The sequence below is a fragment of the Neoarius graeffei genome, chromosome 7 (genome assembly GCF_027579695.1).
Source record: "Neoarius graeffei isolate fNeoGra1 chromosome 7, fNeoGra1.pri, whole genome shotgun sequence".
NCBI lineage: Eukaryota > Metazoa > Chordata > Actinopteri > Siluriformes > Ariidae > Neoarius > Neoarius graeffei.
This window is the reverse complement of record NC_083575.1, coordinates 61,468,608-61,756,965: the sequence shown is the minus strand read 5'-3', so window position 1 is coordinate 61,756,965 and position 288,358 is coordinate 61,468,608. Positions and strand designations below refer to the sequence as shown.

The 288,358-nt window shown below is 41.6% G+C and overlaps 6 protein-coding genes and 1 non-coding gene across 14 annotated transcripts in view; 3 read left to right on the top strand and 4 right to left on the bottom strand.

The window, feature by feature from the left end:
• Positions 1-45,033, bottom strand: part of klc1b (kinesin light chain 1b) — an 86,557-nt gene extending 41,524 nt beyond the window's left edge. For 2 of the 4 annotated variants that reach the window (XM_060926211.1, XM_060926213.1), the window contains exons 1-4: positions 44,794-45,033; positions 8,573-8,840; positions 8,063-8,293; positions 1-20 (exon numbers count right to left, since the gene is read on the bottom strand). The exon at positions 1-20 is cut by the window's left edge and continues 59 nt beyond it. In XM_060926211.1, the coding sequence (XP_060782194.1) occupies positions 1-20; positions 8,063-8,293; positions 8,573-8,821 (500 nt within the window). In that variant the 5' untranslated portion in view covers positions 8,822-8,840; positions 44,794-45,033. Of the gene's footprint in view, positions 21-8,062; positions 8,294-8,572; positions 8,841-21,160; positions 21,307-44,793 lie in introns of all 4 variants that reach the window. The other 2 variants (XM_060926212.1, XM_060926214.1) reach the window with 2 other exon arrangements.
• A 15,933-nt stretch (positions 45,034-60,966) lies between these two features.
• Positions 60,967-72,307, top strand: dmac2l (distal membrane arm assembly component 2 like). 3 transcript variants are annotated; one of them, XM_060926209.1, is made up of 5 exons: positions 60,967-61,026; positions 67,271-67,391; positions 70,531-70,739; positions 71,720-71,891; positions 72,027-72,307. In XM_060926209.1, the coding sequence occupies exons 2-5, from the start codon at positions 67,282-67,284 to the stop codon at positions 72,139-72,141; spliced, it is 606 nt and encodes a 201-aa protein (XP_060782192.1). In that variant the 5' UTR covers positions 60,967-61,026; positions 67,271-67,281; the 3' UTR covers positions 72,142-72,307. The 3 variants fall into 3 exon arrangements, with proteins under 3 accessions (XP_060782192.1, XP_060782193.1, XP_060782191.1); XM_060926210.1 differs by having other exon boundaries at positions 60,972-61,087; positions 67,277-67,391; XM_060926208.1 differs by having other exon boundaries at positions 60,972-61,087.
• A 4,278-nt stretch (positions 72,308-76,585) lies between these two features.
• cdkl1 (cyclin dependent kinase like 1 (CDC2 related kinase)) lies at positions 76,586-96,053 on the bottom strand. The gene is made up of 10 exons (XM_060924804.1): positions 96,008-96,053; positions 93,745-93,976; positions 90,243-90,364; positions 86,108-86,180; positions 83,458-83,548; positions 83,110-83,310; positions 80,691-80,773; positions 78,153-78,209; positions 77,766-77,924; positions 76,586-77,260 (listed from the first exon to the last, which is right to left on the bottom strand). Exons 2-10 carry the CDS (start codon positions 93,910-93,912, stop codon positions 77,156-77,158), a joined length of 1,059 nt encoding a protein of 352 aa, XP_060780787.1. The 5' UTR covers positions 93,913-93,976; positions 96,008-96,053; the 3' UTR covers positions 76,586-77,155.
• An 8,312-nt stretch (positions 96,054-104,365) lies between these two features.
• map4k5 (mitogen-activated protein kinase kinase kinase kinase 5) lies at positions 104,366-205,449 on the bottom strand. Of its 2 annotated transcripts, none has more exons than XM_060926206.1 (33): positions 205,188-205,449; positions 203,182-203,417; positions 170,549-170,606; positions 154,284-154,374; positions 153,992-154,056; positions 153,310-153,365; positions 150,063-150,110; positions 149,796-149,838; positions 149,550-149,622; positions 148,959-149,090; positions 141,524-141,586; positions 141,301-141,382; positions 140,891-141,007; positions 140,281-140,359; positions 135,277-135,335; positions 133,745-133,812; positions 132,451-132,495; positions 132,184-132,226; positions 131,817-132,021; positions 128,725-128,810; positions 125,370-125,411; positions 124,722-124,806; positions 124,548-124,627; positions 124,322-124,382; positions 121,924-122,038; positions 119,113-119,171; positions 118,815-118,918; positions 118,530-118,707; positions 116,412-116,480; positions 116,229-116,321; positions 116,078-116,148; positions 108,516-108,571; positions 104,366-105,381 (listed from the first exon to the last, which is right to left on the bottom strand). In XM_060926206.1, exons 2-33 carry the CDS (start codon positions 203,287-203,289, stop codon positions 105,294-105,296), a joined length of 2,622 nt encoding a protein of 873 aa, XP_060782189.1. In that variant the 5' UTR covers positions 203,290-203,417; positions 205,188-205,449; the 3' UTR covers positions 104,366-105,293. The 2 variants fall into 2 exon arrangements, with proteins under 2 accessions (XP_060782189.1, XP_060782190.1); XM_060926207.1 differs by having other exon boundaries at positions 205,315-205,449.
• A 5,930-nt stretch (positions 205,450-211,379) lies between these two features.
• Positions 211,380-246,955, top strand: atl1 (atlastin GTPase 1). The gene is made up of 14 exons (XM_060924803.1): positions 211,380-211,505; positions 217,108-217,358; positions 217,759-217,893; positions 219,969-220,073; positions 220,156-220,206; positions 220,642-220,698; positions 222,375-222,467; positions 227,925-228,063; positions 231,864-231,991; positions 232,195-232,251; positions 235,069-235,140; positions 237,511-237,942; positions 244,923-244,937; positions 245,045-246,955. Exons 1-14 carry the CDS (start codon positions 211,406-211,408, stop codon positions 245,153-245,155), a joined length of 1,746 nt encoding a protein of 581 aa, XP_060780786.1. The 5' UTR covers positions 211,380-211,405; the 3' UTR covers positions 245,156-246,955.
• Positions 246,956-254,549: 7,594 nt separating this feature from the next.
• Positions 254,550-276,491, bottom strand: sav1 (salvador family WW domain containing protein 1). 2 transcript variants are annotated; one of them, XM_060926204.1, is made up of 5 exons: positions 276,018-276,491; positions 272,486-272,980; positions 261,415-261,685; positions 260,856-261,011; positions 254,550-259,263 (listed from the first exon to the last, which is right to left on the bottom strand). In XM_060926204.1, the coding sequence occupies exons 1-5, from the start codon at positions 276,112-276,114 to the stop codon at positions 259,050-259,052; spliced, it is 1,233 nt and encodes a 410-aa protein (XP_060782187.1). In that variant the 5' UTR covers positions 276,115-276,491; the 3' UTR covers positions 254,550-259,049. The 2 variants fall into 2 exon arrangements, with proteins under 2 accessions (XP_060782187.1, XP_060782188.1); XM_060926205.1 differs by having other exon boundaries at positions 272,495-272,980.
• On the top strand, positions 273,161-273,232 carry trnaw-cca (transfer RNA tryptophan (anticodon CCA)). The gene has a single exon. It is a non-coding gene; the product is annotated as a tRNA-Trp (tRNA).
• Positions 276,492-288,358: the final 11,867 nt, after the last annotated feature.

Here is a 288,358-nt window from a genome sequence, read left to right as displayed (position 1 = left end):
GGCTCGCCATCTTTTTCCTCCTAGAACATCAAATGATGAGAGTGTAAGCCCAGAAAGAAAAGGAAAAAAAAAAAAATCTAATTAGCACTGATTTATACTTCTGGGGGTGGCACAGTGGTGTAGTGGTTAGCGCTGTCGCCTCACAGCAAGATGGTCCGGGTTCGAGGGCCTTTCTGTGCGGAGTTTGCATGTTCTCCCCGTGTCCGCGTGGGTTTCCTCCGGGTGCTCCGGTTTCCCCAACAGTCCAAAGACATGCAGGTTAGGTTAACTGGTGACTCTAAATTGACCGTAGGTGTGAATGTGAATGGTTGTCCGTGTCTATGTATCAGCCCTGTGATGACCTGGCGACTTGTCCAGGGTGTACCCCGCCTTTCGCCCGTAGTCAGCTGGGATAGGCTCCAGCTTGCCTGCGACCCTGTAGAACAGGATAAAGCGGCTAGAGATAATGAGATGAGATTTATACTTCTGCTAATTATTTGTGCACACTAGCTTGTCTGCAAGCATGGCTCAACCATAAACCCTTTTTCTGCCTCTTCACAAAAGTATAACTCGGCTCACCAAAAACCCGGAAACGGCTTGAGCAATCGGCAGAACTTGTGATGCAACTAGGGTTAAAAGTTCCATCGTCAGTGTTTCCCACACATTGACGAGACTATGGCGGCCAGCCATAGTCTAATTTGGGCCGCCATAGTCTCAGTCCGCGCCCGCCCGCACGGCGACACTGACGCACCCAGCCTGACATTGCGTGCGTTGCCTATCTGAGACAGCGTGAGGAGACAACTCTGATAAGCTCCATCCTGTCTGCATCTACATGTTAAGGTAAGTTTATACAACTTTATGTAGCCTTTGACACGATTGAGAAGGTGACATTTAGGCTACACCATTTTGCTTTATAGGCGTATGGAGAGCGCATTGATGGATGACGTTAAGTGTATTGTTTCAATAAAATTACTTTGTCCATTTCATACTGGCAAACCTACCTTTTCTGTAAGGCAACAGTAGGCTATTTTGAGGCAATATTAGTTCGCCCTGCGTAGTTATCCAATTTGTCAAAATAACTTTATCATCCTACCAGGATCAGGTCGTTTCCAAATTCACCGGCGAAGTGCTTCCTGCTTGACATTGTATGTGCGCAGTCTATCCAAGTGATGGAGACGTGAAGTGACAGCAGTGATAAACTAATCTAGGTCTGCATGTACATGTTAAAAGGGAAAAGTAGTCTATTCTAACAGAGAGCGAACTGCGATGCCACTTTTGAGAATTAGTGCTAGTAGCCTTAAAGCGATTTGTTACTGGTGAGACGGAAGACGTTAAATTATTTTTAGCCTTTTCTAATAGGCTACCTTCTAAAGGTGAAGCTATTAGGCCACGTAATTAAGGGAATGTAATGTTAGTTACCTACTTAATTAAATTAACTTCTTGACTCGAATTTGATCGTTTTCAAATTTACTGAAGAGTGTTTCTCCACTAACGTAGGCCTTAATGCAACGCGTTGACTGTCAGGTGACGATGTCAGCCTTATTGTAGACGCTACAGCTGTAACAGAAAATCTCTGATCCTTATTAAACTGATGCTGAATTTGTTTTGTTAATTCAGATCATGAGCATTTTGAATTATTTCAAAAAGAGGGATCAAAATTCACCTCAGGATGAAGAGGTAGTGACTGAGGTAGGCCTAACATCAACTGCTTGCTGTCTTTGTCAGGATGTCAAATTGGTATAACATTCCTAGCAAGTGAGGCCAAGTTTACATTAGACCGTATCTGTCTCGTTTTCTTTGCGGATGCACTGTCCGTTTACATTAAAACGCCTGGAAACGGGAATCCGCCAGGGTCCACGTATTCAATCTAGATCGTGTCTGGTCCGGTGCTGTGTAAACATTGAGAATGCGAAGATACGCGGATACGCTGTGCTGAGCTCTAGCTGGCGTCCTCATTGGACAACGTCACTGTGACATCCACCTTCCTGATTCGCTGGCGTCGGTCATGTGACGCGACTGCTGAAAAACGGCGCGGACTTCCGCCTTGTATCACCTTTCATTAAAGAGTATAAAAGTATGAAAATACTGCAAATACTGATGCAAATACTGCCCATTGTGTAGTTATGATTGTCTTTAGGCTTGCCATCCTTCCACTTGCAAGTGGTAAGTGATATGCGCTGGGATCACACACACAGCGGCTCAGTCCCGAATCACTGCTCGTGCGCTATACTTGCGTGCTCTGTGAGCTGCGCAGGGCCGGAGTGCGCACCCTCCAGAGGGCACTCGCTGTTCAGGGCGGAGTGATTTGGAGCACAGGATGCCTGCGGAGCCGAGCGTATCCGTGTATTGGTGTTGCTATGTGCACGCGAATCGTGTATTAGTGTTGCTGTGTGCATGCTAATCGTTTTAAAAACGTTAATCTGATGATCCACTGATACGGTCTAATGTAAACCCCACCTGAGTGTGATGAATGGGGGCAGATATACCCATTACTCAATCACTTAGCAGCGACTGCCCTTGTTGTGCCGGTGTCGAGCGTGAATTGTGAAGACTTTTCCACAATGAACAGGGTAAGGACATCTGCAGGCAAACCAGTGATGTGAATTTCAATTTACATTTACCCATTGTTTTTATGCTCAAATCCCACCCAAGTTCAATCTCACTTTCACTTAATTAAATATTTCAGAGTGAGCTCTACAATCACATGACTCATTGTAGTAACAAGTTGTTTGCCATTTTAGGTCAAAACAGACCTTCAGAACAGACTGCAAGGAGAGCACCTGGCCGCCTGCTTGAGGATTTCCATTAACGGGCCACAACCAGAAGATATAAATTATGAAAGGGCACTCGAACTCTTTCTCAAAGCCAAGAAAAATCAAAATCCACAAGTGCAGGGTGTGGTCTTTGTAAACAGGGCAGGCATTTCTCAGGGTCACTTTTGACATACAGCAGAGCTAGAAGTCCTTGTTTTGTAGGACTTTTTATAGGAGTTCAGGGTGTGAAGTATTGTAGGATTTTTGGCTTGGTTTGGTTGCTATCTGTAATATGTTCTTCTTGTAGGACTGCCCTCTGTAGCAACATGCTAAAATAAAATACAAGGTGCATAACCAATACCAACGAATTTGTTCTTTGTTAGTCTTAGTTTAGTAGTATTAGTAGGCTAAACAACCCCCGCGCACCCCTGCAATTCAACCGGACACGTGCGCCACACGCTAAACAACCCCCCGCGCACCCCTGCAATTCAACTGGACACGCGCGCCACGCCCCCCATGGGCTGCTCCCATAGTCTCCAAAATTTCTGTGGGAAACACTGATCGTTCAATATTTGGAATCGTTTCAGTTAGCGAAGACAATCAAAACACATCATGACAACTGTGTCCAATTACAACCAAATGTGTTTTGACGGCTTGCCATAAAAATGACAACACAATGCTCTAACATGTCAGTTTGTGTTTCCGTTTTATTTCTGGCGAAGGTTTGGTTACTGACGAAAAGCTAAATTGAAATGCACCTAGCCGACACACAGGATTAACAGCTGGCCAAATGTTTCCTCCCTAAAGCATGCTCAAATGCTGAATAACAACATCACCTTGCCATATTCACAATTTTGATATGCAAAATTAAAAAAAAGCTACATTTTTTGGGAAGATTTCTTTGGCAGCTTCTCACAGGTTTTAAAAAGGAAAGATAAATGCTAAAAGGCTTTAAAAAAAAAAAAAGGATTGAGGAGAGCTGACCCACTATACAGCCCCAGAGGCTCTGCTTCTACCCAAGCCCAGTGCTGATGTAAGCAGCTCAGCTCTGTCAGCATGAGGAAGGTGAATAACAAAGTCAGAACACAGAAACCCACAAGTAAGCCTGACCTCATCACCAATTACTGATAAACAAATGTATTGCTATCTAACCAAATAGTCGTGGAATTTGAACCACTCCCTATAACAAACATGACCCGCCGGCTGGTTTGTTCACACACAATATGCAAACGAGCAAATATATCAGCATTATTGAAAGTTATGGCCAAAATTTATATCACAATACAACATGATGCACACTCATTTATTCATATTTTCTCTTTACCTTTAGTGCTTTTGATAGTTGGGTTTCAAGTTTAGTTTACTCTTCGGGCAGTCTCGTTGATATCCAAATGAATGTGCTAAACTCACCACAATCTTTTTTACATCCATGCTTTTGCACACTTCCCTGAACTTCCCTTACATAATTCACACAGTTATTCTTTGTAACTTATTTGCAACCCATCTCACAGCACAAGCAAATTAGCTCTCATCATTTCTGATCATAGTAAATTTACGCGTCAGGCTCAAAGAGTCATGCAGCATTAAAAGAGGACAGCCTGGATGTATAGAGTGTGTTCAGAAAACCACAAAAAGAAAGACGACTAGAAATGTAGTTAGCTAGCCGGGATGGTGAGGAGTCTGCATACAGACGGGAGGTTGAACGGCTGGTCTGGTGGTGCGGTCAGAACAATCTGGAGCTGAACATGCTCAAAACTGTGGAGATGACAGTGGACTTTAGGAGGAGCCCCCCCCACTCTGCTGCCCATCACCATCACCAACAACACTGTGACTGCCATTGAAAGCTTCAGGTTTCTGGGTTCCACAATCTCTCAGGACTTGAAGTGGGAGACAAACACAGTCACTATCATCAAAAAGGCTCAGCAGAAGTTGTACTTTCTGCGCCAGTTCAGGAAGCTCAACCTGCCTAAGGAGCTGCTGACACAATTCTACTCTGCCATCATTCAGTCTGTTCTTTGTTCTTCCATCACTGTTTGGTTTGGATCGGTCACCAAACAGGAGAAGAACAGACTGCAATGGACAATAAGGTCTGCAGAGAAAATTATTGGTGTCAGCCTGCCCTCCATCCAAGACTTATACTTGTCCAGAGTCAGGAAACGGGCAGGTAACATCTCTGCGGACCCATCACACCCTGGTCACAATCTGTTTAATCTTCTCCCCTCAGGGAGGCGATATAGATCACTGTATGCAAAAACAACCAGACACAAGAACAGTTTCTTCCCTCAGGCTGTCTCTGTGTTGAACAGCTAAAATCCAGATTCATATATCAGTAATATCACTTGAAAAATATCTGCACACTCATACTGTCATTCTGTGCTCACTGTTACTTATATTATATTTATACTTATTTAAATTTACGATTCATCTTTGCACTAAGCACCATACTGCATGCACAAAAGGGAAATCCTTTCTGTGATGAACAGCTAAAATCCAGATTCATATATCAGTAATATCACTTGTAAAATATCTGAACACTTATACCGTCATTCTGTGCACACTGTATATTTTATATTTAACTATTCCATACTTTATTTACCTGGATTACTTTGCACTATGCACCTATTTTTGTTGTTGTTGTTTGCTTGTTTGTTTGTTTTGTGTATACGCTTTTTATCCGTTTTGTACTATGAGAGCTAAGTGAACCGGAGTCAAATTCCTCGTGTGTCCACATACCTGGCAATAAAAGGTGTTTCTGATTCTGATATTACTGAGCTAAACATAACATACACTATGAAGTACTTGACAAAAATCAAACACATTACAGTTAGATGCACTGTGTTACAATAATAAACATTTGCAACAATATTAAATTACCTAAATTAGCTTCATTTACTTACGCTTACGATTTAAAATTCTTACATGATGTGATGCCCCTTAAATTTTTACAAAGGCCTTATTTAGTTAATGAATTTTGGGAACAAAACTGGGCCTTAAAAATGAGCACAAAAGTGCCGTGAACTGTGCACAGACAAAGGTGTTTCTTGAGTGTGGATTAACAAAATGAGTGTACGGGCGAGAGCACTTCAGTTCAGCGAGGACTGAGACACGCTCGCCTCATTTGTGCTCCTGTAACGGGGTCAGCATCCTGCTTTCAAGTCAGTTTAAGTAAAGTAAAAGAGCTAAGGCCTAAAATGTAACTTTTTTTTAAAAATATTTATAAATCCAGGGCGGCACGGTGGTGTAGTGGTTAGCACTGTCGCCTCGCAGCAAGAAGGTCCGGGTTCGAGCCCCGTGGCCGGCGAGGGCCTTTCTGTGCGGAGTTTACATGTTCTCCCCGTGTCTAATTAGCACTGATTTATACTTCTGGGGGTGGCACAGTGGTGTAGTGGTTAGCGCTGTCGCCTCACAGCAAGATGGTCCGGGTTCGAGGGCCTTTCTGTGCGGAGTTTGCATGTTCTCCCCGTGTCCGCGTGGGTTTCCTCCGGGTGCTCCGGTTTCCCCCACAGTCCAAAGACATGCAGGTTAGGTTAACTGGTGGCTCTAAATTGACCGTAGGTGTGAATGTGAGTGTGAATGGTTGTCTGTGTCTATGTGTCAGCCCTGTGATGACCTGGCGACTTGTCCAGGGTGTACCCTGCCTTTCGCCCGTAGTCAGCTGGGATAGGCTCCAGCTTACCTGCGACCCTGTAGAACAGGATAAAGCAGCTACAGATAATGAGATGAGATTTATAAATCCCAAATTTTGTTAACAATCTGGCATGACCAAAAAAAAAAAAAAAAAAAAGGGAAAAAATTTTTATCCCCCCCTTTGGACCCAACGTGTACAATTGTACACATGAAGTTCCATAGCGTTTTTCCTTGTGTCCGAAGGGGTTAATGCCATTTTGCTATTATTAGCGTTATAATGTCATTATCATTACTGCAATGTATGTAGACACTTTACATAAAGTCAGAAAATGTAAAGGGGGGGGAGCAACAGCCTTTTCAAACCCCTGACAAAAGATTGACAGGTTTTTTTTGTTTGTTTGTTTTACAAATCTAAAAACATCCAAACTGATTATTTTATTTGCTCTTTTTTCCTAATATTTACACACATCAGAGGTGGACAAAGTACCCGACTTCATTACTTAAGTCAAAGTACAGATCCCACTGGTCAAATGTTACTCCGATACAAGTGAAAGTTGTCCAGTCAAATTTTTACTTAAGTTAAAGTACTTGTTTATAAAAATACTTAAGTATTAAAAGTACATTTTCTGTCAACACATTGTTGTATTATTGTCGCAACGCTTAAAAAACATAATGCCTCTGAAGCGACCGACTGGATTATTTTGTGAATTCACAAAATGAACGCATGCTGTGCATCATGGTGGTTTAACGTTAAGCTAGCTAGTCAGTGAAACACCACCTGACATGCTAGCAAACGCTTTTCAAACTCAAAATCATATTGGGTAGCTAACGCTACTAGAAAAGAAAGATTTCTACATTCTGTTTATTTGGCAAGATTATGCTAAAACATATTTCTGAAAGCACTTCAGATAAGTTAACGTTATTCATGTTAGCGTAACTCCGTGTTTACATGCTAACTAACAGTGTCCAAGTTAACTAGCTACGTGTTAACATTAGCCATAGACAAGGCTACGGCAACTTGGCAGGCAAATCCATAGAAAATCATTTGACTAACCAGACTGCATAGCTATTGCAACGTTATCGCTAGCTCTAAAAGCACAGACAACTTCATTACAAGCTTTCTCTTGGAATAAAATGTTTATAGACCTCAATATGCTTCCGCAGGTCGGACGGCGAGTTTTTGTAGGCCGTGATGTGGTTCGTTTTCGGTAAACAAAGCAAACATTTAAAACGAAACGAATCTTTAATCCTTTCAGAAAACTGAAACATGGGTTCTAGGTAAAGCCATGGATGTGTGCGTTCCCCAGAAGAACCGCCTCCTTCCATTCCGCCATCAACTGATCGTGTTCAAATAATGATGCTGAGAAATCATTGAACTTGATTTTATACAGTCTATGGACTTGACGTAACCCTAGTGATTACTGATAGGCTGTCTCAAGTTTTAGAAGAAGCAAAAAAAAAAAAAAATCCACTCTCAAAGCTGCTTCATAGTAACGAGGACCTTGATAGAAATGTAGTGGAGTAAAAAGTACGATATTTGCCTTTCAAATGTAGTGAAGTCATAAGTTTCCAAAAAAAAAAAACTCAAGTAAAAGTACAGATACTCAAAAAGTGTACTTAAGTACAGTACTCAAGTAAATGTACTTCATTACTGTCCACCTCTGACAGACATACAGATGAAAGATCGAAGGGGTTTCTCTTACCGAGGGCGAAACGTCATCATCATATTTTTTAAGCTGATTCATGAACTCCAGGTGCTTCTTCTCCTCCTCGAGCTGAGCGACACTCTGTTCACTCTTCTGCAGTTTCTGCTGCGTGTTGGCCAACTCGTCCCGCAGCCACTGGTTCTCCTGGCACAGACGCCGCACCTGTGCTCGCAGCTTCTGCTTCTCTGACTCCACGGTATTAAGGTGATTAGACAGAGCCATCATGACCTTCACATGGACACACAGGCACAGCAAGGTAAATGAAGGACAGGGTGACAGAAAGGAGGATAGAAGATGGCCGATTTGCTTGAGTGAATCAGATCTTTTTCCGTGAATTTTTCCAAATGCCAAAAAGTTCCTCATTCTATCATTAGTTTACTAAAGATAGCTTCTAAAAGATTCCTATTTGTAGTACATCTTGCTTCTAGTTCAGGAAGATGTACACATGCTTTTTTTTTTTTTTAAACTTAGACTCTTAATCCCCCAAATCCAGAAAGACAGGCCCACCTGTGCCTCCCCCAGGCCCAACTCAATCATCTCCACGGATTTGCGGAGCAAGTTGGACTTCTCATGCACAAGGTTGGCCTCCTCATCTTTTTTCAGGCACTTGATGGTCTCCAGCAGGCTGTGCAGGATAGAGTTGTGCTCGCTCTTCAGTGCCTCCAGGCCTTGGATCACCAGCTTAGTGTTTGAGATGATCTCCTCCTGTGTCAGCTTCTCCAGCTTCTCTTCACGAGGATACACCATTGTCGACATCTTCTATCAGAGGGGCAACCTGAAAGCACATGATGAGAATCAGTCAATTCAAACAAAAGGTAGCAATTTAAAAAAAAAAAAAAAAACACACACACAACAACAGCCATTTGAAAAGATGCAGTCAGCAGGATTCGTGTGTCGTGTGATAAAGAATAGCTGCCTGATGGGAAGAAAAAAGAGGAACTGTCGCACCTTTTGACCTCATTGGGAGCCCTGTGGAAAAGCTGGCATATAGCATAAATGGGCATTAGAAATCAGAACATAAGCTTCTATCTAATTAAGCAGACATGACATAAGGCCACGGGGAAAAGGGTGCCTTTTATAGTATTTCACTAAATAGGGCTACTGGTTAAGAAGCACTGTTAATCTGAAATTATGAATCCTCCATCTTAGCAGAAAGCTAAAATTCAAATAGTTATTTGATGCAAGTAAGTCACTCTGACAATCAGCAAGGGCTCAAAGTTATTCAAGATTACATCCTCTGATGCAACATCCAAAATATTCAGTCCTTCCCACGCCATGTGGCGCATAGGGCGGCGCCGATCTCCGTTTCCGTAGCCCACAGCCTCTCACCTATTACATAGCTAGGGTTACAGTGGGAGGCGAATCCTCTGGTAACCGCGAGAGTTTGACTCCCCACTTGCATCTGTATTGCAGCGTGCCTTGCCAGACAGCAGTAGGTACCATTTTTATGATGGTCTTTGGTATGACCCGACCGTGAGTAGAACTCGCAACCTCCCGATTGAGAGGCGGACACGCTAACCACTAGGCCAACTTGCGGTTATATCCAAAATATTGGCTTGCCTTAAATGACATGCTGTTACTAGTGGACTTTTCTTACTCCAAACTCAAAATATATCTTTATGAAGCAGATTAATTTATTGAAAAACTTACAAGCACAGTTGGGCAAATTTTAAGTTAAAATAAATTATAACTTTTGCATCAACTTTTTTTTTTTATTAAAGGTGTATGTTGTACAATCATACGGTCACAGAAAAAGAAGAATTCAAAGAAGTCACCCAATACTGACTGTCCATGACAACATTCATGTGCATGAATGTCAACTTCTGACGGCAGCTGTATGCATGTGAAACGCTGCAATTAAAAAAGTGGAACAATACAGACAATACTCAAAGCAGCTTCGAAAGACCTCATATCAATTAGGGAAGGAGCAGTTATAATCCGCTTTTCAAAAAATTACCTTTTTTTTTTTTTAAATATATGCATAAATATCACTCCTCAACCTAATTCAGAAATAGGTTTGACTCGAGTTTTGATTACTCCTACAAAAGGAATCAAAACTCTAAATATTTTATTTACGATATTTGGTGAACGTCATTGAGGTTTGAAAGTTCCTTTTGTTTCTGACTGCGTTTTGTACTGAATATAAGCTACAAATCATTAGCACAGGCAGAAATAAACGAAACGGCTGGGTGATTGAAATAACACTATAATTTTCCTACAGACACAATGCGAAATTCTAATGTGATCTTCTGATGCTGATTGCTTTTCATTTCCACCCCTGCTTGAGACCCGCAGCACCATGTGCAGCCTGGTTATGATGCAGATTAGAGATGACAGGGTCGTTAAAGGAAAATGAGAGCGGGTCTGTGAACACGCGGCACCAGCTGAACACCATCTGCCTCCAGACACCAATCACCCTTTGCACTCATCAACAGAGCATCTTCTTTTCTGTCCTCTGATTTACAACTGTACCACACCCTTATTGAAATCCAGTGCTCTCGTCCAAGGCGTTCACAAAAATGCACGAAGTGGAGACAGGAACAAAACAAAAGAAACAGTGAACTCAATAAAACAAGTCACTGCTCAGTGGGGGGAGAACACACACACACACACACACACACACACACACACACACACACACACACACACACACACACTCGTGCTCCCTTTGTCTGGCTTAAAAGCATCTTTTTTTGTCAAAAATGTCAAAATAAATCGAGCAACTGCCTGCACAGAGACAGATTTTCTGAAATGATGCTCTTTTAAAAGCAGCAATAGAGTTGCGAATGATCACACTTCTTGTGCTCGCAGCGACGAGCTGAGATTTCTGTCAGCAGGAGGCGAGCTATTATAACTGGCCCATTAAACGCCTCGAGCTGCCAGTAGTTGAACAGTTGTAAATAATATTTTCTTGCTCATAATGATCACATTCAAGCTATTTTCACACAACTCATTAGGAACTAAAATGCAGTACTTGTAAGATCATGACTGCATCATTTCTTTTATGACGTTTCATTTAGACTGAATGCCTTGAGGACGCGAATGCAGATTAAACTCCATGATGCTGCTTACAGAGACATCAGGAATATGGTTTAACAAAAAAGTTTTTTGAATGTCAAATTCAAAATAATCAAGTGATTAAGGCCGCCTACAGATGATCGGAGGCAAAACCACAAGAACGATAACTTTATTTAATCACACAGTGAAATTCATCTCTGCATTTAACCCATCTGAAGCAGCGAACACACACATACCCAGAGCAGTGGGCAGCTATGCTACAGTGCCCGGGGAGCAGTTGGGCGTTAGGTGCCTTGCTCAAGGGCACTTCAGCCCAAGGCCGCCCCATGCTAATCTAACCGCAGGTCTTTGAACTGTGGGGGAACCCGGACGAAACCCAAACAGACATGGGGAGAACATGTAAACTCCACACAGAAAGGTCCCCATCGGCCGCTGGGCTTGAACCCCAGGACCTTCTTGCTGTGAGGAGACAGTGCTAACCATTACACCACTTTACCTCCATGGAGAGAGCAGTGTCACTTTGCCTACAGGGACTGCGATTTGCTTCGGTTTACTCAGATTCAAATGTGACCAAGTTTACTCTGACCTTTTGTAAGTGCAACCAATAAAATGAACCTTCATACAGTATATGCCCAAAAGTACATGGACACCTGACCATCGCACTCGCATGTACTTTATGAACATCCTGTTCCAGATTTAGTCCCCTTCTGCAGTTATAACCACCTCCACTCTTCTGTGAAGGCTGTCCTAGATTTTGGACTGTGGCTGTATGGATTCATGCAGGCCACTCGAGTTCCTCGACACAAACCTTGGCAAACCACGGGGGGGTTGTGTGTTTTTTTTTTTTAAATAGACCATGCTTTGTGCACAGTGACATTGCCATGCTGGAACAGGTTTGGGCTCCAGAGTTCCAGTTAAAAGAAATTACAACACTACAGCATCCAAAGTCATCCTAAACAATTGTGTGCTTCAGTTTTATACTGAGCAACAGGTTGTGGAAGGCTGACATATGGGTGTGATGTCTGGTTGTCCGCAAACTTTTGGGCATACAGTACCAGTCAAAAGTTTGGAAACACCTTCAAATTCGATGTTTTTATTTTTTTTTTCCTACATTGTAAATTAATACTGAAGTCATCCAGACTACGCAGCAACACAAGGAATCATTTAGTAAACTTTAAAATGTTAATCAAACCAAAATATGTTTTAGATTTTAGATTCTTCAAAGTAGGCAACTTTTGCTTTGATTACAGCTTTGCACACTCTTGACATTCTCTCAATCAGCTTCATGAGGTAATCACTCGAAATAGTTTTCCAACAGTCTTGAAGGAGTTCCCAGAGGTGCTGAGCACTCGTTGGCTGCTTTGCCTTCACTCTGCGGTCCAACTCATCCCAAACCATCTCAATTGGGTTTAGATCAGGTGATTGTGGAGGCCACGTCATCTGACGAAGCACTCCATCACCCTCTTTCTTGGTCAAATAGCCCTTACATAGCCTAGAGGTGTGTTTTGGGTCATTGTCCTGTTGAAATGATGGGCCCACTAAGCGCAAACCAGATGGGATGGCATGTCGCTGCAGAATGCTGTGGTAGCCATGCTGGTTAAGTGTGCCTTCGATTTTGAATAAAGCGCCAACAGTGTCACCAGCAAAGCACCCCCATACCATCACACTTCCTCCTCCATACTTCACTGTGGGAACCACACATGCAGGAACCATCCGCTCACCTTTTCTGCGTCTTACAAAGACATGATGATTGGAAGCAAAAATCTCAAATTTGGACTCCTCAGACCAAAGGACAGATTTCCACTGGTCTAAATGTCCATTCCTTGTGTTCCTTGGCCCAAGCTATTCTCTTCCTCTTGTTGTTCTTCCTTAGAAGTGGCTTCTTTGCAGCAATTTGACCATAAAGTCCAGATTCACGCAGTCTTCTCTGAACCGTTGATGTTGAGATGTGTGTGCTACTTGAACTCTGTGAAGCATGTAGGTGGGCTCTTATCTGGGGTTTTGTTAACTTGCGGTTTCTGAGGCTGGTAACTCTGATGAACTTATCCTGTGCAACAGAGGTAACCCTAGGTCTTCCTTTCCTGGGGCGGTCCTGATGAGAGCCAGTTTCATCATAACGTTTGATGGTCTTTGTGACTGCACCTGGGGATACTTTCAAAGTTCTTGAAATTTTTCGGACTGGCTGACCTTCATTTCTTTAAGTAATGATGGACTGTCGTTTTTCTTTACTTAGTTGAGTAGTTCTTGGCATAATATGGATTAGAACAGTACTCAAATAGGGCCATTTACTGTATACCAACTCTACCTCTTCACAACACAACTGATGGTCTCAAACACATTAAGAGGTCAAGAAATTCACTCTTGACAAGGCACAGCTGTAAACTGAAAGCCATTCCAGGTGACTACCTCGTAAAGCTGACTGAGAAAATGCCAAGATGTGCAAAGCTGTTATCTAAGCAAAAGGTGCCTACTCTGAAGAATCTAAAATATAAAACATATTCTGGTTTGATTAACACTTTTTTGTTTACCAAAAAATTCCATATATATTCCGTCATAATGTCGATGACTTTAGTATTAATCTACAATTCAGAAAATTTTAAAATAATGAAAAACCACTGAATTAGAGGGCGTTTCCAAACTTTTGACTGGTACTGTATAGTGCATGTAATGCACTCGTATGTTCTCCCATCTTCTGCAAAAGGATAAACAAAAGCCAGATTTTTTTTTTCAGCTTTAGAAACATGCAGAAAGGTCCAGCTCTATGAACAACATTTTTGAACACGTTTTGACGATGCAGCACTGAATCAACCGGATGGCAAAAAAAAAAAAAAAAAAAAAAAAAAAAAAAAACTCTGTATGGTGCGCTTAGCTTCAAGGTTAGCAAAGCACACGGTGCTGATCATCTGTAGGTGCCCCAAGAGCTTCTCGCTTATGAATATGCATGAACCGGACACACTTATGCCGCTTTTCCACTACAAACGCGGCTGAGCCGTGCCGAGCTGAGTCGAGCTGAGCGGGGCTGTTGGAGTTGCATTTCGACTACAACCACGCTGAACCGTGCTGGCTGGAAGTGGGTGGACACATTGGGTGGAGTTAGCGAAAGTGGGTGGACGTCACGTGATGTCGTTATGCAGCGCAAACAGTGACATCAGTGACAGTGGCGGAACAAGTCAGAGCCGGGCCGGGGGCGGGGCAAATGACCGGGCCCTTTATTAAAGCTTATCATAACATCATTTTAGGCTACAAAATGTCCGCAACTGCGGTGTTTACCAATTTCAACACTACCGGGTGCAACTATGTTATTTAGTACATCAAGTCCTTCAAACGAACATGTAACTCAGAAACAAAAAACATTAGGATACTGTACATGGCTCATAATAAAACATCAATAGCCTATACTGCGCACATTATTTGAAGGGCATACGAATGAGCGCTCAGAGGTTGCAACGGTGACAGGAAGAGTCAGAAATAAAAGGAGGGCGGTGCAAACCTCACTGAATGCACTGTGTTTACCAATTTCAACACTACCGGGTGCAACTATGTTATTTTGTACATTAAGTCCTTCAAACGAACATGTAACTCAGAAACAAAAAAAACATTCGGCGACATACTGTACATGGCTCATAATAAAACATCAATAGCCTACTGCGCGCATTATTTGAAGGGCATACGACGAGCCTTGCGCTCCGCGAACTCGTCCACGATGCTCTGTATGTCACTGATTCAGTGAGCTTTTAAGCGGTAGTCTCACGACCCGAATAGTAAACAATAAACATGGAGGACATGGAGTCGTTAGTGTTGCTGGTCTTGGTGCTGTGGCTTGTTGTCACCGACAACGCGGACAGATACTGGCAAGAGCGTATAGATGAGGCGAGGCGCATAAGGCTTCAGAAATTCTCGTAATTCGTAATTATTCTCCTTCCGGGTTTGCGGTGTTTACAGATCCCAGCGCGCTCGTGGGGCGTGTGTGGGCATGTGAGGACACGCCTCCTCACCAATCAGTGCACAGGGGAGTGTCTGCTCACGCCCCCAGCCTCACTCGGCACGGCTTGGCTCGCTTCAGCCCCACTCCAAAACGGTGCGAGTTTTAGGGGCTAAGCAGGGCTGAAACGAGCTGAGTCGTGCTGGTTTTTGGTAGTCGAAACGCGAGCCGTGTCGGGCTGAAGTGAGCTGAAGCGAGCTGAAGTGAGCTGAAAAAGGGTAGTGGAAAAGGGCCATTAGAGAAAGGTAAAACTGGCTTATTATTTAAATAAACTCAAATTTAAAAAACGATTAAAAGAAGCAGCTTTGGGACCAAAAGGTTGCCGGTTCGATTCTTTGGACCAGCAGAAATGGCTGAAGTGCCCTTGAGCAAGACACCTAACCCCCAATTTCTCCCCAGGCTGCTCTGGGTATGTTGTACGTCACTCTGGATAAGAGCATCTGCGAAACGCCTGTAATGTAATGTAAAGTAAAGAATTGTTTCCTCTCAGTATCACCAATGTTTTCTCATCCGTGCTTCAACAAGCAAATTTTTTTTTTTTTTATATAGCCTAGCAAAAGATGCCCAGATATTAGTTATGCTTCAAGCAAACATGCTACTCTCTCAATTTGTTGAACTCCAGTGAATTACAAAAATAAATACATTATTTCATGAGATATTACACAGTTATGACTTAATCCAGTCTTTTGAAATTATTAGTCATTGCCTGTATGAGTCACTGTGACGTGGCATCACTGGAACAGACACCAAGCATCACACACCATTCATTCAGGCCAAATAAACATCTTGTGCAGAACAGTTGGAAGAGCAGCAGCAGCAGCAGGAGAACAAGAGACTAAATTTATGTTGTCTTTACACACGGTAGTGTATCAAGCTGCAGTGATGATTATGCCACTGATACGTACACTACCAGCCAAGTCAAGTCAAGTTTATTTGTATAGCGCTTTTAACAATAAACATTGTCGCAAAGCAGCTTTACAGAATTTGAACGACTTAAAACACGAGATAATTTTATCCCTCATCAATGAGCACGCCTGTGGCGACGGTGGCAAGGACAAACTCCCTCAGACGACATGAAGAAACCTCGAGAGGAACCAGACCCAAAAGGGAACCCATCCTCATTTGGGCAACAACAGACAGCATGACTATAACATTAACAGTTTTAACATGAAGTCAACCTTTGGATACACCTGACAGTCGGGATGGGAATCAAGAACCAGGTCCATATTGTCTGAGCCATCAGAATCTATATCTCTAAAGTTATGGATTCCTTTAATCAAAGCTGGCATGTTTTCCCTGACAGCGTACTGCAAAAATCTCATGTGTTGTGACATCAAATGACTTCAAAGCTGCTGCAACACGAAAGGGTCATGATGGAGAGGAAGAAGCGGTCCAAATTGTGACTTCATTTCACAAAGAAAGCGTCTGTTAAATGACCAATTTGAGGAAGGCTGGAAACACTAGCAATAATGCTAAAAGATCCTTCGACGCAACATGGGCTAAAATTACGGTAAAACTATTTTATGACACTCTCCGCAGGAGTGCTACTGCTTCCCAACCAGTCAGCACGTCAGTTCCCAAGGTTACTATCCGATGTTATAACAACATCAGTACCATGTAGACATACTTAGCAGAATTTTTCTCTTTGACTAAGAAAACCTCAATGAAAAGGAGATTTATCCTGGGTTCAAGCTTATTTCTTTTTCAAAAGGATCATTGGAATTTATTTTAACATTTTCAAATGTTACTAGGCAGATATTCTACTGTTAACAAAGTCCTTATAGGCAAGTCTCGCCACTCAGGAGTCATCCTGTTAACGTACCCGGGCAGATATTTCAGCCCAACAAGACCAATGACCGATCTTTCAATGGCCACCAGGACATAAAAACTGCATGTATAGAATCGCCAGTCAAATCCGATAAAACCCACTTAAAATGTTTAGTGACTTTGCCCCCAAAATAAGGCTTAAAAACCTCGCCCTCCCCACAGGTAACACTTCTTCTATGCATACACAAGGTTGCCACAGCGTCACTCTACTTCTATTACACATGCATCAGTGCAACAACACGAATGGCTTAATATCGTTCCCAGTTTGACAGATGATTGGATTTTTGTGGAGAGAGATGGGATGTGTCCATACAACCACCATCTTTGGCATTACACCCTTTCCCCATAGATTTGTATTCAGGATTATTAAAGTGGAAGGTCTTCTCCCTTAATAAAAGTTTCTGCTGTTAATAAAACAGCTGCGTTGGCACTACTTATTTTTCCCGCACAGAAAATTGATCAGGAATCAATAAAGAATTGGACTGACTCGCAGAATCAATAAGGGCATCAGTATCAATAAAATCTTATCAATTCTCATCCCTACCCAAGAGATTATCTCATCTCATCTCATTATCTCTAGCCGCTTTATCCTGTTCTACAGGGTCACAGGCAAGCTGGAGCCTATCCCAGCTGACTACGGGCGAAAGGCGGGGTACACCCTGGACAAGTCGCCAGGTCATCACAGGGCCGACACATAGACACAGACAACCATTCACACTCACATTCACACCTACGGTCAATTTAGAGTCACCAGTTAACCTAACCTGCATGTCTTTGGACTGTGGGGGAAACCGGAGCACCCGGAGGAAACTCACGCGGACACGGGGAGAACATGCAAACTCCACACAGAAAGGCCCTCGCTGGCCACGGGGCTCGAACCCGGACCTTCTTGCTGTGAGGCGACAGCACTAACCACTACACCACCGAGCCGACCCCCAAGAGATGATAAATAAATAAATTTTTCCTTTTGCTTAGAAACACACTTCAACCATAAGCTGCAATCAAAGTGTCTTCAAGACAGATGTTAAGTGTCATCAATGCCCATGTATACATATAACACTGAATCAAATGGTATTTGAATTCGTAGTTTTCACTGAAATTAAGCAAATGAGAAGTTTGGCATGTTTAGGAAAATAGGTTTCCTGGATGAAGGCATAATTAAACAAATAACCTATGTAACAGTTTATTCTGATACCATTTTAAACAGGATGCTATAAAGAATATGCGGTTTACCTCGGCCCGGGACGCAATACCTCGCCGTGGACGGTTTTCAGTCAGATTTTTCCTTCTTAGTAACATTACAGGAAAACTGCTGAACCAATCTTCATGAAACTTTCAGGATAGATGGGCATTGGTCTCAAATAGAACCTCCAACATTTTGAGGATCATCTGGTTAAGGTCAAGGTGATCAAAAAGGTTTTTAAAAAAAAAATAAAAAAAAATAAAAAAAAAAAAAGCTCTGAGCTCAGAAGCGCTGCCTCGGAAAGACTCCTCCCACAAACACGCTGATTGGATCACTACCTGCCTCATTTGCATACACTGTGCTGTCACTGGATGGTTTTCTTGGTTCGTTTACATACGCAAAGGAAGGGGTTTTGGCCACGCCCACTTTTAAACCCCACAGATATAAACTTCCCGGTCTGTTGATTATTATTATTACCACCACCACCTCACCCGCTACAGACTAAAGAAATTGCTTTCAAACATATTTATGCTTATTACAGAGGGAAAGTGCGTTCCACTGAGCTCTAGTTTCCCAAAAACGGCCCGGCACTAGAGCTCAGTTTATCAGTAAACATTTATTTATTAAAATATACAATTAGCTATACATTTATGGATCGATTCACTTTAAATAAACAGTCAACTGGTTTACTTGAACATTTTTCTTTCCCAATATATGGTAGAAAAGATGAGCGATTGTCAACAGAAAATAATGCAAATTTTTTTTCAGTGGCAATAATTTGGAATATACAACTGCAACAGGAAAGAACCTTTAGCATAAGTATTTATAGACAGTGGTTCAAGTGAGAAAGTACAACTTATTCCATCAGTTAAGGTCAAGATGTAATAGCAAGTATTCATATTCAAAGAGGAGTTTAAAATGACATATCGCACTAACTTCAGCTACTATTTGAACATTAATATTTTATTATAGGTGACATAAATACAGATGGTTTATACAACTCTGAGAACACAAGATGAATGTGATACAATCCAATATGATTATTGCAAAATCAAATAGACCTCTCTTACAGAAGTAATTACAGATATAGATCTACATTATTAGATGACTCCATCACTGTATTTACATTTTTATCATTGCATACAACATGTCATGGTCTGAAAATAATCAACAACTTAAGAAGAAGAACAAACCTTTGTCACATGCACACTTCAAGCACGGTGAAATTCATCCTCTGCATTTAACCCATCTGAAGCAGTGAACACACACACGCGCGCACACACACCCAGAGCAGTGGGTAGCCACACTAGAGCGCCCAGGGAGCAGTCAGGAGTTAGATACCTTGCTCAAGGGCACTTCAGCCCAAGGCCGCCCCACATTAACCTAACCGCATGTCTTTGGACTGTGGGGGGAAACCGGAGCACCCGGAGGAAACCCACGCAGACACGGGGAGAACATGCAAACTCCGCACAGAAAGGCCCTCGCCACTACACCACCGTGCCGCCACTTCTGTAACTATTCTACCATCAACACAGTTTGAAAATATCTAATCAACGACAGAACCTGAATCAGTTGTTGGCTGCTTGATATGATCCCTCAGACCAAATTTTGTCATTAGAGTCAGTGGTAGATGATCAGATGGAGCATCACTGAGATCCATGTTGAAATCAACAACGATTGTTATAAGTCTGCAGTCTAGCGACTTTAGTAGCACTGACAACTGAACAAAAATTATTCATTTTTGGATTACGCTTCATTTTTGTGGCTACTGCCTCAGAGTAAATGTAAATATATATATATATATATATATATATATATATATATATATATATATATATATATATGCTATATTTACTGTATGGACATGGTATCATAAAACAAAATTATTTATAAGCAGTAGCCACATGTACCCATAAGGTACCTATTTTTTTTTTCCGCAATATCTTCCTTCATATTTATCATAAGTGCTCCCGGGCGAGGTTTGTTTTCCCTGGCAACACTTGTTTATAGATGTTATACGGTACAACAGGCTGTATAAAGAACATGGATGAAAAATAAAACCCTATACTCTGTGCCAAATATTTAAAGTATTGCGGCTTTATTATGTATTATCACAACAGGTGCATTAGAGAGCAGGGCTGCAGAATAAACTCACTGACAGAGAAAGCTGATGTGGAGTCTTGGCACAGAATACGCTTAGGACTAGGAACAATCTCACATGAAAAGTTATTAAATAAAATGGTCTACAAACCTGAACGAAGTGAATGAAACAATTAGAAGAAAAAAGTAGAGAAAGCATAATGATTGTACTGAAGGCAAAGTCCTCTGTTCAGTTTTGTCGTGTACGATGAGGCGTTTCTTAATATACTGCTGTGTGTTCACCAAATATCAGCAAAGGACACTTAAGAATTCTTGGTCGACTGCTCGAGGTGTCTTACGTGGCATCAGAGTGTTTCTCCCAATCCTACACTCATACTGCAGTGGAAATAAATTCAAACATTTTTGCAAATGTGATGATTTGGGGCTACAACCAGATGCTGAAACACACAGCGGCAGCAAGGAAAGGATTAAAGGCTTCAAATCCACAAGAACCACCTTCTAACAGGAATCATCTTCAAGACCTGAAATGTGATTGTGCGGCTATAATCGGCGAGTCCTGAATTATTGATGTTATTTGTTAAAGCAGAATGGCCCCTACAAACACTTTTCTTTATCTGAGGGATGCAAGATCCATTTTCGTGAAAAACTTAAGCATTTTAAGGTGTAGCACGTAAACTCATTCTCCATTCGTGTGGAAGCTACATCTCTGAACAATAAGGTGTGCATCTTCAACATAACCTCAGATCCGTGCAGTTTATGGAAAAAAGACGTCAAAGCTCAATTTGTTAACATGAGAAGAAAAACGTCCACATGGTTCAAAGAAAAAAAAAAAAAAGATGAAAGTAACTTTTAAAACAGAATTCGATTTGAAAGCTAATTACGGTTTTGATGACAATGTGGGACCCAAGAGTCATTCAGACTGGGTGTTTACTAGTGATGGCTGCAGCCTGGCAGTAGAGGGTATTAAAAATAACGGGCAGCCTACCTCAGTGTCAGCACCAGATCTTCATAGCAAAACAGCGTCGCACACTGCTGAAACAATGCCTCGCACACGGCCAAACCCCGTCAGCACGGCAACACCGTCCACCACTGAATCGCAATAACAGGCTCGTCTAAAGCTAGATGTCGAGACTGGAGAAAAGAAAGCATCACCGAGTTACTGAGAACAGCCCCACCCTCGGTGCGAGGAGAGGGGGAGGGGAGAGAGAGAGAGAGAGAACACACAAGCACTGCAGAATTAAAAAGGTCCACACAAAGCAGGCAGATACACACATCCCAGCTTCAACCTCGACATGTCACCTCTATGCACAAACACAAGTGTAACAGACAAGTAGACACGCACACTGAGGATTCAACTGCTTGACCAGCAGACTTAACGTGATGTTTTTTTGCTTTGACAGAGGAAATTCATTGCTTAGAGCAATTTCAGAGGAAACTGCTCTAACCCCTCCAATCATTTCCCATCTTTACCACCCAGTAGGCCAAAACCATCTTCAGGGCTTGAAAGATAAAATCCTATACTCAGATTACCAATCTGACACAAATGTGGTGCTGCAGCAAAAATAAACAGCTCTTTATTATGGTCTGCCACATAGTCATCAGTCTGCCGTTGTCCCCTGTAACCCATCCAAGATGGATGGACGTCGAGGAGTCAGCAGTAACCCAGCTTATGGGCGATTAGGCAAGAGGAAATAAGTCAAATGCAGAGCAGATGTGCTCATTTATACCCGAGAGAGACAATCTGGCATGCGTGTCCTCGGTTTCTTCGGTGGACAGTGCATCATCCCCCTGCTCACGCTGGTGCTCAGTGACCCCTCTGACCTTTGCTCGAATACTAATCTCCCTGCAGGCAGTCTCTCGCTTTCCACAGACTCCACCCCACTCTCTCAGTCTCGTCTCTACTCCATTTACATTCCTGCCACCTCAGGAGTCCTCTAGCAAAGCATTCGGATATCTTGGCCTCCGATGGCCTCAGTTTTGGTGACGGTCCTTACAAAATGCAAGTCAAATCATAAAGTTCACAAGAAGAACTCGATACCAACAGCACTATTGGTAACAGAGGCCTCACCATCAAGTCCAGTTCTTCCTGTTACTAATTTGCATGCCTGAAACACCTTTAAAAATTCACTTCAAACAGGACAGAAGCTGAAGAAGAAATGGGGAAAAAACCTACAACATTTAACCATGGTCCTATTGGATCAATATCAAAACCTAATATCATTTGCTGGTTATTATTGCTACAACAACTCCATATAAACTCTACAAACAGTCAGCCACTCGCTCTGGAGATATGGTACTAACTACACTAATGGCCCTTTTCCACTACCCTTTTTCAGCTCACTTCAGCTCGCTTCAGCTCACTTCAGCCCGACACGGCTCGCGTTTCGACTACCAAAAACCAGCACGACTCAGCTCGTTTCAGCCCTGCTTAGCCCCTAAAACTCGCACCGTTTTGGAGTGGGGCTGAAGCGAGCCAAACCGTGCCGAGTGAGGCTGAGGGCGTGAGCAGACACTCCCCTGTGCACTGATTGGTGAGGAGGAGTGTCCTCACATGCCCACACACGCCCCGCGAGCGCGCTGGGATCTGTAAACACCGCAAACCCGGAAGAAGAAGAATTACGAATTACGAGAATTTCTGAAGCCTTATGCGCCTCGCCTCATCTATACGCTCTTGCCAGTATCTGTTGGCGTTGTCAAGCCACAGCACCAAGACCAGCAACACTAACGACTCCATGTCCTCCATGTTTATTGTTTACTATTCGGGTCGTGAGACTACTGCTTAAAAGATCACTGAATCAGTGACATACAGAGCATCGTGCACGAGTTCGCGGAGCGCAAGGCTCGTCGTATGCCCTTCAAATAATGCGCGCAGTAGGCTATTGATGTTTTATTATGAGCCATGTACAGTATGTCGCCTAATGTTTTTTTGTTTCTGAGTTACATGTTCGTTTGAAGGACTTAATGTACAAAATAACATAGTTGCACCCCGTAGTGTTGAAATTGGTAAACACAGTGCATTCAGTGAGGTTTGCACCGCCCTCCTTTTATTTCTGACTCTTCCTGTCACTGCTGCAACCTCTGAGCGCTCATTCGTATGCCCTTCAAATAATGTGCGCGGTATAGGCTATTGATGTTTTATTATGAGCCATGTACAGTATCCTAATGTTTTTTGTTTCTGAGTTACATGTTCGTTTGAAGGACTTGATGTACTAAATAACATAGTTGCACCCGGTAGTGTTGAAATTGGTAAACACCGCAGTTGCGGACATTTTGTAGCCTAAAATGATGTTATGATAAGCTTTAATAAAGGGTCCGGTCATTTGCCCCGCCCCCGGCCCGGCTCTGACTTGTTCCGCCACTGTCACTGATGTCACTGTTTGCGCTGCTTAACGACATCACATGACGTCCACCCACTTTCGCTAACTCCACCCAATGTGTCCACCCACTTCCAGCCAGCACGGTTCAGCGCGGTTGTAGTCGAAATGCAACTCCAACAGCCCCGCTCAGCCCGACTCAGCTCGACTCGGCACGGCACGGCTCAGCCGCGTTTGTAGTGGAAAAGCGGCATAAGTAACTTTAAAAACGCACATTGATAAAACTTGCTGAATTCGTGCTGAGTTTATCTCAAGAAGAAAAGAAATATATCACAATGGAAAAATAACTTCGTTCCGCCCGAATAAGTTCCAAATCTGTGCTCAAATCAGAATTTAAGGGAGTTGTACTCAGTAACGTACAATATGACTCAGGTAGTCAATGACATGGACAGGCTTTAATTTTCAAACAAATTTTGCATACACTGTACACACACAATCTTGCCTATAAATACCCGGGGGAAATGATGGGAAAATTGTCATTATTGAAGATGCCACACCTAAGCCAAAATCAACGTGAACAGGCCATCGGGATGTTGCGTGCCGGAAGTACACAGACAGAGGTCGCCCGGCACTTCGGTGTTCATCATTCGACCATTTCCCGTTTGAGTCAGTGTTACAGACAGACAGGGAGCGCCAGGGATCGTCCACGCCCTGGTCAGCCTCGAGTCACGACGCCAGTTCAGGATCAGCACATCAGGCGAGCTCACCTCCGTGACAGATTCCTGACACCCTCAGTCACTGCTGCTGAGACCCCTGGACGACACAGACCCAGAATCTCCAGCATGACGGTCCGAACATGGACCAACTGTCACTTTGAATTTTTTTATTGTGAATTAATTCTTGAGTTTGACAATAAAATGTCCTTTATCGATGTTTCAAGATGTGTGTGCATTACATACAATATCATAAATTTCAAATATATGCATGGATCTAAAGTGATATCGTGTTGAATTCCATTGTGCGTTTTTAAAGTTACTTAGTATAAATTGTCAGACAGATGAACAGACGGATGCAAGGACGAACCAAAAACAATGCCTTCACCTGCTAGTGGTGGATGCATAAAAAAACATGCTAAAAGATTTAAAAGATCAACGTTGAAATGTATACTACTCACAAACACTTTAAACTTTCACTAAAGACTTAAAAACACCCGACTCACATCTGTTCCTGACATCATACTCGTCCCTAAACCCAGGCATTCCCAAGACAGTAAATCCCCAACAATCTAGCTGGCCCAAAGTTTCTAGTTCATTCCACCAACGTGAGACACAGCTAAAACAGTCAAGCCAGACTTCTAGCTTTTGCTATCGTGTCATTGTGTTAATAAACATCACCAAGAAACACCTACTTTCACAGCAAGGTGAAACTTGACTGATGGCAGCCAACCAACTACAGACATTTTCCAGTATCTCATCAGCAAACATGCAAGATTATTATACATACGGGCCACATATGGAATTTCCATGGAATAAAAACATGCACTCCATTCCGGTCCAGTGGTTTTATTGATGGCATGCAATATCATCATACCGCTTATCCTCCGTGTATTACGCCACTCTCCCCAATGGAGAATGAGCGTACAATATTGTTATAATATTGCACAGAGTCAAGACAACACGACGTCACACATCGGAGCTCATGCGAAGATCCAATGACAAAACTTTTCTGCTGCGCATGCGCACAATCATTTCTTTGTCAGCCAGGAAAGAGAGAAGAGCCAGTGCTAGGTTTAAGCACTAAATAAATAAACCGAAAACTGAAACTAAAGACGCGTTGAACACCCGAAAGGCTACCAAAACGTCATTATACATTCTTCACGCATGTTTACAAGAGAAAAACATGCCAATGGACATCGAAAAACCGGAAAAAAAAAAAAAAAGAGATGTCAGAGACGTACAACTTCCACACTAGCGAGTGACTGACAGTTTACACAAAACGTGGCTGCGAGGTTTGCTTCCTTAAAACCAGAAGATTTAGAGAGAATTTTGAAAGAGAAAGATGCGCTGAACACCCGAAAGGCTACTAAAACTTCACTGGATATTCTTCACGCATTTAATCTTCTGCATTAAATATATGGAAAAGCTGGAAAAAACCCATGTCAGAGATGTAAAACTTCCGCGCTAGCGAGTGACCGCGACAGTTTGTACACAAACATGGCCGCGAGGGTTGCTTCATTAAAAGCAGAAGATATATTTTGAAAGAGAAAGACACGCTGAACACCCGAAAGGCTACCAAAACGTCACTGGATATCCTTCACGCATATTTACAAGAGAAAAACATACCAGCAGACATTAAAAAAAACTGGAAAAGATGGCAATAGTGGAAATATTGTCAAAGTTCTACTTGGAGGTGAGGAAAAGTGACGGAGACTTTCACAAGAGGACGTCACTCGTGAACTTCACTCAGCAAAGCCCTTTTGTTTTGAACAACTGCAATGGAACAATTAAAGCCGCAAGCGGCCTCGACGGGCCCTCGCGCCAGCGGCCAAGGGGGGCGGGGGCATGCGTCCCCGCGAAATACCTTCCACAGCTTCTTTGGCAAGAGACATTACTCCCACAATGGTGACAAAGCACAGAATTGGACACAGAGTACACGGTGCGCTGAGATGTTGTCATGGACAGAACATTTTATGCCATGGCTTCCCAACCAAATTAATGTATTTACCTCATCAGTCACCAAGCTATAGCTACATAGGATTGTCTTCTGTTAGACATCTATTAGTCTGTATGTAACGCTACAACACTTGCTCCCGACTGCCTACCCATTCCCCACAAGTCATGTGTGTTTAAGGCAACCAAAACAACATACTCCTGGTGCCTCATGATTGTAAAGAGCTCTCCTGCAACTGCTACAGTGCAATGAGCGCCCCCAGTGGTCCACAAGTCATGTGTGTTTAAGGCAACCAAAACAACATACTCCTGGTGCCTCATGATTGTAAACACCTCTCCTGCAACTGCTAGTGCAATGAGCGCCCCCCAGTGGTCCACAAGTCATGTGTGTTTAAGGCAACCAAAACAACATACTCCTGGTGCCTCATGATTGTAAACACCTCTCCTGCAACTGCTACAGCGCAATGAGCGCCCCCAGTGGTGAAAGTTCACCAAATTTGGTATACATGTCAAGGGACCTATGAAGAGTTGTTTTGTAAAGGTTGATCAAGTTTGACCAATCAGAAGCCGAGATATAAATTGTTGCCTGAAAACAGCGCCCCCAGTGGCAAAAGTTCACAAAATTTGGGACATATGTCAGGTGACCTGTTAAGAGTGTGCGTATCAAGTTTGATCAAGATTGAGAAAATAGAAGATGAGATATTGATTTTTGAAGAATAAATTTTTTGGTTTCTCCCATGTCAGTAGGTGGCGCTATGCTGTACATGAGCGATTATGAGTTGGAAAAATAAGTGTCTACAACAGCAACGTACTATCACAAGGTAGTGGTGTGAAGGAAAAGCATTATGGAATTATTTACCAAAAACCCGTTTTGGAGCAATTGCGTCGGCCAAAAACAGCGCCCCCCATGGACGAAAATTCCCAAAATGTGGTATACATGACATGGGAGGTAGAAAGAGGGTGGCCGTGAAGTTTGACCAAATTTGAGGTAAGATTGGATGTTTTGCCCAAAAATAGCGCCCCCAGTGGCGAAATATCACAGAAATTGGGTAACATGTCAGAAGCCGAATGAGTGATCTGCGTGTGAAGTATGAACAGTTTTGCGAAATCAGAAGATTTGTTATGAATTTTTAAGCATGTAAAATTTTGCATCGAAAATTGATTGACATATAACTTCTGAAGGGTTAATCCTACGTGAACCGTATTTAGTAACTTTTGTCAGCCATGTCTGTAGATGATGTGTATCAATTTTGGTGACATTCCTAAGAACGGTCTAGGAGGAGTTGCGCCGTCTTCGTGGCCATGCATTTCGCACAAAAGTGAAATTACCTCACTTCCTGTTGGGCGTGGCTAATGCATTGGCATTACATTTTTGTCCGGCTTAGTGAGATACATATGCGTACCAAATGGCATGCCACTACTACAAACTACATGGCAACCAGGCACCTTAATGCAAGAGGCAAAGTTCACAACGAGTAAGGGGGCGCTATAGAGGCCCTGAGGCCCGCCTGGATCTGGGCTTCTGGTTCTAAGTAGCGGTGGCAGTCTAAGAAAAAGGAGCCAAATTTCGTGCGTTGTCAACCATGGCAGGCGCCCCAATAAGGGAATTGTAAAGAGTGTGCTTGCCAAGTTTGACAAATCAGAAGCTGCAATATCATTTTTGCCATAACCAGCACCCCCAGGGGCGAAAGTCCACAAAATTTGGGGTACATGTCAGGTGAGCTATGAAGAGTATGCGTATGAAGTTTGATGACAATTGAGTAAAGAGAAGATGAGATATAGATTTTTGAAGAATAAATTTTCTGGTTTTTCCCATGTCAGTAGGTGGCGCTATGCTGTACATGAGTGATTATGAGTTGGAAAAATAAGTGTCTACAGCAGCAATGCACTATCACAAGGTAGTGGTGTGAAGGAAAAGCATTATGGAATAATTTACCAAAAACCCGTTTTGGAGCAATTGTGTCGGCCAAAAACAGCGCCCCCCATCGACGAAAATTTCCAAAATGTGGTATACATGACATGGGAGGTAGTAAGAGGGTGGCCGTGAAGTTTGACCAAATTTGAGGAAAGATTGGAGTTTTTGCCCAAAAATAGCGCCCCCAGTGGCGAAATATCACAGAAATTGGGTAACATGTCAGAAGCCCAATGAGTGATTTGCGTCTGAAGTATGAGCAGTTTTGAGCAATCAGAAGATTTGTTATGAATTTTTAAGCATGTAAAATTTTGCATCGAAAATTGATTGACGTATAACTTCGGAACGGTTTATCCTACGTGAAACGTATTTAGTAACTTTTGTCAGCCATGTCTGTAGATGATGTGTATCAATTTTGGTGACATTCCTATGAACGGTCTAGGAGGAGTTGCGCCGTCTTCGTGGCCATGCATTTCGCACAAAAGTGAAATTACCTCACTTCCTGTTGGGCGTGGCTAATGCATTGGCATTACATTTTTGTCCGGCTTAGTGAGATACACATGCGTACCAAATGGCATGCCACTACTACAAACTACATGGCACCCAGGCACCTTAATGCGGGAGGCCAAAATAACAATGACTTAGGGGGCGCTATAGAGGGCCAGAGCCCCGGCCAAGTTTGGGCTTCTGGTTCTGAGTAGCGGTGGCAATTCTCGGAACTGGTGCCAAATTTCGTGCGTTTTCGCCCATGGCAAGCGCCCCGAAAATGGCCCAACAGCGGAGAAAAATAAAGAAGAAGAAGACGGAAGAAGAAGAAGAAGACGGAAGAAGAATAATAATAGTGAACTCTTACAAGAACAATAGGGCCTTCGCCCATAGGGCTCGGGCCCTAATTAACTACAACCAAAAGTAACTTTGAACTTGAACCGTCAACCTGTATATAGCTTGTATGTGAGTTGAGTTGTTCAGGTTTTTTTGGACTTGTACCATTTTTATTGTTAGAACTCTGACTTTGTACATTGGATTGACAACATTGAATTACATTCAGTCAGAATCAGCATTCAATATTGCTAAGGTACCCTCCTGTTCTTAACTTTTTGTAAAAACCTATAATTGTTCCATCGAATGTGTATGTATAATAATATTGGCTGGGTTTTTTTTTTAATGGTATATCAGATACATTTCATTCAGCTACTAGTCTTCGACTAGTTCAATATCATGCTACCTGAATGGAATATATCTAGTATACCACTCAAAGCCAGCCAATATTATTTAAATCTCATTTACTCTCTGCTAACCACTTCAACCAAGCTCTGGAATAACTTTTTCTTAAAGATGGAATCAATCGAGCGTCATAGCGTTCTAAATTTTGTCTTTCTTTGACAAGCGAGTATACACAAAAGTGTGGAGAGTCAATCAGACTGCATGCTTCAATGCCTCATGCACACTACACGACTTTCAAAATCTCAGAACTGCTGAGCCGCTCGCACAACATGACCTCAAAATCACTTGTGATTAGCTGTTTGGTGTTGGTGTGTGCACACGGTGTGCTCACTCGCAGAAAAGGTAGACAGACTCCACGATTCTTTACCTGGAGAGATCCCTGACAAAGCACACCTGGTCCCTAAATCGCACTCTCACCAAAATAAGAGACCGGTCAATCATGTAACTACCACCATTTTGTTCAAAAACAAGAGAGAGGAAAAAAAAAAAAGTTGAGGAAATATTAGTTAGGAAGACTTGGACAGCGAGGACGGTCTGTTCTGCAAACAGAACTGGAGGCATCGTACAAAAATCAGACTATTTGTATACTGTTATATTTGTATACCATCATGCTGTGTTTTATTTTTAATGTTCCTAATAACCATTTGGGTAGGACATGCCAAGCAACTTCTTATGGAAGTAATATTATTGTTTATACATTTTGCCTTCACCCTCCCACACAAACAGATCTGGATTCGTGGATCTGCTGCATATGACAGCAGTTGAATTTGATTTCCTCCAGGACTCTCATTGCCCGTTTCATAACGCCGTTCTTGCTTCTAGTCACAGAGGGTTTACAGAATGCAATTCATCACCAAAAGAACATCAAACATGCTTGAAAATATCAGCACCTTGATGACTGCTCACAAACTGAGAAAATCACGATGCTGAAATTCACACGGCCGTTGGGAAATATGGGCTAAAAACATGTAGTGTGCACAAGGTTTAAGATCCTGAAGCTTGTAGCCAGAAAAGCATACAAAAATATCAGATGCACAAGCAAGAAGTTATTGCGTTAACATGCAAAAATTTGTATTGTCTGACTAATCAAGCGTTTGGTAAACAAGTTAAAGTTGGCTGCATCCAAAAAAAAAAGGTGTGAATGAAATAAGATGAAAATAATTAAACTAAAACCCTTTGTTAAGTTCTCTCCATATCTCATCTCATCTCATTATCTGTAGCCGCTTTATCCTGTTCTACAGGGTCGCAGGCAAGCTGGAGCCTATCCCAGCTGACTACGGGAGAAAGGCGGGGTACACCCTGGACAAGTCGCCAGGTCATCACAGATCACAGGGCTGACACAGAGACACAGACAACCATTCACACTCACATTCACACCTACGGTCAATTTAGAGTCACCAGTTAACCTAACCTGCATGTCTTTGGACTGTGGGGGAAACCGGAGCACCCGGAGGAAACCCACACGGACACGGGGAGAACATGCAAACTCCGCACAGAAAGGCCCTCGCCGGCCACGGGGCTCGAACCCGGACCTTCTTGCTGTGAGGCGACAGTGCTAACCACTACACCACCATGCCACCTCGCTCCATATTATAGTTATTTAAAAAAAAAAACACATCTGTTCAATCATCATTTGCACTGGGACAACAGAAACATGAAATGAGATCAGAAAAGCACCATGTTGCTTCTCACAGCACAAAGCAAGAAACCCAACTACACTAGACTTTTTTGATAAAGTTGGAGGACAAGCCACATAATGAGATACAAAGAGTAGCCAAGATACAGACAGCTGAATCCTCACGCAATGAAGGTGTGGTCTGAGGATGGACAGCTGGGACAAGTGACCGCGAGGTGTGACTGTACTGCTTCATACAAAGCTACACACACACACAAGCAAATGTCCCGAAGATCATTTCCACACATGGAAAACATATACGACAGACACAGGGCCTGGTCATCAGGAGACAGAGCACTCTTTATAAACAACACACTCGACATGAACGCCCGACACAAAGCACAGGCTCTTCCTGCTCTGCCAGACAAGATGGACGAGCTCTGCAAATGCTCTGCTCCGTCACCCTGCCAAGTGGCAGCAGGACACTGAGTCACCGTTGTTCACTTGTTCACAACAAGAATTGCTACAGCATGATACAGGGCTGTGGCAAATCAACAGCTTTTTACTTAGGCGTGTGGGCGCGCACGCATGCACACACACACACACACACACACACACATCCAGCCTGTGTGAAGGTGGAAGATCTTTGGAAAGATTTTCCACTGCTATTTAAACACAAGGTCCAACCCAAACATGAACCAACAGTATTTGTGGTTAGAGCCGCAACAAACAATTATGGTTAGCCGTGAATAATTACTTAGATTTTTTTTTTTTTTCACACAATCAACTAATCTAACAATTATTCTTAGTACTAATAACAAGAACCCATTCACAATTTCAAATAAAGAATATGACCATTTGAAATCATGATACAAGAACATTCAAATTGACTGTCTTTTTCTGCTTCAAATAAATAAATAAAATCAAACCACTTTCCATGATACATCGTGTAACATGAAGTAAAATATTTTTCACTTACCAAACAGGGGCTTTGGTTTTAACTGTTTGTGCATCTGCATTATCGAAATGCTGCTATGAAAGGTGAGGAATCACACTTAGTCTTTTTCTGAGTGGAAAAAAACTACAGTTCAGGTCTTGCTCTCTCTCTGCTGCTACCATCCAAAAGTTACGACTGCACGCGATACGCGATTTCTTCTGTGGTGCTCAGCTGAAAATTGGGGCCATTTTACTCCTATGTGAGCAGTGAACGAAAAAACATGGAGCAGAGACAGAGCACGTGGATATGATATGATATGATGGCTATTTAAGAACAACAATCTAACTTTCGTGCAGGTTTATTCTCCAGAAAGAAGTGAGCTCGATCCTTTCTACTGCTCATGCTTTCACATGATAGAATATTAAGATCAGAGGTCCAAGTGTTGGTTGAGCTCGCCTACTGATCCAAACACTAACCAAGCCAATGATTCACAAGCTTCTGTTACAGAGTTTTGAGGCATCAGAGGTGTGATGCATTCCTGCTTTAATACACGTCATGTTCTGTTTTTACACTCGCGAGCTGTGTTGTGTCTGAGCAACCTCACAGGCCTTCATGGAATAAAATACCTCAGTGGAGCATTTTGGAAAATGTATCAAATCTCAGTGTCAAATTGGTGCATCCCAGTTGCTGATTTAAAAATATGGTAAAATGTTTTTATTGTAGTTTCAAAATGGAAATTGTTCCTTGTAGTTGCTCATTTCAAGAATAATAATTCATTACTGTAGAGCACAGACAGACAGACAGACAGACAGACAGACAGACAGACAGACAGACAGACAGACAGACAGACAGACAGACAGACAGACAGACAGACAGACAGACAGACAGACAGACAGACAGACAGACAGACAGACAGACAGGACAGACAGACAGACAGACAGACAGAAAGAAAGAAAGAAAGAAAGAAAGAAGAAAGAAAGAAAGAAAGAAGAAAGAAAGAAAGAAAGAAAGAAAGAAAGAAAGAAAGAAAGAAAGAAAGAAAGAAAGAAAGAAAGAAAGAAAGAAAGAAAGAAAGAAAGAAAGAAAGAAAGAAAGAAGAAAGAAAGAAAGAAAGAAAGAAAGAAAGAAAGAAGAAGAAAGAAAGAAAGAAAGAAAGAAAGAAAGAAAGAAAGAAAGAAAGAAAGAAAAAAGAAAGAAAAAAGAAAGAAAGAAAGAAAGAAAGAAAGAAAGAAAGAAAGAAAGAAAGAAAGAAAGAAAGAATCGATAAGTGTAGGAAAAGGCTGGCTGTAGTTCAGCGTCTCTAGTTTCCTAAAATATGAACCAGTTCACCTTCTGTTACAGATCCTCTGTTGTGGTTTATAAATTCAGTTATTTAAATGAAGGCAGCTCATCAACATTAGTTCAGAAAGGGAAACATTTTCATTGATTTTTTTTTTTTAAACCGTCTCTAGTCTGATCAGTGAAGACATTTTTTTAAAATAAATAATTAAAAAGCGTTAACCATCAGTCGCTATAGTTGCAAACAAATTGTTAATGGTTAAGCATTAAAAGGTAATTCTTAACCATTCAGTTATGTTAGCTGCTTATCTGGAGTTTTGTAAGGAAGGAATTTCATAAAGCCGTACATTCACAGACACCTGTACTCTAAAGAATACCGCTTAAAAAGAGACATGTTTAGAGATATGCTAAAGAGCGGACCATGCTTAATACAAGGAGCTTATCCATGTAACGCTATTAGGCTTAACACAGTAAAAAACTAACCCTGATTTTAAACCCACTTCTACATGTCAGGTAGTAAGATAAGGCAGTACAAGGAGTCAGGGTTTTTTTTGATATTCAAAAAAATAATAGTGGACAAATTACATGACGTATTACAGTTTAATAAATCCCATTCTCTCTCTCTCTCTCTCTCTCTCTCACACACACACACTGAAAATCGTTTATTTACCACCATTATGCTGTAATGGTGTCATATAGGAACGGAGCTAAAATCTTAATCTATCCCCTGAAAACATAGTAATATTAACAATAATCTTTTGCCATGACTCCAGCGTAAATTGGAACCATTGGATTAAATGTGTTGTGACCAGTCATGATGTTACTGGTGGTGACGACATGTCTCCCACAGGTATGAAATGCACTCATTAACTGGTGGAAAGGACCAGTATTATCTTCCAGCACAAAAATGGTCTATCACATGTGATTTCTGCTTGCACTGGAATCTGCTCTGCTTGGTTACGATTTCACTTTTTGACTGACAAAGATGGAAGAGAAACATAACTTGCCTTTAAATTTTGTCTGTAATTTCTGATGATAAAAACAAAACAAAAAAAAACAGCCTATTAATTTCTATTACTGACACACAAAATGGAATGATCGAATGTCCACAGACTTAATAATCAGTTAAAGAGGCCAGGAAAAAGCACCATTGCAAAGATGAATGTGCTGACTGGACTCTAGCACTCCATGTTGTCAGGGTAATGTTAACAATAACACGCAAGGTGCATATAGTACGAGTCAAAAGTTTGTACACCCCTACTCATTCATAGGTTTTTCTATATTTGGACTATTTTCTATACTGTAGAACAGGGGTCACCAAACTACGGCCCGCGGGCCAGATCCGGCCCGCCACCCCCCTTTGACCAGCCCCCCAGCCCCTCTGCCCCCCATCACTTGAACCGGCCCTATGAGGCAATCCCCAAAAGTGGTCATGGTCTATTTTTTTTTAATTGCTTTTCGGCAAATAATAACATGTCTGCATCTTGTATTTTGTTGATTTTATCAATTAAATTGATATTTAGTTATAAAATGAACTATTCATATTTTCCGAATTTTCGTCATATGCTCGCGATCAAGCAGTGACAGGCAGCGCATGCGCAAAGAACTGTCAGTGTTCAGGACAGCAAAATGGCTAGCGGTAAGCGAAAAGCTGACAGAGAGTGCAGAGTTTTTAAAGAACAGTGGACCAACGATTATTTTTTCGTTCAGTGTAAGCAGGGTTCGAATTATAAATTTGACCCTATGGGGGTCTCTATTTAAAAAAAAAAAAAAAGCAATGCATACTCGCTCTCCTGGACCAGCGCACTTTTGCGCACTGCAGTGCACAGCTTTCACACACAGGCGCGCGCATGCACGCACCCACACACACACGGTGTTGCATATATTTAAACAAATTATATATATATTGTATATATATACACAATTATATATATTGTTAAACAAAGGAAGATCGTTGTGAGCTAGAGGACAAGTCTTCTTCGGACTTAACTTCACATTCGATTTCGCAGGCTGCAAATTTCAGTTTGCACGCATAGTGGTGTGGTGGTGAAATACAGCCGTACATGTTGCGGTTTAATAACACGTTCAATACAAAGTTATGGCTGCATGGTGATCGGAAATGAAATGAGTTTTATTTATATGGTGATATAGGCTATTCAAGCTTATTATGGTGATATATGACGTATTTGAGAGACTTCCACAGAAAATTAAGTTTGCTTTTTTCATGGGAGCCTGAGGGAATGGGAGCTCAGCTCAGCTCCCATTGGCTCCCACGTAATTCGAACTATGAGTGTAAGGACCGTGCAGTTTGTCTTGTATGTAAAGAAAGTGTGTCGGTTTTCAAAGAATATAATCTGCGTCGTCACTACGAAACCTGCCACAAAGAGTATGTTAGTTTGCGAGGGCAAACAAGAGAAGACAGGATTCGGAGGATGAAATGCAGACTGGCTGCACAACAGAATGTATTCCTTCGCCAAACCCAGATCAACCAGGCTGCTGTCCGAGCTAGCTATAAGGTAGCTCACCTACTAGCTGCCCATGGAAAGCCGTTTACTGATGGGGACTTTGTTAAAGTATGCATGCTTGCTGTGGCTGAGGAGGTGTGTCCCGACAAGAAGGATGCGCTCGACGCGGTGAATCTCTCCGCACCTACTATGACCAGGCGAATCAAAGATTTGGGGGACAACGTGTACGACCAGCTGAATGAGAGAGCGTCAGAATTCGAGTTTTTTGCTTTGGCCATGGATGAGAGCAATGACGTGCAGGACACAGCACAACTGCTGTGATCTATTGCTCATATTATTATAATTTCACTGTTTTTTAAAAATGTATTTATTTTATAGGCCTATTTATTTGACCTTTATTAAGTGCTGCATACAATTATTATTTATATTATTAATAATATCAACAGGCCTACCTACAATTTATAATTTTCCACTCACCTTTGCCAGTGTCAATCACCTCAAATAGGCAGATGTTTCTTACCTTGACAGCTTTGATGTTATTTTTATTAGAAAACAAATAAATGGAATATCTGTGGTATTTCAAATTAAAACAAAGTGTGAAGACTCAATTACTACTTTTGCAAACCACTAGTAAAGATAAACAAATATGTGCCAGGAATCAAGTGTTGATATAGTAGTGGGGGATATAGTAGTGGGGGATATAGTAGTGGGGGATATAGTAGTGGGGGATATAGTAGTGGGGGATATAGTAGTGGGGGATATAGTAGTGGGGGATATAGTAGTGGGGGATATAGTAGTATGGGTATAGTAGTGGGGGATATAGTAGTGGGGGATATAGTAGTGGGGGATATAGTAGTGGGGGATATAGTAGTGGGGGATATAGTAGTGGGGGATATAGTAGTGGGGGATATAGTAGTGGGGGATATAGTAGTATGGGTATAGTAGTGGGGATATAGTAGTGGGGGATATAGTAGTGGGGGATATAGTAGTGGGGGATATAGTAGTGGGGGATATAGTAGTGGGGGATATAGTAGTGGGGGATATAGTAGTGGGGGATATAGTAGTGGGGGATATAGTAGTATGGGTATAGTAGTATGGGTATAGTAGTGGGGATATAGTAGTGGGGATATAGTAGTGGGGGATATAGTAGTGGGGGATATAGTAGTATGGGATATAGTAGTATGGGTATAGTAGTATGGGTATAGTAGTATGGGTATAGTAGTATGGGTATAGTAGTGGGGATATAGTAGTATGGGTATAGTAGTGGGGATATAGTAGTGGGGATATAGTAGTGGGGATATAGTAGTGGGGATATAGTAGTGGGGGATATAGTAGTGGGGGATATAGTAGTATGGGTATAGTAGTATGGGTATAGTAGTATGGGTATAGTAGTATGGGTATAGTAGTATGGGTATAGTAGTGGGGGATATAGTAGTATGGGTATAGTAGTATGGGTATAGTAGTGGGGATATAGTAGTATGGGTATAGTAGTGGGGATATAGTAGTGGGGATATAGTAGTGGGGATATAGTAGTGGGGGATATAGTAGTGGGGGATATAGTAGTATGGGTATAGTAGTATGGGTATAGTAGTGGGGATATAGTAGTATGGGTATAGTAGTGGGGATATAGTAGTATGGGTATAGTAGTGGGGGATATAGTAGTGGGGGATATAGTAGTGGGGGATATAGTAGTGGGGGATATAGTAGTATGGGTATAGTAGTATGGGTATAGTAGTGGGGATATAGTAGTATGGGTATAGTAGTGGGGATATAGTAGTGGGGATATAGTAGTGGGGGATATAGTAGTATGGGTATAGTAGTATGGGTATAGTAGTATGGGTATAGTAGTGGGGATATAGTAGTATGGGTATAGTAGTGGGGATATAGTAGTATGGGTATAGTAGTGGGGATATAGTAGTATGGGTATAGTAGTGGGGATATAGTAGTGGGGGATATAGTAGTGGGGGATATAGTAGTGGGGGATATAGTAGTGGGGGATATAGTAGTATGGGTATAGTAGTGGGGATATAGTAGTATGGGTATAGTAGTGGGGATATAGTAGTGGGGATATAGTAGTGGGGGATATAGTAGTATGGGTATAGTAGTATGGGTATAGTAGTATGGGTATAGTAGTGGGGATATAGTAGTATGGGTATAGTAGTATGGGTATAGTAGTATGGGTATAGTAGTGGGGATATAGTAGTATGGGTATAGTAGTATGGGTATAGTAGTGGGGATATAGTAGTATGGGTATAGTAGTGGGGATATAGTAGTATGGGTATAGTAGTATGGGTATAGTAGTGGGGATATAGTAGTATGGGTATAGTAGTGGGGATATAGTAGTGGGGGATATAGTAGTGGGGGATATAGTAGTGGGGGATATAGTAGTGGGGGATATAGTAGTGGGGGATATAGTAGTATGGGTATAGTAGTGGGGATATAGTAGTGGGGATATAGTAGTGGGGGATATAGTAGTATGGGTATAGTAGTATGGGTATAGTAGTATGGGTATAGTAGTGGGGATATAGTAGTATGGGTATAGTAGTATGGGTATAGTAGTATGGGTATAGTAGTATGGGTATAGTAGTATGGGTATAGTAGTGGGGATATAGTAGTATGGGTATAGTAGTGGGGATATAGTAGTATGGGTATAGTAGTGGGGATATAGTAGTGGGGGATATAGTAGTGGGGGATATAGTAGTGGGGGATATAGTAGTGGGGGATATAGTAGTGGGGGATATAGTAGTATGGGTATAGTAGTGGGGATATAGTAGTATGGGTATAGTAGTGGGGATATAGTAGTGGGGATATAGTAGTGGGGGATATAGTAGTATGGGTATAGTAGTATGGGTATAGTAGTATGGGTATAGTAGTGGGGATATAGTAGTATGGGTATAGTAGTGGGGATATAGTAGTGGGGGATATAGTAGTGGGGGATATAGTAGTGGGGGATATAGTAGTGGGGGATATAGTAGTGGGGGATATAGTAGTGGGGGATATAGTAGTGGGGGATATAGTAGTGGGGGATATAGTAGTATGGGGATATAGTAGTGGGGATATAGTAGTGGGGATATAGTAGTGGGGATATAGTAGTATGGGTATAGTAGTATGGGTATAGTAGTGGGGATATAGTAGTGGGGATATAGTAGTGGGGGATATAGTAGTATGGGTATAGTAGTATGGGTATAGTAGTATGGGTATAGTAGTATGGGTATAGTAGTAGGGATATAGTAGTGGGGGATATAGTAGTGGGGGATATAGTAGTGGGGGATATAGTAGTGGGGATATAGTAGTGGGGGATATAGTAGTGGGGGATATAGTAGTGGGGGATATAGTAGTGGGGGATATAGTAGTGGGGGATATAGTAGTGGGGGATATAGTAGTATGGGTATAGTAGTATGGGTATAGTAGTATGGGTATAGTAGTATGGGTATAGTAGTGGGGATATAGTAGTATGGGTATAGTAGTGGGGATATAGTAGTGGGGATATAGTAGTGGGGATATAGTAGTGGGGATATAGTAGTGGGGGATATAGTAGTGGGGGATATAGTAGTATGGGTATAGTAGTATGGGTATAGTAGTATGGATATAGTAGTGGGGGATATAGTAGTGGGGGATATAGTAGTGGGGGATATAGTAGTGGGGGATATAGTAGTGGGGGATATAGTAGTGGGGGATAGTAGTGGGGATATAGTAGTATGGGTATAGTAGTATGGGTATAGTAGTATGGGTATAGTAGTGGGGATATAGTAGTGGGGATATAGTAGTGGGGATATAGTAGTATGGGGATATAGTAGTATGGGGATATAGTAGTGGGGGATATAGTAGTGGGGGATATAGTAGTGGGGGATATAGTAGTATGGGTATAGTAGTATGGGTATAGTAGTGGGGATATAGTAGTGGGGATATAGTAGTGGGGGATATAGTAGTGGGGGATATAGTAGTGGGGGATATAGTAGTGGGGGATATAGTAGTGGGGGATATAGTAGTATGGGTATAGTAGTGGGGATATAGTAGTGGGGATATAGTAGTGGGGATATAGTAGTGGGGGATATAGTAGTGGGGGATATAGTAGTGGGGGATATAGTAGTGGGGGATAGTAGTGGGGATATAGTAGTATGGGTATAGTAGTATGGGTATAGTAGTGGGGATATAGTAGTGGGGGATATAGTAGTGGGGATATAGTAGTGGGGATATAGTAGTGGGGATATAGTAGTGGGGATATAGTAGTGGGGATATAGTAGTGGGGGATATAGTAGTGGGGGATATAGTAGTGGGGGATATAGTAGTGGGGGATATAGTAGTATGGGTATAGTAGTATGGGTATAGTAGTGGGGATATAGTAGTGGGGATATAGTAGTGGGGATATAGTAGTGGGGGATATAGTAGTGGGGGATATAGTAGTGGGGGATATAGTAGTGGGGGATATAGTAGTGGGGGATATAGTAGTGGGGGATATAGTAGTATGGGTATAGTAGTATGGGTATAGTAGTATGGGTATAGTAGTATGGGTATAGTAGTGGGGATATAGTAGTGGGGATATAGTAGTGGGGATATAGTAGTGGGGATGGCCGTGCCAGGCTAGTAATCTCTACTACACAATGAGGCCTGCTGGTGGTCATATTTGTCTGGGTCATACAATTCTATGTGATATAGCTGACCCGACCCCGGCCCCCCATCACAGTCAGGAACGACAATGTGGCCCCCAGAGAAAAAAGTTTGGTGACCCCTGCTGTAGAACAATACTGAAGACATCACAACTGTGAAATAACAAATGGAACATATATGGAATTATGTGGTAAACAATATGTGGGCTTTTTTCACCTTTACTGGATAGGACAGTGTAGAGACAGGAAATGAGCGGGAGAGAGAGACAGGGAGGGATCAAGAAATGACCGCGGGTCGGAATCAAACCCGGGATCCCGGGTTTATGGTATGGCGCCTTATCCACCTGAGCCACGACACCCCCAACCCAAAAACGTTTTTTACTTTAGATTCTTCGAAGTAGCCAGCGTTTACCTTGATGACGCTTTGCACACTATTGGCATTATCTTAACCAGCTTCATGAAATAGTCACTTGGAATGCTTTTCAATTAACAGGTGTGTCTCATCAAAAGTTAATAATTAGTGCAATTTATTGCCTTCTTAATGTGTTTGAGATCAAACAGTAAATAACACAGTAAACAGCCCTATTCAACAACTGTAGCAATCCATATTATGTCAAGAACCGCTCAACTAAGTAAAGAGAAATGACATCCATCATTAAGACATTAAGTGCTTTTTAATTAATAAAAATAAAGAAAAATCATTCAATTAGAATAGGTGTTCAAACATTTGACTGGTATTGTAGCTCTCCATTTATGTGGTCAGCAACGTGTTCAATCATTCCAACACAACACATCCTTTGAGAAATAAGTGTACATTATGTTCATTATTATTTATTTATAACTCATAGAACATAACTTGTCCAGGGTGTACCCCGCCTCTCACCCAGTCAGCTGGGATAGGCTCCAGCTTGCCTGCAACCCTGTAGAACAGGATAAGCGGCTACAGATAATGGATGGATGGATCGTAGAACATTTTCATTCTTCATACTCATTTGCTAAAACAGGTCATCAAATTAAAGTCCTGCTGACAGTCTAGTCTATGACTGAATCCAAATACTCAGTATGCATCAATATTAGTGAATGACAGTTCTAACTTATATGGCGCCCCATGCTGCCCCAGGAAGGTGCCACCCTGAGTGGCTGCCCATGTCGCCCATATCTAAATCCGCCACTGGGTTAAGCGCCTACTACCCAACCATTATTGAACATTCTAGTATGTTTGCATACTCTAGATATAGTAGTTCACCCAGGTACTGTTTGACTACTATTTAATGCCTAGACACTCGATTTGGATATACAGTCTCGTATGTTATACATGTCTTGCAAAGGTTCGTATTCCGTAGCATCCCATTAAATAAGTCAGGTGGGAATATATGACACCCATTACTTTACTGTTTTGGAAGACTGGGTGAGAACAAAAAAAAAAAAATTCTATCTTGTATTGTTTTTACCTCATACATTAACAGGTGGGCAGCACGGTGGTGTAGTGGTTAGCGCTGTCGCCTCACAGCAAGAAGGTCCGGGTTCGAGCCCCGTGGCCGGCGAGGGCCTTTCTGTGCAGAGTTTGCATGTTCTCCCCGTGTCCGCGTGGGTTTCCTCCGGGTGCTCCGGTTTCCCCCACAGTCCAAAGACATGCAGGTTAGGTTAACTGGTGACTCTAAATTGACTGTAGGTGTGAATGTGAGTGTGAATGGTTGTCTGTGTCTATGTGTCAGCCCTGTGATGACCTGGCGACTTGTCCAGGGTGTACCCCGCCTTTCGCCCGTAGTCAGCTGGGATAGGCTCCAGCTTGCCTGTGACCCTGTAGAAGGATAAAGCGGCTAGAGATAATGAGATGAGACATTAACAGGTTTCATATCTGAAAAGGGCTATAAATTACAAAAAAAAGTTACAGGCCATGGGAGTTTTAATCAGGGCTTTGAACCAGAGTTTTTTTCCTATCGGTTCGTTCCGAACAGAAACAGAATTTTAACGTTTCCAGTTTTGGGTTCCACCATTAAATAGACGTTCCTGAACCGGTTAGAACAAAAAAATTTCGTTCCCGGAATGATTAATTACGTTCCCTGTCAGCTGTTTAACAAATGGCTATAAAATTATGTCTCTGTCTCATCCAGCTTAAGCCAAATGTAGGCTAATTCTATTACAACCTTCATTAAATAAGACAAGAAATAATTCAAAACAATTATTATTTCAAATGTTGGATTTGGATTCTCAGTATGTCTTCCCATCTACACAAACAGAAAAAGTGCCAAAAATGAAAAAGATAATTCGTTTAGTGTGTGTTACCAAAGGCTAGTCAGGCCCTATAGAGGGCTACCGCATGACGTCACCGCGCCGCGAGATTTTGTTAGGCGCCATATTGGAAGACCAAGTACACATCTATGCAAGTACATACATACATAAAACAAACTACACCTGAAATGTAGCCAGGGCCGGTTCTGCCCTAATCTGGACCCGGGTGCAACATTGCGCAACCCCCCCCCCCAAAAAAAAACACCAGTCTAAATCAGGACAACCATCACATAACTATAAACATTTTATATCAACTATCTTAACTAAATGGGCTATAATAAATAAGCCTGCAGGCAGCCACGGCGGGCTGCCTCAGAAAAGTAACCATTCAATGACGCAACTGAAAGCCTGCAGCCACGGCAGGCTGCCTTAAAAAGTAACCATTTGTCCTACCTTAAAACTCGTTTTGCATTTTCTGCCTCCTTTTTTGTATTTTCGACCCTCTGTTTATTTTCTTTCCTTTTCTGAAAACCCGATTTGTGTCCAGACATTTTGTTCTGCTACCAACGAACTAACTTGTCAGGTCTCGTCTCTCGAGCCCACGATGATTCCCGTGGGAAGGGCAACAACTGATACATTTTTACAAACAGCCAATAGGGAGGTTACAACGTTCAGGCTCTTCTTTGCTCAGACACTCAGTAATGCACTTACTCACTTATTATCACGTGGAGACATGATAGTAGTCCACCTTCCCGCTCTCTCCATTCAATCAGCGAACGTCACACAGGAAGTGAACCCCAGCGGGTCATAGAAACTTGCGCAGGAGAAGAATGACTATTTGTAGGCTACAGAAACTTTGAGGAACGAAATAAAAACCGGTATTAACCGGTTACCATTATTTTTAATAAGCGTTTCTGTTCCGAAACATAAAAAAATAATAAAGTTTCTGGTTTCGTTTCTGTTCCATGTGAAATAGAAAAAGTTCCCGGTTTTCGTTTTCGTTCCTTGAACCGGTTCAAAGCCCTGGTTTTAATGCTCTCAACACAGCTTCATTATTTGTTCCTTTAAATCCAGGGATCAAAAGAAGCCCAGCCAGGGCGCCCCGGCCTCCCCAGCCAGGGCGCCCCAGCCAGGGCCCCCCCGGCCTCCCCAGCACGCCCCAGCCAGGGCCCCCCCCGGCCTCCCCAGCACGCCCCAGCCAGGGCCCCCCCGGCCTCCCCAGCACGCCCCAGCCAGGGCCCCCCCGGCCTCCCCAGCACGCCCCAGCCAGGGCCCCCCCGGCCTCCCCAGCACGCCCCAGCCAGGGCCGTCTCGGCCTCCCCAGCACGCCCCAGCCAGGGTCGTCTCGGCCTCCCCAGCACGCCCCAGCCAGGGTCGTCTCGGCCTCCCCAGCACGCCCCAGCCAGGGTCGTCTCGGCCTCCCCAGCACGCCCCAGCCAGGGTGTCTCGGCCTCCCCAGCACGCCCCAGCCAGGGTGTCTCGGCCTCCCCAGCACGCCCCAGCCAGGGTGTCTCGGCCTCCCCAGCACGCCCCAGCCAGGGTGTCTCGGCCTCCCCAGCACGCCCCAGCCAGGGTGTCTCGGCCTCCCCAGCCAGGGTGTCTCGGCCTCCCCAGCCAGGGTGTCTCGGCCTCCCCAGCCAGGGTGTCTGTGATTTTCTGGAAATCACAACCTGCCATTATCAATGTTTTTATGCCTATAAATAATGACAATTTTAGATTAAAATATTCTCCATGGGTAGAAAGTTCAGAAATGTAAGAAAAACGTTGGTTCCAGTTAGTAGCCAAAAATATTACTGCACACAGTTAAACAACGTGTCTGTCTGTAAACTATACTGATATTTGTCCTCAGGGGCTTCGAAGACATTTTTACAGTTGAGAGAGACAGAGAGACCCTGACTACACGCTGAGCCCCTAATTTACAAAACCCAAATCATCTGATCATTTCTTTTCTGTTTAAGAGCTTTAATGGATTCCAAGCGGCTTCATTCCGTCACCATAAAGGTTTCGTTATTCTCACACATTTCTAAACATTAACACAGTTGACATTCCGACACACACACATTTTATAACTATGAAAGAACTAGCTAGTTAGCTACCATATAACATCATCTTTCTCGGCTAACGGCTAACTACAGTACTAGCTGCTATTTGCTTGACAGTTATGACAGGTCACTAGAAAGTGTCTGACAGGGTTTCAGTGGAAAATTCACTAATAAACAGGACAGAGAAGTGCGCACCAGATCACAAACACACAAATAGATGCTAAATAGCAGCTCAGGCGAAAAGACACCTCTCAGCAGCTAGCTAGCGTTAGCCAGAGTTTAGCAAGCTAACGCCGCTAGCATGACGACTTGTCTTGTCTTACCTCTCTCTGTGTGTCTGTCTCACTGGATATCCTCCTGACTGAGTCCTAAACCCCCTGCGCCTCTTTAACTATTTCCACACAAAGCTGTTAGGTTGGAGAGAAACCATGAAGCCGTGAGGTTCACCGGTTCCCAAGAGAAATGCAGACTTTAAACCTGCCCAGCTCCTGTTAGCTCGTCTGCCTGAGCTGCTTTACTCGCTTGTCAAGCCAACAAACGCAGCAGTGACACACAGAGAGACTCCAGCGAGTCCGACTGCAGCTCCGTCAGCGCATTAAAGCAAAAGTCATTCTTTAAATTAGACAGTCTTACGTAATATTTCTAATTTCCGTGGGAAAAAAAAGATCATTTTGTGCTACACAGTAACTTACAAACAGTTTAAATATAAATATTGTTTTCTGGGGAGTTTAAAACTCTTGGCATAAATAGGTTACTGTATGTGTGCTACTAATTTATACACCCTTTAAATCCACCACCTCTTATAATAATAATAATAATAATACAAAAAAAGTAATAAATACACAAGTGAGGTACAAGATGACGTCATTGATAAACTCTTTTAAAAGGGGCGTGGTCTGTGAGGGCTGTGGCTGATGGCATTCTGAACCATAAGTCATGTTTTTTTATTTTAGATGTTTTATAGAAAGGGCGGCATGGTGGTGTAGTGGTTAGCGCTGTCGCCTCACAGCAAGAAGGTCCTGGGTTCGAGCCCCATGGCCGGCGAGGGCCTTTCTGTGCGGAGTTTGCATGTTCTCCGTGTGTGTGTGTGTGTGTGTGGGTTTCCTCCGGGTGCTCTGGTTTCCCCCACAGTCTAAAGACATGCAGGTTAGGCTAATTGGCGGCTCTGAATTGACCGTAAGTGTGAATGGTTGTTTGTCTCTGTGTTAGCCCTGCGATAACCTGGTGACTTGTCTAGGGTGTACCCTGCCTCTCGCCCACAGTCAGCTGAGATAGGCTCCAGCTTGCCTGTGACCCTGTAGAACAGGATAAGCGGCTACAGATAATGGATGGATGGATGTTTTATAGAAACTGAGTTTTTTATATATATGTTATTTACCAGCTTAAGGTCGGTCTGTATCATGAAATACCGTGTCTATGTGTCAGCCCTGTGATGACCTGGCGACTTGTCCAGGGTGTACCCCGCCTTTCGCCCGTAGTCAGCTGGGATAGGCTCCAGCTTGCCTGTGACCCTGTGGAAGGATAAAGCGGCTAGGGATAATGAGATGAGATGAGATGAGGTCTTGAGAGGGCCGAGGTAAATAAAGCTGGTAAATAATATTTCATTTCATCATCTCTAGCCACTTTATCCTGTTCTACAGGGTCGCAGGCAAGCTGGAGCCTATCCCAGCTGACTACGGGCGAAAGGCAGGGTACACCCTGGACAAGTCGCCAGGTCATCACAGGGCTGACACATAGACACAGACAACCATTCACACTCACACCTACGGTCAATTTAGAGTCACCAGTTAACCTAACCTGCATGTCTTTGGACTGTGGGGGAAACCGGAGCACCCAGAGGAAACCCACACGGACAACATGCAAACTCCGCACAGAAAGGCCCTCGCCGGCCACGGGGCTCGAACCCGGACCTTCTTGCTGTGAGGCGACAGCGCTAACCACTACACCACCATGCCGCCCGGTAAATAATATATTTATTTTTTCTTTACCAAATTTGAACAGAAAACGAGAGCGCCCGAAAGGGAAAACCGAGCCGAGGTGAGCTGCCATTTTGAATCCTCATTCATGGCTGTAATGCAAATTGCTTCCTCCTCAGTATACAAGTGCACTTCCATGGCAGGAAAAAAATTACATTTTGCTGCCTATGTAGTCCCCTATTTATACAAAATTGAGTCATTCAGGATTCAGTCATGTTTTTGCTCGGCGTTGGCAGCAGTTAGAGGTTTTTAGCTTTCTCCTGAAATGTTTTCTTTTATTTCATCTTCCTCAGGGTAGTAAAACTCACTTTCGCTGTGAAGACTGTCGTTATCACTATCCATGATGTAAAATTAATGCTATTCTCCTGAGAAATGCGAAAATAAATGTTGACAAAAATTGCTACTATTTTTGTTGTTGTTATGAACAAGCAAGTCGGCAGAGGTCCGTAACTGGGGTCCATACTGTAGGATACGGACCCGCTCGCCAGCCAATCAGAGAGCAGGATTTGATGGAAACCAGACCATGAAAAAAACTAGAAAAGCCCTCGGAGAGCGCAGACCTCCGCCAAGAATCCTTTAAAAAAATCCGGGATCCAGAAGGTGATCCGGATCACCACCAAAATTTAATGGATTGTTACTTGTGCCCAGTCACACCTCTGGAAAAAAATTTCAGAGCAATCCATTCATAACTTTTTCCGTAATGTTGCTAACAGACAAACCAACAAACAAACAAACGCTACCAAAAACATAACCTCCTTAGCGGAGGTAATAATAATAACTAGAATGCATTTCCGGAGAAAATGTGAAAGTGTGCTTGCTCAGGCGCACCACCATGGCGACCCGGCAAGAGAGGCAACCGCACGCCCACACGACAAGTTTTGTGTCAAGACGCGAAAGTTTGGCCAAGATACAAGGCGGATTCTCATACAGAGATGACAGGCTGGCAAGGTTCTTTACAGGGACATCCCAGAGCATCGCTAACATGAAAATTTAGATGTAATTCTAAATCTGTAAAGAGATATGACCCAAAACACGTCTTTGCTCATTGTGGCGCCCCCTAGTGGCCAAATGACACCAAATTTGATGAGGGTACATGAACTGGTGCCGAAAGTCTCATCTCACCTCATCTCATTATCTCTAGCCGCTTTATCCTGTTCTACAGGGTCGCAGGCAAGGAGCCTATCCCAGCTGACTATGGGCGAAAGGCGGGGTACACCCTGGACAAGTCGCCAAGTCATCACAGGGCTGACACATAGACACAGACAACCATTCACACTCACATTCACACCTACAGTCAATTTAGAGTCACCAGTTAACCTAACCTGCATGTCTTTGGACTGTGGGGGAAACCGGAGCACCCGGAGGAAACCCACGCGGACACGGGCAGAACATGCAAACTCCGCACAGAAGGGCCCTCGCCGGCCACGGGGCTCGAACCCGGACCTTCTTGCTGCGAGGCGACAACGCTAACCACTACACCACCGTGCCGCCCGGTGCCGAAAGTCATCTAAACAAATTTGGTCTTGATACGTCAAAGCATTTCCGAGATATGAGCCAAAATACGTTTTTGCTAATTGTGACGCCCCTAGTGGCCAAATGACACCATATTTGATTAGGGTAGTTTGAATAGTGGCTAAAGTCATGCCACTAAATATGGTCTTGATACGTCAAAGCGTTTCCATGATATGAGCTCACTTCCTGTTTGGTGGTTTCACCATCAATTTTGATTGGCTGCCACGGGCGAACGCTTCGACGTATGAGAGCGAAACGAATATCATTCATTAGGCATGGACTGGAGATCATGTGTGCCAAGTTTCGTGATGATTGGACAAAACATGCAGCTAGGGTCACTCTACCTTCACTTTAGACAAAATTCAAAATGGCGGAAAATCTAATTAGGCGGAGAATGACGTCATAGGGTGCGTTGGAATCGTTTAGCTGGAAGGATTCCAACGGCACCAGATTTATGAAAATCGGACATACGGATCAAAAGTTACGTGCATGAACGCATGTAAGGCTGTGATCAGTTGGTGGCGCTAAAGCGTGAGACGTACCAACATGAAACTTGATGAAATAAATCAGGGTCCACTCCTCTATCAGTGTACCAAGTTTCATGACTTTACACGTTACGGTTTGGCCTACAGAATAAAAAAATTTTTGCATCGCACGCCCATTCATTTCAATGGGGAAAAATTAATCCTTTAAAAAAATCCGGGATCCAGAAGGTGATCCGGATCACTGCCAAAATTTAATGGATTGTTACTTGTGCCCAGTCACACCTCTGGAAAAAATTTCAGAGCAATCCGTTCATTACTTTTTCTGTAATGTTGCTAACAGGCAAACAAACAAACCAATGCTACCGAAAACATAACCTCCTTGGCGGAGGTAATAAATATACTATATTTCTTTCACTATATATATTTATATATGAACCTATAGAATGAACCTACTGAAATAGCCCTTTCAGTAGGTTCAAAGGCAACATTAGAGGTTTTTACCTCCGCCAAGGAGGTTATGTTTTCAGTAGCGTTGGTTTGTTTGTTTGTTTGTTGGTTTGTCTGTTAGCAACATTACGGAAAAAGTAATGAACGGATTGCTCTGAAATTTTTTCCAGAGGTGTGACTGGGCACAAGTAACAATACATTAAATTTTGGTGGTGATCCGGATCACCTTCTGGATCCCGGATTTTTTTAAAGGATTCTTGGCGGAGGTCTGCGCTCTCCGAGTGCTTTTCTAGTTAATGCAAACACTAACTGTAATAGAAAAACCATACATAATGTAGTATAATTGCATGGTGGTGTAGTGGTTAGCACTGTCGCCTCACAGCAAGAAGGTCCTGGGTTCAAGCCCAGCGGCCGGCGAGAGTCTTTCTGTTTGGAGTTTGCATGTTCTCCCTGTGGGTTTCCTCCGGGTGCTCTGGTTGCTCCACAGTCCAAAGACATGCAGGTTAGGCTAATTGGTGGCTCTGAATTGACTGTAGGTGTGAATGGTTGTCTGTGTCTATGTGTCCCCCGCCTCTCGCCCATAGTCCGCTGGGATAGGCTCCAGTTTGCCTGCGACCCTGTAGGACAGGATAAGCGGCTACAGATAATGGATGGATGTATTACATAATAAGATAACGTTAGTTTATTGGCAGCACAGTGGTGAGCACTGTTGCCTCACAGCGAGAAGGTTCCGGGTTCAAACAGACATACCTCAGTTTATAGGCTACATCCACACGACAACGGCAACGAGATGTTATTTAAAAAAATATCGCGTCCAAATGGGCAACGATCAGTAAAATATCAGGTCCATGTGGCAACGCAACGCTTGCTGAAAATGATGCAATACACATGCCACACCTCTAGGGGCGCTGTAAGACGGTCCCTTCGGAGACACCAGAACAATAGAAGAAGTAAGGACGCATGCGCATAAACTATTATGCGCGAGACTTCATATTAGCCACAAAGTCAGGAAAATCTGTTCTTAAAATTACGTTATAATGACCAAATACAATGAAAAGTATTTTTCCAGTCTCACCTGTGAAAGGTAATCCCATGTGATCTCGTTTGGACGGTAAACCTGTTGGTACAGTTAAACGCAGCACATGAATGAGGCATCTTTATTCTCCGCTTTGACCTATCCAATATGGCGGCGAGGATGACGTATGATTCTACGCGGAAGGCGGCGTCTTTAATGGTCCGGAATAAATTGAATGCTACACGTTGATGGATTAATTTGTTGTTCTACGCCCTTTTTGAGGAATGTATTGTAGGACTTAAACCAACATCTGAAGAGGTGAGATCGCTCCTTTTTTTCCCTATTTTTGCTGGCGGGATTGACTCTGCCCTAAGGGCTATTTTCTCTCTCTCTCTCTCTCTCTCTCTCTCTCTTTGCACCATTACATAATAAATATTCATAGTGAAAATATTTTGTAAGCGCGTTTCATGAACCAAGTTATAGGATCTGTTGACAACTCGCATCGAGTTCGTTACACTTCTACCCGGCATGAAGCACTGACAGTCATGTGGTTGTGACGTCATCGTAAACAAATCCGTTCTACTCATCCAGACGACTTCGCAATGGCAATGTTGCCAGATCTTTCCACTCTGGAACCCGTTCTCAAAAGATTGCGTTTTGGGGCACCCAAAACGCCGGTGCCGTGTGGATGCCAGGCCTAAACGATAAACAATTGTATCGGATTCACCTGAATCCGTTGCCGTGTGGACAGGGCCATAGACAGGGTCCTTTCTGTGAGGCATTTGCATGTTCTCCCTGTGTCTGCGTGGGTTTCCTCCCACAGTTCAAAGACATTTGGTTAGGTTAACTGATTACTCTAAATGGCTACTCATAGGTGGGGTTTACATTAGACCGTATCAGCGGATCATCAGATTAACGTTTTTAAAACGATTAGCGTGCACACAGCAACGCCAATACACGATTCGCGTGCACACAGCAACGCCAATACACGGATACGCTCGGCTCCGCAGGCATCCTGCGCTCCAAATCACTCCGCCCTGAACAGCGAGTGCCCTCTGGAGGGTGCGCACTCCGGCCCTGCGCAGCTCACAGAGCGCGCGAGTGGAGCGCACGAGCTGTGATTTGGGACTGAGCCGCTGTGTGTGTGATCTCAGTGCATGTCAGGCATGCGCGTCACTTACCACTTGCAAGTGGAAGGATGGCAAGCCTAAAGACAATCATAACTACACAATGGGCAGTATTTGCATCAGTATTTGCAGTATTTTCATACTTTTATACTCTTTAATGAAAGGTGATACAAGGCGGAAGTCCGCGCCATTTTTCAGCAGTCGCGTCACATGACCAACGCCAGCGAATCAGGAAGGTGGATGTCGCAGTGACGTTGTCCAATGACGACGCCAGCTAGAGCTCAGCACAGCGTATCCGCGTATCTGCGTATTCTCAATGTTTACACAGCACCGGACCAGACACGATCTGGATTGAATACGTGGACCCTGGCAAATTCCCGTTTCCCGGCGTTTCCAGGCGTTTTAATGTAAACGGACAGTGCATCCGCAAAGAAAACGAGACAGATACAGTCTCATGTAAACTTGGCCATAGGTGTGAATGGTTGGGTGGGAACTGCTCCATGTCCTCAACATCCAACCTTGGTAGCTCTTCTGAGCTAGCTAACAAATCTGCAGTAAACAGTCAAATATGGCTGACGTACGAGAAGAAGAAGCTTGTTTATTCTTTGGCTGCGCAGTGGTGCAGTATTTAACACTGTTGCTTCAGAACAAGTAGGTTCGAACCTGCTTTTTGACCAGGGCCTTTCTGTGTGGAGTTTGCATGTGTTTCCTCCCACAATCTAAAGACATGTGGATCAGGTCAACTGGCTACTCTAAATTGCCCAAAAGTGAGTGTGAACAGCTGCCTGTCCCATAATAGATTGGTGACCTGTCTAGCGTGTACCCCACCTCTCACCCAGTTGGAATTGGCTCCAGCTCGCCCGTGACCTGCAATGGATAAGCGACATAGAAAATGAATGAATGAATGAATGTTTGTTTGTTCAGTTGTGATCACAGTGTCACATAGTGCTAAACTGAAAATTTACATTGGTTTTGCAGCACACAGACATGTCATGGTCATTTCTGAGGACATGCACAAGTGACACTCCAAATGACAGCCATCTTGCATATGAGTACATGTAGTTATGCTGCTTGCAACTCAAGATTTTCACTTGAAATTCCCAACCACCAACCAGGAAGAAGCACCAAAGAAACCACCCCTTAACTTGAAATTCCTCCTTGTCAACTTGGGTAGTCTTCACAACTAGTTCCCTCTCAGTTTACAGAGTGATATCAAATCAGCATGACTGTACACAGCATCGGAAACAAACAAAGTAGCACTTGGTACCTTTAAATTAGTTATACGGTGTACACAAGTATTTCCTTTGGATCAATAAACATACAGCCATAATTGCTTGTTAAATCTATAACAGTGATGATATAGGTTGGTGTTTTGAGGAGGAAAATATACATTACTCATGACAGTTAGCTGGCTAGCTTGTTGCTAACAAAAGACAAATATAGGAGTGTCCATGTTGTTTTTCTATTTCATGTGTCGATTGCGCAGAGGTCAGAAATGGTGTCATTCCAACCTCCGAATTACCACTTACAAGGTAAGCAGTATTAAAGGCTAGTATAAGTGAGAGTTTACTGTGTGTGGGGTTGTACCCTGTGTCTGCCTGGGTTTCCTTCAGCCTGAAGGCTTCAGGTTCTCCAGTTTCCTCCCATCTCACAAAAAAAGGCCCGTTTACAAAATAGGGACGAGTCATGGAATACAGATTCACAGAAAATAAAAAACAGAATACAAAGCACGGATCTTTTAATCATGGATATGTGATATTTTCTGTGAAATATAAATAGTTAAAATTAAATAGTAAATTAATAAAGTAAACATGCAAATGCAGGTAAAACATTTTTATAATGAACTTCGGCAGTCCAAACATTTGTAATTGTTCTAGACTTCTTAATTTGTTTTTTACTGAATTTACAATTCTGGCAGGCGGCACGGTGGTGTAGTGGTTAGCGCTGTCGCCTCACAGCAAGAAGGTCTGGGTTCAAGCCCCGTGGCCGGCGAGGGCCTTTCTGTGCAGAGTTTGCATGTTCTCCCCGTGTCCGTGTGGGTTTCCTCCGGGTGTTCCGGTTTCCCCTACAATCCAAAGACATGCAGGTTAGGTTAACTGGTGACTCTAAATTGACCGTAGGTGTGAGTGTGAATGGTTGTCTGTGTCTATGTGTCAGCCCTGTGATGACCTGGTGACTTGTCCAGGGTGTACCCCGCCTTTCGCCCGTAGTCAGCTGGGATAGGCTCCAGCTTGCCTGCGACCCTATAGAACAAGATAAAGCAGCTAGAGATAATGAGATGAGACAATTCTGGCATCTTGGATGGAACCATTTTGTACAATTAAACATAAATCCATATTCTGGCATCCTACACGTGCAATAAAGTTTTATTTCATAAGTAAATTTCGTAGCTTCATCTCGCATGCATTCACAGAAAATAAAAAAATATAATACAAAACAGGGATCTTTTATTCATAGATATGTGATATTTTCTGTGAAATATTAATAGTTAAAATTAAATAGTAAATTAATAAAGTAAACATACAAATACAGTCTTCGGGTGAAATACATAACCTTCACCCCTTTTGGCAAAAATGGCATTTCAGAGTTGTGTTCTCTGTATGTTATTCAATGTTCCACATCTCTTAACGAAAGACTTGTCTGCCGATTAGTTAGTATTGGCTCAACTTTATCTGGCGCTTCTACCTCCATCATGTAGCTACCATCAGCAGATAACGTCACCATGGAGACAAGCTTTGTGACATCCATATCATTGTTCTGTAGACTTGTAGCAACGTCCGTAAAATTAACCATCCGTGACGCATCATCCGTATGAAATCCGTGACCAATCTGTAATATACTGAAACATCTGTAAATTCTAGCATCTGTGGTGCATTTGTATTAAAATCCATAACCACGCTGTATTTTGTATGCTTTTTATTATATTTCTGTAATCTGTGACCAATCTGTATTTTGTCAACCACTGAGGCTGCTGTTGTTGGATTTTTTGTTTAAAGCATATACGCAGAACCATGGCCTCACTTTCGTTTATAAATGCCTTGAGACCTCAAGAATGGCACAGGAATAGTTTTAAGTGTTAACAATAAATCTAATATCGTAATTTTTACGATTAAAGTGATTCATATAGGTAGCGGTCTGAGTGAATGACCTTGACGTCCGTAACGTCACAGCAGGAAGTCTATCGGTCTCATCACCATTTCCGCTATACTAAAACACAGAGCTGACTGCAACTCCAATCCTCCATTTTGAGCTAATTTATCGCCATGCCATGCAGATGTGTTTTTGGCGAGTGCAGCAACACAACAGAAGGTGGATTTACTCTGCATTCATGGCCCAAGAATGTTCAAACTGCAAAGATTTGGATGCGTTTTGCGAGAAGTTCACAGGCACATTGGGCGCCTACAAAGTAGTCTCTCCTCTGCACATTTTACTGAAGACTCGTACGAGACCTCTGATCTGTTGAGGAGCGTTGGCTATAAGCCCGTATTGAAAGAGGGTGCAGTACCAACAATTAAAGGAAAAGAAAACAAGAAAAGGAAAGTATTAATTTAATTACATTTTTTTAAAGTGACTTCAGTTGCACCAGTTCTCCCAGAGCGTGAGCCCAAGGGTTGTTAGTAAAACCTGGAACGAGACGGGACATATCGCTCCGGCAGTGACCTCCCCTTGGTTGTTGCTAAAACTGGTGACATCCCATTCCGTCCTGGGTTTTAGTAATTGCCTGAGCCAATCAGTAATGGCGAAGTACACAGTATGGAGAGAATGAGTGGAGCAGCCACCTGATTTTCTCTGCTGGATATTGCTGCCATCTCACCCTTACGTGGAAGAAGCAAATGAACGGAGAACTGAACAAACAACTGAAAGTCAGATTGTTTCAAAACAATCGGCCACAAGATCGGCTTTCAAGAAGCGAGAACACAGACGGGTAAGCTCCGACTCTCATTTGGATACAAAACAACAAAAACAACACACGTTATTTACCTGCATTTAGATTAATACATGTAACTTGTATTGTGTGTTTAACTCTTTACCCCTTAATGACGACATATGACGACCCCGTGTATATCCTATAATGACGACATATGATGCCTTGTCTAAAACCTTGTCAAAACCTTGTTGTAGCGGCCAAAGTAGAATTCATATAGATGTGAATTACAATTTATGTTAAAAGGTATATATAATTTAATTTGAGTGTGTAATTTCATATAAGTAGTTTATTTCATGATTAAGATGATGAATAATATGTGGCAAGGTTAAAAGAATTAGAATTAGAATCAGAATTCATATGTTAAGAATTAGAACTAAAAGTAGATAAAGAGAACCCAGTTAAACAAATGAGACAAAAATATTATACTTAGTCATTTATTTATTGTGGAAAATGATCCAATATTACATATCTGTGAGTGGCAAAAGTATGTGAACCTTTGCTTTCAGTATCTGGTGTGACCCCCTTGTGCAGCAATAACTGCAACTAAACATTTGCGGTAACTGTTGATCAGTCCTGCACACTGGCTTGGAGGAATTTTAGCCCATTCCTCCATACAGAACAGCTTCAACTCTGGGATGTTGGTAGGTTTCCTCACATGAACTGCTCGCTTCAGGTCCTTCCACAACATTTCAATTGGATTAAGGTCAGGACTTTGACTTGGCCATTCCAAAACATTAACTTTATTCTTCTTTAACCATTCTTTGGTAGAATGACTTGTGTGCTTAGGGTCGTTGTCTTGCTGCATGACCCACCTTCTCTTGAGATTCAGTTCATGGACAGATGTCCTGACATTTTCCTTTAGAATTTGCTGGTATAATTAAGAATTTATTGTTCCATCAATGATGGCAAGCCGTCCTGGCCCAGATGCAGCAAAACAGGCCCAAACCATGATACTACCACCACCATGTTTCACAGATGGGATAAGGTTCTTATGCTGGAATGCAGTGTTTTCCTTTCTCCAAACATCATGCTTCTCATTTAAACCAAAAATTCTATTTTAGTCTCATCCATCCACAAAACATTTTTCCAATAGCCTTCTGGCTTGTCCACGTGATCTTTAGCAAACTGCAGACAAGCAGCAATGTTCTTTTTGGACAGCAGTGGCTTTCTCCTTGCAACCCTGCCAGGGACGGACTGGGACCAAAAAACGGCCCTGGACTTTCCCCCCAAATAGGCCCACTATACTATAGTATACTATACTATAGTGCTATAGTAAAGTGCTAGAGTGGTATATTGTCTGTCATAACAAAACCCACACAGATGAACTATTTATGATTGTTTATTCAAGAACTCAAGAACGTCTAATATTCAAGAACGACTAAACATCACTTGCATCTCCTAAACAAAAATGAACATAGACATTGTCTTTTATACTGCTATTTTACAGTCACTTCTATGCTTGCATTTTAAAGAGAAATATGTTACAGACAAGACAGTGTGTGATTCTCCTCACAGTATGTAAGCCATTTACGGTTAGTACCATCTCTACAGCTGAACAATCTTTGTAGAGACAGGTTTTTGGGCTTTTGCTGGGGGTGGTAACTGAAAAACTGCTCCAGGCTGTAACTGTCTGAACTGGGGCGGCTGAAATATTGGGGCACTGATCCCTCATTCTGGCACTTTCCTGGACTCTCCCTGTCATCTTTTGAGCTGCCACTATCTTCAACCTGAATAAACAAACAATTGAAAAGATGAAGTTGGATGCTGGCGGCACGGTGGTGTAGTGGTTAGCGCTGTCGCCTCACAGCAAGAAGGTCCTGGGTTCGAGCCCCGGGGCCGGCGAGGGCCTTTCTGTGTGGAGTTTGCATGTTCTCCCCGTGTCCGCGTGGGTTTCCTCCGGGTGCTCCGGTTTCCCCCACAGTCCAAAGACATGCAGGTTAGGTTAACTGGCGACTCTAAATTGACCGTAGGTGTGAATGGTTGTCTGTGTCTATGTGTCAGCCCTGTGATGACCTGGCGACTTGTCCAGGGTGTACCCCGCCTTTCGCCCGTAGTCAGCTGGGATAGGCTCCTGCGACCCCGTAGAAGGATAAAGCGGCTAGAGATAATGAGATGAGAAGTTGGATGCTATTGTTGATTATATCTAAACTATGCAATGGCATCTAGGAAAACCCTTCACACTGTGCACTGACATATGCTTGAGTAACATTTGTTCAATAGTATTATTTGGAATGACAGCCTTTAAACCTGTACTTATACTTCAAAATTCTATTTTTAAAATCCAGCCAAAACTTTGGATAAACATAGGATTTGATACCTAGGCTACAGACAAGAAGAATAAAACAGATTTTGAGGTTTTTCCTAAATCCCAATGACATTTTTAGCCTTTTAGGTCTATTCTGTGTAAGAATTAGCCTGCTTGACACATTTTATAGTTTTAATATTATGCTGATTTTTTGGTAGGTAAGCCTGACAAACAGATCGAAAATTAGGCTATTAACAAATTGCACAATGCAATGCTGCTGTGATTAGTTATAATACCATTCAACCAATCATCCTTCAAACAACATTTGTAGCCTATTCCTCAGACATTCCACCACGCACCACGAAAGAGAAGACAAAGATAAATAGTGCCAAAATGGAAAACACTTCTCCCCCTCAAACCTTTGGTTAATGATAGGCTAGAGCTTTGGTTCTCTTGAACGTAAAGAGCCTAATCTGCATGAATTATGCAGAGGTAAACATATGAAATCGCGGCCATTTGTGCTTGCCTATCTATTTATAATTGGCTTGCTTGGTAGTTACGTGTTTGTTTTGACAGCAATAAACCACATACAGTATTTCTCATCATCACACCGCAAATCCAGTCAATAGAAGATTGGCCTACTATGAGAGGGGTCTATGAGTGGCCTTTACGTAACCTGTTTTATGCTATGGTTTTATTGTCACTTATCGGTACCTCCTCCTCCGGTGAAATTCCCTCAGCTGCCTGCCCCTCATCATGACTATCATCATCAGCATGTGGTTGGTCAGGTTGAATGTCCACCTGGTTCTCAGTCTCGCTCGGTGATAACGTGACATGAACGTTACTGCTGCTGCTTGCAGTTGCACTGCTGCCAAAAAACTCTGTGAGCTTTCTACATTTTGAAGCATCTTCTTCAAGTGACTTCACTTTCTTTTGTTTTAACTTTTCCCATCCACCTTTCTCCTTACGTTTTCTGCTTGCCATCTTTCTGTTGACAGACATTAACATTACTCTTCTTTGTTGGCTTTTAGGCCTATGGAATAATGATTGACGGATAAATTATCATCTTAGCGCCACCTGTTGTTAGTTGATAGACTGAAAATTTTGGTTATTGAACAGGGCCGATGGCCATAGACCGGACAGCCGTTCTGGACTTTTCCAGAACGCACAGATTGCCAGTCCGCCCCTGAACCCTGCCATGCACACCATGGTTGTTCAGTGTTCTCCTGATGGTAGGCTCATGAACAGTAACATTAGCCAATGTGAGAGAGGCCTTCAGTTGCTTAGAAGTTACCCTGGGGTCCTTTGTGACCTCGCCGACTATTACACGCCTTGCTCTTGGAGTGATCTTTGTTGGTGGACCACTCCTGGGGAGGATAACAATGGTCTTGAATTTCCCCCATTTGTACACAATTTGTCTGACTGTGGATTGGTGAAGTCCAAACTCTTTAGAGATGGTTTTGTAACCTTTTCTAGCCTGATGAGCATCAACAACGCTTTTTCTGAGGTCCTCAGAAATCTCCTTTGTTCGTGCCATGATACACTTCCACAAACATGTGTTGTGAAGATCAGACTTTGATAGATCCCTGTTCTTTAAATAAAACAGGGTGCCCACTCACACCTGATTGTCATCCCATTGATTGAAAACACCTGACTCTAATTTCACCTTCAAATTAACTGCTAATCCTAGAGGTTCACATACTTTTGCCACTCACAGATATGTAATATTGGATCATTTTCCTCAATACATAAATAACCAAGTATAATATTTTGTCTCATTTGTTTAACTGGGTTCTCTTGATCTACTTTTAGGACTTGTGTGAAAATCTGATGATATTTTAGGTCATATTTATGCAGAAATATAGAAAATTCTAAAGGGTTCACAAACTTTCAAGCACCACTGTATAAGAACGGTCTCACGCTTCTCAGGGGAGATCTCGAGAAGCCGTGGAAGCGAACAGTTTTTCTTACCTGACTCTCTGTATCTTAGAACCTTTGTAATTGTTAAACGAGGATTAAAGTTCAACTTTCAAGACGTTTCAAGTGGATTTATTGCAAGGCACATGGACACTGAGAGTGGAAACAGTTACTTTGGGACAGAGACTTTGTCAGTGTAAGCTATAGCACTTTTCTCAAGGTCTCACTACGAACGAGCCTCTACACTTGTCTTTAGACTTTTTTTTCTTGTAAATATGTTCTCAGGGTGAACAGTATATACATATACAAGGGTGGCTGTAGCAACTGCTTTAAGGGGTAAAGAGTTAAGTTGCCAGTATAAGATTATTTAATTTGCTTCAGCTTCAGAATGTGATTGTCTCAGTTCATCTGATTTATTTAATTAGCCTTTTATGTTTTATCAGTGAAAATGCATGCATGTACATGTATGTTGCATAAGTTATAACACCTATCCTGTTTTAATGAGAGTCAACCCACAATCAATGAAGTCAAATCAGTCTTAGTTGAGCAAGTCGGTAACGGGATTTCTTACTTTCACCATAAATGTTTATTTATATGACTTTGGTCTATAGCTGTAAAAGGCCTCGGCCTTAAAACTGGTTCCTGCTGTGACGTCACACGCTCAGGGCTGGCTGGCTCAGCGGGGCAGTTCGAATGCTAAATTTACGGTTGATTTTAAATCTCAAAAAATATATATATTTTTAAATTTCCATTTATGCAGCATACAAGAGTCAAGGATGGAGATACTATCCACTCAGAAATTTATTTAAAAATAAAGGTTCTGCGTATCTGCTTTAAAGTGCATATCATGGGTAAATTCAGGAGCAAGATCAATGTAATTCTCCTATTTTATATTAAACTTTGGTCAAATATCTGTCACATTTTGCATTTTGTGCAATTTTTTTACCTTGCGCAATACCAGAAAAATTCAGTTGAAATCAAGCCATTTGAGGCGAATTGGTCCACCTCTAAAAAACTTGGCATTTGGATTTCCTGGTAAACATTGATTTTCGTGACGTCACGTGCAGGACGCCTCCCTCTGAATCCTACATCAGCGCTGGTTTGTTTATGAGAAAACGACCTGGTGGCTTTCTGCAAATTTCTTCAACATTATCGCGGAATTATTAAAATGGTTAACAGATGTATCGTAGGAGGGTGTAGCAACACCAATCTTGATGGGATTAGTACTCATCGTTTTCCAAAAGACCGGACAATGAGAGAGAAATGGGAGCGCTTGGTCTACACAGGCTGTGCACTGAAACCGTGCAAAGCTCGCGCAGCCTGCTGGCGCTTACGCAGGTAACGTCACGAATCTGGCTCCAGACTCCCTTGGGATTTTTCCAGACGCGTTTTTTTTTTTTTCTGCTGTAGACAGATGGCCTTGTGCAAAATTACCCTTCTGGATGAGCGTGTAAAGGGACATTCTTTCATATTAAAAAAAACCACTAAATTGGTCCAGGATATGCCCTTTAAGTTGAATTTCAAAAGTGAGCAAACAGAGTTGTTTTAGTAAAGGGACTTGTGGAGAAAGAAAGAATCTAGTGAGTACGATGAAGTTATTTTTTCTTTTCTTTCTTTTTTGTACACAAAAAAAGCGTCCTGCAGTTTTAGTGTTTTTGGACCAACAGAGCGCGTTCATTCTCAGTGAAGTTTAAAAGGTGTGTGGTGTATCTATATCTGTTTCGACTCTTGGTTTGTGTAGTCGGAAGTAAAAGATAGTAGAACCTCTATTTGTTGGTAACGCTCTTTGGCTGAGCGTGAATTGACCAATGGGGTATCAGAACGTGATGACGTTACTTGGCGTGAGGTGAAAGGTCATGAATGAGGCGCATGGCGGCGGTAGAATGTAAATAACACTGGCAAAGGTGAACTATCGGACTTTATAGATAAACTTACTTTATTTTTTTAATTGAACTTTAATACCAGGTGAGTCATTGTGTATAATTTCTGCATGATGGTGAATTTAACAGGATGATCTCACACTAATATGTTGGTGTTTTGAGCTGAATGTGGTTTGTTTTCCTCGGAAATGATGTGCTGATTTGAATGTGGAGCTCATGAAATGTACAACTATAAACCAGTTCAAAAAAAGGTATAAGGAACAGATCTTTATGAGGTATAGGGAGGAGGAGTTACAATAACATGCTATTGATAATATAAGTGTATATATGTGGGTATGGGTACATTCGGATATATTGTATAAAAAGTGAGTATTTGTGTGTGTGCGCGCATATATGTGTGTGTATGTATATATGTGTGTGTATATATATATATATATATATATATATATATATATATATATATATATATATGTGTGTGTATATATAGAAGCATAATATGCATAATTATGATATGGGTGTCTGTGTACGTATGGATGTGTATATGTATGTACTGTATATATGTATTGTATGTGTGTATATATGCATAGCATAAGTATTTGTGTGTGTGTGTGTGTGTATGTATGTATGTGTGTGTGTATATATATATATATATATATATATGAGATTTGATTTGGGCGATATTATACTATGTTGGTATGTTTTTGTTTGTTTTTGTTTGTTTGTTTTTGCTTTCTTTTGTGTATATATAGTTTATTATGGTGGAAAGTGACGTTTGATTAGCGGTGGTATAGAGGGTTAGGATTTAATAAGTTATTTACTTCTTCCTAATCCTTTCTGAACATTACTATGTTATTGCCTTGTGGCTACGCTATTCTGTTTATGATGTTTTGATGATTGCATTTTTTTTATTTGTTTTTTTGTTTGTTTTTATATCTTCTTTAGTGTTCAGAATAAAGCAATCAATCAATAAGTTTGGCTCATGCGAAGGAAATACACTCGTTTTACTTAGTAGTACAGTAAATGAGTACAAAATAAAAGACTTTTTACCAGAATTGATTGCCTGATAATTGAATGGTGTGTGTGTGTTGAAAGGTAGGACACCTTCACGTGCAGCTTTCAGTACTTGTGTTGTTTTCCTTTGTTGAAGCTTCAACATCCAGAAAGCTGTCTCTATCAACACACTGCACTGTACAGAAGTCTTAGGCACATGCAAAGAAATGCTGTAGAGCAAAGTTGCCTTCATAAATAATGAAATTAAAATCTTAGGCATGTGTAAAGAAATGCTGTTGACCAAAAATAGGTTAAAAATAATGAAATGTTTTAACATTAAAAAAGTATAAACAGCAGTAAGACGTAATAAATAAAAGTCAATATTTGTTGTGAGACGACCATTTGCTTTTAAAATAAATAGTAGTCTCATGTACAATGTGTGCAGTTTTATAAGGAAATTATCTGGTAAGTTTCACTGAGCTTCTTGCAGAACCAGCCACAGTTCTTCTGGAGACTTTGACTGTCACACTTACTTCTTACTTTTGCAGCAAAACCCAGCAGCCTTCATTCTGTTTTTGTCTGAAAAGTGTCTATTCTGCTTTCTTTACTGACATACAGTACAAACATTTTTCTCTAACATTTTAATTTTGTGCTGGAAAACTAATGAGGTCCTCATTCGTGAGCTGTTGTTTGCTGACAACGCAGCACTGTTGTCTGACACTGTTGTCAGGCTACGTTTACATTACGTCGAATCAGCGGATCATCAGATTAACGTTCTTAAAACGATTCGCGTTTACACTAAAACCGTTAGCCGTGCACACAGCAACACCAATACGCGGATACGCTCGGCTCCGCAGGCATCCTGCGCTCCAAATCACTCCGCCCTGAACAGCGAGTGCCCTCTGGAGGGTGTGCACTCCGGCCCTGCGCAGCTCACAGAGCGCGCGAGTGAAGTGAACAAGCCACGATTCGGGACTGAGCCGCTGTGTGTGAGATCCCAGCGCATATCACTTATTACTTGCAAGTGGAAGGATGGCAAGCCTAAAGACAATCATAACTACACAATGGGCAGTATTTGCATCAGTATTTGCAGTATTTTCATACTTTTATACTCTTTAATGAAAGGTGATACAAGGCGGAAGTCTGCGCCGTTTTTCAGCAGTCGCGTCACATGACCAACGCCAGCGAATCAGGAAGGTGGATGTCACAGTGACGTTGTCCAATGAGACGCCAGCTAGAGCTCAGCACAGCGTATTCGCGTATTCTCAATGTTTACACAGCACCGGAGCTGATACGATCTAGATTGAATACGTGGACGCTGGCGGATTCCCGTTTCCCCGCTTTTTCAGGGGGGGTTAATGTAAACGGACAGTGCATCCGCGAAGAAAACGAGACAGATACGGTCTAGTGTAAACGTAGCCTGAGGCTACATCCACACGACAACGGCAACGAGATGTTATTTAAAAATATATCGCGTCCAAATGGGCAACAATCAGTAAAATATCGGGTCCATATGGCAACGCAACGCTTGCTGAAAACGATGCAATACACATGCCACACCTCTAGGGGCGCTGTAAGACGGTCCCTTCGGAGACACCAGAACAACCCATACGAAAAATAACAGTAAAGAACTTATAAGAGTTTACCACTGTCTTAGTAGTAAATCCTTATAAGGATTTATAAGTAAATATGCCATGTATGATTTACTCCTGAAAGTGGCCCATTTTGCATTTTCCTCATACAAATTTTTTATGAAAATCTAGTATGTATGAAGTGAACATTGTGCATGGTTTTTACAGATAATGTGTATGATGAATTACACCGTCTTTGTATGCTTCACGTAATGTTTGTAGTTTTAAATTATATTTTACAGTTTAAAATGTATATGCCTTTTATATGTAAATCCAACACAAACATGTGGATTTACATATAAAAGGCATATACATTTTAAACTGTAAAATATAATTTAAAACTACAAACATTACGTGAAGCATACAAAGACGGTGTAATTCATCATACACATTATCTGTAAAAACCATGCACAATGTTCACTTCATTCATACTAGATTTTCATAAAAAATTTGTATGAGGAAAATGCAAAATGGGCCACTTTCAGTAGTAAATCATACATGGCATATATATTTATTTATAAATCCTTATAAGGATTTATCCTTATATTTATAAGGATTAACTACTAAGACAGTGGTAAACTCTTATAAGTTCTTTACTGTTCTTTTTCGTATGGGAATAGAAGAAGTAAGGACGCATGCGCATAAACTATTATGCGCGAGACTTCATATTAGCCACAAAGTCAGGAAAATCTGTTCGGAAAATTACATTATAATGACCAAATACAATGAAAAGTATTTTTCCAATCTCACCTGTAAGGTAATCCCATGTGATCTCGTTTGGACGGTAAACCTGTTGGTACAGTTAAACACAGCTAATCTTTATTCTCCACTTTGACCTTTCCAATATGGCGGCGAGGATGACGTACGCGGAAGGCGGCGTCTTTAATGGTCCGGAATAAATTGAATACTACACGTTGATGGATTAATTTGTTGTTTCTCACCTGTGAAAGGTAATCCCATGTGATCTCGTTTGGACGGTAAACCTGTTGGTATAGTTAAACGCAGCTAATCTTTATTCTCCACTTTGACCTTTCCAATATGGCGGCGAGGATGACGTACGCGGAAGGCGGCGTCTTTAATGGTCCGGAATAAATTGAATGATATACACGTTGATGGATTAATTTGCTTTTTTGAGGAATGTATTCTAGGACTTTAACCATCATCTGAAGAGGTGAGATCGCTCTTTTTTCCCCCTAGTTTTGCTGGTGGGATTGACTCTGCCCTAAGGGCTATTCTCTCTCTCTCACTTTGCACCATTACACAATAAATATTCACAGTGAAAATATTTTGTAAGCGCGTTTCATGAACCAAGTTATAGGATTTGTTGACAACTCGCATCGCATTGCAATGAGATCATTGGCACTACTGGTGTTAAGAATCAGACCATTTTATAAATGAATATTTTGCTGTAGAGCTGCAGTGTTTGTACGATTGCATGTTTTTGCTTCACTATTACTGTCACTATTCTGCTTCTTGCATTACTACTGTGAACTAACACTGAACATAATAATAATATCCAAGCTCGTGTTTCACTCTCACTAGTGCTCTGTAAGGCTTTTTCCTGGTGATATTCGTTACACTTCTACCCGGCGTGAAGCACTCACAGTCATGTGGTTGTGACGTCATCGTAAACAAATCCGTTTTACTCATCCAGACGACTTCACAACGGCAACGTTGCCAGATCTTTCCACTCTGGAACCCGTTCTCAAAAAGATTGCGTTTTGGGCACCCAAAACGCCGGTGCCGTGTGGACGCCAGGCCTAAACGATAAGCAATTGTATCGGAGTCACCTGAATCCGTTGCCGTGTGGACAGGGCCTGAGGCTGGCCTCCAGCAATTGGTGGATCGTTTCTCATACGCTTGTAAAGTGTTCGGGCTAATGATTATCATCAAGAAGACTAACATTCTTGCGCAGGGTGATGACTCCCTTCCAGCCATTGTCACTGATGACAGCTATGTAGGGGAAGTCGAGAGCTTTACGTATCTGGGTTCAACGATCACTAGTTCCCTCTCCTTGGATGCCGAAGTCGGTGCAAGAATCGGTAAAGCCGCAGGTGTCATGGCAAGACTGAACAAGAGAGTTTGGTCCAACTGCCAGTTATCTTCGAACACCAAACTTTGCGTGTAGCAAGCCTGTATTCATTCCACTATACTGTATGGCAGCGAGTCTTGGGCACCATATGCCAGACAAGAAGAACGGCTTAAAAGCTTCCATCTCTGTTGCTTCAGGCACATCCAAAACCTCTCTTGGCAGGACAGACTGACCAATACGGAAGTCCTCGAACATGCTGGCATTCCAAGCATCCACACTCTGCTGATCCAAAGGCGTCTCAGGTGGCTAGAACACGTGCACCGTATGGACTTGGGGCACATTCCCAAGGATATCTTGTGCAGGGAATTGCGTGAAGGGACTTGTCCTGTTGGAAGACCTCACCTCCGCTTCAAGGATGTCTGCAAAAGGGACCTGAAATTGGCGGGTATCAACCCTAACACATGGGAGAACATCGCGGCCTCACGGGAGTCTTGGAGGGCTTGTGCGAGAAACGGCTTGCAGAGCATCTCGAAGCGAAAAGAGCTGATCGTAAAGCGAGAGTAACAGCCTCAAGAATTTGTTTGTGCCAGATGTGCGAGAGACTGCCACTCCAGAGTCGACCTATTCAGCCACTCTAGAAAGTGCAACAGCACCTAGTGCTGCGCCATCGTCCTCCAAGACGAACGGACACCTATCTTGCTGACATACAAACATTTTTCTCTAACATTTAATTTTGTTCTGGAAAACTAATGTCTGGAAATTTCAAGTGTTTTTGGACTGCTTTGATAATGTAGAAGTCAGAAAATAAAATCTATAACAAAGTTTGTACTAGGGCGGCACGGTGGTGTAGTGGTTAGCACTGTCACCTCACAATAAGAAGGTTCTGGGTTCGAGCCCCGTGGCCGGCGAGGGCCTTTCTGTGCGGAGTTTGCATGTTCTCCCCGTGTCCGCGTGGGTTTCCTCCGGGTGCTCCGGTTTCCCCCACAGTCCAAAGACATGCAGGTTAGGTTAACTGGTGGCTCTAAATTGACCGTAGGTGTGAATGTGAGTGTGAATGGTTGTCTGTGTCTGTGTCAGCCCTGTGATGACCTGGCGACTTGTCCAGGGTGTACCCCGCCTTTCGCCCGTAGTCAGCTGGGATAGGCTCCAGCTCGCCTGCGACCCTGTAGAACAGGATAAAGCGGCTACAGATAATGAGATGAGACGTTTGTACTAAAAAATAAGATACCTAAGACTTTTACACAGTACTGTATATTATTTAAAGTTCATGTCTAGGTGATGATGAAAATACACTGACAAGAATTCCTTGATTGGACTTTGCTCAAACGAGTTGGGTTATATTTGTTTGTTTGTACCTTTTTAATGGTCCAGATTTTACTCATTCAGTGCTGTGATATAAAAGGATTTTTGATGCTACACAGGCCTACATCCTTTTGACCACTAGAGGTCACTAATGAACACAGGAACTCTAGAGAAATAAACTGTTTTCAGTTCGCCTGAAAGCCTCAATGCTTTATAAAGCTTCGTCTCGCCATTACTAGCTGGTATAAAGTATGATTCATAGTGAGCTGTGAGCAGTTGAACTCATAAGTAACTGATGATTTTTCTCCCCCAGAAACAGGAGCTATGAGAGTCCTGAGTGGGACAGCACGGTGTATTTTATACACACGCTCCCGGTGCTCACCGCTAGGGGGCAGCAGAGGGTTCTGGGGCTGGCTCAACGCTGTCTTCAACAAGTAATAATGCTCTACACACACCTTTTTTTTTTTTTTTTTTTAAATGAACAAAAGAACATAACCGAGATATAGTATACAAGTAGCACAACCACAAAAGAGCCAGGGGTATATCACATGAGATGAAAAATATTATTAAACATACAGATATTAAGTGTTTTGATCACCTTTTGGTTAGTCAAATTCGAAAGTAGTTTCACATTCAGGAAAACTACAAAATAAGCTTTTTTTTAGTATAAATATGGAGGTGATTATAGGAAATTGTGCATGCCAATTGGTCGAGAAATTCAGATTATTTCTCGATAATCGCCTCGAGTGACTCGACAAACTGGCTGCCAATTGTTTCGTCACCGTAAGTGAAGAAGAATCACAAATGATGAAAGAAAATGCTGTTCCTAAAAGCACTAAAGATGCTACGAAGTTTGGTCTAAAACTATTCAAAGGCAATGTGGAATTGTGATTTATTTTGTCTATTTCAAAACAAAGTATATTGTATGAGTCGGCATAGATAAGTGACACAAGTCTGCGCCATGCTGCTTTTGAAGTTTGAAATAAATTATTTTTAACACAGTTTATTTTATTTCATTTTTAAAAATAATCACCTGTGTATTTATACTAAAACAATTATCCACCTCAGGCTCAGTGAAATATCAGTGAATAATAATCTCTGCTATTATTCACTGATATTCACTTCGCCTTTGGCGAATAATTGTTAAATAATTACTAAATTTACGTTTATGAAAACTTTTTTTTTTTGCTAAAATCATTATCAAAACAAGTTTGTCCCCCCCCCCCCGGTTATTGCACTCTTTGTGCAATCTACATTTCAATATACTCATTACAGTGCAGTATTTCTTGTGTGTAATATGGTTATACATATTTCTCTTGTGCAATCCAATTTTAGTGCAGTATACGAATGAATGAATGAACCAACCCTTTGTCACTGTTACCAGTGAAATTGACCATCATCCTGTCCTTACAGAGGGGGAACAGGACAGGATGACAGGGATAAAAGAAAAAGAAACACAGTAGTAACATGAGGAAAAGATGAGGGAAAAAAAGAAACCCCCCCCACACACACACACTATGCTCCTATCAGGAGTACAGTGTGGGAGGGGGCAGTCAGGGGTGGGGGGTAAGGGGGTAGGAGGGGAGGGGAGGAGGTAGAGGTAACCCAGCGTAAGCAAGCAGCCGTCCGCTCCTGCAGCCATGCAAACAGCGCTGGTCACGCACCCGCTTGTCACACTGGGGGTGAAAAACGGCGACCGCGGAAAATTGGGGAAGGAATGCGAAACGAGAGTGTCTGTCTCCCAGCAGTGACCTTCTGGGGGAAATGTTTCCCCAGCAACGGCCTTGATCGAGGCCGGTGCTGTTCAGGGAGCCGAATGTCGATAAGATAGAGATTGTTTGGTCTTTCGAACAGACGCAGTCTTTACACGTCCACACCACTTGTCCATATCTGTCCATTTCGTCCATATCTGTCCATTTCTGTTCAATTCAATTCCATTTGGTCTCCAAAAAACTTATTCCTTGCAAAGCCGAAAGCGTCTCCAGATGACAACCATGTTGTGGTTCAAGTTCTCCCACAGTTTGAGTGCCGACAGCTTTGCCCACCGCTTCAATCACATCGGGCAGCTTTGTGGGGCTTTGAACAGCTGTCACCATTGTCTGATTTCCTCAATATACCAGGGCAATGCCTAATCCAATCAGCAAAAGTCTGGTAATCATGGTTCCGAATAGGTAGATATCTCCAATGTCCTCCACAGATGTTCCGGCAGGACAGGTGGGTTCCCCCGAACCCAGAAACTGTGTCAATTTCGTTAGGAGACCAGTTTATCAAATCCATGCTTTTTTAGTTTAGAAATTCAATGCGGAGAGAGTCTCCTGAAAAAAAAAAGTATAGGCAGACGAGACGAAACAAAGAGCACAAGCAGGAAAAAAAGGAGAGGAGAGCAGAAAAATGCGACCGCCTTCCGTGAGAGCGCGGAGAAAATGTCTACATTAAAATATACATTAACACACTTGTTATAGTGCAGTATTTCTTTTGTGCAATACGTTAATACATATTCTGTATATTGTATACTCAACAGTGTATCTAGCAGAGCTAATATATATTCTGTAGACCACTCCATCATGTTCTTATTTTCTTTTTATTATATTTCATTATTTTTAACACATACACACACACACACACACACACACACACACACACACCCCAACTGTCCTCATGACCTACGGAGCATTGCAATAAGCATTTCACTGCATGTCATACTCTGTATGATCGTGTATGTGACATAATTAAAATTTTATTGAAGAAACCAAACGCCACATTTGCCAATAATAATGTTAACTTTTTTTAAAAATGTGATCAGTGACAAATCTGGCCTTGCCAGAATTTGCTGGTGTGAGAACAATGCCAAAATCAGTGTAAAACTATTTTCTGCATATTCATCACAGAAAGAGCAGTTCATATTTTTGTCTCTTTAATTTTCTTTTTTGTAAGTACGTTTTCAGTAAGTTTTCCTCCACAGGGAAAGTCTTTCATCCTTCTGCTGTATCTTATTGAGTTCAAGAGAGAAAAACGAAGCTGGTGAGGGGATGAAGGTTTATAGCTGCTACAATATAAGTGCCAACACAAACTAACTTGTCTTACATTGCATTCATGTGTACAATTCACGACATTAAATATAACTCTGAACAGTTAAAAAGACTAAGTTTTATTCATTAATTAATGAAAAAAATTGCAATAGTTGGCAAATCATACCAATTCTTCTGTGGTATAAGAAGAATAAAACACTTGGGAACATGCTGTTATAGGAAAATAATTCACTGTGGGGTGGTACCAGTGTAAACCCGTCATGAATTATTTTCGTAGAACAGCACAGCCCTGATGCTTTATTAAATGTGTAGACGCTTCTTATTTGCTAATTCAGTCGAAGCACTGTTAGGAGTGTGACTTAAATGGCTTGGAGGAAGGTTTTTTTTTTAAATAAAAATCTGTCTTGCCTCCAACAGAGTTAAATTAGATGGTTTGTTGTTGTGAGAGAGGATTCAGAGCTTGTGTCCTTTTATAGCCTTTTCCTGATGTACTTGCTGCACAGTTTTATAAAACTGGAATTGCCTTTTTTTTTTTTTTCTTCAGGGTTGATTATGAGCGGATTAAGGGAGTTGGTCCGGACCGTGCAGCCGCCGAGTGGCTCCTAAGGTGTGGCGCCAAAGTTCGTTTCTGTGGTTTTGACCGCTGGCAGCATGATTACAACGGGCTCCCAACCGGGCCGCTGGGTCGATATAAAATCCAGGCCATCGATGCTACAGAATCCTGCATCATGTACCGTGGATTCGATTACCTGGGTAAGTGACACCTTCACACAATAACTGATAAGATACTGAGCATGATCCTGATACAGTATCCCTGTTGTACTGGTGTCTTAATCTTCTTTCTTCTCTTCACCCCTTTTACCATCATCCAAAGTCAAATCCGTCAAATCCATCCATGCAAATTACAGACCTCTTCCCCACCAGCTTCCTGTGCAAGGAGCTTGGTTAATATTTATGCATACTGGAGCATCTAATTTTTGTAAACATTTTACACTGCAGTAATTTGTTTGAGTTGATGAGTTTAAGTTCCCTTAATGTGCAGAAATTCTTTGTGAATGGGTCTCATGGTACCTGTGCCTGGGAGACGTGAGACATGTTAGTGAGCACGGCTCCTTGACAGGTGAAGATTGGAAAAATACCAGGTGGTGTTTTCCCAGTTTTCACCTACCAAGTTGAAATGAGTCTGTGCCCACTGTAGCCTCAGATTCCTGTTCTTGGCTGAAAGGAATGAACCCCAGTGTGGCCTCCTGCTGTTGTAGTCCATCAGCCTCTCGGTTTGATATGTTGTGCAATCTGAGATGCTTTTCTGCTCACCATGGTTGTAAAGAGTGGTTTTTTTTTTTCTTAAGTTACCATAGCCTGCCTGTCAGCTCGAACCAGTCTCACCATTCTCGTCTAATCTCTCATCAACAAAGCTGTTCCATTCACAAGACTGAATCCACAGGACTGAAATACTTTGCTGTCTGAAATACTCAAACCAACCTGTTTAGCACCAATAACTAGACCATAGTCATATTTCACTAAAATCATGTTTTGTTTTGTTTTTCCCCATTCTGATGTTTGATGTGAAGGTTACCTGAAGTTCTTGAGTTGATTTTATGCATTAGGCTGCTGCCACATGATTGGCTGCTTGAAGAATTGCATGAATGAACAGGGGTAGAAGTGTTTCTGTTAAAGTAGTGAGTGAGTGTATAGTAAATAAATATCTCCTTCCTGTGTGTGTGTCTGTGTAGATGGTCTGGAGCATGTAGAGGAGATAAAGCTGCGAAAGTGTATATATATAGAGGACGCGTGTCTGGAGCGTCTGAGTAAGACAGTGAGTCTGCAGAACAGCATGAGGACGATGGAGATTGTTTCCTGTGGCAATGTGACCGACAGAGGCATCATCGCTCTTCATCACCTAACGTAGGTGAAGCAGCTCTGTGGTTTTCAGGCTCTGTTTATTCAAAACCTCAAGTCTCATTGTCTGGTACCGTGTGTGTGTGTGTGTGTGTGTGTGTGTGTGTGTGTGTGTGTGTGTGTGTTTTTTTCACTTCTCAGGAACTTGGAGTACTTGTTCCTCAGCGACCTGCCAGGTGTCAAAGAGAAACATAAAACAACAAACACACTGCAAACCGCACGACCCAAACTCACCATAGAACTTGACCTGGCTTAGCCAATCGGAGCTTTCTTTGCAGCCTCGACTTACAACTCAGAGACCTGAGGAGGGATGCGATGATACTTACAAAAATAATTAATGTTTAAATTTTCTGTCGTCTTGAGGAATTGCTCTGTGAAGTGTAGCATTAAAGAAGCAAAGTTATGTTGAATGTTCACTACTATTTACATCTGTATGAAAATGCATTTATTTCTTTTCAGTTTCATTTTAGTTATGACACTTTTAATAAGGTCACAAAGCAGTTTTACACAAACCTGGATCTAGATTTAGTTTTAGATCCCTCTCTGAGAGGACATGAGGAAGAAACCTTGAGAGGAACCAGACTCCAGAAAGTGTGATTTATGAGTCATTACTCTACCACAACTATATGTTATAAAGTCAAACGGTGCTGAGTGTGTTGAAAGGATCCGCAGTATGAGAATCACTTTTGAGTTGATTAGAGACGATAGTGAAGTTATCTGCTCACTAATGAGATTTGGGTATACACTCTTTTCAATGGGTGCCATCGTTAGGCTGATTAATACTAGTGTTTATCGTTGGAGAAGGAATTGGTGTGTGAAATTGGTATGTGAATTATGGCATCTTTGGGATTCAAACTCTCAATTTCCCAGTGACAGGGTGAAATATGTCCTGTTTTTCCTGTAAGGATTCACTTTCATTATTCCTGGAAGGAACTGTAAATGCCATGCATCCTGTAAAAATTATTTTTAAAAATATTACAGACTCACCTGGATAGTTGAAGATTGGAAAAAGGAAAGAAATGGTGTGAGATTATGGAAAGGTATAAAAGTGTTAGGCTTTAATGTTAGGCACTGAGATGGTGGGTTGTAGTGTTTCCTTCTCGTCGGACACTATGTACATGTGTATATGTATGTTGTTTCATCTCAATCATTGTCAAGTCTACACTATATGGCCCATCACACCTATACATGGGTCTTCACTCAGCATAATTATATAGGATGTCTTTGTGTGCTGGAGCATTACAGTTTCCCTTCACTAGAACTAACAGCCCCGAACATGATTGAGCGTAACAATGCCCTTTGTGCACAAAGCAGGGTACATAAAAACATGGCCTGATAAGTTTGGTGTAGAAGAAATCAAGTGACGTGCATGGAGTCCTGACCTCAACCCCACCAAACACCTTTGAGATGAACTGGAATGCTGACTGCACTCCAGGCCTCCTCACCCAACATCAGTGCCTGACCTCACTAATGTTCTTGTGGTTGAATGAGTACAAATCACCACAGACATGCCAATATCTAGTGTAAAGCCTTCCCAGAAGAGTGGAGGTTATTATAACAGTAAAGAGAACTAAATCTGGAATGGGATGTTCAAAAAACATTATGGGTGTGGTGGTCAGGTGTCTACAAACTTTTGGTCATGAAGTGTATATTTGATCAATATTTTACCAGGGTTATTTTAGTGACATAAAACCTTTTTGGAGGAGAAAACCTGCCCAACAGGTTAGCGTTGCTGGAATTCCATTACTGACAGTATCTGTTTTGTTTTTTTATTTAGATCTTTTTTTCACACAATCTTTGGGAAACTATTTGGTGAGAAGAAGGGATTTGAAACTACTTTAAAATGAACATTTGAGATACAATGTAAAATCTAAATAACAGCATGTAAAGATTTGCAGCCTTTTTAAACCTATATTTAATTGAATACAATATAAAAAGACATTTAATATTCAAACTGATCATTCTTTTTTATTTGTGTAGTAAATTTTTACTCATTCTGAAGTTGATTCCTGCAACACATTCCAAAACAGTTGGGACAGGGGCAACAAAAGACTGGGAAAGTTGTGAAATGCTCAAAAACCACCTGTCTGGAACATTCCACAGGTAAACAAGTTAATTGGTAACAGGTAAAACGGGCATCCTTGAAAAGCTCAGTCATTCACGGACAAGGATGGGATAAGGTTCACCAGTTTGTCAAAAATTGCATGGGATGGGATGTCCAACAGTTTAAAAACAATGTTTCTCAATGTACAATTGCAAGGAACTTGGGGATTTGAATATCTACCAATCCATATCATCAAAAGATTCAGAAATCTCTGCATGTGAGGAGCAAGGCCGAAAACCAACACTGAACACCTGTGATCTTCGATCCCTCAGGTGGCACTGCATTAAAAACAGACATGATTGAATAAAGTAGATCACTACATGGACTCTCAAGAACGCTTCAGAAAACCATTGTTGGTAAATATAGTTAATTGTTGCATTTGCCATGCAAAGTGAAAGCCATATATCAATCAACAACCTCCAGAAACGCTGCTGAATTCTCTGGGCCCAAACTCATCTGAGACGGACTGATGCAAAGTGGAAAAATGTGCTGTGGTCTGAAGAGTCCACATTTCGAATTGTCTTTGGAAATCATGGGCATTGTGTCTTCCAGACTAATGAGGAAAAGGACCATCCCGATTGTTACCAGCATAAAGTTCTAAAGCCAGTATCTGTGAAGGTAGCATTAATTAATGCTGAAAGATACATACAGAGGACGGCACGGTGGTGTAGTGGTTAGCGCTGTCGCCTCACAGCAAGAAGGTCCGGGTTCGAGCCCCGTGGCCGGCGAGGGCCTTTCTGTGTGGAGTTTGCATGTTCTCCCCATGTCCGCATGGGTTTCCCCCACAGTCCAAAGACATGCAGGTTAGGTTAACTGGTGACTCTAAATTGACCGTAGGTGTGAATGTGAGTGTGAATGGTTGTCTGTGTCTATGTGTCAGCCCTGTGATGACCTGGCGACTTGTCCAGGGTGTACCCCGCCTTTCGCCCGTAGTCAGCTGGGATAGGCTCCAGCTTGCCTGCGACCCTGTAGAACAGGATAAAGCTGCTAGAGATAATGAGATGAGATGAGAGGTACATAGAGTTTTTGGAGCAAAATGCTGCCATCTAGATGACATCTTTTTCAGGAACGTTCCTGTTTATTCCAGCAAGACAATGCCAAGCTACATTCTGCACATGTTACAACAGTATGGCTTCATAGTAAAAGAGTGCAGGTGCTAAACTGGCCTGCCTCTCACTGTAAACGTGTGGCGCATTATGAAGCACAAAATACGATAAGAGAGACCCCAGATAGTTGAGCAACTGAAGTCATATATCAAGGAAGCATGGGAAAGAATTTCACTTTCAAAACGTCAACAGTGTCCCCAGTTCCCAAACACTTACTAAATGCTGTTAAAAGAAAAAGTGATGTAGCACAGTGAGAAACATGCCCCGTCCCAATTTTTATTGGAATGTGTTGCAGGCATCAAATTCAGAATGAATGTATATTTATGAAAAACAGTAAAGTTTATCAGTTTGAACATTAAATAGCTTGTATTCAATTGGATATAGGTCAAAAAGGGTTTGCAAACCGTTGCATTCTGTTTTTATTTACATTTTACACAGCATTCCAACTTTTTCTGGAGTCAGGGTTGTACTGAATCACAGCAATATTTTTGGTGTGCTTCAGTCAGTTAGAGAGGGACTAAGTGTTTTGTACTGTTATTTTTCATATGAAAGATTTTGGCAGTTGTAAATCAGATTACCTTCAGTGAGCAACAGCTGTTATATACATTGCAAAAGTTTGCCTACCCTTGAATAAATAATTCTATATTCTCACAAAGTAATAACGTGATCAAACAGTTCATTATTAAATTGTATAAAATATTAATAGTGAAAAAGGCAATTATATCATTTGAAGTCTCCATCTCTTGTTATAATATTCTCTCGCATACTCTGAATATTTGACAATGCTTTTATTTTGTAACTGCATCCAACCCCTTTTGTATCTTGTGACCAGTTTTTGGATGCTCCGAGTTGTAATATTTCCCAGATGTGTATGTTATTACTCTGCCAGATGTTGTGCACAGCATTCTTCAGATCAGGCCTTGAGACTGAAAGGTTTTTTTTGTTTGTTTTTTTAATTCTTGATTTTGGCTTGGATTGTTGCACACAATATTTTGTTGTAAAATAGAGGTGCTTGTTCCATTACAGAAAAAGAAGGTTATAGTCAGTGAGCACAGATGAAGAGACAAACACACAATTTCATTGCTGAAAGCTCTTTATTAAATCTCATACAAAAAGAGCACGAATTTCTTGTTCCCATATTTACTCCCCTGTTGAGCTGGTTTTATTGGAAAAACAGCAGAAGTAAATGTCATGTGATATTTACAGGGAGAGAGAGTTTATTGCAGCTAACAAGCCGAGTCTGAGGGCTGGGGAATGATGGGTTTGTGTCTTTAGCGGTTTGGCATTGGGTGCAAGTCAATGGCCAGAAGATCATTAGCACCACTTGTCAAGGCAACAATAATATCGTTAAATGTTTTAAATGTTTAAGGCTCTAATAAAAGCCATCAAAACAAGTTATACTTTTTAAATCATGTGATTTATAAATGCAATTCACTCCAAAATCAACACTTAGAACTTAGACCTAGAGTAGAGTAATAATATTAGTCGAAGGAATGCTATTCTAGATTTCTCAGTCTGTCACAGGAAGTTAGATGGCCTGAGATTCACAACACAGAGAGACAGGAAAACATCAGTGTACAAAAAACAAACACAATAATAGAGGAATTGTTTGATTCCTGCACTTGGTTTTACACTAATTACCGACAGCTCGGTTATCCTCGCATCATCAGCTTTGTTGTGCATTTGAGTCAATTGATCTGTTCCCTCTGTCACGTCACGCAGCACTTTGGCAATCAGAAAGGCAGTGTTACACTCAGATCAGTGTGTGTACATGCAGAGCAGGGCTCTTTGTCAATCACACAGAGTACAGAAGAGCTCTGATGAGTCGGAGACAAACAGATACAGCAGTGCACTGACTGACAGTACAGCTGTAGATCAGTGATGGAGATTTTTCGACAGAAAACGAGGACACTTTGTGACTGGAGCACACAGCATTACCGTCTCAGCGGCTTCTGTTCCTGAGCAAGATGTAAGGGAAGAGAGTGTATGCGACACCAAAATAGAAAAATAACGTGCAAGAATGTGTTTTAGGGCAGATTGGGGGTGTATAAAGTGAAGAACTAGATGTTGGGGAAATGGTAGTTGAATTTACGCATGTTGTTGTTGTAGCACTTCCTGTTGTCCACTGCTGGGAAGATACTGCTGCCGGTCAGCTGGGGTAAATACTGCACACAGTCAGGAAGAGAAAGTTCTGGATCATGTACAATAATACTAGGTCTTCAACCATTTGTGTTATTATAAGATCCTAATGGCTTCTTGTGGGTTGCATGGATTAAAGTAAAACAGAAGTTCTTGAACATTTTGCACTGAAGGACTCCCTTATGATCAGAGCACGTGTTAGAGATAATGAGATGAGATGAGACTGCTGTTTATAGTATTTTTTTTTTAATATTGAAACATTTCATTTAATTATTTTTAAGCCATTTTTGGTCTAAAGCGTTTCTTTACATGTGCCTCAGACTTTTGCACTGTACTGGGAGTGGGTTTCCCAAAAGCATCGTAGCACAAAGATCATCGTTAAATGGTAGAGCGAGCATCACAATGAACACTCTCTCTCCTAGTTAAGACGCTCTTAGCATTAAGAGGCTTTTGGGAAACCCACCCCTGTATGTTGGTTCCACATAACATATAATCCACAAGAATACCCACCCCATGGGCATGGTAACTCACCCCTGGGGGCAGGTGTTTACGGGGTTGACGTGCTCGTCTCTTCGCTCTGTCGTGTTCTCGTGTCACGCTCTCGGTCTCCTCTCGCTGACTGTCGAAATATGGATGCTCCAGCAGCTGTTCACAGGTTAACCTCTCTGCAGGATCCATACGCAGACAACCCTGAGAGAGAGAGAGAGATTCTGAAGTCATTGCAACCGACCCATTAAAATAAACCTGTGATTTGCAACACAGTAGCAACTAGCATCAGAGCTGATGTAATAGAATATTAATCAACATCTTGAGACTAATCAGATTCAAGAATTCAACAGTACTGTGGTATAATCTGTCACAATTACTCTTCTTAAACACTTGTAGAAAAGTTTTCTGTGTTCAGTCTAAATAACTCACCTTCATTAGACTTAAAGCCTGGAAAGAGATGTTTGGATACTTTTGCTCCAGAGGTTCCTACACACACACACACACACAAGATATAGAAGATGACATACAGTAACAATGAGCAGACACTCTTCTTTTCTTTGCTCACACACATCACTGTGCAGTCCCAGTGGCCAACACTACGTAACTGCGTGTCGTTACAGAATGGAAATGTGTACGAGTTGGTTAGCGCGACCACAACGCTATAAATAGTTTCCCTCCAATCACTGGGAGAGTGTGTTCTTTTCCACGGCTCAACATATTTAACTCTTCATAATAAGCTGTGGCACCTGTGACAGGATACCGGTGTACTATTTATATCAGCTCAGTCAGGTGTACAGTTAGGTCCATAAATATTTGGACAGAGACAACATTTTTCTAATTTTGGTTCTGTACATTACCACAATGAATTTTGAACAAAACAATTCAGATGCAGTTGAAGTTCAGACTTTCAGCTTTAATTCAGTGGGTTGAACAAAATGATTGCATAAAAATGTGAGGAACTAAAGCATTTTTTAAACACAACCCCTTCATTTCAGGGGCTCAAAAGTAATTGGACAAATTAAATAATTGTAAATAAAATGTTCATTTCGGGCGGCACGGTGGTGTAGTGGTTAGCGCTGTCGCCTCACAGCAAGAAGGTCCTGGGTTCGAGCCCCGGGGCCGGCGAGGGCCTTTCTGTGCGGAGTTTGCATGTTCTCCCCGTGTCCGCGTGGGTTTCCTCCGGGTGCTCCGGTTTCCCCCACAGTCCAAAGACATGCAGGTTAGGTTAACTGGTGACTCTAAATTGACCGTAGGTGTGAATGTGAGTGTGAATGGTTGTCTGTGTCTATGTGTCAGCCCTGTGATGACCTGACGACTTGTCCAGGGTGTACCCCGCCTTTTGCCCATAGTCAGCTGGGATAGGCTCCAGCTTGCCTGCGACCCTGTAGAAGGATAAAGCGGCTAGAGATAATGAGATGAGATGTTCATTTCTAACACTTGGTTGAAAACCCTTTGTTGGCAATGACTGCCTGAAGTCTTGAACTCCTGGACATCACCAGACGCTGTGTTTCCTCCTTTTTAATGCTCTGCCAGGCCTTTACTGCAGCGCTTTTCAGTTGCTGTTTCTTTGTGGGCCTTTCTGTCTGAAGTTTAGTCTTTAACAAGTGAAATGCATGCTCAATTGGGTTGAGATCAGGTGACTGACTTGGCCATTCAAGAATATTCCACTTCTTTGCTTTAATAAACTCCTGGGTTGATTTGGCTTTATGTTTTGGGTCATTGTCCATCTGTATTATGAAACGCCGACCAATTAGTTTGGCTGCATTTGGCTGGATTTGAGCATACAGTATGTCTCTGAATACCTCAGAATTCATCCGGCTGCTTCTGTCCTGTGTCACATCATCAATAAACACTAGTGACCCAGTGCCACTGGCAGCCATGCATGCCCAAGCCATCACACTGCCTCCGCCGTGTTTTACAGATGATGTGGTATGCTTTGGATCATGAGCTGTACCACGCCTTTGCCATACTTTTTTCTTTCCATCATTCTGGTAGAGGTTGATCTTGGTTTCATCTGTCCAAAGAATGTTCTTCCAGAACTGTGCTGGCTTTTTTAGATTTTTTTTTAGCAAAGTCCAATCTAGCCTTTTTATTCTTGAGGCTTATGAGTGGCTTGCACCGTGCAGTGAACCCTCTGTATTTACTTTCATGCAGTCTTCTCTTTATGGTAGATTTGGATATTGATACGCCTACCTCCTGGAGAGTGTTGTTCACTTGGTTGGCTGTTGTGAAGGGGTTTCTCTTCACCATGGAAATTATTCTGCGATCATCCACCACTGTTGTCTTCTGTGAGTGTCCAGGTCTTTTTGCATTGAGGAGTTCACCAGTGCTTTCTTTCTTTCTCAGGATGTACCAAACTGTAGATTTTGCCACTCCTAATATTGTAGTAATTTCTCGGATGGTTTTTTTCTGTTTTCGCAGCTTAAGGATGGCTTGTTTCACCTGCATGGAGAGCTCCTTTGACCGCATGTTTTCTTCACAGCAAAATCTTCCAAATGCAAGCACCACACCTCAAATCAACTCCAGACCTTTTATCTGCTTAATTGAGAATGACATAACGAAGGAATTGCCCACACCTGCCCATGAAATAGCCTTTGAGACAATTGTCCAATTACTTTTGGTCCCTTTAAAAACAGGGTGGCACATGTTAAGGAGCTGAAACTCTTAAACCCTTCATCTAATTTTAATGCGGATACCCTCAAATGAAAGCTGAAAGTCTGGACTTTGTCCATGCCCATTATATAACTATAACTTGAATATGTTTCAGTAAACAGGTAAAAAAACAAAATTTGTGTCAGTGTCCAAATATATATGGACCTAACTGTATGTCACATAAACAGCCTGCTAGCAGAGCACTGAGCAGTATATACTGAAGACTGAACACTAGTCAGTGTGAGTATGTAGTGATCACAAAGCACTCGGCAGGTTCTTAGTGTGACCAGATTAAAGTCTCTCTTATACACTCACCATTTCTTGTGGTTCGGGAACACAGACTCCGCTGAAGAACTGGTTACTGCTGAACACCTGCTGGTGTCTGGGGATCAAATCACCTACAAACACAATGCAAACACCAACACACTGAACACTTAGTTCTGCCAAGAAAGCGGGAAGAGTATACGGAGTGATATATATATATATATATATATATATATATATATATATATATATATATACACACACATACACACACACACTACACAAAACTCAAAGACAGAAACATATATACCGTATATTTTATATATATATATATATATATATATATATATATATACGGTATATATGTTTCTGTCTTTGAGTTTTGTGTAGTGTGTGTGTATGTATGTGTGTATGTGTGTGTGTATATATATATATATGTATATATATACACACACACACACACACACACACACACACATATATGTATGTATACAGTGATACAGTGCTCAGCGTAAATGAGTGCACCCCCTTTGAAAAGTAACATTTTAAACAATATCTCAATGAACACAAACAATTTCCAAAATGTTGACAAGACAAAGTTTAATATAACATCTGTTTAACTTATAACGTGAAAGTAAGGTTAATAATATAAACTTAGATTACACATTTTTCAGTTTTACTCAAATTAGGGTGGTGCAAAAATGAGTACACCCCACAACAAATACTACTACATCTAGTACTTTGTATGGCCTTCATGATTTTTAATGACAGCACCAAGTCTTCTAGGCATGGAATGAACAAGTTGGCGACATTTTGCAACATCAATCTTTTTCCATTCTTCAACAATGACCTCGTTTAGTGACTGGATGCTGGATGGAGAGTGATGCTCAACTTGTCTCTTCAGAATTCCCCAAAGAAAATTTCTTTACACCACAAAGGTGAAGGCTACAAGAAGATCAGCAAAGCTTTACTTATCAGTCAGAATACTGTAGCAAAAGTGGTACAAAAATTTAAGAAAGATGGAACTGCAACCATCTCACAGAGACGTCCAGGTCGTCCACGGAAGTTAACACCTCGACAGGAGCGTCTTCTGATGAGAAGGGCTGAAGAAAATCGGCATGCAAGTTCACTGCAGTTATCTAAAGAAGTAGAAAGCCAAACTGGGGTGACTATTTCCCATGACACAATCCGGCGTACACTGCAGAGGAATGGCATGCATGGATGCCGTCCACGAAAGAAGCCTCTCCTAAAGCCCAGGCACAAAAAAGCCCGCCTAGAGTTTGCCAGGGCCCGTGCTGACAAAGATGAAGACTACTGGGACTCTATACTCTGGAGTGATGAGACCAAGATAAATGTTTTTGGAACTGATGGCTTCAAAACTGCATGGCGTCGCAAAGGTGAGGAATACAAAGAAAAATGCATGGTGCCTACAGTGAAACATGGTGGTGGCAGTGTCCTTATGTGGGGCTGCATGAGTGCTGCTGGTGTCGGGGAGCTGCATTTCACTGATGGCATCATGAATTCACAGATGTATTGCTCTATACTGAAAGAGAAGATGCTACCATCACTCCGTGCCCTTGGTCGTTGTGCACTTTTCCAACATGACTAAACACACATCTAAGGCCACTGTTGGATTTCTGAAGAAGAACAGGGTGAAAGTGATTCAGTGGCCAAGTATGTCTCCTGATCTGAACCCAATCGAACACCTATGTGGAATTCTGAAGAGACAAGTTGAGCATCAGTCTCCATCCAGCATCCAGTCACTAAAAGAGGTCATTGTTGAAGAATGGAAAAAGATTGATGTTGCAAAATGTCGCCAACTTGTTCATTCCATGCCTAGAAGACTTGGTGCCATCATTAAAAATCATGGAGGTCATACAAAGTACTAGATGTAGTAGTTTTTGTTGTGAGGTGTACTCATTTTTGCACCACCCTAATTTGAGTAAAACTGAAAAATGTGTAATCCAAGTTATATTATTAACCTTACTTTCACATTATAAGTTAAACAGATGTTATATTAAACTTTGTCTTGTCAACATTTTGGAAATTGTTGTTTAAAATGTTACTTTTCAAAGGGGGTGTACTCATTTACGCTGAGCACTATATTTTATATATATATATATATATATATATATATATATATATATATATATACACACACACACACACACACACACACACACACGAGAGAGAGATTCAATTAATTACTGGACAATTCAAGCATTTTATTCAAGAATAATCTCAAAAATACATTTTAATACAAATTCAGCTCAGTGAAATGTCATTCAGTGTCACAGAAATTTAACTCCATTCTTTTCATATCCCCAAGTCAATAATAAAATGTTGTTTGATTAAAACATTATTACATTTTTTAGATTAAGATTTTTCGATCTGGTTAAACACTGCTCATATACTGTATGACAAACTCTTACGGTTTTATCCACACACAGTGTATTGCTGGATCTCTTACCTAATGTTTTCCTTATGAGATAAAGCTGGTCTACATCTGATTTGCCCGGCCACAGAGGAGCGCCAGAGAGCAGCTCAGCAAACACACAGCCCACAGCCCATACATCCACCGGAGGGCCATACTGAGTGTCTCCCACCAGCAGCTCCGGAGCCCGGTACCACCGAGTGGCTACATAGTCTGTATAATAATCACACGGCCCCGCTACACACACACACAAAACATACACAGAGAAGACAACATTGCTCTGTTAGAGAACTTCATTGGGGTTACCTGGTGTCATTATTGTTATCTCTGTCTCTCTCTTTTTTTTTTTTTTTTTTTTTTTTGTGTGTGTGTGTGTGTACATACTGAGGATCCTGGCAAAGCCAAAGTCACAGAGCTTTATGACCTGGTGTTTGGTGATGAGTATATTCTCTGGCTTCACATCTCTGTGGATACACTAAACACCCACCCACAGGTGTTAAATTAAAAATTAACTATAGGTTGTGCTGTGTGCGCTCGCTCGCTCTCTCACTCACACACACACACACACACACACACACTAAAAAACTGAAAACTGAATTTGAGGAGAAAATTACTTAATACTAGTGAAATTATCTTGCTGCATGGACAGACATTTTTACTCGATAAGACATCTTAGAATAAGTTGGTTGCGATCTAGAACTAGGTTTAATAATCTCAGAATTGGTGTCTTGTATTCTTCTAATAGAAAATGCTGGATAATTTCAACTATTTTCAAGATATTTTCACTTGCTAAGATATATTTTGCAGTGCACTCACACACACACACACAGTATATGACCTGTGCAGGATGAGGATTTAGTGTGTACACTACTCAGGACCAAAATTTCCCCATAAGAATAGTAAAGTCTGACAATTTCCACATTGTGGGTACATCTGGATGGTCCCCACAAGGAAATAATTGTTGTAGGTTTTTTTTTTTTAAACACTGACAATTTTTAAAACGAGCCAAAAGTTTTCCTTTTTATTACTGAGGTTAAAGTTAGGTTTAGGTGCATGAATTAACTGCAATGCTAATTACGTCAGTGGAAAAAAGAAAAGGCAGTGGCTATTCTTACGACGAGTCATAAGAATAATATTTTCCCAATTTTTACGACATGAACGCAAGTTCCGGTAGCACGTGCGCAAACAGCTGAAGAAACGAGCAGCTCGGCGCAGGAAACAGATAGTAAGACACCAAAAAAGTAGATGTAAGGCCTAAGAAGTACAATTTGCATTTTTGTCGTATTGACCAGTCTGCCTGGGCTGCATGGTGTAAAGTCAACCTGTTGTTTATGTCTTATTAGGAAAAAAAATTTAAAATTATAAATGTCATATTATGAAAATAGATACCGACATTAGGCATCAAAATAAAAAGGATAAGGAAATTATTTCTTATATAGTTGCCATGTACCTTTAAAGCGTGGGCAGCTACTGAAGTTTTAGAGAAAATAAACCGGGCAAAGAAACCAAGTTGTCCATAAAGGCAAAGCTAAAAGTAACAACTCATTTCTATTTTATTTGCCTATTTTTATTGAAATGGGTAATTTTTGTCATATACATGTGATCGATAACGATAAAACTATTTTTACGCCCAATACCGTAAGCATAATTCTTACGACCCTGACACCAGGGTGAGGTGTAAGAATAAGTGATACTGATTTGTGCCTGCGCTCCTGGAACTTACATTCATGTCGTAAGAATAGGGAAAATATTATTCTTACGACTTGTCGTAAGAATAGCCACTGCCTAAAAACAAAACAAAACAGAGAGACAGTGTAACTGATTGGGCCAATCTCCAGTATGGTTTCTGAAGGAAGGAAGGACACACACACACACACACACACACACACACACTTAAGTATTTAATGTCATATCTAACATTAACTTAAACACCCAACATTAAATTAACTGAAGTGGCACCACTGAGCTCCTCTCCCCCTTCCACAACGAGTTTCTGGATTCAGAAAATGACAAACTATTATACGTTATTCTGGTTTGTTTTTCACATTTTGATTACTTATGAGATATTTTATATTGTGTGTCAAGATCGACACTATATGGCCAAAAGTATCTGAACACCTGACCATCACACCCATATGTGGTTCTTCCCCAAACTGTCCCCACAGAGTTAGAAACGCACGGCTGTATTGGATGTCTCTGTATGCTGTAGCATTACAATTTCCCTTCACTGGAACTAAATAAACCAAACCTGTTCCAGTGTGACGGAGCACAAAATGAACTCCATGAAGACATGGTTTGCCAAGTTGGTGCAGAGGAACTCGAGTGTCCTGTACAGAGCTCTGACCTCAACCCCACTGAACACCTTTGGGATGAACTGGAACACTGATTGCACCCCAAGCCTCTTCGCCTGACCTCACTAATGCTCTTCTGGCTGAATGAACACAAATCCACACAGCCACACTCCAAAATCTAGTGGAAATCCTTCCCAGAAGAGTGGAGCTTATTAGAACAGCAAATGGAGCTAAATCTGGAATGGGATTTTCAACAAGCACACATCAGTGTGATGGTCAGGTGTCCACAAACATTTAGCCAGAAAGTGTATTTTGATCTTCCTGGTGATGGAATATGGCAGACATCTAATCTAAGACCATTTACCGACTTTTCACTCTCTAATTCACTATCACTGTTCAGATTAACATCAGCAAGCTGAAACCCAACCTTGCACAACCTGTACTGCTCCGTCTGCAGTTTCTGCAGACACACACACATACATTTGTCTTACTATCCTTGTAAGGACCTTTCATTGACATCTTTACTAATGCAGCAAATTAATGCCATGATTGCACTTAAATCCCTAAAATTACACTTTAAAATTAGGGCTAATTTAAACTTTTACCCCAACCTTAACCTCAATAACCAAAAGGAAACATTTTGGTTGGCTTGCAAATAAAACCACGCTTTTTTTTTGTTACACACACGTAACTACTCATAAAGAAAAATAGATAGCATGGCAGACAGAAGTGTAAATACTCACATTTTGTTTGTGGCAGAAGTTAACAGCTTGTAGCGTTTGCCAGGTAATGCTTTTAACCAGAGGCTCTGGAACTCTGTTTAAAAAAATAAATAAATAAAAAATTCTCTCTTCTCTCTCTCCTTTTTCTCACTTTATCTTTGGTCCTCCTCCACTCTCCTGTGCGTTACGACATTGTAGTAAATAATCCCGTGTTGATTTCATTTGACAAGCAAAAAATATGCTAATAACCACTGCAAAGGAATTTTCAAGTCAACATCATAAACGTGTCCTCATGGAATATTGCTGCATATATAATGTGCCATAAAATAACTTATTACACATTTTACAGCCGGGTGCCTTGTTTATTCTGTTATTTTTATAAGCAGATGACTGAACTATCCATCAAAATATTTGTCAGACTTATGATACAACCAAAATTTGAACACTGGAAAAAGACCAAGCGATGTTTTCTCCAGTCTTTCGGTAATCCTGTGCCTGAAGACTCCTGTTCTTGGCTGACAGAAGCAGAACCAAATGTGGTCTTGTGCTATTGTAGCTTATCCACTTCAAGGTTCAATGTTTTGTGCATGCTGACATGCTTTTCTGCTCACCACGGCTGTAGAGAGTGTCTATTTGATTTGGCCTCGCCTTTTTGTCTCGCTCAAACCAGTCATGTCGTTCACATTTGATCTCTCTCAACAACGAGGCATTTACACCCGCAGAACTGCTGCTCACTGGATTTTCTTTTCTCACCATTTGGCCCTTTTCCACTACCCTTTTTCAGCTCACTTCAGCTCGCTTCAGCTCACTTCAGCCCGACACGGCTCGCGTTTCGACTACCAAAAAACAGCACAACTCGGCTCGCTTCAGCCCTGCTTAGCCCCTAAAACTCGCACGGTTTTGGAGTAGGGCTGAAGCGAGCCAAAGCGAGCCGAGTGAGGCTAGGGGCGTGAGCAGACACTCCCCTGTGCACTGATTGGTGAGGAGGAGTGTCCTCACATGCCCACACACACCCCGCAAGCGCGCTGGGATCTGTAAACACCGCAAACCCGGAAGAAGAAGAATTACGAGAATTTCTGAAGCCTTATGCGCCTCGCCTCATCTATACGCTCTTGCCAGTATCTGTTCGCGTTGTCGGTGACAACAAGCCACAGCACCAAGACCAGCAACACTAACGACTCCATGTTTATTGTTTACTCTCCGGGTTGTGAGACTACCGCTTAAAAGCTCACTGATGTCACTGTTGGCGCTGCTTAACGACATCACCTGACGTCCACCCACTTTCGCTAACTCCACCCAATGTGTCCACCCACTTCCAGCCAGCACGGTTCAGCGCGGTTGTAGTCGAAATGCAACTCCAACAGCCCCACTCAGCTCGACTCAGCCCGACTCAGCACGGCACGGCTCAGCCACATTTGTAGTGGAAAAGTGGCAATTGTGTGTCAACTCCAGAGACTGTTGTGTGGGGGAAAAAATCTCAGGAGATTAGCAGTTTCTGAAATAATCAAACCAGTCTGTCTGCCACCAACAACAGGTTTTCCTGTTAAAAGGGCTGTAAGTAATTATACAACAACTTTGTTCATTTATTTATTACAAATTAAACATTGACGTTATAGAGCTTTTTCATTCTATGTATACTATATAATAGTTTCAGTAAAAGTTACTACATTATGAACCATTATATTACAGTAGTATATAATTAACATTTATTGCACGAAATCGAGTCGTACATGAGCTGATACCCTACAAGGCGTGTAGCCCCGAGTTGGCTATAAGCCATGTACGACGAGATTGAGTGGAATAATTGTTTTATTATATCTACATTCACTGGATGTTGAGAAACAGAGCATTTTTTGCAAATTCGATAAATAAAAACTTTCTACAAAACCAAATCATTTCTGCTTAGAATGTAAACAAACCGGTGAAATGAGAGTAGCAATTTGTGAAAAATGTGATAATAAATCTTGAAAAATGTAAAAAAAAAAAAAATTCTTACCATCAAATATTTTCATTCCATATTTTGTTGCATTTTTGTATTTTTTAGGGTTTTGTTTTCAAAGAGTTTTTATTTTGTCCTCGGTTGGTTTTGTAACACGCTCCGCCATTTTGTTTTTCTCTACTCACGATATATGAGCTGATAGCTTAGTAGTAGAGTAGCCAATCAGAGTGTGCAATTGCTCATATCCAGTGAATGTGGATAGAATAATATATAATAGTTTATTATGTGGTAGAGTTTATTTTAATGAAAACATGTTGAGCAAGAATTTCAAGACTTTTCCAGTACGTTTACATGCACGTCCAAATCGAGCTGCTGTTGGTAATCGAGCAAAGGGTCCCAGCAGGGGTGCCAGAGAAATCCAATCCTACATGCACAAGTGAAATCGGGCCATTGTGCAAGGTGCATTGTGCACCCGAGCCACACGTGGCGCTACACGACCCATCGTGTTGGTACACTTCCGGTTGTCGTCATGAAGAAGAGCTATAGTGTTGCCAGATACTGCTGACGTTTTCCAGCCCAAAACATGTTCAAATCCGCTAAAATGCACTTAAAACCCCCAATCTGGCAACACTAGCAGTTCCGTGTTCAAGCTGTTCGGCTTGCTCTAACAGACTGTATGGCTACAAACTGTCCTGCGCAGACCACTGTTTTGTAAGACAACTTATTTTGCACAATAATATTTTTCTAAAGTCCATTTTTTGCTTACAAAAAAAAATTTTTTTTTGCTTACAATTTAACTTATGTCTTAATAAACACACAAAAAGTTCAATTGTTTTGTTTTTATTGACATTCTTCAGATGTTGGACACTATATATATATATATATATATATATATATATATATATATATATATATATACACACACACACACACACACACACACACAGACAAATACAATGACTTATGTACACAATTCACAGCTATGCAACAGCTGTACAGATGTATTTGGTGATACAGTAAGTGAGCTAAATTTTAACAGTGCAAACAATGCCACAAAAAGAAAAGATTCATGCCGTTGTCATGATTCGTTGTCATGCCGACCGAGGCTGTTGTGTTTCCCGCTTGTGGTCTCGTCACTCGTCACTTCCGGAAGTAGCTGGACAACTAGCTCGATAGGGTATACATGCACTAAGTAGCTCGGCAGAAATCGCATAAACTAGGTCGTGTAGCTCGATTCCGAGAAATCAAGTTCGGTTCAATTTCAGCCGAATTAAGGTGTATACATGGCATTTTGAACTTCGATTTCAGTCGAGCAACGGCAGAAATTCGATTCTCTCTATGTGCATGTAAACGTAGTGACTGTGATTATCATGTTCCCTCTAGTCTTGTGCACTAGGGCACTTTAGAGGGTGCACCAGGAAACTTGGATGTAGTTGTCCAGCAAAGCACTCTGGGTAATCATTGCTGTAAACATTCCACTACAGACGTGTCTGGCCACCCCAGCAACCCAGAAACAACATGGCTATTTGTGTGATGAAGAGAAAGAGACTCACAAACTGTTTTAAAAGCATCCTGTGTGTCTATGTGCGTGAATGAGCGAGAGTAACTGTACACTCAGAAACCAGTTTATGAGGTAGTACTCCGAGCTTGTATCTAAACTCATTGGCCTTTTATCAGTTAAATATACTATGGACATAGGTGCATGGTGGTCCATCTGTCACGCATCATCGAAACACTTCGAGGCAGATATCATTTGTTTATAGTGGCTCATTCTCAGCACAGCTCTGACACTGGTATTGCCATGTTGTTAAACACTATTCATACCCAAAGGCCACTTTATTAGACACCTATAACTTGTTGGTAAATCTGCCAAGTGTACAGTTAGAGACTACAACTTATCTTTTTCCACTCAGAGCTTGTGTTAACCCAACACTATCCCTTCATCTGTGTCAGTTTCTGACCCCAGGAGTGTTGCAGATTTTTGTCTGGTGGACTGTTTTCAAATCAGCAGTGACATGGATGTGTTTAAAAACTTCAGCACCTGATACACTTCTACCAACTGAATCAGTGTCACTGCTGTAATAAGGAACTGGTCCTCTACCCAAACAACAGCTCGTCACTGATGGTCTGTTTATACCTACAGTAATTACAGTGAGTGTGGATGTAAGGTGGATGGACATACAAACCCGAGTGAGTGTATGTGTGTGAGGAACTCACCCTCTGGGATATCTGTCGAGCTCGTTGAGCACCGTATGATCGCAGTATTCAAACACTAGGTGCAGTTTTCTCTTCCTTCTGAATACCTCAATCAGGTTGACCAGGTTACAGTGCTTCAGTTGCTGTACACACACACACAATTTTTACTGTGGGGATTTCTGTTAACTTTTGCAGGTTTGGTTTCTATGTGTAAGTGCACAGAGGGACAGAAACAAGCTGCTGCATATCTTATCTGCCAGACATCGTAAAATTCACCAAGCCGACGCACAGCATCTCCAGTGGCAACAGATCACCATCCAGAAGCTTATTTAAAGTAGGCTACACTTTATGGTCCAGCCATTAAAAAGTTAAACTGTGCATGCACACACAAAAGCGCACAGAGAGAGAGAGAGAGAGAAGGAGAAGGAGGGAGGGAGGGAGGGAGGGAGGGAGGGAGAGAGAGATTCTGAATGTACAGAGGCTCAGCTAGCTCAGAATTAAAATCCATACATCCTTATATCCAAAATGCAGCTCTGTTCACTCTTCCATATGAACAGTAAAGTGGATTATGGGTATTATGTGCTTGTTTGGGCGTGTGAATTTAATATGATATATTGCACTGCATTGTGGGATTTCAGATGAATTCTCCAGTGTTATTGACTAAAAATGGCAAAATCCACCAAATAGTAAATATGGCGGGTGTGTGTGTGTGTGTGTGGGGGGGGGGGGGGGGGGAGGGGGGGGTGTTCATCTATCTGTCCTAACAAGACACTGGGTCGAAAACAAACAAGAAAGCATTTTCAGTTTCACTGTATTTCACAGGATCATCTCGTCAGCATTGCCTTCTTATGAACACCAAATACAGCTTTGTGTAGGTTTGTATGTGCAACACAACACATCCCATCACCACAAGCTATCCTTTGATTTGGAAGAGCTCTCAGTTCATACTCCAGCAGTCACGCAGCGCAGACACACACACACTGAGAGGCTGTAAGACGCAAAGCATTACAGTGGAGATTAATGACTGTAGGTCAGTAACCCTGAGTCTTCCTTCACTAATGTTATATGGGCTACTCTCTTGGCACAAATGAAAAGCCTCTTGCTCTTTACCCCTCCCTTTTTCTTCCCTTCCTACACACTCACCAAAAAGATCAGCACATGAGAACATCTGTAAACCAAACCTGTTCTCTATCTCCATTCAGTTTCCACAACCTAATACCCACACAAAGTAAAGTTTCAAATCCTAAGAGATTAACTAATATTACTGTATACTTGGTATCCAATAATTTACAGACGTAGGATATTAGTATTAGGATGCTGAGGTGATATTTTTAATAACATGAATTCATGGACTAAATATTTATGGGTATGAAATAGATATTTTAATTAAGCAACAAACTACACTGCAAAAAATTGAAAACTGAATTTGAGGAGAAAATTACTTAATACGAGTGAAATTATCTTGCTGCATGGACGGATATTTTTACTCGATAAGACATCTTAGAATAAGTTGGTTGCGATCTAGAACTAGGTTTAATAATCTCAGAATTGGTGTCTTGTATTCTTCTAATAGGAAATGCTGGATAATTTCAACTATTTTCAAGATATTTTCACTTGCTAAGTTATCATTTTTTGCAGTGTAGCTATTTCAGTGCTATCTTTGATCTATGAAAGCACACACAAAGTTACTCCATTAGACTTTATCCTAAAGCCACAGGAACCTGGAAATAAAGATGACGAATAACTGCTACAAACACAACCACATATTTTCGACTGTAACAGCAGGCCAAAAATAGCTTTCAGCTAACCAGTCCCCTGGCAATTTCCAAACGTACATTAAGACCTTAGTATTATAGTGCTTTATCTGCCTTTCATTCTTCCCCCAGACAGAACCATACAATACTAAAGTCACGACACACTAGCGTTCTATAGACTGAATAACAATGCAAACAAATCACAGGCTCCAATTACAAAACGGCACATACCTGACTTTCCAGTATTCCCGATGTCACAACATATCAGAATATCTCAAGTCTTGCAACTTTCATAAAAATAATGGTGCCCAAAAAAAAAAAAAAAGGTTTTTGAGAACAATACCAAGGAAGAAAAGGTTTTCAGAAAGACTTTATAACTGATGGCTCTTTTAACTATTTTTATTGTACCACAAATGACAATCAATTCCCTTCCAGAAGGAAATAGAAATATTTATGGTGGAAAATTGTTTTTTATTTTAAAAACAAAAAAAGGATTCCTAGATATTTAAACGATGGCACAGTGATCGAAATTAAACCAAATTTAAATAACATACTTTCAATCATTATTAGGGTTTTAATTAATAAGCTAAATTGACTGGTCACTGATATGAAACGGGTTTAATCCAAACCGTAATAACTGACAAAGTGTACAAAAAGTATAATATCAGATCATATCAAACTACCAGTGTGATACAAACTTTGGGTTTGGGTTCTTTGATTATTAAAATTTCAGGAATAGTAATCCCTAACAGTCCCTGTAAATAAATATGATCTAACTGTGTCGAATATTTGAATAACAAATCTGTACTGATAAGGATGATGATGATGAAGGTTGGGATTGTTCCTTCACTGAAATAAAAAGGTACCAAACTGCACTTTTCCTTTTGCTAGTGGAACCATCAAAGGTACATAATTGAGTATACCTTTAAAAATAATTCAAGGTACCTTACGGACCACTACCTTTAAACCTTTACTCTAAAGCTCCACAACATGCAAAGATATAAACTAAAGATGCAAACTAAAGATGTACACTCGATGGCAACCACCCCAGCAACAAGGAAATGCTTTTTGTGTCAAAAAGTTTTCGGATCCCTCATGAATAGTTCTAATATTCAAACCTGATTAGAATAATTCTATTTTTTTCTGGTGCCACAATGAACCAAATAATTATTTTTACCTTCACGTAATGTGAACATTTATCCATCCATCCATTATCTGCAGCCGCTTATCCTGTGCAGGGTTGTGGGCAAGCTGGAGCCTATCCCAGCTGACAACGGGTGAGAGGCGGGGTACACCCTGGACAAGTCGCCAGGTCATCGCTGGGCTGACACATGGACACAGAACCATTCACACTCACACCTATGGTCAATTTAGAGTCACCAGTTAACCTAGCCTGCATGTCTTTGGACTGTGCGGGAAACCAGAGCAAACCCACGCAGACACGGGGAGAACATGCAAACTCCATACAGAAAGGCCCTCTTCGGTCGCTGGGCTCGAACCCAGAACCTTCTTGCTGTGAGGCGACAGCGCTAACCACTACACCACCGTGCCACCCTGTGAACATTTATGATCAGAAATAATTCACTTTATTGTGAGACAAACAGAAATGACTCTAAAGTATCATTCCAGTTCCTTGAGAAGCCAAAAGATGTTTTTCTGCCACAGGAAATAATTCTGGTTTGGAAACGGTCTACTGGAGTCTGCTTTTCCATCATGTGCACACAGAGGATGCATTTGAACACTGAAGTGTTTCACTGCGAGTGTTTTACCTTGAGCATCCGGATCTCCCTGAGTGCGATTCTTTTAATAACCGGGTCATCCTCTGACTCCACAAACTTTTTAATGGCGACGATTTGTCCCGTGTCTTTATTTTTGCATTTGAACACGACTCCGTATGAGCCTTCTCCGATCTTTGCAATCTTCTCATACTTCTCCATGCTGTGAAGCCAAGCGGAATCCCAGAGCACTGGAGTGCACCACCTCCCTCATGCACTGATCAACCTGGAAAAACATTAACCTTCACTCAATTAAAGCATGCATGGGTGCATTTATTTTGGAGTTAGACCCCAGTGATTTCAAAAGCAAGCAAGGAAGAAAGCACAACTTTATTCATCACACACTTGTGAAATTCCTCTCTGCATTTAACCCATCTGAACACACACACAATTCTAACACACTTCATCTTTAGCTACACTCAATGCCCACTTTATTAGGAACACATAGACATTCTTGCAACTCTCCAATTGCATGGAGGTACACTGCAAAAACCTGCATTTGAGGAGAAAATTACTTAACGCTAGTGAAATTATCTTGCTGCATGGATCGATAGTTTTACTTGATAAAAACATCTTGGAATAAGTTGGTTGCGATCTAGAACTAGGTTTAATAATCTCAGAATTGGTGTCTTGTATTCTTCTAAAAGGAAACGCTAGATCATTTCAACTATCTACAAGATATTTTCACTTGCTAAGAGGTCATATTTTACAGTGTAGCATAAAACAAAAAATCATGCAGACACAGATCAAGGGCTTCAGTTACTGTTCACATCATCCATCAGAATGCAGAAAAAACATTCATCTCGGGGACTTGGACATTGTTATTGGAGCCAGATGGGCTGGTTTGAGTATTTTCTGTTCATCTCCTGGGCTTTTTGCATACAACAGTCTCGAACATTTACACAGAATGGTGTGGAAAAACAAAAAGTGAGTGGCGATTCTGCAGACAGAAATGCCATGTTGATGAGTGAGGTTCGGGGAGAATGCCCAGACTGTCTCAAACTGAGAGGAAGGCAGCTCAAACCAGTCTGGCCATTCAAAGCATAACTCAAAAAATAACCACTCTTTACAAGTGTGGTGAGCTGAAAAGCATCTTGTATTCTTCTAATATGAAACGCTACATCGTTTCAATTATTTTCAATCATATTTTGCAGTGTAGCATAAAACAAATTCATGCTTCAGTTACTGTTCACATCATACATCAGAGCAGCCATGCTAACACCACCCGGGGAGCAGTTGGGAGTCCGGTGCCTCGCTCAAGCTCAAGGGCACCTCAGCCCAAGGCCGTCCCATATTAACCTAACCGCATGTCTTTGGGGGAAACCGGAGGAAACCCAAGCAGACACGGGGAGAACATACAAACTCCCAGCCAGCCGCTGGGCTCGAACCCAGAACCTTCTTGCTGTGAGGCGACCGTGCTGCCCCAAAACTAGTCTGCCCAACATGGGGCTCGAACCCATGACCCTGAGATTAAGACTCTCATGCCTGTGCATTATTATTCTTATGTAAGCATAGGGGAGGCACGGTGGTGTAGTGGTTAGCGCTGTCGCCTCACAGCAAGAAGGTCCTGGGTTCGAGCCCCGTGGCCGGCGAGGGCCTTTCTGTGCGGAGTTTGCATGTTCTCCCCGTGTCCGCGTGGGTTTCCTCCGGGTGCTCCAGTTTCCCCCACAGTCCAAAGACATGCAGGTTAGATTAACTGGTGACTCTAAATTGACCGTAGGTGTGAATGTGAGTGTGAATGGTTGTCTGTGTCTGTGTCAGCCCTGTGATGACCTGGCGACTTGTCCAGGGTGTACCCCGCCTTTCGCCCGTAGTCAGCTGGGATAGGCTCCAGCTTGTAGAACAGGATAAAGCGGCTACAGATAATGAGATGAGATGTAAGCATAGCCACGTAATTGGAAAACATCAGCCAAGCATTACAACATCTCTGCAAACACAATCATGATGATCAGCTTCTTCTTCATGTTTGGAAGTGAAAAATAAACCCCCCTTGGTTTGTGCAGTCCTCCACATTTACATTAAAACTCGGTCAGCTCGGGTTTATCGAGCAGATCACACAGCTGCTTTAATAAACATCACACCAAGTTCCTGACCGCTGGAGGATCCTGCAACGAGCTCATGAATGTGCAGGAATGAAATCTGCAAATCCGAGATTTAACACAAGATCCATTTCATGGAAAAACAGATCCAGTGGAGAAATAATAATAATAATAATAATAATAAAGAGCTGAATGTCAGGAGTGTGATGGCCGCCTACCTTGTCGGGTTTAGTTGCTCCACGCTGCAGGTGGTGTTGTTGTGGGGCATTGAACGCAGTGTGCGCGGTGGCCTGAAGGAGCGGAGTATTTCCAAGCGCCTCGGTCTCCATAGGAACAGCGCACAGGCTCCACCTTCTTCTCAAAGCGGGCTGAAGGTGCAGAGCGACACCACAGAACCCTCCTCAGCTCCAAATCACACATTAACCCTTTGATGCAAAACACATGCACACCCCTTCTAATGCACAGCATGGGTCAAAAATGACCCGCATATTCATCACATCTTCTCTAGCCGCTTTATCCTGTTCTACAGGGTTGCAGGCAAGCTGGAGCCTATCCCAGCTGACTACGGGCGAAAGGCGGGGTACACCCTGGACAAGTCGCCAGGTCATCACAGGGCTGACACATAGACACAGACAACCATTCACACTCACATTCACACCTACGGTCAATTTAGAGTCACCAGTTAACCTAACCTGCATGTCTTTGGACTGTGGGGGAAACCGGAGCACCCGGAGGAAACCCACGCGGACACGGGGAGAACATGCAAACTCCACACAGAAAGGCCCTCGCCGGCCCCGGGGCTCGAACCCAGGACCTTCTTGCTGTGAGGCGACAGCGCTAACCACTACACCACCGTGCCGCCCTTTGCTCTATCTTTTGAAATCAATTTATTTTATGATTGAATATTCCAAGTATTTTTTAAATATCTTGTTTTTAATTACCACAAATTATTAATTTAATTTTTTCTTTCCTACTTTATGAACAAAAATACTTTTTATATTACTACACATGGGTCATCCAAGTGTGATTTAAAATTAAATGTCTTAATACTATAATAATAATTTGTTACAAGTAATTACTTTAGCAGTGAATGGGCCAGTTATTTATTTATTAACTATGTAGTTAGCTAAGCCAACTACAATAAAATTAGCTGACTAAAGTAGAATATGTCAACAGCTCGGTAGCTAATAGTAATTACTTGTAACTTTCTGACAAGTAATCTACTCACTCTCAAGGGAACCTAAACATAATCAATTTTTTTTTCTAAGGTAATGTTAGAACAGTTGAAAAACATTACTTACACTACCGTTCAAAAGTTTGGGGTCACTTTGAAATGTCCTTATTTTTGAAAGAAAAGCACTGTTCTTTTCAATGAAGATCACTTTAAACTAATCAGAAATCCACTCTATACATTGCTAATGTGGTAAATGACTATTCTAGCTGCAAATGTCTGGTTTTTGGTGCAATATCTCCATAGGTGTATAGAGGCCCATTTCCAGCAACTCTCACTCCAGTGTTCTAATGGTACAATGTGTTTGCTCATTGCCTCAGAAGGCTAATGGATGATTAGAAAACCCTTGTACAATCATGTTAGCACAGCTGAAAACAGTTGAGCTCTTTAGAGAAGCTATAAAACTGACCTTCCTTTGAGCAGATTGAGTTTGTGGAGCATCACATTTGTGGGGTCGATTAAATGCTCAAAATGGCCAGAAAAATGTCTTGACTATATTTTCTATTCATTTTACAACTTATGGTGGGAAATAAAAGTGTGACTTTTCATGGAAAACACAAAATTGTCTGGGTGACCCCAAACTTTTGAACGGTAGTGTACATGTATTAGATGGGCAAAGGGCGCTGTGCTGAGCTGTGAAATGTCTGACAAGCACAATTCACAGTTCCCACCAAACGCTGTAGTAAATGCATGCGGGTCGTTTCTGACCCATGTGTGTAAACTTGATGTAGAATTACAAAAGCTGTGCTTGTTCATAACTTAAGAAAGGAAAAATAAAAATGATGATTTGTGCTAAACAAAAACAAGATATTTACTGCATATTTGGAAAAGTAAATGGCAAAATGAATTTATTTCAAAAGTATATCATAGAAACACTCAGCCATACATGAAATAATCTGGAAAATGAATGCAGGTCGTTTTTGACCCATGTTGTGCATTAGAAGGGTAGTGATACAAAAAGGGTTTTTATTCAAAAAGTAAGAAAGGAAAAAATAAAATAAGGATGTATGATGATCAAAAACAAGTGAATTGAGGAATACCTTGAATACTGAATGATGGAATTAATTTATTGCAAAGATATAGAAGATAAAAACTCAGCCGGGTCACTTTTGACCCATGTTTTGCATCAAAGGGTTAAAACAGATCATTAGTGAGCACCAAATCTGAACCAGCACTAAATCCGTCCAGCTCTGTGATCACCAACACACTGCATGGGGGAAAGGGGGGGGGGGGGGAGCCTTACTAACACACATTTATACTGATGCAGTATTTTAACACCCATGAGTCCGTTTTTCCGCTCTAAAACACTTGATGCATAATTATTGGCACCCCACAATGAACTGCAAACGCCTCTCTGAGAAGAACAACAGGGCTGGGTTTCCCAAAAGCATCGTAGCACAAAGATCGTTAAATGGTAGAGCGAGCATCACAATGAACACTCACTCCTAGTTAAGATGCTCTTAGTGTTAAGAGGCTTTTGGGAAACCCACCCCCAGGTTCGGACAGAGTCTCTGCAGGGTTGAAGACACTTCAAGAGGATCATATTGACCACCAGTACAGGGGCGTAGCTGGGGTGCCCTTTGTCGGACCATACTTTTTTTTTTCAATAGCCGCATAAGAATATTAGAAAAGCACCCAGTGTAATTTTTCTAACTTTTTTTTTTTTAAACAAGATTGTTACCTCAGCCTCATTAGGTTTTCTATAACCTTGTATGGACTTCCTGTGGTTTGGGTGCGAAAACCCAGTTCTGCACAAGCGCAACATGATCGCACAAGAAAGCATGGTCAAGCTGCCAGTGTAGCTGCAGTCTTTTTAGTTGTGAATTACGAGTATTTCTTCTTGTGTAAATAATTCGTCATGTCAAAACAAGCGTAACTTTCCTCCTTCTTTCAACATAAACAACTTATTCTATATTTTTTTCCATCAAAGTTGCATTTTGTGGCTTCGAAGCTAAGTTTTAGTATGCCGCTTCGAGAACACATCAAGAAAACGTGGAAGAAACTGCAATAATGGAAGAGCCGGTTTCTAAGCTACCTAAAACTAGCAATGGTAATTATTTTTTGTTACATATTTTTCATAGTTCTATTCTAGTACCAAGTCAAATTTTTTTTTTTAATGATAAAACAGGGTGGCACAGTAGTGTAGTGGTTAGCGCTGTCGCCTCACAGCAAGAAGGTCCGGGTTCGAGCCCTGTGGCCAGCAAGGGCCTTTCTGTGTGGAGTTTGCATGTTCTCCCCGTGTCCGTGTGGATTTCCTCCGGGTGCTCCGGTTTCCCCCACAGTCCAAAGACATGCAGGTTAGGTTAACTGGTGACTCTAAATTGACCGTAGGTGTGAGAGTGAACAGTTGTCTGTGTCTATGTGTCAGCCCTGTGATGACCTGGCGACTTGTCCAGGGTGTACCCCGCCTTTCGCCCGTAGTCAGCTGGGATAGGCTCCAGCTTGCCTGCGACCCTGTAGAACAGGATAAAGCGGCTAGAGATAATGAGATGAGATGATAAAACAAACTCAAAACAAGATGCATCATCGCCTTCAGCAGACCAAGAAACACTGGCCCAAGCGTCAGTTGCCAGTGAGTGAGCTTGGTTTGCTAATGCTATGGTTGCTGTTGTTTGGTTTGATAGAATTAGCCCAAAACATTAGTATGGTCAGTAAGCACAACCATTCTTTTTGGTCAGTGTAGGCTTTCTTGATTTGCCAGATGAAATAATCTTTTTGGCCGATGAGCAGTAGGACAAAAAGAATAGAGAGATCTGCATCGGTTGACTAGGGCAAGATGTCGAGCCGCTATCCACACACTGCTGGATGAAGCTGATTTGGCCTCATCGTCTGACATCTCAACACGAGATGAAAGAATGATGCAAAGACCGCGTTATTTTCTCAAATTTATTCAATGTACTTTTTCATTTACAAACCTGCGGGTATGTACTCAGGCTGCCAGTGTGTGACCCCCCCATTTGAAAAATCCTAGCTCAAATTCCCTGCAGCAGAATATTTCAAGCTCCTTGATTTTCACAGAGACTGAGAGGGATGTAATCTCCATTTCTATGTTCATTTAAATCGAATTTCGTCATTATTTTTGAACGCTCCATCCCTCCGTGGGTTAACTTATTGGAGATAACAGGTTAACAATTAAAATATCCTAGTAATGGTGCACAATGCATAGTGCTTTCAAATCCCACAAAACCCCTGGTCCACTACATGTAAAATGGACCCACAGCATCAGTGGCATGGCTGCATGTTTTACAGTAGGTATGATGACTCTTTTCCACAAAGTTCTGTTTGTTTTGCCAAATATGCCAATGATGTGCCAGGCCAAAAAAAAATTTGATTTTAGCATTTTAGGGGTTCTTTAATTCTACTATTCTAGTAGTATCCTGTAGCAGTTTAGAGCATTAGTTATGGCCCTGACTGTGATTAATATTTTCTGTAAACTAATGTATTTTCTTTTGTCTATCAGACTTGTGCAGGACAAGAAATATTTTCTTTCATGCACATTTTTTTTAAATCTGTGGCAAATCAAAAGCAACAATTCATTTTAAAAGGCTGAACAAGTTTTACATATTCATCAAAAAAAAAGGTATCAAATTTCACATTTTAATTGTTTTCTACTTTTTTTTTGCTTGAAAATTTTGGTATTATATTACATCTAATACTAGTGCATCTCAAAAAATTTGAATACCATGAAAAAGTTCCTTTTTTCATAATTTAATTCAAAGAGGTAAACTTTCATATATTCTATATTCATTACATGTAAAGTGAAATATTTAAAGCCTTTTTTGTTTTAATTTTGATGATTATGGCTTATAGCTCATGAAAATCAGAAATCCAGTATCTCAAATTATTAGAATATTCCCTAAGATCAATCAAAAAAAAGGATTTACAATACAGAAATGTCCAACTTCTGAAAAGTATATTCATTTATACACTCAATACTTGGTTGGGGCTCCTTTACCATGAATTACTGTATCAATGCGGTGTGGCATGGAGGTGATCAGTCTGTGGCACTGCTGAGGTGTTATTGAAGCCCAGGTTGCTTTGATGGTGGCCTTCAGTGTATCTGTATTTTTGGGTCGGGTGTTTCTCATCTTCCTCTTGACAATACCCCATAGATTCTCTATGGGGTTCAGGTCAGGCAAGTTGGCTGGCCAATCAAACACAGTAATATCATGGTCAGCAAACCATTTGGTAGTAGTTTTGGCACTGTGGGTAGGTGCTAAGTCCTGCTGGAAAAGGAAATCAGCATCTCCAAAAAGCTCGTCAGCAGATGGAAGCATGAAGTGCTCTAAAATCTCCTGGTAGATGGCTGTGTTGACTTTGGACTTGATAAAATACAGTGGACCAACACCAGCAGATGACATGGCACCCCAAATCATCACAGACTGTGGAAACTTCACACTGGGCTTCAAACACCTTGGATTCTGTGCCTCTCCACTCTTCCTCCAGACTCTAGAACCGTGATTTCCAAATTAAATGCAAAATGTACTTTCATCTGAAAAGAGGACTTTGGACCACTGAGCAACAGTCCATTTCTTTTTCTCCTTAGCCCAGATAAGACATTTCTGACATTGTCTCTGGCTCAGGAGTAGCTTGATATTAGGAATGTGAAAGTTGTATCCCCTTTCTTGAAGATGTCTGTTCATTATGGGTCTTGATACACTGACACCAGCCTCAGTCCACTCCTTGTGAAGCTCTCCCAAGTTCTTGAATCAACTTTTCTTGACAATCCTCTCAAGACTGCGGCCATCCCTGTTGCTTGTGCACCTTTTCCAGCCACCCTTTTCAGCAATGACCTTTTGTGGCTTACCCTCCTTGTGGAGGGCATCAGTGATCATCTTCTGGACAACAGTCAAGTCAGCAGTCTTCCCCATGATTGTGGTTGTGTGTACTGAACTAGACCGAGAGATACACTGTGTTCATACTGTTTTACTCAAACTCGAAATGAAATATTCTAATATTTTGAGATGTTTTTTTTTGTTTTTGTACTGTATGCCATACTGATTAAAATTAAAATAGAAAAATGCTTGAAACATTTTAGTTTGTGTAATGAGTCTATAATATATAACATTTTCACTTTCTTAAATAACTGATGGAAAATATTGAACTTTTTCACAATATTCTAATTTGAGATGCACTAGTATATGTATTTCCTGTAATCAAATTTCATACAATAAATTTGGCCTAGTTTATCGAAAGCTCTCAAAAAGTCAAGAATTGAACATATACAGTGGTGCTTGAAAGTTTGTGAACCCTTTAGAATTTTCTATATTTCTGCATAAATATGACCTAAAACATCATCAGATTTTCACACAAGTCCTAAAAGTAGATAAAGAGAACCCAGTCAAACAAATGAAATAAAAATATTATACTTGGTAATTTATTTATTGAGGGAAATGATCCAATATTACATATCTGTGAATGGCAAAAGTATGTGAACCTCTAGGATTAGCAGTTTTGAAGGTGAAATTAGAGTCGGGTGTTTTCAATCAATGGGATGACAATCAGGTGTGAGTGGGCACCCTGTTTTATTTAAAGAACAGGGATCTATCAAAGTCTGATCTTCACAACACGTTTGTGGAAGTGGATCATGGCACGAACAAAGGAGATTTCTGAGGACCTCAGAAAAAGCATTGTTGATGCTCATCAGGGTGGAAAAGGTTACAAAACCGTCTCTAAAGAGTTTGGACTCCACCAATCCACAGTCAGACAGATTGTGTACAAATGGAGGAAATTCAAGACCATTGTTACCCTCCCCAGGAGTGGTCGTCCAACAAAGATCACTCTAAGAGCAAGGTGTGTAATAGTCGGCGAGGTCACAAAGGACCCCAGGGTAACTTCTAAGCAACTGAAGGCCTCTCTCACATTGGCTAATGTTAATGTTCATGAGTCCACCATCAGGAGAACACTGAACAACAATGGTATGCATGGTAGGGTTGCAAGGAGAAAGCCACGGCTTTCCAAAAAGAACATTGCTGCTCGTCTGCAGTTTGCTAAAGATCACGTGGACAAGCCAGAAGGCTAGTGGAAAAATGCTTTGTGGACAGATGAAACCAAAATAGAACTTTTTGGTTTAAATGAGAAGCGTTATGTTTGGAGAAAGGAAAACACTGCATTCCAGCATAAGAACCTTATCCCATCTGTGAAACATGGTGGTGGTAGTATCAGGGTTTGGGCCTGTTTTGCTGCAGCTGGGCCAGGACAGTTTGCCATCATTGATGGAACAATGAATTCTGAATTATACCAGTGAATTCTAAAGGAAAATGTCAGGACATCTGTCCATGAACTGAATCTCAAGAGAAGGTGGGTCATGCAGCAAGACAACGACCCTAAGCACACAAGTCATTCTACCACAGAATGGTTAAAGAAGAATAAAAGTTAATGTTTTGGAATGGCCAAGTCAAAGTCCTGACCTTAATCCAATCCAAATGTTGTGGAAGGACCTGAAGCGAGCAGTTCATGTGAGGAAACCCACCAATATCCCAGAGTTGAAGCTGTTCTGTACGGAGGAATGGGCTAAAATTCCTCCAAGCCAGTGTGCAGGACTGATCAACAGTTACTGGAAACGTTTAGTTGCAGTTATTGCTGCACAAGGGGGAATCACACCAGATACTGAAAGCAAAGGTTCACATACTTTTGCCACTCACAGATATTTAACATTGGATCATTTTCCTCAATAAATAAATGACCAAGTATAATATTTTCATCTCATTTGTTTAACTGGGTTCTCTTTATCTACTTTTAGGACTTGTGTGAAAATCTGATGTTTTAGGTCATATTTATGCAGAAATATAGAAAATTCTAAAGGGTTCACAAACTTTCAAGCACCACTGTATCTGTACTCCCCAACTCATCACAGCAATTAAATTAGTAAAAGTAGTTGTGAAACTAGAAATACTGGAACTCGCATGAGCACACCCCCACTGACGTACTAACTAGACGTCATGTCTCATGTTTTAATTATACTGGAATTACATGGGCTTTGACCACAGAGAAAGATTAGCTGTTAATTAGCTGATGAGTTGGCTCAGGTGTTGTACAGAAAAAGAACAAAACATACTGGACAGGGGAACTACAGCGTTTCTCCACTGCTTTTACACAACGGGTTTCAAACTACAAGTGCAGAAAACCCAGTCAGCTGTGTAGTGCTGAAGCCCCGTCGGAGAGGAGTGTGAAACACACATACTCCGTGATCCCTGGTGAAGGACAAATCATGAGGAAGAGCACAAACAGATCACACATGCCTTCAGTTGTTTAAGTGGCAGACAAATCTGCTTCACAACTAGCACACACACCTGATCACAGACCAAAGTCCTTTGCACAGTGAAATTAACAAAATCAAACAGTGTCTTGTTAACAGTCTTTTTATTACAAAAAAAAGCATACATTAGAACTGAAGCCATGGAAATACTCCGCAAGTCATAAAAACCTAGCATCTCCCATATTTTGTCATTCTTAAATACAAAAAAACATTAATGTACAAAAGTGCTTATATGGTGCAAATATTGAATAAAAGTTACAATAAAAAGGATACCATTTTACAATTATAATTGTGTTCTAAAATGTAACCAAGCAGGAAAAATGTATTATTTTATTACAAAGCAGTAAAATAAAGACGGAGCTGTACGGAGTCCTGCTCTATTAAAGAATTGAGCTTTTGCTGGTGCGCTCTCAGAAACACTGCATTTAAACTACAACACATGACCACAGCTCAATAATTTACACTTTAAATAGCCACCAGCATTATATATCCTTGCTTCCTTGTTCGCTTTTTTGCTCCATCCATGCCTGGTAAATACTCCCAAAAGGTGATCTAAAATCTAAATCTGGTTTGAAGATATGTTAGTTGCATACTGATTAGTCACACAGGACAGCCTGTTTCTCAAAGGATTTAATGAAGCACGCCTGACAATCCCCTTAAAAAAAAAAGGCACTTTAGAGTACAATTTCTGCAGTCTTGCCGTTTGGTTATTATTTCTTCAGGCATTTCTGATGTTAAATACATTTGCTGGAATCACGCTGCTACTTTTGATAGGATTCTAAATTAGCCATTAACCGGTGATGGGCAGAAAGATGCACAGCGTGGACCAGCTTGAAGGTCCATTCAGGGAATTATTAAAAAGGCACAATCTAAAGCCTCTGCTCACTTTGTCTTCAAACCTTTGCTTAAACAAGCAGCCTAGTGAAAGACAGAAGAAAGTTCACTGCCAGACAGCTCTGAATCCACAATGCCAGAGCAGTGACCTGGTGAGGGAACAGTATCAGCAAGAATCAGTCTAGTAACTGTTCTCATGGCCTGCCAGGATGTAAAGGTTGCTGAAAGCCGTCAGGTTATCAGTGGGCCTGCTCTCCAAAACCACCACCCTAAAAACACAACACACATTACACCTCAGGGAGAGAAACAATGAGAGAGAGAAAGAAAAACACACAAAGTTGCAGATGATTGCATTTAATTAGGAAAAAGCACACATACAGACAGACTAGCAGAGAGAAAAGACATACAGTACAACACAAGACTGGTTGTGTCCTTAGTAGGAGGACAGATGAGAGGGGGAGGCAACAGGCACAGGGCATCAGATGAAATTACAGCACACAGACACACCAGCCTGGGACTGTCCGTGTCACAGTGAATAAAACATAGAGTATAGGCAGAGAGGTGTGTGTGCGCATGCAAGTGCATGTGTGTCTGAAGTATGTAAGGACAAGGGTTTGTGAAGAGAGCCAACCAAATCAAATTCACTGAGGAGGAGAACAGCTGACAGAACATTCCGTCCCTTTAATCGACCCTTCTGCTGTGTGCGACGTATTAAGGAACTGTTAAGGTACAAGCTGTGACAGCAGAGCTCATCTCTTCCCCAAGACAGAGGCCAGAGCCTGGGGGCCTGAGGCCAACGCACCTGTTTCACAATGGATGAGAGCAACCTCTGAGTCATGGTGGAGAATGTGTATGCGTAACAGACACCGTCTCCTCCCATACTGTACTCTTACAATGACGTCGTTCTTCCAGAAAGTGAGGCTGTTTGGGCTTGATAAAACGGACGACTATCTTCTCACTTTTCACGGATCAGTTCTAACACACATCTTTACACTCAATGCCCACTTTATTAGGAACACATGTACACCTACACGTTCTTGTAACTGAAATCATCCAGTCGCATGGAGGTACACTGCAAAAAACCTGCATTTGAGGAGAAAATTACTTAACGCTAGTGAAATCATCTTGCTGCATGGATCGGTAGCTTTACTTGATAAAAACATCTTGGAATAAGTTGGTTGCGATCTAGAACTAGGTTTAATAATCTCAGAATTGGTGTCTTGTATTCTTCTAAAAGGAAACGCTAGATCATTTCAACTATCTACAAGATATTTTCACTTGCTAAGAGGTCATATTTTACAGTGTAGCATAAAACAAAAATCATGCAGACAGATCAAGGGCTTCAGTTACTGTTCACATCATCCATCAGAATGCAGAAAAAACATTCATCTCGGGGACTTGGACATTGTTATTGGAGCCAGATGGGCTGGTTTGAGTATTTTCTGTTCATCTCCTGGGCTTTTTGCATACAACAGTCTCGAACATTTACACAGAATGGTGTGGAAAAACATAAAAAGTGAGTGGCGATTCTGCAGACAGAAATGCCATGTTGATGAGTGAGGTTCGGGGAGAATGCCCAGACTGTCTCAAACTGAGAGGAAGGCAGCTCAAACCAGTCTGGCCATTCAAAGCACAACTCAAAAAATAACCACTCTTTACAAGTGTGGTGAGCTGAAAAGCATCTCAGAATGCACAACCCATCAAACCTTGATGCAGCAGCAGAACACCACATTGGGTTCCACTCTTGCCAGGAATCTGAGACTACAGTGGGCACAGGCAAAGACTGGAAAAACATTACCTAGTCAGATGAATTTGGATTACTGCTGTGATGTGCAGATTTTAGGGTCATGATTTGGTCTCAACAACCAAACTCAAATCCATGGACCCAACCAGCCTAGTCTGGCTAACGCGACAAAGTTCTACGAGCTATTGGTCTGGCCAAGATATTAAGCCCAACCGTTTCCCAGAGCCCGTGGTTGACCCGCCTCCCTGAAATGCCTCAGTTTGCTACTGGTCGAAGCCAGAAAAGGCTGTGACGAAGCTTAAACCAATCACATCACTCTTTCCTCTGACGTATGCAACGCGACGGGGCTAACTGGTAGATTAAACTCTTACTGAAGCCGGTCGGGAGCAAGGCGAAAACGTCCTTCCTTTCAATAAATACCTCCAGGGCTGCTCTTTGCTCCGTTTTCAATGAGAACTTCCCGTTGAATGCTTTCAATACAACATGATTCTGTAAACAATCTATGGCTTCCGGTCGCAGTTCTACTACGTCAGTGCCTTGAACACGCCTCTACCCAGGGCCGTTGGAGATGCTCAAAGTTGATTGGTTCCCGATTTTTCGGGAGCTTGGAAGAGCTGTAGATAGCTTGCCTGGCCAGACTAAGCTCACAACAGGCCCTCGTGTTGCGTCACGCTTAGGATGGGCGGGCCCAGGCTACAACCAGCCTGGTGTCAACAGTTCAGGCTGCTGCTGGTGTAACGGTGTGAGAAATGTTTTCTTGGCACACATTAATCCCCTTAATACCGGTCAAGAAGAGTTTGAATACTACAGCCTAAAAGTAATGTTGCTGACTACGTACGTCCCTGGATGGCCACAATTTATCATCTTGTAATGGAAATTTCCAGCACGACAACGTGCCATGCTACAAACTACAAGTCAAATTAAACTGGTTCCATGACCATGCCAATGATTTCAGTATACTTTAATGACCTCCCTAGTCACCAGATCTGAATCCAATAGAGAACCTTTGGGATTTGATAGAATGGGAGAGTCACAGCATGAATGTGCAGCTGACAGAGCTGCAGCAATTATGTGATGAAATCATGTCAACATGGATCAGACCTCAAACAAATTATTCCAACACCTTGTCAGGGAAAAAACAAACAAACAAAAAGCCACAAATTACTGAGGCGGGTCCTGCCCAGTACTAGTATGGCGCTCCTCAAAAAAATAAATAAAATAAAATGAATGAAAAAAATTATTAAAAAAAAAAGGCTCTGGTGAGTGTAAAGGTTATATTAATACATTTTCTTAACACTTTTTGGAAAACTCTATCTTGATCATGAAAGCCTTCTACGTCTGGACCACAATGAAAACATTTTATGTTTCCATTTACACTGAACATGCTAATGCCCCTGCCCCCTACACACACACACACACACACACACACACACACACCCCAGTGTGGCTCCCTCATCATAGAAACTGAAGCAGTAAGGGAAATCATTGGCTCTCTGAGGATAGGAGGAGATGAGCTGGAAGGCGATAATATGTTTACAGGTAGAGGAAACTGAGAGAAATGTGAGACACACCACTGGGAACATGAAAAGAATGGGTGGGGAAGTGAAAGACAGACATATGAGAGGAAGAAACAGTGATAAAACTAGCACAGACTCCCACCTTTCTGATCCGAGTAGTCGGAACACTCTGCTCGGGTCACAAATTTCCTGCGTTACCTGTAGGCATGTACAAGATGCATGAATGAACACATGGATCATTAACCAAATATATTAATTGTACAGCGGTCTGCAAAAACCTGACCAAGGTCTCTGTGCCTGAATTGTGGCAAAAATAAAGAAAAATATGGTTTTGGACAAAACTAGGGGGTTTTGTCTAGAACATACTGTACTACTTTGACACCTCATCTTCACCAAAACAACACAGAAATATTTTACAGGTAGTCGTCGACTTACGACTGCGTTTAGTTACGGCTGACCGGTCGTAAATCGATCTGGTCGTAAGTCGGCCTATGTTAAATGAACGCAAGTATATAGTGATGTGTAATGATATTGTAATCATCTTAAAGTCTTATTTTATCAACATTTTCTTATTTCATTACCTTGGCTCATTATTTGGTTTAAGTCAAACACTGCATACTACACCGCGTACAGTACAATTCGTTTAATATGTGCAAAACAAAAAATACGAAATACAGGTGTGAAAAATAGAAAACATTTTAGTTTGAAACATACCAAAAAATACAATACAAATGTAAAACATAGCAAAATACAAAACTTAGTGACCGCTGGCATCACTGGTGCTTGGCTGTGGGTCGTCTACGTCATCATCGGCTGTTGCAGCACTCGGGCTGGCAGGAGCATTTGCTCGTTTCATAAACCAGGAGCTGGGGCGGAAACTGTATGACGGAGTGCACGAGAGAGCGCAAGAGAGACTGCACATGTGCCTGGAGCTGGGGCGGAAACTGTTGTACGCGGCGAGAGGCGCTGCCGGGAGCTGGGGCAGAAACTGTTGTACGCTCAGCTGGGAAACACTTGCCAGTCATAACCAGACGGTCGTAAAGTCGATCAGTCGTAAGTCGATGACTACCTGTATTTGCTTTTTCATTTTTATCTTCTCATCTCACGTCATTATCTCCAGCCGCTTTATCCTTCTACAGGGTCGCAGGCAAGCTGGAGCCTATCCCAGCCGACTACGGGCGAAAGGCAGGGTACACCCTGGACAAGTCGCCAGGTCATCACAGGGCTGACACATAGACACAGACAACCATTCACACCTATGGTCAATTTAGAGTCACCAGTTAACCTAACCTGCATGTCTTTGGACTGTGGGGGAAACCGGAGCACCCGGAGGAAACCCACGCGGACATGGAGAACATGCAAACTCCACACAGAAAGGCCCTCGCCGGCCCCGGGGCTCGAACCCAGGACCTTCTTGCTGTGAGGCGACAGCGCTAACCACTACACCACTGTGCCGCCCTCATTTTTATCTTGTCTAGGCTATTGTCCTGCAGAAATCATGTAGGGTAAGAAGACAGTTTACAAATGTGGAGGTTAAAAACAGTTAACCTGCCGAAGGAGGTCTTGAACCTTGTTAAATCAGCTGTGTGCTTTAATCACACAGTGAAGGTCAGGTTCAAGCTGTTGGAGAGTTATGTGCTGTAACAAAATGGACATAAGCCTATTCAATTCAGTTTGTAATCAGATACTGGCTGTCTAAATATCTGATGCTTCTGTAATGCAGTCAGTGCTGCAGCATCTTTAAAATGCAACCTTCTCCCTTTTGGGGATAACCAGACTATAAAATGCTAGAACCTTACTTCTAGTTGAGGTAATTTGAGAAAGAGAAACAAGCCTGTAATTTTTAAGCGCAAAATTATGTGGACACTTGACCATCATATGGATATGCAGTTCTTACCCAAATTGCTACCACAATGTCGGAAGTACACAACCGTACATGATGATGTTTTTGTATTCTGTAGGATTACAATTCCCCTTCACTGGAGCTAAGGGGTTGAAACATGGTTCAGCATGACAATGCCACTGTGCACAAATACACGGTTTGCCAAGGTTGGTGTGGAAGAACACGAATGTCCTGCCCCGACCTCAACCCCGTTGAAGACCTTTGGGATGACCTGGAACACTGACTGCACCAAAGGCCTCCTTGCCCGACCTCACTAAAGCACTTATGGCTGAACGAGAGAAAATCATCACAGCTACACTCCAAAATCTAGTAGAAAGCCCTCACAGAAGAGTAGAGATTAATAGAACTGCAAAGAGAGGACTAAATCTGGAACGGGACGTGTACAAGTTTGACTGAAAGAAACCGTTTCCTCTATTATGTATTTTGTTGAATTTCATATTTATTTTAACAAATTGTTCAGTGTCAGGAAAGCAGACACCGCTCAAAGTCCAACAGTGAAAACAGCAAAGTGCAGCACTCCATAAGATCAGAGTAATCCCCCCACCCCCCCCTTTTCATGCAAGCACCAGCAATTACACCAGGTGACAGTGCCAGTGTAACACCTGTCAGGCTTATGCCATAGCCTTCTCTCTCCCTCTTACATGCACATGCAGTCAAGTGCACAGACTGGAACATTGAGGGTGCTGATGGCCTTTCAGTCGGGTCATACAAGACAAAAACAGCTGAATAATTTAATCGTTCTCTTTGAGCAGCTGCTACTTTCTGATTAGACATCAATTTTACATTACCTTTCACAATGTCTTCTCGAAAACACAGACTTTCATATTAACTCACTCACTGACTGAATCACACACGCACATAGGGTATTAGTTTTCATAAAGCGTGGGTCACCTTCTGGTGGTCTCCGATCTTTTATTGTTTGAAGGATGCTGATCAGGTAAACATGACAGTGAGCAGGGCGACATACTGAAACCGCTACCCAGCTAACCAGGCACTAGTGAGACAGTTCAGGTGCCAAGAAGGAAATTCAATGATTCCTAAAGGCTTTTTGTTATTTCATGTCAAACCTACACACAGAGTTTATCTACCAGTTTATTAGGTTACAATTAATGTTTGAGTACAGCAACAGACGTCGATAGATCAGTGGAAAGAGACCACCACAGGACCGCCACTGACCAAATTAATTAAAGGAGATACGCAGAGCCATGGCCTCACTTTCGTTTATAAGGGCCTTGAGACCTCAAGAATGGCACAGGAATAGTTTTGAGTGCTAACAATAAATCTAATATACAACCCCGATTCCAAAAAAAGTTGGGACAAAGTACAAATTGTAAATAAAAACAGAATGCAATGATGTGGAAGTTTCAAAATTCCATATTTTATTCAGAATAGAACATAGATGACATATCAAATGTTTAAACTGAGAAAATGTATCATTTAAAGAGAAAAATTAGGTGATTTTAAATTTCATGACAACAACACATCTCAAAAAAGTTGGGACAAGGCCATGTTTACCACTGAGAGACATCCCCTTTTCTCTTTACAACAGTCTGTAAACGTCTGGGGACTGAGGAGACAAGTTGCTCAAGTTTAGGGATAGGAATGGTAACCCATTCTTGTCTAATGTAGGATTCTAGTTGCTCAACTGTCTTAGGTCTTTTTTGTCGTATCTTCTGTTTTATGATGCGCCAAATGTTTTCTATGGGTGAAAGATCTGGACTGCAGACTGGCCAGTTCAGTACCCGGACCCTTCTTCTACGCAGCCATGATGCTGTAATTGATGCAGTATGTGGTTTGGCATTGTCATGTTGGAAAATGCAAGGTCTTCCCTGAAAGAGACGTCTGGATGGGAGCATATGTTGCTCTAGAACCTGGATATACCTTTCAGCATTGATGGTGTCTTTCCAGATGTGTAAGCTGCCCATGCCACACGCACTAATGCAACCCCATACCATCAGAGATGTAGGCTTCTGAACTGAGCGCTGATAACAACTTGGGTCGTCCTTCTCCTCTTTAGTCCGAATGACACGGCGTCCCTGATTTCCATAAAGGACTTCAAATTTTGATTCGTCTGACCACAGAACAGTTTTCCACTTTGCCACAGTCCATTTTAAATGAGCCTTGGCCCAGAGAAGACGTCTGCGCTTCTGGATCATGTTTAGATACGGCTTCTTCTTTGAACTATAGAGTTTTAGCTGGCAACGGCGGATGGCACGGTGAATTGTGTTCACAGATAATGTTCTCTGGAAATATTCCTGAGCCCATTTTGTGATTTCCAATACAGAAGCATGCCTGTATGTGATGCAGTGCCGTCTAAGGGCCCGAAGATCACGGGCACCCAGTATGGTTTTCCGGCCTTGACCCTTACGCACAGAGATTCTTCCAGATTCTCTGAATCTTTTGATGATATTATGCACTGTAGATGATGATATGTTCAAACTCTTTGCAATTTTACACTGTCGAGCTCCTTTCTGATATTGCTCCACTATTTGTCGGCGCAGAATTAGGGGGATTGGTGATCCTCTTTCCATCTTTACTTTTGAGAGCCGCTGCCACTCCAAGATGCTCTTTTTATACCCAGTCATGTTAATGACCTATTGCCAATTGACCTAATGAGTTGCAATTTGGTCCTCCAGCTGTTCCTTTTTTGTACCTTTAACTTTTCCAGCCTCTTATGCCGCTTTTCCACTACAAACGCGGCTGAGTCGGGCTGAGCCGTGCCGTGCTGAGTTGAGCTGAGCGGGGCTGTTGGAGTTGCATTTCGACTACAACCGCGCTGAACCGTGCTGGCTGGAAGTGGGTGGACACATTGGGTGGAGTTAGCGAAAGTGGGTGGACGTCAGGTGATGTCGTTAAGCAGCGCAAACAGTGACATCAGTGAGCTTTTAAGCGGTAGTCTCACGACCCGAATAGTAAACAATAAACATGGAGGACATGGAGTCGTTAGTGTTGCTGGTCTTGGTGCTGTGGCTTGTTGTCACCGACAACGCGGACAGATACTGGCAAGAGCGTATAGATGAGGCGAGGCGCATAAGGCTTCAGAAATTCTCGTAATTCGTAATTATTCTCCTTCCGGGTTTGCGGTGTTTACAGATCCCAGCGCGCTCGCGGGGCGTGTGTGGGCATGTGAGGACACTCCTCCTCACCAATCAGTACACAGGGGAGTGTCTGCTCACGCCCCCAGCCTCACTCGGCACGGCTTGGCTCGCTTCAGCCCCACTCCAAAACGGTGCGAGTTTTAGGGGCTAAGCAGGGCTGAAACGAGCTGAGTCGTGCTGGTTTTTGGTAGTCGAAACGCGAGCCATGTCGGGCTAAAGTGAGCTGAAGCGAGCTGAAGTGAGCTGAAAAAGGGTAGTGGAAAAGGGCCATTATTGCCCCTGTCCCAACTTTTTTGAGATGTGTTGCTGTCATAATTTCAAAATGTCTCACTTTCGACATTTGATATGTTGTCTATGTTCTATTGTGAATACAATATCAGTTTTTGAGATTTGTAAATTATTGCATTCCGTTTTTATTTACAATTTGTACTTTGTCCCAGCTTTTTTGGAATCGGTGCTGTAGTCATTTTTACGATTAAAGTGATTTATATAGGGTAGCGGTCTGAGTGAATGACCTTGACGTCCGTAACGTCACAACAGGAAGTCTATCGGTCTCATCGCCATTTCCGCTATACTAAAATACAGAGCTGACTGCAACTCCGATCCTCCATTTTGAGCTAATTTATCGCCATGCCACGTAGATGTGTTTTTGGCAGGTGCAGGAATATGACAGAAGGTGGATTTACGTTGCATTCATGGCCCAAGAATGTTCAAACTGCAAAGTTTTTGACGCATTTTGCAAGAAGCTTATGGGCACATTGGGCGCCTACAAAGTGGTCTCTCCTCTGCTCTGCACATTTTACTGAAGACTCGTACGAGACCTCTGATCTATTGAGGAGTGTTGGCTATAAGCCCGTATTGAAAGAGGGTGCAGTACCAATAATTAAAGGAAAAGAAAACAAGAAAAGGAAATTATTTATTTTATTTAAAAAGGAAAGTGAGTTCAGTTGCACCAGTCCTCCCAGAGTGAGCTGAGGGTTGTTGCTGAAACCCAGGATGGAACATATCACTCAGGCAGTGACCTCCCCGTGGTTGTTGCTAAAACCGGTGACGTCCCGTTCCATCCCAGGTTTCAGTAATTGCCTGAGCCCAGCAGTAATGGCAGAGTACTCCGTATGGATAAAATAGAGAATGAGTGGAGCAGCCGTCTGATTTCTAAACTGGATATTGCTGCCATCTCGCCCTTACATGGAAGAAGTGAATGAACGGAGAACTGAACAAACAAATGAAAGTCAGATTGCTTCAAGTCAATCGGCCACAAGATCGGCCTTCAAGAAGCGAGAACACAGACGGGTAAGCTCTGACTCTCATTTGGATATAAAACAACAAAAACGGCACATTGTTTACCTGCATTTAGATTAATACATGTAACTTGTACTGTGTGTTTAAGTTACCGGTATAAGATTATTTAATTTGCTTCAGAATGTGATTGTCTCAGTTCATCTGATTATTTAATTAGCCTTTTATGTTTTAATCAGTGAAAATGCATGCATGTACATGTATGTTGCATAAGTTATAACACCTATCCTGTTTTAATGAGAGTCAACCGACAATCAGTGAAGTCAAATCAGTCTTAGTTGAGCAAGTCGGTAACGGAATTGCAATGACAAAGTTGAATCTTATCCAATCTAATCTATTTCTTACTTTCACCATAAATTTTTATTTATATGACTTTGATCTATAGCTGTAAAAGGCCTCGGCCTTAAAACTGGTTCCCGCTGTGACATCACGCACTCAGGGCTGGCTGGCTCAGCTCGAATGCCAACTTTGCGGTTGATTTTAACTCTCAAAAATATTTTTTATTCCCATTGATGCAGCATACAAGAGTCAAGGATGGAGATACTATCCACTCAGAAATTTACTTAAAAATAAAGGTTCTGCGTATCTCCTTTAAGCACTGATCTGGAGATTGTAATCTGTGTTGAGCTGGCATCAGTAGGAATGCCATTCTGTACATTTTCTGGCTACTTCATTCGAAATCTAGACATGCTTGGTGCATCAACCAGTGTACAACAGTAACTACAGCTCATCTCTTAGAAAATCTGTTCAGCAGTGGTCATGTGGTTTCATTTCATAGATGCACGGGGCAGCAGATGGCTGACAAATTGTGCAAGGCAAGAAACGAGCTCCAAGTAGATATACTTGATAAAATGCACAATGAACACTGACAGGGTCTGTTCACTTTATAAACTGGCAACTCTGTTTGTATTAAAATGTCAGCTGAACTCATAACTTCACTGGAGAAATAATGGATGATGAGGAAAATATCTCCTCACTTCCTTTTTATCTTACCACTGTAAACCGAAGAATGCAAGTTTAAAGGATTTTGGAAAAATTAAAGAGACCTAACTGCACACACTATACATACCATAAATATTTACCTAAACGGAGTCACATCACTGTACAATCTACTGCTCCCCCATTGCAACCTGACAGTGTAATTATAAGAAGGTTAAAATAATTGGCAGATGGGGTGAATTAGATGACTTGGAGCAGTGGAATAATGATCTAGGACAGCATTTGACCAACAGATTGAAGCAAAACTCATAGCAATGTGTTAAGTTTGTGCTCTCCTTGAATACAATATTAGCAGGATGAATGATCGTTTTCATTTTGCTCAATTGTTAAAATAATATTTCTGGGCTCCTAAAGTCAAGTGTGTTAATGGTTGCTTATTTAAAAAAAAGAAAAAAGATGCCATACCTCGTTAGACTTGAAGCTCTTCCCCTGCATGCCGTGTTTCCAGAAAGCCAAAACACTGTCCTGAAGACAGACTACCAGAAAGACAAACAACGATTACAACCGCAATTATGACCATGTTAATAAACAATCCAAACGCCTAGATAACACTTACCCACTGAGCCGATACAGAAGTCAAAGCTGAGTTCAGAAGACAGTTTCTTATTAGATTTGAGCTTTCCTTGCAGGTTCACTATCTTCAGATTTTCTGTAGGTGGGGACACAAACACAATGAAATATATCTCAACATATAAGCATCTTTTTATTTCAACTTCTTATCTAAAGATGTTATACTTACTGTCAAGGCACACAAGCACTGTGTCTCTCTCCAACTGAGTAACGTGAATTGCATCAACCTGATTCCCCGCTAGAAAGTCAGAGAAAGAGTTTCATATTGTGAATGCATGTGAATGTGTAATTACAGAGATTTAGTACAAACAAGCCAAAAAAACGGAGAGATCTGGCTGTCAGAATGAATGTCAATGCTCGAATGTCAGGTATTTTTAGTTCAACCCTTTTCTATTAAAACACATTTCAGAACAGTTTTTCAGATAAAAGGTCCTATGTTGATGGAAGAAAACCTTCTGAACAAATAGATTTAATTAAATGGTATATTTTCTTTGTTTAAATGATGTATTTTTTTAAATATATAAAAATAATTACAGAATGTGTCCTAAACTGATGTATTTAAGTAATGTACTTGCAAACAAAAAATTTCTACGAAATAGAGAAGCTTTTTTTGCAGTTGGATATCAAAAGGACCTTCTATGCTTTATACAGTCCACCATTTAACTTCTCCCTCACCATATATGCTCACTACATAGTGAAGGAGGTGCATACATAGAGGACATTACACGGTTGCACCAAGATATGAAGTTTATTTTCGAGTGGTGAATGTGTACATCACGAGTGAGTGAAACAAACAAGTGGAAATATTTTCAACCTAAGATAAACTTCATATCACCATGTAATGTTCTTTATATTATATAGACACATCCACAAAAAAAGTTAATCAAAAGAATTTTTCATTTTGAACCGGTTCGCCATTTTGACAACACATGCCCAATCAGCAGGAAAACACTGGGAGTGACGTCACCGGAGTGAAATATTGGGAATTATTCTATCCACATTCACTGGATATGAGCAATCATACACTCTGATTGGCTACTCTACTACTAGGCTATCAGCTCATATACCATGAATCAAGAAAAACAAAAATGACTGAGCATGTTGCTGAACCAACCGAGGACGAAAAAAAAAAAACTACTTGAAAACAAAACCCAAAAACAACCCCAACAAAGAAAGAAGTATTTTCATTTTTCAAGAATTATTATTATATAGGGCGGCACGGTGGTGTAGTGGTTAGCGCTGTCGCCTCACAGCAAGAAGGTCCTGGGTTCGAGCCCCGGGGCCGGCGAGGGCCTTTCTGTGTGGAGTTTGCATGTTCTCCCCGTGTCCGCGTGGGTTTCCTCCGGGTGCTCCGGTTTCCCCCACAGTCCAAAAACATACAGGTTAGGTTGACTGGTGACTCTAAATTGACCGTAGGTGTGAATGTGAGTGTGAATGGTTGTCTGTGTCTATGTGTCAGCCCTGTGATGACCTGGCGACTTGTCCAGGGTGTACCCCGCCTTTCGCCCGTAGTCAGCTGGGATAGGCTCCAGCTTGCCTGCGACCCTGTAGAAGGATAAAGCGGCTAGAGATAATGAATGAATGAATATTATTATATAGTATTTTTCACAAATTACGACTGTCATTTTGCCGGTTTGCTTACATTCTAAGCGGAAATGATTTTGTCGGACGTTTTGTACAAAGTTTTTATTTATTGAATTTGCAAAAAATAAAAATGCTCTGTTTCTCAAACTCCAGTGAATGTGGCTAGAATAAAACAAGAATTCCACTCAATCTTGTCGTACATGGCTTATCGTGCCGAGTTGCTATACGCCTCGTTGGCTATCAGCTCATGTACGCCAAGATTTCGTGGAATAACTTAAATATGCCACTCAGATCCACGATGAATTTTTTATGAAAAAATCCAAGTTTTTCACCACAAGAAGATAAATTTCATATCTTCAAGCCAACGTGTGATTAAAAAAAAAAAAATGTATTTAGACACATTCACAAACAAAAAGTACCCAAATTTACCAAAAATCAATTTCCTTGCAAGTGACCTACAGCAATTTGTGTAACAATTTTGAATCTCCATGTCCAGGATGCAGATTGTAAGAAAAATATGAGTGGCATATTCCCCAGTAAAACACTTGTGTCCATATAATAGGTTACATGTTACAAAGAGTATATATAACTACTCTAAAATCATGCCATTATTAATATTTGAATGCCTACTAAATTTATACATTTTTAAAAACTGCAAACATTTTAAAAGAATGTGTGGGTTTGTGTGGGAGCAACCGGGTACCTGAGCCAATCTCAGTAAACCAGGAAGAACAGGAGTTGAGGTTGATTGTTTCAAAACGAACAACCTGGCTGGGCTCGGTGCCCTGACTGACCGCTACACACACAAGGGGGTACTCCTGCTCTGGCACAACCAACATCTCAAACACACGCAGAGGATTCGGCAACGGGAAATCAAAGTGCTGCAGTAGAGAGGACAATAGACACATCAGAATTTAGTTAAACTGCAGATGTAGTCTCTCCATGTTCATAAGCATGGCTTCAAAAGAAATATCGGTTTGTTACTAACCTTTATAAGCATGAATCTCTGCATAGGTTCGTACCACTGTAACAGAACGATACCGTACTGCAGTGCTCCACACAGGTACTTAAAACCAGTGTACGGATTACGCACTGAGAGAGAGAGAGAGAGAGAGAGAAAGGTTCAAAGTGTAAATTTTGCTGCATCTGTGCTAGTTACAATAATCATGTACAAGCAGCTAAGAGAGAATAAATCATATCAACACTGATACAAGCTACTTTTCTGGCTACACTAACTAGTAGAAGTAACCACTACAAGAAAACATCGATTTGTCCATGTTGCTCACCGATGCAGCACTTGTGACAGCCCTTTGTATCAGGGATTTTGGTGGTCAGCGCAAATCTCCTGTTAATAAACAAACACAGCAACAAATAAGCATAATTATTTATGACAATCTACTAGGCATGTAATGATTTACTGTGCGACGATAAATCATGATACAAATTTATGATCTGAATAGATAAAATAAATTAACCGCAAATATTAGGTTGCATAATCTTAATTTTTTTTCTAGCTGTAATTGTGTGGTTTAGACAGCAGGGGGTACAATAAGATATAATAGAGGGAATACACGCGTCTTCACCCGACATGAAAGTAACACAGCGCTAATGCCACAAAAACAGGTCCAACATGGGAAAGAGCTGTTGTGCCACTGACTATACAAATAGATTTAACAAGAAATCAGAGCTCTCTTTTTACAGACTGCTGAAAGCTAAACAAAAGAGAAGAAAAATGGAGATAGTAGAAATGTTCCAAAAATTTATTCAGAAAAGGTCTATTTGTTATTAACTTTTCATTTTTAATAAAAGGAATATTTTATTTAATAGACTATTCTATTTTATTTCAGCCTTTATAAATGTAGGTAAATTGTTGGTTATTAAGAAAATGAAACAACCTTTTTTTTTTAAATTCAACAAAAGGAATATTTAAGTTGAAAAATAAAAAAAGTTGCTTTTCTCAGTAATAAGACGTTAATTTAATTTAAAAAAAAAAAAAAAAATATATATATATATATATATATATATATATATATATATATATATATATAGTGGGAAAAATCAGGGTGGCATGGTGGTGTAGTGGTTAGCGCTGTCGCCTCACAGCAAGAAGGTCCTGGGTTCGAGCCCCGTGGCCGGTGAGAGCCTTTCTGTGTGGAGTTTGCATGTTCTCCCCGTGTCCGCGTGGGTTTCCTCCGGGTGCTCCGGTTTCCCCCACAGTCCAAAGACATGCAGGTTAGGTTAACTGGTGACTCTAAATTGACCGTAGGTGTGAATGTGAGTGTGAATGGTTGTCTGTGTCTATGTGTCAGCCCTGTGATGACCTGGCGACTTGTCCAGGGTGTACCCCGCCTTTCGCCCGTAGTCAGCTGGGATAGGCTCCAGCTTGCCTGCGACCCTGTAGAACAGGATAAAGTGGCTAGAGATAATGAGAGATGAGATGGGAAAAATCGGATCATAAACCCAATACAGTGAATCGAATCAGATTGCGATTTGGGCAAATCTTCACATGCCTACAACCTCCACTGCAATAACACGGACATCATTATAGCTCTGTCAAGTTCTTTTAAAACATACATTGAAATTTTGATAATGCATTTAACAACTAATGAGCCTATAAGGCAATACTGCAATCAAATGATCAAACATTCGTAAGCTAACCATCACAAACCATTGAAAATAAAAACCAAATTACATTAGCCAAAGAAATGTCACATGGAAGCAATACTGTATGGTGCACATGAATAATCCAGCTTTTTTTAAACCCACAGTTATGTTTTGTTATATACCTACAGTTGACATTTCTTATATTACTCAAGATCAGCGCAAGACATACTACCGTTATCCTGTATTTCAAAATTCACCCTATTAGGCTGAATCCCAAGTGGCTTATCCACTACTTATGATTACAAAGAGTGCAACATAATGGCTGTCTAAAACCTGTCCCCTGCACTATAGCACAAATAAATACCTTTTGATTAATTAATTATTTTCATGTAATATTTGTACTTTCCTATTTTTTCCCCATTTATATATGGGACTGTAACCATTGCAGTGTGGTCCAAAACATTGTTCTAGACCTAGACCAAAGACAGATACTCAAGTACACAACGCTTAATGGCGCCACCACTGCCAGCAACACAAGTTTCCAGTTATTCACCCGTGGAAGAGCTCACACACATGAATGTACCTGAGCTACATCGCATTAGGAGAACACCGAGTATCATGTCAGGAAATAGGTAGGTGTTTGTGTGTGTTGTGTTTGTGGAACTAGGTGGTACTATACAAAGCTGAAGTCATAGGTTAGGAAGGTAACATTGGATTCAATTAAGGTAGGTGTAAGTTGAGCTTACAGTAGCTATGGGTTCAACCCAAGGCCATGTGAACACCTCTCCACCGAACAGTGCGGCTCGGCAACAAATGTGAACCCAGGTCTATCTGTATCCTGACTGAGTGGTTGGCTCGCTTTCCTCTCATAACTCTAAATGTGAAAGTGGTATTAAATCAAATGTAAATAATTCTGAAACGTAACCAGGTATTATCTGATCTGATGTTAAAATGAGCATGGCTCTGTGACATTCTTCCTCGTAAACTACTGAGCATGAAACACACACACACACACACACACACACACACACACACACACACACACACACACACACACACACACCTTTAATCTTGATTACAGAGCAATTTGAATGAAAACAAACCAAATGATTTCAATAAAAAGAGAAGTATTTCCATCAAATACTGTTCTGCACAATGTGCGAGTGCACCAAGTAGGGTGGATCAGCTCCATTATGTTACACCAAACATAAATAGAAAACCATTTAGGATTTTCACCCTAACTAGATTATACACGGATCACAGGGAAGAAAGTAATGTGCATTAACCAGTAATTTAAAAAAAAGAAAAAAAGAAAATTAAATACATAAACAATAGGAGACACTGTTTTTGTTTTAAACAAAGATGTTGCTTCTTACATTTTCTAGAAAATACCTTCTGATAAGAGTAAGAAACTACACTAGACAGCAGTCTACTACTAAAGATTTGTGTGTTGATAGAAAAGCAACTTCTGCCAGAGACTTTCTTTTGCGTACCTGGGCAGTATCCTCTCAGGGAACCTGTGAGTTTGGAACTGTGCAGCAAGTCCAGGTTTTTTGAGCTGCTCAAACAGGCCAATCAGATTGTGAGAATACAGCTGGAAGGTCTTCCCTGAGACAGGATGGTATGGACACGCGTTAAAACACAGATTATAACATGCTATACAACAAGGACGTGTGACAGAAGGACAACACAACCAAACAATTCAGCTGTGTCTCTGGACTTCTCTGGTGTCAGCAACAATGATAGCAAGCTAAGATAAGCACAGTGATGCACATCTACAACATGGCTTTAAAGGAAACAATTAAAAAGACAGGAAAAAAGTGATATCAGCTAGGCATGAATATGTGCACAGTGAGGAAAATGATGGTACACTTGGTCTGTGCGAATGTGTGAGTGCGCCTTTACCTTCTGATTATGGTGATTTAGACGTTAAAGCAGTCAGCAGGGAGTGAGATCAGCCATGATCAGAGAGGAGAGGAGAGGAGAGAGAGGGCGCAAGACAGGAAAGAGAAAGAAAGTAATCATGTAGCTACTATCCACCGACAAGGAGTACGACAAAAGCAAAAAGCGTGTATATTATACAGTGACATGATGAACTGTAGAGGACAGACTGACAAGAGGAGTACGACATGCTCTGTCAGTTTTAAATTCTTAAATTAAAATGACAGCCAGTGGGTTGGGGTAATTTTAAATTATCAATTTAAAATGATCAATTTTAAATTGATAACTCTTTGCCCTTAACACAAATATCATCCTTCAGCCAAAACAAGTTTGTGTCCAAAATATGCTTCTTCAGAATTAACACTAAAGCTACAAGGCTAATGTAATACCCAGTGCACACTGCAGGCCAAAATCCCACACTTGCCTCAAACTGTATATCAAATAGACCTGCTTTGTGTCTGTATTTTGACAGCATCGTCGAACAATACTGAAGACATCAAAACTATGAAATAACATGTGGAACATGTATGGAATTAGGTGGTAAACAAAAAGTTTCATATTTTAGATTCTTCAAAATAGCCAGCATTTACCTTGACGATGTTTCGCACACTACTGACATTATCTTAACCAGCTTCATGAGGTAGTCAATGGGAATGTTTTTCAACTAACAAGTGTGCCTTGTTAGAAGTTAATTAGTGGAATTCCATGCCTTCTTAAATGTGTTTGAGATCAAACAAAAAAAAAACACAAAAAAAAAAAACCCACCCACAATAGCCCTATTCAACAACTGTCGTAATCCATATTATGTCAAGAATTGCGCAACTACGTAAAGAGAAATGACATCCATCATTACTTTAAAAGACATGAAATGTCTTCCTTAATTTAAAAAACAAACAAAAAACAAACAAACAAAAAAAACAACCACAATAGCCCTATTCAACAACTGTCGTAATCCATATTATGTCAAGAATTGCGCAACTACGTAAAGAGAAATGACATCCATCATTACTTTAAAAGACATGAAATGTCTTCCTTAATTTAAAAAACAAAAACAAACAAACAAACAAACAAACAAACAAACAAACAAACAAACAACCCTATTGAATTAGGAGGTGTGCCCACACTTTTGACTGGTACTTACACTATTTTAGAAGGTGTTTTTTATACACATTGTGTTATGGAGCCAAGCTGTCTTATGTACCCCTTTGGACACAAGGAAAAATGCTATGGAACGTCATGTGTACAATTGCACACATCATGTCCGAAGGGGTTAAACATCCGTAGTGCTAAACTGGCAGCTCACTATGTTAGTGTCACAGGTAGCCACAGTATACGCTCACATCAATAAACCATGAATAAAAAGCATTTCCGTCTAAAGCTAGGATTAGCAGCCGTTTTCTCATTAATGAATATGAATAAAATAACAGCTCAGGCTTTGACACAAGGGTTCCAGGTCTGTTGTCTTAATGGAAACTTCACCACTGCATGACTCATTTATATATATTAAAAAAAAACCAAACAAACAAACAAGTGGCAGAGGCTTGAGACCATGATGGAACTTTATATCCTCCCTGAATCAGATCCCATCAGATTTATTCAGCTGTGTTGGAATATTTTATGACCTTGTAACCTTTGATGCAAGTGCTAAAACTTGTGTTAATGGCAACAAACATGTCTTGGCTCATTGATTACATTTGGCATTAAGGGAAAATTGTCCAACCCTAATTTTGACTGAACTGTAGTTTTGCTGCATTAGTAATATGAATGAATGTTTTCCACCAAGTCAAAATGCAAACTGAACTCTGGGACTTTGTTACAAAACTCGCACTTGGCTACACAAGCAAGCAAACATTCAATTACAACGTTCATGAACACCAAATACAAGACAGACATAGCTGGTAAGTTAGTTAGTATCCAAATATTTATTTCCAGTGTATTTGAGACACGTACCTGATAATGACATGAGGTTATTATTTATGACGTAGAGCCAGGTACATCTCCGTGGAAACAACTGAAACAGAATTGGCATGCATACACACTGCTGAAATAGTGTTTTATACTCAGTTACACAGTAATCCCTCGCACACAAAACATGGATCAGGCTACGGACATACTGAATACACCATGTCCATGATGGAAGATGACCGAGGGAAAAAGGTCAGAGGTCAGCAAGTACCTGCTCCATGGTGGCCTCATGTAACTCATTCAGGTTCAGTGTATAGATGCCATCCTCTGTCCCAAAGATCAAGTACTGATCTGTAACACAGGTACACATTACAGGTATAAGAATCCAATGTTTCTCACAAGCACACACACCGATGCACACAAACAGGATGACTGAGGAAGCTACCTTTGGTATCTGGGTGAATCCATGAAGTGGCACAGTTGATTTTGAGAGGACAGCCATCAAACACTTTCGAAAAACATGCTCCCATCTAAACGCAGACAAACACATTAAGCATTAGCCTGGTTTCAAAACAACATGGCTGTATCCAACAGCAGAGGCTGCCCCTCTGACCTTTAATTTCAATGAGAGTACTGCATTTGATATAGGTCAGGCTCTGTGAGACACTGCACTCACGTAAGTATAAAAAAAAAAAAAATCCAAATTGAAATTTATAATGACAGCTCATGGAGAGTGCTGGCTTGGCACAGTCAGTGTGCACAGGAATTTACAAATTTTACCTTCAAGGGCATAGTAGGAATACAACACTAATAACAGCTAGAATGCTAAAAAAAAAAAAAAAGAGAAGCCATCTGTAATAGATTAAAACAATCAATATCAAAACTGATTTGCATCGAGTTTGTCTCCAGAAATTTTGCGTTTGCCTTGAAATAAATATTAATTTTCAACTATGACATCCAGTTTCCCACTCGTGTGTTTTCTGAAGGACACCAAAATATCCTTGTAATATGTGTGCACTTTATATGTGCACTGCAAGAGGATTTCCCTCACCTGATCATGAGGAAAGCAAAGAAAAAGGAAGTGAACACTCACCAGAACTTTCGGGGTGGGCGGCAGGCCATTAATCGCTGGCTTCTGTAAGTAGACAATATAACAGACTTCTGTAGTGTTAACAAAAGTGCCAAAGATTTTCTATTTATACTACTAAATTAGTATAGCCATACAAATATTGTTAACTATTAAAATCTAACCCCAATTCCAAACAAGTTGGGACAGGGGCATGTTTACCACTGTGTTAAAAGAAAAAGTAATGCAACACTCAGGCATTTAGGATTGGAGAACAATAAGTGCTTAAGTTTTAACATAAAATTCTTTCCCCTTCTTGCCTGATACACAACTTCAGTTGCTCAACAATCTCCGTTGTCATATTTTACACTTCATAAATGCACCACACATTTTTCAATGGGAGGCAGGCAGGCCAGTTTAGCACCTGCACTCTTACTATGAAGCCATGCTATTACAACATGTGAAGAATGTGGCTTGGCATTGTCTTGCTGGAATAAGCAGGGACGTTCCTGAAAGAGACACTGTCTGGATGTCAGCATATGCTGTATCAAAACCTGTATGTATCTTTCAGCATTAAATGGTGCAGTCACAGATGGGCATTAGCACACCCCATACCATCACAGATGCTGGCTTTTGAACGTTGTGCTGGTAACAATCTGGCTGGTCCTTTTCCTCATTAGTCTGGAGGACACATCATCCATGATTTCCAAAAATAATTTGAAATGTGGATTCATCACACCACGGCACACTTTTCCACTTTGCATCAGTCCATCTTGGATGAGTTCGGGCCCAGAGAATTCAGCAGCGTTTCTGGGTGTTGTCTGATCACATGGCTTTCGCTTTGCATGGCAGATGCAGTGAAGAACTGTGCTGACCAACAATGGTTTTCCCAAGTGTTCCTCAGCCCATGTAGTGATATCCTTTATTCAGTCATGTTGGTTTTTAATGCAGTGCCGCCTGAGGGATCGAAGGTCACGGGAATTCAATGTTAGCTTTTGGCCTTGCCCCTTACGTGTAGAGATTTCTGAATCTTTTGATGATATGCGTTTGATGATTGTTGATCATGAAATCCTTAAATTCCTTGCAACTGTACATTAAAGTTCTGAAACTGCTGGACTATTTGACCATGCACTTTTTCACAAAGTGGTGAACCTCACTCTATCCTTGCTTGTGAATTACTGAGCCTTTCCAATTACCCCATACCCCATAGAATATTCCAAACAGGTGTGTGTGGTTTTTTGTTTTGTTTAAAGCATTCTACAACTTTCCCAGTCTGTTGTCCTTGTCCCAACTTTTTTGGAACACATTTCAGGCATCAAATTCAAAAGAAGTGTATATTTACAAAAAACAAGCATTCAGTTTTAACATTTAATATTGTGTCTTTGTATTATATTTGATTCAATATAGGTTGAAAAGGATTTGCAAATCATTGCATTCTGGGTTTTTTTTTTTTTGTGCGTGTTAAACAGTGTCCCAACTTTTTGGAACCAGGGTTGTAACAATAGTCAGTGTTCTAGAGCAACTTCTTAACAGACTTCAAGTTAAAACTAGAATGAATTTCCTGATTGTAAAGTTTTTGCCCATACAGCACACAGGTAGAACAGAGTTATTTATAACTGCACTATCCAGTGTCACCCAGAAGAGGATGGGTTCCCTTTCGAGTCTGGTTCCTCTCAAGCTTTCTTCCTCATGTTGTCTCAGGGAGTTTTATCCTTGCCACAGGTGCCTCAAGCTTGTTCAAAAGGGATAAATTTGTCATTTCCTATTGTTCAGATGCATCTACCAGCAAAGAACTCGGACCTGTTAATTACCATCAACACCCTCACTGTCCATTCAACGCACATGGCTAATAATATTGGTGTGACCCTAGATGACGGACTTAAAGGGCATATTCTGGACCAATTTCGTTTTTTTTTTTTTTTATGAAAGTATGTCCCTTTACGCACTCATCCAGAAGGGTAATTTCGCACAAGGCCATCTGTCTACAGCAGAAAAAAATAAAACAACAAAACGCATCTGGAAAAATCCCAAGGGAGTCTGGAGCCAGATTCGTGACGTTATCTGCGGAAGCGCCAGCAGGCTGCGCGAGCTTTGCACGGTTTCAGTGCACAGCCTGTGTAGACCAAGCGCTCCCATTTCTCCCTCATTCTCCGGTCTTTTGGAAAACGATGAGTACTAATCCCATCAAGATTGGTGTTGCTACACCCTCCTACGATGGTTAAATGTTAACCATTTTAATAATTACGTGATAACATTGAAGAAATTTGCAGAAAACCACCAGGTCGTTTTCTCATAAACAAACCAGCGCTGACGTAGGATTCAGAGGGAGGCGTCCCGCACGTGACATCACGAAAATCAATGTTTCCCGGGAAATTCAAATGCAAAGTTTTTTCAGAGGTGGACCAATTTGCCTCAAATGGCTTGATTTCAAATGAATTTTTCTGGTATTGTGTAAGGTAAAAAAATTGCAGAGAATGCAGAATGTTACAGATATTTGACCAAAGTTTAATATAAAATAGGAGAATTACATTGATCTTGCTCCTGAATTTACCCGTGACATGCACTTTAACTTCAACACCAGATCCTGCAGATTTCTTCTTCATAACATCAGAACCTTCTCAACTGCTTATACAAATCTTAAAATCATTCCTATACTTGACTACTGCTCCTCTCTTCTTGCCTGTCTTTTGTCAGATTTTCTCTACAGTGCATTCAGAATGCACCCATCCGGTTTACAACTACCCGAAGCACTCTTTTTGACGTCCCTCCTGAGGTCAATCCAATGGCCTCACATGACAGAACTCTTATCTTGGCATTCCATGCATCAACTGGCTCTGCACTGCATACCCTATTTCACAACACAGCTGCAGGTCAAATCAGGCCTTCCACTAAAGGGATCTTGGTACATGTCTCTTTCTCTGGGGTATAAACATTCTCACAGAGCAAGATCCTGCTCCTTCAGTGCTCTGGCTCATCAGTGATAGAACGAGCCATTTGTGTATACCGCAAAGTCCATTTCAGACAGTATCTAGGACAACACCTTCCTTTCTTAGAATTTACCTTGCAGCAATTGCCTTTTGTTTTACTTTTATTTATTTTGCAACATTTTGAATTGGTTACCTTTTGTATTGTGTACATATTTAGCTTGTCTACAATGTTTTTTTTTTTGTTTTTTAAACCACGTAGACTACTCAAACACTTGCACAAACTAATACCCGTCTCGTCTTTCTGGTTATGAGTCCTCACATGGTGACTAGATGCTTTTGTTTGCTCTGGATAAGGAACTTCTGCTAAATGAATAAATGTGAATGTAAATTTGGATGGACCTGTGGTGTATTGACCAGTTTCACTTATGCTATTTGCACTACATACACACACTCACAGGAAATTCTTTCTTCTCCTTCCTTTGTGGTCGACCAGGTGGTGATTTAGAAGTGTCTCCATTTAAGGTGCCCTCAGAATCCTCACCTATTGAGAGAAAAAGAACGGAGAAAAATATGAAGGAGTGCTTTAAAAAAAAGGGGGGGGGAGGGGGGAGAAGTTGAGTCAAGAATTTAGGAATGTAAATGCAACTGATAAAGGGAAGCAAACAGACAGTGGTGGTGCTGTAGTGTCTTGCCTCCTGCTTTGGAATGAAGAGAAGCTTGGAAAAGACAAGCAAGCAAAAGGGACAGGATGTTTGGGGGGGGGGGGGGGGGGGGGGGGGGGGACAGAGCGTTCTAGGGTCCAAAAGACAGGAGAAAAAAATGAGGGTCTCACGAGGAGAAATGGCAAGAGTTGTTCAGATAGAATACTGTCAAAAAGGCCCACTAGTTTAAGCGTTAATGCCTTTACACAACCGGGGGCATTTTTCATGCGATTAATTTGCACATCAATATACACTACCGTTCAAAAGTTTGGGGTCACCCAGACAATTTTGTGTTTTCCATGAAAAGTTACACTTTTATTTACCACCATAAGTTGTAAAATGAATAGAAAATATAGTCAAGACATTTTTCTGGCCATTTTGAGCATTTAATCGACCCCACAAATGTGATGCTCCAGAAACTCAGGTGGGGTTTACATTAGACCGTATCAGCGGATCATCAGATTAACGTTTTTAAAAACGATTAGCGTGCACACAGCAACGCCAATACACGATTTGCGTGCACACAGCAACGCCAATACACAGATACGCTAATCACATGACTAATTCGGCACGCAAGTTGAAATGTGTCAGTGCGGCTCATCGCTTCCTCCTCAGCGGCTGCGCTCCAAATCACTCCGCCCTGAACAGCGAGTGCCCTCTGGAGGGTGCGCACTCTGGCCCTGCGCAGCTCACAGAGCGCGCGAGTGTAGTGCACGAGCAGTGATTCGGGACTGAGCCGCTGTGCGCAAGTCACTTACCACTTGCAAGTGGAAGGATGGCAAGCCTAAAGACCATCATAACTACACAATGGGCAGTATTTGCATCAGTATTTGCAGTATTTTCATACTTTTATACTCTTTAACGAAAGGTGATACAAGGCGGAAGTCCGCGCCGTTTTTCAGCAGTCGTGTCACATGACCAACGCCAGCGAATCAGGAAGGTGGATGTCACAGTGATGTTGTCCAATGACGACGCCAGCTAGAGCTCAGCACAGCGTATCCGCGTATTCTCAATGTTTACACAGCACCGGATCAGACATGATCTGGATTGAATACGTGGACCCTGGCGGATTCCCGTTTCCCGGCGTTTTAATGTAAACGGACAGTGCATCCGCGAAGAAAACGAGACAGATACGGTCTAATGTAAACTTGGCCTCAATCTGCTCAAAGGAAGGTCAGTTTTATAGCTTCTCTAAAGGGCTAAACTGTTTTCAGCTGTGCTAACATGATTGTACAAGGGTTTTCTAATCATCCATTAGCCTTCTGAGGCAATGAGCAAACACATTGTACCATTAGAACACTGGAGTGAGAGTTGCTGGAAATGGGCCTCTATACACCTATGGAGATATTGCACCAAAAACCAGACATTTGCAGCTAGAATAGTCATTTACCACATTAGCAATGTATAGAGTGCATTTCTGATTAGTTTAAAGTGATCTTCATTGAAAAGAACAGTGCTTTTCTTTCAAAAATAAGGACATTTCAAAGTGACCCCAAACTTTTGAACGGTAGTGTATTTTTTTGAACTCTTGTTTTTGTTGTGAGTACTTTCACACAAAACCATTATTACAGAGCGAAAAGCGACATTTTTTTCTGCACCAAGGTCGATATTTCTGAACTTTCACACCATGAATAAAGGCATCAACCAGTCACGTTGTACGGAACAGATGTGGTGATGTAGGAGACAGATGCCAAAACGACCTTGAATGCATCAGCGAGCCTCTGCTATCCGCTGGTGTCCTTCACATCTAGGAGCCAAGTGGCTAGATTTCTGATGTTTTAATCCTCTTTAATGAAGTGTGGTCTTTCAATTTGAAAGCAATATTTATTCATTTAAATGTTCAGATTTCACAATGCCCCCCTGCACTCAGATAGCCCCTGCTCATGCTCAGACTGCTTTATGCACTCGCAAATCTTCTGCTCACAGATGTCTGCACTTTCTCTCACTTGTTTTCTTTCTGGACTGAAAAGATGGGAATAAAACTTCATGTTTAACCCGTGAACACACAGCACCATGAGCATTGCTTTTTTTTCCCCCTTGTTGTCAAACATCCCGCTTCAACAAGAGTATGGAACTCTCCCCATTATCGTTTGTACTCAAGACCGGTCTCTCTTGAGAGCATGTCTATAATTATTATTGTCTCTCACTGCTAAATGATGCCCTCATTCACTCAGGACGTTAGTGACGGTCAAGGTACAAAATTGAACATCACGTTAAAAATTTTGCATCAGATTCTATGTGCATACTTTCTCCGTGAAAATTTCGCACACTAATTTTTTGCATTGCAACTTCATGTCGTATCCAGTGTATAAAGGCCCTTGGATAAAAGTTGTTCTCCTCCTGGAAGACCACAACTTGAAAATTTTTGAATAATGCTTTGTAAGTGGTCAGCTGCTGGGTAGGGCGCTCTATATGGTAACATAAATTTAAAATAAAAAGGTCATATGTGGCGGCACGGTGGTGTAGTGGTTAGCGCTGTCGCCTCACAATAAGAAGGTCCGGGTTCGAGCCCCGTGGCCGGCGAGGGCCTTTCTGTGCGGAGTTTGCATGTTCTCCCCGTGTCCGCGTGGGTTTCCTCCGGGTGCTCCGTTTTCCCCCACAGTCCAAAGACATGCAGGTTAGGTTAACTGGTGACTCTAAATTGACCGTAGGTGTGAATGTGAGTGTGAATGGTTGTCTGTGTCTATGTGTCAGCCCTGTGATGACCTGGCGACTTGTCCAGGGTGTACCCCGCCTTTCGCCCGTAGTCAGCTGGGATAGGCTCCAGCTTGCCTGCGACCCTGTAGAACAGGATAAAGCGGCTACAGATAATGAGATGAGAAGGTCATATGTATGTATACAAATACCATGTTCTGTGGAGCGTGATAGCAGTCCAGGGCTGCTCACACCAGCAGAGAAGTCATGTTGCATCTGTTCGATCCTGTTGCCTCTTTCTGGTGTGATCTGCCTGTGTGGCCCTGGGACCACGCCATTATCTGAGCCTGGGAACCGCTTAATTGTTGAAGAGCCATCACTCAAACCCACGTCATCAGATGAACTGAAAAGATGTGGCTTGTAGTGGAAAGTAGAGCACATAGTTAATACTGATCCCACTAAACATATGAGGACACGTGAATAGAAACAACATATATTTTCACGACTATTTTAGATACGCAATAGTGTGTGTGCGCTCATGCGTGCATGCAAAAGCACATGCAGAGACAAGAAACTTACCTTAGGGGGAAGAGGTGGAGGCACACCATGTTTTAGAGTGGATCTGGAGTAGAAAAATAAACATTAAAGAGAGAGTATTTAGGATCAGCTGTTTGGATTTGTGAGGTGTGGGTATGCTGTACATGGGCCAAATTCCTTTAAAAACTCTATACAACTACATATAAAATTTAAAAATCACCACATTTATTTTCAAATGCATGTTAAAGCCCATCTAAAATGACATTACGTCCATGGTTATTGTATAAAGTGAGCCAATGGAAAACTTACATCTCTAGATCCTCAAAGGCATCCTCCAGGGAAGTCACATGCCCACTAGAGTAAAGTTAGAACAGGGGCACAAAGGGAGCAAAAACAAAAACAGAGAGCAAACTTGTTAATCATGGCACTTATTGTGTTTTCCCCATACAGTAACTCATCTGCAGTATAAAATGCAACCCTTAAGGTTTGTCTGAACATAAAAATCACAGATGCATTAAATGCACCACATAGTTGATTTCCCAAGGTGCCCCTAAAATGCCATTTAAGACTTATATGATCCATGCATTTGTTTTTTTGAACAATTATCCAAGTACTACGCTCATTATATGTATACAATAAATGTACTGGGACCATAGTACTTTTTAGATAGAAACTTTCCACTCACAGAAAACATTTCTATTAAAATTATTAATAGATTTGAGTTGACAATTACAGGCTGAAAAAAAAAAAATCTTGGACCCAGGGAACAAATATAAAAAATCTACAGTCTCATTTTTTTTTTAAATCTCAAACCAAAATGTTTTTAGTGTACAACAAAAACTAAAGAACTGGCACTGCTGTTCCAATACTTTCAGAGGGGACTGTGCATATTATATATAGAGGAAATTACATGGTTGTGCCAAGATATGAACTTTATCTTTGAGTGGTGAATATATATTTCACAAGTGAGATCGAGTTACTCCACTCATTTTTTTGAATATTCCAAGCATTTTTGGAATATTCGCTTCACTGGCTATCAGCTCACATATGACTTGATTTCGTGAAATAACTATAACTTGTGTGTGAGATATATCTCACACACACACACTTGCAATTGACCACTACAGTCAAAAATGATAGTTACAGGATGTACATGCAGGCAAAGGCACAAAAGCTGAAAGACTCGTGACTTTCTCTGTGGAATGGGCATCAGTACATGTAATTATGGGGAGAGGGCACACCAACTCACAAGTATGGGTACAACTACACAAGCACTGCTTGCTTTACCGTATGAACAACTCGTCCTCCACACTTTTCAGGAGGCTCCTTGAGTGGAAAGATGAATGGGAGCAAGAAAAACAAAGGAACAGAAGAAAAAGAACAGACGCAGTCAAAGCAAAGGGAGTAAGAGCAAGCAGACAGAGACAGTGGAGAGTCAGCTCAGACACACAAACTGTTAGCAAGTGCAAACATACACACAGAACTTTGTGACTTATCAGAGAAAGGTTTCAGACAGGGATTACATTATTAAGTAGTGATAAGAGGCCACCTGCCGGGAGATCGGTTTGTTTATAGTCTCCTTTCCGACTGTTTCTATAGTTACCTGGAGGAGATGCCTCCCTCAGCAAATGGGCTCCACTGAGAGGAGAAATCATTCTCTCTGGTCACATCCTGTGAAGAGCAACATCATATTATTGCATCATTAATCTTCTCAAATCCTACAGTAGGGTTTGTCATGTTTAAGCCCAATTCAGTAAACATCTACAGATAAACTTGTAGAAGTTACATCTAAAAGAACAATGCCAAAGTAGTGCTTTTGCATGCAACAACAGGTGTGGAGATAAGCCTGGTTTAACTTTTCATTGCTTCCCGGCGAATCCAGAAAGACGAGAAAAATGGCAAGCTGCAGTTAAATGGGAAGACCGTATACCCGAAACGCATTCCCATATGTGGAGAACAAATTTATATTTCCGTTTAGTATGAAAGCTTTGTGCACCTGTTATTTCTCCTAAAACTTTTTCTAGCTCAAGGCCTTTCAGTTATAAAAATCCCATAGAGCTAGATCAAGATTAGGCATACTTAAGTTGGCATTCAACAAGTCCGTAAGTTGGTGTAACATGGACACAACTTTGGTCAAGATGGGAAAGTTTTTAAACAGGTTGCATGGTCTGACACTACTCAGTACACTCTACTGGTACATACACAAGCGTGTCATACTTTGCAGCTCTGCTGCATTACAAAAAGCAAACAAACAAAAACAAACAAACAAAAAACCTCCTGCCAAATGAACGTTAAAATGTATATCTGGATGTGGACTTTGGACATGATATATTTTATTAGCCCTAATGCTTGGCTACGCTAGCAGCATATTTGTTATGTACCGATTATGGAGATGAGGCTAAACACCATAAAATATGCTAGTTCTAGGCCCTGGCTTGTTTATTACTATTACAAGTCCACACCTGAGCTTACCTTTGTCATTATAAGGTATTTCTCTTTATCAGGAATTTCCCATAACATTCTGGCATGTACGAAACCTGCTTTGAAATACTGGTAGGCATCTGTACTTTTGTATGCCTTTAGCATCTCCAGTGCATTTAAAAGTCCTAAATACTAAACTCTTAGTGTCCAAAATCTGGTAGCTGGTTTGCCGAACAATTTTCAAGTGGAATAAATACATTTGTGGGTAAATTAAGAAGCCTTTCTTTTTGTCACATGTATACTGAAACACAGTGAAATTCCTGCTCTGCATTTAACCCATCTGAAGCAGTGAACACACGCACATAAGTGACCAATGCGCACACGCGCACAGAGCAGTGGGCAAATTATATGGATCTGTGATGCCTGCATGTTTCAGCTTTTGGATGTAACTCAATCTGCTGATTGCAATTTTTCATCGTTTTAGAGAGACTGTACTGACTGCAGCCATCTCGATTTTCATTATTAGCTGTCGCGGATGGGTTTCTTTGTGTGTCCGGCAATATGGCGGTCACTGCGTGATAAACAAAAATCTGTGACGGTGAAGATGGGGGGAAAAAAAAAAATCTCACCGAAAAATTGGTGAAAAGCCCCTATTCCAGCTCTAGTGTCTGTGAACAGAGTCTGAATAAAATTCTACAGTGTTTGTGTGCTCACCATTTCAGAGCATGCTTCCGTTTCCTTCTTGAGTGGAGGCTCAAATCGTAGCTTATTAACTACAACACAGCAAGAACACATAATTGATAAAACAACACTCACAATGCCATGGTTCATCACAAATATCACAACCCCTTTTTTTCCTATGAGCTTCACCATGTGGGGGTGTCCAACTGCATACTGACTGACAGTGGCATCTCCTTGGTTATGTAAATAACTCGATCTGTGCTTGTGCTAAAAAGGTACAGAGGAATGACAGTGAAATTTCCACTGCACTGTTTGTTTTGTCATTGCATGATGTGTTGGTGAATTTTGCACATAATTCTATTAGGACTGTCCTTAAGAAACAAGATAGAATAACGCAATAAAGACTGCTACTTACCATTCAGTCTGATTTAATAAAATGCAAGATAGTAGTAAATGAGAGAAAGCTAATCAAACTGCAGCAACATTTTGCCAGGGAAGCTGGCCAAGATCAGATTAACTGTGTATAAACTTTGTGAGATTTTATCATACAAAAAATGAGAAACGTTGTCAGAAACTCTAATGAATATTACAAAATGGGTTATTAAACACATCTAACAAACACAAACAGCTACTTTGAAATAGTGCATGCAAAAGGTAATAAACTAACTAGAAGCAGTTTTGCTCAATTTCAGGCAGAACGAACAGGAAATCACCTGTACAACAATCACTTCTACCAAATACATTTCAGCCCAATTCAAATTAGCCAAACCAAACACCCCAGAGAATTTATATTCCTTAAAGTTTCAGTGGCTGGCCAGGTTAAAGTGCATATCCTGGACCAAATTCGTTTGTTTTTTTAAAATATGAAAGAATGTCCCTTTACACACTCATCCAGAAGGGTAATTTTGCACAAGGCTATTTGTCTACAGCAGAAAAAAATAAAATAACAAAACGCGTCTGGAAAAATCCCAAGGGAGTCTGGAGCCAGATTAGTGACGTTATCTGCGGAAGCGCCAGCAGGCTGCGCAAGCTTTGCATGGTTTCAGTGCACAGCCTGTGTAGACCAAGCGACCAAGATTTCTCTCTCATTGTCCGGTCTTTTGGAAAACGACGAGTACTAATCCCATCAAGATTGGTGTTGCTACACCCTCCTACGATACATCTGTTAACCATTTTAATAATTACGCAATAACGTTGAAGAAATTTGCAGAAAACCACCGGGGCGTTTTCTCACAAACCAGCGCTGACGTAGGATTCAGAGGGAGGCGTCCCGCACGCGACGTCACGAAAATTAATGTTTCCCGGGAAATCCAAATGCTAATTTTTTTCAGAGGCGGACCAATTCGCCTCAAATGGCTTGATTTTAGCTGAATTTGTCTGGTATTGCGCAAGGAAAAAAAATTGCACAAAATGCAAAATGTGACAGATATTTGACCAAAATTTAATATAAAATAGGAGAATTACATTGATCTTGCTCCTGAATTTACCCGTGATATGCCCTTTAACATCTGGTCTCTTTCTTTCTTCTGCAGGGATGCAGTCATTGCACTCGCTCCCCACCAGGGGGGGGAAGAATTTCAAATGAACTTCCCTTGGTAGCCATGACAGACAGCCAGCACACTGTTCTTCAGTGACAGAACACGAGTCAAGTGCGTCAGAAACACTTTCTACATAACCATTTAGGGCTAAAGACTGGCTGTACTCTGAACACACCCACACATGCACAGCGATGGACAAAACACAGAAACAATTTATCAGAACTTGAAAAAATATCAAAATATTATAACTGTCAATGTAGACACTCAAAGCAGTTCCTGTTTGCATTTAACTGTTGGCTAGATAGCTGTGTTGGCAGCATACAGATGCACAGAGCATAAACTACATTTCAAAAGAAAAAAAAATTAAGAGGGGCTCCTTTTTTTAATAATACTTGGTAGAAACTTAATTAATAAAGTGATAACAACGGCATACCTGACTGACTGCATGGACACATGTGAGTATCTGTAATGACATCTGGGCTGCAAGTTTGTGCCCGAGAGGATGTGAGACAGAAAGTTTGTGGTAATAAAGCAGAAGAGGTTTTACAGCAGAAGCTCTAACAAGAGTTTTCAACTTTAATGCTTCATGAGACCAACCTCTTTATAATAATGGTTTCTGCCTTCAGAATGATTCCTTTCAAATGTAAAAGCTTTCATCACTTGGCCTGATAGCATGCACATTTAAAAAAGCACTAATGCTGTACACACACACACACACACACACGACCAGCAAAACCACAACTTTCTAAATACACAGCAGCCATTATCATACATTTTAAAGCACAACCTTTAAACACACATGAAAACCAACATACAAACAACATGTACAGTACGTAGGGAAATATTTACTGTCTCCCTCCTACAAACGACCTGGGCTTCAGTCAGTCATACACTCACTTGTGCTCTATTCAGCAGCAGCTGTTGGAGTGTGTGGTCAAGCCCATAATGTTTTGAGCCACATGAGAAAATAATACATACTCTTTAAATAAAAATGCGCAAAAAGCTACCAGAAATAAAATTAAAAGAAAACATGCAAAACTGCATTTAGTGCTCCCACACAAAGACGAAATGAAACTCAGGGTGCAGTATTGCTTTATTCTTTATCCAAATCACTCTAGTCCTTACACACTGCCGAGACCATCCTACATCACAGTCAACAATTTCACCACTTTGGGACTGTATGCCATTTTCAGTCTGTACTTGCCTACTTTAAAAAAAAAAAAAAAAAACCTGGTGTCGACCTTCACTTGAATAATCATCTCAGGGCCAAGAAGAATAATTAAAAAAAAAAACCACCAAGTGTAGCATCCCAGTGTAGAAATGACTATGAGGAGATCTGCAATATCAAATCAAATTTATTTCAACGCCAATAATTCTTTACTTCCAAATACAACTCTATCCCAAGCAGCCAGTCAGACTCGCACATTTTCTAAATCCTGGTCAGGGTTGATGTGGATCCGGAGTCTATTCCAGGAACACTGTGTGCACGCGGATGTTCTTTACTTGGGAAATGTGATCACTTTGTTCTTTATTTCTCTTCTGCATCTGATTTAAGTGCATGACAACAGTGGAGTTGTAGTAAGGCATGTATTTTCCAGGAAATGCATCCTTCTAATCAAAAGTCACAAGGATATTCATTTTTATACTCCTGGCTAAGAGCCTGAACCATAATAGAGATTCTGTGACATATGTGGTATCAGCTGTACATTTAACACGTCACTGCACTGCAAAGGCAGAGATGTTTAACAAAAGATATATTATTTAGGCTTGGGTTGACTGATGATAGAATCAGGAATGGTCAAGAGATTGTAATTACTGAGATGGGTATGAAGATGAACGATTTAATTATCTGTCAGGAAAAGTGGTTTCTGCAGCTTTAAGACTGAAAATTGCATTGTATTTTATAAATGTGTAAGAAAAGTCAGAGTAATCTAAACATAAGCTAAATATCTGTGAAAGGAAGACTAGAGAAAGGGATAGGATTATGCTCCATTACGATCACTCAGATATGATGCTCACAGAACAAAAGAAAAACAGACAAAATGTTACAAGTCTGAATCTGCAATCGATACAAATCGGATACCTTGGATTTGCAGATTAAGCCCGTTTTACACCAGAAGTTTCTCCTTTTTTCATATTTTGATCAATTCTGCTACAGTATTTTTCAAGTGATTGTTCGATCCACTAGGACTGGATTGATTTGCCAGTTGGTGACCGCTGATATAAGGTATATTTAACCCCCCATTTCTTTACTATTAAGCAAATTAGTAAAATTTGTAATTTTCAATAAATTATCACACTGCGAAAAGCTTGCGAGTTCATTTTCTCTAAATTAACTGAACTAATACTAGCCATACTCATGCTAAAATCTACTCACAAATCATTGGTCCAGGTTTTAGAAAGAAATTTCCCTTTACACATTACACATGACTTCTACTGTACATAGCAAACTAAAGTACAAACCAGTACTGTACAAAATGGTGACTGCTGATGCTGGAATTTTAATTCTTCTCCATTGAAAATAATTTATAGATCTTATTCATGAGTGTTTATTAATCCCTGTGTAAACAGTAGCCATGTCTGATTTTTTTTTTTTCCTGAGGCCCTGTCCACACGGCAACGGATTCAGGTGAATCTGATAAAACTGTTTATCGTTTCGGCCTGGCGTCCACACGGCACCGACGTTTTGGGTGCCCCAAAACGAAATCTTTTGAGAACGGGTCCCAGAGTGGAAAAATCTGGCAACGGCGCTGTTGCGAAGTCGTCTGGATGAGTAGAACGGATTTGTTTACGATGACGTCACAACCACATGACTGTCAGTGCTTCACGCCGGGTAGAAGTGTAACGAACTCGATGCGAGTTGTCAACAAATTCTATAACTTGGTTCATGAAACGCGCTTACAAAATATTTTCACTGCTTTCCAAAAACAAAAACAATCCCGCCAGCAAAAATAGGGAAGAAAAAAAAAAAAGAGCGATCTCACCTCTTCAGATGTTGGTTTAAGTCCGACAATACATTCCTCAAAAAGGGCGTAGAAGAACAAAGTAATCCATCAACATGTAGCATTCAATTTATTCCGGACCATTAAATAATTCTGGAGGATATCAGAATGTTGGCGTACCGGCTTCCATCTACCCCCGTTCATTCCTCTTTCCGCATCTTTCGTTTTACGCTACTGATTAATAATCAAAACTTTATGTGGCTGATGCTATAGAAGGGGTTTATGCGCATGCATCTACTACTTCTATTGTTCTGGTGTCTCCGATGGGACCGTCTTACAGCGCACGTAGAGGTGTGGCATGTGTATTGCATCGTTTTCAGCAAGCGTTGCATTGCCATATGTACCTGATATTTTACTGATCCGTTGCCCATGTGGACGCGATATTTAAAAAAAAAAATCTTGTTGCTGTTGTCGTGTGGATGTAGCCTGAGTAATGCTGTGTAAGCCCAAGCATGTTGTGACTCTGGTGGAACGCGATTCTGCAGGTGCTCACTTACAGTCAATCTCCGAGCGTGTTTTTCCAGCTCGAGCATCCTTGTTCGGAGCTGAACGAATGGTGTGTGGAGGGTGCGGAGGCTAGAGAAAGAGAGGGTGAGAGAGAAGCTGCAGTTAGACTAATTAAAACTATAATACTGTACTGCTGGTTACAGCAGCAGTGTTCCACTGTGTGTGTGTGGTGGGTGGGGGGAGAAGCAGCATGTGTGAGAGACAGTATAACATCTGTTAAAGCACTGTTCCTGCAGGTTGAATGAATGGACTTGATACACACAGATGCCACTGACTAACCAGCTACCAAACAAAGGAACCTGCAGTTTAACCCTTTGGTGACTGACCCCTTGAAAATGGTTCGTCCAGGAACAATGACGTTTCAGTTGTCAAGACAACGGAAAAACTAAAATACAAGAGCATTTTGTTTTGTGCACAAGAGCATTGTGACGTATCTTTGTTTTTGTATTTTAGTTTTTCCGTTGTCTTGACAACTGAAACGTCATCGTTCCTGGAGGAACCATTTTCAAGGGGTCAGTCACCAAAGGGTTAAGGATATCCACATATCATAGTTGTCAGTTTTTTTCTCTCTCTCGCACACAGACAGACACTGTGTATTACCTCCAGGTCATCCTCATCTTTCTCGATATATAGAGGTGGGTTGTCTGGGTTATTCATCTTATCCAGCAGCTCAACTGCAAGTCTGCGACTCAAACCTGATTGAGCCACAAACATGTGCTACACACAAACAAGCATAAAATAACCATTAGAAACTGATAACACGATGCAAAATACAAAAATCTCAATACAAAGCAGCTGTACAGGTGACCATGACAGAGAGTATAAACACCAGGGTGTTTTAAACTTCATTTCAGCCACACAGACATGTTGTGACACATGATAATGCCAACCCAAATTATTCACTATAGTGGTTTTAGGTTTCCAGTATCTGTACAACGGGGCAATGCACGGCACAATAACAAAGTCTATGGCAGTAGAGGTGCAGCTGGGTAAAAAGTACAGGCTTATACCGTGAGCAGTTTTTCAGCTGTAGGCCTCTTCTTTGGGTTCTTGGTCAGAGACACTTTAACAAAAGTGTGAAAGGATGTAGACCTAAACACAAGGGACGTGTTGAGAGATTTCACACAGGTGTGAGACAAAAGAGAATGTGACACAGGATTGTAAAATGTACACCAGTTTGTATTAGGAGTACATCTGAAACACATACACCTCAAATTACAGACTCGCACTCACCATTTAATCTTGTCCTTTAACTTGGGAGGCTGGAAGCTGCTTTTGGACATTAGGAATAAAGCCCTGTATACACAAACATACATTAGTGTAAAAACAGATGATGTATACACTCACCGGCCAGATTAATAGGAACTTGTTACGATATCTACTTTATTGTCAGTTTTCACTGAAATTCATTTTGCATCCCTGAACAACACTCGTTTTAAAAAAGACAGGACATACATGTAACATAACAGGACTATTGCACATTAGTGCCATGCATGTGGAGCATATAGCATCATCAGACAAACAAACATGGAGCCTGGGACCACAGTAGCCCACAGCCTGTTACAGATACAGCAAGACAAAAGACACAGACCTACTTACAGTATAAATACATACATACTGTACATACAGTACTGTACAGTATGCATGCATACATACATAAATACATAACATGGGGACAATTTTCTCCATGGAATGATTGCACTACATACAGTCTTAAGACTGCAGATTCAACAGAAGAATTGATTGATGTATGAAGGAATGTTTAAGTCTGTTGCGGTTGAAGAAGAGAACTCTGACACGCCTATTTGAGGGTAATAATTGATATTCTTGGTGTAGGATGTGTGTGACGTCAGTGGAGATGCATGTGGCCAGTCTGAGCATACTCTTATTGTGGGCTTCCTGGAAAAGGTGTGCTATGGGCAGCCCAATGATCTTAGAGCAGATTTTAATTTGGTGTTGGAGTTTAGCTTTAAAGGAACAGTCATCCGTACTTCCATAATGAAATATGCTCTTATCTGAATTGAGACGAGCTGCTCCGTACCTCTCCGAGCTTTGCGCGACCTCCCAGTCAGTCAGACGCGCTGGCACTCCTGTTAGCAATGTAGTTAGGCTCAGCATGGCCAATGGTATTTTTTGGGGCTGTAGTTAGATGCGACCAAACTCTTCCGCGTTTTTCCTGTTTACATAGGTTTATAAGACCAGTGACATGAAACAAGTTCAGTTCCACAAATTGAAACGTAGCGATTTTCCATGCTATGGAAAGTCCGCACTATAATGACAGGCGTACTAACACCTTCTGCGCGCTTCGACAGCGCATTGATACGGAGCTCAGATATCAATGCGCTGCCGAAGCGCGCAGGTGTTAGTACGCCTGTCATTATAGTGCGGACTTTCCATAGCATAGAAAATCGCTACGTTTCAATTTGTGTAACTGAACTTGTTTCATATCACTGGTCATATAAACCTATGTAAACAGGAAAAACGCAGAAGAGTTTGGTCGCATCTAACTACAGCCCCAAAAAATACCATTGGCCATGCTGAGCCTAGCTACATTGCTAACAGGAGTGACAGCGCATCTGACTGACTGGGAGGTCGCGCAAAGCTCGGAGAGGTACGGATCAGCTCGTCTCAATTCAGATAAAAGCATTTTTCATTATGGAAGTACGGTGGACTGTTCCTTTAACAGAGAGGCTACTATACCAAGCTGTATTGCAGTAAAGCATAACGCTCTGGATCACAGAAGTAAAAAATAAAAAAAGATTATTTGGGCACTAACCCCAAAGGATCTTAATCTTCGCAGGAAATAGATGCGCTGTTGTATTTTTTTTTTTTACATGTGAAGTCTATGTGGTCGGTCCATGTCAGATTTTGGTCAATCATGACACCCAGGTATTTGTAGGATGGGACTTGAGTGATGTCTGAGTTGTGGATTTTTACTGGAAGTAGTTGGAGATTGGGTGGTTTTCCAAAAATGACCTCCTCGGTCTTCACTGTATTAATGATGAGGTAGTTATTATCACACCATTCAATTAACCAATCCACATTGCTTTGGTACCGAGTGTGGTCATCGGATTTTGTGAAAAGAGTCACTAATGTGGAGTCGTCTGAGTATTTGAGAAGATACTGATTAGGCACATTGGTGGTACAGTCAGAGGTATACAGGGTAAACAACCTAGGGGAGCTTATGCAACCCTGGGGAACTCCAACATTGGTGGTAATGGGAGAAGATAGTGTGTCGTTTACCTTAACCAGCTGGACCCTATTTGTGAGAAAAGAAAAGTACCAGTGGATAATGTATGGGTTTATCTGGAACTTAATCATTTTGGACAGAAGTATGTTTGGCTGAATGGTGTTGAACGCTGAAGAAAAATCAAGGAAAAGAGCCCTGGCATAAGTGTTGGGTTTGTCCAGATGTTTAGATATGATGTGTACCAGTGTAACCATTACATCCTCTGTGCTACGGCCTTGTTTGTATGCAAACTGGTATGGGTCTTGAAGCTCCCCCATCTGTCCGTTTAGATGTTGAACTATGATTTTCTCTAGTGACTTCATGATCACTGATGTAAGAGCTATTGGCCGATAGTCATTATGTTCCTTAGGACATTTCTTTTTAGGGATAGGCTTAATGTGGGATGTTTTCCATGCTAGAGGTATATGATGGGTGTCTAGAGGCTGCTGGAAAATGGGTTGCCATACAGGAGCTAATTCCCTGGCAAAGGTTTTTAGAATGAGTGCGCTGCTGTGGTCAGGCCCTAAGGCTTTCCTTGTGTTATTGCGCTGGAAGGTACCTCTGACCTCCTCCACAGTTAAAAGAACTCTGTCGGAGTTGGACGGTTTAATGGTCTTTACTATGTTTTCACAGTCATTGAGGTGGGAGGAAGAATCAAACCTACACAAAAAGTCATTCAGTTCATTTGCAAACATGAGTTCATTTCCAGTCACAATGGATTTATTGGAGGATGACATTCCAGTCATTTTTTTCATATTGTCCCAGAGTCTTTTAGGGTTTTTTTTCTTTGAAGTTTTCCTCCAGCTGATCTCTGTGCACCTGTTTAGCTTCCTTTAGCCCATGTTTACATTAGACCGTATCAGCGGATCATCAGATTAACGTTTTTAAAACGATTAGTGTGCACACAGCAACACCAATACACGATTCGCGTGCACACAGCAACACCAATACACGGATACGCTCGGCTCCGCAGGCATCCTGCGCTCCAAATCACTCCGCCCTGAATAGCGAGTGCCCTCTGGAGGGTGCGCACTCCGGCCCTGCGTAGCTCACAGTGCGCGCGAGTGAAGTGCACAAGCAGTGATTCGGGACTGAGCCGCTGTGTGTGTGATCCCAGCGCATATCACTTACCACTTGCAAGTGGAAGGATGGCAAGCCTAAAGACAATCATAACTACACAATGGGCAGTATTTGCATCAGTATTTGCAGTATTTTCATACTTTTATACTCTTTAATGAAAGGTGATACAAGGCGGAAGTCCGCGCCATTTTTCAGCAGTCGCGTCACATGACCAACGCCAGCGAATCAGGAAGGTGGATGTCACAGTGACGTTGTCCAATGACGACGCCAGCTAGAGCTCAGCACAGCGTATCCTCAATGTTTACACAGCACCGGAGCTGACACGATCTGGATTGAATACGTGGACCCTGGCGGATTCCCGTTTCCAGGCGGTTTAATGTAAACGGACAGTGCATCCGCGAAGAAAACGAGACAGATACGGTCTAATGTAAACTTGGCCTTAGTTTGTTTTTTAAAACCCTCTCCAATTGTTTGCATTCTACGGCATCTTTGTTTTTAAAAGCTACTTTCCTTTTAATGATTATGTCTTTAATGTCCTTAGACACAAATCGCTTATTGTTGGGATAAATCTTTATTCGTTTGGTAGGGATAACTAACTGTGCACAAAAGTTAATATAGTCCGTGGTGACTGAGGTAGTGACATCTAAAGAGCTCTGGTCATAGAATACATCCCAGTTCGTCAGTTCAAAACAAGCTCTCAGTTCCTCGCAGGCTTCAGGAGACCAGCATCGTATTTCTCTTGCTACTGGTTTACAGCGTTTCAATTTTGATTTATATGTCGGAATTAAATGAACCACGTTGTGATCGGAATTGGTGATAGGAGGTCTAATCTTCGACCCATAGGCATCTTTCACGTTCACATAACATTTATCAAGTAGTCTGTCTTTTCGTGTTTCACCTTTGACCGTTTGGTAGAAGTCAGGTAGAACAGCGTCCAACTGACAATGGTTTAAGTCCCCTGCCACAATGGCAGGTGCGTCGGGGTATTTCTGTAATAATCTGTGAACATGGTCAGCGATAGTGGCTGCGGCCAGCGAAGCCTTGCCACTTGATGGAACGTACACCACACACAAAAGCACACATCCGAACTCACGTGGCAGATAGAAAGGTCTTAATGTCAAACAGAGCATCTCAACGTTTGAGTCACATAGTGTCTCTTTGACAGTGAACTGGCGGCACCACTGATCATTGATGTATACACAAATCCCACCACCCTTGGTTATCCCAGAGTTGTTATCTCTATCGAACCGGATCAAAGTGAATCCGTTGATCTCAAATAGGGAATCAGGGGCATTGGATTGCAGCCAGCTCTCTGTGAGATACAACAGCGAAGCTTCACGGAATTCAGAGCAGTACCTTGCATGGGTTCGGAGGTCGTCAATCTTGTTGTTCAAAGACCGAACGTTGCTGAGAATGATTACTGGAAGCGGAGGTTTGGTGCATCCTCGTTGGAGTCGGTTCCGTATTCCACCTCTCCTGCCTCGTTTCCTACGCATGGGCCTTCTCAGCTCAACGGGGATGTCACTCAGGAACGGCAGGGGCAACAAAGATGGTGATTTGTGGCGAAGTGCGAGCAGGGCATCCCGACTGTAACGTGCGCTTGGTCGAAGTTCCCGGTAAGGTTTTAAATCCATTTCTCACTCAGATGCAACAGAAGACTGAGTGTGCAGGGGGCCGCCCAATGGTGGCAATCCCAACTAGAGTCAATATAATCCATGGATAAATCATCTTTCAAGTTACAAGTAAACATACGCAAAGGGTGACATCTTAGACACAAAACAAAACGGCGCGAGCACACTAATAAACACATACAAACGAACTCAAAACGAGCTTGACATGCTCAGGACGCGGTTCGCAGCCGAGCAGCGCACCGGAAGTTTGCACTTGGTCCCCACACAAATCCCCACAGCCAGTGACGGACTGGGATCCATCCGATTGTTCTTGATTCTAAGATTCCTGTTCTTGGCTGGCAGGAGTGGAACCCAATGTGGTCTTCCGCTGTTGCATGCTGAGACGCTTTTCTCCTCACCATGGTTGTAAAGAGTTGCTATATCCTTCCCAGCAGCTCAAACCAATCTGGCCATTTTGCTCTGACCTCTCTTATCAACAAGATGTTTTCACCCACAGAACTGTCGCTCACTCCGTGTTTTTTGTTTTTCACACCATTCTGTGTAAACTCTAGAGACTGTTGCATGTGAAAACCCCAGATCGGCAGTTTCCGAAATACTCAAACCAGTCCATCTGGCACCAACACCCACGCCGCAGTGAAAGTCACAGAGATCACAATTTTTCCCATTCTGATGTTTGAAGTGAACATTAACTGAAGCTCTTGATTTGTATCTGCATGTTTTTACGCATTGTGCTGCTGTCAAGGGATTGGCTGATTAGATAACGGCATAAAACAGTAGGTGGATGGGTGTACCTAATAAAGTGGCTGGTGAGTATTAGTACATGGCAAATAATATAACTATGTATATAACTATATACAGGGGTGATAGCGTTCCGGTGCCGCGCCGGATTTCCGGCGTACCGTGGCTGGGGAAAAAAAAAAAAAATCTAGTTCGCCCATTGTCCTGTGTCATTCTGAGATGCGCAGATAGACAGTAAAGGGAATTCGCATGATATGGAACTAGTGGGGAAAAAAGTGCCGTCACGGCACAAGTCTAATTCGTGCCGTGACGGCACTTTTTTCCCCACTAGTTCCATATCATGCGAATTCCCTTTACTGTCTATCTGCGCATCTCAGAATGGCACAGGACAATGGGCGAACTAGATTTTTTTTTTCCCCAGCCATGGTACGCCGGAAATCCGGCGCGGCGCCGGAACGCTATCACCCCTGTATATAGCAGACTGGCTCATTGACCCAGTTTTATACAGAAAAACAATGTATAACGTCATGTATTTCTCAGAAGACACACTTCTTGGTAAGAAATGAATCATAAATAAGTGTCATGACATGATATCCACAGTACATTACAGGCATCAATTCACTTTTAAGGAACACAAGTAAATGATGTCTCTGCAGTCCTACTAGTCAATATCAGGCACTCCAATTCAAATTATGAAGCTGAATATATTAATGTGTCGTTACCTATAGCCTATATCTGCCATGTATTATATTGTGTTAATCGTTCACTACAAGAACGAGGGTAACAAGAAGAGGGTAAATGATGCCCGATAGCTCCATATGATCGACCTGTTGGGGGCCATAAAGAATTTCTTACAATGTCTGAAAATTTAGACATTGTGTCATGTGCAGTCCCCATCTGTCAAACGTATCCGAGGCCTGTCTAAAACTGTTACTTATTTTAAGTGGCTTTGCCCTTATCTTCAGTGTGTGGTTGGTAAATAACCATTCCTGTGCTATAGACTGCATCAGGACTCACGAGCTTTTTCACAAGTGTGAACTCAATGGCAAACGACGTTACTACTGACAGGCGGGGAAGGAAAGAAAAGGGAGGGGAAAAAAAAAAAAGTGGTGACTGTGGCATCACTGGCACTTTGCATAATCACAGTGTGAGCATCTGCGTCATGCACAGTCACAGTGTGAGCATCTGCATCATGAGTCATCATACGGCATGAGGAAGTAGTTAGGAAATTAATTCAACACTTTTTTCTGCATTTTATTTCAGTTACTTTTGTAACTGTGTGCGAGATATATATATATATATATATATATATATATATATATATATATATATATATGTAGAGGAGTGATTCCACGCTTATGGGTACTGAAATGGGGACATGAACTTATTCACCTAAAACCATTTCTTTTTTTTTTACCATCAGGTCACAAAACATGTAATCTTTAATGAATGATATGTTAAAAGATAACTTTAATTTTCTGAGATGTAATAACATTTATATGCCAAAGTCAAGCCTATGAGTTCCAAAATGATGTCTGTTACATTACTTCTGTTACGACTGTCCATCTCGCGTCTGTTACAAATTAATTACAATCTAGCTATATACCATGTTAATCTTATTGAAAGAATGTGTATGTTTATTCTACTACACATGTTTATTAATTATATTTGCTAAAACATCACCTTCCTATGTTTCAAAAAGTAATTCTACATTGTTAAAATTGAGAATATATATGTCCACAACACTTCTGTTACGTTCTGACTTTGGCATATAAATATGTTTTTATTACATCTCAGAAAATTAAAGTTATCTTTTAACATATCATTCATTAAAGATTACATGTTTTGTGACCTGATGGTAAAAAAAAAAGAAATGGTTTTAGGTGAATTTTTAAAAATAAGTTCATGTCCCCATTTCAGTACCCATAAGCGTGGAATCACTCATATATATATATGAATGAATGACAGTGTGTGCGAGGATGATGTATACCTCATCGGGTGCAGGTCAAACATGGGTGGCTGCAATTCAGCGAGCTCAATAGATGTAATTCCCACAGCCCAAATATCACACAGCTGATTATAACCTCCGTTCTTCTCCACAGCGGCCACTTCTGGGGCCATCCTGTACACACACGGAAATTTACTCAGTCTCACATCTCTCTCTCTCCTTCCACATTCTGACACTGCTCTCTCTCGCCGTCTCCAACATTCTACTCAAAAAGCCACAACTCTCTCATTTATGACAGTCTGTATACATCATCTAACAGTGTTGATTATTTACACCAGGGGTGTCAAACCTGATCCATAAAGGGCCGTGTGGCTGCAGGTTTTCATTCCAGCCATGCAGCAGCACCTTGATTTGGCTTATTCAATCAACTGACACACCCACCCTTTAATCAAGGGTGGGTGTGGCTGCAAGTATTTGACTGTGTGAAGACAGTTCAGTTGATTGAATGAGCCAAGTCAGGTGTGCTGCTGCATGGCTGGAATGAAAACCTGCAGCCACAAGGCCCTTTATGGATCAGTTTGGACACCCCTGATTTACACCATACAGATAAAATGTTGAATTTACAAGCCTCACCAGTAGGGGGTGCCAATAAAGGATTTCCTCTTGGCGATGGTGGCTGTTATTTTGGCTGCGACGCCGAAGTCCGCTTTTTTTTTTGGTGGGGGGAAATCAGGATACGTTTAGATCACAAGTCACACAATGAATTTGTAAATATACTCAAGTTAAATACTAAACAAATTCAAACTTGACATGCAAAAAAATCCATCCTAACAAGCTTTTATTCTTTCCTGTAGAAACAGTCTCAAAAAAACACCTCACCTAGTTTGACATCCCCATTGTCAGTAAGCAAAATATTTGCTCCCTAGTTAGAGAACAAGCAGAACAAAAGGGTATTCGAATTAGAGGGAATTTTCCATACTCTGGAAAAAATGGCTTTAAACCTTAGCATACATATTTTGATACTGGACACATTTAAAAGGCATCTGATTAATAACTTTCTTACCAAAAAGAGGAAGCAGAGGGAAGTTACAGATATGCAGTAACAAAACAGCAATGAAACACAATAAGCAACGGAATAAGAGGTACCTTGATATCTCTGTGCATTTTTCCTTTGGAGTGGAGATAACTCAAACCCTGAAGGAAACAGGCAGAAATATTAATAAAGGAAAGGTCATGACAGATCTGTGTAGACCCTGTGTTTAAAAACAGGCTTGAAGGAATCATTCCAGTTCTCTGAACTGGTTATAAATCTATTAACTTTATATTCAGTTTGACTTCTGCAGTATTTCTATGAAGTATCTACTGGCCCTTTTCCACTGCATGGTACCAGCTCAACTAGCCTCAACTTCACTTGCTTTTGGCATCAGTAGTTTGTTTTCCACTACCCCCTCAGTGTCTCTGGATGTCATAGCAATGCAGCATGAAACTGCCATGATGCCATCTTCAATGCGACACAAAGGAATATCATCATCAACTACTCTCCATGCACCAGACAGAGAAAAAATTGAAAGCTTGTTGGCCCATCATAATGTTACAGAGCATGGCGGTGTAATGAAGACAGGGCTACAAGCCCGAAAACTGGGGTTCACTTCTTCTTCCAACATATATTATTTGGGCAAAGTTGTGCTGCAGGTAATACATTTCACAGTTATTCCACAAAATCGAGTCGTATGTGAGCCGATAGTCGAGTCGACTATAAGCCACGTATGACGAGATCGAGTATAACTACTTATATCCACATTCACTGGATTTTAAGAAATGGAGCCATTTTAATTTATTTTTGCAAATTTGATAAATAAAAACTTCAATCATTTCCGCTTAGAATGTAAACAAACTGGTGAAACAACAGTAGCAATTTGTGAAAAATACAATCATAATTATTGAAAATTAAAAAAAAGATATGTTCTTACCATCAAAAAATTTTATTCCATATTTTGTTGCTTTTTTTTTTTTTTGCGGTCCGGTTTCCATTAAATCGTGCACTCTGATTGGCTCATGAGCGGTCCGGAATCCTACGATACGGACCTTTGCTAACTCGCTCGTTCACAACAAACATAGCAGCAATTTTTTGTCAACATTTATTTTCACATTTCTCAGGAGAATAGCATTAATTTTACAGCATGGATAGCGATAACGACAGTGTTCACAGCGAAAGCGAGTTTTATGACCGTGAGGAAGAAGAAATAAAAGAAAACATTTCAGGAGAAAGCTAAAACCTGTAACTGCTGCCAACGCCGAGCAAAAACATGGCTGAATCCTGAATGACTCAATTTTCTATAAATAGGGGACTGCATAGGCGGCAAAATGTAGTTTTTTTTCCCCTGCCATGGAAGTGCACTTGTATACCGAGGAGGAAGCCATTTGCATTACAGCCATGAATGAGGATTCAAAATGCCAGCTCGCCTTGGCTTTGTTTTCCCTTTCGGGTGCTCTCGTTTTCTGTTAGAATGTGATAAATAATATATTAATTTTTTTCCTTTATCAGCTTAAGGTCGGCGGCACGGTGGTGTAGTGGTTAGCGCTGTCGCCTCACAGCAAGAAGGTCTGGGTTCGAGCCCCGTGGCCGGCGAGGGCCTTTCTGTGTGGAGTTTGCATGTTCTCCCCGTGTCCGCGTGGGTTTCCTCCGGGTGCTCCGGTTTCCCCCACAGTCCAAAGACATGCAGGTTAGGTTAACTGGTGACTCTAAATTGACCGTAGGTGTGAATGTGAATGGTTGTCTATGTGTCAGCCCTGTGATGACCTGGCGACTTGTCCAGGGTGTACCCCGCCTTTCGCCCGTAGTCAGCTGGGATAGGCTCCAGCTTGCCTGCGACCCTGTAGAACAGGATAAAGCGGCTAGAGATAATGAGATGAGCTTAAGGTCGGTCCATATCGTGAAATACCATGACCTCGGCCTTGAAAATACTGACCTTGGCCCAGAGGCCTCAGTCTGTATTTTCAAGACCTCGGTCATGGTATTTCACGATATGGACCTCCCAGCTGGTAAATAACATATATTTTTTTTCGCGGTCCAAATCCTGAGCTCTGATTGGCTGGCGAGCGGGTCTGTATCCTACAGTACGGACCCCAGTTACGGACTCAGGTTATGGACCTCTGGCGACTCGCTCGTTCACAACAACAAACGTAGTAGAATTTTTTTTTGTCAACATTTATCTTTTTTTTTTAAATAAAATTTATTTCTAAGATTATCAAAAATCTTAATTTTTGCCAGCATTTCTCAGGAGAATAGCATTAATTTTACAGCATGGATAGCGATAACGACAGTGTTCACAGCGAAAGCGAGTTTTACTACCCTGATGAAGAAGAAATAAAAGAACATTTCAGGAGAAAGCTAAAACCTGTAATTTGCTAACACCGAGCAAAAACATGGCTGAATCCTGAATGACTCCCATTTGTATAAATAGGGGACTACATAGGCGGCAAAATGTAGTTTTTTTTCCCTGCCATGGAAGTGCACTTGTATACTGAGGAGAAAGCAATCTGCATTACAGCCGTGAATGAGGATTCAAAATGGCGGCTCGGCTCGGTTTTCCCTTTCGAGCACTCTCGTTTTCTGTTAGAATTTGGTAAAGAAAAAAATAAATATATTATTTACCAGCTTAAGGTCGGTCCGTATGGTGAAATACCATGACCTCTGATGTTGGATGTGAACATTAACTGAAGCTCTTGGTTTGTATCTGCATAATTTTATACACTGCTGCCACATGACTGACTGATCAGATAACTGCATAAATGAGCAGGTGTACTTTTGTTCCTAATTAAGCGGATGGTGAGTGCAGAATAAGTAAATCGCTAGATGTGGCAGTCCCAGAAAAAAAAGCTTTATTCTGCAGCAAAAAATAAATAAATAAAAAAAAGAAATACAAGCACTTAAATTTTTACCCTCACGAAGAACTCCAGATTGGATCAATATGCAAATTGCAAAGGACCCCAGTATTGACCTTCACACCCTTAGTAAACCACTACACTGTGTATGACTTTAAAATCTAAGGCTCCTCTCCACAGCTACACTCAAAGGAAAGTGCTATTTGCCCCCTTCTGCATAAAAGAGCTCAAAGGCACCCACGACTGGCTAGTGTTACTGTGTTTGGTAGCCACCCAGACAGCATGACCAATTTTACTCTCTTGGACTCAGGCCACAGATGTCTATGGCATCCTCAGAATCATATTTCATTTTAATAACATCAAGATTAAATTAAAATGTTCATTAAAAAATCAAATTAATTTCCTGAGAATTTTTTAATGCATAGAAAAATCTTTGAATAATATTTGTTACATGTTAATTGTTTTTAGTTAAAGAGTAATTTGTATATTACTGGCTGTAAGATCTTACCTGCAACGTCTCTCTGCATACATAAGCAATCTGAAGCTCAGATAGAGGGCCTGTAACTGAACACACAAACACCACATCAGACAAATAAACACCGTTAAGACACTCCGATGTAACTGTTCACAGACGTGGCAATGTGGGTAAAGATACAAGAGCATATCGTAATAAAGAATGCTTTCTGATTTGGCTATGGCTTTAGATATTGTTATAATAAGAATAAAAAAAAATTATAGACAATTGCGTGTCTATTTAAAATCATTTTATTCGCTCTGTTCTCTGTCCTAAGGAAGCATCACACTACAGTAGGCATCATGGACCAAGCAACACACACATCTGGGTCCATGAGTATTTGGACAGGGATACAATTTATGTGATTTTGCCTCTGTACACCACTACAATGGATTTGAAATGAAGCAATCAAAATGCGAATGAAGTGTAGACTTCCAGATTTAATTGAAGGTATTAACAGCCATTTATTACAAAGCCCTTCCATTTTCACAGGGTCAAAAATAATCGGGCATACTAGCAATTTATCCCAGTCATGGCTCTGGAATCCCATTCTACTGCAAATTTCAGTACTGTTCATGTTCTGAGCACACCAACTCAACGGGTCAGATTTATGTGAATGACAAGATGTAAATGACCAATATTTGCAGGTTGATAACCAAAGAAAAACAGTAGGTACCATGGTAAATGTCCTGTAGTGAGCCACCTCCACAATATTCCATACAAATCCACAGCTTCTCCCGACTGCAACACAGGAAGGGAAAGGTTGGTTTATGCCTTTTAAGTATTAATTTCTACTTGATTTGCTCACTGAATTATCTGTAGATATGTTCTGATCGCTAACACAAAAAAGAAAAAAACCACATGAGAAACCAGGGGTTGCTTTGAATGCGACAAAAGGGCAATGAGCCACTTCCTGTAAAATCCCGTTACAAAACTTCACCCAAACAAATCATCTGTTTTGGCCATACCAGAGGTAGCTGCCAAAATAGGCCACGATGTTGTGATGAGTACATTCTTTCACCATGAAGATTTCTTGCTGAATGATTGAGAAATCATCTCCTAGGAAATACAAAGAACAAAGAGAATGAAAGACAGACAGACAAAATATGCTCTTGTACCAAAAGCAAGTCAACAACACCATAAATAATCGTGCTATTAACCATGGAAAACAGACCAAGCTTAAGAGTACGTTTGCAAAATCAATCATGTAAATCCACAGTTCAGCTCATTGTGTTCAAGTGAATTTGGAGTGTACAGTACATTCATAAATTAATTTTTAAATACACAAGACGGCTAGGTTGTCAAGCGCATTAACGAGGGAAGCTAAAAAGTACATGATCTTTGTGTGGCAGCACGGTGGTGTAGTGGTTAGCACGGTCGCCTCACAGGAAGAAGGTTCTGGGTTCGAACCCAGCGGCCGGCGAGGGCCCTTCTGTGTGGAGTTTGCATGTTCTCCCCGTGTCTGCGTGGGTTTCCCCCACAGTCCAAAGATATGCAGTTAGGTTAACGTGGGGCGGCCTTGGGCTGAAGTGCCCTTGGGCTGAAGTGCCCTTGAGCAAGGTACTTAACCCCTGACTGCTCCCCGTGTGCTCTCGTCTGCTCTGGGTGTGTGCGCGCGCGAGTGTTCACTGCTTCAGATGGGTTAAATACAGAGGATGAATCTCACTGTGCTTGAAGTGTACATATGACAAAGGTTTCTTCTTCTTCTAACCCAAATGTAGTGCATTGTGCATTTATTGTCCTTGACAAATAAAGTCTTTGGCCAAGTGAGTTGGGTTAGTGATCTGTCCACCTATGTATAGAGCATTAGTGAACATTGAATACGTGTAGTTTCTGCAGTTCTCCATAATTGCACGAGACTAAATAAGAGATTTTGCTGACAACTAGTGAGTGGTTTACAAACCATTACATATGAAATGCACCCACTGTGCATCAGTGCTGAGGAGTGCTATTTTCAGCAGAAGAGCCCAAAGTCAAGCAGAATGGGTTTGAGAAAAGCGCAGAGACTTCCCTTTATAAATCTACCTGTTCCCTTTCAGCATCTACAATTCAGAGTACGACTAAAATGGTCTGAAAAGGCCCATATGACACTACCAGAAAATTACATCTAAAGAGAATGTAAACAAAACAAAAAATATATATATATATATATAAAATCGCCAAGCATAAACACCGATACAGCACCCAGTATAATGCTAATCATATGGTACGAGGAGCTAAAAGATGCATTTTGCTGTGCAATAGAAATGCCATCTCATTTCAGGTACACTGTTCAGTGTCTGAGAAATGAGGAACAAAATGCTGTTCTCCATCCTGACTACTCCCTTCAAAACATGCATTGTATCTTGCTTGCACAAGAAAGCTTGAGAATGTGCAAGTTGTGAGGTTTGTGAGGTACGTGTGAATGCATTCAGGATGTTCAACAGACACGCTCATCTCTTCCTCATAACACTTATTACACATGGGGCAGTCAGTCTTCTTTTGCCTTCAAACATAGACATGCTGTACTGCTGATGTGCTATGGTACTGGTAACTTGGTATTAATAATAGAAATACTGATCATCATCAAGCTCACTCATAATATACAAGTATGCTTTAAAAATGGTTTTTAAAAGTTTCTCCCTAAAGAAACACACAAGCAGTCCTACCATGCGTATAACTTGTCCATCTGGTACCATCAACTAGTACTGCATGTGGCGGGGACACACACACAGCACGATGGCATAGCAATTGCCTGTGCTCTGCACACGCAGACTCGCATTTCATGGGCCTGAAATTTTAAACTAAAATCAACGCCTTCCTACTGCATTTGATTCAAGTCAGACGCACCTCATCGGGTATCAGCTCATGCATGGCTCAATTTCGTGGAATAACTTAAATATGCCGAATATGCTTGTTATGACTGGCCACAACAAGAGGGATGGAGGATTTGCACTCCGACAGTCATACAGAAGATCTGAAATGCATCAAGAGTTCATTATTAAGCAGGTACGGTGAACATCCTTTAACAGGTGATATTTTCTGCTTCAACATTTGATGTGTGAACTAAACCAATTTCATCCATGAAAACCATGCCAACAAATTTTTTATGACCAATAACACTTCCGTTGATTACTTTGCTGTAATTTAGTAAATATTAATCCAAGTTTTTTGGCACTTCTTTTACCTATTTAGTTTTACGACATTTATTCCCTTAGTGGGGCATCTTTTTGTCATGTGTTTGTTGAGTGTATGCGTTATTGTTGTGTGTAAGGAGAGCAGCAAAGTAAGAATTTCATTGCACTGTCTGAACCTCAGTGTTTTTACTATGCATAGAACAATAAACTTCTTGATTCTTGTATTATATTTAGCATTTTCGTCCATGTTAATTGCAACTATGCTTGGTATTTTTTGCTGAACAACTGGGTAATTGAGCAATCCCAAACCATGCTTGTGAACTGTTGTGATAGTGGTTCTGAAGAAGTGAAGGCTGGTGTGACCAAGTTAAAGGCCTGGCTACCACATGCATTTTGGGGGTTTGGAAATCTCATGTAGAAGCAGTCAGCAAATGTCCTTAGTACAGGAAAAACAATTAAAAAATATTTCAGCAAACAAATGATGGTGAAAAACAAAAACAAACAAAAAACCCATGCACACACTAATTAAATACTAAAATAAAAATACCAAGGTAATAACTGTTTAAATGTCCCTATTCAAAAACACCTGATTCAACTCAACAGTTCTTTACCAGGCCGAGCATTTGCAGATCAGAAAAATCACCAAACTATACTAAACTCCAGTTCTCCAGGAACCCCTGTACTGAATAATTAGCTACCTGTTGTAGTAGTAGTAGTAGTAGTAATAATAATAATAATAATAATAATAATAATAATAATAGGCGGCACGGTGGTGTACTGCAGTGGTTAGCGCTGTCGCCTCACAGCAAAAAGGTCCAGGTTCGAGCCCCGTGGCCGGCGAGGGCCTTTCTGTGCGGAGTTTGCATGTTCTCCCTGTGTCTGCGTGGGTTTCCTCCGGGTGCTCCGGTTTCCCCCACAGTCCAAAGACACGCAGGTTAGGTTAAGTGGCGACTCTAAATTGACCGTAGGTGTGAATGTGAGTGTGAATGGTTGTCTGTGTCTATGTGTCAGCCCTGTGATGACCTGGCGACTTGTCCAGGGTGTACCCCGCCTTTCGCCCGTAGTCAGCTGGGATAGGCTCCAGCTTGCCTGCGACCCTGTAGAACAGGATAAAGCGGCTACAGATAATGAGATAATAATAATAATAATAATAATAATAATTACATTTATATATAGTGCCTTTCTCATACCCAAGGTCGCTTTACAATTATAAGGGAGGGAAAAAAATAAAATAAAGTCCACCAAAAGGAGGTCAGGATGTCATTCCAATGGTGTAGCAGCCACAGTCCCACCAAAAGGCGCACAAAAATAAGTCCCATACTGCCTGGACAGCAGTCACCGGACTACATCGCTTGGAACACCACGCCATAGATCCACAGAGCGAGCACAGAAGCACCGCCACGCAGAGCACCGGTATATCCCAAACCACCTGCACAGCCACCGTGCCGCTGCTGAGCAGCATCGCTCAGAAGACCGTGCCAAGCACAAAAGCACTGCCCCGCACAGTGCTGGACAACCACGATGTTAAAAGAGCAATGAGCTCACTGCAGTCCACCGCCAAGAGCACAGGCATCACCCACGGCAAACCAAAGCCTGGAGGGAACCGATGCCTAAAACTGGGTCTGGAGCTACACCACAACCGGCAGACAAAACACTCCCCCCCCCCCCCCCAAAAAAAATAAATAAATAAATAAATAAATAAATAAATAAAACACTACACAAACCAAAAAGAAAAAAACAAAGGGAAAATAAAATAAAAAGCTCTGGTGAGAAGCGACAGCCAGAATGCGCACAGCATACTCTCAACCGGAAATGGAAATGATGGGAAGGAAGAAAAAAAAAATCCTCCAAAATGCCACAGGAGTCGGGGAATCATTATTTACTCCAATCTTGTTCCTGGTCTTGTTAATAACTAAACAGCAAATGAAAGACTTCACTTTTAGCAGAAACATAGCTTCAATTACGGAACACCCTTCCATATGCCCTGGAAGACACACATGCCCACGAAGCACATCTTTTGTCTTCTGATCATATCTGGATTTTAAAATTCCAACAATCACTACATTCAGACTGCAACCTGAAACGACCCATATCCGATTTTTTTGCTCATATGCGACCTGTATCCGATTTGTTATTGACAATCTGAACGACACAGATCCGATTTTTTCACATGCGACCCAGGCCGCTTGGATATGTGGTCCTAATTCCAATGCATAACCGATATTTTCACATGCGACTGCAGTCTGATCGGACAGGTCGCATTCATGCGACCTACACGTCATCAACGAGAGACAAACGTCACTATTCTGCGTTGGCTAATTCCGCCTCTTTGGTGGAAAACAAACACACACAGTTGGGAAATTTTGCACACTGCTTCTTGGCAGCCTCAGGGTTCTTCTCAGCAGGTTTCAGGTCACCACCTTAAGCTCTCTAGTGCCACCAACAGCTCAAAGTCGCTGGTACATTTAAGTGTGCTTATCTCGGCCGCCCTTTGGCGTATCTGTAAAAAGCCTGGCTACGCACGCTGCATCACACACACACACAACCTCTCACACAGACACTCTCACTCTCACACACACACACACACCCTCTCTCTCACGCAGACACACTCTCATTCACACACACAGCCTCTCACACACTTTCACTCACAGCACACGATGTGCTTATTACGTGTCAATTTGCGCATGCGGGACACTTTTGGGTCATTTTCCGTTTATATTGGAGATCGCATACAAGTCTCATATAATTGGTAATGTGAACGGCCTAACAAAAAAATTGGATTTCACAACAAATCGGATATGGGTCGTTTCAGGTTGCAGTCTGAACGTAGTGTATGTCTATGTGAATGATGAAACCTACAATGCTGAAAGCTTGATAAAAGTTCATGGTGATGGAGGACAGTGCCTGCTAAACAGTAACTGGATAGCTAAGAAAATAACAGGCTCAGTATTAAGTCAGTGGAAGTTCAAAGTTCTTAAAATAGGAAAACAAGTTTAAAAACTGAAAAGAACTACAAAATATGATTACCAAATTTTTTAAAAAATCTCTCAATTGGTTACAAATTTACAGCCATTTGAAATGCTTTTAAAACAGGATGTGTCTGCACTTGTTCCTGAAGTATTTAAAGGTCATAGGCAACGGTTTTAAATTTATGGACATTTTAAACTTTATATGTTAAAAAACCCTCTGTAATTTTCTTCTGGCCCCAAGAAGTACTGTTAATAAGTAATAATTAAAATAAGTTAATGCGTATCGTGGCGAATTTCGTGATGACTCGGCACATGATGTCATTCAAGACAAACAAACCGCTTGAGTTGAGCCCACTTCCGTTTACTTGCATTGCCGTTCGGCTTGAGCACAGACGTGCGTTCAGGAATTTCCGAAGAAAAACCCCATGCCTTATTGTTGTGCAGTGAACTGTAACAACGGGACCGGTTCAGGAAGAAGTTTTTACCCTTTTCCGAAAGAGGAGAAGAGGTAGAGCGAGAGGGTTGGCTTTTTCCGAAAGAGAAAAGACGGAGCAAGATGGTTGGCTTTTTCCGAAAAAGGAGAAGAGGCAGAGCGAGGGGGTTGGCTTTTTCCGAAAGAGAAGAGGCAGAGCGAGTGGGTTGTGCGCGGGAAGCCAGAGGGTTGGCTTTTTCTGGAAGAGGAGAAGAGGCGGAGCGAGTGAGTTGGCTTTTTCTGGAAGAGGAGACGAAGCGGAGAGAGTGGATTGTGCACGTGAAACAAAAAATCAAGCAGTCAAAGAAGAAACGGAGCAGCAACACTCAAGCAAAAAGGAGAAGATTGGAGGTAAACATTTTTACCTTTGCTTGCAATTGACAAGTCAAGAATCCTGAGGGTTCCTGTACAATCATTGTGGAAACGAGACAAAGGGATATTTCCTCACTTAGAGTCGGCTATAAATAGTATAATGCTGCGGATGGCAGGCTAATGTGGCCTACCGGCGCACTGTCCAGTAATCGTTCCCTATATCCACTAGGGAGGGCGGTTTAATTATTCTTCAGAAGGGCTCTTCTTTAGTATTACGACAAAAGTAGGAATTTATCATAACTACCAGGATAAATCGTTTGGGCATGAGTCTTGTTGAGGTCCGGCGTCACCGCAATCAGAGTTGGCCAAGTCGCTGTCTGATTCCGAGGCCGCACGGTCAAACCAGTGAGCCACATTCACCGATTGCTTCGCAACGGCCATACATATATACATACATATATGGTTTCACCTCTCAATATTCAATTTGGAGAGTTCCTACTTCAAAATCGCTATTGCTTTCAGACATTTTACACAACCTCTCACGACCAAAAAGTCTGTACGTGTGCGCTCAGTTCGCAAGTAAACACAGAGCTGTTCCCAGTCTGTTTGCCTTGAATGACGCCACAACGACGGTCCCCTGGCCGTGAAAGTGCGCATAAGCCAGATGTAAACAAACCTTCGGAAATTGGGCAAAATAGTATGTTTTAACTGTTTTATTCAATTTTACGGTGCAAATTAGACACCAGGAAGATTAAATTTGCTTTTTGGGTCGTTCTTCTAGACAATAAAAGTTGATATTCTACGTTTCACATCTGACCATCGCCTATGACCTTTAAGGCATCCAAAGTGACAGACAGACAGACAGACAGACAGACAGACAGACAGACAGACAGACCTATAGCACTGATATTTGTTTTATACACATCCCATTTCCAGAAAAGTTGGGATCTTTTCCAAAATGCAATAAAAACTAAATTCTGATTTGTTGACTCAAGTTAACCTTTATTTAACTGACAAATGTACAAAGAAAAGACTTAATAGTTTTATAGACCAACTTAATTGTATTTTGTAAATATAAACAGAGTTAGAATTTGATGCCTGCAGCACACTCAAAAAAGGTTGGGACAGAGGCAAAATAAGACTGAAAAGGTTATAGGATACTCAAGTAACACCATTTTGGAAGATTTCACAACAAGTAGATTAATTAGTAACAGGAGAGGGTATCACGATTGGGCATAAAAGGAGCATGCACCAAAGGCTCAGTTTTTGTAAGCAAGGATGGGAAGGGTCTCACATTTTTCAATGCAAGATTGCAGAGAATTTACGTCTCGAAATCTACAGTATATAATATTATGAAACGGTTCAGGGAATTCAGACGCAGCTCAGTGTGTAAAGGGCAAGGTCGGAAACCACTGCTGAAATGTGCGTGACCTTCGAATCTGCAGGTGGCACTACCTGAGAAACGGTCATGCTAATATGACAAATATAGCCACATGGGCTCAGGAGTACTTTGCAAAACCGCTGTCACTTCACACAGTCCAGCGCTGCATCCAGAAATGCAACCTGAAAATGTATTACGCAAGAAGGAAGCCATTCATCAATTCTATGCAGAAATGCCACCAATTTCTCTGGGTCTGAACTCATCTCAGATGGACTGAAAGACAGTGGAAACATGTGCTATGGTCAGATTAGTCCACATTTCAGCTTGTTTTTGGGAAAACCAGACATCAAGTTCTCCATGTCAAAGGTGAACATGACCATCCAGTTTGGTATCAGAAAGGTGCAAAAGCCAGCATCTGTGATGGTATAGGGTGCATCGATGCCCACAGCATGAGTGAGTTGCCATTGTGTGAAGGTACCATTGATGCAGAGGCGTATATTGGGATTTTACAGAGACATATGATGCCATCAAGTCAACGTCTCTTCCCGGGGAGTCCATGCTCATTTCAGCAGCACAATGCCAGGCCTCATTCTGCACGGGCTACAACAGCGTGGTTCATAGACACAGAGTGCATGTGCTTGACTGACCTGCTGTCAGTCCAGATCTTTCTCCTACTGAGAATGTATGGCACATCATGGAAAGGAGAATCAGACAACAGCCACCACGGACTGCTGAGAAGCTGAAATCTTGGATCAAGCAAGAACGGACAAAGTCCAATTGCAAAACAGCAACAATTAGTATCCTCAGATCCCAAACAATTAAAAAAAGTGTTATTAAAAGAAAAGGTGATGTAATACAATAGTAATAATGCCTCAATTCCAATTTTTTTTTTTTATCTTGCATCAAATTCTAACAACTTTTTTTTGCAAAATATAAACAAGTTGATCAGTAAAGCTATTGAAAATCTTTTCTTTGCACTTCTGTCAGTCAAAGTGTCACGTGAATTAACTAATCAGATTTTTATTGCATCTTGGAAAACATCCAACTTTTCTGGAAATGGGGTTTGTACATTTGCCCATATAACAAGGTACATTTTTCAGGCTTCCAGCATGAACAATAAAAGAATTACGTAGCTTCAAAAAGGTTTCTGAAGCAAATTTTAGGTGAAAAGGGGGGGGCAGGGTTTCCCCAGGTTTGACCACCATAAATTTAAGACTTTAAGACCTTTTTAAGACCACTTAAATGAGAATTAAGACTTACATCGCACCCATTATGCAGTCGTAGAACACCAGATCAAATTCCCAATAATGACAAATGTTTCAAGTAAAAATACTTTTATTATAAAAGTTATATACTTAAGTCATTATGTGCATTGCTTGTCAAATCTTCACATTCAAGACAAAAAAACAAGTCTAAACCTGGACGAAAGGAGCACAACGTAGGGTCCAAGTCATGGCCTTAAAGGTACACAAAAATGCAGTAGGCATACCAGCACATTAATGCCAAAAGGTGTGCACTCACCAGTCAAAAAGCCAAACTGAGGGCCTAACTCAAGGCCTAAAGAACTGTCTCTGAACTAATTATGACCATGCACCCAGAGATGATACTTAAAATAAAAAAGTGATGTGGGTGGTTTTTTTTTTTTAAATAAAATATCAAAACATTCACAAACTCTGTCTTAGTTTCCCAGTACTTGCTTCAACCATTTTACATTTTGTACCCTTGTAAACAAGGGAGGGAGAGAGATACAGTGGGGCATAGATAGATAAGAGACGGGGGGGGGGGATGGATGGATGGATGGGAGGTAAGCCTAAAGTCTCTTAAAGGTGCACAAAAATGCAATTGGCGTACCAATACATTGGTACAATGGTGTGCACTCACCATGGGTGCAGATCCCGGGGGGGACCAGATCCCGGGGGGGACATGACCCCCCCCCAATTTCTGAAAAACATGAATTGTCCCCCCCAATAAAAATCCCCTAAATTATTAAAAATTGTACAAACAAATGTATTTTCAGACAAATGATTCCCTGTGCAGTACTTTTTGAATGATGTGGCGAGCCTCTTCAAAGTGTTTTTTGCCCGTATGAGTTGCATATGGGAAAAAAAAAATAAAAATCACTTTTGTGTCCCCCCCCCCAACAGGACTGTGAAATAGAAATGACAAAATCCGAGGAAACAATTTTAGCAGGGGGCCTGGGGGCCGCAGGGCCCCAGAAGCTGAACAGATTTTGTGTATATTGATAGATTTGAAGCATCTCCTGAAAGCAAATATTTTCTCAACCATGCCATTTAATTTGAACTGTTATTATTATGTTGAAATAATACAATTTGAACTGATTTACCTTTTAACTGATAAGGGATAAGGGGTCACTTGAAGAATGAAAATATCTCAATAACATACCTCATATTGTAAATTCACTTATATTCTTGTGTCGATTTGTATCAATTCATTGGGTACCATAATGTCTTTTCCAGGGGGGAAATTCTAGACTGACTATTAAATAATAGTCACTAATGTTCTTGTTTTTGAACTGATTCAATACCAAAATGTCTTTCTTGTTCATGTTAGACAGATTCTAGTCAAAAACTATATACAACTATTTACAAGTCAATATTTATTTCCTTTTCTTTGTAAGCAGTTTCTTCAGCTTAGAAAGCCTACTCTTTTCTTTCTGACTTTCTATATGGCTTTTCCTTGCTCTTTTGGTCTCTCTTTCATTACATATTCATGATAACAATGAACATTATGAACAATAACATAAGTTAAAACTACATAAATAATAAATGTGAACAAGATGGTCTACCTGGTAATCTATAGTTCAGCAGCTTCAATTTCACCAATTCCGCATGTTTTTTCTTTTAACATGGTCAACCAAACGTGTTCTTCCACCAGAACCGTACTTCACATCCTGATGGCACAAGATGCAGTAAGCTTTCCCTGGTTCTTTTATCTTCCGCATGTGTTCATGGAGATATTCACTACTGGCTTTAAACTCCAGCCATCGCCAATTCCATGGATTTTTGATGCCGTTTTCCTTGTCAAATGTTTTTGACATCGTCAGTCTGACCGTCCTCCCTCTGAACGATGTCCCTCCGTGACGCAGACATACTGCGAAATTATCCTTTTCAAAACTGTTGGTATCGAAAGCGTGTTTAAAGAGCACAATGGTAAAACGAAAAGAACACAAGATTAGCGCCATGGTTTGTAAGCATGGCACAAATGCCGTAAACTGGTCTGTCATTGTCACAAAAGAAAAAAAAAAAAGATACCAAAAAAATTACAATGTCGTTACAGAAAGAACAATTTGCGGTAGGCTCTTTCCCAGACTCGCCGGCTCGGTGACACTCGCTGTACGAGACTACTAGCGGTCGGTAGACAACAACCCCTACCCCCCCAATTTGTTATTGCAAAATTAGATGATTTACTAAAATTATATTTTTGGCGGCCAAATTCGCAGAATTCCGCGGATCCGCGGATTTTTCACAGCCCTGCCCCAATCCTGACATCGGATCTGCACCCCTGGCACTCACCAGTCAAAAAGCCAAACTGAGGGCCCAACTCAAGGCCTAAAGAACCGTCTCTAAACTAATTATGACCATGCATCCAGAGATGATAAACAGACGAACTCTTTGTCTTAGTTTCCCAGCATTCAACTTGCTTCAACCATTTTACATTTTGAAGAATAAAATGTAAATACTCCTAGTAAACAAGGGAGGGAGGGAAGACATAGATGTGGAGGTGGATAGATAAGAGACACAATGAGATAAATAGATAGATAGGAAAGAGGTATACAGATGGATAAGAGATTGATAGGAGAGAGCGATAGACATAATATAGATAGATAACACAGAGTGGTAGACAGACATAAGAGATATATAGGAGAGAGGAGAGGAAAGATAAAAAGATATAGATAATCCACCACTTGCCTCGTTAACGTCTTTGACCAACTCCTTTGTTATATAAGGAGCAAGACCGAATTTTGTTATGTAAGACGTTTTGTTTTTCCACAGGAGAATGTTTTAGTGACTTCCGAGTCTGGGAACATAGCCTTAAAGGAACAGTCCACCGTATTTCCATAATGAAATATGCTCTTATCTGAATTGAGACGAGCTGCTCCGTACCTCTCCGAGCTTTGCGCGACCTCCCAGTCAGTCAGACGCAGTCAGACGCGCTGTCACTCCTGTTAGCAATGTAGCTAGGCTCAGTATGGCCAACGGTATTTTTTGGGGCTGTAGTTAGATGCGACTAAACTCTTCCGCGTTTTTCCTGTTTACATAGGTTTATATGACCAGTGACATGAAACAAGTTCAGTTACACAAATTGAAACGTAGCGATTTTCCATGCTATGGAAAGTCCGCACTATAATGACAGGCGTACTAACACCTTCTGCGCGCTTCGACAGCGCATTGATACGGAGCTCAGATATCAATGCGCTGCCAAAGCGTGCAGAAGGTGTTAGTACGCCTGTCATTATAGTGCGGACTTTCCATAGCATAGAAAATCGCTACGTTTCAATTTGTGTAACTGAACTTGTTTCATGTCACTGGTCATATAAACCTATGTAAACAGGAAAAATGCGGAAGAGTTTGGTCGCATCTAACTACAGCCCCAAAAAATACCGTTGGCCATACTGAGCCTAGCTACATTGCTAACAGGAGTGACAGCGCGTCTGACTGCGTCTGACTGACTGGGAGGTCGCGCAAAGCTCGGATAGGTACGGAGCAGCTCGTCTCAATTCAGATAAGAGCACATTTCATTATGGAAATATGGTGGACTGTTCCTTTAAGCTGAAAGCTTTGGCCTCCAATTGATGGACAACTTATGGCCCTTTTCCACTACCCTTTTTCAGCTCACTTCAGCCCGACACGGCTCGCGTTTTGACTACCAAAAAACAGCACGACTCAGCTCGCTTCAGCCCTGCTTAGCCCCTAAAACTCGCACCGTTTTGGAGTGGGGCTGAAGCGAGCCAAAGCGAGCCAAGTGAGGCTGGGGGCGTGAGCAGACACTCCCCTGTGCACTGATTGGTGAGGAGGAGTGTCCTCACATGCCCACATACACCCCGCGAGCACGCTGGGATCTGTAAACACCGCAAACCCGGAAGAAGAATAATTACGAATTACGAGAATTTCTGAAGCCTTATGCGCCTCGCCTCATCTATACGCTCTTGCCAGTATCTGTTGGCGTTGTCGGTGACAACAAGCCACAGCACCAAGACCAGCAACACTAACGACTCCATGTCCTCCATGTTTATTGTTTACTATTCGGGTCGTGAGACTACCGCTTAAAAGCTCACTGATGTCACTGTTTGCGCTGCTTAACGACATCACGTGACGTCCACCCACTTTCGCTAACTCCACCCAATGTGTCCACCCACTTCCAGCCAGCACGGTTCAGCGCGGTTGTAGTCGAAATGCAACTCCAACAGCCCCGCTCAGCTCGACTCAGCACGGCACGGCTCAGCTGCGTTTGTAGTGGAAAAGCGGCATTATCGTCAGTGTGAACTACTGATCAATCCCCAGTGAGGCAGGTGGAACTGTCTGAATAGACTCATTCTTTTACTGCTCAAAACTGTGATGAAAGCGGCACATTACGAAGCCTTCACGGCACTAAATAAAATGTATCAGCTCTCGTTCTTAGATCATTTTATGAAATAAGGTACTATAATCAGGGATGTGATTTGGGGCTGGTGAAATTATCTGAAAATTTTAGTCGGGGGTCTGGGGGCCACAGGCCCCCAGCTGGTCCAGGGCAGTGCCCTGGTGGGGGGACAAGGGAGGGCGAAGCTCCTGGGTCCTGGGGTTTTCTGACTTAAAAATTGTACTAAAATGGCAAGCAAACACACAAGAAAAAACTTGTCATGATTAACAAATTCAAGCCAATTTAATGGTCAACATGCAACTCTGAGCCCCTATAGTAAATTCAATGATTCTTAACTGACAAAAAGCCAAAACATGAAACCTAAAAATGTCATTCTAAATTAAATCATCTGCATTAGAATAAATAGAAAATTGTATAAGGAAAAACAAAATTTATACTTTCAATTACTGTAGAAGTTGAACATACCTAAATGTGCCTTTTCAAACAAACATGATGCAACATAAGAATTCATCCACCATTATTTATTAAACTCTATTGCTCCTGGTAGTCTCCCGGTTTGCTTCTTATGTATGGCAACTTCTAATATTTGATTAAGTTACTGCACACCCCGTTTAGACAGGGTAACAGGATTGACACAAAAAAAAATTAGTCATGCATAGACTACTTACCAAAACTGAAATTTTTAAGTAAATATTCTCAGATTCAGTTCATTCTGCCATCCATATAAAAGGTGAGAATATGTAGATCCTTGGCAACAAATAATTTCAATAATAGCTTTTGGGAGCATTTATTTTTATGATGTGATTAATCACGGTAACAGAACTGACAAACCTCTGAGACAGGTACAAAAATTAACAAAAAAATCGAAAAATATCTTTTCTTAATGGCATTTTCAATTTGTGACATCATATGTCCATTGTGGTTTCCAGAGTCTTGTCGTTGAACATGAAGAAGTTTCAATTCCACCTTTGTCTAACATTAAGAATCATGTCTGAAAAAAAAAGTCTCTTTTCAGTGGAACAGCCATTTTTGCTCATTTTCGACCCTAAAATTTGCTACAAAATGCACATTTATGAACCAAAGTAGTCAAATTTTGAAATGCAAGGTAGAACTGATAATATTTTATCATATGAGACCATAAAAAGGTTTTAGAAATCTCAAAATGTAAACAAAACACGTCCGGACAAAAAAAATACGTTTTCTGTGAAATTGATTCATATACAGAACTGTACAGTGTTCACTCACTTGAGGATTTTTATATGCAAGAATAAAAATCACTTTTTCACTAAACAACATTCACAAAAAATGTGTTTGCAATTAATTGGGATCCACTGTTTTTTATCATTTCAACCGCGCATCAGACCCTCGGCCAATTGAAAATGTCTTTCATGCACTTTTCTCCCTCATGAGAATTTTGAAAAGTTGGCAAGTATGTATTATTTGCACTAACATTTTAATATTGAATAAACAAATCAAAATTGTGTATAATTACCTTACATCCACGCTGTGGGAAAAGTTTTGAGCGAAAATTAAAACTAACTTGGAGTGAAAAAGGTGAAATAATCTGTGATGAAGTTGGCAGAGACTCTGAGGTAAAGTGAGAGGAGGCGGGAGGGGGGAGGAGTCAAGCATCACTGCCGCCTCACAGACTCACTTTCCCGGGTTAAACTCCCACCGCTCCCCCGCTCTCTAGCTTTTGTTTTGTTTTCACTGAGTAACCATTTTGATTTGTAAACTAGAGCCGTGATTTAAACTGCTGTTTCTTCGGATGTAACTAAAACAAACAAATAAAACCCGCCCCTTCTTTTCTCCTCAGAAGGTTTAGCCTCCGATGCTAACCTTTTCACCACAGCTTTCATAGCGTGTGCATCCAGGAAGCAACAGATGGCGCGAGGCCCCGTTGCCACGGCAACCTTCGTCACTCCGTCGCACGTGCAGTGACGCCATCACCACTCACAGGCTTATTATGGGGAAAGAAATGAGCTGGGTTGTTTTTTCTTCTTCCCCATGTTTATTTACTTTAAAAACACACACCAAACTGATGATCAGGTGCATCTTTACGCTCGATCACGGAGGCTGCCATCTTTCAACTCTTTGTTTGAAGCGAGCTTACATACAGCTATCTAACAAGCGCGTTCATTGGTTGTTACAGAGCGATGGGCCAATCACGTACCTCTTTTCATCTCAATGACGGAATTACTGAAAGTCGGAACGAATAGGATATGAATGCGGATTTTTGAGCGAAAAATAGGAATTTTTTTTTTTTTTTTTTTAAATTTTGGAGGTGAAAAAAGCGGAATTCTGCGAATTCGCGGAAAAATCACATCCCTGTATAATATCCATCATTTCATGCTCGATTATTTCCAAGTGTTTATTTTTCAATAGTTTGACACTTTGCGATGTGGTAAATCCTCACGGTCGTATATTTTATCATCATCAGTGCACCAAGGTGAAAAAGTTAGCCCTTTGATTTGGCCATGGCATAAATGTGGCTGTCTCATATATTATTTTTAGATGACGACAGATTTGTAGACTAGTATTAGCAATCAAATCAATCAATAAATAGATTGATAAATAAATCCCCCCCAACTCGATGTGCTTTATTTTTATTTTTCACATCTGAAATGTATTTTTTTTTTACATCTTTATTTGCGAAACATGTACTGAACTCCACTTATTGGCTCAGTCTTTGGCCGAAGCCTATAGAGGCACCTGTCTGTATGTGTAATTGAATTCAAGCGTGTTTACGAATGTAACTGACGTGCCAGCCTCAGGTAGCGATTCCACAGTCACGGTGTGGCGCCACTGTGTACTGACTGACTATGCAAGTGCCATGTTACATAACCCCAGTTCGTGGTGTAATCCTCTGTTGCCGAGTGGTCTAGAGTGCTGTCTAAGAAAGGACCAGAGTTTGCAACATTGGTTCGAATCCTGGGGTTGATGCATTTCTGAGCAGCCTATTTTTTTTTCTCTTTATGTACCGTAGCTTTTATCTCCCAATCAAAGACTGCGCTCAGACCTGCACATGTTTCTAGTTTTATCTACAGCTAGCCATGTTCTTCAAATTTACCTCAGACAAGGCATCATATTAAAAGGCCAATTCAAGGTTTAACAGAGATGGGCCACCATTTTTAGAGTAAAAGTTCACCTTCCCCAAAGCAGTCTACTACTCAACCATGTAAACGATGGAACGCAATATAGGGTTACTGCAAGTTTCCATGTGCATAAGCTGGTGCACACTTGCCTTGCACTGGACTTCAGGTTATAACACTGTCCTGTACTAAATGACTGTACTTCAGATAAACATCGTGTGAGGCAGAACTATAGTGTTTCCTACAGACAAATGGACAAAAACTTATGACAAGTTACAGCTGGAACTCACCTGGCTCCAATTTAATCATCTTTACAGCTGCTAGCTCCCCAGTGGAGATTTTACGAGCCTGAAAAACACAAAAGGTTACAACGTTTAAACAGAATGGTTTAGTTTCAGAGCAGAACATAAAAATATGTACTGTGGCTGCTGGAGGTTGTGATGAAGACAAACTGTGAGTGTCGTTTCTCTTTGTGCCTCTTATAAAAGTAGAGTGGAGAGGAGAGCAGGCTTTCGTCTAAACGGGGGAACAGGGGCGCTGCGCCCTCTTACTCTCGGCGTGCGCCCCCTTACCGACTCCGTGAAAACATCCCAGCAACACCACGTGACAATGTGTCTGATCATCAAATACGTTATAATTGCTCCAAAAATATTCTAATCATAGTAGATACACCGCCAGATGGTGCAAAAACAATCCGAATTGGCGTTTTCCAGACTGAGGCGCCATGTTGTTTACTTGTCGCGGCTGCTCTTGCGAGATTTGACATGGGTTACATACAAGGTCAGCTGACTTGTAGAGCGAGATTTCTCGAGACTGAATGACCTTTCACCCACCGGCACGGGAGCTTTTGACAGAAGTAGTTCGCGAGTTGTTTTTGTTGACACTTGGGCATTTATAGATGTCATCCCGCGGCACGAAGCGGAAGAAAGCCAAAGACTGTCCAGGGCAGAAGAAGATTATTTCTTTCTTTTTCAATGTTGACAGACAATTTGTTACAATTTCCCTCTCAGATAGCCTCAGAATGCCCCATTGGAGCATTTTTCAAAGGCTTTGCACGGCGGGGGGGGGACAACCGGCACCATCCCCCCCCCCCCGCTTCGCTGCCATGGTGAGCACCCTCATACTAAATTTTTCTAGAAAAAACCCTGGAGAGGATGGGTGAGCCGAGCAGAGGAGAGGAGACAGACAATAAAAAGCAGTTCAAGTTCACCATGTTTTCATGTGGAAGTAGGCCAGTCTCACATCCAGAGAAATGGTAAACAGGGGCTACAGCTTAATTTCATAGTTCTTACTCACTCACAAAAAAAAAAAAAAAAAAAAAGAGCACATGCATGCTTTTTAGATTTTTCTTTGTCATTTTGGTGCACTTAGCATAACATTCAGTAAAGTTTAAAATGCTGTTTGCTTTCCTGTTATAAGGACAGCCCGACATGTTCTGGTATTTATTGGTGAGTTGAATAACATCTACATTACCAGTCAAACATTTGGACACACCAACTGATTCATAGGTTTTTCTGTATTTTGACCATTTTCTACATTGTAGAACAATACTATAGACAAACTATGAAATAATATATGTGGTATATAAAAAAGTGGGGGGGAAAGTTTCATATTTTAGATTCTTCAAAGTAACCACTGTTTACCTTGATGATGCTTTACACACTATTGGCATTATCTTAACCAGCTTCATGAGGTAGTCACCTGGAATGCTTTTCAGTTAACAGTTGTGTCTCATCCAAACTTAATTTGTGTAATTTCTTGCCTTCTTAATGCATTTGACAAACAGTAAATAGTAAACAAAAATACAGTAAAAGCCCTATTCCACAACCGTAGTTATGTCAAGAACCACTCAACTACAAGAAACGACAGTCTATCATTTTAAGACATGAAGTGTCTTAATTTATAAAAATAAAGAAAAAACACTGAATTTGAAGGTGTGCCCAAACTTTGTCAGTCTCCTGCTCTCTCTTTCTCTCTCACACACAAATTGCTTATTAACCACAGCATTAACTGCAACCAAACCTTTATAGAAAGAAGAAACAACAATAATCAAATCAGAAATAAGTTCAATGGCAACACTTCACTTATTCTCAATTGCCAGGTTTGTTGTCCATCATAAGCACCTCTTCTAAATAGTCCTTTACTTCTTTCAAAAACCATGCATTGTAATAAAGGTACCAAACCATTTGTATTCAAATGTTACCCAGAACGTTATCAACTACAAATCAAATCCTAAGTGTTTAGTAAAATTAGCTCATCACTGTTTGCACATGAGCAATTCCAGCGTTATGGACGTGACACTTGAACTCAAAATGGCAACAAATGACCCAGTGCATGTTTTATTGTCTCCCAGTATTTAAACAGGTGTTGCATATTTTAAGGCTGTACCATACTGGAGAAGTGATAGAACAAGAACAATTCCCATAGTACATCTAGGGCATGCCAGAAAATGCCAATAAAAGATGCGTTATGGATGTGACAGAAAAAGTATCACTTTTCTTGGGTGACTGTACATTTTTATCAAACTCTGTGAAATTGTAAACCTAAATGTCAAAATGGAGATATCCATTTGATAGAGGGGTCCAAGGTGAATATTTTAAACAAATATTTTTTAATATTTTGTATTTCATGCAGAGTTTCGGAAGGAAAAGTCAGCGTTATGGATGTGACGAAATTCCGTTATGGATGTGACGCGTCTGAAATAGACATGGCATATGTTTAGAAAATCAGCAATTTAACCACCATAACCCTTTGAAAAACTCTCTAAATATCAGCTAAAACTATCAAAGTTCTTAAATAATATTTAGGATGGCTATTGTTTTGCTGTTTTGTGGATTTTAGCATACATTTCTGTGGCTTGTGGCAATAATATAGAATTGTACATGATCAAAGTTGATTTTAGCTTGGGTTTTACATAAGAAAGAAAGACTGACATATTAAGGCGAAGGGAACAATTCTTGTGACAAATTGGTTCAACTTATTCACATCTGTAAAATACAGGCCTAGGTGATATCTCTGGGAGTGGTTTTGATGTATTACATGTTGCTTTATTCTTGCATGGTGAGGTTGACATTTACATGGAATTGCCTACATGCATGTACCATGTTTCCAAGAAAAGGTGGAGCACACGTGGAGTGCAAAGCTACCGAGGATCATTGAGTAATGTGTCTGAGGACATGGAAGACAGACAGATAGAGGAGGAGGGAGTGATTTAGAGGCTGGCTAGGATTCAGAAGTTCCTGTAATTGATCTCAGAGAAATGCCTGGACATAAAAGGGCAAATGACTGCGTGTGAAACTCAGCCGGGCCCAAAGCTTGTTTTACATACTAAAGCCAGGACTGATAACAGAAACAGATGACATGTCAGAAACCAGCTATACACACACTTGACCAGAAAGCACTGCTGACTGGCTGAACAGACACTCAGAAATGGCAGATAATTAACTAGTCACAAGCAGGCCCCACCCTGCATGTCATTAAGCTTATCTTACCAGTCTGGAACAACACACACATACACATATATGTATACAAGTGTGTGTGAATGGTTATCACTCTACACATCTCTCCATCTTTTATCTCCATGAACCACACCTGCTGCGTGCTACTGACTATTGATAACGGATGGGTAATTCAGGCAATATTACCATTTACTGTTTTTTTTAAACCAGATATAAAATGGCCATCCAACATTACCACACAAAGCACTCATACACTCATTCTACAGGAAGGAAAGACTAGCTATATGCATCTCAACTCTTTCTACAAAAACAAAATAAATTTCACACGCAAATATGTGCAAAAAGCTTGTTCTTTTCTGGTAACTTGTATGCCTACTCCTGCCAACATGCATTTTCTCAGCCAGACTGCACCAAGTGGCTTCGAGGCTGAACAGGCTTCAATACACGGCAGTTTTACCAGGTTGCTTTTGCATGGGCTACTTTTCCGCTGCTGTGTGAAACTTTCAACCACCCTGTTGCGATGTATTGCACAATGTTCTTTTTACATTTTAATGGGTATGCATGCTGTTAGACTTTTACAAAAAAAAAAAAAAAAAGTCATGTATACGGCATGGAAAGGACTAGTTTTGAGTACTGGGCTTACAGTATTTTGGGCTGCTTTATAAAGGAGGCATGGCAACCCTGTCAAACTGAACAAATAAACAAAAAAAGGCAGTGAAAGTAGCACAAGTGTGTGAGACAGACAGACAGACAGGTCAACTGTAGTGTTGGTTTATTTAGCAAAGTAAATAACTGGTAAGAGAGAAAGGAGGAGGTGGCATATTTGAGTTTTGTGTTTGTACTGGTGCTTCCACATGTGCAACTGAGTGAACGAACAAACAGTGGACCGCTCCACAAAGAAACAAGAAGCCATGTAGATATCTAGAACAATCACAGACAGGGAAAGTCTCTGAACAAACGACAGTAGTTAGGAGGTCTATAATGCCGCTTTTCCACTACCAACGCGGCTGAGTTGGGCTGAGCCGTGCCGTGCTGAGTTGTGCTGAGTTGGGCTGAGTCGGGCTGAGCGGGGCTGTTGGAGTTGCATTTCGACTACAACCGCGCTGAACCGTGCTGGCTGGAAGTGGGTGGACACATTGGGTGGAGTTAGCCGAAAGTGGGTGGACGTCACGTGATGTTGTTAGGCGGCGCAAACAGTGACATCAGTGATCTTTTAAGCGGTAGTCTCACGACCCGGATAGTAAACAATAAACATGGAGTCGTTAGTGTTGCTGGTCTTGGTGCTGTGGCTTGTTGTCACCGACAACGCCAACAGATACTGGCAAGAGCGTATAGATGAGGCGAGGCGCATAAGGCTTCAGAAATTCTCGTAGTAATTCTTCTTCCGGGTTTACGGTGTTTACAGATCCCAGCGTGCTCGCGGGGCGTGTGTGGGCATGTGAGGACACTCCTCCTCACCAATCAGTGCACAGGGGAGTGTCTCCTCACGCCCCTAGCCCCACTCGGCTCGGCTCGCTTCAGCCCCACTCCAAAACCGTGCGAGTTTTGGGTGCTAAGTAAGGCTGAAATGAGCTGAGTCGTGCTGCTCTGAGGTAGTCGAAACGCGAGCCGTGTCAGGCTGAAGTGAGCTGAAAAAGGGTAGTGGAAAAGGGCCATAAGAAAACTCAGACCCCCCCACACACACACACAAAAAAAAAAAAAAGGCATAGGAACTGAAAACAATGTCTTTCTTGCTCAAACACCGTCTTAATGCGGGGAAACGTGTCTCTCATTTGAAGTATACTACCAGCCAGAGGGGAACCGTCAGGGCCTTCTAGGCCTTCAGAGACAGCCCAAACATATCAGCACTTCAAAATGTTATATTTCATTTCTTTCATTCTTTAACTGCTTTCATTATAATTATTCTCTTCTAATTTGGCCTCAGTTTCTATCAAATTTACTTCAGAAATGAAAGGGTTACTGTCCTGAAAACATTAAAATAGAGTTATCCAATAAGATTGTTGTCTCTAGGCCGAGAGAGTTCAGAGCTGGCTCACTCACTGGCTAGGACTTCATTGCCAGGACAAAAGGCCATGGCAGTGTATGTTTATGTCAGAAGTGACAAATGAATTAACCCAATCAGATTTTGATTTGTAGTGGGAAGGACCAAAAATGTATCGCCCTCGGCCTTCTCGAAGGCCACGCGAGCTTAACCACGAGTCAGTGCCATCAGTGCAACAGTGAAGCAAGACTTATTTTTGTGTCGTTTAACTTGCCGTTTGTGTAGAAAGTTATTGCAGTCATGTTGTGCATTTATGTTTGTATGTCTGTAAATAGTATTAAGCTTTGTTTGTAGCCAACCACCATGACTGGAAGGGGTACGGTAGTCAGGGGCTTTCCAGCCGGTGTAGTGTTCGTCAGTAGTGTTAGAGAATTTTAAATAAAGCAGTCAAGCCAGTAGCACAGGCTAACGAATGAGAAATTAAGATTTCTGTCTCCAGACTCTTCTTCGATGCATGCTCGCCACAGTATTTTTCCACTCATACTTAAGTATTCATTTCCCTGTGTAATTTTACTGAGTTACGTTTAAAATCAACATCAACACACAACAGTGCTACCTAGCAGCCTGCCACTAATCCCTTGCAAAATCCTTTGCCCTGTTGCTTTTTTGGTGTTTCTGCCCAAGTTTTGGCTGAGCTGAAGTCCTAGCTCTAATAGTAATGGTTCACCACTGCAACCAGCCCTATTAACGTGTGACAGAGATATTTTAAGCAAGATTGGCGCTTTTTTTACATAGATATTACACAATATTGTCAAGACCTCTCAATATGCCAGCTTTGGTTGTTTCCACTGAACCAAACAAAGCCGACAAAGCTGCGTCAGAGTGTGTTTTTACACACAATGGAGCTTCGATGTCTCAGGTGACATAAAACATACTATGCGTTGGAAATACCGAGCATACCGATGCTGCTTTCAAAACAATAACTGGGTGAACTGTGGGTCAGTGTTAAGGTGCTTTTGCTAGCTGTGCATGTTTATACCTCTCTTCAAACGCAAGCGAAGATGCTGAGCAACGTGTTTGTGTGAACAGAAATATATTGGAGGGGACACTGAAGTGGGAAGCAATTCAAAGCAAAAAGGTGCATAGACCTTAAACACTGTAGATGGAAACATTTGAATTTGCATGAGTCTTGGAAAGAAAAACGTTGGTCAAAAACATTACACCCCAGATCTGTGATGCTGGCTTGTTCCTTTTACAAAGATATCGACTCAGACGCTATTACTACCAATCATTCCAGCTCCGAGGCGGAACGACACAGACATCCCCCTCCCCCACCATATTTGGACCTTTCACACAGAACAGAGAGGTGGAATAAAGGTGCAACATTCCCACCTTGAACAGGCTGTGCAAAAGGGGCAAATAAAAAAAAAAAAAATAATAAATTAAAAAAAAAAAAAAAAAAAGAGAGGGGTTGAGGGAGGACCGCTCTGGATTGCAATTAAACCTGATTTTGATCTCATTTCCAGGTTATCTTTCCTAGCTCGACTACGTGTGCGGGAGAAATTGCCTTTATTTTGCAGCATTTACACACTTGCTGATAGCAGTGACTCATATCCCACGATAAACTGGCGAGGCTGTCCCTATAACCTCTTTGTCTCAAATTGAGACATTCTAGCAAAACCGCTTTTGGAAAAATAAACTGTTGAATGCATTCAGATTTCAAGCTAATCCACAGTGAACGTCTCTACAACACACCCCCATGAACCTGATTACTCGCTGCTCACCAACAGCTCTTTAGAAGGACAGGAGGCAAGTAAAGTCTCCAAAACAGGCACTGAACAAATGCCAAGTGTTTTTCAATACTGTTCAGTCTTCCACTCTATTGTGTCACATTCTGTGTGGATTATATATTCAATACTTTATAGTCTACTGTGTTTAAAGCTCATAGGGAACGGTTTTAATTTTATGCACATTTGAAACTTTATATATTAAAAAACCCTCTGTAATTTTCTTCTGGTCCCAAGAAGTATTGTTAATAAGTCTCATCTCATCATCTCTAGCCGCTTTATCCTGTTCTACAGGGTCGCAAGTAATAATTAAAATAAGTTAGTGCGAATCACGGCGAATTTCTGTTCGGCTATTTCCGTGACCACTCGGCGCGTGACATCATTTAAAGTGCTGATGACACGTTTTTGACATCTTTGGCAATGTTTTATAACATAAAAAGTAATTCCTGATGATCCATATACTAATTCACGAAGGTGCCTATTTTACAAGTTATGATAAAAAACGCGGCTATTTGGGCAATTTGACGGGGCTGCAGCACCCAGGAGACGAAAGAGGGGGAGGAGTCCGGCCGGGAGTCAACCCACAGTGCCCAGACCCTCCACGCCCCACAAATCGTACCTCGCTTCAAGCATTCTGAACACCGTCGGGTCATGTGGCCTGCTGCCAACAAAGAAAGAGAGAGTGGCTCCAGTTTGATGAAGATCTGGATCAAGTCCTTGACGCCACTGTAAGGGGAGATGCAGACCAGAAATTGCTGTCAATGTCTGCAATGATCATCAGCATTGGTGCTGAGAGGTTTGGCTTAAAGGAACAACAGCCAACCAGACGTCCAGGGGAGTCAAACAGACGGGAAGTGAAAATAAGCCAGCTTAGACAGGAGCTTAGACTGCTTGGACAGCAGTTTAAGGTGGCAAGGGAGGAGGAGAAGGCCGGGCTGGCAGAGCTCCGTAGCATCCTGAGGAGAAAGAAAAAAAAAAAAAAAAAAAAAAAAAAAAAAAAACTCACCACCCTCCGTCGAGCAAAGTGGCATAGGAGGAGGGGTAGGGAGAGAGCCAGGAGACGTGCAGCCTTCATCTCGAACCCCTTTGTTTTCACCAAGAAGATCCTTGGGCAAAAAAGAAGTGGCCACCTTGCCTGCACTGAAGACGAGGTTAACAAGTACCTCAATGCCACCTACAGTGACAATGCAAGAAAGGAAGACCTTGGGCCATGCAGAACCCTGATAACTCCGCCAGAACCCACCTCGGCATTTAACACCAAGGAGCCAACTTTGAAAGAAGTTGAAGAGGTTGTCAGGGCAGCCAGATCTAATTCAGCACCGGGCCCCAGCGGAGTGCCATATGTGGTTTACAAGAGATGCCCCAGACTCGTGAAGCGACTATGGACGATCCTCAGGGTCATTTGGAGAAGGGGGAAGGTGGCCCAGCAGTGGAGACACGCAGAAAGGGTCTGGATTCCAAAGGAGGAGAGCTCAATTACCATAGAGCAATTCAGGATCATCTCACTCCTCAGCGTCGAGAGCAAGATATTCTTCAGTATTTTTGACTGGCGCATGACGGAGTTCCTCCTGAGGAACACATACATTGACACCTCTGTGCAGAAGGGGGGGAGTCCCAAAGGTCCCAGGATGCATCGAGCATACAGGAGTCGTCACCCAGCTGATCCGGGAGGCACGGGAAGGCAAAGGAGACCTGGCAGTCCTTTGGCTCGACCTTGCCAATGCCTACGGGTCTATTCCACACAAGCTGGTGGAAACCTCGCTTGACCGACACCACGTTCCAGGCAAGATCAAGGACCTCATACTGGACTATTACAGATGCTTCAGTTTGAGAGTCACTTCCAGAACAGTAACATCTGCATTTCATCGGCTGGAGAAGGGCATCATCACAGGATGTACCATTTCTGTGATATTGTTTTCCTTGGCCATAAACATGCTGGTGAAGTCAGCGGAGGTGGAGTGCAGAGGACCACTCACCAAATCAGGTATGCGACAGCCCCCCATCAGAGCATTTATGGATGATCTAACAGTGACTACAACATCAGTCCAGGGCTGTAGATGGATCCTCCAAGGCCTTGAGCGTCTCATTAGCTGGGCCCGGATGAGCTTCAAGCCAGCCAAGTCCAGGTCCCTGGTGGTGAAGAAGGGGAAGGTTTCAGACAGGTTTCGCTTCTCAATAGGAGACACCCAGATTCCATCTGTAGGAGAGAAGCCAGTCAAGAGCCTGGACAAGATCTATGACTGCACCTTGAAGGACACCGCAGCACTCCGAGCAACATCAGAGGAGCTGGGAACCTGGCTGACAGCGTTGGGTAAGACAGGACTACCAGGCAAATTTAAGGCCTGGATTTACCAACATGGCATCTTGCTGCGACTCCTCTGGCCACTGCTGGTCTATGATGTGCCAATAACCACCGTCGAGTGCTTCGAGAGGAAGGTCAGCTCCTTCCTGCGGAAGTGGTTGGGCCTGCCGCGAAGTCTTAGTAGCATCACCTTGTACGGGAGGAACAACAAACTGAAACTACCCTTCAGTAGTCTGACGGAGGAGTTTATGGTTACCCGAGCAAGAGAGGTGCTGCTGTATAGGGACTCTAATGACATCAAAGTGTCCTCGGCTGGCATAGAAGTGAGGACCGGCAGGAAGTGGTGTGCTCAAGAGGCAGTCGACCAGGCGGAGTCCCGTTTACGGCACAGTGAATCGGTAGGAACAGTGGTATCCGGACGGGCAGGACTCGGGAGCAACCCAAGATCTTCCTATAATAATAAGGCGCAGGGGAAGGAAAGGCGTCAGCTGATCCAGGAGGAGGTCCGGGCAGGGGTGGAGGAAGCCCGCTGCAGTAGGACAGTAGGGATGCGGCAGCAGGGGGCGTGGACTCGATGGGAGGAGGCAGCTGACCGGAAGGTATCGTGGACAGAACTATGGCGATCTGAGCCACACCGGATCAAGTTCCTCATCCAGTCGGTCTACGATGTCCTCCCAAGCCCGTCCAACCTCCACCGTTGGGGCTTGGCTGAGAACCCACTGTACTCTCTCTGCCAAGGAACTGGATCACTGGAGCACATCCTGAGCTGCTGCCCAAGGGCACTGGCAGATGGGCGTTACCGCTGGCGCCATGATCAGGTGCTGCGGGTCATTGTGGAGGCCATCAGTACAGGGATTTCCACCAGCAAACACCAACAACCAACAAGGCAGTCCATCGCATTTGTTAGGGCTGGGGAGAAGCCGCAGCAGCTCCGGAGTCAAGAAGGGGGGCTGCTGGCAACAGCCCGGGACTGGCAGCTGAAAGTCGACCTAGGGAGACAGCTCAAGTTCCCGGAGAGCATCACAGTGACCACACTCAGGCCAGACATGGTCCTGGTGTCGGAAACAAGGCAAGTGGTCCTGCTGGAGTTGACTGTTCCCTGGGAAGACCAGACAGAGGAGGCCTTTGAGAGGAAGAGGGCCAAGTACGAGGAGCTGGCAGGTGAATGCCGAAGTAGGGGATGGAGGACCCGATGCAACCCCATCGAGATCGGGTGCAGAGGATTTGCCAGCCAGTCTCTCATCAGGGCGCTCAAGATGCTGGGGGTGAAGGGACTGCACAGCAGGAGAGCCATCAAAAATATCAGTGATGCTGCAGGAAAGGCGTCCAGATGGGTATGGATCAAGCGGGGCGATCCGTGGACACATGCTCTTAAGACACAAGCCGGGACTTGATCACCCCGGCGAGGGTGTCTGTTGTGAGACCCGAAACACCCGATGAACCCAGGTTACAACACTGATGATGTGTCTTAAGTTGCACCAAAAGTGTATTTTAGAACTATAACATAAAAAGGAATTCCCGATGATCCATATTCACGAAGGTGCCTATTTTACAAGTTATGATAAAAAACGCGACTATTTGGGCAATTTGACGGGGCTGCAGCACCCAGGAGACGAAAGAGGAGGAGGAGCTATATGACGTCAGCGAAAGAACCTTCCTCCTAACTTACCAGTTTGTTGTTGATGCAGCAGGTGTTCAGTTTATCATTATTAGTATTTTTATAGACATAGATAGATAGATAGATAGATAGATAGATAGATAGATAGATAGATAGATAGATAGATAGATAGATAGATAATTATGCCTTCGCGTTGTGTTGCCGGCTTTTGCTCCAAAACCCACAAGGATGGGGTAAGTTTATTCAAGTTTCCCAGAGATCCCGAGCTGCATGCGAAGTGGGTGAAGCAAGTCAGGCGCACTCGTGACAAGTGGGAGCCCTCACCAACATCCGTCCTGTGCTCTGAACACTTCGATTTGGATTGTTTTGACACCCTTCCCAGCTTAAAAGAATCTCTTGGGTGTTCAGTTCAGCACAAACGTGTGTTGCTGCCATCAGCAGTGCCTACAGTATTCCGGAGGGGGTCTACTAGTAGCTATGCCGGATCCAACAGTCGCCTGGGACAAGGCGACTCCTCCAAAGACAGTCCTCCTGTCAGAACATGTGTTGAGAAACGACATAAGATAAAGGTACGTAGAGCTATAGAGTGCCCCGACATGATGCTAAAAATAGTAACCATGCGGTCTGCGCAGCCATCTTGGAAGTCACTCGCTCCAGAGTGCTCATAGAGTACACATCATAGAGTACACATTCATGATAATCATAAATGTAATCATAAAGTCGGCATGATATCAGTCATATATTTGCTTGTGAAAGCTTGTGGCTTTCATGTAACTGCCGCCTAGCAACGAGAGGCAAAGGGTAAAGAGGGTAGGCTATCATAGATTCTATTCGGAAGAGATCAATACATGATTGCTTAAAAATTAGGTATTTTAACAATTTGCATCTGTTTTGCGATTATCGTGACACTTGTGTGTTACATAGAACTGTGTGTCTTATCAGCACATCGAGGATCCCACCGGAGGCTTTAGCAAGTACTCGTAGCAACACTACACTTTGCCATGCGTTGTTAGGGAACGGTAGCAAGTACCCTGATGACCGACTTCAAGAATATGTAGAAAAAATTTAGAAATTATACTTTCCAAAAGTCATTTGAGCTTGGTGTATTGCATTTCCATTTATATTGTAGGTTCTTGCTGATGTTTTTGCGGAGTATGACGCAGCTGCTGAATCAGAAGCTGCAGAGTTTGTATGTACTAGTTGTGAACATTCATATTATTATCAATCTCATTTATTTAAAATCAAATAAAATCATGCCATCATGATCACTGCTTAAAGTACCAGTATTTGGTTGTTGAAGAGCTAGCACTAGAAAGTTCACCGGCGTTTCCATGCGCCATTTCCATTGAGTAGAACAGCCAGTGAACCGCAGCGTGTTCTTCCGCTGACGTCACAGCATGGCCGCGAGCCACGGACCCAGTTTTCTTGCGCTGTGCAATTAAAAGCTGGATATTCGCGTAACAACAGCTTCTTTTCACGTAATTATAACAGAAATCTAACATGTTTGCCATGTTGTATAGTTTAAGAAATTGCATAGAGTCATGTTTGTGTCATCAGCACTTTAAGACAAACAAACCGCTTGAGTTGAGTCCACTTCCGTTTACCGTATTTTCTGGACTATAAGCCGCTACTTTTTTCCTAGGTTTTGAACCATGCGGCTTATACAAAGGTGCGGCTATTCTGTGGATTTTTCTTCCACCGCTAGGGGCACTCTAACCGGAAGTAGAATCAAAAATAAGATAGACGAAAAATCAATGCAAAGAAGAATTAGCAGATAGAACACGCACGACAAATTACTAACTGGTAATTATTTTAAAATCCAGCGAAGATGATTAAAGTGACTTGTGGTTTCAAACACAGGAGAAATGAAGGTAAATAAATACCGGTTATTTTCTCTTGGTTCTGTTCCGTTTTAATCAGCAAAGTTGCTGCCGTGTTAAAAGGCACTGTTCGGAAAGAATCTGTTCAGGTACATACATGTACATTTACAGTACAAAATCGTTCTGTACATGCAGTAAATATCTAATTTTTCAACATAGATATCTGCGGCTTATAGCCCGGTGCGGCTTGTATATCTTTTTTTTATTTTTATTTTTTAAATAGAGCGGATGCGGCTTATATACAGGTGCGCTCTATAGTCCAGAAAATACGGTACTTACATTGCCATTCAGCTTGAGTGCAGACGTGCGTTCAGGAATTTCCAAAGAACTAGATAGAACTCGACGCCAACGGCATCGATGGGGATGCCTCCGCCTGGTAGACCACACGCCTTATTAAATTGTGATTTGGGGATGGACATTTGACCTCACAGTAATCTTGACCTGGTGAAATTACTTGTAGTAGCCTTGGAGATATTGTGTTCACAAGGTTTTCGGACAGACATTTGACCTCACAGAGACCTTGACCTTAGATTCTGAGATCAAAAGGTCTAATCAGTTTATCTTTGTCCCCAAATGCACAAATGGTGAAAGTTTGGTGAAATTCCTTCGATTTGCCTTGGAGATATTGTGTTCACAAGGTTTTCGGACAGACATTTGACCTCACAGTGACCTTGACCCTTTTGATCTCAAAATCTAATCAGGTCATGTCTGTCCCAAAGCGCACAAATGGTGAAAGTTTGGTGAAATTCCTTTCATTAGCCTTTGAGATATCGCGTTCACAAGGTTTCGGGATGGATGCACAACCCGAAAACATAATGCCTCCTGCACCTTACGGTGGCGGAGGCATAAAAAAAAAACATGCCTTATTGTTGTGCAGTGAACTGTAATAATGGGACCGGTTCAGGAAGAAGTTTTTACCTTTTACCGTGAGAGGAGAAGAGGCAGAAAGTGTGGATTGGCTTTTTCCAAAAAAGGAGAAGAGGCGGAGCAAGTGGGTTGGCTTTTTCCGGAAGAGAAGAGGTGGAGCGAGTGGGTTGGCTTTTTCCAGAAGAGGAGAAGAGGCGGAGCGAGCGAGTTGGCTTTTTCTGGAAGAGGAGACGAGGCGGAGAGAGTGGATTGTGCGCATGAAATAAAATCAAGCAGTCAAAGAAGAAACGGAGCAGCAACGCTCAAGCAAAAAGGAGACGATTGGAGGTAAACATTTTTACTTTTGCTTGCAATTGACAAATCAAGAATCCTGAGGGTTCCTGTACAATCATTGTGGAAACAAGACAAAGGGATATTTCCTTGCTTAGAGTAGGCTATAAATAGTATAATGCCATGGATGGCAGGCTAATGTGGCCTACCGGCGCACTGTCCAGTAATCGTTACCTATATCCACTAGGGAGGTGTAGGTACATTCACAGTCTCTTTAAGAAACTACATTTCCCATCAGCCAACTTCCGCGTTGACCTACGTCACATGTGGGCGGGATCATCTACGTCACATCCTACAGGAAAGCATAAGCCACGGAACACGCTTCCGCTTCTCTCTCTTTTGGCGTCGTGATTCCAACGCGGCCACAGGGAGAAAGGTTCGCTCCGGCGAGTGGAACCAAAAAGACGTCTTTTTCTTCTCTTTCTTGCAAGATTCACCATTCAGCGCAATTTCTTTGCTTACCACTGGCCACGGTAAAAATCCAGAATAGCGCGATTTTAAACTCAGTGAGTTACAACCGTTTTTCATTCATTAATTACGTACGGACTGCAGTCAAAGCAGTTAATTTGTAATTAGGAGCGACCAGAATTCCTCCTGATTGAAGCGCTGTGCATATTACTTTGATCAGAGACTTTCTTTCATCACGAGCGACCGCACGCCGGACTCAAGAAATTCTCTGCGCTTTTTACAGAAGCGACTCACGTGCTTCACAAACGGCGAAACTCCAATGGCAGACATCTTCTCAGAACCTTGCTAGAGGCAAGATATTGAGTAAAACTTAGCAATTTTGGGCATAATTAAGCTAGTCTTTATGAATTTGCTTTTATTGAAATAGTGTGAATTTAAACCCAGGTTTATTTGTTACACTGTTAAACATGCAGCATGTTGATTTATTTTGTTCTATGTTCTCTCAATTGTTTAATAGATAGGCTGTGCATGCTTCTCTTTATTCTGTACTAACATACTTAATTTCCTTATACATCTTGACCACATCAAGATTTCAGTGGATTCAATATTGTTATAAGCTAGTGAAATTAGCCTACGGCTAATTCTTTGTTCCATTAGCCTCCAGGGCAAATTGTATTTGTCTCAAGGGATCACAAGGCCTCCACCACGTGGAGTTAGCTAAACACACGGCTAATTCCTTTGTCTACTTAGCAACACAAAGCTAATCAGGCCCCACCAGGCCTTAGGCCTAGCCATGTGGTCAACTCCTCCCCCACAAACACACGTGGAGTTAGCTACACAAAGCTAATTCTCTTGTGTGGGCCACACCCACACAAGGCCTCTCATACACACACACACACACCACTGTTTGTATACATTCCATCTGGTATTATCCATTTTTATCTTTGTTATAATAAATTCATTTATTATTGAAACTGTGTGTATTTATTTGTTGTGCTTAATATACTCGAAGTCACCCAATCTCCCAAAGAATTCAGAAAGGTGCATATAAGTTATGTAATACGGTAAGTGATCATAATAATTTAAGTGATTCACTTTGAGTGATTCACTCTGAGTGATTCAAATGAGACTGATTCAATTTAATTATTAACCTTCAAATTTAATATGAGACTGATTTAATGAGATTGATCACTCAATTACCCAAATGCACCTACAGAGGGCAGTTTAATTATTCTTCAGAAGGGCTCTTTAGTATTACGACAAAAGTAGGAATTTATCATAACTACCAGGATAAATCGTTTGGGTGCGAGTCTTGCTGAGGCCTGGGGTCACCGCGATCAGAGTCGGCCGAGTCGCTGTCCGATTCCGAGGCCGCACGGTCAAACCAGTGAGCCACATTCACCGATTGCTTCGCAACAGCTATACATATATACATACATATATGGTTTCACCTCTCAATATTCAATTTGGAGAGTTCCTACTTCAAAATTGCTATCGCTTTCAGACATTTTACACAACCTCTCACGGCCAAAGTCTGCACGTGTGCTCAGTTTGCAGGTAAACACAGAGCTGTTCCCAGTCTGTTTGCCTTGAATGACGTCACAACGATGGTCCCCTGGCTGTGAAAGTGCACGTAAGTGAGATGTAAACAAACCTTCAGAAATTGGGCAACACAGTATATTTTAACCGTTTTATTCAATTTTTGGGTGCAAATTAGACACTAGGAAGACTGAAGTCGCTTTTTGGGTCGTTCTTCTAGACAATAAAGTTGGTATTCTATGTTTCACCGCCGACCATTGCCTATGACCTTTAATACCAGTAAAGCACTACAGACAAAAAACATACCTCAAGAGTATTTACAACTGTTATACCGAATTAACCATCATACCAATTCACTCCCCTTCTGTCTGTACAAATCGGATTCTTAATCCAGGTCTCTGATCCCCAAACAGCTCACACTAATACGACTTGCTTGGCAGTTTTTTGGAGAACTGTGACAGCCGGTGAACAAATTTTTCACAAGTCTCAACTCACCTGAACACATGGAATACTACAGAGATCTCTGCTCAGACCTCCAAACTAACATTATGTCCCAAATCACCAAAACCAAGCAAAGACTCCACCAGCTATTCAAAATCACTACATGGACAGAACCAAAATACAAGTTTAATGAAAAAAGTTTATGCATTTTATTGTCTTAAATGATAAACTGTCAGAATTATACAGTAACACTACGTTCACACCAACCACGGGGAGAGCGTCAAAACGACTGGAAATCTTTCATTCTAACTTGGAGTCTAACCTGTAGTACTGTTGGCTACCTTTGTAGATAAAAGGCACTGCCTAAAAATGGAGCTCCTGATGACTGTATGAGCAAAATATTTGCAAGGGCACAAAATCAACCTCATAATAATAATAATAATAATAATAATAATAATAATAAACTATTATTATTGTTAATTATCGAATTGTGTAGTGTATTTCACGTCAATAAATTGCTGCATAGTCTTGTAACAGTGATACCAGTAATGAGATACACATCACAGTTACAAATACATATTTATTCCTTTCTTTAGCTGCTTTTATATGGGAAGCAGGAACAAGTTGCACCAACTTTCCTTCATGTTTACACGCTCACTCTCTATCGATGGTAAACTGCACGTGCAAATCAGTGATCAGAAGTGATGAAAAGCAGACGAAGGATCCAGAACATAAACACAAATGCACTGTGTCACATCAGGATGTTCCAAGAGCATCGATGGAGGAAGAGAATTGCTTTAACGTTTCCATTGATGAGGCCAAAAAAAAAAAAAAAGTGTGTTTTTTTCCGGTTACCCGACCGACCCTAATCCGTACCGCCCGACCCTAAACTTTTTTTTCGTTTTTTTCCCAGTCACGACTTTTACATATAACTCAACCGCGTGAACAGGAAGTTTTTGTCACTCACTGGGAAAATCAGGGCTTTCCACAAGCGCCGGCTGCCGGCCATACAGCCGACTACACAATTAAGTCCAGCCGGCTACTTTAATGACTTATTTTTGTAGCCCACAGGCTCTAAATATTAATTTTCGATTTTAATAAAATTAAATGTTTATCTAACGGACTGACAATAATGTCAAAATGAACCGCACTCATTTAAGTTGTGATTCGCGCTGTTTGTACCGATAATAACCACAAATTCCCCGCCGACTTCGTTGATCAAGGGAGAGTAACTCATCTGCGGCCCCGACATGCGGTGTGTGCGCGCGCACTCAGCGGAGGCAGTAGTGTGTCGGGGCCGTCGGAGGGAACAGAAGCAGAGATAACGCTTATTTTGTCTTTCACCTAGAGACATGATTCAAACTTTAAAACGGAGACAAAATTCTCCTGTGTGGATCTGGCATTCAACTTTTTTGCTAGGTTCTATACTTTTTGATCAGTCACAGATCAAACACCATGAGCAAATCTGGAGAAATTCAGGCTTTATAATGGGTGTCTATTGCGTTACACACCAGTGGAGCTCAGGAGTTTAGAGTGTAGGCAGCTTGAAAAAAAAAAGCTCTCTCTCATTTAAACTGTTTTCTCAGCCACAATTTTCACTCTACACACACAATTTTCTCAAAATTTGTAGTCACACATTGTGTGAATCAAGACAAGTGTCTACCTGAGCGATAGGAATTACAGTTTTTGAATGAGAAGCCTGAAAGTAAGGAGAGGACAGCCGTGCTCTCCCATAGACTCACATTATAAACGTGGCAGCGCTTTTACTGCAAAATCAGAAAAAAGTCACTTGTTTTTAACTCGCTCTAGTGTCCACATTTTTTACACTAGGGACAAAAAAGTTACATTAATGTGTTCATGGGAGCCTTGTAGCACTCAATGTGAAAGAATTTTGTGAATAGCTCCTTTCGTTTCCGTGTAAATCAGCATTGTTCGAGGAGAGGGAACTCTGAGAGAAAAAGCGCTCTTTGCTTGTTATATTGTGTCTTTTCCCTGCACCGTTACCAAGGTGACGAGTCTCATGCTGCATCAGATTCATCAGAAGGTGGTAACTCAGGTGACCTGCAAATAAATTCATTATATTTTGTGAAATTATTCCTGTCTAAATATAGGTTATGGCAGCCATCTTGAAAAAAAAAATTCAAAAAAAAAAAGCCTGCCTACCGACCCTAGTTTTGAAATCTACATAACCGGAAAAACACACTTTTTTTTTTGGCCTTACCATATTCTAAGTATAGAGCTTTGCTCTGTGCGCTTTGCTCTGTGCGCTTTGCTCTGTGCGCTTTGCACGCGGGGAGCTCCGCTATAAACTATTAGCCACTTCCAGGAAATGGAAATCAGAATTGAGCATCAAGGTCCATTACGTAATTAGCTACAGCTAATATAGCCAAGTGTGACAGTTTATATTCCAAGATACATACTGTGTCTGAACACTGTGTCTGAACACTGTATACAATATTGTGGCAGCGAGGGTGTGGTCGAGCAACAGCTGTGAACGGCGAGGAGTCAGGTTGAACCAGCAGGTAACATGTGATGAGTTACACCTGTGTCTAATTACTGGCTATTAACGTGTACCCGTGTGTCTTGCAGACAGTCAGTAATGAGTGAGTGAGCCGTATTGTGTGTGTGCGCACGCACGTGTGTGTTAGTCACTGAAAAGTGAGTGTTAAAATAAAGCACACCTTGAACTGTCATGCCTGTTCCCAATACCTCAGGGAATCGTTACAAAGATCATTGCTGTTTCCCCGACTCTCTACCCCTACAGGTGAAATGTCAACAAGGCTGGAATTATAACACTGACTCCATCACCCATTCTCCACTTATTTAATGCTGGCAATACTGGAACAAGAAGTGTCCGATACAGATACCGTCAACACTGTTTGCGGAAGTGCAGGTTTGCATTGTGCCTCACTGAGCACTTGAGTGAAATGATACCAGACTGATAACCATCTGACTGCATTGGACACTGCACTCAACCATCTCCATTCCATGCCTTCCTCCCCTCCTTATTAGCACTTGCCTGTAATTAATTTCAGTAGAGAAAGAAAAACGCTCGTGTGCATGACATAACCATGTTAGAAAAAGGTGTCAACATCAAAAACTTAGCCAAACCCAAATAATATTAGTAGTGATATTAAATGTAATATAAATAGTACCCTAAATACATTATTAGCCCTGTCTATTCATTATAAAATAGAAGAACATCTTGGAACTTTGTCCTTGAACAATTCTTCTCCAAAATATTGATTTCATTTAGGGCTGCTCGATATTGGAAAAAATCAATATCACGATTTTTTCAGTAAATATCGATATCGCGATTTTTAAAACGATATTTATACACCTTTTTTTAAAGCCGTGATCATCAACACCTGAGGCACCGGGCCACATTTTTATAGTACAGGCCTCATAGGCTACCTGTCAACCCTTCCCGTTGTACCCTGAAACGCCTTTTACTTAAACTATTTACTGTGCAAGCGCGTACTTTGCATAGGTCCTATCGCCTGCACAAGGCTCACGTTCTCCTCACTCAACATTTCCGATCACAGAGTTTGGAGCCAGCGCTGGTATTACCAGTGATTACTGCGTAACGTCCACACTGGCTCGTAGCCAGCCAAGGATAAAATCTCTCTCTCACACACACACACACACACACACACACACAACAACGTAAGCTTGTGTGTTGTTAAGACACCAACATTAAAACACGCACACACACGGACTGGCCATTGGGAGTAGCGGGAGTTTGTGGGCCGGCGGAGAAAAAAAAAAAAAAAGTTGCGCGCTGGCCTTTAATATGATAAGCAATGTTAACAGTTTCTTTAAGAAACTGTTAACATTGCTTATCATATTAAAGGCCAGCGCGCAACTGTAATAAACAATGTTAACAGTTTCTTAAAGAAACTGTTAACATTGCTTATCATATTAAAGGCCAGCGCGCAACTGTTTTGTTTTTTTCTCCGCCGGCCCACACTGAACCACCGGGAAAACTCCCGCTACTCCCGATGGCCAGTCCGTGTGTGAACACGCACAATATAGAGACAAGTCCTTAAGAATTAACATACATGAAAATAGCTCAGCGGCATGTAAACATTCCCTGAAAGTGTAGGTGGCACTGCGGCTAGATGCTCCGTGAAATGGCACAAGGCAAACACCATGCTTCGCTCAGTCAACAGACAAAATCCACGAACCCAGTAGTACTCCTACTACTGTGGGTTAGTGTTCTGTGGCCAAAAACACCCTACGCACAGTCATTCCAAAACATCCCCACTAGTTGCAGGTTATGTCTCAAATACAGATATGCGTTGTGGATTAAGCGATCTATTTTCAAGCATCAGGCTTCTCTTCCTTCATCTTCCAAATGTGGACTCCGCTATCTTTTTGGCATGTCAGCATTGAAATACCATTTGCAGAGATATTTCACTCGAAAAGTAAAAGCAACACATGATTAGGGCTACATGATTAGCAGGGGGACACCGTTTTAAGCGCACGGAATTTTAAAAACAATGTAATTACATCTGAGTCCGTCTACATCGCGCAATAAACCCGTCCTTAGCAGAACCTACTTCAAAGCATGATGCTAGCTGCAGATGCACAAGTCAAAATCAAATGAACCCAAGTAAACATGCCGCGGCGGGCAACATTAATAACCAAATTGCCTTACCTTAAAACGCTGCCTTGACCACAGGACGACTCGCAATTATTCCACTTAAATCCACACGGTTTAACACATCTAACACAGCTAGCAAGCTGGATATGTGCTAATATTGTTGTGCTTGTTTTCTTCCGTAGATGCCATTTTTACATTACCCAGTCCCACATCCAAAAATATGACGTAAATATGTTAATTGTATTATTATTATAACTATTAGCAAGCAAATCAAACAACATATTAACACGTATGAAAACAGAAGAATTGATTTTTTACTGTTGCGGAGATATCGCGGGAGTAGAATGGATGACGTATGCAAGGCTACGGTGTGCCTTAGGGGACAGAAGGGTTCGTTTTACCTTACTGTCACGTCAATGTTATTGTTGTTTTATTGCCATTGTAGAAATATTGTGCACGTCCCTTTCGACAAATGACAAAAAATCGTTTCATATCGATATTATGAATTTTGATATCGTTTGACACCAATATCGATATCGCGATAAAAATACGATATATTGCACAGCTCTAATTTCATTACAGGTTATCGTTACAGACATCAACAAATAAACATCTGGAGCTTTAATTCATGCTGTAATATTCCATATGCCAGGCTGTCAGAGTTTAACACATTCAACAACTAGAAAAGCACTCAGAGCGCAGACCTCTGCCAAGGATCCTTTAAAAAAATCCGGGATCCAGAAGGTGATCCGGATCACCGCCAAAATTTAATGGATTGTTACTTGTGCCCAGTCACACCTCTGGAAAAAATTTCAGAGCAATCCGTTCATAACTTTTTCTGTAATGTTGCTAACAGACAAACCAACAAAAAAACAAACCAATGCTACCAAAAACATAACCTCCTTGGCGGAGGTAAATATGACACCACCTCATGATTGGGCTGTAATGTAATGTAATACAAGTAATAGCATTACATGCTTAGACTACAAACGAGAAGTATCTATATTCAATCCGTGATCGGTTTTAAAAAGGTTGTATTCAGAATAGTTAAAGAATACACCCCACATATTATTTTAGGGGAATCCATTTAGAATATCTCTTCAGTCTTTAAAAAGATACAACAATTAATATTAACAACCCTCTAGGCTGCTAACACCATTCACTCCTGGCCTCCAGTGACCCGAACAACCTACAGGATGACCGAGAGGGTCAACGACCCATGTGACTTCAATGACTCTCCTTAGGGTTGCTTTTGGTCCACTAGAGGATAACTACCTGGAACTCCCCACTAGTCAGAGAGAACCGAAGAAGCCTTTCGGATGAGCGGTGAAATGTCTTCAAGGATTTCAAGCAAGTCCAATTGCCTTCTTTAGCACCTACGGATTACGATGACCTGGATGACTGAGAACCTTCACAGACGACACTAACACCATTTTAAAATCACCATGCTCACACTTTTTGTTCATCACTTCGAGAGCACTGGGAAGTGGTGATGGGTCAAACACACAGGGTTTGGTTTGTATTTTTTTGCAGCAGATGATGCAGCAAAATTGTCCTCAACGACAAACCTTGTCTTTCTCCATAACTAACTTACTAGTGTTGCGGACAGGTAGGTGATACTTGGATGGGAAGCCTTTTTAGATTGAGTATTCCACTATTTTAAGAAAATCACATTTTATTTATTACAAGAAAACACAATATTTTCCCCTAATTTGGTGGAGAATAAAAGAGACAGTAGACAAAACAAATATTTATTGTTCATGTCCACCATACCTGAAACATACATCAACCACGCCCCAGTCTCCACTCCCTGATGTTCTACATGACTGCCACTTTTTTGTAAAATACACACACAGACTCATCTCTCCCACTCATGATGAACTTATGTTAACACATCTGGTGTTAATCTGGTGGCAACTGGACTAGATTAATACCAAAATTTCAATGTGTTCCTTTAAATGATCTTTGTGCTGCAGCCATGAGAATGATTACAGTATGTTCTTTTGTCAAAGGCACTGTTAAAGGATAATATACTACAAATATAAACTAAATATGAAACATTTTGATTGACATTTTGTGGGGAAATGATGCTGCTTTTTTCCCCCTGCTTGGTTAAAGCTATGCATCCTGTGCAACATGCTTTTAAAGGGGCAGAGCTGAACAGCTGTTTTGGCTCAAGGCAGGGCCAATTGTTCTGGGCTGGAAAAAATAATCAACAGAAACAAAAAAGTTACCCAGATAGCATTGCTATTTTGAGAATCTCAGTTTTTCGAAGGCACCCTTAAATTATATAATTATTCATAATATAGACCTAAAACCTTTTCAAACAAACTGTACATTTAAAAGGAACATCTTGTGCAAAAACATACAAATATGATTTTGATATCACCAGGAAGCCTTAGAGTAATGTACAATGGTGCTTGAAAGTTTGTGAACCCTTTAGAATTTTCTATATTTCTGCATAAATATGACCTAAAACATCAGATGTTCACACAAGAGTCTTAAAAGCAGATAAAGAGAACCCAGTTAAACAAATGAGAAAAATATTATACTTGGTCATTTATTTATTGAGGAAAATGATCCAATATCTGTGAGTGGCAAAGTATGTGAACCTCTAGGATTAGCAGTTAATTTGAAGGTGAAATTAGAGTCAGGTGTTTTCAATCAATGGGATGACAATCAGGTGTGAGTGGGCACCCTGTTTTATTTAAAGAACAGGGATCTATCAAAGTCTGATCTTCACAACACATGTTTGTGGAAGTGTATCATGGCACGAACAAAGGAGATTTCTTAGGACCTCAGAAAAAGCGTTGTTGATGCTCATCAGGCTGGAAAAGGTTACAAAACCATCTCTAAAGAGTTTGGACTCCACCAATCCACAGTCAGACAGATTGTGTACAAATGGAGGAAATTCAAGACCATTGTTACCCTCCCCAGGAATGGTCGACCAACAAAGATCACTCCAAGAGCAAGGCGTGTAATAGTCGGCAAGGTCACAAAGGACCCCAGGGTAACTTCTAAGCAACTGAAGGCCTCTCTCATATTGGCTAATGTTCATGAGTCCACCGTCAGGAGAACACTGAACAACAATGGTGTGCATGGCAGGGTTGCAAGGAGAAAGCCACGGCTCTCCCAAAAGAACATTGCTGCTCATCTGTAGTTTGCTAAAGATCACGTGGACAAGCCAGAAGGCTATTGGAAAAATGTTTTGTGGACGGACGAGACCAAAATAGAACTTTTTGGTTTAAACGAGAAGCGTTATGTTTGGAGAAAGGAAAAACACTGCATTCCAGCACAAGAACCTTGTCCCCTCTGTGAAACATGGTGGTGGTAGTATCATGGTTTGGGCCTGTTTTGTTGCATCTGGGCCAGGATGGCTTGCCATTATTGATGGAACAATGAATTCTGAATTATACCAGTGAATTCTAAAGGAAAATGTCAGGACATCTGTCTATGAACTGAATCTCAAGAGAAGGTGGGTCATGCAGCAAGACACCGACCCTAAACACACAAGTCGTTCTACCAAAGAATGGTTAAAGAAGAATACAGTTAATGTTTTGGAATGGCCAAGTCAAAGTCCTGACCTTAATCCAATCCAAATGTTGTGGAAGGACCTGAAGCAAGCAGTTCATGTGAGGAAACCCACCAACATCCCAGAGTTGAAGCTGTTCTGTACGGAGGAATGGGATAAAATTCCTCCAAGCCGGTGTGCAGGACTGTCCAACAGTTACTGGAAACGTTTAGTTGCAGTTATTGCTGCACAAGGGGGTCACACCAGATACTGAAAGCAAAGGTTCACATACTTTTGCCACTCACATATGTAATACTGGATCATTTTCCTCAATAAATAAATGACTAAGTATATTTTTGTCTCATTTGTTTAACTGGGTTCTCTTTATCTCCTTTTAGGACTTTTGTGTGAAAATCTGATGTTTTAGGTCATATTTATGCAGAAATATAGAAAGGGTTGACAAACTTTCAAGCACCACTGTATAATACAAAGTACGATTCTGGATCAGAAAAACTGTATAGAAATACATTCATGAAGTCATGCTGATATGTTGACAAAGCGCTTCAAAATTCTGGCCATTGGAAATCACAGTGCATCATCCCCAATCCTACTGAACTCTGACTAAACAAGTCAAGATACTCAAAGCCATTTCCTTCATCTACAGCAATGGAAAAAGAAAAAAAAAAAAACATAAATCAAATCATGTCTTTCCAGCCACGAAAAGAACACCTGAGCTCTAAACAATCATCTTTGTCCTGCCTACAGTGGTAACATTTACTGGTTGAAGTAAAAACAGCGCAAACTGAGCATCATGGATTACATTAAGGCCAAAACAGCAGCAGAGCATCGACTCTCCAATCGGTTCTGGTTGGCAGGAAGAAGCACACATGCAGATTTGAGCAAGACTGCAGGTGTCAACTGGTTATTTACAAGAACCCGAATGAGGAAGAAAAAAAAAAAAAGTCATTCATGTCATCAATTTTACACCATCAGCTGAGAAAATGAAAAAAAGTGTTTCTATACAAGAGAAAATTGCAATCAAGATCGGACAGGAAACTACAATGAATAATTTTTTAAAAATAGCTACACATTTTTTTCATTTTATTTCAGTATCTTTTTTTTTAATTATTTTACAATCTCTGATTTCTTATTTACTCATTCTTCCCCCCCCCTTTACTGGATCTCATGTGACAATCTTTTTATATGCTTACTCTTGTTCTCATATTGTTTCTAAATGGTTTCTATTTGTAGGTTATTCTCACTGCTTATATGACCCCATTTCATTCTCTATAATGTCTAACTTCCTTGTCAGTCTGGGTCACATTTTATGTATGAAAGGTACTACGCAATGATGTTTGTTGTTATTGCTGTTAATAATATAACAATAATAACCACCAACAACAACGGGCCTGTGATCTTTTTCTTGTGATGAAAATCCTAAACTGCTATGATCAAAATTATGTTTATTAGTTCCTAGCCTATAGGTACAGAGTATATAAAAGGCTCTATATTTGAATAAGCCTATTAATTCAATAATTCTTAAAATAATTCTGAGTCGAGTTGGCCTATAGAGATCTTGCATGTGACGTCACAGCCAATCCAGATTGTGACAGACGCCATCTTGTCGGTCAAACGCCATATTTCCGCCTTCTACTTCTGCTTCTACTTTTTCTTCTGGAAAACCCTACTATATACAATTCTACTACAACGGCTGCGGCTACAAGCTCTCCCTACCTGTGCACGTTTATGTTTTTCGTGTGTATTTTTGCGTGTTGTTCGTCTGTACCGGACTTCAATATCCACTACAACCGTATGGACTTACTGGACATTGGTTTCCAGTAGAAAATGACGGTTTGTAGCGATTTCCTTCGCATGCACAACATTCCGGACGAGATAGCGAGACCAGCGGGGTCTCCGTGGATTGTTATCGGAAGCAAAGCGAAGGAGGCGGCGGCGGGAGCGGAAGCAAAAGCGAAGCTGCAGGCAGAGCCGGCCTGTTGACTAAGCTCAGAAAACAGCCACTCAAATCTCCACTGCTAAGCCTCTACCTCTCCAACGCCAGATCCATGGTAAACAAGACGGACATCGGCTGGTCAGTGCTATACTAGTAATACTTAAGTGACTTACCCGTCCAATGAGGATTGTTATTTTCTTGTTTACAAGATGCCACATCTGAGGGCGGCTGACAAATCCTGAATTTCTGTAAAGATAACTGTCCAGAGATTTATAAGCACGCAGTGCTTCACCACTGAACAGCGAGGGAAAGTTAATGAGGTAATTATACACGTCTGGGTATTCCACCTCTGGCAGTTCAATATCCACTGACACGGTCGTGAAAACTCCGTCCGGTAAGCCATAAGGGTCACTAATCTGTAGATCGTTTATTTTAGACATATATCTAATTAACTGTTCATTAGAAAAATGAGCGGTGTAGTCCGTTGGTTGAAATTGATCCATTCTGTACACGAGTGCAGCAGAATTCAGCTGTGTTTTTTAACGACAAGATGGCGGCTGTTAACTTTCCGGTCACGTGACTGCAAGATCTCTATAGATTTCCTTACAGCTACAGAGGGATATGGTTACCCCCCAAAAAAAGTTTGGAAACCGGTTACTGAAAACCACTCTACTTATAGACAAAACTAAGGACTGTACCCACGTTTCAGGTCATATAACCCCTGGATTACATCAAATGGGTAAATAAGAGTGGCAGTGCATGTACCAGGAAACAGACCAATTTACTATCGGCGTGGCAGAGACCACTCATCAGTAGCAACACTTGTGTTATGAGATACTTTACACTAACAAAATGCTTCACACGGCTCAGACGTTGAAGTTTCCAGCTCTGCAGCAGCAGCACACACAGTAGCAATGCAGCTACTAAGCTTAGCACACAGCTAGAGAATTCACATGCAGACTGCTTGCTGTAAGGCAGTTCTTAAAACAGCAGCAGCTAAGCTGACAGAGGAAGGATGTCCACCAAACAATAACAGTAGAAAAGTATCTACTACGGACGGACACACACACACACACACACACACACACACACACACACACACCTATCCCTTGGCTTGAGGAAGCTGTCCACTCATGGATGAATGGAAACTCTGCTACTTTCACAAGGTTTCCAGGAAAGTCCAGAGGGCCTGCGATATCCAGATCCCTGAATGTGTGTCTCATTTGTACACAAGGACTTCGGAGCCATTTAAAAAAAAAGTAAAACACTGCCTCCAAACGCTTATGTACACTACAGCTTTACATATCAGAGAACCTCTCTCATGAACAGATATTTCAGAAAAGATCTCTCTTTCAGCCACAAATAACAGTAACAAACCGGGGCTGGGTCTGAAACTGCTTTGGAGCTGGGTCAGGCAAATAAAGAGTGAAGAGTTCACCTGAGTTAAACTGGTAGACAAAATGTATCCCACTTGAACACCTGTTTAAATAATCAGAACAAGAGTTCCAGTGATTCTTAAATGAATTATACTGTTAAAGATAAGCCAGAATCGCCGTCTCCATCCAGCTCACATGTCTGACAGCAGTTGCCGCATCTCTAATATACTCTGCTTAGCTGATAAGAACGAATAAGACACTTAATCTGTGTAAGGATTCTCTCTAACATTTACTGTTCCTGAGTCTGCACAAGATTCCAACTCTCAAATCCTTCATTTGCCAAAAAAACAGGCTTGTTACTGCAATCCCTTTTCCTGTTTTTTTTTTTTTACTACTTCTACTGAAGTGACTAATCTTTAGACACCATATTATACCGTCCATACGCATAAGCTCCCAGTATGTGCTTTGAAAGATCATAAGGATAAAGCAACATTACAAGAAAAACTAGTATGTTTAGTTCTCTTCTTTCATGGCTCTGACGTGCGAGAGATGGAGATGCCATAATAATCTGGAACCTGCACTGCAACATGATCAAGTAAATAAAGCATAAAGTTTTATAGCACAAAATTTATGACATTTTTACTTTATGGACACACTTAAGTCACAAATCAGGCATTCTCCCCACTAAAATCCACACAATCAAACCTCCAGAACCCCTGAACAGCACAGAGCCCTCTGAAAAGTAGGCTAGTCTCTGCCTGGCATGCTAATCCCAGAGAGAGTGAGGGGCAACCTCTGGAGAGAGCCCAGCACTCTGACATACTGTGAACACAAGATACAAGTCTACCCTGTCGGCACAAAAGGAGAGCAAAGAGAAAGAGTCTTGTTTATTCAAGCTTTAACTATTACAACAGGGGAAAGGTGAGCTCAGATGGGAGAGCACTTCCTGAATGGTGCAGTTCTGCTGTACTTATGAGGAGTGTCCACCGAAATTCTCAAATAATCAAAACACGCACACGACACCAGGACATGTCACAACATGGTCACACAGACTCAAACAATTCATTATAAATGGGGAAAAAAAAACAACTGAATAATTACAATGGCTTCTGGACACTTTTGGGGAAGTCATCGCCACAGGTTTGTTTTCACAGAAGTTTCTATTAACCCTGTGGAGTCCGAGACCCGTCAGCCACTTCTGAGTAGTTAAACCTTCACAATTTTGTATATTTCATCCATCTTTAAAAAAAAAGATCCCAACAGGCTATGTTGGACATGTTTATATTCAGCACCAATAAGCTGAGAGCAGTAAGAATATATATATTTTTTTAAATCAACTACAACCATACACTTTTCAAAAACCTACTTTCAGAGGTGCTGAGATATTGTAAGAAAAACACACACACTAAACATTTCTGGCCAAGAACTTTGAGCTCTGAACCGTGTAAACCCAGATGTTGGCTACACGTGATTAAAACGTTCAGAAATTTCATGTGGTTTGACTAAGTGTTTGACACTTTTTTCAAAGCCAGTGGCATACACACTGAATATTGTTGAGGTAGGCATCAATACACCTGTAACAGTCCTGTCAAAGGTAACAGCCCGTCGGTCTGGAGCGTCATTATGGCCCTCTCTGCCCCCAAGCCCTTCAGTTTGGAAAGTTAGTGTGAATTGTAAGAGAAGAAGAAACCATAAAAAAGTCTTTTTACAGTTTGTGATATGGTTTTACAAGCTGCTTCAGACAGGGATGTTTTATCCGTGGAAGGTGCTTTATGACAGAAGTTTCATACAGAAAGAGAAAGACAGGACGTGCTGCACCCGTGCAGAGGTCAAATAATTCACTTAACTGTGAGTACTGCAAAATGCTTTTGGGTGAGTGTCCACATAGCATTTTCCTCTGGCAGGAAAGCACTGGGGAGCACTTCATGAATAAAGTACCCCTTCTATGAACAATATCTTGACATCATGACTGGCTGCCTGAAAAGGAGTGACAGTGACAACACCAATGTCTTTCTGAAAAGTTCAGATTTTTTCAAGTAGAAGAGCTCGGAGCGGGCGCGCAGAAAAGGACGTCATGCTCTGAACAAAGACACTGAGGCTACATCCACACGACAACGGCAACGAGATGTTATTTAAAAATATATCGCGTCCACATGGGCAACGATCAGTAAAATATCAGGTCCATATGGCAACGCAACGCTTGCTGAAAATGATGCAATACACATGCCACACCTCTAGGGGCGCTGTAAGACGGTCCCTTCGGAGACACCAGAACAATAGAAGAAGTAAGGACGCATGCGCATAAACTATTATGCGCGAGACTTCATATTAGCCACAAAGTCAGGAAAATCTGTTCGTAAAATTACATTATAATGACCAAATACAATGAAAAGTATTTTTCCAGTCTCACCTGTGAAAGGTAATCCCATGTGATCTCGTTTGGACGGCAAACCTGTTGGTACAGTTAAACGCAGCTAATCTTTATTCTCCGCTTTGACCTATCCAATATGGCGGCGAGGATGACGTATGATTCTACGCGGAAGGCGGCGTCTTTAATGGTCCGGAATAAATTGAATACTACACGTTGATGGATTAATTTGTTGTTTCTCACCTGTGAAAGGTAATCCCATGTGATCTCGTTTGGACGGTAAACCTGTTAGTACAGTTAAACGCAGCACATGAATCTTTATTCTCCGCTTTGACCTATCCAATATGGCGGCGAGGATGACCTAAGCGGAAGGCGGCGTCTTTAATGGTCCGGGATAAATTGAATGCTACATGTTGATGGATTAATTTGCTCTTCTACGCCCTTTTTGAGGAATGTATTGTAGGACTTAAACCATCATCTGAAGAGGTGAGATCGCTCCTTTTTTTCCCTATTTTTGCTGGCGGGATTGACTCTGCCCTAAGGGCAGAGTCTCTCTCTCTCACTCACTTTGCACCATTACACAATAAATATTCACAGTGAAAATATTTTGTAAGCGCGTTTCATGAACCAAGTCATAGGATTTGTTGACAACTCGCATCGAGTTCGTTACACTTCTACCCGGCGTGAAGCACTCACAGTCATGTGGTTGTGACGTCATCGTAAACAAATCCGTTCTACTCATCCAGACGACTTCACAACGGCAACGTTGCCAGATCTTTCCACTCTGGAACCTGTTCTCAAAAAGATTGCGTTTTGGGCACCCAAAACGCCGGTGCCGTGTGGACGCCAGGCCTAAACGATAAGCAATTGTATCGGAGTCACCTGAATCCGTTGCCGTGTGGACAGGGCCTGAGTGCAGAGCTTTTTCTCTAGGCAGCTGCACGTGGGCACATATGCTCCGTCCTTGTTGGGAACAAAGTTTCACGATCAGGGTAAAAACGAGCCAAACGTGCCCCTTTATAGAAGTCAAATTGGGCGTTTTCACACATTTTCTTCCCTCATAATGACCCAGTAGTGACTGCTGAATTACCATGCCATTATCATATGAACAGCTTTATTTACTAATAGGTAGGACATCAAGAGCTGCTTTCTGGCTCAGAGATATGTTCTTTTTGGTCCCCTCATAAAGCTCTAAAAACATATTTTACCTTCTACATACACACCCCATTCAGGGTTTCTGGGGGTGATTACGTTTTTAAAGTTTTCTAGGACAAAAACTCACCAAGGGAGTTTGAAAAGGGTTTGAAGAAATTTCTACATTAAAACCATGGGTCTAATTTTATTCTTAGAATTTTTTGTACACCACACCATTGCAGAATGGGAGGTAATTTTTTTTTTTTTTATTTAGTGAGTTATTTAATGTGTTTCTCAAGTAGTCTTCTAGTTAGGCTTACAACATGGAGAAAAATAATTGAGTTGTTTTTTTTGTCTTTCATACCTAATCCACTCCAACATGGTTTTTAACAAATGTAAATGTTAAAGACCAGTATTTCCGCCAACACGAAGAACCCTAATCTATCCAATGAACCACTTTTCTTTAGATTTCAGGGTTAAACCATAATATGTGAAAACTAAGGGGGAAAATCATAATACAGGGTATGTAAATCAATAATTATCAGGCCACTTTCACATTAGGTTCATTTGAATCAGACATTGCTGTATTTTCCTCCCTCTGTGCAGTTCAGTGAGACAAGTGAGATTACAGAAGTCATGCTTGCATGCAGACCAAAAAAGGTGCCAGAGACTGTCTGAAAATGGTGGTCTCTGTCTGTGGGATTCAAGTGCACTGACAAAGTGATGCAACTCCATCACCCCAACTACAGGAAGTGAACCAAGCGTGCAGTGAATTTTGGGGTGTGGATGCATTTTTCAATAGATGCAAGCTGCTAAACTGAGCTGCGAGGTGCAGCTTATTATATATGAATAAAAATGAAATGTCTGAATATTTGGACTGATAAACAAAATAACAACAACGCTGGATGTGTCGGAATGTTTTAAACCAGAAATGAAACCTGAATACTTGGAGGAAACCCACACAGGCACGAGGAGAACATGCAAACGCCACACAGAAAGACCCCAGTCAATCAACACGTTCGAATCCAGAACCTGCTTTCTGTGAGGAGACCGTGCCAACCACTACACCACCGTGTCATCCTGCAAATGAACCAGAACTATCACTTTCTCCCTGATCTGGACTACTGATGCTTCTCAACATCCTGACTCAAAATCAAATTGAATTGTGAGATGCCTAGAGTCCTACGCCATGCATCAATCAGTGTTTTATATATTGGCTTAAGTTCAACGAACACCAATCATCTTTGCATTTAACATGAACAAGTCAGGAAACGCGCCAACTGTGGTAATGTAAACAAGTGTGGTAAGGGTGTGTGTGGGTGGGTATGTATTTGAAAATCAATCTGAAAGCCTCCACACACACCTTGAACACATCTCCATACGTGCCACTGCCGACTCTCTGGATGAGTTCGAAGTCGTGCTGGGGATTTCTACGCAGGATGTCTCCGCTGGGCCTCGAGTACGACTCCATGCCCAGAGCTGGCGGTGCGAGTCACGGACAGGAGAGAGAAACAGGGTCGATCGAGATGGCCTGGTGCTTTGCTTTTCCAACTACTGCATCAAAGTCCTCTCTTCCAAGTGTGCCATCTGGCTCATTGTCTGGGGTAGAAAGAATAACAGATAGCAGACACATAACTCGTGGACGATGTGGATTATGCTTTTGAAGAACTTGCTGCATTTGAGCGATCAAACTAGATCACATGACGGTCTGAGCGATTTCCTCACTTTAGAGAGAATGTCAAGTAGAGGTGTGGCGATTAATCGATCCCCGATGTATCGATCCATTTCAAGCTGCGATTCAAAAATCGATTAAAATTTAATGAATCACGATTCCCTAATACCCAATTTCATCCTGATAATCCTAGATGTATAAAGAATTTCGAAAAACGGCATAATTTTTATATTAAAAATTTGATTCGGTATCTGGAGCTGTACATGGGCGCAGCCATGTTTGTGGTTGCTATAGTGATCACGCGTTGCTTTGTGAACATGATGGCGGACAACTCGGAATTCCTGAAACCACCGACTTTTAAAAGCCCGATTTGGCGGCATTTCTTACAATCTCAGCGCCTTATGCACTCTGGCCAATGAACGTTGTGTCTCAAGAGGTCGTATTCACTTTAACACAAGTGACTATTTTTGTGTTTTAAAAGATTGAGACAAGAGTCAAAGTTTTCATTGCTTTTTTTTTGTTTAAGTGTTTTGCGGTTTGAAAATTAAAATGTGCCAAAAATACGATACGTTCATAGTTACATTCAGTCACTGGAGTCTAAATAAAGACTACAAAAGCAACGGCTTGTTTGTTTTTTATTGCTCTACATTTCTAGGCTGACAGTTAACCGAATGTTGACAATGATTCGCATCAGTTATAAAACACAAGACCAAAAAAAAAAAAGTGAAACGTGATTCAAATTGAATCAAATCGGAAGGTCAAAATCGCGATTCGAATCGAATCGTCACACCTCTAATGTGACGTTGGACACAGTTCTCTCAGTCAGCTGTCTGTTAGAGACTGGACAATTCTAGACGGTGGTTTATTTTGGTTACAATTCTAAGACGTTTGTCCAGATTTTTTCCATTAAAAGGGGGAAAAATACATTCCTGAACTTCAGTCTGTCAAAAACAACTTCCCGATCCAAGTAGTTAAAATGCTTAGCTTTTCATTTGACTTTCCTTGAGCAAACAATAAATCAACGATATTACAACAAACCTAACAAACGTTAGCAAATTATTTATTAACTCAAGATACGTCCACTGTTTAGTTTTAACCCACCAACACTGCCTTACCGATATACTTTCCTGTTATATTAATAATTATTATCAGATAACATCCAGCAATTTTGCGAAAATAAAAAGAAAAACAGCCCTAAAGAAGAATTCCGCACAGACTGAACTCAAACACGTTAACTAGCTCACTCTGCTAGCGCTCTTCCAGCTGCCTGTAACAGCAAAGCGCTTTGTTAGTCGTCTTTTATTAAGAAATAAAAATAAAAAACACGCTGTTTGTAAGCATAAACCTGCAAAATGTCTTGACTAGCAGCCAAATTAGGCAACTATAACTCAGCAGCTAGCTAGTGACAGAAATGTAATAGTAGTATTGAGGTTAGCTTAGCAGAGCGTTATGGATAATCCAGAGCTAAACGCTAGCCGTGTGATTAAACACTGACTGACTGACTGAGTGAACTGCACTCGGAATGGCTTTCGCTGATTTAACTCACTTTGTATAAAAACAAACGAATACTTGACTACCATTCGGTTATTCCGCTAACCAAGTTACCTGGTAGAAACACTAGCAGTAAGAGAAAAATAAAACTGCTTGTAAAATAAACGTATCCAACCCATTTCGACAAGATTCTTCGAAAAACATACAATTTTCCACGTGAATAGTCCACGTCCATAAGAGAGAAACAGCCGCTTGTTCAGATCCTGCTGACATTCATTTCACGTCAAATTAAACATCCCAAAGTAAGTCAGTCACTTTCTATCGAGCTCATACTTTGGTCTCCAGCTGAAGCGCTGAGAATCACGCAGACTGTTACACCACGGTTAATCATCCAGCCACGCTGAAAAATACAAAAAAAAAAACCTCTCTCTCCCCCGCCTAGTTGGCTCCGACGCGTTTAGGGTATTGTTTTTTTCCCCCTCACCCGTATTCCGACACAACCCGCCTCCTGCACTAGGATTGGACAGTAGATCATACATCCAAGTACCGATTGGACATCAGGTTGATTGACTAAAGTAAGAGCCAATCACAGGACGAGGTTGGCAGCACGACAAAACCGGAGGATATACCGGATTACGTGTGGTCTAAATATCAACACTGCGTCTTGACTGGAAAATGACGAGTTATTTCTGACTGTTGATTGAACAAATTTACAACACGGGCACATTAGACCAGCTACCAATAACCAGTTTGCGAACAAGAGCTACACCATTACTTTTTTTGTTTTTTTAACATTTATAGTTAATGGTCGCGTAATGCAATCAATAATTGTGCATTGTGCGCCATCTAGTGGCTGAAATCAAATTACACCCCACAAGCAGGCTGGTGAAAGAGTTCAGGAGATGGTTATTGCCAGTCTCTCCCCCACAGGTATGGCCTCCCTCATCACTGTGTCTTGCCTTTGTAGTGATGGTTTCAGCAAGCACACGAGACTGTTAAAAGTCTGCTGCTCCATTCTCAGCCAGTTTTTGTAGCTAGGAGGGTCTTCATCTGCCAATTCTCTCAGTAACTGGCTGTAACACCCCTTTTTCTCCTGAGAAGCCATCTCCTGGTCCATGTCCGTTTCTGTTTCTTCTTACTGAGATGATGGAAATATATGGTTAGGCCCATGTATTTGCCAATGTATCATTAAAGGTGCACTATGGTTGTCTGTGTACTTAGCATTTTATTGACATTTTTATATCTGAGTTTATGGGCGGCACGGTGGTGTAGTGGTTAGCGCTGTCGCCTCACAGCAAGAAGGTCCTGGGTTCGAGCCCCGGGGCTAGCGAGGGCCTTTCTGTGCGGAGTTTGCATGTTCTCCCCGTGTCCGCGTGGGTTTCCTCCGGGTACTCCGGTTTCCCCCACAGTCCAAAGACATGCAGGTTAGGTTAACTGGTGACTCTAAATTGACCGTAGGTGTGAATGTGAGTGTGAATGGTTGTCTGTGTCTATGTGTCAGCCCTGTGATGACCTGGCGACTTGTCCAGGGTGTACCCCGCCTTTCGCCCGTAGTCAGCTGGGATAGGCTCCAGCTTGCCTGCGACCCTGTAGAAGGATAAAGCGGCTAGAGATAATGAGATGAGATGAGATATCTGAGTTTTTAACAGAAGAAAATATTTATTTGAATTTATAAAAGTTTGAAATAATGTCAAACTTTTGGCCAGAATATCTATTCTATTTATCGATTTTCCAAAAGTGTTACTTACTTGAGTGAAATAATTACTGAAGCCACAACAGCAACAGCGGCAAATGTTTCAGCGTCCATTTTTGCAGTGTCTGTCTCCTTGGCAATAGCTTTACTTCTTATCTGATTGGTTGTTGCCCATTGTTAGTTGCCCTGAAAAGTTGCCCTGTGTCTCACCTAGTTGCCCGTTGCCAGCAACATTGCTCGGCAACATTGCCCAAAAAGTTGCCCCGTGTATCATCACCATTACAGCCAGTTACTGAGAGAATTGGCAGATGAAGACCCTCCTAGCTACAAAAACTGGCTGAGAATGGAGCAGCAGACTTTTAACAGTCTCGTGTGCTTGCTGAAACCATCACTACAAAGGCAAGACACAGTGATGAGGGAGGCCATACCTGGGCCCTGTCCACACGGCAACGGATTCAGGTGAATCCGATACAATTGTTTATCGTTTAGGCCTGGTGTCCACACGGCACCGGCGTTTTGGGTGCCCCAAAACGGAATCTTTTGAGAACGGGTTCCAGAGTGGAAAGATCTGGCAACGTTGCCATTGCGAAGTCGTCTGGATGAGTAGAACGGATTTGTTTACGATGACGTCACAACCACATGACTGTCAGTGCTTCACACCGGATAGAAGTGTAACGAACTCGATGCAAGTTGTCAACAAATCCTATAACTTGGTTCATGAAATGCGCTTACAAAATATTTTCACTGTGAATATTTGTGTAATGGTGCAAAGTGAGAGAGAGAGAGAGAGAGAGAGAGAGAGAGAGAAAATAGCCCTTAGGGCAGAGTCAATCCCGCCAGCAAAAATAGGGAAAAAAAGGAGCGATCTCACCTCTTCAGATGTTGGTTTAAGTCCTACAATACATTCCTCAAAAAGGGTGTAGAAGAACAAATTAATCCATCAACATGTAGCATTCAATTTATTCCGGACCATTAAAGACGCCGCCTTCCGCGTAGAATCATACGTCATCCTCGCCGCCATATTGGATGGGTCAAAGCGGAGAATAAAGATGCCTCATTCATGTGCTGTGTTTAACTGTACCAACAGGTTTACTGTCCAAACGAGATCACATGGGATTACCTTTCACAGGTGAGACTGGAAAAATACTTTTCATTGTATTTGGTCATTATAATGTAATTTTACGAACAGATTTTCCTGACTTTGTGGCTAATATGAAGTCTCGCGCATAATAGTTTATGCGCATGCGTCCTTACTTCTTCTATTGTTCTGGTGTCTCCGAAGGGACCGTCTTACAGCGCCCCTAGAGGTGTGGCATGTGTATTGCATCGTTTTCAGCAAGCGTTGCGTTGCCATATGGACCTGATATTTTACTGATCGTTGCCCATGTGGACGTGATATTTTTTTAAATAACATCTCGTTGCCGTTGTCGTGTGGATGTAGCCTTAGTAAACTACACTCACCGGCCACTTTAATAGGAACTTGTTCTTGATTCTAAGGTTCCTGTTCTTGGCTGGCAGGAGTGGAACCCAATGTGCTCTTCTGCTGTTGCATGCTGAGATGCTTTTCTGCTCACCATGGTTGTAAAGAGTTGCTATATCCTTCCTGGCAGCTCAAACCAATCTGGCCCTGACCTCTCTTATCAACAAGGTGTTTGCTTCCACCCACAGAACTGTCTGTCTGTCTGTCACTCACTCACTCACTCACTCACTCACTCACTCACTCACTCACTCAGTGTTTTTTGTTTTTCGCACCATTCTGTGTAAACTCTAGAGACTGTTGTGTGTGAAAACCCCAGGAAAAGAAAGAAAGCACAACTTTATTCATCACACACTTGTGAAATTTCCTCTCTGCATTTAACCCATCTGAAGCAGTGAACACACACATGCACACATGTGAGCAATGAGCACACACACATACCCAGAGCAGTGGGCAGCCATGCTAACAGCACCCGGGGAGCAGTTGGGAGTTAGTTGCCTCGCTCAAGGGCACCTCAGCCCAAGGCCATCCCATATTAACCTAACCACATGTCTTTGAACTGTGGGGGAAACCGGAGCACCCGGAGGAAACCCACGCAGACACAGGGAGAACATGCAAACTCCGCACAGAAAGGCCCTCACCGGCAGCTGGGTTCGAACCCAGAACCTTCTTGCTGTGAGGTGACAGTGCTAACCACTTAATCAGCAGTTTCTGAAATACTCAAACCAGTCCATCTGGTTAACACCAACACCCATGCCACAGTGAAAGTCACAGAGATCACAATTTTTCCCATTTTGATGTTTGAAGTGAACATTAACTGAAGCTCTTGATTTGTATCTGCATGATTTTATGCATTGTGCTGCTGTCAAGGGATTGGCTGATTGGATAACTGCATAAAACAGCAGGTGGGTGGGTGTTCCTAATAAAGTGGCCGGTGAGTGTACATTATGGTATGATGCTGAGAGGGGAAATGCTGAATTAAGCCTATTGTTTAAACATGTATTTTTAAAAAGCAAACTTAATAAACATGCATTTTTATGTTACATGTTCGAGTCAGCATTTTATACAGTTGTTTGCTGCAGTATCTAAAGAGTGAAGGTCTTCAGTAACAAACATGATGCTTCAGTCATATCTAGAAAAAAATTGCTACAAAAACAGAAAATAAATTATATTTTAAAATGTGAAAGGAATATAGTCAGTAAACAAACAGAAGGTTTCCTCACAGAATTATTATAAATTGTGTACAAGGGGATAAGAAGAAATATGTCAGTTTTTCAGTTGTGTTCTCAATGTCTAAAATAGTTGACGTTTGTTTGTTTTTTTTCTTGTTCTTCTTTTTTTCAGGCATCATTAAAGACCACCTTTTGATCCCTTAAGCACCTAAATATTGTCTATTGTTTGTACAGTTTCATTAATCATTTGGGAAGGTTCTGTCTGTGTGGAGTTTCTGTGCATGTTCTCCCCATGTGGGTTTCTTCTTGGTTCTCTGATTTACTCCAGTCTTCCAAAAATATACCTGTTAGGTAGATTGGCTTGGCTAAATTGCAAGTTTGTGTAAAATTATGTGTGAATGATCTCTGCTGGTCTGATGTCTGATCCAGGGTGTATTCCCCAGTCACACCATGTGTTCCTGAGAGATTCTCTGTATTCACTGCCACCCTAACCAGGATACTTACTGAACATGAATGAATAGTAAATAAATAGTTAACAGCATATAACATCTCATCTCATTATCTGTAGCCGCTTTATCCTGTTCTACAGGGTCGCAGGCAAGCTGGAGTCTATCCCAGCTGACTACAGGTGAAAGGCGGGGTACACCCTGGACAAGTCGCCAGGTCATCACAGGGCTGACACATAGACACAGACAACCATTCACACTCACATTCACACCTATGGTCAATTTAGAGTCACCAGTTAACCTAAACTGCATGTCTTTGGACTGTGGGGGAAACCGGAGCACCCGGAGGAAACCCACGCAGACACGGGGAGAACATGCAAACTCTGCACAGAAAGGCCCTCGCCGGCCGTGGGGCTTGAACCCGTACCTTCTTGCTGTGAGGCGACTGTGCTAACCACTACACCACCGTGCCGCCCAGCATATAACATAATAATAATAATAATAGCAGCAATTAAATGTTCTCAGGCAACATGGTCCTGTTATCAGTAACTGATACTCAAAGGACTAGAGTCTGGTTAACACAAACTGTACATAGAAAGAGATTCTTTCTGTAGACCTATAAAGCAAACCAACAGTTTAGGAGTGTGTACGGAAGTGCAGCGAGTGTACACAATGTTTAAAAAATCCCTGCAACACTACTGTGTCTGATACATTGACAACAGCACCACACACACTAGCATGCCACCACCATGTCATGTCAGAGTCACTGCTGTGATATGAATGGTTCATCATATATGGCTCTCCCTTACTATGGATATTTGTGGTACATGGTCCAAAAATAAGGAGACCAAACCGTACCTTTTATTGTTGCTGGGATGGAACCCTTAAGGGTATATCTTTTGTACTTTAGTTTGTAGCTTTTATCTTGAAAAAAGCTCATGTACTGTTTAAAGCTTTGCTCTAAAAACTAACTATGGTCCAATTCAATTCCTTCATTCAGAAGGTCCGCGTTCGAGCCCCGTGGCCGGCGAGGGCCTTTCTGTGCGGAGTTTGCATGTTCTCCCCGTGTCCGCGTGGGTTTCCTCCGGGTGCTCCGGTTTCCCCCACAGTCCAAAGACATGCAGGTTAGGTTAACTGGTGACTCTAAATTGACCGTAGGTGTGAATGTGAGTGTGAATGGTTGTCTGTGTCAGCCCTGTGATGACCTGGAGACTTGTCCAGGGTGTACCCCGCCTTTCGCCCGTAGTCAGCTGGGATAGGCTCCAGCTTGCCTGCGACCCTGTAGAACAGGATAAAGCGGCTAGAAATAATGAGATAAGATGAGATGATTCCTGATAAATGAACCACAACAAGATACCTCCTACACATTTTCGTATTTTCCCTGCCCTACCCACACCCACTTCCACTCAGGAAGGGTTGTTAATTAGCAGATTGGTTGAATTAGGTGTGTTAGAGCAGGAAAACAGGAGTCAGGGGTTTCTCCTTGGGACCCTGCCTGTGCTGTGGAATATAATAGTGTCCACTCACGCTTGGGTTTTGCTCTGCTCTGCCCCCTGGCGGCTGAATGCTGAAAGTGTTTCTCTCAGATGAGAATGAGGCGTAGGGAGCATCGTTGCCATTCCTGTTTCCTGTCTTCATGATTGTTGATGAAGAGCGAGCAGTGAAACAACCCAGGGGGCTGGAAAGCGATACTTCATGCGCCATGGTCCGGGATAAAAAGGACAGAGACAGCTGGGGTTAGTGGTTTCTGAGCGTTTATGCTGTTACTTAAACACCACCTGCGTGTGTGTGTGTTCCTGCATAGACACTAGAAATGCTGTAGAAATAAATAACCAGACTGATGGATTAAATAGAGTGTAAAAGCATGGTTGTGTATTCAGGAGCATAAATATGATCATATATAGGTGATATATTGATTTCTCGGGGTTTCTGTTGTCATGTCGCTCCAGGAGCCACAGCCCAGGGCCATCACGCCACAGCCCAGTGACACAGTTGTTTATTACCAGGCTGTTAGTGTGTGACAGCGGTGCATGATAACACAACCCATGTCCTGGCTTTTTTCGGGTTGTTTTACAGTAAAATGCTGGCCAGCTGTGTCACATGAGGCAGCTTTGCGTTTCCTGTCGGATCATTAATGCGCTTTGCAGCAGGAGGAGCAGGAGCGCGCGCCGTCTGTTTTTATTTCTAATCGGATTGATTTATGAAAGGTGTGCACGCGGGCTTGAGGAATTAGCGGTGATCTTATGCAATGTGTTACATGTTTCATACTGTATATGATCTTTGCATGAATAGTAAATATACAGGAACGGGTGAAGAAGTTGAGGGAAGGGGAATGATGAGGGAAAACACTGACCTATATATAACACGGGAAATACTGTATTGTGTGTGTGTGTGTGTGTGTGTGTTCATATCTTGGTCGGGACCAAATGTCCCCATAAAGTCAAGACATTCTTATGGGGACTTGTGAAACAAACACAGCATTAAAAAAATCAAATAAGCAACAAACAAACAAAAAACCCTAAAAGCCAAATACCCAAAATGTTTCCTTTTGGTTGCTGAGGTTACGATTCGGGTTAGATGTATGTGTAAACATAGCTTTGACTGCATTAAGCATTATTCCAAGAGAAGGTCCTAATAAGAATAGTAAAACAAATGTGTGTGTGTGTTCATATCTTGGTAGGGACCAAATGTCCCCATAAAGTCAACACATTCTTATGGGGACTTGTGAAACAAACAAACAGCTGCTTCTATTAAAACAAAAAAAAAAAAAAATAAAAGCCAAATACCCAAACTGTTTCTTTTTGGTTGCTGAGGTTACGATTCGGGTTAGATGTATGTGTAAACATAGCTTTAACTGCATTAAGCTGCATTAATCATTATTCCAACAGAAGGTCGTAATAAGGATAGTAAAACAAATGTGTGTGTGTGTGTGTGTGTGTGTGTGTTCATATCTTGGTAGGGTCCAAATGTCCCCATAAAGTCAACACATTCTTATGGGGACTTGTGAAACAAACAAACAAACAAACAAACAAAAACAAACAGCTGCTTCTATTAAAACAATCAAATAAGCAACAAACAAACAAAAAACCCTAAAAGCCAAATAGCCAAAATGTTTCCTTTTGGTTGCTGAGGTTATGATTCAGGTTAGATGTATGTGTAAACATAGCTTTAACTGCATTAAGCATTATTCCAAGAGAAGGTCCTAATAAGAATAGTAAAACAAATGTGTGTGTGTGTTCATATCTTGGTAGGGACCAAATGTCCCCATAAAGTCAACATATTCTTATGGGGACTTGTGAAACAAACAAACGAACAAACAAACAAACAAACAGCTGCTTCTATTAAAACAAACAAAAAACCCTAAAATCCAAATAGCCAAACTGTTTCCTTTTGGTTGCTGAGGTTACGATTCAGGTTAGATGTATGTGTAAACATAGCTTTAACTGCATTAAGCTGCATTAATCATTATTCTAACAGACAGTCCTAATAAGGATAGTAAAACAAATGTGTGTGTGTGTGAGAGAGAGAGAGAGAAAGCGAGAGAGCGAGACTGTGGCCTAGGCCAAGATGAGATGTGAGAGAGAGAGGGAGGATATTTATGTATGTATTTTATGCATTAATGTGCTAGACAGAATGATTAATCCAAGGTTCTGAACCACATCTCATTATATAACAGTATCACCGCTGCAATGCCATCTAATACCGATTTTAGCATGTTTATTTTAGTAAGCATGACTCATGATTTCGGAGTTTCAAGACTGCCCTCAGATGCTCATAATGATTTTTTTCCTGCTGCATGTCTTTCTCTCTCTCTCTCTCTTTTCCCCCCTTAAACTTTTTAAGGCATAAGAATTCAGCTCCATCTTTCTCCTTTGGCCCTAAGGGCCAGAAGTGGGACAGATTGGTATGAGGCAAAGCAATAGAGAGGCGTGCAAACTGAACCACTGCCAAAGACACTGCTTCATAATGCATTCAAGAAACAACTCAAACCATTTGGCACTCTCATTTTTCCACATTCATTTTGTTCATTCGACAGTTTAACAAAAGTGAATTATATCTATTTAAGGGTTTGAATAACCAAAATGGCAAGGTAAAATGTTTATGGAAATCAAAGATAAATCTGGGATTGGGGATTTTATGCATCAGTCCTCAGTTTAGGAAGCTGTAATTGATTACACTGTCTTGCCAGAATGCTATTTGTGCCTTAAACTATTCTTATAAACAACATCCTAATGTTAACAGTCCTAACACTGCTGCCTGTGAATGCTTAACATGTCAGGCAGATGTATATCTGATGTAATATAATTCTAAGTAGAATGTCAACTTTACCATGAAAAGAAATTTGTGACCACAGGAATAACTGTACATTGTCAGAGCCCTCTGCTGCCTATAAAGCCGCTTGCAGTTGCAGTGATAACAGTGACAAGTGGAGCACTTCCTCACAACTACACCTCTTCGACTGAACTACGCATGATTAGTGGCTTGCCTTTAAGAGCTGAGCTCTTTGTTCTAAACTGCTCACACAGAATCTGATATCTGCAACCATAAACATGTTAACACAAGGCCAAAATGAAGAATTAGCTTGAACACAGCATTACACAGCATTACTGCAAATCACAGCCTTTTCCCAAGGTATTATATGATTATTCCAGACCTAGAAACACTCTTACACATCACACCCAGCAATTCATTCATTCTTATTTTTTTCATGATGTCCGTTTCAGTTGTTTCATACAACCACACAGCCACATGATTTCTCTGAAGAACTAGAACACAAAAATGATACATCCATAACCAGATTTCTCTTTCATTCTTGTATATCACTGTTTGCTGCAAAGAGCATCCATGTGGCTGATCAACTGCTCTATAGCTGTAGCATAGATATACAGTTGTGGTCAGAAGTTTACATACAGTGACATGAATGTCATCTGGGATATGAATGTCATGGCAATATTTGGGCTTTCAGTAATTTCTTTGAGCTGTTCTTTTTCTGTGGCAGAATGTACAGCATACATCTTTAATTAAAAAAAAACCCTGAAATCAACACAGGGTCAAAATTATACATGCAGGGTCCAAAATTTACATATGCTCACTTAGATTATTAATTCAGAAGTGCTGAAACTTCCAAAATGTCTCTTATCTTGCCAAGGCCGAGGTCTCTTAACTTCCTGTTAGTGATCATGATCAACTAAAGCTGGTAGCTTCTCTGTGTCTTCATAAAAAAGGTTTGTTTACAGCACTCATTGATTGACCAACACACAGTAAAATGGGAAAGTCCAAGGAGCTCAGTGCAGATCTGAGAAAGAGGATTGCAGATATACACAACTCTGGAATGTCTCCTGGAGCCATTTCTAAACGACTGCAAATTCCAAGATCAGTTCAAACAATTGTATCCAAGTTATTGTGAGGTGTAGTCACTTTGCCAAGCCACTTTGCTTCAAGAAAACCCAAACTGTCACCCTCAGCTGAAAGGAAATTGGTTTGGATGGTCCGGAACAACCTGGGAACCACCATGGCACTGCCCTGCCATGAACTGGAAGCTGATGGATCACTGTCTACAATTCAGATCACCATGAACTAAGAGGCTACTATCCAAGAAATAACCCCCTGCTCCAGAATTGACACCTTCAAGCTTAACTAAAGTTTGAAGCTGACCACACGGACAAAGGAAAAGCCTTCAGGAGGAAAGCTGTATGGTCAGATGAGACAAAGATTGAGTTGTTTGGCCACAGTGAACACCATGTACTACAGAGGAACACTACCTGCTGGTGGTGGTAGGATCATCATGCTCTGGGGCTGTTTTGCTGCCAGTGGAACTGGTTCATTGCACAAAGTGGATGGAATAATGAAGAAGGAGGACTACCTCAGAATTCTTAAACCATCAGAAACTTGAACACAACTTGGGACTTGGGAGTTTCAACTGGACAATGAACCCAGACATGCATCAGAACTGGTTGTGGAGGATAAAGCAGGCTAACATTAAGCTTAAAACAAGTCCTGACTTCAACCCTCTTGAAAATATATGGACCGTGCTTATAAGTCAAGTCCATGCCAAGGAAAAAAAATTAATGGAACTCCACTAATTCTACCATGAAGAGTCATGAAATATCCAACCAGAATTCTGCCAGAAGCTTGTTCATGGTAAACAAAAATGTTTGGTCAAGGTGAATCTTGCAAAGAGACATTTTACCCAAATATTAGGTGTGCTGTATGTATAATTTTGACCCTGTGTTGATTTCAGAAAACCCAAAGAAAATTAAAACTTGTCCACCAAATTCTAGTATTTTTTTAAATTAAAGATGTATGCTGTACATTCTGCCACAGAAAAAGAACAGTTCAAAGAAATTACTGAAAGCCCAAATATTGCCATGACATTCATATCCAAGATGACATTCATGTCACTGTATGTAAACTTCTGACCGCAACTGTAAATCACTAAGTGTTAAATATGTACAGTCTACAGTTTGCTGGAAAGGTGGAAAGATGCCTACATATGAAAATTGTCTCACTGATTTTTGAGCTTGTGCAGGCCAGGAGTCACTGCAAATCAGTACAAGTTCAAATATATATTGGGGTCCAAAAGTCTGAGGGGTGGCACGGTGGTGTAGTGGTTAGCACTGTCGCCTCACAGCAAGAAGGTTCTGGGTTCAAGCCCAGTGGCCGGCAAGGGCCTTTCTCCCCGTGTCCGCGTGGGTTTCCTCCGGGTGCTCCGGTTTCCCCCACAGTCCAAAGACATGCAGGTTAGGCTAATTGGTGGCTCTAAATTGACCGTAGGTGTGAATGTGAGTGTGAATGGTTGCTTGTCTCTATGTGTCAGCCCTGCGATGACCTGGCGACTTGTCCAGGGTGTACCCCGCCTTTCGCCCATAGTCAGCTGGGATAGGCTCCAGCTTGCCTGCGACCCTGCACAGGATAAGTGGCTACAGATAATGGTTGTATGGATAGTTCCTGGATCGCCGACCCTCAACTATGAGGACAAACAGAAAAGTCTGAGCCCACATTGAAAATCTGGGATTAAAAAAAAAGTTATAATTGGAAATAAACAGAAGGTTTTAGAATTTTGAAATATTTAAAACTAAGAAAATAAATGTTTAATATCTTGAATATTTAATAATTAAATCTCAGCAAATTTGTGATATTGACTACATTAACTGCTTTGTACAAAAGGTCAGATTTTCCTCATGCCTGATCTCATCTACTGAAGCATGTGTTCAGATGACACTCTGATACATTTAAGGTTTTGCACAAATTTGTGGAGTCCATGATAGTTCGTGTGCATACTGTCTTTTTTTAAAATAAAAAAACTAAACATTGTATGTGTTTATGTGTATATGACAGGGTCTTTTGTGGACAAGCATGTATTTGAGTGGAGTTCTGAGGACGAGGAGCCAGACGGTAAAGCTCGACCAGTGCAGGTTCTGGTGGTGAAGGATGATCACACGTTCGAGCTGGATGAGGCAGCACTGAGTCGTATCCTCCTGGCCAAAGACCTCAGAGACAGAGAGATAGTCACAGTATCTGTTGCTGGAGCCTTCCGGAAGGGGAAGTCCTTCCTCATGGACTTCATGCTACGCTACATGTACAACCAGGTACACCTATACCTGTGCACCCGTATGTTAATGTATGGGGTCGGTTTGAAATCAGACCATTTAGGGGAAGGAATTGAGAGTAGGCAGACGAGATCTCAATCAGAGAGAGTGATTCATATTATAAGAGCAGGAAAGAGAGGATCTGGGAGTTGATGAGATGCCCACTTCCCGTAATATCAGATAATGAGATATCAGATTTCTACCATTAGTTATTTACTCATGAGCTGTTCTTCTGCTGCCTCATCATCACATTATTGCGCTGGAGTTAACACACTGTAAGGCTTGTGCACAGCTTACGTGATATGTATCATCTGATTTTCTGATCATCTAATTCCCATAGGATCATTATAATGTGTGTGTGTGTGTGTGTGTGTGTGTGTGTGTGTGTGTGTGTTCTCAGGCGAGTGAAGACTGGGTAGGGGATTCTGATGAGCCCTTAACAGGTTTCTCATGGAGAGGAGGCTCAGAGAGAGAGACCACTGGCATCCAAATCTGGAGTGAGGTCTTTCTGGTGGACAAACCAGATGGAAACAAGGTGTGATAGACAGGGACGCAGATTTATTGAGTGATTATTTTACATTTTGTGCCTTAATCCACGTACAATAGACTTACACTGTGCAGGACATTTTATAGTGGGGTTTCCAACAACATACCACCACAACCCTGGCATTGATTATTTTTCTATAATAGATAGAGTGTTTTATTGATCCCCAGGGGAAATAGTTTTCTTCCAGCGGTACATCCATTATCCGTAACTGCTTATCCTGTGCAGGGTCGCGGGCAAGCTGGAGCCTATCCCAGCTGACTATGGGTGAGAGGCGGGGTACACCCTGGACAAGTCGCCAGATCATCACAGGGCTGACACATAGAAACAAACAACCATTCACATTCACACCTACGGTCAATTTAGAGCCACCAATTAACCTAACCTGCATGTCTTTGGGCTGTGGGGGAAACCTACACATGCCCCTTTTCCACCAAAGCAGTTCCAGGGCTGGTTCGGGGCCAGTGCTTAGTTTGGAATCGGGTTTTCTGTTTCCACTGACAAAGAACTGGCTCTAGGGCCAGAAAAACCGGTTCCAGGCTAGCACCAACTCTCTGCTGGGCCAGAGGAAAGAACTGCTCACGTCAGGGGGGGGGGGGGGGGGGGGGGGGGTTGTTAAGACCAACAACGATAACAAGACCGCGAAAGATCGCCATTTTTAAGCGACGAGAAGCAGCAGCTGTACAAACGCGAAGTCATCCATTATTATTCTTATTATTATTGTTGTTGTTGCTGCTGCTGCTTCTTCCATGTTGTTATTGCTTCGATATTCGCGCCAAGGTTTATGCAAACGTAGCGACGTAACTGACGTATACAGCGACGTAATGATGTATACAGCGACGTAACTGACGTATACAACGACGTAATGATGTGGCTTCCCTTAGCACCGTGAGCTATGGAAAAGCAAACTGGTTCTCAGCTGGCTCGCAAGTTGAACGAGTTGTGAACCAGCACCAGCACTGGCCCCGAACCAGCCCTGGAACTGATTTGGTGGAAAAGGGGTATCAGACACAGGGAGAACATGTAAACTCCACACAGAAAGCCCTGCTGGCCACTGGGCTTGAACCCAGAACTAACCCAGTGCTAACCACTACACCACCATACCGCCCTCCAGTAGCACAATAAACAATAAATTACAAGGACAATGCACAGAAAACTAAGTCAATAAAAATAAAATGAAATACAATAAGAAAAAAAGGAAATACTAAGTCGTACTACAAAGTGTTTTGTTCTTCTTATACCACAGTTACATGCCAGCGTTTACAACTTTAACTTTATTAACAAACTACACATCATACTTTTGACTGTTTAGAGTTGCATTTAATGTTATAAAACATCCACAACATATTTTTGTTTCTTTTATCACTTATGTTATAGCAGCTATAAACAGTCGTTCCCTCCCCAGCCTGTCTTTTTTTTTTTAATCAATAAGACAAAACAAAAACAGTTCCTCATTTTACTGGGAGCCCAAAAGCACAAAATCCTGTGTCCTGAAAACTTTTCCATTACAAAAAGCTGACACTGGAGACTCCTTCCCTAAATGTTAAATAAATATAATTTTCTTACAGAAAACGTCACCATATTACTCAACAAGTAGAGGATTTTCACTGCTAGATAGCAACACAATTCTTTAACCTGTTTATTATTAGGCTTAGATTATGTGAGCTGTCCACCCTACAGAATTCTGAAAACTATATGAACTTGTACCATAGTGTGCTTGAATCTCAAATCTGATTGGTCAGAAGGTGTTGATTAATTTTCTATAACTGCAGCTCTGACAATAGTGCCAGCCACACGACACCACCCTATTACTGATTATTTTCCTGTAACAGCATGTATTTTATTTCTTAAATAATCAACATCTACTGACGAATCAGATTTGAGAATTCAACAGAGTGATTTTCTCATGAAATGTTCATGTAGCAAGTACATGTTCATGTCTGTCTGTTTGAAGTTTTCAAAACTCACAATTTTGCTCATAATTCGCAGAACGTTTCACTGAATCGGTGTTGTATTGAATCTATTGTTACTTGTGTGTGGCTTGTATTTCCTCTCATGGCCTGTAGGTGGCAGTGCTGCTGATGGACACACAGGGAACATTTGACAGCCAGTCCACGCTGAGAGACTCAGCTACTGTATTCGCCCTCAGTACCATGATCAGCTCCATGCAGGTAACATCTAAAACACTCAGGCTCACTGCCTGTTCAGCACACATCACATGGACTGAACTGCTGAGCTCTCATCTCTTTGCAGGTGTATAACATATCGCAGAATGTTCAGGAGGATGACTTGCAGCACTTGCAGGTACGGCCACTCGTTCTGCATCCGGGCCACACACAAATGCCCACAGTGCAGCTTTTAAACACAGCAGCAGTAGTGTCTGTGCTTTAAGCCTGCCTGTTTGAGTTCCTGAGGTTGCCAAGTCAAATAGAATTCTGATACACAGTCTTCGAAAATGCATTTTGTGATATTGAATTGTTTAGTACAACCATAAATGTCAGCAGAACCCATGATTTGCTTGATGTACTGGGACCGCTTATGAAATAGAGTCAGTATATTTTCTAGATCATATACCTTTGTGGAGCAATGAAACATTTTTCCAACCTCAAAGGAAGTCCACAACCTGAACCTGTAATTACATTTTGGCAAGTGAAAAATACGAGCTTTAGAGGAACATGAAGGCAAGAGACTGAGCTTTTTTTTTTGCTGTGTTTGTGTGTTTTCGGTCTCTTTGTGTAGCTTTTTACAGAATATGGTCGGCTGGCCATGGAGGAAACGTTCCTCAAACCGTTCCAGGTATTTACATTAATCTAAGTCAGCACATATTGATTTTTTTCAGCTACTACACTGTGTGCACAATTATTAGGCAAGTGAGTACTCTGACCCTACCATTATTTCTATGCATGTTTTCCAACCGCAAGCTAGATACACTTGAATGCTAATTGGATTTAAGCATTCTCAGGTTGTATTTATTTGTGTAATGAGGGAGGGTGTGACCTAAAGTAATTAATACCCTATATTAAGGTGTGCATAATTATTAGGCAGCTTCTTTATCTCAGGCAAAATGGGCCAAAAAAGAGATTTAACAGACACTGAAAAGACAAAAATTGTAAAATGCCTATCAGAGGGATGCAGCACTCTTGAAATAGCTAAGCTATAGAAATGTGAGCACAGAACAATCAAACGTTTTGTTGCAAATAGTCAACAGGGTCGCAAAAAATGTGTGGAGAAGAAAAGACACAAATTAACCGCAAAAGACTTGAGAAGGATTAAACATGAAGCTACCAGGAACCCATTATCCTCCAGTGCCACAATATTCTAGAACTGCAACCGACCTGGAGTGTCCAGAAGGACAAGGTGTTCGGTGCTCAGAGACATGGCCAAGGTAAGGAAGGCTGAAACACGACCACCACTAAACAAGACTCACAAGTTGAAATGTCAAGATTGGGCCAAGAAATATCTGAAGACAGATTTTCCAAAGGTTTTATGGACGGATGAAATGAGAGTGACTCTGGATAGACCAGATGGATGGGCCCATAGCTGGATAACTAATGGACACAGGGCACTTTGACTCAGACACCAGCAAGGTGGTGGAGGGGTAATGGCATGGGCTGCTATTATTAAGGATGAGCTAGTTTGACCATTTCAGGTTGAAGATGGACTTAACATCAACTCCCAAACCTACTGCCAGTTTCTAAAAGATACATTCTTCAAGCAGTGGTATGGGAAGAAGTCTGCATCATTCAAGAAGGCCATGATTGTTATGCAGAACAATGCACCATCACATGCACCCAAGTACTCCACTGCTTGGCGAGCCCACAAAGGCCTTAAAGATGACAAAGTAATGACATGGCCCCCTTCCTCACCTGACTTAAACCCTATTGAGTACTTGTGGCCCCTTCTTAAGCATGAGATTTACAGCGAGGGAAGACAATACACCACTCTGAATAGCATTTGGGAGGCTATGGTTGCTCCTGCACAAAAAGTTGATCGTCAACAAATCAAAAAACTAACAGACTGGATGGAAGGCTCATGGCAGTTATTGAAAAGAAGGGTGGCTATATTGGTCACTGAATATTTTTGAAATGCTAGAAGTGTTTATTTGTTAATTCTGAGTTGTTTATTTGTTACACTGAAAATTAAAATAAACAAGTGAGATGGGAAACTTTAAGCTTTTCATTTAGTTGCATAATAATTCTGCACACTAAATGTTGCCTAATAATTCTGCACACTTATATATTCCCCTGAGAAGGCCTAAACTCCCCTTTCCTTTGTTAATCATTCTGGTTTTAGGTTTATTAACAATTTGGATTGACTGAGAGCACTGTATTTGTTCAACGATAAAATTAATCATCAGGAATACAACTTGCCTAATAATTGTGCACACAGTGTATTGCTGTTTGGGAAAAGAAGGAAAAAGATCAAACTGGAGATGAATATTTTTATTAGCTAAATATATTGTGTTTTTCCAGTCAATGATTTTCCTGGTGAGAGATTGGAGTTTTCCATATGAGTTTCCCTACGGACAAGAGGGAGGGATGAAGTTCCTGGAGAAAAGACTAAAGGTCAGACCTCTCCTGAGTCACTGCTGAGCGTGTGTGTGTGTGTGTGTGTGTGTGTGTGTGTGTGTGTGTGTGTGCGCGTGCGTGTGCACGCATGCGCTCTAACGCAGGCCAAGTTTACATTAGACCATATCTGTCTCGTTTTCTTCGCGGATGCACTGTCCGTTTACATTAAAACGCCTGGAAACGGGAATCCGCCAGGGTCCACGTATTCAATCCAGATCGTGTCTGGTCCGGTGCTGTGTAAACATTGAGAATACGCGGATACGCTGTGCTGAGCTCTAGCTGGTGTCGTCATTGGACAATGTCACTGTGACATCCACCTTCCTGATTCACTGGCATTGGTCATGTGACGCGACTGCTGAAAAACGTCACGGACTTCCGCCTTGTATCACCTTTCATTAAAGAGTATAAAAGTATGAAAATACTGCAAATACTGATGCAAATACTGCCCATTGTGTAGTTATGATTGTCTTTAGGCTTGCCATCCTTCCACTTGCAAGTGGTAAGTGATATGCACTGAGATCACACACACAGCGGCTCAGTCCCAAATCACTGCTCGTGCGCTATACTCGCGCGCTCTGTGAGCTACGCAGGGCCGGAGTGCGCACCCTCCAGAGGGCACTCGCTGTTCAGGGCGGAGTGATTTGGAGCGCAGGATGCCTGCGGAGCCGAGCGTATCTGTGTATTGGTGTTGCTGTGTGCACGCGAATCGTGTATTGGTGTTGCTGTGTGCACGCTAATCGTTTTAAAAACGTTAATCTGATGATCCGCTGATATGGTCTAATGTAAACCCCACCGCAGATTGGACTGACTCAGCGGGTGGTCTTTGAATTGGAAGGGAAGTACTATTGCATGGAGAATAAAGCATCCTTCTTAAAGTGCCATTCCACCATTGGATGTATTCTTTGGCATAAAATACAATATATTTTATGACAACATGACTAGACAGAGAAATCTTTTAGCTTCAAAATGATATATCAAACATAATTTTTTGACAACGACAAGTATATTAATTTTGCAACCAAAGTCACCTACCCTTTTAATTTCCGCGCGGTAGTGAAACGTGATGTCATCGGCAGGTTCCCCTTCTTGTGTACCATGTGTCAGTCTATTTTTAGACCAGGAAACCCCCAAAGTGAGAGAGTCATTTCTCCTCGTATATGGGGGCCAAAAAAATTGTGAAAAATTTTGAGTTAATCTTTCAGTTAGCTAGATTTATTGGTATTAGCTAGATTTATTGGTATTATTTTTATCGCGTTCTATCCGCCATTGCTGATATGTGCCACGTCACACGTCACGTGGTACACAAGAAGGGGAACCTGCTGATGACATCACGCGCAGAAATTAAAAGGGTAGGTGACTTTGGTCGCAAAATTAATATACTTGTCGTTGTCAAAAAATTGTTTGATATATCATTTTGAAGCTAAAAGATTTCTCTATCTAGTGATACCATTTATATATGTTGTCAAAATATATTGTATTTTATGCCAAAGAATACATCCAATGGTGGAATGGCACTTTAATGCTTGTGTAAGCCTCTTGATACAAGGTATTTTTCAGCAATGTTAAGCCTAATTTCTTATTACAGAATGACTTCAGTAACAGAATCAAAAACTGGTACTGACTCTTCTCCCATCTTTTTCATTTTAAAACATGCATTACAGAATGTCAGCTAAAAGGGGTATTCCCAGGAGGTCTCCCATCCAAAGCCCGACCCTGCATAGCTTCTGAGATTGGACAAGATTGGGCATGTTCAGAGTGGCATGGGGATAAGCAAGAGCAAGCAAGCAAGCAAAAACAACCTATTTATAGTTAATTGTCATGCTCTAAAATTAATCATTTAAAATTAAGCAGCAAGGCACAGTGGAGCAGCAGGTAGTGTTACCACCTCACAGCTCCAGGGTCCCTGGTTAATGTCACTGTTGAGTTTGCCATGTTCTCCACCTTTCCACATAGGTTTCCCCAGAATGTTCTTGTTGGCTTCTGCCTCCTCAAAACAGGCTGGCACCACGTCTGCGTGGGTTTCTTCCAGGTGCTCCGATTTCCCTCACAGTCCAAAGACATGCAGTTAGATTAACTGGCTACTCTAAATTGTCCGTGTGTGCGAATGGTTGAGAGGAGAAAACCTCTGTAATAACCGTAGGTGCTAAAGAAGGCACCTGGACTTGCTTGAAATCCTTGAAGACGTTTCACCTCTCATCCGAAAGGCTTCTTCAGTTCTCTCTGACTAGTGGGGAGTTCCAGGTATTTATCCTCTAGTGGATCAAAAGTTGTTGAGTCGTCCTGTAGGTGTAGGTCACTGGGGGCCGGATGTGAATGTTGTTAGCGGCCTAGAGAGTTGTTAAGGTGATGAGACCCACAGATGACCCTAATGACTCTCTAGGCTGCTAACACCGTTCACACCCAGCCCCCAGTGACCTGCACCTACAGGATGACTCAACGACACACGTGACCTCAACGACTTTCCTTTGGGTTGCTTTTGGTCCACTAGAGGATAAATACCTGGAACTCCCCACTAGTCGGAGAGAACTGAAGAAGCCTTTCGGATGAGAGGTGAAACGTCAAGGATTTCAAGCAAGTCCACTTGCCTTCTTCAGCACCTACGGATTATTATAACCTGGATGACTGAGAACCTTCACAGACATACTCTATAGTAATCCCTAGAAACTTTGAACTGCCAAACAGAGAGCGGTAGACTGACTATGCTAAATTACCCCAGGTGTGAATGTGTGTACATGACATCCTGTGAAAGACTGGAGTTGCACACAAGATGCATTTTCAACCTCATGCCCAGTGTTCTTGGGACACTGCACACATGCATCCCACATGCAGTGTCCCGATCCACTGCAGCCTTGTCTAGGATAAATAATTTTTGCCTTTTAAAATCCAAATCTTCTCAAGCTTGCTACTGGGTGTGAAAAATGCTACCATTTTAAGACTATTGTATTTTTTTTGTATTTTGTCAGAGTTGAAGCATTCAGCTACTGACAAGGGAACAAACCAGGATTTCCAACCACTGGGCCTCATTTATCAAGCTGGATATAAACAAATTAATTCGTAAATTGTTTGTACAAGCATTTACACAAAAGATTTGGTATTCATGAACATCCTATTATTTTGGAAAAAACATTCAGATCTGGATCGGCACAGTGGTGTAGTGGTTAGCGCCGTCACCTCACAGCAAGAAGGTCCGGGTTCGAGCTCTGTGGCCGGTGAGGGCCTTTCTGTGCGGAGTTTGCATGTTCTCCCCGTGTCCGTGTGGGTTTCCTCCGGGTGCTCCGGTTTCCCCCACAGTCCAAAGGCATGCAGGTTAGGTTAACTGGTGACTCTAAATTGACCGTAGGTGTGAATGTGAGTGTGAATGGTTGTCTGTGTCTATGTGTCAGCCCTGTGATGACCTGGCGACTTGTCCAGGGTGTACCCCACCTTTCGCCCGTAGTCAGCTGGGATAGGCTCCAGCTTGCCTGCGACCCTGTAGAAGGATAAAGCGGCTAGAGATAATGAGATGAGACATTCAGATCTGACTCGTGCTCCTGATTGTGAGTACATTTACACATAAGACGACTAACTAATGTAAACTTCGACTTGATTGACTTCAAATCATATAATTTGTATGGATTATTGCACTGGGGCGGCACGGTGGTGTAGTGGTTAGCGCTGTCGCCTCACAGCAAGAAGGTCTGGGTTCGAGCCCCGTGGCCGGCGAGGGCCTTTCTGTGCGGAGTTTGCATGTTCTCCCCGTGTCCGCGTGGGTTTCCTCTGGGTGCTCCGGTTTCCCCCACAGTCCAAAGACATGCAGGTTAGGTTAACTGGTGACTCTAAATTGACCGTAGGTGTGAATGTGAGTGTGAATGGTTGTCTGTGTCTATGTGTCAGCCCTGTGATGACCTGGCGACTTGTCCAGGGTGTACCCTGCTTTTCGCCCGTAGTCAGCTGGGATAGGCTCCAGCTTGCCTGCGACCCTGTAGAAGGATAAAGCGGCTAGAGATGATGAGATGAGATGAGATGGGATTATTGCACTTTAAAATATGGAATATACCATTGACTTTATATAGCTTATTTTTAGTATGTTTACAGCATGTAGCAGAGGCCTTTATCCACAGCGATTTATAGAAGTGCTTTTTAGTCTTTATCAAAAATTCTTGTGCTAGTTCAGTAGGTCAGGGACTAAGGCCGAATCCCATTTCACCCCTTGGACCAACCCCTTAGCCCTTCCCCTCCATTTTGCGCGTTCACGTGAAGGGGTAGGGGTATCCCAATCCCAGTTAACGCGGAGGGGTAGGGGAAGGGGTAGGGCTTCTGTACCCCTCCAAACGGAGATTTTCCTGGAGCAGACTCCGAACGAAGGGGTTTGAGTGATTTCCCACAATGCCATGCGGATTTCAGCGAGATTTCATGCGGATTTCAGAAAGATGGCGGTTCCCGCGGCGAAAGATTGTCATAAATGTATTTTCTCCATTATTTACGTGTTTTAAGTTGTTATCCAGAGGAAACACGCCGCTTGATTCGCTTTCGAGCTGAGAATGAGCAGCGATTTCTGAAATCCAAGCTGCTGCTAAAAAGCTTTGGGAGTGAGTATTGTTTTCGGTTGCTTTACTGCGTACGTTTTGTTCTGTTATTCTCGCTTTTATTGTTTACATGAGTGTTCTGACACCTCATTCTGTCGGATGTGGTGCACGAAGCGCCAAAGATATCCCATTCAGTGGTGTTAGTTAACAAATCACACCCTGCCAGCAGAGATTTCTGCCTCTGGCTCTGACTGTAGCGGCTGGTCGCAGCCAATGACGCGTCGCGTTTTGCTAACGTAAACGCTGACGGAGGTACGCGATGACGTATGCGATCGTTGAAGGGCTATCCCAATACGTAAGGGTTGAATTTCAAGCCCTATCCCTTGTAGCTCAGTTTCAAGGGGAAGGGCCAAGGGGAAGGCGGAGGGGAAGGCGGAGGGGTAGGGGTAGAAATTAGAATTGGGATTGGGCCTAAGTATACCAGAGCAAAAATTTGTGACTTTTGTCATTCAATTATGACAAAAGAAATAGATAAGATTTTGATCTTTTCAGGTGCTGTTACATTGCTAAATATTTTTATTGGCATAGCAGTGACTTGAAATCACTTACACTTCTGCCTTTCACCATTTAATTGTCATTTTTGTGTTTGCAGCCCTCTCTGCACTTGACCTTTTATGTGCACCACTAAATGTGAATGAGCTGTGTTGAAAATGCCTTTTGCACTTTACTGATTATCAACATGTTCATGCAAGCGTGAAGATAAATATTAATGACACTTTTGTAAATCCAGTGGAAAATGTTAGTTTGGTTTGGCTTAAGCAAACATTTACACACGCCTTTACTAAAAGATTGATAAACAAGGCCCACTGTTTGTATGAAATGTGAAAGTATATAATGGCGGTGTTGTATTTTGGTAGCAATGCTCACATGACTGTGTATGTTTGTGCAGATTTCAGAGAACCAGCATGAGGAGCTGCAGAACGTGAGGAAACACATTCACTCCTGCTTTACCAACATCTCCTGCTTCCTCATGCCACATCCCGGCCTCAAGGTCGCCACCAACCCCCGCTTTGATGGCAGACTCAAGGGTACGTCCGCACACTTACATACACGAAGGCATATGAGTATTAAAGCCTTAAAACGAGACAGCCTTTCAAGTTCATAAAATTGGTGAAATTTAGTTCCTCTGAAATTTAGTCATTGTGATGTATGTTTATTTCTGTAATATCTCACAAAACATCAGGCCATTCTGTGGCTGGGAAGTTATTTAATTTGACGGGATTCCCTAACAAATAATGTGCATGAAATCGCTCGCTTTGCAGTCAGGCAGACAGAGGAAGTTCGTATGCACATGCACAGGTTTACCTTGACCGTGCGTTGACAGTTACATAATTTTGTTGTGAAACGAACAGCTGATCACACTGAAGTGCTCGCTAACCGCCGATATTTTATTAGTTTGGTCCTGCGTTTCCTTTCCTTCGCAACATAACGTCTTTTCTTCTCGCTTTCTGTTACTGTAATCAGTTTTCCATGTTTCATTCGCATCCTCCATTTTTCTCTCCTGTTTCAAATTTGTATCCCACAATGCCTTGCGCGAACAGGGAAAGCCCACCATACGATGTTTGATGTAGTATCTTGAATTGGGTCAGAGTGAAACAGGAAAAAATAGCGAAGAATTTAGGGCCACGTGGCCCCAAATTCATTAACTGTTCCATTAAAAAAAAACTAATAAAATTGAAAGTCTCTGATTCGAATTCAGTAGCTTTCGGTCCACTAAACAAAAATAATTGGGTGTCAGGGAAAATTCTTTTTATGACCTACACTTTAAAAATCTGAAAGGCAGTCTACTTTTAATAACACTAAAGGTGAAAGTAAATGAGTGTGTGTGGCCCTGCACTGGACTGGTGAACCATTTAGGTTTCCCCTTCAGTGGACCCCATTATTTTAGTAAAGCTGTGGGGGGAGCGCATGGTGGTATAGTGGGTAGCACTGTTGCCTCGCAGCAAGAGGGTTCTGGGTTTGAGCCCAGCAGCCGACAAGGGCCTTTCTGTGTGGAGTTTGCATGTTCTCCCTGTGTCTGTGTGGGTTTCCTCCGGGTGTTCTGGTTTCCCCCACAGTCCAAAGACATGCAGGTTAGGTTAATTGGTGGCTCCAAATTGACCGTGAATGTGAATGGTTGTGTGTCAGCCCTGCGATGACCTGGTGACCTATCCAGGGTGTACTCCACCTCTCACCCATAGTCAGCTGGGATAGGCTCCAGCTTGCCTGCGACCCTGCACAGGATAAATGGCTACAGATAATGGATGGGTGTGTGTGTGTGTGTAAATATTTTCACAGGCCAAACCAAATGAAAGATTTCTGACAGATTTACAAATTTTGGCAACTCAGATTTTCACATACTCACATGCATGTTGATTAATGTAAATCACCTGTAAACACTATAAAATGGAAAGCACAGCTTGCTGAAAATGGCAAAATGATGACTAAACAGTAAAAGATTGCCTCCTAAGCACAGCCTGTGCAAAATCCTCCAGTAATGCAGCTCAGCAATTTCAGGGTGTTGGCTAGACATGCACCAACTCATCCTTCTTTTTCCCTCTTTTTATATTTCATTTGCTTTAATGGAATAGCAAGCCTTATTTGTCTAGTTTGCGGAAGCCATGGCCTAATGGTTAGAGAAACCACTTTAGGACCAAAAGGTTGCTGGTCCAATTCCCTGGACAAGCAGGACTGGCTGAATTGCCCTTGAGCAAGGCATCTAACCCCCTGCCAAGAGTGGTGGCATACCTTGTGTCTGATTAGCCAAAGAAAAACTCATGTGATTATCAGTTCGGGCAGGGAACCTGGCCATAATAATAACAATTTGTCTAAATGTGTAGGTTGCTTTCTTTCAAGTCATCAATAAAAAAAAAATCCTGAGTTTCACAATATTTCAATTATGTACAGTGGTGCTTGAAAGTTTGTGAACCCTTTAGAATTTTCTTTATTTCTGCATAAATATGACCTAAAACAACATCAGATTTTCACACAAGTCCTAAAAGTAGATAAAGAGAACCCAGTTAAACAAATGAGACAAAAATATTATACTTGGTCATTTATTTATTGAGGAAAATGATCCAATATTACATATCTGTGAGTGGCAAAAGTATGTGAACCTTTGCTTTCAGTATCAGGTGTGACCCCCTTGTGCAGCAATAACTGCAGCTAAATGTTTCTAGTAACTGTTGATCAGTCCTGCACACCGGTTTGGAGCAATTTTAGCCCATTCCTCCGTACAGAACAGCTTCAACTCTGGGATGTTGGTGGGTTTCCTCACATGAACTGCTCGCTTCAGGTCCTTCCACAACATTTCGATTGGATTAAGGTCAGGACTTTGACTTGGCCATTCCAGAACATTAACTTTATTCTTCTTTAACCATTCTTTGGTAGAACGACTTGTGTGCTTAGGGTCGTCGTCTTGCTGCATGACCCACCTTCTCTTGAGATTTCACAGATGTCCTGACATTTTCCTTTAGAATTCACTGGTATAATTCAGAATTCATTGTTCCATCAATGATGGCAAGCTGTCCTGGCCCAGATGCAGCAAAACAGGCCCAAACCATGATACTACCACCACCATGTTTCACAGATGGGATAAGGTTCTTATGCCGGAATGCAGTGTTTTCCTTTCTCCAAACATAATGCTTCTCATTTAAACCAAAAAGTTCTATTTTGGTCTCATCCATCGACAAAACATTTTTCCACTAGCCTTTTGGCTTGCCCACGTGATGTTTAGCAAACTGCAGCCTTGCAACCCTGCCATGCACACCATTGTTGTTCAGTATTTTCCTGATGGTGGACTCATGAACATTAGCCAGTGTGAGAGAGGCCTTCAGTTGCTTAGAAGTTACCCTGGGGTCCTTTGTGACCTCACCAACTATTAGACGCCTTGCTCTTGGAGTGATCTTTGTTGGTCGACCACTCCTAGGGAGGGTAACAATGGTCTTGAATTTCCTCCATTTGTACACAATCTGTCTGACTGTGGATTGGTGGAGTCCAAACTCTTTAGAGGTGGTTTTGTAACCTTTTCCAGCCTGATGAGCATCAACAACGTTTTTTCTGAGGTCCTCAGAGATCTCCTTTGTTCGTGCCACGATACACTTCCACAAACATGGGTTGTGAAGGTCAGACTTTGATAGATCCCTGTTCTTTAAATAAAACAGGGTGCCCACTCACACCTGATTGTCATCCCATTGTTTGAAAACACCTGACTCTAATTTCACCTTCAAATTAACTGCTAATCCTAGAGGTTCACATACTTTTGCCACTCACAGATATGTAATACTGGATCATTTTCCTCAATAAATAACTGACCAAGTATAATAATTTTGTCTCATTTGTTTAACTGGGTTCTCTTTATCTACTTTTAGGTTTTGGGTGAAAATCTGATGTTTTAGGTCATATTTATGCAGAAATATAGAAAATTCTTTCAAACTTTCAAGCACCATTGTACATTTGTGCATTTATTAGCGAATTTATTTAATATTGACAGGGTAATCCATATATAAAATTGCCAATTATGTGATTTGAAGCCCGTCAAATGAGGTTTATACTTGATACATAAATTTAAATAAACATAGAATACAAACACTTCATTGAATTTTCACGAATACTGCATTTTCTGTATAAATGCTCTTGCGAAAGATTTCCTAATAAATCTGTTTGTATCCAGTCTGGAAAACGAGGTCCAGTGTTCCTGGGCTAGGCTCCACAACCCCCCTGATCTTTACTACAATACAGCCATTTCTGAAGATGAATGAATAAACATGATCACCAGATGACTGAAAGTAGAACCTTTAAGACCATCACAGTTTGTTTGATTGCTGCATATATGTGACTTGCATTGTAGAGATCGATTCAGAGTTTATCAGTAACCTGAAGGTGCTGGTGCCATGGTTACTCAGCCCCAAAAACCTGGACGTTAAAGAAATCAACGGCAGCAAGATTACCTGCAGAGGCCTGCTAGAGTATTTTAAGGTGAGCACAGAGCAGCTCATGCATTAATGCACATCTGAAAGAATTGTACTGGAGACAAAGCTACTTTTATTGAACCACTGTAAGGTTGAAGGAGGCTAAGAAGTTATCTGTTTTTATCTTATGGTTGTATAAAAGTCAAATATCATTATGAGCAAGTCATAAGCTAAGCTTATCTTCTCACTACACATTTTGTTGCCTTCCAGGCATATATAAAGATTTACCAGGGGGAAGAGTTGCCTCACCCAAAGTCCATGCTACAGGTACTATACACATGTATCCATTTCCTCAGCATCATCCTAACGTGTTTTGTATTGCACATACGTACTGTTATAAGTTTGCTATTTCAGACTATGGGAGTACATTCCAGAACCCTTCTGCTTGCTAATGATTTTGCATCTCTGTGCTTGCTGCTGGTGGGCGTTATGGAAACCTAAGAAACAATGCCATACCATAGCAAACATCTCTTTGTGGAAATGAACACCATGGTCGACTGTTGGATTTAAAAAAAATTTTTGTATTTTTTTTATTTACTATTATATGGAAGGAAATAAACACAATGGAGTTTGCAATTGCACAATCCCAAATCAGAAAACGTTGTGACAGTGTGGAAAATTCAAATAAAAAAAGAAAGTAGTGATTTCTAGTTTTACTTTGACTTGTATTTCACTGCAGACAGTATGAACCCAAGATAGTTCATGTTTTGTCTGGTCAACTTTGTTTAATTTGTAAATATACACCCATTCTTGTGTTTCAGGCCTGCAACACATTCCAAAAAAATTGGGATGAGGGCAATTCAGGGCTAGGTAATGAGGTAAAATAATTAATGATGTGATTTGAAACAGGTGATTGTAATTATGATTTGATACAAAATCGGTATCCAGGAAAGGCCTAGTCTTTGAGGAGCAAAGATGGGCTGAGGATCTCCAGTTTCTCAACAAGTATGTGAGAAAATTGTTGAAATGTTTAAAAACAATGTTCCTCAAAGAAAGATACAAAGGAATTTGGATATTTCACCCTTTATGTTGCATAATATCATTAAAAGGTTCAAGGAATCAGAGGAATTTCAGTGCGTAAAGGGCAAGGGCGCAAGCCTAAGCTGAACACCTGTGATCTCTGATCCCTCAGACAGCACTGCATTAAGAGTCGTTATTCATCTATAGCTGATATAACCACATGGGCTCAGGATTACTTTGGCAAACCTTTGTCAAGCACTACAATACAGAGTTACATCCACAAACACCAGGTGTAAAACTTTACTGTGCAAAAATAAGTCTTTTGTTAACTGTGTTCAGAAGCGCTGTTGACTAATCTGTGCTCGAAGGCATCTGGGATGGACCGTCACACAGTGGAAATGTGTATTGTAGTCAGACGAATCAGTATTCCAGGAACTTTTTTGGAAGAAATGGATGCTGTTTGCAATAGACCAAAAATTATAAAGACCATCCAGACTATTACCAGCACCAAGTCCAAAAGCCAGGGTTTGTCACGGTATGGGGTTGTGTTAGTGCCCTTGGCAAAGGTAACTTATACTTCTGTGATGGCATTAATGCAGAAAAGTACATTGAGATTTTGGAGCAACATATGCTGCCTTCAAGATGATGTCTTTTCCAGGGATATTTCAGCAAGACAGTGCAAAACCATGTTCTGCACACATTACAAAGGCATGACTGTGGAAAAAGAGGGTGCAGATGCTGGCCTGGCCTGCCTGAAGTCCTGACCTGTCCCCAATAGAGAATGCGTGGCAAATTTTGAAACGAAAAATGTGAGAATGACAACCCCAAACTGCTGCACACCTTAAGACCTGTTTGCCGGAAGAATGGGACAAAATAACACCTGAAACGTTTCGTCACTTGGCGTCTTCAGTCCCTAAACATCTTTTAAGTGTTGTGATAAGGAATGGCAACATTATGAAGTGGTAAATGCTTTATGTCCCAACTTTTTTTGAAATGTGCTACAAGAATCAGAATTGAAATGTGTTTATTTTGGACAAAAAAAAATCATGAGGTAAAACATCAAATAATGTGACGTTATATTGTTTTGAATGCGTTAGAGGTCAAAGATTATTTACAAATAATTGCTTTCAGTTTTAATTTCAAAATCCTGTCCCAACTTTGTGATTTGGGGTTGTAGGAAAATTAAAAAAAAAAAAAAAATGTGGTGTGACCATCTCTTATAGCACAGGAATTTCACAATCATACTTTTTATCCATTTATAGTTGCATTTAATGTTGTGGAACATCCATTAAACAAGGTAGCTCCTGTTATCACTTGTATTACAACAGCTATTAACTGACAAAAAAAAATGCATCTCTTCATGTTACTAAAAAACTGGAAAGCACAAAGTTCTCTGTCTAGAAGACTTTTCCATGTTAGAAAACTTACAGTTGCAGCTTTCCCTCTATTACAGTCAGACTATTAAGCCCTGACACTGTGGACTCCTTCCAAAAATGCTAAATAAACCTCTCCTCACAAAAAGACCAAACAAACAAACAAACAAACAAACAGAAAACCACATCAGCAACTACATCTGGAATGTTCATTACACGCGTCCATGTAAGTTGTTACTATAGAAACGAGATCATCAGTATAAACCTGAGATTTCAATTATAGCCAGCACTACTGTCAGAGTTACTGTCCTAGAAATGTAATCAACACTTTTGGACCAATCAGAATCAACAATTCAACAGCACTGTGATATTATAAAGCTCGGCAATAAGCAGTTCTAAGGGGAGTCTATTTTGCTTAATTATAGTGTTCAGACATGCACGCTAAATTAATGGCTAGCAAACTACCTACAGTATCTAGCGAGGTTAGCAAATCACAGATAAAGCCTCAAATGTGTAATGCTTAATTGTTTTTAAATAGTACACTCAAAATGAGTAGCTTCACTGTATGATGCATAGGTGAATTCAAGTCTTGCTGTTAGGACAATGTCTACGATGCTTATGCTGGGTTACATAAATGTTCTGTACAGTGACGCACAAGAAATTCACAAATGGACACCTGCTGTTCTGCTGGCTTTGTTTCCGAGTCGAGTGAGTGTAGTATCTGACTGTGTCTTGTGGTCTTTGTGTTCAGGCCACTGCAGAGGCAAATAACCTGGCGGCTGTAGCTGCAGCTAAAGATCTGTACAACCGAAAGATGGAGGAGGTGAGAGATCCAGCAACACATGAACACTCAGCATTTCCTCATACTGCTCATCACTTTGTGTTATAGCAAGGAGGAGAGAAGGATTTTAGATCTATAAACTGGGTTACTGAAACTGATTACTTCATTACAAATGATGAAGTTCTAGAATGTGCCAAGTCTGAAGACATTGAGAACGTACTTATTAGAAACAAACTGCGTTGGGTGGGACATGTTGCATGTTTGCCAGATGACCGGCCAGTCAAAGCACTATTTTATGGTGAATTGGCAGAAGGTTCTAGAAAGATCGGTCATCCTTTTCTTAGTAGATACAAAAAAGACACTATTGAGGATCTTCTGAAACATGGTGATCCACTACACACATGGAAGGACACTGTAACTGAGAGGCTGGAATGGCAGAAGTGCATTTACGACACATGCAAAAAATATAGACAATGACCGAAAGGAAGACAACAAAAGAAGAGCCAAGCGCCATGAGAACAGAGCTCTGAAAGGAAAGGACACCAAGTAAATCAATGAACTGTCCATCAATGATTGACTTTCATCAGGAACTTTCACATCCATATTTATAGCCATTTATACATGACTATTTACTACGTTTCTTGTAATCCCTCTTGTAATTTGTATTTACTCATATCAGGTCTTACACACACACACACACACACACACACACACACACACACATATATGTGTATGAAAATGAACGAATGAATGAAAATGCACAGCAGTGTCTGACTGCCTATTTTATTAGTCAATCTTGCATACTTTTAAAGCTAGACTGCCTTTCAGATTTTTCAAGTGTAGGTCATAAAAATAATTTTTCCTGACACACAATTATTTTTGTTTAATGGACCAAAAGCTACTGAATTTTAATCACAGACTTCCAATTTTATTTTATTTTTTTTTAAATAGAATAATTAATGAATTTACGGCCATGTGGCCCTAAATTCTCCACTATTTTTTCCTGCTTCACCATGACCCAATTCAAGATACTATGTCATGCATGATGTGGTGGGCTTTCCCCGTTCGCGCAAGGCATTGTGGGATATAAATTTGAAACTGGAGAGAAAATGGAGGACGCAAATGAAACGTCAAAGACTGACTACAGTAACAGAAAGCGAGAAGAAAAGACGTTATGTCGTGAAGGAAAGGAAACACAGGACCAAGCTAATAAATATCGGCGCGAGCACCTTGGTGTGATCAGCTGTTCGTTTAGCGACAGAATGATGTAACTGGGCGGCACGGTGGTGTAGTGGTTAGCGCTGTCGCCTCACAGCAAGAAGGTCCGGGTTCGAGCCCCGTGGCCGGCGAGGGCCTTTCTGTGCGGAGTTTGCATGTTCTCCCCGTGTCCGCGTGGGTTTCCTCCAGGTGCTCCGGTTTCCCCCACAGTCCAAAGACATGCAGGTTAGGTTAACTGGTGACTCTAAATTGAGCGTAGGTGTGAATGTGAGTGTGAATGGTTGTCTGTGTCTATGTGTCAGCCCTGTGATGACCTGGTGACTTGTCCAGGGTGTACCCCGCCTTTCACCTGTAGTCAGCTGGGATAGGCTCCAGCTTGCCTGCGACCCTGTAGAAAGATAAAGCGGCTAGAGATAATGAGATGAGATGAAATGATGTAACTGTCAGTGCACAGTCAAGGTAAACCTGTAGATGGCAGGAATGCAACACTGGATGCCTGCTACCGTAAAACCCAAAAGAAGAAGGAAAAGAAGTAGAAGCAGGTAAACCTGCACATGCGCACACCAGACTTCCTCTGTCTGCTTGACTGCGTGAAGCGAGTGATTTCATGCACATTATTTGCTCAGGAATCCCCTCAAATAACTTCCCAGCCACAGAATGTCCTGGGTTTTTTTGTTGTTTTTTTAAATATTGCAGAATAAACATGTACGACAATGACTAAATTTCAGAGGGAACTAAATTTCACCGATTTTATGAAATCGAAAGGCCATATAGCTTTAAATTCCAAAGATAATCTTACATTATAGTACATGTCTATTAGGGGAATTGTGGTACACTGGGTGGCATTGTTGCATCACAGCTCCAGGATCCCTGGTTCAAGCCTGAGTTTGCGTTTCTGTGCATATCCTCCTTGTGTCTCCGTTTCCTCCCAACTCTCAAAAACATGTCAGTATGTGAATTGGCTATGATGGGTGTGAATGTATGTTCATGGTGCCATGTGGACTGGCATCCCACCAGGGTGTATTCTGAGCTCAAGCCCCATTTTCCTGGGATAGGCTTTGGATCCATCATGACCCTGCCCAGGCTAAAGCTGTCACTAAGGATGAATGAATGAAATTTATGATCTTAGTGTTGCATGCTTACTTTTGCCAAGGATATAACTCCATACTACTCATCGCTTACTTCCTTTAACAGGTGAGTGGGGGCGATCGGCCGTTTCTAGCCCCGAGTGAGCTGCAGGCACGTCATGTAGTGATCCGTGATGAAGCCCTGGCTGTGTTCCGTGGTGTGAAGAAGATGGGTGGAGAGGAGTTCAGTCGTCGCTATTTGCTGCAGCTGGAAGCAGAGATCGACGAGCTCTTCGTGCAGTACATCAAGCACAACGACTCCAAGAACATCTTCCACGCAGCACGGACGCCCGCCACACTCTTTGTGGTCATCTTTATTATGTATGTGGCGGCAGGCATCACAGGCTTCGTGGGCGTAGATGTGATCGCCAGCGTGTGCAACATGGTTCTGGGTTTCGCCCTCATCACGCTTTGTACCTGGGCCTACATCCGCTACTCCGGCGAGTACAGAGAGCTCGGCGCCCTCATAGACCAGGTGGCTGGAGCACTGTGGGACCAGGTGAGCTTACCTCACTTTGCCTTGTCTTTCACAAATATATAAAGCATTAAAAAGTCTCTCACACACACACCAGTTATGAAATTAAACAGAAGCAAGTACTAAATAAGTTTTATTGATTTTTAAAAAGGTCTAGTACTTAAAGCCAGGTTTATTTATGGTCTGATCTAGTCTGGTCCGATTTATTTATAGTGCTGATCTAGGACAAGCTCATGTCACTGTGTTCGTATTCATTAAAACGACAACATGTGCAAAATAATCTGGTAACTGTCACAAAGGAGTCTGATCAAAGTAGTCCAAGCCTCAACGCCAGGCATTGCCTGAATGCCCGATTTGCCTGACCAAGACGTTCAGGCAGAAATATTTTAGCATGTTAGACCCATTCGGGCACACATGTGGTCGGCTTCTTTAAGCACAAAAATGATTTTCAAGCAAGTACATTACAAAAAACGATGTATTAACCAGCATCCTCGCCTCCCCTATGATCACCGATTTGTTTTTTCTTCCCAATTTGTAACGGCAATTCTGATTGGCTCGCTTCAGTTGTGCATGTGTGCTTTGTCACTACGAGTGGTCGCTGGTGCCCTCTACGTTTTCCCGGGTTGACTTCAGGACATCCACTGATGTTGCATTTACCTTAGCAACCGTCACTATCTGATGCCTGGGAGGCAAGCGAACTTTGTTCACATACTGAAGCCAAGCGAAGATGTCTGGCGTCTGTTGCTCGAAGAAAACTACAGCTAAAAAACTACTACCGGATTACTTGGATAATCTTCATCAGAAAGAAGTGAAGGATAGATATACGCGGAAATTAGAGTTTATTAGCAGTTATGATCCGTACAAAATTCATCAAAATGACTGGAGTGACGGTGCAGATTTGTGGTCTAGCATTAGGTACATGTTGGAATGTACCTCCTTTTTCCCCCGAAGAGTCCTGACACGGAAGAACAGGTTAAAAAAAAAAACACTACAAAAGCAAGAAAACCTTTGTGTAAAGACTCTTTCCCGACATCAGCTTTTGGGAGCAGAATGTTGTGAAAGCCAAAACATTTACTCTCAAAGGACTCCTACCTGAACTGTGGGCTAGATCTTATTCCCACATCTCCATATCTCAGCAACCCCAAGGGCATCTAGTTACAGACCTAGTTGCACTCTATCATTTATACAGTGATACTGATTATTGTTCAAACAATATCTGAAGTGTTAGTTGTAAAATAACAAAATTTATTTTTTTCACGGTCCGGTTTCCATCAAATCCTGCACTCTGATTGGCTGGCGAGTGGGTCTGTATCCTACGATACGGACCCCAGTTACGGACCTCTGGCAACTCACTCGTTCACAACAACAACAAACATCGTCACAATTTTTGTCAACATTTATTTTCGCATTTCTCAGGAGAATAGCATTAATTTTACATCATGGATAGCGATAACGACAGTCTTCACAGCAAAAGTGAGTTTAACTACCCTGAGGAAGAAGAAATAAAAGAAAACGTTTCAGAAGAAAGCTAAAAACCTCTAACTGTTGCTAATGCCGAGCAAAAACATGGCTGAATCCTGAATGACTCAATTTTGTATAAATAGGGGACTACATAGGCAGCAAAATATAGTTTTTTTTTCCCTGCCATGGAAGTGCACTTGTATACCGAGGAGGAAGCAATTTGCATTACAGCCGTGAATAAGGATTCAAAATAGCATTAATTTTACATCATGGATAGCGATAACGATAGTGTTCACAGCGAAAGCGAGTTTTACTACCCTGAGGAAGACAAAATAAAACATTTCAGGAGAAAGCTAAAAACCTCTAACTTGCTAACGCCAAGCAAAAACATGGCTGAATCCTGAATGACTCAATTTTGTATAAATAGGGGACTACATAGGTGGCAAAATGTAGTTTTTTTTCCCTGCCATGGAAGTGCACTTGTATACCAAGGAGGAAGCAATTTGCATTACAGCCGTGAATGAGGATTCAAAATGGCGGCTCGGCTCGGTTTTCCCTTTCGGGCGCTCTCGTTTTCTGTTAGAATTTGGTAAAGAAAAAAAAAAAATTATTTACTAGCTTAAGGTTGGTCCGTATGGTGAAATACCGTGACCTCGGCCTTGAATACTGACCTCGGCCCAGAGGTCAGTACTTTCAAGACCTCAGTCACGGTATTTCACGATACGGACCTCCCAGCTGGTAAATAATATATATATATATCTTGCTCTAGACTTTCAAACAATGTAAGATTTTATTTTAATTTTATCTAATAGCGGATGGTACAGTAATTACAAACACTAACAGAATAAGCACATTCCAGTTGTAGCTATTAGTTATATAGTAACTACAACCCCGATTCCAAAAAAGTTGGGACAAAGTACAAATTGTAAATAAAAATGGAATGCAATGATGTGGAAGTTTCAAAATTCCATATTTTATTCAGAGTAGAACATAGATGACATATCAAATGTTTAAACTGAGAAAATGTATCATTTAAAGAGAAAAATTAGGTGATTTTAAATTTCATGACAACAACACATCTCAAAAAAGTTGGGACAAGGCCATGTTTACCACTGTGAGACATCCCCTTTTCTCTTTACAACAGTCTGTAAACGTCTGGGGACTGAGGAGACAAGTTGCTCAAGTTTAGGGATAGGAATGTTAACCCATTCTTGTCTAATGTAGGATTCTAGTTGCTCAACTGTCTTGGGTCTTCTTTGTCGTATCTTCCGTTTTATGATGCGCCAAATGTTTTCTATGGGTGAAAGATCTGGACTGCAGGCTGGCCAGTTCAGTACCCGGACCCTTCTTCTACACAGCCATGATGCTGTAATTGATGCAGTATGTGGTTTGGCATTGTCATGTTGGAAAATGCAAGGTCTTCCCTGAAAGAGACGTCGTCTGGATGGGAGCATATGTTGCTCTAGAACCTGGATATACCTTTCAGCATTGATGGTGTCTTTCCAGATGTGTAAGCTGCCCATGCCACACGCACTAATGCAACCCCATACCATCAGAGATGCAGGCTTCTGAACTGAGCGCTGATAACAACTTGGGTCGTCCTTCTCCTCTTTAGTCCGAATGACATGGCGCCCCAGATTTCCAGAAAGAACTTCAAATTTTGATTCGTCTGACCACAGAACAGTTTTCCACTTTGCCACAGTCCATTTTAAATGAGCCTTGGCCCAGAGAAGACGTCTGCGCTTCTGGATCGTGTTTAGATACGGCTTCTTCTTTGAACTATAGAGTTTTAGCTGGCAACGGCGGATGGCACGGTGAATTGTGTTCACAGATAATGTTCTCTGGAAATATTCCTGAGCCCATTTTGTGATTTCCAATACAGAAGCATGCCTGTATGTGATGCAGTGCCATCTAAGGGCCCGAAGATCACGGGCACCCAGTATGGTTTTCCGGCCTTGACCCTTACGCACAGAGATTCTTCCAGATTCTCTGAATCTTTTGATGATATTATGCACTGTAGATGATGATATGTTCAAACTCTTTGCAATTTTACACTGTCGAACTCCTTTCTGATATTGCTCCACTATTTGTCGGCGCAGAATTAGGGGGATTGGTGATCCTCTTCCCATCTTTACTTCTGAGAGCCGCTGCCACTCCAACATGCTCTTTTTATACCCAGTCATGTTAATGACCTATTGCCAGTTGACCTAATGAGTTGCAATTTGGTCCTCCAGCTGTTCCTTTTTTGTACCTTTAACTTTTCCAGCCTCTTATTGTCCCTGTCCCAACTTTTTTGAGATGTGTTGCTGTCATGAAATTTCAAATGAGCCAATATTTGGCATGAAATTTCAAAATGTCTCACTTTCGACACTTGATATGTTGTCTATGTTCTATTGTGAATACAATATCAGTTTTTGAGATTTGTAAATTATTGCATTCCGTTTTTATTTACAATTTGTACTTTGTCCCAACTTTTTTGTAATCGGGGTTGTATAATCATTCTTGTAATAATAAAAGCTCGTGGTAAGTACATTCAGTGAATGGAAAGACATGCTTTTGTGTCTCAGATAGTAAACCACACCCTCTACAGTAAATATATATCATTTACATAGTGAATTATCCCATAGACAAATCTATCTTACCCCATTTGGCATTGGCCCATCATGCATGTGAAGATGAGGAGGACAGGTTGTTTAATTTCCTCCTAAATGTAATGGCAAACTGAATTTATAATGTTTTTAGTTTTATAATTCATCTTTGCAATATTGCTAGTCATTGTTATAGGCAAAACAAAGTGTGTTTTGTGTCCTAAACTCTATATAAAAAGACACATTACATACTAGTACCATATGTAAGTCTTACATATATGATATTGATTTATGTTTCATGTTTTCAGGGCTTGTCTTGTTCTTCTGTTGCAGAAATAAATGTTTTTTAAAACATTTATTTTTAAAAATGTACTTTTGTCGTCTAAATAACTCAGTTATACTCCTAGAAAACATATCAGTATTGCCTTGAACCGTGTACTTGGAAACTTGCCAAAATACCACAAAATTTAGGGCAAAGGGAAATTCAAGGGGGGCAAAAAATTTTTGAGGCCATTTGCCTTGCAGGACAAAAAGTGTCAAAAGTTAACGTTGAGGCCTGTAGTCTGATATATACAAACAAGTATATACAGAGTAATCTGGTTACCAAAGAGTCCACAGACACATCCTCTTGTTTTATGTTGGCTCACAAGTCTTATGAATTCACAGGGCAAAGTTCTCAAAATCCGAAAGGAACCACTACTAGATGCAAACACATCTTTAATGCCTTTGCGTCCTTTCCCCTTCAGTGAATTGACATTTCTGCTGGTTGAACTTTATTTGCGTTTGGTCTGAACACTGAAATCAAAATCTGTATTCTCTACTTTCACATACCCATAATGCCTTACGCCTTGAAGGGTAACTAGGCACTATATTTGTTTACCAAGTCAGATAACCTTCGAATTCACATGGGGGGAAATGACTTTTCCTGATTTAAAAAGTGTTATAGAATACCTAAAGAAGCTAAGTGTCGAAAAGCGCGGTTAGACAAAATTCACTGTGAAAATTTTACACCGACAGACAACACGTGACTGTGTTCTGCACACTTCAGTACTGGAGTAAAGTCTGAGGATCCGAGTCACGAAGCCTACAACCCCTCTGTCTTTGCGTTTAGTCATTAACAAGCACGAAAACCAAAAAACAAGGACAAGTCAAAAAACTGAAAAGGACAACTTTATTGAAGGATCAACTCCCAAAACAAAGCACAAACGATGCAGTGTAAGGAAGCAGACATGTCCTTCCTCTTTTGGGGTTTATGTTGGGAGATCAAATGTAGTATTTGACCCTGTCGTCCTCACAGCTTCCTCCAACAGCCCAAAGATTGTCGTAATCTGATAGCATATGAGCTCGAGGAAAATCAGAGTGAAGGAAATCAAAATCAACTTAAAAAAAGAACTGTGACAGTTCTGTTGTATTTACAGTACTTACTGAGTGAATTCCTTGCTCATGTTCCCACGCACAAGGCATTTTGTATTTCTTACGGCTTTCTCATCGTAACCAGCAACCAACAGAAACGATTTCACTGTGGATTCTTCTATGGTCAGAGTCAATCTTTTAACTTCTGCAGGTTAGTAATTGTTGGAACACCCGTGTTGACAGATGAAGCTTCTGACCGTCCCCTGAAGTAGAGATGTTCAAAGCGTTCGATACAATATTTACAAGTGCTTTCTTACCGAATGAGTTCTCAAAGTCCACAGAAAAGGCTTTGCAGATTTCTTTAAGGTTTACTTTCGTTAGTTTTGACACTTCTTTGAAGGTTTTAGGGAGATTTAAATTAGAAAGATTGCTGTCGGGGGCGGCACGGTGGTGTAGTGGTTAGCGCTGTCGCCTCACAGCAAGAAGGTCCTGGGTTCGAGCCCTTCTGTGTGGAGTTTGCATGTTCTCGTGGGTCCGCGTGGGTTTCCTCCGGGTGCTCCGGTTTCCCCCACAGTCCAAAGACATGCAGGTTAGGTTAACTGGTGACTCTAAATTGACCGTAGGTGTGAATGTGAGTGTGAATGGTTGTCTGTGTCTATGTGTCAGCCCTGTGATGACCTGGCGACTTGTCCAGGGTGTACCCCGCCTTTCGCCCGTAGTCAGCTGGAATAGGCTCCAACTTGCCTGCGACCCTGTAGAAGGATAAAGCGGCTAGAGATAATGAGATAAGATGAGAAGATTGCTGTCGGTGTGCGACGCCATGTTGTTTTAGTTTGTTTATATTTTGGTTACCCCCCCGCCAAGGTGCAGACCACGAGTTGGCCTAGTGGTTAGTGTGTCCGTCTCGACCGGGAGATTGCGAGTTCAATCATAAAAATGGTACCTACTACCATCTGGCAAGGCATGCGACAATACAGATACGAGTGGGGAAGTCAAACTCTCGTGGTTACCAGAGGACTAGTCCCCCCACTGTAACCCTAGCTGTATAGGTGAGAGGCCGAGGGCTATCGAATTGGAGCTTGGCGCCGCACCCATACACCTCAAAGAGCTGGTTAGTAATGGGACAGGAGACTGCCTGGGAAGACCAGATTCTGGCATGAGAGGGACTTTGACTTGACAAGGCGCAAAGCATTATGGGTAATGCTAAAGCAGTCATTACGCTACGCCTAAACCATACGTTAGAACTTCTGTAGCATGCAAGACGCAGGACACTTGTACAGAGCGGTGCATCCTGTTGACCACCAGAGGGCCAGATACTCACTTTGTGCCATGCAGCTGTCAAACACCAGAATAATAAGCTTCCAAATGAAAAAAGGAGAGTGTAACCCAAGCTGGAGACTAGTGCAAGAAAATGTAACCCAAGATTATGGGTTTTGACATTTAACTGGCTTTCATCTTCTCATACTACAAACATGGTTGAAAATTGTATACAATTTCCACCTCAGTAAATCAGCATGTCCTGTCACTTAAAAATCCCAAATCTGTGTGCGTATGCTGTTGCATTAATTTTCTTCTCTTTTCTTTCCTCGGTCTCTGCTGTAGGGAAGCACAAATGAGGTAAGGGTCATGGAGAGTCCTGGTTACCTGAAATTAACCACAAATCCAAGGTCACTGCTCACAATTTATGTCAATTAACCAGTTCCTTCCCTCTTCCTCTCTCACAGGCTCTGTATAAGTTGTATAACGTGGCTGCCAATCATAGGCAGCTGTACAACCACGCCTTCCCCCGACACCAGACTGAGCAACACCCTGAACAGGACAAGAAGAGAAACTGAGCACGCATGCACTCACTCGCTCACTCATTCACTCACTCACAGGCCCACATGTACACCTACTCTATCAAAGAGATGCTCTGGCCATAGCACACTTGAGCTTTTTGGATCCTGCACATGACATCATGGACAGACAAAGAGAAATCAATAGAAATTAAAAAAAAAATGCAAGAAGTTCACATTATTGTTCTACAAAAAACAAAGGGCAGATGCAGTTGCCATGGCATCATATGCCTCTAATAGCTCATAAAAATCCAGTATACTAGATAATAGCTCCTGGAAATCCAGTAATATAGACTGGAATCCCAAGATCTCGATCCAACTCAGCCTGGATTTTCCACCAACATGACGTTGGTACTGATTCAGGGAACCAGTGAACAATTCACTCCCATTTTCACCGGGATAAGAGCCAAACCATTACGTAATCTGAGTACATCTTACATTCCAAAGTCATATTCATGATTTGCAGAATTAGTAATGTAAGGTTTTATCTCCAATTCATTCATACACCAGATAGAACCTTATAATATTAAGGTCATAAACTGTTACATGACAAATACATTGCCATGCACAAAGGTTATGTGCAAAATAACATACGTGTGTGACACTTATTTACATTCATGCTCCCATTCAGTTTGTTGCAATTGCAAATAACATGCTCGCTTGCTTGTGTGACATGTTTTGCAAAATTTTATATAAAAACAGTGAGACACTATTCACATCTTATTTTAACAGTGTCTGGGGGGGGAAGAGACCCCAACAACAACAACAACAACGAGTGGCTGAAGTTGTTGTCATGTTGATCAAATGATATCAGACCAGCTACTTTTTTTTCAGAGAAGAAATAAGTATTCCATCCAAGAATCGCCTCTTTTGCGGTGGAAACGCAGTGTTCCCAGATTCGGCACTGGTTCCTTGTTGGTGGAAGAGGGCTACGGTATGACTGCTGCTCCATCTAAGCAGAAATGTAAACAGCGCATGTGGATAGTCTCATGTAGTGTCTAGTGTTGTATTGTTTTATGTTGTCAAAGTTAGTTTAAATCACTTGGTTTAGAAAAATGTGAACTTACGAACTTGCCAAGATTTCTCACTGACTGGATAAGGAAATTCTAGACACCTAGAATATTGACTAAATGTCTTCTGGATATGCAGATAATGTGCAGGGGAAAGAAGATTTGCTTTCTTATCACATCCACATACAATCATTCAGATTTTACTGTGCTGAAGCCACAAAGTTTTGATAGTTTTCTTGAACATTCTTTTAGGAATGATTTAACATTTTCAACTTCTCATTCCTAGTAGCTATGGCTCTTCCCATATTACATCTTAGCAGGATCTGACTGATGGTCTGAAAGTTACACATTAAGGCTATGTTTACATTAGACCGTATCCGTCTCGTTTTCTTCGCGGATGCACTGTCCGTTTACATTAAACTGCCGGGAAATGGGAATCCGCCAGCGTCCACGTATTCAATCCAGATCGTGTCTGGTCCGGTGCTGTGTAAACATTCAGAATACGTGGATACGCTGTGCTGAGCTCTAGCTGGCGTCTCATTGGACAACGTCACTGTGACATCCACCTTCCTGATTCGCTGGCGTTGGTCATGTGACGCAACTGCTGAAAAACGGCGCGGACTTCCGCCTTGTATCACCTTTCATTAAAGAGTAAAAAAGTATGAAAATACTGCAAATACTGATGCAAATACTGCCCATTGTGTAGTTATGATTGTCTTTAGGCTTGCCATCCTTCCACTTGCAAGTGGTAAGTGATATGCACTGGGATCACACACACAGCGGCTCAGTCCCGAATCACAGCTTGTGCACTTCACTCGCGCGCTCTGTGAGCTGCGCAAGGCCGGAGTGCGCACCCTCCAGAGGGCACTCGCTGTTCAGGGCGGAGTGATTTGGAGCGCAGGATGCCTGTGGAGCCGAGCGTATCCGTGTATTGGTGTTGCTGTGTGCACGCAAATCGTGTATTGGTGTTGCTGTGTGCACACTAATCGTTTTAAAAACGTTAATCTGATGATCCGCTGATACGGTCTAATGTAAACATGGGCTTAGACTTTATTCTGGTCTGGGTCACGGTGATTTAAATTACAATTTTGTTTCTAATTTGAGAAACATTCAACTAAATTCAATCAACAATATCACAGACTGGTGCAAAAAAATATGTTACTGTAGGAGTGGGCAAGATTTGTCAAGAATTCCATGAGGAATGGGCAGGATTGGTCAGATGTACTAAGAAAGTGGGCAGAATCAGGGCAGATTTGTCAGGAATTCCTTCGGGAGTGGCTTATCAAAATTTCTGAGGGAACTATCAGGATTGATCAAACTTTGATTGGTCAAAATTACAAAGAGTCCAAATTAACTTGACTAATGTACCGAATGTAGATCATTCTAACTGACTGACTACAAACGTATAACTTCATTATATCCAATTCCTGCTCCTAAAACCCCTTGAATCTTAATCTTTGGGCAGATTTAATCCTTTGTTGATTTTACAACACTGCATATATATCATACCCACTGCATTTATTAATATACAAATACATCAGTGTCTTGGCAATTAAGGGCAAGCTTTTTTTTTTAAAGTGAATTAGGTCGAGCTGATGCTGAAGGGTATAAGGGCGATATAGTATGGTTCACTCAAGTGTCTAAGTGTCATGCTGAATGAGCTTAAGCTCATTACGTACATGTGCTGTTCCTGCCTGAAGTGCACCCAGGTGACTGTAGATCCAAAACAGTTATGGATTCCATTTATTCACGATAAATCTAATACACTTCTGCTATTCTTGCTGTACATACACAATGTTCACACACGTACACCCACACACAGCACTAAAAACCAGAGGCTTTTGTGCTGATGGCTGTGGAACACTATCCTGGCTGGGTTACGGTACACGCATACTGTTTTATTTTGTAACAAGTGGCTTGTTTTATGTTGAATCCATTTCTATTTATAAAAGAATTAAATATTATATATGTTTAAAAACTAAAGTCGGTGTTAAGGTGAGTGTTTGCAGTGTGCATGTCTGTGTTTCTCCATGGTCTGCTGTGAGCCAAGAAATGCTGCAAATCCACTACAGCTCACACATGTATTTCCTGGCTAGGAGCTTCTGAATTCAGTCTTTGCAAAACACACGTGTTACTTCAATACCACCTGAGGTAGGAGCAGAATAAAAAGTGAAATGACTAAACTTTTCAATCGATCATTTACCCCAATCTTTACTGCAAGCCATAATAGATGGCAGCCCTTGATTTTTCAGTCTAATTTACTTATGGCCAATTCCCACATCCCAGACAGCTCTCCCCATCACACAACAGCTGCGAAGCAGGGACAAGCCTTTCCGGGGCATGCGACACCAGCCGACTGCATCTTTTTGAACTGCTGCTCATGTTACACACACACACACACACTCAGAGGACAGTTCACCCACAGACACCCATGATTGGCTAGTGTCTCTAATTAACTGGGGATAGAGAAGAGAATGTACGCCACCCCTCCCTGAGAGCATGGGCCACGGATAGCTGTGGGATCAGCAGGATTCAAACTTGTAATCTCCAGATGATGAGGCAAACTGTTGCACCACTCAGGAGGACACGCATATCCTGGACCAATTTCGTGTTTTGTTTTTTTTTTAATATGAAAATGTCCCTTTACACACTCATCCAGAAGGGTAATTTTGCACAAGGCCATCTGTCTACAGCAGAAAAAAATAAAATAACAAAACATGTCTGGAAAAATCCCAAGGGAGTCTGGAGCCAGATTCGTGACGCCACGTGCGGATCCGCCAGGAGGCTGAGAGAGCTTGCACGGGTTCAGTGCACAGTCTGTGTAATTTGCATTGAAATATGGAATTGTCGCCTGAGCTTCTAAACCCATGGATTCATGTATCAATGCTCATCTATCTATTGTTACATAAAATCATGTTTTTTCTAATTACTATTATGTATTTATATATTTCTTCATTTAGAAGAGTGCTGGTTACTGTAGGAGAAAGGGTTGTATATACATTTAATGTGTTTGACAGGTCCCAAGATCTCAAGTCCTGCCACGCATATCCCTTCATACATGTGAAGTAAGTGTATTATTGCCCAGCGCTTTCGTGTTGTTTACTTGGGTGTGTCAATAAATAACATTATCCGTGTACCACACAAACACAGGAACACCTAATTTAGAGTATAGTATCTCTTATTTCTTACCCTGGCAACAGTCAACTTGTGAATCGCCGATTTTCTTAGTCTTTTTCTCGGCTCTGCTTGGTCCTCAGCTTCCGGGTGCCTCGCACGAAGCGCTCCCATTTCTCTCTCATTGTCCGGTCTTTTGGAAAATGAGGAGTACTAATCCCATCAAGATTGGTGTTGCTACACCCTCCTACGATACATCTGTTAACCATTTTAATAATTACGTGATAACGAAGAAATTTGCAGAAAACCACCAGGTCATTTTCTCATAAACAAACCAGCGCTGACGTAGGATTCAGAAGGAGGCATCCCGCACGTGATGTCACAAAAATCAATGTTTGCCGGGAAATCCAAATGGCAAGTTTTTTCAGAGGCGGACCAATTCGCCTCAAATGGCTTGATTTCAACTGAATTTTTCTGGTATTGCGCAAGGTAAAAAAATTGCACAAAATGCAAAATGTTACAGATATTTGACCAAAGTTTAATATAAAATAGGAGAATTACATTGATCTTGCTCCTGAATTTACCCATGATATGCACTTTAAGAACTGACTGATGAGGGCTTTCATCATTAGCACATATCAGTCTATGTAGGATTGGATTAGCTATTGTAATCTGAACACAAAAAGGCAGTGTTCCGGTTGTATTTCGTTATACATCAGTTAGTTCTGGTCCACTAACTTGACTGATCAATTAGCGTTCAAAGAGTGCTTATATTTCACAATAACGGCACCGGGACGTTTCACTGTGTGTAGTAACCAGTTACTATGGTAGCATTAGCAATATCAGTGAACATGGCAAAATATACTTTCCAGGAATGTAACTTTTGACTTAAAAAATGAAAGCTAATCGGATGAAGATGGAAAGGAAGAAAGGGCACCTATTTTAACAGAAACACCTTTAACGGGAATGTACAAATCGATATGAGCTAGCCAGCCAGCTGACGTGCGATTAAATGAGTGTGGCTTCTTTGGGATCTATTTCCACTCGCGGAGCAAAAATAAGTGAGAACATTTGTCCATGTCATGTCCAATATGTCACTTAGTCTATATTCATTTCTTGTATATAGAACTGTTGTATAAAAGCGAGGTCACACTCGAGGTTGTGCTGTTGTACTGAATATCAGCACAGCCATGATTAGCTACGGCACTCGGCCTACGTCTTCGTTCCTACAACCGAATCACAGCCATGCTGATATTCAAGTACACAGGACTGTAAAATAGAAATGACAAAATCCGAGGAAACAATTTTAGCAGGGGGTCTGGGGGTGCAGCTCCCCAGGAGCTGGGGGCCACAGGGCCCCAGAAGCTGAACAGATTTTGTGTATATTGATAGATTTGAAGCATCTCCTGAAAGCAAATATTTTCTCAACCCTGCCATTTAATTTGAACTGTTATGATGTTGAAATAATACAATTTGAACTGATTTACCTTTTAACTGATAAGGGTTCACTTGAAGAATGAAAATATCTCAATAACATACCTCATATTGTAAATTCACTTATATTCTTGTGTCGATTTGTATCAATTCATTGGGTACCATAATGTCTTTTCCAGGGGGGAAATTCTAGACTGACTATTAAATAATAGTCACTAATGTTCTTGTTTTTGAACTGATTCAATACCAAAATGTCTTTCTTGTTCATGTTAGACAGATTCTAGTCAAAAACGATATACAACTATTTACAAGTCAATATTTATATTTATTTCCTTTTCTTTGTTAGCAGTTTCTTCAGCTTAGAAAGCCTATTCTTTTCTTTCTGACTTTCTATATGGCTTTTCCTTGCTCTTTTGGTCTCTCTTTCATTACATATTCATGATAACAATGAACATTATGAACAATAACATAAGTTAAAACTACATAAATAATAAATGTGAACAAGATGGTCTACCTGGTAATCTATAGTTCAACAGCTTCAATTTCACCAATTCCGCATGTTTTTTTCCTTTAACATGGTCAACCAAACGTGTTCTTCCACCAGAACCAAACTTCACATCCTGATGGCACAAGATGCAGTAAGCTTTCCCTGGTTCTTTTATCTTCCGTATGTGCTCATGGAGATATTCACTACCGGCTTTAAACTCCAGCCATCGCCAATTCCATGGATTTTTGATGCCGTTTTCCTTGTCAATGTTTTTGACATCGTCGGTCTCACCGTCCTCCCTCTGAACGATGTCCCTCCGTGACGCAGACATACCGCGAAATTATCCTTTTCAAAACCATTGATATCGAAAGCGTGTTTAAAGAGCACAATTGTAAAACGAAAAGAACACAAGATTCGCGCTATGGTTTGTAAGCATGGCACAAATGCCGTAAACTGGTCTGTCATTGTCGCAAAAGAAAAAAAAGATACCAAAAAAATTACAATGTCGTTACAGAAAGAACAATTTGCGGTAGGCTCTTTCCCAGACTCGCCGGCTCGGTGACACTTGCTGTACGAGACTACTAGCGGTCGGTAGACAACAACCCCTACCCCCCCAATTTATTATTGCAAAATTAGATGATTTACTAAAATTATATTTTTGGCGGCCAAATTCGCGGAATTCCGCGGATTTTTCACAGCCCTGAGTACAGTGGGGCAAAAAAAGTATTTAGTCAGTCACCAATTGTGCAAGTTCTCCCACTTAAAAAGATGAGAGGCCTGTAATTTTCACCATAGGTATACCTCAACTATGAGAGACAAAATGAGGGAAAAAAAATCCAGAAAATCACATTGTCTGATTTTTAAAGAATTTATTTGCAAATTATGGTGGAAAATAAGTATTTGGTCAATAACAAAAGTTCATCTCAATACTTTGTTATATACCCTTTGTTGGCAATGACAGAGGTCAAACGTTTTCTGTAAGTCTTCACAAGGTTTTCACACACTGTTGCTGGTATTTTGGCCCATTCCTCCATGCAGATCTCCTCTAGAACAGTGATGTTTTGGGGCTGTCGCTGGGCAACACAGACTTTCAACTCCCTCCAAAGATTTTCTATGGGGTTGAGATCTGGAGGCTGGCTAGGCCACTCCAGGACCTTGAAATGCTTCTTACGAAGCCACTCCTTCGTTGCCCGGGTGGTGTGTTTGGGATCATTGTCATACTGAAAGACCCAGCCACGTTTCATCTTCAATGCCCTTGCTGATGGAAGGAGGTTTTCACTCAAAATCTCACGATACATGGCCCCATTCATTCTTTCCTTTACACGGATCAGTTGTCCTGGTCCCTTTGCAGAAAAACAGCCCCAAAGCATGATGTTTCCACCCCCATGCTTCACAGTAGGTATGGTGTTCTTTGGATGCAACTCAGCATTCTTTCTCCTCCAAACACGACAAGTTGAGTTTTTACCAAAAAGTTCTATTTTGGTTTCATCTGACCATATGACATTCTCCCAATCCTCTTCTGGATCATCCAAATGCTCTTTAGCAAACTTCAGACGGGCCTGGACATGTACTGGCTTAAGCAGGGGGACACATCTGGCACTGCAGGATTTGAGTCCCTGGCAGCGTAGTGTGTTACTGATGGTAGCCTTTGTTACTTCGGTCCCAGCTCTCTGCAGGTCATTCACTCGGTCCCCCCGTGTGGTTCTGGGATTTTTGCTCACCGTTCTTGTGATCATTTTGACCCCACAGGGTGAGATCTTGCGTGGAGCCCCAGATCGAGGGAGATTATCAGTGGTCTTGTATGTCTTCCATTTTCTAATAATTGCTCCCACAGTTGATTTCTTCACACCAAGCTGCTTACCTATTGCAGATTCAGTCTTCCCAGCTTGGTGCAGGTCTACAATTTTGTTTCTGGTGTCCTTTGACAGCTCTTTGGTCTTGGCCATAGTGGAGTTTGGAGTGTGACTGTTTGAGGTTGTGGACAGGTGTCTTTTATACTGATAACGAGTTCAAACAGGTGCCATTAATACAGGTAACGAGTGGAGGACAGAGGAGCCTCTTAAAGAAGTTGTTACAGGTCTGTGAGAGCCAGAAATCTTGCTTGTTTGTAGGTGACCAAATACTTATTTTACCGAGGAATTTACCAATTAATTCATTAAAAATCCTACAATGTGATTTCCTGGATTCTTTCCCCCCATTCTGTCTCTCATAGTTGAGGTATACCCATGATGAAAATTACAGGCCTCTCTCATCTTTTTAAGTGGGAGAACTTGCACAATTGGTGGCTGACTAAATACTTTTTTGCCCCACTGTACAACAGCACTTCCTCTCATGCAATATTGCTTAATTATACCACAGCGCTGTTCAATTCTCAATTGTGATTGGTCAGATGTTGATTGATATTCTACATCCCAGGATTGTTAATGCTCTCATTCTAATATGTTATTATTTTGATAGTAATGCCTAATTCAGGGCAGCACGGTGGTGTAGTGGTTAGCACTGTCACCTCACAGCAAGAAGGTTCTGGGTTTGAGCCCAGCAGCCGACGGGGGCCTTTCTGTGTGGAGTTTGCATGTTCTCCCCGTGTCTGCATGGGTTTCCTCTGGGTGCTCCGGTTTCCCCCACAGTCCAAAGGCATGCAGTTAGGTTAATGTGGGGCGGCCTTGGGCTGAAGTGCCCTTGAGCAAGGTACCGAACCCCTAACTGCTCCCTGGGCGCTGTAGTGTGGCTGCCCACTGGTCTGGGTCTGCGTGCGTGTTCACTGCTTCAGATGGGTTAAATGCAGAGGATGAATTTCACTGTGCTTGAGTGTGCATGTGACAAATAAAGGCTTCTTCTTGATGATGTAACTGTCAGTGCACAGTCAAGGCAAACCTATAGATGGCAGTAATGCAGCACTGGATGCCAGCTGCCGTAAAACCCAAAAGAAGGTGGTAAACCTGCGCATGCACATGGACTTCCTCTGTCTGCTTGACTGCGCAAAGCGAGCGATTTCATGCACTTTATTTGCTAGGGAATCCCGTCGAATTAAATAACTTCCCAGCCACAAAATGACCCGTTTTTTGGGTTTTTTTTAAATATTACAGAAACAAACAAACAAACCACAATGACCATAATTTGAGGGAACTAAATTTCACAGATTTTATGAAATCGAAAGGCCGTATAGGTTTAATAAAAACCACCCACTCACTGATTAGCTTATGTTCCTATAACATCGTACTCTTTGTCTTGCTTTTACATGTTATATTTAAAAGTTCCTTATGATAAATTACAACCCCAAATCAGAAAAAGTTGGGACAGTACATTGAAACTGAAAACAAAGATTTGTAAACCATCTTTGACCTTTATTGCATTCAAAAAAAACCACATCACATTAATATTTTACCTCACAATTTTTCTTCCTAAATAAAACAAACATTTTGATTCTTGCAACACATTTAAAAAAAAGTCAGGATAGTAAAGCATTTACCACTTTAAAATGTTGCCATTTTAAATGATGACACTCATGACACTTAAAAGATGTTTAGGGACTAAAGACACCGAAACATTTCAGGTGTTATTTTGTCCCATGTTTCCTACAAACAGGTCTTAAGATGTGTAACAGTACGAGGTCAACACGGTCATATTTTTCATTTCGGAATTCACCGCACATTCTCTACTGGGGACAGGCACCCTCTTCTTCCCCAGCCATGCCTTTATAATGTGTACAGAATGTGGGTTTACATTGTCTTGTTGAGATATCCCTGGAAAAGACGTCGTCTTGAAAATAGTATACGTTGCTCCAAAATTTCAATGATGTACTTTTCTGCATTAATGCTGGCATCACAGAAGTATAAGTTACTTTTGCCAAGGGCACGGACACAACCCCATACCATGACACGGCGTTTCTCAACCTTTTTTCAGTCACGGCACCCCCATATAAAATATATGCAGTCACGCTGACCATACTCTGACCCTGGCAGTGACATTGTGACATGGGAAAGGGGATAAAATTTTGATGATGCATGAGGCGGCGATGATCTGCATTAGTGCAACTATCGTTTTTTGGAATTTTAATTCATTTTATTTATTTCAATGTTAGAATACCGTAAAATACCAAATAATAGCCCGGGCGATTATTTGTCTCAATCACGTAAGAGACCCGGCGCGTATTAGAGACTAGGCGGCTATTTGGAACAGGCGATTAATTCCTTCTTCACAAACACCTTCCCCAAAATCTACCTCAAAACGGGGGAAAAAATCATTCTCAGATAGGCCTACTTTTAACCAGTATAACTTACAGTTTGTTTAGAGTTAGATTACAGATAGCACGGTGCCGACTTCGGGGAATTTTGAAGACGCAGAATGCATCTTCGCATGGCACAGTCGGGGTGGATAAAGGATAAATCACACACCTTTTCCTGTTAATGACTAGTTAAGCGCATGCTTTACAAAATAATCAAGAAACCACACCATTGTCTGTGCGCAGCACTGTGATTTAATTACTCTGCAAAGTTATGGTCGCTTGCTATCACCCTCACCCATGCAGCCTCCACCCTTTGCGCTTCGCGATGTCTGTCAATCTGAAATTGCATGGAGGGCGCGACGTTGAAGCAACATAATTAGGGTGCGAAGTGTCAAACCAAAGGGTTTTTTCTTATGCTGAAAAATAAGTGACCTGCAGTGGCTACATACTGTCATCTTGCATTCTCACATTTCTCTCCAAGACGTCTCCCTATTTGGCCGATATGAGCCTATTCCCCGAGTGAGTTGGTACGGTGGCTCGACCCCGTAGAAAACTTAAAGTTCGGATGAAAGTTAGTTGAATAGGTTACTGACTTGTAGGCCTACATGTTGCCTGCCTGACGCGTGCTTCTGCCCAACTTGCACGACAGATTACTTGTTGAAAAGGCCCCTTGGATTAGATTGGCCGCGAGCAGACTGAAATGCATGTTAGAACGCTCTCACCTTTTTTGTAAAGCGTCTTCCAGATCCGAATGGGTAAGGGCAAGTGAAATGGTATAAGGTCTTTAATAAAACTCAGTGTGTGCTTTGACGCATGCATTCGGCAATTTAGGTCGTTTAACAGAAGCAGCAGTCCAACCTTGGAAACCCGCAGTCCTCAATGTCACCACACACGCTGGCTTTCGTTGGGTATACCCAAAGGGGTGGCTAAGACATCTGTCAAAAGTTACGGAGTTGCATTCCTCAAGAAATATTACGGTAGACCAAGATTATAACATTGAAATGGCATGTTTATCATCACGTAACAAAATGTTGTAAACAGTATTATAGAAATAATTTCATTCATTCATTCATTCATTCATATTGTTTCGGTAGAAAACTATGCAATGCAAAATCGTTTAAACACCAGAAAACCAGAAAAGTGCTGGGCCTCAAGATTCTAGATAGAACGTTCGGACGCTTTTTTTTTTTTTAGACCCCGGCGAGTATTCGGAACCGGCCTTTATTTGTCACAACACACGCGTACACCCGGCCGTTAAAGGGAACTCGGCGGTTAATTGGAACTCGGCTATTATTTGGTATTTTACGGTATATAATTTTTTGACGGCACCCCTAATGAAGCTAGACGGCACCCCGGTTGAGAAAGGCTGCCATGACAGACCCTGGCTTTTGGACTTGCTGCTGATAACCTGGATGGTCTTTCGTTTTTGGTCTGGAGCACACAGTGTCCATTTCTTCCAAAAAAAGACCTCAAATACTGATTCATCTGACCATGATACACATTTCCACTGTGTGATGGACCTTCCCAGATCCCTCAGAGCCCAGAGAAGTCAACAGCGCTTCTGAACACAGTTAACATAAGGTTTCTTTTTGCACAGTAAAGTTTTACCTGGCATTTTTTGGATGCAACTCTATAATGTAGTGCTTGACAAAAGTTTGCCAAAGTAATCCCGAACCCATGTGGTTACATCAGCTACAGATGAATAACGGCTCTTGATGTAGTGCTGTCTGAAGGATTGGAGATCACGGGTGTTCAGCTTAGGCTTGTGCCCTTGCCCTTTACACACCAAAAGGCTTCCGATTCCTTGAATCTTTTAATGATATTATGCACCATAGAGGGTGAAATATCCAAATTCCTTTGTATCCTTCTTTGAGGAACGTTGTTTTTAAACATTTCAGCTATTTTCTCACGCCTTGTTGACAAAAGTAGAGATCCTCAGCCCACCTTTGCTTTAAAGACTAGGCCTTTCCTGGATACTGCTTTTGTACCAAATCATGATTATAATCACCTGTTGACATCACCTGTTTGAAATCACATCATTTAATTGTTTCAGCTCATTACTAGCCCTAAATTGCCCCGTCCCAACTTTTTTTGGAATGTGTTTCAGGCCTGAAAACACAGGAATGGATGCATATTAACAAATGAAATGAAGTTGACCACACAAAATATGAAATATCTTGGGTTCATAAAGTCTGCAATGGCAGACACGTCAAAGTAAATTTAGAAAATCACTGCTTTCTTTTTTAATTTCCATACTGTTTGAACTTTTTTTCTGATTTGGGGTAGAGATTAAATTGTACAGCAGCATATTGTATTAACATCTACTCAAGCCCAAATTTTACTTAGGTATGTTACTTGGTACACTCTGAAACCAAGTGAGAAATATACTGCTACTAGTTGTGTTGCTTTCTAGCTTAATATGCTGCTGGTGTTTAAAAAAATTTACAAACTTTTGCAGAGCACGATTTTTCTGTATAAAGCCCTTGCTTACTCTCTCACAAACACACACCCACACAATCCTACACACACACACACACACACACTTGAGCTGGCAGGACCTGTGAGTTTATAACAGAGTTATGAGGTCAGATAGCGGTCAGCCCCACACACACACACACAAAACAAATTTAAAAGTTGAGATCAAGCCATGTGACGTATGCGAGTGCTTATGTACATGAAAATTGGGAACATATGCAGCAAAACGATCATGCATGAGCAAGGCCAACATTCAGTCTTTCTCACTCACATACACACAATAATGAAAGACTTAAACATATTGCTGCTACACGGCATGGAGAGGTTTTTAGTTTATATAAGTTTATATATAATTTCATTATGCAGGAAAAAAAATATAGACATACATAAAGATAAAAAGCTAGGAGCCAAAAGAGCTCACACTTACCCTGCATCACATGTGATGCTTCTGCTGACAAAATCTAGTCTTTAAATAAAGACATATTCCTTTGGAAAAATTCACAAACCTTTTACATTTCGAGCTGGCTGGATTGTCGTTGTCAGGAAAAGTCCGTATAAAAGCTTCATTGTCCATACGCTGTAGGCAGAAGAGTGTGTGCTACAGGCTGAGTGGCCACACAGGCCAAAGAAAAGAACAGACAGGATTATAGCATACTTCAGACAATCGAAACACAGGAAGAGCTCTGTGTGTGTGTGTGTGTGTGTGTGTGTGTGTGTGTGTGAGAGAGAGAGAGAGAGAAAGATATTTAGCTCAGGAAAATGATTCACTAGTGACCAGGTCCCAGTTTCCAAAGACACTGTAGTTTCATCTAAACTGTACAGGGGGTAACAGTCACTAACATCTTTCGATAGTATATTGGCTGGAAGGTCTTTCGGAAACTCATCATTAATTCAGCTACACACCTAATCTTTCAGGCTATAAAATGGATAAAGATTACATTATAGAAACGCTGCTCCTAGGTCTGCAGCTCTCGCGTTTATTCCTGTGCAGTCTGAGAGCACCCTACGAACATCTGCTATATATCTGTGTGAGAGTGTGTGTGTAGTCCACACTTGACATAAGGTGCACACACAGAGGCAGACGCATGTGAAGGCTTGGCAGTGTATGTATTAAGGCATGTGTGTTTCTGGATGTCAGTCTCTTGTAGTTCACATGTTGTGAGGGAAGTTTTTGGTTGGCTGTTGAGCGTACCACTGCTGCCGTTGTTTGCGCATGTCGAGTTCGGTGAGCAGCGCCTGACGGTAAGCTTCGTACGATTTAACGATACGCTCCAGCTCCTTCATGAACAGCAGCTTCAGCATGCCCTGATACGTGTCCAGATCCATCAGCTGGAACAGCTCCCACTTTAGGATATGGTCATACCTGAGACAGGAAATAAGAGACTAGCGTGATACAATGGCTAATTTAAAAAAAAAACAAAAAACAAAAACAACAAAAAAACCTGATTGTATAAACATGACCGCCTTCGACTGAATACAGCAGTGATAATTATAATTATTCTATCCACATTCAATGGATATGAGCAATCGCATGCTCTGATTGGCTACTCTACTACTAGGATATCAGCTCATATACCGTGAGTAGACAAACACAACATGACAGAGCGTTTTACTGAACCAACTGAGGACAAAATAAAACCTAGTTGAAAAAAAAAGCAATAAAATACGGAATGAAAGTATTATGGTAAGAACATCTCTTTTTTTTATTTTTCACTAATTATTATTGCATTTTTCACAAATTGCTACTGTCATTTCATCGGTTTGTTTACATTCTTCATCTTTAAGCATTAAACTTTGTTGAATTTATTTTAAGACTGATTCAAAAGCTTAAAGAAGTTTGAAAATTACATAACTGAAATGTCGAAGGAAGAATTAAATAAATGTCTAAAGCTATTCTATACCTCAGCATGACAAGATGGCACATTCTACAAAAAAAAAAAAAACACAACACACTAAAGTCAACTCGTGCAGCCATCGATAGGTTTTTAAGAAGTCTGCCTAATAACAAAGCCTTTCCAGTAGTTGCTGACCCAGCATCTGTGTCTCAAAATCCAGTGAATGATTAGATTAGATTAGATAAACTTTATTGATCCCTTTGGGAGGGTTCCCTCAGGGAAATTAAGAATGTGGACAGAATAAAACAGTTATTCCACTCAATCTTATCGTACATGGCTTATAGCCAACCCAGCGCTACGCTCCTCGTCAGCTATCAGCTCACGTACGGCTTGATTTCGTAGAATAATTGTTAAATGTAGCCCTGCATCAAAGCAAGCATCAAAGCTAGCGGGGCTACATATGACAATATCACTAATTATTCACAGAGTACACTGCACTTATTATCCAAGTTCACAACACGGAGCAGTGATTCTGGCACTGGCGAGTGACATTTTAATCAGGATTTTCTTAATGTTATGCAAATGAGCTATGACAAATACAGATGCTTAGCTCCAAGAAGTTTCACAGACTGGCTTCCAAACAATTTTTCTATCTGTGGCCAGTTTCCATATGCAAAAGTCCAAACACATTTTACCTTTATAAGCACAGTTTCATCTTTTCCTTGGTTTGTAACAGAAATTTTCAATCAAAAAGTAAACGTTAATATGTAAAATTTCAAAGCAAACTATAAATTCTACTTTGTAACTGATTGTGTATGCTGGAAAATAAAAACATCTCAGTTTGCCAACTGCAAGTTTTCATAAGAAAGCTAACAATTAGTTGAAAATGCTGAGCACTTAGATTTTGTATTTATAACAAGGAGCTTTAATACAGCATAATTTCTTGGTTCGGTTTTTGCACAGTCAAGTCAGAGCAGAAAAGAAAAAAAATTAAAGGCAGATGGCCTGAAGAATCTAGGGACGACATGTGCTGAAAAACCTTTTATGCCTTAAGGGGGCTTCTGAAATGACCAGTGCATCCAGCTCAGTAGTGTGCAAGTATCTGAGTGTGTGAACTCACTTCAGAGGTGCTCTGGCGTAGACCTGCAGCCAGTCTGGGATCTCGGCAGTGTGGTAGGGGTTTGCTGGCACCAGCACTGGCTGATTCCGCTCTGAGGGACGGGGCTGGTAAGTGATTGGTGGAGGTAGGGGTGGAGGCTGATCATAGCGTGGAACGCTAATGGCCGGGGCAGATGGAAAATGAATAAACACACAGAGTCAGAGGAAAGCACAGAGATCAGAAAATATACAGAAAAAAATCTGACTGTATTTTCAGGTTAAAAAAAAATCATTTTGCAGAACCCAGAGATGTATTTAACATTAGAAACAAACATTTACATGACATGTAAGATGCATTTTTAGTCTTTCAATTTTGCCGGTTTCCACTGTGGGGGATTTCTGAATAGCAGCAACGTCAATACGGGAATGTGAAAATATGTGAAACTTGTTCTACTTCCTGAAATCATTTGGAACCACCAGCCACATAAAAATTTTGTCTAACAACAGTGTTAAGTTCACAGCTCTGCCACACAGGTGTCAGATTGGTGGATATAGAACAGCTCACCCACCCACACACACACCTGGGAGCACACGGGTGCCTGTACTGGGCCCGTTTGTTGATGTGGTCAACATAATAAACTCCAAACTCTGCAGACTCCACCCTCTCCCAGCCAGGTGGAAGCCCCTCCCTCTCCAGCGGGTGACTCCAATGAGTGGTGTTTGTGTTGTGGTCGATGTAGTACTTCCTGCCTCGAATCGTCCAGTCAACCGTCCAGCCAGGTGGAAGGGCCGTCTCTTCTCCACTCAAACTCGCCAGATTGCCTAGAGACTTTGCCTGCATGCGTCCAATAGCTACAGAAACACACGGGTACACACACACACACACACACACACTTCTTACAACAGCACTACGGTAGTATTAATATTACAGTTAAACACTGAGCATGGCATTCTAGCTTTATCATTCATATTTAATTCAATGTTTCACAATGACAAAATATTATTACTACAAACTTTATATCAGTTATGGATGATGACCTGGTCGTCAACAACAGCAAAAAAAGGCATATTGTTCCAAACCTCCCTGCAAAAATGTCACATACATGACATTTTTTCCCTCTTTTCTTTAAGTGCAGATAATACAGGAAAGCTACATGTGTAATCAAACATCTGCTGTTGATTCTGGGATTTTGGCCTGTTCTAGGAGAATCTCCAAGGGGATGGGGAGAGAGAGTGAGAGCGAGAGAAAAAGAGAGAGAAGTGCGCGCGCGTGCGTGTGTCCAAGTCTTCTGGGAGTAAGTGCCATTTCAGAGTAGGAATTTTCTCATCATTCTGACAAAAAAAAAAAAGAGAAGAGAAACAGAGCCAAGAGAATGAGAGCGTGTTAGAGCTTACAGTCAGTCAAGGGAGTGCCAAAACTTTTCAAACCAATATCACTGCTCAGTCAGAAATACACTGAACACACACAAAAATAAAAGATGCACTATCACTGTCAGAAGTCACAGTCAGTAAAACGTGGACTGTCAGAACACTTTGCCTTCTATGATGGTAAATTCTGCAGCTGGGTGAGACCGTGCACGTCAATGAGCATATTTGCGAGTGTGTGTGTGTATGTGTGTGTGTGTGTGTGTGTGTGTGTGTCTGTGAGAGACTTAGGCAGGGATGGAATGTGAGGAAAACCATGCTCCTCGCCTCCTACTGCTGAAGGAGAACATTCCTTCTTGCTCTAACACACAGACACACTGCAATTATACTCATTCTTTTCATCACAATTCTGAATGATCCATACAGTCAACTTTAAACAAGACACGCAACTGGAACTGGTTCATGTAAAAATGACACTTTAATCCAGCTGAACCTGTCCAATTCATCTTCTACCAGGATGTCTCTTCACACAGCGAGTTTACATTAACCCCATCACAGTCTGACTGGTGGAGTGTAACAGGATTAGAAAGTGTTTCCAGTGGAGCTGATGAAATGTCAAATCTCTCAAAATGTGTTTTTACGGTCGGACTATATTCCTTCATCCATCACAATCATGAACCACTCGGCGAATAGAAAAGGTGTCCATTTCATTCACAGGCTTTAAATCTATCTGTGCCACTGTTGTCCTGATATTATACTGCGACACACACGACATGGCTTTCGTCACTGAATGACTGTTTATACATTGGCATAGGTTTACAAATTATTTTAATCAGACCGCACATTCCGAATGAAGTGCTGAGATGTAACCCGAATTCAGCACCGTGCTGAAAACCTCCGTTTACATGCACATTACAACTAATCAACTCAAATTAACGAGCATGCAAGTAAGCAGCATTTAGATTCAGGGTTATAAAATCACAAAAAGGACTGCGAGTCCTGTCAAAGCATTTTAAGAAGTTAATATTATCTCAGCATGTCAGCTGCTTTGCTTTGTTGGCTCTGGAAGTAACAAGTCTGATAGCAAAAGATCTTATTACACAGATGGTGCTATGATGCATTTATGTGCTTTTGCGCCAAAATATTACTTGGACAGATCTCACCCTCATCCATCCATACAACTGTTTCTACACAGAGCTGTTTTTTTTTCCTCCACCCCACACACACACAGGGAAGTGTGTGTTATGGTGTAAACAAAGATGCCTCAGAATGTTTGGAAAGATTCAGATTGTAAAAGGAATCAGATTCATGATAAAGTTTACATGTTGTATTCAAAACACTATTAAAGTGATGACCTACCTTGTTGGATTCGATAAAAATCTTATTTAGATTGGCCTCGCTCAGCTTACTCTATTATGACTTGTGTATACACCAACAACGCTATGCTGTGCATGAAGTGTGTGTTGAAAAGGCAGGACAGTTTCAGTTGAAGCTTTAACTTCACCAGAAAGAGCGTGATGACCTGAAGCCTCATTTAGTGATTCCTTTGACAAGGAGCAGGGGCTTTTTGGTGCGCAGTTTCAAGTCGTCTATTACGTGTCAAAGGAAGTAGGGATTCTGAGGATGATACGGCACCACCAGCTTTCAGGATTCCTTTAATTGCAAATGCAACTGATAAAAGAATAAAAATACAAGCTTGAAAAAAAAATTGAGCATTTTAAGTAGTATTTTAATGTGCATGTCAGACAGACACTTAAACCACAGTGATTTGTCATCTGTTAATGAACAATGTGCTTTTTAATGTGCTTTTAATGTGCTTGTCGCTCCATTTAATGCTATGGAATGTCAGCAAGGCTCGAGTCTTCAGGACAGTTTGCTTCCTGGAAACGTTCTACTTTCTCTCTAACATGGCAATATGCTATCGAGTCCTTTAATGAGCGTTTGAAGCCTCAAGATCCAACCCATTTTTCAGTTTTGTCTATTTGTTATTTCATATAGGCTACTCCTTAAATTATCAACAAATTACTAAATGATGTATGATCATGGCTCGTGTCAGAAAAACAAAAACTTGAAACATGCACGTCATGGTTTAGCTATAATGCTTAAAGGAGATACGCAGAGCCTTGATTTTAAATACATTTCTGAGTGGATAGTATATCCAACCTTGACTCTTGTAAGCTGCATAAATGGGAATTATATATAACACACACACACACACACACACACAGGGCTCGAAATTCACGGTGGTCCGGTCGCCCGAGGCGACTTAATTTGTCATTTGGCAGGTAATTCCTGTCACTAGCCAGCCCAGCTGGCTAGTTGAAAATGAAAAAATATATATATGAAGTGAAGATTCAGACACACTGTCAACTAAAGCTGCCACATATTAAGCGTGTGTCGTGTCTGTGTTAATCAATGTCTTTATCGGCAGGACGGAAACTACCGAGGAATTCCGAATCATATCGTGTACGAGTCAGGCTGTCGGTTTTTTCACTACTGTGCATGCATATAACGCATCTCGTTGAATATCGCGGTAATCACGTGTAGTATTGGACCAGGTGGGTGGAGCACAGAAGCACGGCAGGCCAGAACTGAGTTCTCAATGAACTATTTATTGCTAGCTTTTCAGCCTTTTATCACTTCCCAGCTGCGCGCATGCACACACACACACACACACACACACACACACGTTCTGATTGGGGAGAGCTCCCTTTCTCTGCTCTCCATTTAAAGGGCGCAGTCACTGGGGAAGACACACAAACACAGGTTAATCCCCATCAGGTGCAATGATTCCACCACTTACCTTCCCTGTCTCCGGCCTCCATTCACAGACCGCCGCTTGGCCACGCCCCCGCTGCCACATCACGTTATCAAATTCAACAGATGTGGCCACATTATCGCCCATTTAAACACGTATTTTTGTTGTTGTTTACATCTACATCTGCCAAAGCTACGCTGTGATGTGGAATTTTCTGAAAGATGCACAGAAACCGCCAGAGATGGGAACAAAGCGACCTCGGTCTGAAGAGGAGAAAAAGGCCGCCGATAAAGCGTACGAGAAGGAGAAACGACAAAGGACTTATAAGCAAACGTGGGAGCAGGGTCGGCCTTGGCTGCGATACGATTTTTATGGAATAATAAATTTTTTTCAAGCTGATTCCTGGTCAATATGAAGCTCCTCATCCTTTCTCTCTCATAAATGGTTAAATACAGAAAGCATGTTGGACATATTTTGGATGCTATAGTCATGATAGTAAGTAGATTTGGTTTTCAATACTTATACACCAAGTTGCCAAGTTTTCCAATATATTATTATTTGTTGATATTATATTATGGTGCTCTGTGTTGTTCTCGTTTATGTATTTAACAACAGGATCAAAATACTCGGGTCTTGAAATAAATGCACATTAGTCATGAACAATGGGAATTGCTCTCTTTTGCATTATTTTTGACAGAAGTAAAATTCATACATGAACAAATTTTGGCTAGTTGATTTTCTGTTTGGCTAGTTACTTTGGAAGGTAACTAGTCCGGCTGGCTGGCGAAAAAATATATACATCATGCCTAGAAATTCATATTATATATATTTCTGAGAGTTAAAATCGACCGCAAAAGTTGGCATTGGCGCTGCCCCGCTGAGCCAGCCAGCCCTGAGTGTATGACGTCACAGCAGGAACCGGTTTTAAGGCCGAGGCCTTTTACAGCTATAGACCAAAGTCATAAATAAAAATTTATGGTGAAAGTAAGAAATCCTGTTACCGACTTGCTCAACTAAAACTGATTTGACTTCATTGATTGTGGGTTGACTCTCATTAAAACAGGATAGGTGTTATAACTTATGCAACATACATGTACATGCATGCATTTTCACTGATAAAACGTAAAAGGCTAATTAAATAAATCAGATGAACTGAGACAATCACATTCTGAAGCAAATAATCTTATACTGGTAACTTAAATACACAATACAAGTTACATGTATTAATCTAAATGCAGGTAAACAGCGTAGTGTTTTGTATCCAAATGAGAGTCGGAGCTTACCCGTCTGCATTCTCGCTTCTTGAAAGCCGATCTTGTGGCCGATTGTTTTGAAACAATCTGACTTTCAGTTGTTTGTTCAGTTCTCTGTTCATTCGCTTCTTCCACGTAAGGGCGAGATACTGCTGCTGAGGCAAGCATATCCAGCGGAGAAATCAGACAGCTGGTCCACTCATTCTCCATTTTCTCCATACTGAGTACTCTGCCATTACTGCTCGGCTCAGGCAATTACTAAAACCCGGGACGGGAAGTCACCGGTTTTAGCAACAACCGAGGGGAGGTCACTGCTCAAGCAATAATATGTCATGTCCCATTCCGTCCCGGGTTTTACCAACAACCTTCGGCTCACACTCCATGAGAACTGGTGCATCTGAACTTGCTTTCCTTTTTGAAAAAATAAATAAATAAAATAAAATACTTTCCTTTTCTTGTAGTTTTCTTTTCCTTTAATTGTTGGTACTGCACCCTTTCAATACGGGCTTATAGCCAGCACTCCTCAACAGATAAGAGGTTTCATATGAGTCTTCAGTAAAATGTGCAGAGCAGAGGAGAGACCACTTCATAGGCACCCAACATGCCTGTGAACTTCTCGCAAAAAGCGTCCAAATCTTTGCAGTTTGAACATTCTTGGGCCATGAATGCAACATACCGGTAAATCCACCTTTTGTCATGTTGCTGCACCCGCCAAAAACACATCTACGTGGCATGGTGATAAATTAGCTCAAAATGGAGGATCGGAGTTGCAGTCAGCTCTGTGTTTTAGTATTGCGGAAATGGCAACGAGACCGATAGACTTCCTGCTGCGACATCACGGACGTCAAGGTCATTTACTCAGACTGCTACCTACAGTATATAAAATCACTTTAATCGTAAAAATGACTATATTAGATTTATTGTTAACGCTTAAAACTATTCCTGTACCATTCTTGAGGTCTCAAGGCATTTATAAACAAAAAGTGAGGCCATGGCTCTGCATATCTCCTTTAAAGTGCATATCCTGGACGAAATTCATTTTCTTTTTTTTTTTTATATGAAAGAATGTCCCTTTACACACTCATCCAGAAGGGTAATTTTGCACAAGGCCATCTGTCTACAGCAGAAAAAAATAAAATAACAAAACACGTCTGGAAAAATCCCAAGGGAGTCTGGAGCCAGATTTGTGACGTTACCTGCGGAAGCGCGAGCAGGCTGCATGAGCTTGCACGGTTTCAGTGCACAGCCTGTGTAGACCAAGCGCTCCCATTTCTCTCTCATTGTCCGGTCTTTTGGAAAACGATGAGTACTAATCCCATCAAGATTGGTGTTTCTACACCCTTCTACGATACATCTGTTAAACATTTTAATAATTACAACCCCGATTCCAAAAACGTTGGGACAAAGTACAAATTGTAAATAAAAACGGAATGCAATAATTTACAAATCTCAAAAACTGATATTGTATTCACAATAGAACATAGACAACATATCAAATGTCGAAAGTGAGACATTTTGAAATTTCATGCCAAATATTGGCTCATTTGTAATTTCATGACAGCAACACATCTCAAAAAAGTTGGGACAGGGGCAATAAGAGGCTGGAAAAGTTAAAGGTACAAAAAAGGAACAGCTGGAGGACCAAATTGCAACTCATTAGGTCAACTGGCAATAGGTCATTAACATAACTGGGTATAAAAAGAGCATCTTGGAGTGGCAGCGGCTCTCAGAAGTAAAGATGGGAAGAGGATCACCACTCCCCCTAATTCTGCGTCGACAAATAGTGGAGCAATATCAGAAAGGAGTTCGACAGTGGAGTTTGCATGTTCTCCCCGTGTCCGCGTGGGTTTCCTCCGGGTGCTCCGGTTTCCCCCACAGTCCAAAGACATGCAGGTTAGGTTAACTGGTGACTCTAAATTGACCGTAGGTGTGAATGTGAGTGTGAATGGTTGTCTGTGTCTATGTGTCAGCCCTGTGATGACCTGGCGACTTGTTCAGGGTGTACCCCGCCTTTCGCCCATAGTCAGCTGGGATAGGCTCCAGCTTGCCTGCGACCCTGTAGAAGGATAAAGCGGCTAGAGATAATGAGATGAGATGAGTTCGACAGTGTAAAACTGCAAAGAGTTTGAACATATCATCTACAGTGCATAATATCATCAAAAGATTCAGAGAATCTGGAAGAATCTCTGTGCGTAAGGGTCAAGGCCGGAAAACCATACTGGGTGCCCGTGATCTTCGGGCCCTTAGACGGCACTGCATCACATACAGGCATGCTTCTGTATTGGAAATCACAAAATGGGCTCAGGAATATTTCCAGAGAACATTATCTGTGAACACAATTCACCGTGCCATCTGCCGTTGCCAGCTAAAACTCTATAGTTCAAAGAAGCCGCCGTATCTAAACATGATCCAGAAGCGCAGACGTCTTCTCTGGGCCAAGGCTCATTTAAAATGGACTGTGGCAAAGTGGAAAACTGTTCTGTGTTCAGACGAATCAAAATTTGAAGTTCTTTATGGAAATCAGGGACGCCGTGTCATTCAGACTAAAGAGGAGAAGGATGACCCAAGTTGTTATCAGCGCTCAGTTCAGAAGCCTGCATCTCTGATGGTATGGGGTTGCATTAGTGCGTGTGGCATGGGCAGCTTACACATCTGGAAAGACACCATCAGTGCTGAAAGGTATATCCAGGTTCTAGAGCAACATATGCTCCCATCCAGATGACATCTCTTTCAGGAAAGACCTTGCATTTTCCAACATGACAATGCCAAACCACATACTGCATCAATTACAGCATCATGGTTGCGTAGAAGAAGGGTCCGGGTACTGAACTGGCCAGCCTGCAGTCCAGATCTTTCACCCATAGAAAACATTTGGTGCATCATAAAACGGAAGAAACGACAAAAAAGACCTAAGGCAGTTGAGCAACTAGAATCCTACATTAGACAAGAATGGGTTAACATTCCTATCCCTAAACTTGAGCAACTTGTCTCCTCAGTCCCCAGACGTTTACAGACTGTTGTAAAGAGAAAAGGGGATGTCTCACAGTGGGAAACATGGCCTTGTCCCAACTTTTTTGAGATGTGTTGTTGTCATGAAATTTAAAATCACCTAATTTTTCTCTTTAAATGATACATTTTCTCAGTTTAAACATTTGATATGTCATCTATGTTCTATTCTGAATAAAATATGGAATTTTGAAACTTCCACATCATTGCATTCCGTTTTTATTTACAATTTGTACTTTGTCCCAACTTTTTTGGAATCAGGGTTGTACGTGATAACGTTGAAGAAATTTGCAGAAAGCCACCAGGTCGTTTTCTCATAAACAAACCAGCGCTGACTTAGGATTCAGAGGGAGGCGTCCTGCACGCGACGTCACGAAAATCAATGTTTCCCGGGAAATCCAAATGCCAAGTTTTTTCAGAGGCGGACCAATTCGCCTCAAATGGCTTGATTTCAACTGAATTTTTCTGGTATTGCGCAAGGTAAAAAAATTGCACAAAATGCAAAATGTGACAGATATTTGACCAAAGTTTAATATAAAATACGAGAATTACATTGATCTTGCTCCTGAATTTACCCGTGATATGCACTTTAAGCTATTTGCAACTTTAGTTTTCAAGTTAGAATTACTGTTGCACTACAAAACCTAGTTACCGATGGTCATTTGTTCAAGGCCTTTAACGGGAAATGATTATTAAAATAAGACCGTAGAGTGATTTCATTATACGGCTGAAGATTTCTACATGACTGAATTCCTTTCACAATATCATTTGTACCTGTAGGGAAAATCTGCAACATCATTGCACTTTTTTTGGTTATGTGGTATCTTTAACACATTTCTCAGCACCTGTATCCCACACAATCCAGGTTTCTATAATAATTTTACTCTAACTCTTCAGTCTGAATAAAAACGAAGTACACTAGAGCAGGAGCAAATGTGCAGAGCTGATTGTCAGGACTGCACCTGTGTATACTGATCACACATGGCCAGTAGCCAATTATTTGGAAAGTAGAAGAAGCACGATTTGCTTTCGAGATGCATGCAGCAGAAGTGTAGGAACCCTGACCAGTCTGGTTCATGAGAAAATCTGACCTGGGCTTGGAGACGGAGAATGAGACCGATGGATAAGTATAGTGTGTATTTATAGCAGCATAGCTGATGTCTTTGGCATGTGTCAGTTATTTAACTCTGGGTGGAGACAAGTGCTTAATGCAAAAGCTCACATTAACACAAACAGAAACACACATTCCGCACACACACACACACACACACCAACTACAACGCCAATACAGATGAGCACACCTAGTGTACAGCATCCACTCCACATCACTAGCCAGTTGCTTTCATACCAGTATGACCACAAGGCTGACCTCTCCTCATATACACTACCATTATAGCTACAAATTATACTTATGCTACAATTGTACACGTCTAAAAACTGTAGTCCTCACTTTCCGCACAGTAACACGGGGGCCTGTGTTCTACGCTCACTCAAGCACGCATGAGAAAGATCTACAACTGCATGCTGGCCATCACATACACATCGAAAGGGTTTCTCCAATGGGACAGTCATTAGTTGCACAATATCCCTGAGAAAACGGATGTAGATTTTACTGTGTACTGCTGACAAAGATTTGTTTAGAGCAGTCCTCCAACACTGATCTCATATTACTAACAGCCCCAAGCATTTATTCTGAGCAAGGCTAATCATATGACTGCTGAATCTGATAGAACTACTGTTTTTTTTTTTTTAAACACTCACTGATAAGTCACGCACAATGTTCAGTAATATTTGTAATATTCCAATGTCATAAAAAGCTGGGACATTACATGGCTTTTTCACAACTTTATTAGAGATCAGCAGGAAGCTGTTTACTCAGACTCATCTGAAATTGTAAATAAGGCATCAGGGATACATCACGACTCAAGACTTGATTCGGACCTGAGCTTTTTAGACCATGACTTCAAGATTCTGCTCTGCCGTATAAACAGGATGTAACAGAATGTTGTTTCAATTAAATGACGTTAATGCTAGCACAGCCTATGGGAAATCATGAAAAGCATATGGAGGCCCTTGATAATTAACAATTATTTGCCGAAAGCGAGGTGAATATCGGCAAATAACAACCGAGACAAAGCCAAGGTTAATATCCACTGATATTCACTGAGCCTGAGGTGGATAATTGTTTTAGTATAAATACACAGGTGATTATCTTAAAAAAAAAAAAAAAAATCGCATTCAAAAAGGCATTCATTTCAATCTTCAAAAGTGCCATGCAAATGTAATGCGCACAGACTTCTGGCACTCATCTACCGGTATGCCGAGTCACATAAAATACTTTGTTTTGAAAAAGATAAAATAAAATCACAATTCCACCCTATCTTTGAATAGTTTTCGACCAAACTTCATACCATCTTTAGTGCTTTTAGGAACAGCATTTTCTTTCATAATTTCTAATTCTTCCTCACTTACGATAACAAAGCGATTGGCTGCCATTTTGCCGAGTCGCTCGAGGTGATTATTTCTTGACAACCTGAATCTGTCGACCAATCAGAGCGGGCGATTTCCTGTAAATCACCTCCATATTCATAGTAAATTAAAAATAAATCCGTTAACGCACACCTCGTAGGAGATTAGCGACAACACCTGTAGACATACAGTACGTGAAGACCAAAGAAACTTGAAGGTGGGTGATATGGCAATAATATCATATTGTGATACCTGAAGCCATCGTCACAATGTACAAAAGGCATCACAATATTTAGTTTGCTGATGAAGATCAAACAAAACAACAGCAACATATTATGGAGTAGTTCAAAGACGGTGAACGTGACAACTAAGAAACGTCTAATAAGGAAAATCATATGGAGACACAGGACTGGTCCTATAGTACCACGGTTCTTAAAATGAACGATTATTATTGTATGTACTATTGAACTTGATAAATATTAACCCATTTTACTAGTCACTTGAGCTTAATCCAAGCCACAAAAAACAAAGGCATCCAGCCCTATATATGATGTCACCTTGAATCTAATAGCATCCCTAATATTTGAAAATGATATTTGTCAAATAAATCTGTACTAAGAGAGTCTACTCTTTAAAAAAAAAAAGTTAATACGCGTCTCTGGATGCAAATCCCTGCCTCAGTAAATAATCTGTTGCTGATGTTATCCTGTATATTCCTGCATCCCTCAAAGCAGAAAATAGTGCCGTCCTGACACCTGCCCTTTCAGTCACATTAGACAGAGGCATGCTCGGTAAACTCACTGTTCTTACCTGCAGGGGGCCGACTGTGAGGCTGGGGCGTCTGAGGCTGCGTAGGGCCTCGTGGATAAGTGGGTTCGCTGTGCTCATAATATCTGTAGTCGTCGATGAAGTGATCAGGTCGGCGTGTGCGCCTGGGCTGGTTATCGTAGTACGCCTCGGGGTGGTAGCAGTAACGGGCCACATCTCCGTTCTCAGCTATCGGTCCACCATCACTGATGAACGAAGGGGTAGAAGAGGAGTAGTCGTGAGGAAGGTCAGGGAGCGAGCGTGGAAGATACGTTGGCACAGACAGACGATGGCTGTCTCGACGAGAAACCTCGTGCTGGGGCCGAGGTGTTGCATTACGCAGGAAATTCTTCCGTCCACCTGCATCTGTCCCTGACGCTGGATTCAGTGGGTACACACCGGCACCAGGTACCGCTGGGGCTTCCGAAATTGGCACCTCTGCTCGCCGCGGGATCGTTGGCCCATGACGGATGAACGAGGGCATAAGATCTGAGGACGAATCAGCAGAAAGTTGCTAATTAAACTGTTACTTACAATCCTTTAAATATTCGAATAGTGGCACTCTAATGATGCACAACATCCCATTTTAAGACAGATTATGACCTAGGTTTGTGTCTGTAATTTGTTTTATATCAGTCAATACCACACACACACTTTCCCAGCATAAGAGACCTTGAAGCGCAACGGTAGCGCGTCTGACTCCAGATCAGAAAGTTGCGTGTTCAAATCACGTCGGGGTCAACTTATTTTAGGGCAGCACAGTGGTGTAAGTGGTTAGCACGGTCGCCTCACAGCAAGAAGGTTATGGGTTCGAGCCCAGCAGGGGCCTTTCTGTGTGGAGTTTGTGTGGGTTTCCCCCACAGTCCAAAGACATGCGGTTAGGTTAATATGGGACAGCCTTGGGCTGAGGTGCCCTTGAGTGTGGCACCTAACTCCCAACTGCTGCCCGGGCGCTGTTAGTATGGCTACCCACTGCTCTGGGTATAGCCAGTATCTCACTGGGCTGCGACAGCCTGCGACTAGTTGGAGACACAACAACTGCGATAAAATATGCGAATTAGCAACAATTTTCACTTGGAATCACACTGAATTGATATTCGCATATTTTATCGCACTTGTGTCTCCAACTAGTCGCAATTCAGTGAGATACTGGCTGAAACTCGCACTTCCTGTCTCACGGAAACTGACTCGAGAAGGGTTCGCGACGCATTTGCGGCCACTTTGAGAGAAATTTTGTCGCACTCGTTTTTTGAACATGTTCAAAATTTCAGCGACGAAGGAACGACACTTGCGAGGAAATTGAGAAGCCCCGCCGATGTTTCAAGACACTTTTGAAACTCTATCGCGAATGACATTCGCAATTTGTCGCAGCCCAGTGAGATTCTGGCTAAAGCGTGTGCATGTGTGTGTGTTCGCTGCTTCAGATGGGTTAAATGCAGAGAGGAATTTCACAAGTGTGTGAAATGTAGGGTGCATCAGTTGCCCCCTAAAAACGAAAAGTTCCTCCGATCATGATGCATATTTGTTTTTATGTTTCTTTTGGTAAGAAAACACACTGGGTGAAATATTTTGACAAAATTCAAAAGTTTAATGGTGGCACCAGGAGCTCAAAGTTATGGAAAAAGCTGCTATTTTATGACAAAATTTCAATCTCTTTTCATGAAACATTATGGCACCTTATAGAGTATACCAAATATTTTAGATACCCATTTTTAGTACATATTCTAAATATATTATCAAGCACAGTTTGAGTTTTAGCTGTTCATTGAATCATTGTTCAACTACTTTTAAACAATACAAATGTATTATGAATCACTTTAATGCTTCTCGATCCCTTGCAAAGGTTCTTAACATGATCTCTGGGTCACAAGAAATCAATAAATGGAGTCCAACATTGTGATTTCAAACTCATTTCATTATCTCTAGCCGCTTTATCCTGTTCTACAGGGTCGCAGGCAAGCTGGAGCCTATCCCAGCTGACTACGGGCGAAAGGTGGGGTACACCCTGGACAAGTCGCCAGGTCATCACAGGGCTGACACATAGACACAGACAACCATTCACACTCATGGTCAATTTAGAGTCACCAGTTAACTTAACCTGCATGTCTTTGGAGTGTGGGGGAAACCGGAGCACCCGGAGGAAACCCACGCGGACACGGGGAGAACATGCAAACTCCACACAGAAAGGCCCTCGCCAGCCACGGGACTCGAACCCGGACCTTCCTGCTGTGAGGCGACAGCGCTAACCACTACACCACCGTGCCGCCGTGATTTCAAACCTTACGCGAAAACATAAAATAAGCGTTTTTTGGCAAAAAATGAACCTCATGGTGCCACCATTAGACTTTTGAATATGGTCAAAAAATTTTACAGGATGCCTTTATTGGTAAAAAGGAACACCCGAACAAAAATGCATCAGATTTTATGAAAGTGAGGGCAGCTGATGCACCTTAATAAAAAGTTGTAATTTCTTTCTTTCTTTCTAAAATGCTTCAGTGTTGTGGATGGAAAAATGCCAACTCCAATCCAATAACCATCCGGAGTTTAAGGGCCAGTATTGGATCAGTGCATCCCTATTTGAGTGATTCCACGCTTATGGGTACTGAAATGGGGACATGAACTTATTCACCTAAAACCATTTCTTTTTTTACCATCAGGTCACAAAACATGTAATCTTTAATGAATGATATGTTAAAAGATAACTTTAATTTTCTGAGATGTAATAAAAACATATTTATATGCCAAAGTCAAGCCTATGAGTTCCAAAATGATGTCTGTTACATTACTTCTGTTACGACTGTCCATCTCGCATCTGTTACAAATTAATTACAATCTAGCTATATACCATGTTAATCTTATTGAAACAATGTGTATGTTTATTCTACTACACATGTTTATTAATTATATTTGCTAAAACATCACCTTCCTATGTTTCAAAAAGTAATTCTACATTGTTAAAATTGAGAATATATATGTCCACAACACTTCTGTTACGTTCTGACTTTGGCATATAAATATGTTTTTATTACATCTCAGAAAATTAAAGTTATCTTTTAACATATCATTCATTAAAGATTACATGTTTTGTGACCTGATGGTAAAAAAAAGAAATGGTTTTAGGTGAATTTTTAAAAATAAGTTCATGTCCCCATTTCAGTACCCATAAGCGTGGAATCACTCATTTAAAAAAAAAAATAAAGCAGTGAAGGAAATCTCTTCTTATCTTTCAGCTTTTTGGCTTTATACTGTCAGAGCTCTGGATGAAGCAAAGTGACCTTGAGTTTGAGAATGCCACTGTAGAAGTAATAAAATTAAGACATAAAGAATGCAATTCAGCTTCTTTTACATTTGAATAAATTCTCAGTAAAACACAATCCAGCTCTGATACACAGTGGATCACTGAGAGTCCTTAAACTCCATCAAAACACACTCAGGCGATCCATTTCGCGTGGTTCTGACAAAAGTTAGATATAATTTTAAAGCCCCCAGTTTGCTGAAGGTCTTGGATTTGATGAGAGTGACTCACTCCTGAGCAGAGGAGACGTCTCCTTCTTCACATACTTCCCCTGGACCTCTGCTGGTTTGGACGCTTCGTTCTTACTTTTCTTCCTCGGGAGCATCATAGCTCAGTGAATATACCAGACATTAATGTGGCAAAAACATTTTGTTAAAGGTTTCCTGAAAAGTAGTTCGTCAGCGGCTGTCATTTTGTTGTTAATCCGAGCGCTTCACTTCCACTCCAGTTCTCTCTGGACTTCAGAGCAGCCTTGGCTAGCTAACGTTAGCTGAAACGACAACAAAACAGACGACGAGCTTGCGAGCTCAGTTTACACTTTTAACCCTTTTATTCTGACTTACATCATCGCGACTGATAAAGAACTGACTTCTGTCTCCCTACGCGTCAAGGGAATTTAATTCCCACCCGAATAAAGCAGTCGAAGCTCTGAAATAAGTGGAGGGGTTAAAGTTATAGTAGACTCCAGCCTGTTGCTCCGTACCCAGCCCATATAATCCAGGTTGCCAGATCTGTAACAAAACTGCAGTTTTTAAAACCCAGTGGCTAGCACTGTCACCTCACAGCAAGAAGGTCCTGGGTTCGAGCGGCGAGGGCCTTTCTGTGTGGAGTTTGCATGTTCTCCCCGTGGGTTTCCCTCACAGTCCAAAGACATCCCAGCTGACTACGGGCAAAAGGCGGGGTACACCCTGGACAAGTCACCAGGTCATCCACATAGACAATCATTCACACTCACGGTCAATTTAGAGTCACCAGTTAACCTAACCTGCATGTCTTTGGGGGAAACCGGAGCACCCAGAGGAAACCCACGCGGACAACATGCAAACTCCGCACAGAAAGGCCCTCGCCGACCACGGGGCTCGAACCCGGACCTTCTTGCTGTGAGGCGACAGCGCTAACCACTACACCACCATGCCGCCCTGGTTAGGCTAATTGGTGGCTTTAAATTGACCGTAGGTGTGAATGTTAAGGTGTGTGAGTGGTTGTTTGTCTCTATGTGTCAGCCCTGCAACGATCTGGCGACTTGTCCAGGGTGTACCCCGCCTATTGCCAGTAGTCAGCTGGGATAGGATCCAGCTTGCCTGCGACCCTGTAGAACAGGATAAGCGGCTACAGATGATGGATGGATGGATGGATGGATGGATGGTACAGTGGTGTAGTGGTTAGCACTGTCACCTCACAGCAAGAAGGTCCTGGGTTCGAGCGGCGAGGGCCTTTCTGTGTGGAGTTTGCATGTTCTCCCCGTGGGTTTCCCTCACAGTCCAAAGACATCCCAGCTGACTACGGGCAAAAGGCGGGGTACACCCTGGACAAGTCACCAGGTCATCCACATAGACAACCATTCACACTCACAGTCAATTTAGAGTCACCAGTTAACCTAACCTGCATGTCTTTGGGGGAAACCGGAGCGCCTGGAGGAAACCCACGCGGACAACATGCAAACTCCTCACAGAAAGGCCCTTGTCAGCCACGGGGCTCAAACCCGGACCTTCTTGCTGTGAGGCGACAGCGCTAACCACTACACCACCGTGCCGCCCTGGTTAGGCTAATTGGTGGCTTTAAATTGACCGTAGGTGTGAATGTTAAGGTGTGTGAGTGGTTGTTTGTCTCTATGTGTCAGCCCTGCAATGATCTGGCGACTAGTCCAGGGTGTACCCCGCCTATTGCCAGTAGTCAGCTGGGATAGGATCCAGCTTGCCTGCGACCCTGTAGAACAGGATAAGCGGCTACAGATGATGGATGGATGGATGGATGGATGGATGGTACAGTGGTGTAGTGGTTAGCACTGTCACCTCACAGCAAGAAGGTCCTGGGTTCGAGCGGCGAGGGCCTTTCTGTGTGGAGTTTGCATGTTCTCCCCGTGGGTTTCCCTCCCAGTCAAAAGACATCCCAGTTGACTACGGGCAAAAGGCGGGGTACACCCTGGACAAGTCACCAGGTCATCCACATAGACAACCATTCACACTCACAGTCAATTTAGAGTCACCAGTTAACCTAACCTGCATGTCTTTGGGGGAAACCGGAGCGCCTGGAGGAAACTCACGCGGACAACATGCAAACTCCTCACAGAAAGGCCCTCGTCAGCCACGGGGCTCAAACCCGGACCTTCTTGCTGTGAGGCGACAGCGCTAACCACTACACCACCGTGCCGCCCTGGTTAGGCTAATTGGTGGCTTTAAATTGACCGTAGGTGTGAATGTGAAGGTGTGTGAGTGGTTGTTTGTCTCTTTGTGTCAGCCCTGCAATGATCTGGCGACTTGTCCAGGGTGTACCCTGCCTATTGCCAGTAGTCAGCTGGGATAGGATCCAGCTTGCCTGCGACCCTGTAGAACAGGATAAGCGGCTACAGATGATGGATGGATGGATGGATGGATGGATGGTACGGTGGTGTAGTGGTTAGCACTGTCACCTCACAGCAAGAAGGTCCTGGGTTCGAGCGGCGAGGGCCTTTCTGTGTGGAGTTTGCATGTTCTCCCCGTGTCTGCATGGGTTTCCTCCAGGTGTTCCGGTTTCCCCCACAGTCCAAAGACACGGTGGCTCTAAATTGACCGTAGGTGTGAGTGTGAGTGTGAATGGTTGTTTGTCTCTGTGTCAGCCCTGCGATGATCTGGTGACTTGTCCAGGGTGTACCCCGCCTATCGCCCATAGTCAGCTGGGATAGGATCCAGCTTGCCTGCAACCCTGTAGAACAGGATAAGCGGCTATGGATGGATGGCACGGTGGTGTAGTGGTTAGCACTGCCACATCACAGCAAGAAGGTCCTGGGTTCGAGCCCAGCAGCTGGTGAGGGCCTTTCTGTGTGGAATTTGCATGTTCTCCCTGTGTCTGTGTGGGTTTCCTCTTCTTTCCAAAGACATGCAGGTTAGGCTAACTGGTGGCTCTAAATTGACCATACGGGTAGGTGTGAATGTGAGTGTGAATGGTTGTTCGTCAATATGTGTCAGACCTGGTGACTTGTCCAGACTGTACCCTGCTTCCCATCCATAGTCAGCTGGGATAGGCTCCAGCTGACTATGAGCCTCCATGCCTGTGATCAGATCAGAAAGAAAAATTTACATATACCTCACCACACACTTTATTATAATCGTAACACTATACTAATACAGGGTAGGGCCCCTCTTTCCTGTCCTGTGGGTTCCTCCATAAACTTCCTTGAAGCGAGTGAGGCAAGTTAGTTTGACGATGGACTAACTTGGCAAACTCCAACTTTGACTCTGTCAACTTTTTCACTTGTTTAGTCGGTAAGGGTAGTATTTCAGAGATCTTTATCCATAGGTCACAATATGCTCCACCATGCCTGTGATCCTGCACAGGATAAGTGGTTACGGATAATGGATGGAGTATCGTGAATAGGGAATATAATTTTCCAGTAACAGCACATCCTGACATTATTCATTTGAATTCCACCACAGCAATTTGTCAATGATTGTATTTTTTATTTGTTAAAAAAAAAAAAAGTCACCTCACCAGGGTGGCATGGTGGTTCAGTGGTTAGCACAAGAAGCAAGAAGGTTTCGGGTTTGAACCCCACGGCCGATGGGGGCCTTTCTGTGCGGAGTTTGCATGTTCTCCCCGTGTCCGCGTGGGTTTCCTCCGGGTGCTCCGGTTTCCCCCACAGTCCAAAAGACATGCAGATTAAGTGAAATACCCAGCCACTGGGGTTGTACAAGCCAGTGCATACTCAGTGCTGGCCCCAAGCCTGGGTAGATTAGGGAGGGTTGTGTCAGGAAGGGCATCTGGTGCCCTTCAAATATGTGGAACAGATCTGCTGTGATCAGATCAGAAAGAAACATTTACATATAGCTCACCACACACTTTATTATAACAGTAACACTGTACTAATACAGGGTAGGGCCCCTCTGTCCTGTCCTGTGGGTTCCTCCATAAACTTCATTGAAGCGAGTGAGGCAAGTTAGTTTGATGATGAACTAACTTGGCAAACTCCAACTTTGACTCTGTCAACTTCTTCACTTGTTTAGTCGGTAAGGGTAGTATTTCAGAGCTCTTTATCCATAGGTCACAATAATATTTCCCGTTAGATTTGGCAAACATCTTTTTTTTAATGTATGTGGTGTTTTCAGATCAGTATACGTGTCCAGTATACCTCAGATGTTTTGTATTGATGAAATTCCTCAGGGGGGTGGTTTTCACAATATTCTGTATGTCATCATTGAAGTACACAAATTGGTATTCTCCCTCTTCCAAAATTACATCTCCATCCACCTTTCACCATACTTCTCAAACATTGAAACCAATACACTTCCTTCATCTTTATCTGGCTTTCTTTTGGAAGCTAAGCTTGTTCTCAATATACCAGGTGAGATCTAACACACGCTTCCAATATCTTTCAATATTTCTGCTCTCAAAACAGCCTCAATTCTTCATGGCATGGATTCCAGAAGATGTTGGAAACATTCCTTTGAGGTTCTGGTTCATGTTGACATGACTGCATCACACAATTCCTGCATTTTTCCAAGTGCACTTTCATGCTGCAAATCTCTCATTCTACCACATCCCACATTATTATATACTGACTTTTGCTTTGTGACATGGTGCATCATCATGCTGGAAGTAGCCATTAGAAGATGGTAAATTGTGTCCATGAAGGGATGCACATGTTCAGCAACAATACTCAAATAAGCTGTGGGATTCAATGATTGATTGATGTTAACATGCCCAAAGTGTGCCAAGAAAACATTCCCCACACCATTACACCACCTCTAACCCATCTATGACCGTTGACATAAGCAAGTTGGGTTCATGGATTCATGCTGTTGGCACCAAATTCTGACCCTAACATCTGTGTAACCAAAGTGGTTAAATCTGACTGTCGCTCAAACCAGTCTGGCCATTCTTTCTTGATCTCTCTCATCAACAAAGCATTTCCGCCCGCAGAACTGCCACTCACTGGATGTTTTTCTTTATTGCACAATTCTGAGTAAACTCTAGAAACTGCTGTGCATAAAAATCCCAGGAGATCAGCAGTTATAGAAAGACTAACTAGCCCATCTGGAACCAACAATCATACCACAGGCAAAACCATTAAGATCACATTTTTCCCCCATTCTGATGGTTGATGTGAATATTACTCTAAATTGCTGGTCCGTATATGGATGATTTATGAATTGCACTGCTGTCACATGATTGACATAATTGCATGAATGTGTAGGTATACAGGTATTCTAAGTGTTTGGTGACTGTATAATGTAGTGGAATGAGACAAGTTAGTTCCTGTTATAAATTGCACATTAAGACAGCTATAAACATTCCCTCACAAGCTTTGTCAAGCTTTTCCCCTCTCTCTTGAAGTTAATATATAAGAAACAGTTTATCATGTTACAGAGAAATAGCAACATGCAAAGAGCTCTGTCCTAGGGACTTTCACTTACAAAAGTTTTGATCCACAAATAAACCTCTCCTTACAGAAAGTTTCACCATATCAATGTTTTTGTTAGATTTTTTTTCTTCAGAGTTTAGTTGAATATTTAAGACAAATAAAAACATTTTTATTTCCAGATGTTTTTAATAAACCTGTGAAAGAGTTGTTACTATAGAAACAATAATATATAGAATGCTCGCATTAATACAAACCCATGATTTGCCTTGCAGCCAACACTCTTTAGTCATACTGTTACATTAATTAACAACTTTTGATGAATTTGAATCAGCAGCATTATAGTATCTATCTATCTATCTATCTATCTATCTATCTATCTATCTATCTATCTATCTATCTATCTATCTATCTCTGTTTGAAAGCCAATCTAGTGTTAGATTTAGAACTTGAAGTAAAGTAATACCATATTTTAATGAAGCTGTATTAAAACATACCAAAGTGCACTTGAAATCTCTATATATAACATTAATGCTAATGTATCCGAATACTTTATTCTTTCTATAGTAACAGCTTATACACAGGGACTTGTACAGTGGACGTGCCACATCATCTTAGACTAATAAATGGATTAAAAAACATGTTCAACAACAACAACAACACATATAAACGATGTGGTGAAATGTGTTAAAATTTATTTAACCTTTATGGAAAGAGTCTCAGGTGTCAGTGCTTTGTAACAGTCACAGTGCTTTATAAAGTTTCCCCAACACTGCCAAATTTCAGGACAGACGCGTTTATGATTTTCAGTTTCTCTGTAAAATTATGAGCTGCGTTTTTTTGATAGAGAAAGAAAAGGAGATGCTGGAGAAGGAATGACTGTTTATTGTGTTATAATGTTGGTGATAACAGGAATTAACTTAAATAACCACACCACACCATATGCAGTGTTTCATTGTTTGATAAACACTGTTAACATCATTGGAAAATCATTGTGCTATACGCAAAGTAACTCACTCCAGACCAGGCTCTTATGCAGAAATAATCCACTTTTGTGTGAATTGATTGTGTTTAGCTACACGGTCTGTCATGAATTATTGCTTACATATAGAGACCACCTTGCGTTATCACTGAACAGCAACTGTTAAAAGCGAGAGAACGCAGTCCCACAGTGTACTGTTTACATTGTTTATATTGTAGATAGCATAAATATATATTTATATTATTTATTGTATAATACATATATTATAGATATTTTGTACATATTATAGATACTGTATATTATTATACATAAAGGACACTTTTCCCATTGAATAAAAACATGTATTCTATTCCCATCTAGTGTGTTTATTGATGGCATGCAATATTATCATCATATCGCTTATCCTCCATGTACAACCCCGATTCCAAAAAAGTTGGGACAAAGTACAAATTGTAAATAAAAACGGAATGCAATGATGTGGAAGTTTCAAAATTCCATATTTTATTCAGAATATTGTAGAACATAGATGACATATCAAATGTTTAAACTGAGAAAAAGTATCATTTAAAGAGAAAAATTAGGTGATTTTAAATTTCATGACAACAACACATCTCAAAAAAGTTGGGACAAGGCCATGTTTACCACTGTGAGACATCCCCTTTTCTCTTTACAACAGTCTGTAAACGTCTGGGGACTGAGGAGACAAGTTGCTCAAGTTTAGGGATAGGGATGTTAACCCATTCTTGTCTAATGTAGGATTCTAGTTGCTCAACTGTCTTAGGTCTTTTTTGTCGTATCTTCCGTTTTATGATGCGCCAAATGTTTTCTATGGGTGAAAGATCTGGACTGCAGGCTGGCCAGTTCAGTACCCGGACCCTTCTTCTACGCAGCCATGATGCTGTAATTGATGCAGTATGTGGTTTGGCATTGTCATGTTGGAAAATGCAAGGTCTTCCCTGAAAGAGACGTCGTCTGGATGGGAGCATATGTTGCTCTAGAACCTGGATATACCTTTCAGCATTGATGGTGTCTTTCCAGATGTGTAAGCTGCCCATGCCACACACACTAATGCAACCCCATACCATCAGAGATGCAGGCTTCTGAACTGAGCGCTGATAACAACTTGGGTCGTCCTTCTCCTCTTTAGTCTGAATGACATGGCGTCCCTGATTTCCATAAAGAACTTCAAATTTTGATTCGTCTGAACACAGAACAGTTTTCCACTTTGCCACAGTTCATTTTAAATGAGCCTTGGCCCAGAGAAGACGTCTGCGCTTCTGGATCATGTTTAGATACGGCTTCTTCTTTGAACTATAGAGTTTTAACTGGCAACGGCGGATGGCACGGTGAATCGTGTTCACAGATAATGTTCTCTGGAAATATTCCTGAGCCCATTTTGTGATTTCCAATACAGAAGCATGCCTGTATGTGATGCAGTGTCGTCTAAGGGCCCGAAGATCACGGGCACCCAGTATGGTTTTCCGGCCTTAACCCTTACGCACAGAGATTCTTCCAGATTCTCTGAATCTTTTGATGATATTATGCACTGTAGATGATGATATGTTCAAACTCTTTGCAATTTGACACTGTCGAACTCATTTCTCATATTGCTCCACTATTTGTCGGCGCAGAATTAGGGGGATTGGTGATCCTCTTCCCAACTTTACTTCTGAGAGCCGCTGACACTCCAAGATGCTCTTTTTTATACCCAGTCATGTTAATGACCTATTGCCAATTGACCTAATGAGTTGCAATTTGGTCCTCCAGCTGTTCCTTTTTTGTACCTTTAACTTTTCCAGCCTCTTATTGCCCCTGTCCCAACTTTTTTGAGATGTGTTGCTGTCATGAAATTTCAAATGAGCCAATATTTGGCATGAAATTTCAAAATGTCTCACTTTCGACATTTGATATGTTGTCTATGTTCTATTGTGAAGACAATATCAGTTTTTGAGATTTGTAAATGATTGCATTCCGTTTTTATTTACAATTTGTACTTTGTCCCAACTTTTTTGGAATCGGGGTTGTATTACACCACTCTCCCCAATGGAAAATGAGCATGCAATATTGTTATAATATTACACGTTGTCAAGACAACACGACATCACACATCAGAGCTCATGTGAATATCCAATGACAAAACTTTTCTGTTGCACATGCACAGAATCATTTCTTTCTCCACCGGGAAAGAGAGAAGACGAGGTTAATCCAGTGCTACTGCTAGGATTAAGCACTAAATAAACTGAAAACTAAAACTGAAGATGCGTTGAACACCCGAAAGGCTACCAAAACTTCATTATATATTCTTCACACATATTTACAAGAGAAAAGCATACCAACGGACATCGAAAAACTGGAAAGGAGACATGTCGGAGATGTAAAACTTCAGCACTAGCGAGTGACTGTGACAAATTGTAAACAAACATGGCCACGAGGTTTGCTTTGTTAAAAGCGGAAGATTTTGAGAGATTTTTGCCTGCCAGGTCGCTCCTTTGTGTGTAGTTGTCGATAAAGTAACTAAATAAGTTACACAGGGAAAATAATAATAATCGGCTTGACTGCGCTAGCGTTGGTCTTCGCTATGACTACACCGGCTGGAAGGTAACTGGACTGCCGCGCTAACAGCACTGAGTCACGGGTAAGTTAGTGTTGGCCTTTGAGAAGACTGATATGAAGAGCGTGTGCATGTATTATAATAATAATAATAATAATATTGGCTGGCTTTTTTCGTGGTCTATCAGATATATTCTATTCAGCTAGCATGATACTGAACTAGTCAAAGACGAGTTCAATATCATGCTAGCTGAATGGAATATATCTGATAGACCATGAAAAAAGCCAGCCAATATTATTTAAATATTACATAGACACAAGTGTTTTACTGGGAAATACGCCACTCATCTTATTCATACAAACTACATCTGGGACATTGAGAACTACAACTGTGACACATTTTTCAATATGTTACTAGTGAGGAAACTGATTAATTGTTTTGATAAATCTGGGTACTTCTTGTTTGTGAATGTGTCTGTATAATAAAATCACATGTTGGCTTGAAAATATGAAGTTTATCTTCTCATGTTGAAAGGCTCTTATTTCATCTCATCTCATTATCTCAAGCCGCTTTATCCTTCTACAGGGTCGCAGGCAAGCTGGAGCCCATCCCAGCTGACTACAGGCGAAAGGCGGGGTACACCCTGGACAAGTCGCCAGGTCATCACAGGGCCGACACATAGACACAGACAACCATTCACACTCACATTCACACCTACGGTCAATTTAGAGTCACCAGTTAACCTAACCTGCATGTCTTTGGACTGTGGGGGAAACCGGAGCACCCGGAGGAAACCCACGCGGACACGGGGAGAACATGCAAACTCCACACAGAAAGGCCCTCGCCGGCCCCGGGGCTCGAACCCAGGACCTTCTTGCTGTGAGGCGACAGCGCTAACCACTACACCACCGTGCCGCCAGGCTCTTATTTTTCATATGAAATACATCCCGGATCTGAGTGATGTATTTCCCGATTTTTCACTCTGATGATGTCACTCCCAGTATTTTCCTGCTGACTGGATGCATGCTGTCAAAATGGTGAATCGGTTCAAAATTAAAATTCTTTTGATTAACTTGCATACTTTTTTTGTGTGGATGCATCTATAGAATATAAAGAACATTACACGATTGTGCGAAGATATGAAGTTTATCTTCTCGTGTTGAAAAATATTTCAGTCATTCGCTTCGCTCACTCGTGAAATATATGTTCACCACTCAAAGATAAACTTCGTATCTTTGCGCAACCATGTAATATCCTCTATATATACACAGTACTGTGCAAAGGTCTTAGGCACATGTAAAGAAATGCTGCAGACCAAAAATGGCTTAAAAATAATTAAATGAAATGTTAAATAATAATAAATGAAACAAAGTCAATGGTGTGAGACAAGACTTTGCTTAAAAAAAATAGTAGTCTCAGGTACAATGAGTGCAGTTTTATAAGGAAATGAGCTGTAGGTTTTACTGAGCATCTTGCAGAACTAACCACAGTTCTTCTGGACACTTTGTCACACTTGCTTCTTAATTTTGCACCAAAACCCAGTAGCCTTCATTATGTTTTCTTTTTTAATCTGAAAAGTGCTCTCTTATGTAATATGCTGCTCAGATACAAGCATTTTTTTCTGTAACATTTCATTTTGTGCTGGAAAATGAATGTTTGGACTCTACTGGGCAGCACAGTGGTGTAGTCAAGTCAAGTCAAGTTTATTTGCATAGCGCTCTTCACAATAAACATTGTCGCAAAGCAGCTTTACAGAATTTGAACGACTTAAAATATGAGCTAATTTTATCCCCAATCTATCCCCAACGAGCATGCCTGTGGCGACGGTGGCAAGGAAAAACTCCCTCAGACGACACGAGGAAGAAACCTCGAGAGGAACCCATCCCCATCCGGTATGGGTTAGTAGTGGTTAGCACTGTCGCTTCACAGCAAGAAGGTCCTGGGTTCGAGCCCAGCGGCCGACGAGGGCCTTTCTGTGTGGAGTTTGCATGTTCTCCCCGTGTCTACGTGGGTTTCCCCCACAGTTCAAAGTTAAAGTGCGTTAAAGTCCTTCCCGCACCGAGTGGCACATCGGGCAGCGCCAATCTCCATTTACGCAGCCCTCGGCCTCTTGCATAGCTAGGGTTACAGGGGGGCTAGTCTTCTGGTAACCCACTCGCATCTGTATTGAAGCGTGCCTTGCCAGATGGTAGTAGGTACCATTTTTATGATAGTCTTTGGTATGACCCAACCGTGAATAGAACTCACAATCTCCCGATCGAGAGGCAGACACGCTACCACTAGGCCACTAGCTAGTCAGGTTAAAGTGCATATCATGGGTAAATTCAGGAGCAAGATCAATGTAATTCTCCTATTTTATATTAAACTTTGGTCAAATATCTGTCACATTCTGCATTCTCTGCAATTTTTTTTACCTTGCGCAATACCAGAAAAATTCAGTTGAAGTCAAGCCATTTGAGGCAAATTGGTCCACCTTTGAAAAAACTTGGCATTTGGATTTCCCAGGAAACATTGATTTTCGTGACGTCATCTGTGGGACACCTCCTTCTGAATCCTACGTCAGCGCTGGTTTGTTTATGAGATGAGACCTGGTGGTTTTCTGCAAATTTCTTCAATGTTATTACGCAATTATTAAAATGGTTAACAGATGCATCATAGGAGGGTGTAGCAACACCAATCTTGATGGGATTAGTACTCATCGTTTTCCAAAAGACCGGATAATGAGGGAGAAATGGGAGCACTTGGTCGCTGTGCACTGAAACCGTGCAAAGCTCGCGCAGCCTGCTGGCGCTTCCGCAGGTAACGTCACGAATCTGGCTCCAGACTCCCTTGGGATTTTTCCAGACGCGTTTTATTTTATTTTTTTTCTGCTGTAGACAGATGGCCTTGTGCAAAATTACCGTTTTGGATGAGTGTGTAAAGGGACATACTTTCATATAAAAAAAAAAACCTGAAATTGGTCCAGAATATGCCCTTTAATGTGGGGCGACCTTGGGCTGAAGTGCCCTTGAGCAAGGTACCTGACCCCTGACTGCTCCCCGGGCGCTGTAGTTTGGCTGCCCGCTGCTCTGGGTGCGAGTGCATGTGTTCACTGCTTCAGATGGGTTAAATACAGAGAATGAATCTTGCTGTGCTTGAAGTGTGCATGTGAGAAATAAAGGTTTCTTAAAATTTTCTTAAAATGTTTTTGTACTGACTCGATAATGGAGAAATCATAAAATACAAATCTGTTTGTATGAAAAAATAGGGTGCCTCAGATTTTTGCACAGTACTGGTTATATATATTTAGACTGAATATATATTGTACATTACATACTATACATTTTTCTTATTACATATATCCATTTTTTTCTTCTTGTTTTTTTTTTCTATGTCGCTAGAAAGACACCAACTCCCGGAACCAAATTCAATGTGTGTCTCAACATACTTGGCCAATAAACATGATTCTGAAAAAATGTAACCAATGCCAGTAATTTAAATAACGC

What these genes read in the sequence shown, in the direction of transcription:
- dmac2l (XM_060926209.1), top strand. Translation starts at nt 67,282, where the DNA reads ATGAGAGTCCTGAGTGGGACAGCACGGTGTATTTTATACACACGCTCC. An exon ending in CTCAACGCTGTCTTCAACAA is followed by an intron (nt 67,392 to 70,530) that starts GTAATAATGCTC and finishes TTTTTTCTTCAG; the next exon opens with GGTTGATTATGAGCGGATTA. An exon ending in CCGTGGATTCGATTACCTGG is followed by an intron (nt 70,740 to 71,719) that starts GTAAGTGACACC and finishes GTGTCTGTGTAG; the next exon opens with ATGGTCTGGAGCATGTAGAG.
- cdkl1 (XM_060924804.1), bottom strand. Translation starts at nt 93,912, where the DNA reads ATGGAGAAGTATGAGAAGATTGCAAAGATCGGAGAAGGCTCATACGGA. An exon ending in ACTTCTGCCACAAACAAAAT is followed by an intron (nt 83,549 to 86,107) that starts GTGAGTATTTAC and finishes GTGGGTGTTTAG; the next exon opens with TGTATCCACAGAGATGTGAA. An exon ending in TTCCCGAACCACAAGAAATG is followed by an intron (nt 78,210 to 80,690) that starts GTGAGTGTATAA and finishes GTGTGTGTGTAG; the next exon opens with GAACCTCTGGAGCAAAAGTA.
- map4k5 (XM_060926206.1), bottom strand. Translation starts at nt 203,289, where the DNA reads ATGGAGTCGTACTCGAGGCCCAGCGGAGACATCCTGCGTAGAAATCCC. An exon ending in CGGAAGCATGCTCTGAAATG is followed by an intron (nt 133,813 to 135,276) that starts GTGAGCACACAA and finishes TGCTCTTCACAG; the next exon opens with GATGTGACCAGAGAGAATGA. An exon ending in TAACCTCATGTCATTATCAG is followed by an intron (nt 122,039 to 124,321) that starts GTACGTGTCTCA and finishes ATCCTGTCTCAG; the next exon opens with GGAAGACCTTCCAGCTGTAT.
- atl1 (XM_060924803.1), top strand. Translation starts at nt 211,406, where the DNA reads ATGATTGTTGATGAAGAGCGAGCAGTGAAACAACCCAGGGGGCTGGAA. An exon ending in TACGCTACATGTACAACCAG is followed by an intron (nt 217,359 to 217,758) that starts GTACACCTATAC and finishes GTGTGTTCTCAG; the next exon opens with GCGAGTGAAGACTGGGTAGG. An exon ending in CGTTCCTCAAACCGTTCCAG is followed by an intron (nt 220,699 to 222,374) that starts GTATTTACATTA and finishes GTGTTTTTCCAG; the next exon opens with TCAATGATTTTCCTGGTGAG.
- sav1 (XM_060926204.1), bottom strand. Translation starts at nt 276,114, where the DNA reads ATGATGCTCCCGAGGAAGAAAAGTAAGAACGAAGCGTCCAAACCAGCA. An exon ending in GCCCCCTGCAGGTAAGAACA is followed by an intron (nt 261,686 to 272,485) that starts GTGAGTTTACCG and finishes GTGTTTCTGTAG; the next exon opens with CTATTGGACGCATGCAGGCA. An exon ending in AGGCACCCGTGTGCTCCCAG is followed by an intron (nt 261,012 to 261,414) that starts GTGTGTGTGTGG and finishes CCCGGCCATTAG; the next exon opens with CGTTCCACGCTATGATCAGC.